Below are 288,358 nucleotides of genomic sequence, written 5' to 3'. Positions count from 1 at the left end.
CCAAGTGTTTTGCCAGCATTAAATGCATTTAATTCTCCCAAACAACCTATCAAATAAATACTATTAAAACTCCTTCCTAAGAGAGAAGAGAATTGAGGCATGAGAAGAGGAAGCAAACGACTTGCCCAAGGTCACACAGTGAGTACTGGTAGTGTCAGGATTCAAACCCAGTTGGTTCAGTAAATCCACAGGCTTAATCACTACACACATTGCCTCTCTAAGAGGAAATCACCATTTCCTTTGCCCTGCCACATTTCTGCATATATCTATGCCAGGGTCTTGCTAGGAAGGGAGGTTCCTGGGCCAAGGCAGAATTTATGTATTGCTAGTTTGAATGGTAAATGTGGCCCGTTTCCTCATTTGTAAAGCAGGGACTATTCATACGCTACTTTCTTACAGAATTATTGTGTAGATCAAATGAGCCCTTGGGTGTGAAGGCCTTGTAAACACTGAGTATTGCCCAATACGAGGCATCATCATTATTATTACTGGTTGAGCAGCTCTAAGAGTCTCAGCTGCTTGGGGTGATATACAGCCTGTGACTCTGCTAGAGCTGTGATTAGAGACCTCTTCACCTGCTTTTCCAAGGCCCAGAGCCCCTTCATTCCTAGTTTTCCCTGAGAATAGTCAAGAGAAGGGGCCGGGCATGGTGACTCACACCTGTAATCCCAGCAGATTGGGAGGCCGAGGTGGGTGGATCATGAGGGCAGGAGTTCGAGACCAGCCTGGCCAACGTGGTGAAACCCCCATCTCTACTAAAAATACAAAAATTAGCCAGCACGGTGGTGTGTGCCTGTAAAACCAGCTAATCAGGAGGCTGAGGCAGGGGAATCACTTGAACCTGGGAGGTGGAGGTTGCAGTGAGCCAAGATCACACTACTGCACTCCAGCCTGGGTGACAGAGCAAAACTCGGTCTCGAAAGAATAAAAAAGAAGAGTCAAGAGAAGGCATTTTGTCTTCCAGCCCAGAACGTGACCCAAATCCCAGGAGGAAAAGATGTGCCAAGACACTGAGCTGTTTTGCCAACATATTTGCCCAGGTGCCCTGGACAGCTCCTAACACTGGCAATCAATCCTCGCCGCCTCTACTAGCCACTTGCTGCCATTTCCCCATCTCTATTTTCACTTGCCCTCTACCCCATCCTGCCACACAGTCGAAGTGTCTGTCATAAATGGATGCTGCACTGCACTTATGAGAAGTCCAAACTCCAGGTCCTGGGACACAGGGTACAAGAAAAAGGAGTGAAGAAGAAAGAAAATGGTTAGCCCTCCGATGTCGTGTTTCTAAGATTGTCCCTTTCTGCCTGCCTCCCACTCTTTGGAGTGGCAGGTTCAACTGAGCATCTGCTTATTTGGCCAACAGCTCTAATGGAAGCACAAAAGAAAGCTCCGGCACTTGAGGAGGCCCAGCTTCCGCCAGGCATTTCACTCACTGAGGTGTGAGGCTTCTAGAGGGAGAAGGGGCTCCTAGTTGGTTGGGTTTTAAAAGATGGAGAGGGGAAGTAGTTTCAGTGAAGAAGGGGTGTGGAGAAGAGGAAACTCATGGTGGGGCAGTAGTTCTAGGAGTTGGGTGAGCCATGTTGAGATCACTGGACTCACTGTTTGCTAGCTGGGGTTCCAAGCTGCAGAGAGATGTGGGGTATCCAGGCAGCAGAAAGAGGACTGATGGGAGCCTGCCTGGATTGAAAGATAGATCTGGAAGTGGGGCTATACTGGGTGGGTAGTCTGTGAGTTTCCCATTTTACAGATGGGAAAACTGAGACCCAAGTAAGTAAAATGGCTTGGCCAGGGTCACATGGGTAGCGGCAGAACTAAAACTAGAACTTGATTTCAAGTCAGGCTTGGAATAACTAGGAATTTGGATGCTTATTGATTGTGTGGCCTTGGACAGCTTCCTTAACGCTCAGAGCCTCAATTTTCCCCATAAGTATATTGGAGATGATAATATTTACCCTGTAGGGCTGTTTTGAGGACTGAATGAGCACTGGGTGATGCTCCATCTGTGTCCTTTCCACTGCGTTCATCAGTCTTCCAGGCTGGGCAGCCTTACCGTGCAAGGGATCCAGAAACTCAAAATATTCATAATCTGGGTTGTTTTGAGGGCGGATTTTGTCAAGCATTTGGGTAGCAGAGCCTATGCAGTGAACAGAGAACACAGATGGGTCAGAGAAGCAGGAAAGGAATGTGGACCTTTCCCCATTGCTGGTGCACTTTGCTCTCTCATTTTAGTGTCTCCTTCTCACTGTCTTGATGACTTTCCTTCCCGCATCTCCTCCCATGACCACTCTTACTTAGCCATAAATAAAAGTACATTCACCATGACTTTCTGTTTTTAATGAATAATATCCTATAGCCTCTGATCTGAATTTTAAAATTACCCACCCCCTTCATCAATTTATTCAATACTCATTCATTCAACAAGTATTTTTTGAGCATCTGCTATGTGCCAGTCATTGTGCCAGGAGTTGGGGATATAGCAGTGAACAGAGCAGTCTAAATTCCCTGCCCATGTGGAACTTATCCTCTAGAGGGATAATTACCCGCCTTCACCCACATCCCTCACTGAATATATTTAGTTTCTATTTTTATTGCTTTCTTCCTTGGCTGGTGTGTGTATGTGTGTGTGCATGCGCGCATGTGTGTATCAGTGGTCCTCCACATAGAATCATCCCTACCATGGCTCAACTCTATTATCTGGTGTAGTAAGACTTGGTTGACACTCAAAAGAAAGCAGAATAAGTGGCAAAGCCAATGACTCTCCTCCCCAGGTCCCAGACCGACCATGCTGTTTTCCAGGACTTGATCATTTCAGTTTGGATAAAGAGCGGTGGCAGTCAGCTGTCTACATGGCCCTCTCCTCTGTTGTTCTTTGGAGTCACTGGGGGCAGGGCCGTGTGTGCTCTCTGGGGAATAGGGTTGGGTATACAGTAGAGGCTCAAAAAAATTTGTTGAATAAATATGTGTAAATGGATAAACTGACAATCAGAGCCTCTTGGTACTGTTTGGGTGAGGGCAGGACCAGGCAGTCTAGTGGTGTGCTTTGATCTGGGAGGTCTGGCCATGGCAGGGCTTATGCTAGAGCAGATCTAATCCTGAGCCCTCACATGAGGGGACAAAGCATGGCCCTTTTCTTCTTACTGGGTCTCTTCCTCCCAGAAGCCTATTTGTTAGCCTCCTCTGCAGCTGCTGGGAGTGTCTGTGAGTGAGGGAAGGTCCTGCTAAACCCAGAAATGCTTTCTCAAGAGCAAGGACAGACCAGAGAAAGGAAGACTGGCTGTTGCTTGCACAGTAAGTGCCTATAATCTGCTCAGGGAGGTGAACCTGGGGCCTTATCCCTCTGAGCAAGAGATTAAAGGTCTGAACTTGTGATTGCTGCTCGGCTGGAGATCTCTGCCATACACTGACAGGGAGCCCTGAGAGCACAGCTGCCGCTGGAGGAAGTCAGCGTGGGGACCGCCAGTGGCAGGCTGTTGAAAACAAATGGGGCAAAGAAATGATTCCGATGCTATCGATTGGAGCTGATGTTTGCAGAACAGCCGGAAATGACTTACTTGACTTCAAAACCAATAGGGAAACTGAAGTCAATGAGCCTAGGACAGACCTTGCTAAGCCCTGCAAAGGGTTTCCATGTCCCCTGCCCTTCTCCCCTCCCTCCCAGAAATACCAATTACACATTAGCCCAGCCATCTCAACACCATTGAAACCCCGGTCTGGAAGATGGGATGGGTACTCCCAGCGGCCCCTGCTCCTCCCTCCCCACTCCTTACCTTGGATGGCCTCCAGCGTTAATGGCTTCCTCAGCCTCCCACCGGGCTGGCTGCTGCTGCCACCACCATCTGATCTCAATTCCCCCTTGCAGCTGTCATCAAGGCCTCCACTGTGTGTCAGGATGTGGATGAACGCCTTCACCCCCTTGGGTTAGTGGAGACACACTGGAGCTTTTGTTGTTGTTGTCACTTACTTAAAAGGAACTCCACTAGTAAATTACAAAAACAAATCAGGAAAACAAAGTATAAAACCCTAGAAATTGATGCATAGAGCAGAGATTCTTCTATCCCAGATAACTCAAGATTAGCTCAGTGAGCAGGGCCTACTAGAAACCCAGGCTCTTATACATAAGCCTTGTGAAATGATTATTCAGCAATAAAAAGGAAGACAAATTTTTTAAAAAGTAGCCCAGGCTCTTAATTTTCTCTCTCTCTCTCTCTCTCTCTCTCTCTCCCTTTCTCTCTTTCTTTCTTTCTTTTTCTTTCTTTCTTTCTTTTTCTTTCTCTCATTCCTTCCTTCCTCTCTTTCTTTCTTTCTTTTCTTTCTTTTTTTCTTTCTCTCCTTCCTTCCTTCTTTCCTCCCTCTTTCTTCCTTTCCTTCCTTCCTTCCTTCTTTCCTCCCTCTCTTTCCTTCCTTCCTTCCTTTCTTCCTCCCTCCCTCCCTCCTTCCCTCCCTCTTTCTCTCTTCTTCTCTTTCTTTCTTTCTTTTCTTTCTTTCTTTCTTTCTTTCTTTCTTTCTCTTCTTCTTTCTTTCTCTCTCCTCTCTCTCTCTCTCTCTCTTTCTCTCTTTCTTTCGCCTCCACTCTGTGTTAGCCTGGGTCTACCAAGAAGCAGATGCCAAGATGGGATTAAAGGAGCATGGATTTTACTAGGGGAAATACCTATGAGAGAGAAAATGGGGAGGGAACTATGAAAGGCTGGAAGAAGCAATGCAAGTCCAATCTCGAGTGAAGAAGAGGAAGAAAACAGGTCCAGTAGGGGCATGCTTGGCTGCCTTGCAGTCTGAGGAAGGCTCAGCAAGGCGATTGTAGAGTCCTCAAGCCAAAGTTGGCTATCAGAGGAGTCCGATGTCTCCAAGGAAGGGGCCTGCTTTCGTATCCCTGTTGTGCTTAGTCTTCTGCGAGGAACAGAACCTAGAAAGTATGGCTTCGGCGAAAACTAGGTGATGGATTTCAGAGTCCAGCACTGAGAGTCTTGGTCACTTCTGCTCCCTGCAGTTGGAGGTCTGCCAGGCACATTCTTATGGCCACCATAACCCTGTCTGCATTGGGAAGACTGAAACCAATCCACAGACGGATTCTACCCTTTGTCAATGGACTCTGACTCTTTATCTGGTCTTCTCTAGATAGCCACATTACTTACTTCCACCATCCCCTTTTCCACAAAGTCTCTCCTGGCTACTCCTATAATCCCAGCACTTTGGGAGGCCAGGGTGGGCAGATCACACGGGGTCAGGAGTTCGAGACCAGCCTGGCCAACATAGTGAAATTCTATCTCTACTAAAAATACAAAAAAATTAGCCAGGTGTGGTCATGCATGCCTGTAATCCCAGCTACTCGGGAGGCTGAGGCATGAGAATCACTTGAACCTGGGAGGCAGAGGTTGCAGTGAGTGGAGATCGCGCGACTGCATTCCAGTATGGGCGATAGAACAAGACTCCATCTCAAAAAAAAGAAAAAGAAAAAGAAAAAGAAAAAAAAACAACTATGGCTTTCTGTCCAATGAAATATCCATGCCTCCTTCCCTGTGTATATATGCCCCAGCTCTTATCACTATCTAACCTACCATATGTTTTTATTTATTGTGTTTATTGTCTCTCTTTCCTACTAAGGTAGCATTCCATGAGGGCGGGGATTTTTGTCTATCCTGGTCAATGTTGTATTCCCAAAGCCAAACAGTGCCTGGCACCTGATAGCTATTTGTTGAATGAATAAAGAATGACTCTTGTTCAGGGTCATCTTTGGGCTCAGTGTCTCCAGCAGCTGTGTGGACCTCAGGAAAAGGGCTCCCTTCTTTAGAGCTTGAGAAATTCACACCTCCTTCCAGGAGCTATAAAGTAGGTGCTATGGTGCAAGGATTAATAGCATAGGATTTGGCATTAGAAGACTCAAGTACTGGTTCCAGCTCCATCACTTACAAGTTGTGTGACCTTAAGCGAAGCACTTAACCTCTCTGTGCCAGGGCTCTCTCATCGGTGAAATGAGGACAAAAGATCTTCCACTCAGAATGGTTTTAAGGTTGAGAGGCTTCTGATTACCCCAAGTAAGCCTTATTGAAGACTTTTCCTTACTTAAGAGTCAGCACTCACTAATTGTTTATCGACAAACAATTTTTTCAATTGAGAGAGAACTTCAGCTCTGCCTACTTCCCCGGGTCCTCTGGGGCTTCTCCTATGCTTCCTCAGTACCAGTCATTCCCCCTGCCCAAATAGCAGTAAGGTTTTGGAATTCCTTAACTCTAGGTCTCCATCATAATGATAACTATCATTTTTCTGTGGGATAATTGCCTTGCATACACTGTTATACAACTTAAATAATTAGAGCTGTATGATAATGGGGACAGTGTATCTGGTCCCCTGCTATGCCCCCAGGATCTGATGCTAAGTAGGTACTCGGTCAACATTGTGAAGTTATCACAGCCAACTGGAAGGTTGGTATCATTCCTATTTTACAGATGTGGAGACTGAGACTTGCCCACAGTCACAGATTAAATAAGTGGTAGAGCCAAGACTGAAACCCAGACCTGTCTGATCCCCAAACCTGAGAGTTTTCTATTCTAGGAAGCTTCCTGAGGAAGGTGGCTCTTTCACATTATCCTCACACAAAAGGAGAGCTCAGGTGCAGGCACAAACTCATGGTGGTCTCAGGACTCATCTGGTACCCTGGTTATAGAAAGTATCAGGGTATTCAGATTCAGTGGTGGGGGAGGGAGTATGGCTTCACAAACATTGTGCCTTTAGCCCATTGACTTTTATTGTCAGTACGTTCTTTTCCAGATTGGGTGAATCATCCTTGGCTGGCAGGTAGACCTCTCTTAATTTTTTTTAGCTGCTCTTGAATTCTCGACAATGTTGAGTCATTGCTTGGCAGGGCATTGCCAATGTTGTGGCAATTGGGACAATTGGTGTAAGCCAAATGGCTTAGTTTTCTAACCTGTAGGTTTTCTTTAAACACAGCACAGAGTTTAACTCTGTTCTAGGGAGTGTTTGAAAGAGCAGTGGCAGTTCTTTAATCCTTGCAGAATGCTTTCAAAATCTCAAGGGTGGGTGGAGGTAGGTGGAAGACAGAGGGGGTATATTTGTAAACTGCAAAGAATGTCTTTTAACAATCCAAGCTGGGCTGTTTGTGCTTGAAATAAGACTCAGGCATGCACACAAATACACAAACACCCTGTGATGAAAAACCTCAGTCTTTATTGTACAAACAGCTGTGTTTGCCTTTAAATGAAGCAATTAAAATAATGTTAAGGATAAGTAGAGTGTGGCCTTAGCTAGGGTCCTATTTGAGAATCATAAGAAGAGCTGCTGATGGGGCATGGTTTTTGAGAGGCACCTAAAAGGCTGTTCTTTCTCAAAAACCTCCCACCCTAATTCTGCTCTGGGGGCTGTGACTTTTCACCATTGGTCACTAGTAGAAGATATAACATTGGGCCTTTTATCAGGGGTACACATAGGTGATGAGTAAGTGGTAGCATATTAATGCACTCGTGCACAATGACACTCAGTCATTTTAGGTGTCAAGTTAGCCAGCTGATGCCCTGGGAAAGCTTGGGGAATACAGGTGATAAGCTACGGTTTGGTTGTGGAGCGATGTCGTGTTGTTTTTGTCCACCCAGCATATTTTTTCTTTTTTTGAGTTTCACTCTTGTTGCCCAGGCTGGAGTGCAATGGCACAATCTCACCTCACTGCAACTTCTGCCTCCTGGGTTCAAGCAATTCTTTTGCCTCAGCCTCCTGAGTAGCTGGGATTATAGGCACCCACCACCACACCAGGCTAATTTTTAATATTTTTAGTAGAGAAGGGGTTTCACCATATTGGCCAGAGTGGTCTCGAACTCATGACCTTAGGTGATCCGCCCGCCTCGCTTCCCAAAGTGCTGGGATTACAAGCTTGAACCACTGTGCTGGGCAGCATATTTTTTCTAGACATAGAATCTTGATTTTAATTTGGGGAACCGTCCCTCCTCTAAGCTTAATCCATGGAGTTTCAGTGGGCATGTGACCCAGGCTTAGCCAGTCAGAGCTCTGCGTTCTCTTGGGCACTGTAATTGGATCAAGAATAGGCATGTTACCTGATTCAAGCCAATAGGAGGCCTTATCTAGAATTGTGCTGATGCTATTGGGACAGAGCTGTATTCCTGCAGGTTGCCAAGCTGGTGGAATGTAAGGCTGGAACACCTGGGTGGGAGTGAAAGACATAATGGAGCAAGAGTCTGCCTGAGAGTAAAGCCAAGGCAGAGAAAAGGGGACTGGAAAGAGGAGAGGGACACGGTCCTCAGGACATTAGAAGCCCTGGATCTTGTCATGCCTAAAAACATTTACTTTTCAACTTTTAAGTTATATGATATAATGAACTAATAACTTCATCTCTCTTAACACCCTCTCTTTTCTTTTTTACCTAAGCTTGTCCTGAAACTGAATCTTGATTGATATATTTTACTTATTTGCTGCTTTCTCTCTCCCACCAGATTGTAAGCTTCCTAAAAGCAGGTATTTTTGTCTTATTCATCTGTATATACTTAGTATCTAGCATAGTAGAACTTCAGTATTGAACTGTAGCAGCCAAAGAGAAAAGATGCCAAGAGTGTTCACTTTAAGCAAGCTGGCCTTGAACAACAAGATGGCCTATTCTGCTTCCTAGTGCAGAAGCAAACTGAAGAGATATGCATCTTTTCAGAGCCATTGTGCAAAGGGCTTGAGGGGAAAAGATCAGGATGGACTATATGGAAGAGAGTGGTGCTTGATCCAGGGAAAGAGATCCACAGTGATTATCAACAAAGAGTGGGTGAGTGCTGATATTAGTACCCAGAGATCAGATGCAGAACTAAATGAGGGTTGGAAAACCAGAAAAAGCAAGAATGCGTGCCCAGAGGTCAAAACTAGCAAATGGGAGGTAACTGGATGGATTTTGGAGACAGAAGTCATTATCTTCAGCTTGGCATTTGATAGAGAGGTCAAGCCCATTCAAAGGGAGATGTCTTAGTTCATTTTATGTTACTATGACAGAATATCACAGACTAGGCAGTTTAAAAAGAACAGAAATTTATTTGGCTCATAGGTTTGGATGCTAGGAAGTCCAAGAGCATGTCATTGGCATCTGGTGAGAGCCTTCTTGCTGTGTCATCCCATGGCAGAAGACAAGAGGGCACGAGAGAGTAGAGAGAAGTGCTTTTGTGATGAACCCACTCTCACAATAACTCATCCACTCCTGAAATGACAAGAGGCAGAGTCCTTATGACCTAACCACTTTTTATTAGGTTCCGTCTCCCAATAGAGGGGATTTCCTGACACATGAACTTTAGGGTACGCATGAAACCATAACAGGGGGAAAGACAAGATGAGGAGGGATGAAAATTTGGGGTGCCTTCCCAGGAGGCTGGACTCAGAATGTGTAACAGAGACAACATTCCCCATTTTCATCATTTTTCTAAAATCTTTAAATTTAGTGAGAAAAGTTGTTGGTACCCTTCTTCCAACTCTGCCTTTTACAGAGGTGAATTAACTTGGTGCGAGAGATGAGTAGTGGGCTTTATAAGCATATCAGTATATCCTGGATTATCCCATAATTATACATGACCTCGTGGAGCAGCCCTGCCAAGGTACCCTGTCTTCCAAAGTAAATCCAACTGTTTGAGTCATTGAGTCATTCCCATATACTGACCAGAAGAGACCACATTCCATTTCAAACAAGCTCAGGACACCTAGTATTTAAAAACTTATGAGCCAGGAGCCACTTCTTCTTCTATCGTTAAATTTATTGAATCTGTTCTCTAGTGTCTATATCTGGATATCTGGATGCCATGCTCCTGTATAAAGGAAGGAGAAGGATGTCTCCATGGCTGAAATAAGTTGAACATTTAATAAGCCTGAGCCTTAAGTATTGCTGGGGGTAATGGAACAGGAATCAGCAATCAATAGTTGCTCTTTTTAGGGTTCCTAACTGCATCCCATAGGAAACTTGTTTAGTCTCCTTCCTTTTCCATCTTATGACTTCCCCTAGTCCTCACTCTGGCACCAATCAGGAGATTCATGGGAAAAGGTGAGTCAGCATAGCTTTTGCTCCCTACATGACTGAGTGAGAGAGTTTAATTGATAAACCAGGAGATTTGGATCTAATCCTAGCTCTTTAAGACTTTCATTCCTTGCCCTTGGGAGTCAGTCCTCTCTAAACTTCAGTGGTTTGTTGATTCTATAACTCTGGGAATTGATGATAAAGCAATCCCCTCCCGTGTGTGTGTGTGTGTGTGTGTGTGTGTATGGAATGAAGTACTGTCCAGGGCTTGGAAGGCTGAGCACTTGGCCTCAGTGTCTGGGTCTTGCCTTGTGAGATGTCTACAATCTCTTTGGGCTGACCCCTGCTTTCTATACATGTCCTCTCAGCCATACCTCCCAATAGATGCCTGAATTTTTTAGTTGGGAAATCTAAAGTTGGCAAACTTTAGAGGAGACCAAAATGTTGTACCACCAGAGACCAACAGGGATTTCAATAAATGAAACTTAGCATTTAAAAGGTTCAAGTCAAATTCCCTCAGAAAAGTTACTGAAAATAAAGATTATTCACTTAAACATCCAAAGATAGCATTTACGAAAAAGGCACTTTGCAGAGAAATCAATCTTAATGCTGCCTTTCATGATTCCAAATCCCTATGTGCTGTTAAGAAGTGGCCCTTAACATTTCCTTGGGTCTCTGTTCACCAGGACCCTCCCCAGATAGACCTGTTTTTGCCTTGGGGCTTTCTCTTCTTTTTTCTAATAAAGTTATGAGAAAACTGGAGGATTGGCAGTGGGACAGCCACCCTGTGATGAGCACTGATATCAAGAAGGGTTCTTGTCATTTGGTTCCCATCTGGAAGTCATTACAACTAAAGGAAAGGTAGTGATAGAAAGTCACAAGCTTCAGCTCAAATCCTTAACTTTGGGATTTTCTGAAAAAACTCTTATGCTGAGAATGGTCTTTTAGAGTCCTTTGCTCGTCAATCATGCACAAGTGTCTGAGTCTCCAAGGAAAAAATAAGCAAAACCTTCATGCTACCTTTGGATTAATTTTTTGTAGCTTAGAAGTTGGTACAATATCAAGTGATTAAGTGAAGCATGACATTCTTTTCTCACCTTAGATCAGTTTTGTTTTTCTCATGACAACCTGAAAATAGATATCTGTATTATCTCTGTTTTATAGATGAGGAAACATAGGCTTAGAGAAGTAAAAGAATTCATTCAAGTTCACATAGAGAGTCAGTGGTAGAGTTAGGATTTAGACCCACATATTTCTGTTTTCAAAACTCATGTTCTTTATCCCAGAACTGGCATTTGGCATGTATTGTTATACATCCTGTGTAACTTGCTACTTTGAATTTAGCTCTTTGTATTTTCTGCAGATCTTGGCATGTAGAAAAAGCTCAATAAATGCCTCTTAATTAGTTCATTAGTGGTAAGGGTTTTTTCTTAATTTGATTCCTATGATTTTATTATTTATTTCCAACTAGTAGCATTTTAGCCTTCCTGAGTATAAATCATTAAAGATCTAGGATGGCCTTTGTTGACAAGTATCATTTTAAGTTCTGGGTTCCAAATGAGGAATTAATAGATAGATGTCAGAGAAGGAGCTGAACTAGAGCTCCTGCCTCTTGATCTAATTATGGAGTTGATGATGATTTTGTTTATAGACTATGGATCATTCATTTCATTTCCCAGGGCATTCAGCTAAGCTTCTTCATTACTACTACCACCACAACCATCATCATCATCACCACCAGTATATAGGTACAGAGATCTTTATGCTTGCAAGATACATTTCTGGATTCTGGAATAGATATAAAGCAGTACAATATAGTTCCTATCTTTGAAGAGTTTTCAATCCAATTGGGAAAGCAGGGAAGGCTTCAATGTGGAAGTTCAGCTTGTGCTTTCAAAGTACAGTTGTTTGGAAGAGAAGAGGAGTTTTGTTAGAACTTATAATATTCCAGATGGAGGGAACAATGTAAGCAAAGGCAGAGAGATGTGGAAGTACATGTTTTAAGAAAATCCATATTTAAAGATGTGTAAGCACTAGAATGGAGGGTATTTAAAAGTTGCAATCCATGTGTAATACATTTTATGTGGTGTGAGGTAGGGATATGACTTTATACTTTCTCCCCTCAGCACCATTTAATGAATTGTCAATCGTTTCCCAACTAATTAAAAATAAGACCTTTTTCATACATCAAACTCCTTAAAGACTTGGGTCTGTTTCTGAATTCTGTTTCTGTTTCATTGACCTCTTTGTATCTGAGCCAGTACCACATTATTTAAATTCATAGAGTTTTGTAATATGTCTTGACACCTGGTAGGACAAGACCCTCTCTTTGTTCTTTTTCAAAATAGTTATGGCTATTCTTGTACATTGATTTCTCCATATGAATTTTAGAGGTTGCTAATCAAATTCCCTGAAAAATCACAGGGGGCATGAAAGGAATGCCATGAGGCATAGAGGAGTGTAATGGACCATGAGGCTGGTAAAGCAGTTTGAAGGTCAAATGATGGAGACTTCGATTGTCCAGCCAAGACATGCAGAGCCCACAGCACTTCTGGGTATTTCTAAAGGAGCTGAGATAAGTGTTGGCATCCAGGCCCCTCCCTTAAGAAACTTGTCTGTAATGCCTTGCACGTAGACTGCTACAGACTTGCCAGAACACCCATGTCTCCAGAGCTCTGCATGGCGGGCTGAAGAGAGATCTCAACCTGTCAGAGAAGCAAAGAAAAACTTGTCCACCTTGCCTATTCAGAATGCAGAAATGACCTGATTCTAGTCGGGTGCAGTGGCTAACGCCTGCAATCCTAGCACTTTGGGAGGCTGAGGCGGGTAGATCACCTGAGGTCAGGAGTTTGAGACCAGCCTGGCCAACATGGTGAAACCCCATCTCTACCAAAAATACAAAAATTGACCAGGTGTGATGGCATGCACCTGTAGTCCCAGCTACTCAGGAGGTTGAGACAGGAGAATTGCTTGGACACCTGGGGGCAGAGGTTGCAGTGAGCTGAGATAGTGTCACTGCACTCTAGCCTGGGCAACACAGTGAGACTCCATTTCAAAAAATAAATAAATAAATAAATAAAATTTTAAAAAGTAACCTGATTCTGAAGTCCCAAGGCAGTTCCTTTCTCTGCCTTGGTCTTTTGACTGCCTATGCTTTCCCTGGCCACCATCTGTCACAGTTACAGATGATTGGACAAAGCTAAGGAGAAAGAGTCAGCTGCCCATTGTGTCTTCCTTGAGGACTAATGTCAGCCTTGGATCAGAAATCATAGGGAGCAACTCTGGCCTTTGGGTTTTGTGGGGAGCATGTGAGCCCCTTGAGCAAGTCTCCAGGGAGAGGCTGCCTTCTCATGCACCCCATTGCATTAGCTACATGACAGAGGCATGAGAGCTGGAAAATGCCTCTCCTCTGCTTGCCTCTCTGGTTTCTCTCTTCTTTTTTTGTGTGTGTGTGTTTGTCTTCATTCAACATGTATTAAATGAACACTTGCTATGTGTCAGGTGCCGAGTAAACAATGTGAGCAAAACAGGCTTAGCTTCTGTCCTCATGGAGTTTACTGTCTGGAGGAGGAGACAGCCAACCATAAGTTAACTAACAAACATACACATACTTCCCGTCTTCTCCAAGCACAGCTCTCCTTCGGGAAGCCTTTGCCAAAAATGGACGAAGGAATGTGGGCTGATATATTTATTAAAAAGAGAGGGCTCTAGGCATACCTGGGGGTGCTTGAGTGAAGAATTATGGGTGGTTTCTATGTGTAGGAGGCAGTCTTGAAAATATGACTTGGATTCCCATTTGTTTAATCCCGCCAGGTAATTCCTGTCTCCCTTTCTAAGGGTCAGATAAAAGTCCCATGTCTGAATAACACCCCTCACTGGATGACATGAACTATAGGAGGATGGACGTGTTATTCTGTTCTAAGCAAGGAGGAGGAGAATGGTGAATATATTCTATATCCAAAGATGATGGGAAGAAGGACAGAATATTCTGGCAGGAGAATCCTGACTTATCAGAGGCAATCTGTAAAATGTCCTCCCCAGAGGGGTACCTGGAGCTGGTGACTAAGATGTGATGTGTATGATTGAAATTCTGAGCCAGTTCTGCAGCCAGATGAATCTGAGAGACCAGGAGAGCAAGGAATATATGAAAAGGAGAAATGGGTGGTGGTACGACCTTGAACCCAGCCACAGGCCATCTCAGGAGAAGATGGAGGAGCAGGAGCATGTAGATCTGTGGAAGAGGTGCAGGGGGCTCTTGATGAGAGGGAAAATCAGGAAGGACTTTTATCCACTCTCAGAACTCCAAGGACAGAAATTTAATACTGAATATAGGCATATGGAATTTGTTAAAAAACAAATAGGAGTGTGGGGGATAGGGAGAAATTTGTTAAAGGATACACAATTACAGCTAGATAGGAGAAATATGTTCTAGTGTTCCATACTACTATAGAATGACTATAGTTAGCAATAATATATTATACAGTTTTGAATAGTTAGAAGGAGGATTTTGAAGGTTCCCAATACAAAGAAATCATAAGTGTTTGAGATGACAGATATGCTAATTTCCCTGATCTGATCATGACATATATATAATGAAATCTCACTACATACCCTATGAATAAAATGCAATTATTATTTGTTGATTAAAAATAAAAAATGAAAATAAGATAAAGTGAAAAATAACAAACTAGAGCTATGGCTTTGAGAAAGGCACAAGGCATCAGTTTCTGCATCTATATACAAATATATTGTGGGGAAGGTGGAATGAGGTGCTGAGTGTGGTATTTAATTATTTATAATGGTTTTCCCACCTTTAATATCATGCGTTTCTGTTTCCATGGGGTGGTCACTATGTACCTAGAAATGTGCTAGGATCTTTAATTTTAGTTTTACTTTTGGAAATCTATAGACTCTGAGGACAATAGATATATTCTTAGCATAAAGTTGCATAAAGTTTTGTTGATGAAAAAATAAATGAGTGAGGAATAAATAAAACATATGAAAAGAGCCTACTTCTAGGTTAGAGCAATCAGAAAATACTTTTGAAGTAGTTTTTTTTTTAAGTCTGCTAGACAATCCATATTTAAGTTGAAATTCTGACCGTACTCTCCAGTTCCAGAGAGTGCTGTGGACAGCTCAGTGGTGCTGAAGGTAGAGCTGTAATGAGGTGAATGCAATGTAGTTTCCAATTCAGTGTCCGTCAATTCACTCATCCCACAAACATTCTCCGAGGGCCCATTACATGCAGGCAGCATCTAGATATAATAGGGAAGAAGCAGTCTTTGAGTATTTTAAAGTTGAAGATAACCTTAGAGGAAATGACCAGAAACTACTACAACACAGGTTTCCAAGAAAAACAGGAAAGGAAACGCAAAAGAAAGACTATTTATGTTTAAAAAGTTGTATTTAGAAAGATTAGGAAAATCATAATAGATACAATTTATTGAGTTCCTACTATAAACCAGGCTCTGTACATACATTATTTCTAAATAGCTCCATAAGATAGGGACACAGAGAGTATGAGTTCAGAATCACATGGCTTGTAAGTAGCAGAACAGGATTAAGACCATGCCTGTGTTCCTTCAAAGTCCGGATTCTTCCTATATCATTATGATTCCCCCCTTAGGGGACTATGGGAGAAAGAAACATACTAGTCTGTACAGTTTGCTTGTGGAGCTTATAGAGAGAACAGTCAGCTCCTTTACTCCTTTTCCTCCTGAGTGTCTTCTTACCATCTTGGCCTTGGGATGGCACTAGCTTGGGGTGAGAGGGAGTGAAGAGACTCCAGAGCTATTTGAAACGTGTGAGGTGCATTAGTCAGAGATCTTTCAGTAAGATAATAAGTTTCCTCAACTCGAATAAGCCTAATAAATGAAAGTCTATTGGTTCATAAGACTAAGAAATTTGGGTGTAGATCTAGCTTCAGAGATGCTGAATTTGTGTATGTGTGTGTGGGGAGGGGTGTTATTATATACTGTCATCATAACTCTGTCCCTTTCTCCAGTCCTTGTTCTCCACTTTGCTTTTCTGAAGATCAGCTTCCATCATGGGAGACAAGGTGGCTGCCATGAGACCCAGAATCCCACCATCCCTGATTTGCAGCACAAGCAGAAAGGTACCATCTCCCTTCCAATTTCCATTCATCAGTCACAGCAGAGATTCTGAGTGACTCTGCCTAGGTCCTGTGCATGTAATCTGATTGATCAGCCTCAGTGGCATGGCTTCACCTGAGGAGAGAAAAGAGCATACAGGGAACAAGAATGAGAGCTCTGACCACATCCCCAAAGTGAGGGAGGAGCTCCCTAAAGAACCAGAAGAAAGACAATGGGGAATCCAGCTGGACAAACAAAAGTAAATACCCTGGCCCTCTGTGTAGAAATGCAGAGCCCCAGCCAGTTAGGTCAGATAGGTCCTTCTCCCTATCTGCGGAGAGGGAAGTGCGGAGGCTTTGAGAAGCAGTTTGTGGGAAAGGTGAGTGGCCCTGTTCAGTGAACTTTTGGGGACAGAAGCAGTTCTGGTCCCTGGTTTTACCTGCAGAGTTCACCTTTATAAGCATATCCACAAAAGCAATAACCTCTCTATTCTCTGCAGTTTAGTACAGACTGTCTGGCCATCTTCTCAGAGCTTCATAACAACTGGCAGGTAGCAGGCAAGTGTTACTTCCCTATTTTACAGGTAAAGACACTGAGGCTCTGAGATGCTAAGTGACCTGCACAAGGTCACGGAGTTGGGTAAGTTGCAGAGCTGTGACTATCAATCCACTCTCCAGCACACTGAATTAATTAAAGTCCTATTAAAAAAACTCCAACATGAACAAGATTGGAAAAGTGAGAAAGGGAGAAGTCTCATTGGCCAGACAAAAAGCTGCAGAGGGAACAGATCTGCCAGTTGGAAAGGCAAAAACAGGAAGCTTGGCTGGGTTGCCCAAGAAGAGAACAAAGAAATAGCCAGAATTTATAGGCATGAGAAGAGAAAAATCAAAGAAAGAAATGAGATGCAACCTGCAAAACACATAAAAGGAAATGGAAAAACATTCTTTAAAATACACTGGGAACAAGAGAAAGATAAGGGGGAATGTTTCTTCCTAATAGATGATGAGGGAAAGCTGATAATGGATGGCAACAGAAATGCATAGGTTTTTAATGCTCTATTCCCCTGGTAGCTGGAACAAACTGCATACAGACTAGAAGGCAAGGAAAACAACTAGAGTGCAGAGGGTGAAGGCACGGCACCTACAAGGAACAAAAGGTCTGGGGTCACATTTAGGGTCTGGAGGGACCCTAGATGTCATCTGGCCCCATGCTCACTTTACAGATAATGAGAGTGAATATCAGTGATGGGGGGTGGGGGCGGGATGAGCCGACCAAGGTCACTCTTAGTATTGGCAGAGCTGGGACTAGACCCTAGGCTTCTGGCTCTCAGTGCAGTGTGTCTTTCTGGCACACATGGAAGATGGGGAGAAGGGGAGAAACAGTGATGGATAAACTGAGGTGTAAAATCCAGTGTAAGTACACAAATAACCTTGGCAGAAGCCAGGGTAAAAGGCAGGACTTAGGGAGGGTTGGAGATTCAAGGTTAAGAGAAATCTGCCTTGACATCAGGGTTTGAGTCTTGCTGTGGCTTTGGCCTCCATTACTCTATCAGTCTGATTTTCCAGGGTCTTAGGGTCTCAGACTCCCTCAGATCCCAGAGTCTTTGGATCATATAGAGTATGGTCTAGCACTTGAATTCTTCATGTCTTGCATTGTATCTTACATTAGTTTTCTATTGCCACAATAATGCTGTCTAATAAACTGCCCCAATGCTCAGAGGCTTAAAACAATACTCATTTATTTAGCTTGCTGTGGGTCAGTTATTGAGACTGAACTCAGCTAGGAGGGTTTCCTATAATGGCTGGAGTATTTCATATTCATGGGGAGGTTGGCTTGCTATTGGCTGATCTAGGAAGCCTTTACTGGATGGTTTGGATGACTGGAATAAATGAGATGACTCAGTCCCTTACCAAGGGTCCAGCAGGCTAGACCAGGCATATTCTCATGGTATGGCAGCGGGGCATGACAAACAAACTCAACTGTGCAAGGAATGGAAACATACCAGCACTTTTCAAGTTTCTGCTTGCAAACATGTTTGCTAACATGTCATAGCCAAAACAAATAACATTGCCAAGTCTAGAATCAGAGTGGGCAGAACAACCAAATTATAGGATAAAGGACACAATTCAGTGAAACCATTAACTGGAGCCGTGAGCTCAATCAATCTACCACTGCACCTCTCTTCCCAGGGTCTTCAGTTCTGGTGTCTTGCTCTACTTCCCACCATCTTGGTCCTCCTGAGTGAACTGCTTCTCCGGCCCTCAACCATCATGCTTTGAGTGCTCTCTGCTGCTTAGGGTCCATCCAGGCTGGGTTTGCCTTTCCAAGGACACTCCCAGAAGCAGTACCCTCTAAAACCCTTGAGCTGTGAACTCCTAAACCCATAAGCATTGATCAATTGCCATTCACTTCCAAGTCCTCTCTGTCCATGGGTGTATGTCAAGGAGAAACCAGGTAGGATGTCCTCTGCAGCCTCTATCCTGTGTCCATACCACCTGACTCTGTCCTCTGAAAGGGTGTTATGGGCTGAATTGTGTCCGCCTGCCCCACCCTACCAATTCATATGTTGAAATCCTAAGCACCAGTACCTCATAATATGACTGTCTTTGGGGCAGTGTTTTTAAAGAGATAATAAAGTTAAAATGAGGTAAGTAGGGTGAATCCTAATCCAGTTAAACTGGTGTCCTTATGAGAAGAAGAAGTTTGGAAACAGACAAGTACAAAGCGAAGACCATGTGAAGACACTGGGAGGAGATGGCCATCTGCAAGCTGAAGAAAGAGGCCTCGGGAGAGACCAGCTCTTCCAACACCTTGGCCACAGGCTTCTGACCTCCAGGACTGTGAGAAAACAGATTTCTGTTGATACTTTGTTATGACAGCCCTAGAAAACAAATACTGAGGGATAGGCCTAGTGTTGGATATTCCACTAAAGACACCAGGATGCTTGGAGATAGTCTTCCCTTCAGCCCAGAGCTCCAGACCCTGAGGTAGGAAAGAATGCAGGGAGACACCAATCTGTGTGAATCCACCTCCTGGTTTCCATTCTGAAGGCTGAGTATACCCTGACCTTCCTTCTTGATGCATCCCTGGACAGAGCTTATTAAGTGTGGGGTAGATCCTGACCCTTGACCCCTGCTTCCCCAGACAAGGCTAAGGTTCTGTCAGTTCTGAGTCCTCTACCCTCTACTGCCTGGCCCTGCACCCCCTTCTATACCTCCCTTTTCATCCCCATCAGGCCAGTTCAAGTAGTTCCACATTTCCCAGCGGGGAATTCTCTTGCCAGGAGATGAGATCTGGGTTTTCATGAATTCAGGATGTCAAAGCCCATTCTTTTCTTCCCATCACCCTCAATAATGTATACTATTCAGTCATTTTTCAGAAAAAAATTAACGTCCATGTAATTTGAGAAAGAAGGGAAAGTATGTTTCATTACCAGGAAATGAATAAGAACCCATTTTAAGTTCTGAGGCAGGAGATTAGCCTGTCAAAGGAAGCATCTGTTGGATGTTGAAGCATAGTTTAGATTGCAAAAGGATGGGCTGGTGGCTGGGAGATGAGCCAGGCAGGCACTGTGCTGGCAGGTGGAAAGAGCCCTGGACCAGGAGTCAGAAGCCCCAGCCATGAACCTGCTCTGTCAATTGAGCCCTGTGCATATTGAGTATGACGCTGTGTGCCACTTTGCCAAATGCTGGGGATAGAATTGCATATGGCTGACAAGGACACTGCCCACGTGGGGTGTCCACTGTCTCTGGGTGACACAGTTCACTCAAGCCTCAGTTTCCCCATCTTTAAAGCGCAAAGTTTGGGCTATGATTTCTTCTAATGTCATTTCTTCCTCTAGCATTCCATAGGGGCTGTCTCTTGGGTATGGAGTAAGAAGAACCTAGATCATAACAGTGCAACATTAAACATGGAAAGGAAGGGATGAATCCAGAAACATCCTCAAGAAGGAACTGATTGACCAGCTATGGGGAAGGAATGAATTAGAAGCAGCAAAAATGCCTGAGGTTTTTAACCTGAAGGTGTCATTGACAAGGAAAAGGAAATCAGGAAAGGAAAAAAGATGAATGCTAGAACAAATTCTTTCTTAGTAATTATACAAGAAGGTGGGTCAAAGCTATGTTTTTCTCCAAAGAAGGAAAAATAAACTATATGAATTAAAAGGTGTGTGTTCGTGTGTCTGTGTAGAGTTTGGGGCGGGAGATGCTCACTGACTATATATGCATATGGATGAAAAAGATCCAGAGGTCCTAGTAGAAGATAAATTGACTCCACACCAGAAATGAGTACTGCTGGGAGAAGACACTGGTAATATGGAGGTACAATGAGCAGTGGGAATTGCACATACAGGGCCGTTCTCCACGTGCCCCGGAGGGTTCAGGACTGGAGAGGAAAATTGCCAGGTCATTTTTCCATCCCTGAGGGATTGTGAACCTGAAATGCTGTCCTTCTCCACAAACACAGTTTTTCATCTTCTAAAGGAGCTGAGTGCAGGGTAACCTAGCCAAACCATAAGTGCCCACCATTTAGTCAACTTGATAAACACTATTTTAGTTCCCTCCGTGTTCCAGTCAATAGGCTAGGTGCCAAAGATGCAGAGATGAATAGGAGAGGGTCTCTGTTCATAAAATTAGAGTAGGCGTGGGGAGGCAGACATACAACTGACTCATGCAGGAAGCCTGTGACATAAAACACTGTTAACACATCATGCTGGTGAGTAATTCTGATGGCCAGGCTCTCTGAGGGCCTCAGGGAGGAGGTGATGTTTAAGCTGGGCCCTATGGGCAATCTGTATTGAAAGAGGTAAGCAAAATGCAGGGGCTTACAGAAGTATCATCTACAGGCTTTGGCAGGAGGAGAATGACATAAGGCTTGGAGAATGTTACAGGCCAAGGACATAATTAAATTTGGTGGTGGCTTGGGTGGGGAGGCTTGTTGGGAGGGATCTTCTAGCACAACTCTGGGTGTCCAAGTGCTCACATAGGACAGAAACTCTGATTTAATTCAAAACTAAGCGGTGCCACATCCAGAGGACAGGAGAAGCTACTCTTGGTGATGGTGGGGAGTGGGTGTCAGCCGTAGGAAGAGGCAAGGGAAGAGGCAGTTACAAGCAGCAGGCGGGCATGGGAGGCTTTGGACAGCGCAGCTGTTTGAGAAGGTGAAGCAGGCCAACACCACAAAGGCGTGGAAGGCTCCAGAGCCTGAGGGACAGCGCGCTGATGAGCTGCTTGGGCAGTGAAGCAAGGAAAGGAGCTGGGATGGCAGCTGAAAAGACACATGGGGTCAGAGGAGGGAGGCAGTAAGCGGCCCGGGAGTTCTTAGCTCCTACCTATGCTGCCCTGCCTGGGGCCTGGGGCTGGCGGTGAGGGGGCCGTAGGGCTTGCCAGAATCTGCACAGCTGGGTTGTGGGACAGCTGTAGGCCCCTGAGCAACACGGGGGCTGAGCAGACTATGACATATACAGCCAAGCTGCAGCAGTGAGGCTGGCCAGATGCAGCTTGCCTACCTGGCAAGTACTGACCAGGTGCAGAGGCCAGACTTCGCGCTGCTCCCACTGGCTGCCTCCCTGAGTGATTGACTTCCTTTTCCTGCCCTACTCCCTTCCTCTTCCCTCTCATTCTCCCTATTACCTTTCCTTCCATTCAACAAAATTTTCTTAGGCACTGATTACATTGGTACTAGGCTTTCTTTTACACAGAGGCTTAGAGATCTATTAAAGAGGAAAATCTCAGACCCAGTTCCAGTCACACTTAGCCTGTCAGAGTCTTTGCAAGCCCCTGCTTGCCCCACAGAGGCTGAGCAGGATGAATCTTGCTGCTGCTCTCGTCCTATGCCCAGTCCTCTCATGGATGGCCTCCCAAAGGGGATTTGAGAGGGGGAGGGCGCTCAAGTTCTTGGGTAAAGTCTGCTCCTCACACAAGCCTATTTTCCTCTTAGTCATAATTATCTTGCTAATGCCAATCTTACCTTCTTTGTCCCAGTTTGCTTAACTTTGGTTAGTGGCCTTCTCTCATGGGTCTGAGAGAAAGCAAGAGGGTTCAACAGGGAGGACAATAACAATAGGAGTAAGAATAGTCATGGCTACTACTTACTGCACTTACTGAGCAGTTACTAAAATGCCAGCACCGTGTTAGACAAGCCACTTAACTTAATGCTTTCAGTAACTCTGTAAGGCGGATATTGTTTCCCCAAGTTTCAGAATGGTACACTGAGGCTCAGAGAGATTAGGTTAACCTGCCCAAGGTCACACAGCCACTCGGTAGCAGAACTCATATCTGACTCCAGGCTGGCCTGGTTCTGAACCTGGGCTAATGAACACATTAGACTGACTCCCTTTAGTCTTTAAACAAAGAGTCATAGGTTGTCTCTCCCCAGGGATGACTCTTGACCAGATGCGCCCCTTCCCCTCAGACCCATTTCTCCTCCCCTGTGCATCCAGCCACCTTCAGTTCCAGCCCCATCCACATCCTTAATACATTGAGGCATAACTGTGTTACCAACATGGGGGGATCATTCACCACCAGCTTTTCAGAGAGAGGGGAGGCAAAGGTAATTTGACAGCAAAAAGGACAGAGCTCAGACACATAGAACACCTGAGGACAAGGGCAAGGGAGGGAGTCGCTTCCATTTTTCAATCCTGGTGACTTTATTGGCAGGACAAGGTAACCAAGCGTTGCCAAGCTAGTTCATCAACCTCCTGCACTCTCCTCTCTAGCAGGAGTCGAAGCTCCCATCCTGATCCAAGCAGGTTGACGTCCCAGGGGCAGCTGCTGGCTCCTGTTATGAGCCTGTGTCTGCCACCTTCTCTCTCTCCAAAGCCCCTAATTTCCTTCCTTGATAACCCAGAGATGAGGATGGCCGTGATATGTACAGCAGTCTAACAGTTATGATGTATTTTCACAGGCATCCTCTCATCTGGTATGTTTAGTCCATGTCACGTTAGTAATGAGACCCTGTTCTGGTGCGAGTTTCATGTTCCTTGCAGGGCCTGGACCACATTCTGAAGTGCTGATCCCCGCCTCCTTGCCTGGATTCACGTTATCCATCACCTTAGCTGGTTTCAACCTCAAGTCCCAGCTCGTTGCCAAAATAGGTAGACTCCACAGCTACCAGGAGAAAAATGTTGCGACCCTCATCTAAGATATGGAGAGACTGGGGCTCTGAGAGGTTGTCCTGAGTGAGGTTACCCAGCTACTAAGTAGAGAAGCAGAGATTCGAGCCCAGGGCTGTCTCTGCTACACTGTGTTTTCCCTTTCTCTGCAGAGCAGTCATGGGGGTAATGTTTGAACTGAGCCATGATGCACAAGCAGCGTTCTGATGGTGAGGGAGGGGTGTGAGAAAGGCTTGAAAGTGGAACAGTGTGTGGCAGCAGGTCCTGCTGGAGGACAAGCAAGGCAGGGGACATGGAAGGAGGCTGGAGTCCCATTTCCAGGGCTTTCTCTGCCAGGTTAATGACTTTGAACCTCGTCACAGTCATGGCCAAAGAGAAGTTTTAAGAGGAAAATGGGTTCATCTCATCTAAGATTTAAGGTAGGTGGAATTTCTGAGGGAAATATCGGACACTTCAGTCTCTGAAGAATCAGAAAGAATTAAAGTTGAATCTAGTGGTTTTGTCCAGTGAGAATGCTCTTGGTGCTGGGGCAAGTCTGAGGCTTCTTGGTCAACACTAGGGGAGATATCATAAAATCTGTGTGTTCCAAGAGGCACTGGAAGTGGACTCTGGGTGATGTGGCTCTTGCCTGGAGGAGACAGGGGGCTTAGGGACTGTCTCATGGGGACAGGGACAGGAGGAGTTCACAGGGTTCCTCACAGCTGAAACAGCAAGTGTCAGGACTTCAGGAATGAGCCATGTGGTACAGGAAGGGCTGGGAAAAGTTACTTATAGGCCTTGGGCTCCAAGGAGGCAGACTCCCATGGAAATAGAGAAAGGGTTCCGGAGGCAGGGCTGAGTGGGCTTAATGGAACTCAGGGAACCTGGAACTCAGGGAACCTGGGATCTGGTCTTGGTCTCCCATGATCTTCCAGGGAGAAGGGGAGGGAGCTCTGTCTTTCAACATTAGATCTTTTCAAGGAGGAGACCCAACAGATACCGGGGTTCCAGCTCCTTGGAAGATGTGGCTGTCTCCCAGGCCAGGGCTATGCCCCTAGGGTCAGGCTCCTGGGCTTCAGCAAGACAATTGTCAAAAAGCAGGTGGATTCTCAGGCATGGAGCTGAAGGTGGTTTTGGATTCTCTCCAAAAGCTGACCCATGCATACCCCCCACCTCGCCTCAAATCACAGCCCCCTGGCTTTCTGCACCCAGCCACACCGGCCTGCTATGGTCCCTGAATGCCTCTGCTCTTCCCTGCAGGGAATTCACACAGCCTGCCCTGTCTGTCCCTTTCCCTACAGCCCTGCTTTAGTCACTGAGGCTGCTGTAACACAACACCACAGAGTGAGGGGCTTGTAAACAACAGAAATTTATTTCACACAGTTCTGAAGGTGGGAAGTTCAAGATCAAGGGGCTGGTAGATTTGGTGTCTAAGGGTTGCTTCCTGGTTCACACATGGCCCCTTCTTGCTGTCTATTCAGGAGGGGGAAGGGGCAAAAAAGCTCTCTGGGGACCCTTTGATAACAGCACTAATCCCATTGATGAGGGCCCTGCCCTCATGACCTAACCACCTCCCAAAGGCCCCACCTCCAGATACCCTCAATTAGGCATTAGGTTTCAATATACGACTTCTGGGGGAGACACAAACATTCAAACCATAGCAAACCTTACTTGTTCTTTGGTCTTTTATGTCTTGGCCTTGACTCACTTCCTCATGGGAGACTGACCTGACTCCCCAGCCTTCAGCCAATCCCCTGCCTGGATCTCACAGCTTCCTGTACTTCTTCACCATAGGTTCTTCTCAGTTTGCAATTTATGTGTATGTTTCCTATCTGTCTCAACGACTAGACTGTAGGCTCCCCAAGCATCAGCCTCTGAGCTTGGTTTGCTCACTAGCATCCCCTGTGCCTGGCATGTAGCAGACACTTTGTTAAGGACCCACCTCTCCAGGGTCCGCGTTTCCCACCACAGCTCCAAGTCAGACACAAGAATGCCCTGTGCTATCACATTGGCCTCAGAGCTGTGAGTCTGTGGGTCCAGGACACAGGCATCACTGGGCCGGCAGGGCCATCACAGCCCTTGGTGAAGTGTGAAGAAGTCACAGAAGGCTTTGGGACCATTTCAGGGCATTCTAGGGGCATTTACTCAATCATTAAAGAGACTGATTCTTCTTAAGTGGACTTCTGTTGCGGTTGCCCTCCAAGTGACCAAAAAATTTTTTTTGTGTGCCAATTTTCTCCTATAACAATATCCAGTAAGAGGTGCTATAGGATGTGGTGATTGTTATTAAGATTGTCCTCCTTTCATTGGATACAAGAACCTATGAGATAGGCAGGGCAAGTGTTATCATCCCCATTCGACAGGAGGGGAAAGTGAGACTCAGAGAGGAAAGTGACTTGCCCTGGTCACAGATTTTTTTTTCCATAAGTTATTGGGATAAGGGTGGTATTTGGTTACATTTGGTCATTGGGGTACAGGTGGTATTTGTGAGGGTATTTGGAGGTGGGGCCTTTGGGAGGTGGTTAGGTCATGAGTAAGTTCTTACTTGAGTAAGTTCTTTAGTGGTAATTTGTGAGATTTTGGTGCGTCCATCACCCAAGCAGTGCCCACTACACCATATTTGTAGTCCTTTACTCCTTGCCCCCCCTCCCAGTCTTCCCCACAAGTCCCCAAAGTCCACCATATCATTCTTATGCCTTTGGGTCCTCATAACTTAGCTCCCACATATCAGTGAGAACGTATGATGTTTGGTTTTCCATTGCTGAGCTACTTCACTTAGAATAATAGTTTCCAGTCTCATCCAGGTAGCTGCAAATGCTGTTAATTCACTTATTTTTATGGCTGAGTAGTATTCCATCATATAAATATACCATGGTTTCTTTATCCACTCATTGATTGGTAGGCATTTGGGTTGGTTCCATGATTTTGCAATTGTGAATTGTGCTCCTATAAATATGCGTGTGCAAGTATCTTTTTCGAATAATGACTTATTTTTCTCTGGGTAGATGCCCGGTAGTGGGATTTCTGGATGAAATGGTAGTTCTACTTTCAGTTCTTTAAGGAATCTCCACATTGTTTTCTATAGTGGCTGTACTAGTTTACATTCCCACCAGCAGTATAGAAGTGTTCCCTGATCACCACATTCTTGCCAACATCTACTGTTTTTGATGTTTTGATTATGGCCATTGATATGGTTTGGCTGTGTCTTGCTCTGGACTTGCCCTGGTCACAGGTTCTTAGGGGAGGTAGGTCTGTAACCCTTGTTTTCTGAATCCTTGAGTGGTTTCCTTTCCCCTTTGCCCATGGTGCCTTCACTGGAAGTGGCCATCATTGGGACATACTTCTCCCTTATTCTCAAAACCCAGTTTGCGTCCTCCTAATGTCCAGGGCAGCTGTGTTGCCTGCAGAGAGGAGTGAGAGACAGGAAGAGGAACATTCCACTTGCAATCTTATGCCCACCCAAATGAAACTAACATGTCAGGGGCACTGCCTGTGTGCCAGGCACAGCACTGGGGCTCTCATCCTTGTTATTCCTTTAGACCTTCCACAATCCCATGAGCTAGAGCTGATGCTGAAAACCCATTTTGCAGATGTAGAACCTGAGGCCCAGAGAGCACCAGTGACTTGCCCAAGGTCACACCATTGGCAGCACAGCTAGGATTCAGCTTCCTGTCTCTTTGACTCCAAAACCTGAGGGCTTTCCACATCATCACATTGCTTCTTATGACCATGTTCTCTGGGAAGAGCCCAAAAGACAGAATGCAGGTGCTGGACAATGACTGTCTTGCTGGAGGCTGGGGTCAGCTGCTCTGAGAAATGTGACTCAGTCCGTCATCCTCTCAACAGGTTTGCAGAGGAACTGAACCAAGAGGAATTCTTCCCCAATCTGTTACCTAACTCTTCCCTGTACAGGACAGGCTATGCCCAGAGACCAGAAAGTTTATTTAGAAGTTCCAAGAGTATCTTCCCCCTAAAAAAGAGATACGAGCAAGCAATGGGGGCATTTGTCAAAGGTAAAAAACAGAAAAAAAAAGAACAAAGAGAAGTCAGTGGGAATTGGGGAGAGGAAACAGGAGTCAAGGGGATGGTGGACAACAGAAAAAGACAGAATGACTCAGGAAGAGGGATGGGTGCCCTGGGGGGAGGGGTTGGGAACAGGGCTGGAATGGCGAGCAGCAATTTGTGAAGTTTACAGATAAATCTTGGTGCTTTCAGCAAAGCTTATCTGTAATGGGCTCGGCTCGCTGAGGCCCCGTCTCCTGTAGACATAAATCATTTTCTAATTTATAACATGAATAATTGATTTTGCCTCTGTAGCCTCAACAATAAATCTCCCGATCACAGATGCATAAGAAAATAATAATAATGAAAGCGATCAGGATATGCTGCCATCGATTAACTGTGAGAGGGGCCACTTGACTCGCAATTCATGTTTTAAGTATTCCAGGTGGCACTGTGCCCACAAGCCACTTCTGCCCCCTGCCCCTGAGCTCAGCCTGTCACAGTAGTGGGGCAGGGCAGAGGGAGGAGAGGGTTGTGAGAGGACGGAAAGCCAGGTCTGGCTATGACTGGCTGCCATTGGGATCAATGCAAATGCGGCCTCAATAGCTGTCATTCATTCGTTTACTGAGCATCTCTTAGCTGGAAGGTCTTGGGACTGGCGCTGTCCAAGGTATTTTGCTTCAAGATGTTTATGATGCAGTTATAGAGCAAAACTCGGAACACATGTTTGGGTGTTCAGATGGGACTAAAGGCAAAAGAGGCTTTCACTCTTCTATTGTAGTCACCTCCAAGCCAGGGACCCTGGAGGCCTCCCTGACTCTCTCCTCTCCCTCTCCACAGGGTCCTGCAGATTCTGTCTTCCCCAGGGCCCTAGAATCCAGCCGCTCTTGCCCATAGCTGCAGCCTAGTTCAGGCCTTCAGCACTTTTCTCTCAGTATTGCAATGTCCCCCTAAAGGGCTACCCTGCACCCCACAACCTTCCATTCTCCTGTAGCCAGAGTGACTTTTAAAACCATAGGTGGGCTTTCCCACACGTCCTTGGATTCAAGCCTCCCGCGAACTCCAAGTCTGGATAAAATTTCCCTGATGAGTACCTCTATTACATATGACACTGCCCCTTCATATCACTCATCTCATTGGTAATTTCCTGTTCAATAGTTTTTCTTTCTGTTGAGAATGAAGTTCAGAAAGCCTAAATCCAAACCATCTTTGCTGCTGCTTCCTTGGAGCCCAGCACAGTGCCTGACACACAGCAGGTGCTCCATAAGTGTTTGTCGAATGAATAAGTCTTGCTGCCACTAGCTTCTTATCTCTCTGGATCATCCTACACGGGGCAGTTTTTGTGTTTTTTTTTTTTTTAACTCCTCAGCCAGGTTATCTTTTGTTCAGGAATCATCACTAGTTGCCAGTGCTGTACACGAAGCCCAAACATTCTAGCCTGGTCCTGGTTCTGGGAATCTATGCTGCTCAGTCATTCCAACTTCCTGTCTCAGCGGGTTCTCTGCTCACTTCCTGAAATCTTACTCATCCTTTGAGACTTGCCTCAAATGCCAGCTCTATTATGGTACTCATTCCTTGCTTAAAATCCACTGATGCCTCCCCTTTGCTATAAGATATAAAGGGACATTGAAGAGTTTTAAGGGCAAGAGTGATTTGCCCTGATTTGGGTTTGGGCTGAGTGTTCCTAAAGCTTCATAGGGATGAATCAGGGGTAGCAGGTGCTGGAGGGAGGCAGACCTCTCGCTCTGAATATGACGCTCACCCAGTGCCTACACGTCTGTGGAACCGGGGGCTTGCTCAAGGCCTCACAGTGATTCATCATCAGACTTAGAGATTTACACCCAGTTGGTGCCAAGGCCGCTGCCATTTTATCCACTCAGTTCTGCTGCTGATCTGGCCCCTGGGAGTGTGGTTTCCCAACTGCCTGGATCCCTGGCCTGAATCCCAGGGTCTCCCTCACAATGGGACCTAAAAATAGAAGCCACTTTTATAGTGTAGGGGAAAAGGCAAAGGGCCCAGGCAAGGTTTAAATGGAAGTGTTCCCTGGAGGGCTCTCTGGGGAACACGGGGACTGTCCCAGGAGGCTCTGAACATAAGGGACAGGCCTTCTGGCAGGGGACAAAGTGGCCCTGTTTGCATTTCGGAAGGCCCAGCTCCACTTCCCTCACCTACTCACAATCTCTCTTCTTATGCCTTTCCTGGCTCTGAACCCATGCCTTACCCAGTGCTCTGTCCCTATCCCCTGGAAGGGCCTTTGTAGCCATCACAAAGCATTAGAATGAAGCATTAGAGAGAGCCAAGGAGCTATCAAACCAGAGTCAAAGAGGGGAGAAGAGGATGGGGCCACAGCGAGGGGAGGGCCGGGTGAAGACACCCAGAGTGTCTGAAGTGAACATCACCATCTCAAACAGCACAGGTCTCTCTGGCTGACAGTCCTGGACATTCCTGCTCCCACCCACACATCACTGAAAATGCCCCAGATGGGCCCACGTGCCAGGAGACCACATCACACACTCCCTAGCAGGTTCCAGTCCTGACAGTACAATCCTGGATTACCTTCCTGAACCATCATCTTCCCATATTAACAATGAAAAACTTTTAAAAAGTGTTTTTGAGATGGAGTCTTGCTTTGTCACCCAGGCTGGAGTGCAGTGGCACAATCTTGGCTCACTGCAACCTCCACCTCCCAAGTTCAAGGGATTCTCCTGCCTCAGCCTCTCGAGTAGCTGGGACTACAGGCGTGCGCCATTACACCCGGCTAATTTTTGTATTTTTAGTAAAGACGGGGTTTCACCATGTTGGGCAGGCTGGTCTCGAACTCCTGACCTCAGGCAATCTGCCTGCATCAGCCTCCCAAAGTGCTGGGATTATAGGCGTGAGCCACTACACACGACCTAAAAATATTAATAGTAGGATTTAAAAATAAAGATAAACAAACAGAGACATAACTTCACATAATAAATCACAGAAATCATAAGTGTACAGCTCACTGAATTTTTGCATATGTATGCACCTGCAAAACCATCACCCAGACCAAGACACAAATGTTGCCAGCATGCCACAGGGCTTCCTCTGGCTCCCTCCCGGCCAGTACCACCCCTACTCCAGCCCCACCCCACCAAGGGTAACCACCATTTCTTTATTTCTTTTTTTTTTTTTTTTTTTTGAGATTGAGTTTCACTCTTGTTGCCAGGCTAGAATGCAATGGCACGATCTCGACTCACTGCAACCTCTGCCTCCTGGGTTCTAGCGATTCTCTCGCCTCAGTCTCCTGAGTTGCTGGGATTACAGGTGGCCACCACAATGCCTGGCTAATTTTTGCATTTTTAGTAGAGACAGAATTTCACCACGTTGGCCAGGTTGGTCTCGAACTCCTGACCTCAGGTGATTCATCCATCTCGGCCTCCCAAAGTTCTGGGATTACAGGCATGAGCCACTGCACCCGGCTGGTAACCACTATTTCTGATTAGGTTGATGTATTTTTGAAATTATAATGTGTGCTGTTTGGTGTCTGGATTCGTTCCCTTGCAGGGGGTGTAAGGATCAAATGAAATAGTCCACACTAAAACACCTAGCACAGGACCTGGGATACAGTAGAAACTTGGTGAGTATTTAAGGAGGTATGGGGTGGTTTGAATGAGAAAGACCTGGCTTCCAAACCAGCTCTATGACTTGCCAGCTGTGTGACATTCTGAGCCTCCCTCTTCCTATCTGTAAAACGGGACAATTGCTACCTCATGGGGTTGTCATGGGGATTAAATGAGATAAAGAATATATTGCCCCTGGTAATAAGTGCTCAATAAATGTTCATTCTGTGCCCCTCCCAACTATGGGGCTGAGGCCAAGACCCCAGACTTTGTCCTAGAGAGACAGTTACTTTGCTATATTCCAGTGGTTTTCAAATTGCATTTCCTGGAGCCTCGGGATTCTGGTCTTGAATCAGAGGCTGAGAGGAAGGGGCAAGTAACAGAGGAAGGAGAAAGCTTTGCAGATGGGATCTGAGTTTCTTCCCAGGTCAACCAGAGCAGTTCTGCTTTCATCCCTTTGGTAAGTTTTTCGGCGGGGCGCAGGGCTGGGGGGCACTTGCAAAAAGAGTTCTGCTTCTAAAAATAATGTGAAAACCACCATTCCATTCCGTAACCACAGAGTGTTGCCCAACAGGCCAATCAGATATTTCATAAGGGGGAAAACAAGTGAAAATATACCCATGTTAATTGGTTAGAACTTCCTGAAAACCTCTCCAGACAAACGCCCTACACTTCAGGCCAAGGACGTCATAAGATGCATCAAATGAATGAAACAGTTTTTTTCTTTTCTTTTTAACTTTGCTCAAGTTATAAATTGCTTTTTAGAGACACCTACATTTCTATTTATTTAGTGAACTGTAATACAGGAATAAAGTAAAAATTTAAAAGAAAACCTTTCAAGATTCTATCACTTTAATGTGGCAACTATGAAACTCATTTTTTTAAAAAAAGCCATAGTGGATGTCTGTTGTACTTGTCTGCCAGCCATGCCTTTGTCTCTCCCCTGGCACTAGAACCTCATTTCTTCCTCTGTGGAGCCACCCCTTTCCTATTCTTGGTACATGTCGGGTCAGTCTGGTTCCGAGAATGCACAGGTGTGCACCTGCATGGTTTAACTGTGGATGTTAAATCAGACTTCAAACTTTGAAGTTCAGTTTCTACTAAACGCATGCCACTTTTGTACCACTATAAAGTCAATCTGGTTCCAAGAATGCATACGATGCCTGAAATAAGATTTAACTGTGGATGTTTCAGTCACTGAGCCAGTACTTTTTTTTTTTTTTAATCTTTAAGCCAGTTTGAGTCGGATTTCTCTCACCTTCCACCAAAAAAGTTCTGCTTAATTTACAAGTAGATCAAGCCTTTATCATGGAAGTGCATTTCCCTTCAAAGTTGTCACTTTAGGAAGCAACACTTATTTCAAATGACCCAGTCATGGCCACTCAGAGTATTCCATCTCCTTGGCCAAGGTGATTGCTCAGGGAAAGGCATCGCACCAGTCAGGCCAATGAGATTGTATCGCGGAACTTTTTTTTTTTTTTTTTTAATTTGAGATGGAGTCTCGCTCTGTTGCCCAGGCTGGAGTTCAGTGGTGCAATCTCAGCTCACTGCAATCTCTGCCTCCCGGGTTCATGCCATTCTCCTGCCTCAGCCTCCCAAGTAGCTGGGACTACAGGCGCCTGCCACCACGACGAGCTAATTTTTTTGTATTTTTAGCAGAGACGGGGTTTCACTGTGTTAGCCAGGATGGTCTCCATCACCTGACCTTGTGATCCGCCCGCCTCAGCCTCCCAAAGTGCTGGGATTACAGGCGTGAGCCACCGCGCCTGGCCCCTCTATCACAGAACTTCTGTTGAAATTGGTGGGAAAGTGGAACTTCTCTTTCCATTGCATTTGAAGATTGAGCGGCTGGGCCATCATGTTCAGAGGGCTTGCTTGAGAGTGAAAAGAAAGCACAGGGAAACAGCTAAGAGATTAAGAACCGCTAGGTCCTGATCACATTATTTTAGCTCCTGGGTCTAGCTATGCCTGAAACAAAATTTAACTGTGGATGTTTCAGTCACTGAGCCAATAAATTATTATTTTTTTTAATCTTTAAGCTAGTTTGAGTCAGATTTCTCTCACCTTCCACCAAAAAATTCTGCTTAATTTACAAGTAGATCAAAGCTACATCATGTAAGTACGTTTCCCTTCAAAGTTGTCACCTTGGGAAGCAACACTTATTTCAAAGTATTTTTTAGAATTCCTCATTGAGATAACCCTTGGTACCAATTTAACAATAAAGTCATCTGCTTACTTTGTATCACTGAGAGGGAGGAGAGGATTACAGATGCTCCTCAACTTACCATGGAGTTACATCTGGATAAACCTATTGTAAATTGAAAATACTGTAATTTGAAAATTCATTTAATACACATAACCTGTGGAACATCATAGCTTAGCCTAGCCTACAACATGCTCAAAACACTTACATTAGCCTAAAGTTGGGCAAAGTCATCTAACATAAATCCTGTCTTATGATAAAGTGTTGAATATCTCATGTAATTTATTGAACACAGTATACTGTAGAGTACTGGTTGTTTAACTTGTGACTGCATGCCTGGCTGGGGGCCCAGCATCACAATTGAGTATCACACCGCATATTGTTATCCTGGGAAAAAGTCAGACTTCAAAATTTGAAGTTCAGTTTCTACTAAACGCATACCACTTTTGTACCACTGTGAAGTCAAAAAACCATAAGTTAAACTGTGATAAACTGAGGACCATCTGTAGTCTATCTGAGTGCTTAGATTGTTCATCAAGCCCAACTCTGATTGACAATGTCCCGAAATCAAATCTACCCATGGAGGATGGAGACTTGCTGACCAGGACGCCAGCTGAGAATGGGTTGGATCTTTGAATTGCTGTTTTGCTTTTCAAGGTGAACAGGAGAAAATTAATTTGCATAGGTGAATTGCAGTATGAAAGATCAACCTCATTGTTTTTGGTCATACTTCAAAACAACAACAACAAAACAGCAGAGCTTCTTCCCCTGGCCTCCTTTGCTCAGAGAAACATATGGACTTCATTGCCCTCTTGTCTCAACGAGAGGACTCATATTCCCATTTCACAAATAAGAAAATCAAGGCAAACTTGAGTTCTTTTTAGTGAAGCCACATATGTACTGGGATCCAGAATATTAAATTGAATCACTGAATAAAGAGAGCAGCCGGGAGGTCAGGCTGGAAGAAAAATCTTGGGATCTGAGTAGAGACATACAAGGCCAACAGGAAGCAAGATGAAAAACAAGGGAGAGAGGACCAAGCAAAGGCAGTTACTAGCCAGGAGCAGGCTGAGACCAGCTAAGTTCAGAAGATGCGCCTAGCAGAGGGGTAAGGACCCGGCTCTGCTGGGATCTCCTTCTCCAGCTGGCAATGGGTTGTGAGTTGGCCCCAGGTGGACAGTCTATGCTCCCTGCAGCGTCCTTACCAGGGTATGCCTGAACCTGAGGAGCAAGCCAGGAGGGCCTCCAAGGCTCCTGGCTCCAAGATCTGCTCAAGAAGAGGTGTCTCACAAGGCAGAGAGGTTTACTGCAGCCAGGGAATTTAATCCTACCAAGCATTTGGGCAGGCCCTGGAGATAATAAAGAAAGAAGGTAACAGAGTGGATCTGCAAAGCCTTTAATACACAGCATTAAAGGGTAATGGGAAAATCGATGGGACTATACAACAGGGTCATCCCAACTGCCAGCAGTGCTGTCATTAATGGGACAGTTGGTGCTCCAGCTACTGCAAGACTGCTGGGCAGGACCCTAGCACTGGGGACCCAGCCTGGCCTCTTCAGAGCTCAAATGGCTTCATGGACTCTGGGGCTTCCTACTTGGACAGGAACACAAGGGGATGGCCTTCTTCTCTCCCTTGGGTACATCACACTCTCCTAACTGTGGCCAAGTGGCTTAATAACAGCTACCATTTATTGATCACTTTCTATGGGCCAGCTCTAGGCTGAGAGCTCTCTGAATTGTTGCATTTAATCCTTACAACAACTCTATAAATCAGTTACTATTACTGTAGTTTCCATTTTACATGTAAGTAAGGTGAGGTCCAGGGAGACATGTGTGCCCTTGATCATTGGCTAGGAGAGAGAGTGGATGGATTCGCTCAGATCATAGAATGTGGAGAAGTTGGGAAGGGTCTCATGGCACATCTGGCCTGACTCCTCAGGATAGAGAAGTGGAGTGACTTGCCCCAGATCATACAGCTGTATGTGTAGTAGAAAATGTGAGATTATAAAGCAGGTGTTCTACCTTTAAGTCCTGTGTTCTTTGTCCCCATTATATCATCCTATCATTTCCATCCACAAAGCACACACTCCACTGGCTTTGGACTTCAGAGTCATTCATTGTAATTAAAGGGATAGTCATTTAGGAATTGTTTCAATTCAATGCAAAGTTACTAAAGCCACTTACTGTGTTCTGGGAGAGAAGGTGTTGAAGTGCAGGAAGGTCTGGTATTGTTCTTAAATACCTACAGCATCTGGCTGGGGAGAGAAAAACCACACAGACCTGAAATAACCTTAGAATAATTCCAAGACAACAAATAAATAAGTGTAAGCGTGTGTGATGCCAACTGTGTACACCAGGTTTCCTGTTAATAAGGTCCCTTTCAGCCCCATGACCAACTCAGGGAATTAAAAGAAAAGGAAGGCAGCCTCAGTTCGAGAAGGCTTTGTGGAGGCAGAGTGTGGACCTGAGTTGGTAAAGGAATGAAGGACTGGGATTAGAGAAAATTAGAGAGAACGGCTTGTCTGATGGTAGAAACCACAAAGGCCAAGGCCTAGTGGCTAGAAAGAACATAGTATATCAAGTTGGACCTCCAGGGAAGGAGAATTTATTCTGCAGAAGGAGGGAGGCATGGGCTGGAGAGGCAAGAGTTTCAGACTCAGTGTGCAAGGCAAGGGTGAGCCAATATAGGTGGTCAAGGAGGGGCAGCAAAGTGACAGCAATGGGTTTACGAAGACGTCACTGACAGTAAATACCTCAGAATATTGGAGGTTGGGGGATTGGCTTCTAGGTAGGAAAGTAATGAGGGAAATCTAGGCATGAATAGTGGTGGCAGTGGGGGCTGGTGAGGAGGCCAGAAAGTAATCAAGAGATGATGCCCAGAGGCTGCAATGAAGAGGGCACCAGGGTTTGGCATAAGGGCTGAAGGAGAGAAGGCGTCCAGTTTTTTTTTTTTTTTGTCTTTTTTTTCAAGACAGAGTCTCACTCTGTCACCTAGGCTGGAGTGCAGTGGTGCAATCTTGGCTCACTGCAACCTCTGCCTCCTGGATTCAAGCGATTCTCATGCCTCAGCCTCCTGAGTAGCTGGAATTACAGGAGTGCCACCACACTGGCTAATTTTTGTATTTTTTTAGTAGAGAAAGGGTTTTGCCATGTTGGCCAGGCAGGTCTCAAACTCCTGACCTCAGGTGATGCACCTGCCTCAGCCTCCCGAAGTGCTGGGATTACAGGCGTGAGCTACTGGGCCCAGCGTGAGAAGGCATCAAATGGAATCAGGTACAAGGCCAGGGAGCATGGTGGCAAAGCGGGTAATTTTGTGAGTTGTGTTTGTGAGTGAGGTGGGGAAGGGAGAGAGAGTTTTTTCTGAGGAGGGATAGCAGGACTAGACACAAAAAGGCCTGGGGGAAAGTGAAACAATTGGGGCAATGGCCATTTTTCTCTTGGGGACCATTTTCCTTTGGACAGCTTACAGGAAAAAGAAGTTTCCATAACATGGAACAAATATCTCCTCTCCTTTCGCCTCCCTCCAGTGTGCTCGTCTTCTGAGCTGTGTGGAGTCGGGTCAGGGGCACGGGCTTGGGAGATTGTTAGCTCAGATCTCAGTCCCAGCTCTGCTGCTACCGACCTGGAGTCCCTGGGCACGTCACATAAAGGCAATGAAGGAGACAATAAGATTGACCTCACGGCCCTGGCAGGAGATGAAATGAGAGGCAGGTAAAGTGCCTACTCGGTTCCTTGTACTCATATGTTAGCTGCTGTTATTACAAAACCACTTTAACCCAGCATATGGTTCAAGTTTCCAAACCACCGCAATGGCTCAGGACTTACTCACACAGACTGTTGAAAAACAAAGGGGAGTTGGGGGAAAGGCTGTCGGATGGGGTTAGCCAGAGACTCTGGGGCAGTGATTTGTCCAGCCTCACCGTTGTCTTTCTTGGAGTGGCCGACAGCCTCCTGCCCGGGTCTCCTGGGGGACTTGTGGAAACTGCAGTGCTTTGGGCTCTTTGCTTAGGGTGGGGTTTGGGACTGTTTTTAGTCAGTTCCACAGGTGATTCTATTGCAAACTGAAGTTTGAGAACCACATTTTTTTTCTGCTAACACCAATCTCCTTGGCAAGATCTCTGGCCTATGTGGTCACCGTCAAAGTGACAAGGGGTTCCCGTCTGGGGCCAGCTCATCCATCTCTTTGGACCAGGTTTCCTGTTAATAAGGTCCCTTTCAGCCCCATGACCAACTCAGGGAAATGAGGAGTCAGAGAAGGAAGAAAATAACAGTGGGAGAGGAATCTGACAGCAGAGCAGATAAGGAAACTGAGGAAACAGGCAGACCTGGATCACTTTGGGGGTGGAGGGGCAGGCAGCGCACCGCTGGGGCGAGGAAGAGCTGGAGCTGCCTCCACCACAGTCCAGTCGTGCAGGGTTATTAAAAGAAAGAAGAATGAGCGTCTGTATCTCGGCAGAGCAGGGCAAGAGTCATCAGCAGATGTTATTAAAATCCTTTCCTCACCAGTGAAAGACACTTATCGCTCTTCATCAGCAAAGCTCTCTTTTTGGAAAGGAAAATCAACTTAACAGGTGGGGACTGTCCTTTTGCTCCTCCCATGAAACACACCAAGGCTGCCACCCGTCAGTCCCCAAACCAGTGTGGGGCTCACGGAGCTGCTCCAGAATGGTAGGTGGGAAACCATGGACTCTCGGCATCTTGGCACTGTGTGCGTGAGGGACCTCTCCCCTGCTGCAGGGGATGTCTGGATGCTGTGGGTACCAGTGATGACTGACTGCTGCAGAGGGGCTTTGGACCCCTCAACAAGAAACAGTGGGGGCACAGCCTCCTCGCCAGTGTCCTTGCACCAGCTCTGGCCTCCTCCCTTCTGTCCTGCGTCCCACCAGACTCATCTCGCCTGAGCGTGTCACCCCTGTGCTGACAAACGCTTGGAGATCACTCACTGCAGCAAGAACACATTCACACACATCAGCTCAGGGTTCAAGGCCCTTCCCAGACTGGCCGCAAACGCCCCTCCAGCCCGCTTCCCCATCCCTTGTCAGGCTGCAGGCTGGAGCATCACTGCTCTTCTCCAAACCCCAGTGCCCTTGCCTGCCTCCCTGCTTTGCCCAAGGCGGTTGCTCTGCCTGCAGCTCCTCGCCCCTCTTCTCTGCCAGGTGATCCAGTTAATGGCCCAGCTCAAATGTCTCCTCCTCGGGGAAGCCCTCTCTGACCTCTCCAGGCAGAACTAATTATTCCCTCCACTGGTTCCCATAGCAGGCGTGCTCCTGTTTTAACAACGACCACACTATATTCTGGTTGGGTGTAATCCATTGTTTCTGTTTCTGTCTATGTTTCCCCTCATCACAGGGAGTTCTGGCAGGAAGAGGGCTGTCTCCTGCTCCTCTGTATCCCCCACAGAACTAAGCACAGTTCTTAATAAAAATAATAGTTAGCATGTACTGAGGGCTTACTCAGCACTCTGGGAGGCCTTCATTCACATTATTTTATGTTATCCTCAGAACAATTCGTCCAGGTTATTAGGCCTATTTCACAGATGAAGAAACTGAGGTTTGTAGAAGCGAAGTGACCTGTACAGGGACACATGGCTAGTATGTGGCAGAGCAGGGACTAGAAACCAGAACAGTCTGAGCTCAGCAAAGGTTTGTTGACTGAATGAAAGAACCTCTTCTCCCACCCCACCTCTGGTGCCAGCCGCCCTCAGGAAGACCAGCGGAAGGGCCCATGGTGGTGTTTAGCTCCTGAGCCAGTGCTGTCAATCCACCCATCCCCATCTCTGTGACTCAGGCTTTCTCTGCTTCCAAGGTATCACACTTTTGTTTCTTTTCTCCTGGGCATGACCAGGAGGCCCTAGAGAAAGGTCTCAGCCACCTTCCCCAGCTAGCCCCCATGACCCCAGCACTCTTACTCTCCCTAGGACAGCAACCCCTTCTAGGCATTCCCTCCCCAAGGCCCCTCCCCAGCTCCTGCGGTGCGGTCAGCATTCCAGCTTCTCTGTCCCCAGCAACTTGGTCCCTGGCGTGCCTCCAGCCTCTGGTTAAGACCTGGAAAACATTCGCAGGACTGTGTTTCAGACAGAGCCCTGGGCAGTTGTCATTCCTTCTTCTTTCACTGGGGAATGCAGGAGTAGCTCCTCTCTTCCTAAGCCCCATTTTTCAAGACCAACTTCAATTTTACAGTCTTGTAAGCTTCCTGAGAATAGCAGCTGAGTTTTTTCAACTCTACAGGCCCTGCAATCCATCATCAAGAGCCATGCACCTAGGTAGATGCCCAGTAAATGGCAAATGAATGACTTCCTGGAAAACACCAAGAACATTCTGTGAATACTTCCTCAAACATAACACTTCCCATCTTAATATATTCCATCCCTGCATCAATCTTTCTTTTTTTTTTTCAGACGGAGTCTCACTGTGTTGCCTAGGTTGGAGTGCAGTGATGCAGTGGCACGATCTTGCCTCACTGCAACCTCTGCCTCCGGGGTTCAAGTGATTCTCCTGTCTTAGCCTCCTGAGTAGCTGGGATTACAGGTGCGTGCCACCATGCCTGCCTAATTTTTGTATTTTTAGTAGAGACAGGGTTTTGCCATGTTGGCCAGGCTGGTATCGAACTCCTGACCTTGTGATCTGCCTGCCTCAGCCTCCCAAAGTGCTGGGATTATAGGTGTGAACCACCATGACCGGCCTGCATCAATCTTCTTTTTCTTCCCTCTGGTTCTAGAAAGGATGGTGATATATCTCTTCTCTCTAAACCTGTAACCTGATCCCTCCCATCTCTGCTGAGCTCACCCCTTTGGGCAGCAACTCTCCCAGTGCTCTAACGCACCAAAGCTTGGAGCAGGTCACCAGGCCCCGATGACCTCCCATCCCTGTGTTCCCAGGGCCCTAGCATACTGGATGGACCCTGCTTTAAACGACCAAGAGAATTCATCTCATTTCTACACTCATTTAACAAAAGGTAGCAACACACACCAGGTGCTAGGACCTACAATAGAGAGAGAATGTGGTTCAGGGACTCAGTCTGTGGCAAGAAAAATCATACTGTCTGTTTTTTTCACCGTTGGCTCCCTAGTGTCTAGAACAGTGCCCAGTGCATAGTAGGAGTTCAATAAGTGTTTGTTGGGTGAAAAAATGAATGAATGGCCGTTGTATTTACTTTTCTGCTCATTCCAGACATAGTTATCTAATATTACTATTTTTCAACCTCTTTTACCCCAGGGACCTCTATGCACCCTCTCCCTCAACTCCCCCTCAATTTGTTCTCATAATCCCCATGACCCCCAGTCTTATAACACCACTCTCAGGAGCCCAAAGCTGCCATTTATTAACTTCCATTAGAATGACTCCTCACCTACCTTGGGGTCTTCAGTTTCTCCCCTCCTCCTAATTTCCAGGATTCCATTCTGCCTCTGCTGGCCTCCCTACAAAGCCTGCAACGCCATAAGCCATTTCAGCAAAGAGCTTGATCATCTTTTGGTGACCCCTGCATTCATGACTCGCTACCTTACCTGTCTTTGGCTCTGCATGTCCCCCAGTTTCCCTTCCTTTCTCTGGAAAGAGAGATTGCCCAAGAGTCCTGAAGATCAGCATCACTACAAATGCATGCAGACCAGCTTCAGCTGCTTGCCAACTCTTTAAAAAATGAGTAAACAATTTTCTAAACTTAAAAAATGAGTAAACAATTTTCTTCTCCTCCTCACACCAACTATTTGCATAATGCAGTGACCTTTTATAAACCATGCCATTGTATAAGCATCATTTCAAGGGTAGAAATCAACTATTCATCCCATTTCATACTCTAATTCATTCACCTAACATTTTTCTGTATAAACATTCTCATGTATTGACAGAGTACTCGTATTTATCATTTGTAATGGTTATATAATATTCTATCATATTAATGTTTCATAGTTTGCTTAACAATTCCCCATTTGTGGAGCATTTGGGTGTTTTCCAGGACTTTCTTATTATGAACAAGGTAGCAATAAACATCTTTTCGCAAATAGCTTGTATTTCCTTTTTAGTTATTTCCCTGGTATATATTCCCAGAAGAGGGATTATTAGGTCAAAGGCTAGAGATGCTTTTATGGCTTTTGTTGTGAGGTGCCAGACTGCTCTCCAAAAGACTGTACTAATTTGCAGTTCTCCTGTCTTTTTATTCATGCTTTGTAGCCTCCTAATGAATTCCCCCAGGGGTTGTTCCAAATCTTCTGGGCCTGCCTAGGGCATCCAGCCACTCTCACCCTTCAGAGGTGATTTTACTGGGAAAGTTACACGCATGTCCCAGAGTTTCCTCAATTTCCTTCCACATCAACATTTCTATTTTTATCTGGGCTCCCCTCCTAGGCTGATCTCTGAAGAAGAGGTGTCCGATTTCCTCTCCAAACACACCTCCCTGCCTGCATATTTGACCTCGTTCCCCCTTCCTGTCTCTTCAGCACCATGCTGCATCAGTTTTTCCCCCCTTTTTACATCATCTATCTCTCCCTCTTCTTTTGCTCTTTCCCCTCAGCCTGCAAATATTCTCATCTCCCTTTTCCTAAAAGCAATAGGCAATTTCTCCTTCTCCCCGTGAAATATCTCTTTCTGTCACCACCCATCTTTCTGAAGAGTCTACACTTCACTGTCTCATCTTCTAGTTGCTTCTCAACATTTGCCCTCTTTTACCGATGACCAACACTCAACTAAAGCTGCCATTTCAAGGCCACCAATAATTTTCTTAATAATTCAAACAAATGGCCCTTTATTGGTCATCATTCCTACCACCTTGTTGACTATCTTGTCCTCATGGAAACATTTTCCTATCTGAGGTTCCGTGGCAGTAAAATTTCTTTAGTGTCCCTTCTATCCTACCAAAATTGCACCTCTATAAGAATTTGTTCTCAAATCTTTTAGTGAACTTTAAATGATCTCTACCTCCCACTGTGTAGCAGCCAGGAGAATTGGGAGGGACTGATCCTACCCTCAGGTCTAGTGGAAGCTAGGACTCATGTAAGCCCATTAGTATAAACCCATTCCTCCTACCACAGTGATGTCTCAGGGAAAACCAGACCAGAGCAATTAACATGTGACATTTACATGTGACCTCTGGTGATCCAATTAGAGCAAAGCTCAGGATTTTTGTTTGATAGTTGAAGGAAAATAGTTATTTCTTTCCTCTTGGATATAAACGACAAAGCATGTAAACCTAATTGCTCTTGGCTACCATTGTACAACCTTGAGGAATCCAGTATGAAAATGAAGTCACACACAGAATAAAGCAGAGAGAACTGATGCATAATGGATCCAGATTCCTGATTGAACTATGCCTGAAGCCCACTATATTATAGGATTTTTCAGTTATGTGAGCCAATAAGTTCCTTGCATTATTTAAATCATGATGTATAGGGATTTCCATTATTTGCAATTCAAACATATAACCATTATAGCTTCCTTCATTGCTCTCCCTTTATGTGTTATATCTCATTGCTCTTACCTATTCCAGTAGCTTCTATGTTTATATCTATGTAGATGATTCCTCTACACCTCTACCACCTGTCTCCTTACCTTCAACTCCAGCACTACTAGCTTTTCACTGAGTAGCTATACTTGGTTTATGAAGCTTTAATCTTAGCATATTTAACACCAACAATTTTACCATCATCACCCAAGACAAATCAACCTCACTTCCCTACTTTCCTATGTCGGATTATTCAGTTGCCCAAGTTTGAAACTTCAGAGTTATCCATATCCTTTTCTCCTTTAGACCCCTCAACCAGTCAGCTACCATGACTTCACACTTCTGCCTCTAGCTGCATCCCGACCAACATAACCTCTGTCTCATATTGACAGTTTTCCCAGTTGGTCTCCCTGCCTCCTAGTTCTCCCAGTTTCTGATCACCCTGACAACACCCATCAGAAACATCTTCCTGAAACATCAAACCAATCAAACATTTTTAATGATTTCTCAATGTGTTTTAGATTTAGCCAACACTTTCCATTCTAAACCCAAGAATGGATTTAGACCACTACAAGGTCTTTTCACCATCTTTCTGGTTTTATAATCCCGTTACTCTCTCATTGGTGCCCAAGCTACAGGCAAATTGAACTATGTCCCAGTTCTTCCACACCTTGCTGTCAATGAGATGAATCTACCTGGACCAACTTTCCTTCACATTTCATCTGTTGAAATCCTACTCATCCTTTAAGAACCATCTCAAAACCACCTCCATAAAGGATACTTTGATTTACCCACATAGATATTTCTCTTCTTGATCCCTACAATGTCTCACTCTTGTGTTACTCATCAGAATAGGAAAGCTAACTTTTATTTTTTTTTATCCGCTAAGCACAGAACACAGGGCCTTGAAAATGGTAGGTGCTCAATTAATACTCATTCAATTAATCTGATTCAAGGGCAAACTTATGAAGCAGAGATGCCACAAGAAGGTAGCTGAGAAGGAGTCTCATTCTTTTATCTACAGATTCACTAGAACCTCTTTCTCTCTTTTTTCTTTCTTTCAATGACAGCGAGGAGCTCATCAAGTCAACAAATGTTTATTTAGTACTGTATACAAGTCAACACTGGAATCTGGGAGAAGCCAGTTTTGAAATCTTGTACTCTTGACTAACTCAGAGCTGTGGTTCTCACAGCATGGTTCACACGGATGTTCCTAGAAGCCAAGGGCAGATCTACCTTTCCACAATGTCAATATTTAGGTAAGCTCTGAATGGTATAGCTATTGAGTGGGGAATGAAAAGCAACAGACCAAGAATCCACAGACCTGAGTTCTGGGCCTAGATATTTCACTAACCAGCTATGTGACCTCGAACAAGTCTTTTAACCTCTCTGTGACTCTATTGCTTCTTTGCCTGTGAAACAATGAGGTTAGGCTGCAATGTCTCTCAAAATGTGATCCTCAGAACACAGCATATTCTCCTGTGGCTTTTAGAAAATACAAATAATTCTGGGCTTGGTGTGGTGGCTCACACCTGTAATCTCAGCCCTTTGGGAGGCCAAGGCAGGTGGATCACTTGAGGTCAGGAGTTTGAGACCAGACTGGCCTACATGGTGAAACCCTGTCTCTACTAAAAATACAAAAAAATTAGCCAGGCATGGTGGTGTGTACCTGTAATTCCAGCTACTCAGGAGGCTAAGGCACAAGAGTGGATTGAACCCAGGACATGGAGGTTGCAGTAAGCCAAGATTGCACTACTGCACTCCAGCCTGCGCAATGGAGTGAGTCTGTCTCAAAAACAAAAAAAAAAGATATATATATATACACACACACACACATATACACACATACATATATATACACACACATATATGTGTGTGTGTATATATATGTATGTATATAATGCAAATTCCCTGGACTCAAACCAGTGCTATCAAAATGAATCTTTGGGGCCTTGGGAGTCTGTAGTTGAGCAAACTCCCCAGGAAATTCTTATTTCCACTCAAGTTGAAAACCTTTAAAATTTTATAATAGCAAGTTTTTTTCTGTTCTAAGATGTGGGGGTTACCGGATTAAGTAATCATTTGAGTTATTTTGAAGTGCTGAATAGAATGGATAAGTGAGTAATCCAGAGGATATTTTGTCCTAACAAAGTGTCTCTGGACAGAAAGATGAGAGAGCTTCTATTCCATGGTCTACACCGAGGCCACTGCCCCAGGACCACGTGCAGCTGCATGCCGGTTGGCTTGCTGGCCTCTCTACCCCTCCCTTCCACTCTCCCTTTCTTCTCTCATTTCCCTTATTTTCGTTCTTCCCTATCCTCCCCCCTTCTCCCCTCCCTGTTCCCTCCCTCCTTCCTTCACTCCCTCCTTCTTTCCTTTTCTCTCTTTTTCTCTTTCTTGCCTTTTCTCTTTCTTTTTCTCTCTCTCCTTCCCTCCCTCCCTCCCTCCCTTCCTCCTTCCCTTCTTTCCTTTCTTCCTTCCTTCCTTTCCTCCTCTCTCCCTCTATCTCACTGTCTGTCTCTCTCTCTCTCTCTCTCTCTCTCTCTCTCTCTCTCCTTCTCTCCCTCCTTACTTTCCCTCCCTTCTTTTCTTTTTCATTTTTCCTTTTCACTCCTTCCAAACTCCTACAGGTACCTTAGTAAGCACACCATTATCGATACATTTATTTGCACTTACCTAATAGACTTTTTTCCACAAAGTCTTTCCGGCTCCCTCAATCAGATGTAAACATTTCCTGCTCAGAACTCTCACAGCACTTTGAACTTCTCCTATGCCATTAATCATACTTTGCCATGTAATATTTCCAGGTCTACTCTATTGTATGCCCCTGGGGAAAAAGGCTATTTTATTCATCTTTATGTCCCTCCTTCTGCAGTGCCTAGCGTGATGTCTTGCACACGTTGACCATGTTTTACATTTGTGTGATATATAACTAGTTTAAGAAGTATTTTCACAAACACTAATGAATAATGTTTGTGAAAATAAGTGAAATAATGGTCTGAATAAGTGAAATGTTATTCACTAACGTTTGTGAAAAACTTATTCAGACACTGAGTAAGTATTCTGAATAGATTTGTGTATGAATTCCTTTTTTTTTTTCCCCTTATCATATTGTTGAGCTTGTCTTATCTCCTGTCCAGGAGGCAGGATCGTGCAGTAGTAAGGACACTCACCTTGAAGTTAGACATCTGAATCTGAAGTCTTATTTTAGCTCTTAATAGCTGGGCGATCTTAGGCATGTTATTTAACCCCTCTGAACCATAGTTTTGTCTATAAAGAGGCCATAACAACATCCTCTTTACAAGATTGGTGATGATTAATTGCAATTACTTGTGAAAACATCTGGCGCATAGCAGATCATTTTAAAATACTCGTTAAATGGAATTCTTTCCTTCCCCCAACTCTTCACCTCCATTAGAATGTCCCTTAAGGACAAACACTGGCTTTTCTAATTCTTTCTCTCCAGATTTTTACGCTGTGTCTTGGTGCATTGCATACAAAGATGTGCAGAATACATTTTTTGTGTACTCTTAAGAATAGTCAATGTCACAAGGTGAAACACGTATGGAAAACATTCAAACTGAAATGAACAGGATTCCTTGTTGCAAGGGCCATACACCCAATTCAAACAAACTTGACAGGGAGAATAGAATTTATTGACTTTCAAAACTGGGAAGTTCTAGGGTAGATCTGCCTTTCAGCAAAGTGGTGTCCAGGGGTTAAAATACTGAAGACAGGATACTGTCTCATTTTCTCCAGCTCTGGGTGGGCCCTGCCTCTATGGCTTTATTCTCAGGCAAGATATCTCCAGCTGGCGGGAAGGATGGCTAGGGGCTTGTGAGTCAAAGGGGAGAAGCCCCTTTCTCTCTTCGTGTCCATGTGCAAATCTCATGGAAGAACTCTCACTGACCCTGCTTGGGTTCTCTGCCCACATCTGAACTAGACATAGGTACAAAGGATATAGTACTATGGCTGGCTCAGTCTGGGTCGCATGTCCACCCAGTAGCCAGTGGGGAAAGACACAGTAGTTTGAAGCCTCTCAGACTACAAGGAATGAAGGAGAGGTAGTTCTTCCAAATGAAGAGGTGCCAAAAGATAAAACCAACTTGTTAGGTGCACACATAGAATATAACGTGCTATTTCCCACAAGATGCCCTAAGCTTAAACCGTCTGTTTTGTGTCATTTAAAGGGCCCAGCTTTATTTACTCATCAATTTCCTCATTCACTGTTACTGGAAAAATAAAACCATCCTGAGGATCTCCTCAGGCCCAGACCCAGTGCCAAGGGTTGGGGTAAAGCAGTGACAAAGTCAAGTTTGGGCTTCCTCTCACAGATCTTCCAGTCCAGTGAGGGCTCAGGAACCTCTCACTGCATGGACCACCACATTTCCTGAAGTTTCCTCCACTAAATATGGTCTTTGGCTTCAAGAAATGAGCTCCACAGGGTTCCATTTATAGTGTATGCACTGGAAGGAGCATCGCTTTATCCCATTATCACCTGTTTAGTGAAACTGCCTTTGCAAAAGTTATGACAATGAGAAAAATCAGACCTAACTGACTCCATCTTGCTTCTAACCTCCAAGCCGCACTCGTTAATTCCTGGGCTTAGGCCAGGCTAACTACGAAAGGAATTAAGTTCATAGCTTAACTTTGAAACAAAGATAATAATAGCCCTTTCCTGAAACAAACTCTCTCTTTGTTTGTAGATCAGACCTCTTTTATAAAACTAATAAATTAGCCACAAGATTAGAAATTATGGCTCAGGGGTCATGCAACTAGAGGCCATAAGATTCTTAACTCCCCAGTTGCTCCTATAGAAGACATCACGATTGTAAAATCTAAGATTGGTGTTCAAGATATTTTTCACATCTTGCAGTCTTATGAACCAGTTGACACCACCCAAACAGATAAACTGGCTCAGCTGGTCTTGTGGCTCCTACCCAGGAACTGACTCAGTGCAAGAAGACAAGCTATGAATCCCTATGCTTTCATCCGTGACCCAACCAATCAGCATGCCCCATTCCCTAGCCCCCTGCCTGCCAAAGTGTCCTTAAAAAACCCTGCCCTTCAAATTTTTAGGGAGGCTAATTTAAGTAATAATAAACTCTTATCCTTCTGCTGAGCTGGCTCTGCATTTATTAAACTCTTTGTCTATTGCAAAAACCTGCTGTTCTCAGTGATGAACTGTGCAGCAGGCAAGATGAACCCATTGGGCAATTGCATTAGCACACTTGGTTTGTTGGCTGAACTGGCCTCTCTCAGTAGAGATCACAGAATCGGACTCTCAGATGAAGGACATGGAGAGCCAACTCACTTCAGTAGCTAGTGCAGAGTTCCTGAGAATGGTGGAAGGGGAAGACCAGGGGGTTTTGTTGCGAGTTTTTTATTTTGTTTTGTATGAGTAATTTTAAAAGATTTTTAATTATAGAAAAATATACATAACATAAAACTTACCAGTTTAACCAATTTAAATGTATAGTTCAGTGGTGTTGCATATATTCGTATTGTTGTATGACCAATCTTCAGAACTTTTTCGTCTTGCAAACGTGAAACTCTACCCCCATCAAACAACTCTTCATTCTTCCCTCTCTCCCCAGCCCCTGGAAACTTCCATTTTTTCTGACTCTGTTAATCTGACTACTCCAGGTACCTCATCTAAATAGAATCATACAGTATTTGTCCTTTTGTGGGTGGCTTATTTCACTTAGTATTATATCTTCAAGGTTCATCCATGTTTTAGCACATGTCAGAATTTCCTTCCTATTTAAGGCTGAATAATATTCCATTGTATGTAGACATCGTGTTTTGTTTATCCATGCATCCGTCAGTGGGTACTTGGGTTGCTTCTACCTTTTGGCAATCGTGAATAATGCTGTAAGCATCGTGGGGAAGATCAGTTGTGATGGCAGAAACCTGTGTGTTCTGGAGGCCAGCAGCATTCAGATCAAGTAGGGCCTTCGTAGGATCCTGAACAGACAAGTTCTGAGTTCAAAGAGGCAGCAGAAGTGCTGGGGCACCCTCTGCAGGGTAGGGGAAGGGACAGTTTCCTGGGCCTGAGGAAGTATCCATGCATAAGGGAGAGGATCTAGAAGGAAGGGAAATGCCAAACTTTATCTACTTCCCCATTTGTCCAGTGCTGGCCCTGATTTCACACTTTGTTGACCAGTCTTAGGAACTCTTGTCACGTCGTTAGAGGTGACTTCCAAGCAATAACATTGTGCTCACTACTTTAGGAGAGGTCTTTACTCATTCAAGAGTCCTGCCCATCTCTGCTGAGCCTCCTCCTAAAGCACTCCCAGCCCTATCCCACCCTCTGCAGAGCTTGGCCTCCCTCCTCCACCATCTCCCAGCCCCCATTTTAATTTCCTCTGCCAGCATTGCCTATATCGGACTTGCTCATTCATCTGTTTATCTGCCATCTACACAGGACTGAAGTGAGGAGCCAGCCTCATCCAAGTGCCCAGCTGTTCCAGGCATTGAAGAAGTTGCTGTCCAGTGCGGTAGGACAGGATGGTGACACAGATTAAACTGGGCACTGCTTCGTGGTACTCAGCATAAGTAGCCTGTTAGCTGGAGGCTGAGCTAAATAGAAGTGAAGTATCTGGGGAACTTTGAAATGGCTGCCGAATACAAGGGAATTGCTTGTTGGAACTAGGTGAACCAGGAGCAGGTTTCATGGTACAGTAGATCAATATTGTTCCTTCTAAGGAAACAAACAGAATCAATGCCAGCTGCCCCAGGTCTCTAAGCAGATCTGAAAGCCACAGGGCCCATGGATGGAGGCTTCATGCTGATTTTGTAGAATACAGCAATGTGTACCTGGTTGGGAGACATTTTATTGAATTTCTTACCAACGATTGTACCTGAGCCACCAGAGGCCCAGTATTCAAGCATAGAGCGAAGGAGGAGCATACAATTGAAGGGCTGAAGGAGTCTTTGGGGAGTGAGAATGGCATTCTTGTTGCCATTCCCTGCTCCTCTACCCACAGCAGACGTTGTTTCCTGATATCCACGTGCTTGCTGAGCACAGAGGCAGCCTCAGAATGTTCTCACCAGTGTTTCAGCAGCCATGATCAGATCATCACAGTTGGTGTGAAGGCTTTTGCCTTTCCTGATTTTATTCAATCTAACATCATTCCAGTAGGATTCCTTCTGTAGCTTTCTGGAGAGCTGCTCTAGAGGCTTTGTGAACCTATTTTGTTATTGAATAGCTCAAATTATTAAGCCTCCGATTCAATTAAAGCTCACTGTGTTCCTACCACAGGAAAAGCCCTGGGCTAGGTATTGAGAAGATGCTTCCTTAAGCAGGACAGAAACCTTTCTTCTTGCAAGTTCTCCCCATTGGTCCTATTCCTGCCTTCTGGACAGCACACAGTAAGGCTCTCCCTATGCCATATGACAGCCCTTCCAACATTACAAGATGGCTTTTGTGCCTTCCCCTAGTTTTTATTTTTTTCTGGAGGAAATCTAAGCACTTCCAGCTACTTTTTTATTGTTGTTTTCTTTTTTTCTTTTTCTTTTTTTTTCAGACAGGATCTCACTCTGTCACGCAGGCTGTAGTGCAGTGGCATGATCTTGGCACATTGTAGCCTCCATCTCCCGGGCTCAAGCATTCCTCCCACCTTGGCCTCCTGCGTAGCTGGGACTACAAGTGTGCACCACCACGCCCAGCTAATTTTTCTATTTTTTTGTAGAGACAGGGTTTCACCATGTTGCGCAGGCTGACCTTGAAGTCCTGAGCTCAAGTGATCCACCTGCTTTGGCCACCCGATTGCCAGCATTACAGGCGGGAGCCACCATGCCCAGCCTCCAACTCTTTCTTTTAGTATTTGGTTTTCAGACTCCTCACTCCCTGGTTGGCTTCCCGTGATCATGCTCCAGTGTGTCTACATTCCTCCTAAATTGTGGTGCCCAGCGTGTACATAGTACTTCATCTGTGATCTTAATAATTTGGAGTACAAGCCAGCACACAGGGACATTTAGATGAATCTCGAAAGGGATAAGGGGTCCACCAAGTTGACAGGGTGCACCAAGGCATTCCTAGTAAGGGAGAAGTCTGTAAAAGTGTGACCATGGCTTGTTCGGGGTGAATTATGCAAATTCTTGTGTGAACCAAGCCCGGTAATTTTTCATGACTTAAAAATTGTTCTTCAAATTCTAGAAGCTTAGAGTTACAAAGATTCTTAAAAGGCATCATCACCCATCTGTTGATTAAATCACCAGGCTACAACATTCCTTGAGAGAAACAGGGGGTCTTGAGTATTCTATAATGGAAACTCTTGTTTTTTATGAAGACAGGCCCTTCAGTGTTTTGACTTCTCATTCAAAAGTTTCTCCTTTTCATTTGAAACCTGCTGCATTGAAAGGTTACTTGGCCAGGTGCAATGGCTCATGTCCGTAACCCCAGCAGTTTGGAAGGTTGAGGCTGAAGGATCACTTGAGTTCAGGAGTTCGAGACCAGCTTCAGCCACATAATGAGACTCCATCTCTACAAAAAAATAAAAAATTAGCCAAGTGTAATAGCCTACAGTCCCAGCTACTTTGGGGACTGAGGTGGAAGGATCCTATGAGCCTAGAAATTTGAGACTACCAGTGAGCTATGATCATGCCACTGCTCTCCAGTCTGGGCAACTGAGCTAGACCCCATCTCAAGAAAGAAGAAAAGAAAGAAAGAAAAAGAAAGAAAGAAAGAAGGAAAGAAAGAAGGAAAGAAAGAAAGAAAGAAAGAAAGAAAGAAAGAAAGAAAGAAAGAAAGAAAGAAAGAAAGGAAGGAAGGAAGGAAGGAAGGAAGGAAGGAAGAGAAAGAAAGAAAGAAAGAAAGGAAGAAAATCATCTTTCAGAGTTATGGAGTGTCTCACCTCATAGCACAGCACTGTTCAGGTATTTATTATGTGTGTGAGTGGACAGATGGAACAGTCCATGGGAATTAGTCAAGGTGGAGGAAAAAGGACAAACAAGCTCAGACTTTGTCTCTAAGGAACTTGCACTCCAGTGGGGACAACCCAGAAAAGAGTAAAACAATTGCTATAATTGAGACATGGTAAATATTGTGGAAGCACAGAGAAGGAGGTTGCTTCCAAAGAAAGGAGCAAAGATAGCCTGTTCTCACGTCTATTCAGCAGCCAGAGTTATTGCTTTAAAAATCAAATCAGATCATATTTCTTGCTGTTGAAATATCCTTCAAGGCTTCCCATCACACTAAAAAATTAACCCCAGGGGCCAGGTAGTGGCTCACACCCATAATCCCAGCACTTTGGGTGGCAGAAGTGGGAGCATTGCTTGAGGCCGGGAGTTTGAGACCAGCCTGGACAATATAGTGAGACCCCCATCTCTTAAAAAAACAAAACAAACAAAAATGAACCCCATGTCCTTACAGTGGCCCGTAGCATCCTGCACTACCTGACATCTGGCCACCTCTTCTTACCCACATGAACTTTCAAACGTTTCCACTTTGGCCACTCTGACTTCATTGCTGTCCCTTGAACCCACCGGATTCCTATGTTAGGGCTTTTATATTGAGTGTTTCCTCTTGGGAACCCTGCTCCTTTAGGCTTCCCTATGGCTTGCTCCCTCATATTATTTAGCTGTACAGGGAGACCTAAAGTCCCTTACCCCACGACTTGTTGCTTGCTATCCCCTTACCCTCCCTTATTTACTTAATAGCATTTATTACTATCTAAATTTATCTTTTATTTACTTATTAGTTGTCAGTCTCCCAATAGAATGTGAGCTCTTTGAAGGCAGGATTTTGTCTATTTCATTCACTGCCATATCCCCAGCGCCAAGAACGGGGCTGGCTCATGACATGTGCCAAATAAACATTTGTAGAGTGAATGAATGAGTTAATCTTCTTGATAACCTATTCTAAAAACTAGCAGCTGGCCGGGCTCAGTGGCTCACGCCCAGAATCCCAGCACTTTGGGACACCAAGGTGGGATCACTTGCAGTCAGGATTTTGAGACCAGCCTAAGCAAGAAAGTGAGACCCCATCTCTACAAAAATTTACAGATTAGCTGGGCATAGTGGTGCGTGCCTGTAGTCCCAGCTACTTGGGAGACTGAGGTGGAAAAATTGCTTGACCCTAGGATTCTGAGGTTGTGGTGAGCTGTGATCAGCCACTGCACTCCAGCCTGGGCAACAGAGCAAGACTCTGTCTCAATAAACAAATAAAAATAAAAGTTAGCAGCATTAATATCCAGAGTACTTGTCTGTAGTTTCTAGAAACAAGTCCATTCTTTTTGAAAATGTGTCCAAATAGTTTCTCTTCAGAAATCTTCTGGCATTTCCTACTCTTCATGATTTCTCAAAGATTTTGACTGCGGCTGTAAGATCTGGAAGTTCTTTCAGCTGTGTGTCTAGGAGATTTTCTACCTTGGCCTAGGGACCTAAGCAAATTGCATGCACAGAAGATTTTTATCTAGCATGAGGTTACATTCTCAAGTCAGCATAGGAAGGTAAAATTGACATATCATCAGGATTTTCCTTGAACATCCCAAGCATCACAACAGATTACTGATTCTGCAGTTGTGTGCCTGAGGAATTGGTTTGTTTGTATCAGCAGCCCTGTGGTATGAAAAAATATGGATCTCTGAACACCTGAATCACTCTTAGCCTGGTTAGGTGCTTTTCCTGTAGGAAGTATTTGGGAACTGAGGCTGACTGAAAGAACAGCCATTTTATATCCCCTAGGATAGCCAAGCGGTTTTGAGCATGGGTGCTGGAGCCAAACTGTCTAATTTTTAATCCTGGCTCTAACATTTACTTACTTGCTGTATGACTACAGGCAAGATATTCAACTTGTCTATGCATCAGTTTTCTCATCTGTAAAGCAGAATAATAATAGTACCTGCCTCACAGGAATAGTTTGAGGACCAAGTTTATTAATGTATATGGGGTCTCTAGACTAGCACCGGGCACATAGTATTTCTATGCTTTCTAATCAACATGAGCAATTATTTTATTATCTCCCACCTCATGTTCATACGGGGGCATACGTTCAATGGATGGAAGGGAGGCAGCATATAGTAGACTGTTTAAATTGTGATTTCTCCCTCATTCTTTTTCTCTCTGTTTCTCTTTTCCCCCAAATGCCAATAGTTGAATTTGTGTGATGTGAGCTCTCTGTAAATTGCTTAGGTGCTTTCCCTTTGCTGGAATTCTAGGCACTCTTCTATTGATTATCATATAATTTCTCGTTTGAACACCTTTATAAAGACTGGGGAAGGTGAGTAGAAAACCAGACGTGAAATACTTTGACCTCTTTGTCTGTCATGCACACACATTTCCACACTTTCCGTAAACAATGGGGTTAGCCTTTTTCTAATGTTCTCCTCCAAACATAATGATTTGAGTCCCTTTGGTTGCTTTTAGCTTTTTCTGGAGCACTGGCTCATCCTCTGGCTTCAGCTTTTTGGATACTTTTCTTATAGACTCATGCTTCCCTTTCTTTGAGCACCGAGAAAGTAAAAAAGCCAGGAAGAAAGACAACAATGCAGAAAATGCATAAAAAATAGCCAGCCAGTTTTTTGTTTTTTTTTTTTTTAATGTGAAGAATAGAAAAGAGAGAGGCCTGAGGAGTTGGCATGAGCAGAAAGGAACATTTGCTGTTATATATGGCAGAAGCTGCTGTTCTACTGAGGTGATGGACTCCCCGAGGCCAGAGCTGCAGGAGACACACAGGGCTCTAGGAGCAGTCAGTCTGGGATGCAAGTTTTGACCACATTTGGAAGGTTCAGTTATTACTGGTATTTGTTTTCCTACTAAGCCCTGGGACAGAATCCCTTGTTCCTGGGCTGATATTGAGAATAGTGAGGGAAATGTTATATAAGGGTTCAGTAAGTGCCATATATTATTAATATCATCCTTTAGCCACCCCCCATACCTTATCTGATTGTTCTTTACCCTGATCTGCCTCTACCATTCTCCTGAGTGAAAACAGAATCGTCATTGCAATTTTTAAATCTAATTGAAACCGGGCATGGTGGTGCAGTCCTGTAGTCCCAGCTAGTCGGGAAGCTGCAGTGAGCCATGATCATACCACTGCACTCTAGCCTGGGTAACAGAGCAAGACTTGAAAAGAGAGAGAGAGAGAGAGAGAGAGAGAGAGAAAGAAAGCAAGCAAGAAAGAAAAAGAAATCTAGTTGTTCCAACTTACCCTGATCTGTCCCTTAGTAGCAAAACTTCATGTAATTTGTATCTCCCCCTTTTCCTTGTTAGCTAGTTTACCAAACCATTTCCCATCCATTATACGACTTAATATTCATGATTACCCAATGAGGTAGGTGGTCTTGGTGGCTTTCCATTTTATAGATGAGGAAACTGAGTTTTAGTGAATCATTTATTCATTAGTTCATTCATTCAACAAATATTTACTGAGCAATTCTATTCCAGGCATGATGTAAAACATTGAAGATAAAAAGATGAAGTAGACAGTCTCCTCCTGTAAGTAGCTCCTATCTAGTGAGGAAAAGAGGCACAAACAGATACCTCTCATACAGCAGGGCAAGTCCAATGTCTTAGGTTGGGTGCCCCAGAAACAGTCCTAGACAGTGATCCCAAGAAGTACCGGTAGAGGAGTGAGAAGCTGAGACAAACAAGGAGAGGAAATGAGTACAGGGTATGTTAATGAACAGGGTCCTGCTGTGGGCAACCGGGCTCAGTCCCATTGGGAATCTCTCAGAGAGTGTAGAAGCTGTGTTAGTGATGTCCCATCTGAGGGTGAGAATCTAGGGTATTTGCCCATTAATCTCTACCTTCTGGCCTGGCCTGACCTCCGGCCAAGTACATGCTTGGCGATCGGCAGTAGGGAGTCATAGGTGAGCAGAAAATGATGGTGCCAAGAGAATGTGGGCAGAGCACTGATGTGTCTGTTATGTGGACTTACAGACACAAGCACAGACCATTACAGAAGCCCTGAAGAGGAGTTCCCAGCTCAGACTGGCTGGGTCCAAAAAGTCTTCCTGGAAGAGGTGATGGAGGAACAGTATTCTGAGGGAATGCCTTACTCCAGAGCTGTTTAGTGAGGGCATGTGCAGAGAGGCCCTGATGTCTGGCCACACTAAAGATTTTAGATTGAGAGTTCTGGCTAAGGTTAAGAAAATATCTACTTATCACCCTACCCAGGGAAATTGGGAGGTTAAGAACAGGACAAGAACTCAGATGGCTAACAGATCCTCAGAATACTGTCCTCTCCAAAATTGAGGGATGAGAGTGAGCGAGAGAGAGAGAAAGAGTGAGAGAGAGAGAGAGAGAGAGCAGCAAGAAGTGAGCTTGTGTCTGCTTTTTGTAAAGAAACACGAGGACTTTTCTGGGTTTCCCCAAGACCCACCCCAGGCTTCTGTCTATTTATGGATTAGGTGGTTCCTCAGAACATCCTTCCTTCCAGAGCTGCCATCCGCAGCCCTGCCCAGCCCCCAGATGCTCGCTGCGCTCACTCCTTCATAAGCACCACCTCCCAATTAGACCAAGGATGTGGCAATCGGGCTGCCCAGAATTACTCTCCCCACCTTCAGCTTGCCCTGAGCAGAGTTCAGATTGCACATTTCCCGACACTCAGAGAGACCCATTAATATTTAGCAAGTTACATTTCTAAAGCACTTTGCTAACATGAATTGATCTTTTCGGCACCCCCTTGTGAGGCAGCTCAGTACTGCCAGCCCTACTGGGGACATAAGGCTTTGAGAAGATAAGCTACTTAGGCTAGGGCCATGGCTGGTGAGCGATGGATCCAGATGAGAACCAAAGGTCGACGACACCAGTTTTCTGAGCCTGCCGGCAGAACTCCAGCATGGCCACAACACCCCCTCCTTGCTCAGGATGTCTTGGAGCAAATCCAGCCCTCTGAAGGTTTAAATAGAATGGGCTTGTCATCTTTCAGATTGGACTGTTCACAAGCCAGCTACTGCTTATGGAGTGCTTATAATGTGCCAGGAGTTGGGCACTTCGCATAGATTGTATCATTTAATTCTCACAACCTTTGCACACTTTCTATGGTGTCACTACTGTTATTTTAGGCATCAGAAAACTGAGGCACAGGAAGATTAAGTAACTTGCTTAAAGTTGCACAGCTAGTAAGAAGTAGAGCTAGGATTTAAACCTGGGCTCTTCAGCTTCAGAGATTTTAACTATTATGAACCAGCCTAAAGGTGGGTAGAGAAACCAAGGTAAGTGGAATTGCACTTTGTGAAGTTCTGCCTACTCCCAGGCAATTCATCATATGCCTTGCAAAATTATTTCTAGAGGTAGAGGAATTAGGTGTAGGGAGAAGCTGTCTGCAAAAGTGATCTTGAGGAATGAGAGTATTAACTAAAGTTGTTGATTACTTGATTTTTCTTTTGGCTCCCCATTCCCAGGCCTCCCTAAAACGACAGAGAGAGGACCAGTCCATCCAATAAACAAGAACGAGGCCCCTGTGCCATGCACTGTGTTTAAAAATGATGTTGGCTTTGGTGGGGTAGAGATACGCATACATAATTATGATCTGGTGGGGAGCACTATAACGATGATGATGGGAGCCCACTGGGAAGGCGGATGGAGGGAGGAGGCAGAAGTGACTTGTTAGTCCAAGGAAGTTGGAAAAGTTTTGTAGACACGAGTTGGATCCTGATGGAGATGGAGGAAGGAGAAAAAGGAACAACACGTGCAAAGGAAGCAAGGTGTAAAATAATGTGTCTTGGAGAGCAGGAAAAAAGCAAGGAGAGCTGTCCTCCTTGCTTTCTTGAGATAAGTGGGTCAATTTGGGGCTTTATAACCCTAGATGAGGGATTGGGTTACAAATTTTAAGGTGTCCTAAGGATGTAACTCTGTGACATGTCTAGTCAAATTCTCATCTTGGTACACCATTGTTAGATAGAAAGGATAATTGTAGCCAGGTGAGGTGGTGTGTGCCAGTCGCCCCAGCTACTCAGGAGGCTGAGGCAGGAGGGTCACTTGAGGCAGGAGATCCAGACAAGCCTGGGCAACATAGGGAGACTCCGTCTCAAGGAAAAAAAAAAAAAGGATGATGATGTAACAATAGTCTTTCTTCTATGCCTGTGGGGGATTGATTCCAGGACCTCTGCAGATAACAAAATCCATGGATGCTCCAGTCCCTTATATAAAATGGCATGTGCTGGGTGCAACAGCTTACGCCTATAATTCCAGCACTTTGAGAAGTTGAGGTGGGAGGATTCCTTGTGGCCAGGAGTTCAAGACCAGCCTGGGCAACAAAGCAAGATCCTCATGTCTACAAAATTATTTTTTAAAAATTAACTGGGCATGGTGGCACAAGTCTGTGGTTTCAGCTACTCAGGATGCTGAGGTGGAAGGATTGCTTGAGCCCAGGAGGTTGAGGCTGCAGTGAGCTATGATTACAGCACTGTACTTTAGCCTGGGTGGCAGAGTAGATAGTCAATAAAAAAAAAAAATAAAGATGGTGTAGTATTTGCATATAACCTGCACACATTTTCTTGTATAATTTATTTTTATTTATGTATTTATATATTTATGTGTTTATTTTTATTTTATGTATTTATTTATTTTAGATGGAGTATCGCTCTGTCACCCAAACTGGAATGCAGTAGTATGATCCCAGCTCACTGCAACCTCCGCCTCCTGAGTTCAAGTGATTCTCCTGCCTCAGCCTCCCTAGTAGCTGGGACTACAGGTGAACGCCAGCAAGCCTGGCTAATATTTGTATTTTTTGGTGGAGACAGGGTTTTGCCATGTTGCCCAGGCTGGTCTCGAACTCCTGACCTCAAGTGATCCACCAGCCTCGGCCTCCTAGGGTGCTGGATTACAGGTGTGAGCCAAAGTGCCCGGCCTTATGTGTTTATTTTCAATTTCAATAGGTTTTTGGAGAACAGGTGGTATTTGGTTACACGAACAAGTTCTTTAGCGGTAATTTCTGAGATTTTGGTGCACCCATGATCCGAGCAGTATACACTGTATCCAGTGTGTAGTCTTTTATCTCTTGCCACACTCCACCCTTGCCTCTGAGTTCCCAAAGTCCAATGTATCATCCTTTGCATCCTCATTGCTTAGCTCCCACATATGAGTGAAAACATATGATGTTTGGTTTTCCATTCCTGAGTTATTTCACTTAGAATAACAGTTTCCAATTCCATCCAGGTTGCTGCAAATGCCATTATTTCATTCCTTTTTATGGCTGAGTAGTATTCCATGGTATGTATACACCAGGATTTCTTTATCTCATTGATTGATAGGCATTTGGGCTGCTTCCATATTTTTGCAGTAGCAAATTGTGCTGCTGTAAACCTGCATGTGCAAGTATCTTTTTTGTATGACTTCTTTTCCTCTGGGTAGATACCTAGCAATGGGATTGCTGGATCAAACAGTAGATCTCCATACTGTTTTCCCTAGTGGTTGTACTAGTTTACATTCCCACCAACAGTGTAAACGTGTTCCCTTTTCACTGCATCTATGCAAATCTCTATTATTTTTTAAATTACAACCATTCTTGCAGGAGTGAGGTAGTATCATATTGTGGTTTTGATTTGTATTTCCCTGATCATTAGTGATGTTGAGCATTTTTCCATATGCTTGTTGGCCATTTGTATATCTTCTTTTGCAAATTGTAAATTCATGTCCTTAGCCCACTTTTGGATGGGACTGTTGCTTTTTTCTAGCTGATCTATTTGTGGATCCTGAATATTATTCCTTGGATGGATGTTTTGATTGTGAAGATTTTCTCCCACTCTGTGGGTTGCCTGTTACCTCTGCTGATTATTTCATTTTCTGTGCGGAAGCTTTTTAGTTTAATTAAGTCTCATCTATTTATCTTTGTTTTTGTTGCATTTGCTTTTGGGTTCTTGGTCACAAAGTCTTTGCCTAAGCCAATGTCTAGAGGGTTTTTTCAATGTTATCTTCTAGAATTTTTATGGTTTCAGGTCTTAGATTTAAGTATTTGACCCATTTTGAGTTGATTTTTGTATAAGGTGAGAGATGAGGATCTAGTTTCAGTCTTCTACATGTGGCTTGCCAATTATCCCAGCACCATTTGTCAAATAGGGTGTCATTTCTCCCACTTTGTTTTTGTTTGCTTTGTCAAAAATCAGTTGGGTATAAGTATTTAGCTTTATTTCTGGGTTCTCTATTCTGTTCCATTGGTCTATGTGCCTATTTTTATACAAGTATCATGCTGTTTTGATGACTATGGCCTTATAGTATAGTTTCAAGTTGGGTAATGTGATGCCTCCAGATTTGTTCTTTTTGCTTAGTCTTGCTTTGGCTATGCAGCCTCCTTTTTTGGTTCCGTATGAATTTTAGAATTGTTTTTTCTAGTTCTGTGAAGAATGATGGTGGTATTTTGATGGGAATTGCATTGAATTTGTAGATTGCTTTTAACAGTATGGTCATTTTCACAATATTGATTCTACACATCCATGAGCATGGGATGTGTTTTCATTTGTTTGTGACATCTATGATTTCTTTCAGCAGTGTTTTGTAGCTTTTCTTGTAGAGGTCTTTCACGTCCTTAATTAGGTATATTCCTAAGTACTTTTTTTTTTTTGCAGCTACTGTAAAAGGAGTTGAGTTATTGATTTGATTCTCAGCTTAGTTGCTGTTGGTATATAGCAGAGCTACTGATTTGTGTACATTTATTTTGTATCCTGAAACTTTGCTGAATTAATTTACCAGTCCTAGGAGTTTTCTGCATGAGTCTTTAGGGTTTTCTAGGCATATGATCACATCATCAGTGACATGGTTTGGCTGTGTCCCCACCCAAATCTCACCTTGAATTGTAATAATCCCCATGTGTCAAGGGCCGGGCCAGGTGGAGATAATTGAATCATGGAAGTGGTTCCCCCATACTGTTCTGTTAGTAGTGAACAGGTCTCACAAGATCTGATGGTTTTATAAATGGGAGTTCCCCTGAACAAGCTCTCTTTTGCCTGCTGCCATGTAAGACATGACTTTGCTTCTCATTTGTCTTCCATCATGTTCGCGAGGCCTCCCCAGCCATGTGGAACTGTGAGTCAGTTAAACCTCTTTCCTTTATAAATTGCTCAGTCTCAGGTATGTCTTTATCAGCAGCATGAGAACAGACTAATACTATCAGCAAACAGTGACAGTTTGACTTCATATTTACTGATTTGGATGCCCTTTATTTCTTTCTCTTGTCTGATTTCTCTAGCTAGGAGTTCCAGTACTACGTTGAACAGAAGTGGTAAAAGTGGGCATCCTTGTCTTGTTTCAGTTCTCAGGGAAAATGCTTTCAACATTTCACTGTTCAGTATATTCTTGGCTCTGGGTTTGTCATAGATGGCTTTTATTACCCTAAAGTTTGTCCCTTCTATGCCAATTTGCTGAGGATTTTGATCATAAAAGGATGCTGGATTTTGTCAAATGCTTTTTCTGCATCTATTGAGATGATCATGTGATTTTTGTTTTTAATTTTGCTTATGTGGTATATCACATTTATTGACTTACATATGTTAAACCATCCCTGCATCCCTGGTTTGAAATCCACTTGATCATGGTGGATTATCTTTTTGATATGCTGTTGGATTTGGTTCTCTAGTATTTTGTTGAGAATTTTCACATCTATGTTCATGAGGGATATGGCTCTGTAGTTTTCTTTTTTTTGTTATGTCCTTCCCTGGTTTTGGTATCAGGGTGATACTGGCTTCATAGAATGATTTAGGGAGGATCTCCTCTTTCTCTATCTTGTGGAATAGTGTCAATAGGATTGGTACCAATTCTTCTTTGAATATCTGATAGAATTCAGCTGCGAATCCATCTGGTCCTGGACTCTTTTTTTGAGACGGAGTCTCGGCTTGCTCTGCCCAGGCTGGAGTGCAGTGGCTCTGATCTCGGCTCACTGCAAGCTCTGCCTCCTGGGTTCACGCCATTCTCTGCTCCTCAGCCTCCCAGTAGCTGGGACTACAGGCGCCTCAGCCACCGCCAGTTCGCTAATTTTTGTATTTTTAGTAGAGATGGATTTCACCAGTTAGCCAGGATGCAGGTCTCGGACCTCCTGACCTCATGATCTGTCTGGCCTCGGCCTCCCAAAGTGCTGGGATGGCACTTTAAAACACCACCGCTTCAATCTCGGCTGCTTGTTATTAATCCGTTCAGATTCTATATCTTCCTCGGCTTAATCTAGGAGGGTTGTATATTTGCAGGAATTTATCCATTCCCTTTAGGTTTTCTAGTTTATGCACATGAAGGTGTTTATAGTAGCCTTGAATAATCTTTTGTTTGTTTGTAAATAGTTGTAATATTTACCATTTCGCTTAACTGAGCTATTTGATTCTTCTTTGTTAATCTTGTTAATCTGTCTATCAATCTTTATTTATCTTTTAAAGAACTAGATTTTGTTTCATTTATCTTTTTGATTTTTGTTTTGTTTGTTTCAATTTTATTTAGTTCTGCTCTATTCTGTTTCTTTTCTTCTGCTGGGTTTGAGTTTGAATTGTTCTTGTTTCTCCATTTCTGTGAGGTGTGACCTTAGATTGTCTATTTGCACTCTTTTGTACTTTTGATGTAGGCATTTACATGAACTTTTGCTCTTAGCACTGCTTTTTGCTGTATCCCAGAGATTTTGATAGTTGTGTCACTATTATAGTTGATTCAAAAATTTTTAGTCTCCATTTTAATTTCATTGTTGACCAATGATCATTCAGGAGCAGGTTGTTTAATTTCCAAGTGCATTTGTATGGTTTTGAGGCTTCCTTTTGAGTTGATTCCACCTTATTCCACAGTGTCCTGAGAAAGTACTTGGTATGCACTTTTGATTTTCTTAAATTCCCATTGAGACTTGTTTTGTGGCCTATCATAGTCTATCTTGCAGAATGTTCCATGTGATGATGAATAGAATGTATATTCTGCAGTTGTTGGGGAGAATGTTCCATATGATGATGAATAGAATGTATATTCTGCAGTTGTTGGGGAGAATGTTCTGTAAATATCTGTTAAGTCCATTTGTTCTAGGGTAGAGTTTAAGTCCATTGTTTCTTTGTTGACTTTCTGTCTTGATGACCTGTCTAGTGCTGTCAGTGGAGTATTAAAGTCTCTCACTATTATTGTGTTGCCATCTACCTCATTTCTTAGGTCTAGTAGTAATTGTTGTATAAATCTGGGATCTCTAGTGTTAGGTGCATATGTACTTAGAATTGTGACATTTTCCTGTTGGACAAGTCCTTTTATCATTATATATTGTTCCTTTTTGTCTTTTTTTTTTTTTTTTTTTTTGAGACAGAGTCTTGCTCTGTTGCCCAGGTTGAAGTGCGGTGGTATGATCTCGGCTCACTGCAAGCTCCACCTCCTGGGTTCACGCCATTCTCCTGCCTCAGCCTCCCGAGTAGCTGGGACTACAGGCCTCTGCCGCCACACCCGGCTAGTTTTTTGTATTTTTTAGTAGAGACGGGGTTTCACTGTGTTAGCCAGGATGGTCTCGATCTCCTAACCTAGTGATCTGCCCACGTCAGCCTCCCAAAGTGCTGGGATTACAGGCATAAGCCACCGCACCCGGCCCCTTTTTGTCTTTTTAAGTGCTGTTGCCTTAAAGTTTGTTTTGTCTGATATGAGAATAGCTACTCCTGCTCACTTTTGGTGTCCCTTTGCATGGAATATCCTTTTCCACCCGTTTACCTTAAGTTTATGTGAGTTCTTATGTGTTAGGCGAGTCTCCTGAAGACAGCAAAAACTTGGCTAGTTAATTCTTATCCATTCTGCCATTCTGTATTTTTTAAGTGGAGCATTTAGGCCATTTACATTCAACATTAGTATTGAGATGTGAGGTATTATTCTATTCATTGTGCCTGAATACCTTGTGTGTGTTTTTTTACATCATGTTATTGTTATATAGGTCCTGTGAGATTTATGCTTTAAGAAGATTCTATTTTGGTGTATTTTGAGCATTTGTTTCAAGACTTAGAGCTCCTTTCAGCAGTTCTTGTAGTGCTGGCTTGGTAGTGGCAAATTCTCTCAGCATTTGTTTGTCTGGAAAAGATTGTATCTTTCCTTCATTTATGAAGCTTAGTTTTGCTGGGTACAAGGTTCTTGGCTGATAATTGTCTCGTTAAGGAGGCTAAAAATAGGAACTCAACCCCTTCTAGCTTGTAGGGTTTCTGCTGAGAAGTATTCTGTAATCTAATAGGTTTTCCTTTATAGGCTACCAGATGCTTTCGCCTCAAAGCTCTTAAGATTCTTTCCTTCATCTTGACTTTAGATAACCTGATGACTGTGTCCCTAGGCAATGATCCTTTTGCAATGAATTCCCCAGGTGTTCTTTGCGCTTCTTGGATTTGGATGTCTAGATCTCTAGCAAGTCTGGGAAATTTTTCCTCAATTATTTTCTCAAATATGTTTTCCAAACTTTTAGATTTCTCTTCTTCCTTGGGAACACCAATTATTCTTAGGTTTGGATACTTAACATAGTCTCAAACTTCCTGGAGGCTTTTTTCATTTTTTAAAATTCTTTTTTATTTGTCTTTGATGGATTGGATTAATTCAAAAGTCTAATCTTAGAGTTCTGAAGTTCTTTTTTATGCTTGTTTGATTCTATAGCTGAGATTTTACAGTGCACTTTGCATTTCTCTAAGTGTGCCCTTGATTTCCAGAAGTTGTGATTGTTTTTTATTTTTGCTATCTATTTCACTGAAGAATTTTACTTTCATACCCTGTATTATGTTTTTGATTTCTTTAAGTTGGACTTCACCTTTCTCTGGTGCCTCCTTGATTAGACTAATAGCTTAATAATCGTCCTGAATTCTTTTTCTGGCAGTTCAGAGATTTCATCTTGGTTTGGATCCATTGCTGGTGAGCTGGTATGATCTTTGGGGTGAGGTGGGTAGTAAGAACCTTGTTTTGTCGTATGACCAGAATTGTTTTTCTGGTTTCTTCTCATTTGGGTAGACTTTGTCAGAGGGAAGATCTGAGATTCAAGGGCTGCTGTTCAGATTCTTTTGTCCCATGGGGTGCTCCCTTGATGTGGTGTTCTCCCTCTTCTCCTAGGAATGGGGCTTCCTGAGAGCCAAACTGTAGTGATTGTTTTTGCTCTTCTGGGCCTAGCCACCCAGAGGAACTACCAGGCTCTGGGCTGGTACAAGGGAGTGTCTGCAAAGAGTCTTGTGATGTAATTCATCTTCAGATCTTGCAGCCGTGGATACCAGCACCTGCTCTGGTGAAGTTAGCAGGGGAGTGAAGTGGACTCTGTAAGGATCCTTGATTGAGTTTTTGTTTAGTGTGCTGGGTTTGTGTTCGTTGGCCTCCAGCTATCTACTAGTCTGTTCTCACACTGCTAATAAAGACATACCCAAGACTGGATAATTTGTAAAAGAAAGAGGTTTAACTGACTCACAGTTTCACATGGCTGGGGAGGCCTCACAGTCATGGCAGAAGGTGAATGAGGAGCAAAGTCATGGTGGCAAGCAAGAGAGAGCTTGTGCAGGGCAACTCCCATTTATAAAATCATCAGATCTTGTGAGATTTATTCACTACCGCTAGAACCGTATGGGGAAAGTGCCCTCATGATTCAGTTATCTCCACCTGGCCCCACCCTTGACACACGGGGATGATTATTACAATTCAAGGTGAGATTTGGGTGGGACACAGCTAAACCATATCATTCCACCCCAGGCCCTTCCCAAATCTAATGTCCCCACATTTCAAAACCAATCATGCCTTCCCAACAGTCCCCCAAAGTCTTAACTCATTTCAGGATTAATTCAAAAGTGCATAGTCCAAAGTCTCATCTGAGACAAGGCAAGCCCCTTCCACCTATGAGCTTGTAAAATCAAAAGCAAGTTACTTCCTAGATACAATGGGGGTACAGGCATTGGGTAAATACACCCATTCCAAATGGGAGAAATTGGCCAAAATGAAGGGACTTCAGCCCCCATACAAGTCCAAAATCTAACAGGGCTGTCAAATCTTAAAGCTTCAAAATTATCTTCTTTGACTCCATGTCTCACATCCAGGTTATGCTAATGCAAGAGGTGGGTTCCCATGGCCTTGGGCAGCTCCACCCCTGTGGCTTTGCAGGGTATAGCCCTACTCCTGGCTACTTTCATGGGCTGGCATTGAGTGTCTGCAGCTTTTCTAGGTGCACAGTGCAAGCTGTCAGTGGATCTAGCATTTTGGGGTCTAGAGGATGGTGGCCATCTTCTCACAGCTCCACTAGGCAGTGCCCCAGTGAGGACTCTGTGTGAGGGTTCCCACCCCACATTTCCCTTCTGTACTGTCCTAGCAGAGAGGACCTAGCAGAGAGGTTCTCCATGAAGGCTCTGCCTCTGCAGCTCACCTCTGCCTGGACATTCGGGCATTTCCATACATCCTCTGATGTCTAGATGGAGGTTCCCAAACCTCAATTCTTGACTTCTGTACACCCACAGGCTGAACATCACATAGAAGCTGCCAAGGTTTGGGGCTTGCACCCTCCAAAGCCATGGCCCGAGCCATACCATGACCCCTTTTACCCATGGCTGGAGCAGCTAGGATGCAGGGCACCAAGTTTGTAGGCTGCACATCTTGAGCAGCCTACATGGGCCTAGCTCAAGAAACCATTTTTTCTTCTGAGGCTTCCAGGCCTGTGATGGCAGGGGCTGCTGCTCAAAGGTCTCTGACATACCCTGGAGACATTTTCCCCATTGTCTTGGTGATTAACATTTGACTCCTTGTTACTTATGCATATTTCTGCAGCAGGCTTGAATTTCTCCACAGAAAATGGATTTTTCTTTTCTTCTGCATCATCAGACTGCAAATTTTCCAAACTTTTATGCTCTGTCACCTCTTGAATGCTTTTCTGCTTATAAATTTCTTCCACTGTATACCTGAAATCATCTCTCTCACGTTCAAAGTTCCAGAGATCTCTAGGGCAGGGGAAAATGTCACCAGTCTCTTTGCTAAAATATAGCAAGAGTAACCTTTATTCCAGTTCCCAACAAGTTCCTCAGCTCTATCTGAGACCACCTCAACCTGGACTTCATTATCCATAGCAGTATCGGCATTTTGGTCAAAGTCATTCAACAAGTCTCTAGGAAGTTCCAAACTTTCCCACATCTTCCTGTTTTCTTCCGAGCTCTCCAAACTGTTTCAACTTGTTACCTAATTCCAAAGTCACTTCTACATTTTTGGGTATCTTTACAGCAGCACCCTGCTACCTGGTATGAAATTACTGTATTTGTCGGTTCTCACACTGCTAATAAAGACATACCTGAGGCCGGGTAATTTACAAAGGAAAGAGGTTTATTGGCCTAGACTCACAGTTCCACATGGCTGTGGGGGACTCACAATCATGGCAGAAGGAAAAGGAGAAGCAAAGTCACATCTTACGTGGTGGCAGGCAAGAGAGAGCTTGTGCAGGGACCTCCCATTTATACAACCATTAGATCTCGTGAGGCTTTTTCACCACCACCAGAACAGTATGGGGGAAACTCCTCCTATGATTCAATTATCTCCACCTGGCCCCACCCTTGACCTGTGAGGATTATTACAATTCAAGGTGAGATTTGGGTGGGGACACAGCCAAACTATATAAAACCAGGAGGTGGTGCTTTCAAGAGTGCATCAGCTGCAGTCCTATAAGGAGGATGCAGACTTGTCCTAGGTAAATATTGCCCTGGTTAAATATTCGTGTTTCTCAGGCAGTGGGTAAGGCCATAGAGCTCCCAAGAGATTATGACCTTTGTCTTTGGCTACCAGGGCGGGTAGAGAAAGACCACCAGATAGGGGCAGGGATAGGTGTGTCTGAGCTCTTCTCTCCTTGGGCAGGGCTTGCTGTGGCTGCTGTGGGGGAGGGGGTTGTGGTTACCAGTCCAATGGAGTTTTATTCCCAGGGGGATTATGGCTGCCTCTGCTGAGTCATACAGTCTGCCAGGGAACTGAGGGAAATCTGGCCGTCATAGGCCTCACCACACTCCCATGCAGCCCACAGTTTTAAAGGCTGGTCTCACTCCTACTGTGCCCACCCCGTCCCCAAACAGCACCGAGTATGTTTCCAGGCAGCCGGTGATTAGGGTTGAGAACTTGCCCCAAACCACAAGCCTCCCTATTGAGAAAGTAAGCAGACTCACAGTTTTTCCATGTCTCAGAGAGCCTGCAGCAGTGATCCAGTTCCTTTAAAGGGTCTGTGGATTATCTTGGCTTTCCTGGTACGTTCCTGTGGTAGCTATTGGAGCAAAAGTTTATGATATGAGTCTCCATATGCCGATCTGTTCCTCTAAACAGGGACTACAAGCTAATCCTGCCTCCTATCTGCCATCTTAATCCCTTTCTGTATACTTTAAATCATCTCTAGGTTACTTACAATACCTAATACAATGTAAATGCCATGTAAACAATTGTTATACTGATTGTTTAGGGAATAATGACAAGAAAAAAAGTCCGTACAGGCTCAGTACAGATGCAACCATCTTAAATCTAACCACATCTTCTATCTACCGTTGGTTGAATCTGTAGGTGCAGAGCTCATAGACATGGAGAGTCAACTGTATATGTAAGGCACTAGGTGGCAGTTGATTGGGGACCATGCCTTTTTGAGTGGTATGGGGCCAAGGGAGAGGGTCTGGAACCAAGAATTTGTGTCCTGGGAAGGAAACCTTGAAGAAGAGTCACTTAGCCTCTACCAATCTCCTGACTGAAAAAAGAATCAGCATCGCAATTTGAAAAATCTAATTGTTCCTCACCCTGATCTGTCCCTTAGGAGCAAAACTTTATGTAATATACGTTTACCTTTTTCCTTGTTAGCTAGTTTATGAAACCATTTCCTATCCATTATATGACTAAATATTCATGATTACCTGATGAGACAGGTGGTCTGGTGGGTCTCCATTTTACAGATGAGGAAGCTGAGTTTTAGTGAATCATCTAAGGTTATATGCTTTATAGCAGTAGACATTTGCAGGGTCCTAGTCTCAAGTTTGTTTCTATATCCATTTGCATTGCCTTCTAGCTCCTTCTAGGTGCTTGGTGCAGCTTCTAATCAATGCCATGGGCCCCTGGCAGCACCTTGGGGTGAGAGATGTGGCTTGCTGCCCTTCCTGAGACAGGAGTTGAGATGTCAAAATCAGGGCATGTTAGAACCAAAGAGTCCAGCTCTAAATATCTGACTGGCTTGGTCAGAGCTGAGCTGTGAGGTTCTAAGCGGAAGAAATTACCAGAGTAGTTATCAATTATAGCTCTAAGAAGTCTTTGTTCTCAGATAATACAGTCAAGATGAATGTAAGCATAATATTGCCGAGACCTACCCCTGAAATGGGCATTGTGGCATCGGATAGTTTAGACATGCAAGCCTTGAGATCAGGAAGTGGATAGACCAGCCTTGGTGCAGGAAAGCTAATTGTGAGGGAGTGTATGGATATGGTGCGGGGTGGGGAGAAGTGCTGGTATAACTCACAATTGGATATTACCATCTGATGCTATGATGTCAAGCACAGAGATTCCACCCAAGCAGCAGTTGCTACCATGCCCTTCTTAAGGTGGCTTGAGTTAGAGCTAGAGCTCTCTGGGTTCCTAACTTAGACTTTGGGGTCTTTCAGAGTTCTCTATCCTGCTTTTCCTCAGGAGTTAAATGGAAGCTACATGTTGATACCCTGCCCTCCTATTGTCCCCCAGAATCATACCTTTACTCCAGTTGATGCCTGAGACCCCTGCAGTTCTAAATAGCACTTACCCACACTAGCCGTGGGGGGAGAATCCAGTACCTAAAAGCCCAGTAAAATGTGGATCCTCTGTGCTCATGAGCTGAAAGTAACAAAAAAAAAAAAAAAGAATCCTCAAGTTAGGAGGGACCAATCACAGCCCACATTTCCAAGGAGAAGGCTTATTTGATCCTTCTCTCCAGATAACATTTTCTCCTCCATCTTCCATACCGTATGGGTAATTATGGTATTATATTGGGAGAATATTGAAACTCAGAGGAGATTGTAAAATGTCCCCCAGCAGGGTTTGGTCTTTTATATCACCTTACAAACACTTTTTTTTGTCTTATATATCCCTTGTTCAAACTGTCCATTTTGAAGCGAGGCTGCAGATAACCCTGCCTTAATCACTGAGCAGACAGGCAACATACAATTCCTATGTGTCTGAGAACCAGATATCCTCTGTTAGCTATCGCAGGACTTGAAAGGGTCACACTGCTGAAACAGGGCACTTGGCACCAGGAACATCTGTATTAGAGGCGGCATACAGCAGTAGTTGACAGCTCAGACTCTGGAGCCACACTGTCTTGGTTCAAATCTCAGGTTTGTCACTTATTAGCTGCATAGCCTTGGGCATATTATGTAATCTCTCTCTGGCTCAGCTTCCTCCAATGTAAAATGATGGCATTTATAGATCCTACCTGGTAGGGCTGTGTGAGGATTGACTCCAATCAGGCATGTGAAGGGTTTAGCGCAGCTCCTGGCACACATTGAGCCCTTGTTAACTGTTAAATGCTATTCATTATGAAGGGACAGTGCATTTCCTCCTCCAGGGTGTTTCCTTCTCTTCCTTATGTCTTTGAGATTCACCCCCAACCTTCTCCCTACTTTACATTTCTGAAGCCAGCTGCTCCAATATTTCTTCCTTCTTGTCCAGGATGCAAAAGAAAAACAGCTCGCACATGAGCAATTTAAAAATATATATATTGCTTATAGCATCACTGTAAACCAATACACCACAGCTGATTTTATCCAAGAGCTAAGGGCCTTTTAAACCAGTCATTTCTTATTTATTCTGTTAAAAAAAAAAACAAAACACAAGGTCCTTTGGTTTCATGTTCCTTTATTGTATTTTGTAAGGCACTGAGCACATATTGGATACTATGTAAATGTGAATTACTCTAACAATAGTAACTGAGACAGATGAGAAACTCAAGGAAGTAAAGTCACCATTTTGAATTTAGTGTATTATTGATGGGCTGAGTGATTTGGGAGAGACAGTGTGGCTCCGAGGCTAAAGAGCCCACAGAGATTCAGGGGGCAGAGGTTTGAATCTCAGTCATAGCGGCAGCTCTGAGTAGCTCTGGTGACCCCAGGCAAGCAGCTTCCTTCCCCTGGACCTCAAATTCTCCTCATAAATACTGGGCTTAATGCCACAAAACCATCTCCCAGGGATGTTAAGCTGGGGCTGCTGAATGTGGTTGTGCAGACTGTGCACTGCACAAGGGCACCAGCCAAGGGGGTAAGTGGTAGCTGAAATCTAGTCCATATTCTGCACCCTGATGATGGGCCATGACCATCTGGAGGAAGGGCACACTTTTTCCTAATTTTCGTAACACTACTATATGGACTGGTAGAGGCCTTGTATTAAGGAATGTGACAGTGATGGGGCACAGAATTTAGCATGTAAAATGGATAAGTTTATTCAACACAGTTGTAGTATACCTACTATGTGCAAGGCCCAATTCTAGGGGCTGAAGATACAGAGATGGATATAACCTATCAGTGCCCTTGGGTCCTCTTTTTCTTTCACCAGTCCATCCTCCCCTATATTCAATCCATCAGCAAGTCCTGTTGACTCAAAAGATCAAATCCATCCACTTCTCTCCATCCCACTGCAAGCACTTTGTTTCATTATTTCTCACCTAGCCTACTGCAACAGATGGGCTCCAACTTCTATTCCAGTCTTCTAAACCAAAGCAAGAGCAATTGTATTAAAATGTGAATCAGATAACATCATCCCCTTTCTAAAACCCCCTTTTTTTGATGGCTATAATTTAATCCAGGATTCTTACCATGGCCTTGAGGCTGTGCATCCCTGGCTGTAATTACCACCTCAGGTCACCTAGACCACTCAACCCACACCCTCTCCACTCCCTCCACTCCAGGAAAATGGACCATTCTGTCTCTCAAGCAGCCTGGCTCTTTCTTTGTGCGGTCTGATCCCTTTGGCTGGAGCACACTGTCCCCGGTTCTCCATCTCTTTCTCATCCTTCCGTGCTCAGTGGAAAGGTTGTCTACCCAGAGAGGTCTCCTTAGACCATCTTGTTAAAGTAGTGTAGTATTTTATGTCCACCACCGTAGTCTTTGGTTCTTGCATCCCTATAAAGAACTACCTGAGACTGGGTAATTTATAAAGAAAAGAGGTTTAATTGTCTCATGGTTCTGCAGGCTCCACAGGAAGCATGGCCAAAGAGGCACCAGGAGAAACTTACAATGATGGCAGAAGGTGAAGGGAAAGCAGGTGCATCCTACATGGCTGGAGTAAGAAAAAGAAAGAGAGAGGGAGGTGCCGCACACTTTTAAACCATCAGATCTCATGAGAACTCACTGTCACGAGAACAGCAAGGGAGAAATAATACACCCACATGATCCAATCACCAGGACCCACATCCAACACTGGTGATTACAATTCGACATAAGATTTGGATTGGGACACAAATCCAAACCATATCAACTGTCATTCATGGCCAGGATGTTCTACTGCACAGCAGCCTTGCTCCATTTGAAAGTACAGAGTTCTTTGCTTATTTCTTGTCTTATCTGCTGGATTGTAAGCTCCATTACAGCAGGGACCATGCTTGTGTGTTCTCCACCGTGTGCCCTCTCATCACCTTGCTAAGTCTCTGGTGCATGGTAATAAAAATTAATACATATTTGCTAGAAGAAGTTGACCCGAGGAATTCTTCTAATTGGGGAGTGGACATTACAATATAATGTAGATGTGTGATATGACAAAGGCACTGATATGCTAGTAAACTGTCTCTTCAACAGCAACAACAACAAAAAGAAGCCCTGATTTGTCATTTGCTGATTTCCATGGAGTATTCACACACACACACACACACACACACACACACACACTACAAATCATAGCAGATTTCAAACTACCAATGGCTTAAACCGGCTTGCAAAAATTCCTGAACATCTAACAGTTGTCTCTTTAAAGCTGGTATGAGGCTGGGGGTGGTGGCTCATGCCTGTAATCTCAGCACTTTGGGAGGTCAAGGTGCAAGAACTGCTTCAGCCCAGGAGTTCGAGACCAGCCTGGGCAACAGAGTGATAACTCATCTCTATTAAAAAATTAAATGAATAAATAATAAATAACAAAGTTGGTATGAGCTGGATCTAGCATATCACTGGAAGAGAGGCCAACATGGGTGGGATGAGTGTCTAGGAAAGGGGCACTAATTTGTCTTGGTGGGGGTGGGGGGCAAAGTTCAGCAAAGGCTTCTTGGAGGAGATGATACTTGATTTGTGTTTTGAAGGGTGGGTATGTTGGCTCTGGCCTGATACCTCTAAACTGGATAACACAGTCCAGGTCCCTGTAGGCCACATTTCACTGTTTCTGGGTCCCCTACTGAGCCCACTGCTTTAGTGCCTGAGGCTTATCATCTGACTCAGCACAATCCTCAGAAAATCCTTTCATGTGGCTGGTGTTCTACTGGGTTTTCTCTGAATCCCATAGAGGAGAATTAGACAGCAGTATAGGTTAGTCAAGGGAGAAGAGAGAGGGTTTTCCAAACAGAGGGACGGCTTATGCAAAGGTTAAAGAGCAAGTGCCACAGCAGTTTGGTAAACCTAAGGTGTCCATGGGAGGGGGTAGGAGGAGATTAGCTCCTGACAGGCTTTGTTTGACAGGGTAAGAAACATAAACTGATTCCCAATCTGGGCTGGGGCAGGTGGGAGAGAAGGGGAAAGGGACCAATTACAATACTTTTCCTCCATAATTCTTATTATAGCTGGCAACTGTGGATTTTTTGTTGGTTTTTATTTTTGGTATGGAATCATTTGATTAATATCTGTCTCTTCAAAGAGAATATAAACTCCACAAGGCCAGGTAATATTCTGTTCACTGTTGTTTTCTCAGTACCCAGCACTGGTACATAGTAAGCAACAAAACATATTTTGTTGAATAATTGAATAACCAGGTAACTTTATTTTATATTTAATTTTCTTTTTTTTGAGACAGGATTACTCAGGCTGGAGGGCAGTGGCACAATCATGGCCCATCATAACTTTGAATTCTTGGGTTCAAGCAATCTCCACACCTCAGCCTTCCAAGCCTTCCAGGCTTGTGCCACCATGCCTAGCTAATTAAAAAAAATTTTTTTGGTAGAGATGAGATCTCCTTATGTTGTCTAGGCTGGTCTTGACATCCTGGGTTCAAGAAATGCTCCCGCCTCAGTCTCCCAAATTGCTGGCATTACAGGCATGAGCCACCACAGTGGGCCTCCTCAGGAACTTTTAAAATAATGCCCATGTCCACCTACCCTACAATAAGATTTGCTATAAATCTTCCTTCACTGAACCTCCCAATCACAATACTGGATTCTGATTGCCTGGTGAGTTTTTCCTGCCCACTGCACAGACAAAACCAATTCACTGAGACCATGGCAGAGCAGTAAAGAATTTAACTGATGAAGAGTTATCACTTAAATCAATCTCCTTGAAGGTTCAGAGGTTAGGGTTTTTATGGACATTTTGGTGGGCAGGGGGCTAGAGAATGGGTGCTGCTGATGGGTTGGGGATGAAATCATAGGGGTGTGGAAAACAGTCCTCATGCTCTGAGTCCCCTCTGGGTGGGGCCGCAGGAGCAGCTGAGTCATGAGTTAAGAGTCCTGAAGAAGGAACAGATTCAAGGTGTACTTGGGAGATAGAATCTACAAGATTTGGTGACTATTTGAATATAGGAGGAAGAGGAAGTGAGAAAGGAGGAATCGGGTTAAAAAGTAGGGAGGAGGAGTAGTAGTTCACTTTTCTTTTCTTTTTCTTTTTTTTTTTTTTTGGAGACAGAGTCTCCCTGTGTCACCCAGGCGGCTGGAGCACAGTGGCGCAATCTTGGCTTACTGCAACCTCCACCTCCCAGATTCAAGTGATTCTCTTTCAAGCAATTCTCCTGCCTCAGCCTCCTGGGTAGCTGGGATTACAGGTGTCCACCACCACACACAGCTAATTTTTGTACTTTTAGTAGAGACATGTTGGTCAGGCTGGTCTCGAACTCCTGACTGCAGGTGATCCACCTGCCTCGGCCTCCCAAAGTGCTGGGATTACAGGCGGGAGTCACTGTTCCTGGCCCCAGTAGTTCACTTTTCAAAGACATTTGAGATACCTGTGGGCATGGATGAGGAAAGGTCTGTCTAGGAAGTTGAGAATACAAACAATGAGCTCAGGTGAGAAGGGGTGGAGTGTCCCTTCTCCCACCCCAATTTTAAGAACTCTGGAAAACACCAGTATTTTAGAGGTAAGTTGTAACAACAATTCTTGAAGGAAACCGAGTAGAATGAATTGAGAGAAGGAAAACCTGGATAGTGTCATAGAAAATAAGTGATAATGCCCAATAGCGTCAAATGACTAAAGCTTGAGTTAGATGAGTCCGAAAATACCTCCAATCAGTTTGGCAACAAGGACACTTAGGACAACGAGACATTTTCAATGGGAGCGGAAGCTGCAGTGTGGAGTGAACAAGATGAGCAAGTAGAGACAGAGTGTAGATTATCTTTTTCAAGAAACTTGGCTGTGAACGGAATAAGTGAGATGGTATGACTGAGTGGGATGTGAGGAGATTTGAGCACGTATATAGCTGAGAGGAATGAGGGAGGGTTGAAGGGACAGGAGCTTACACGCCCTCCTGCACTCGCCATATTGCCAGCTTCTCCCCACGTGACCTGAACTCAGTGGGTGCAGCCGGGCCTCGCGGAAACTACAACCCCCAGAAGGCCCCGCGGCGTTGGGGGGCGGAGCCGAGGCCTGGCGCGCGCCCCAGCGGCGCGAGCGGAAGAGATAGAGCTTCGCGGAGACGGCGGAAGCGGAGAGCGACAGCGCGCGGGTAACAACCATCCCCAGATCCCCTCCCTGAGTACCCCAAGCTAGGACTTTTAATCTCCGCTTCTCCCTTCACAGCCCGGGACAAGACTTCCATTCCTTCGTTTGTTGCTGGTATTTTTTTTCCCCCTTGTGACGCGAGGGGCCGCCCTCCGCCTGGGGCGGAGGTTACTGGGAAGCTCCCGCCTTCCGACCCCTGCGGGCCCGCGGTTGAGAGGCACCCTCTTGGGGCTCTTTTGCCTTCACCAGGGCTCGTGCTTGCTTTGGGCGCTCGCCCCAGATGCTCCTGGCGGAGAGGACGTGCTTTTTCTGGGTTTCAGCAGGCATTGAGCGGGGTCCCTGGCGACCCCCTCGGGGCGGCGGGGGCGTGGGCCGCCGAGGCTGCCCCCGAGACGACCCCGGGGCTGCTGGCGGTTTCCGGGCTTCGCTTGGAGCCTCGCATTTGAGTCTTCTCCGCTGCCCGGGAGCCCCGGGCTACGGGCTGGGAGTGAGCAATCTATAAAGGAGCAGGTACTTCCTGCTTTTTCTTGGCAGGCCTTCGAAAAATCCCAAGTCCGGTCTTTAAAGTTTGTCCGTGCAGCCGCCTCTCGGTTGTTTACGGGAAGGAGCACAGGATTTGGAGTCTGATATCCTGGGAGAAGTCTCAGTCCGACCACTTGGCTGGACCTGTGATCTATTGTACAGCAGTCTGTTTACGCCAGCCTCAGTTTCCTTGTCTGAAAAATGGGGATAATGTTCTTTCCCCTGCTGCCTTCCAGGGTTGTGGGCTTCAGCAGAAGTGATATTCCTTCAAAAGCTTTGAACTCTAAAGCATGTTTCGGGTATAACCTTGCCATCCCCCAGTCTCCAGTCTAGGTCAGTTAATTTCTAAAACCAGTTTCATGTCTATACGAAGATCAAATTAGTTAAGAAATAGGGGGAAAGTGTCTTTGGAAACGAATCTGAACCATGCAAATGTTTTTATGCCAGGTTCCTCGTGAGGAGGTGACCTTAGGGCGTTACCACCTGTGGAGTCAATTTAAAACTTCATCTGGATTTTAAGGCCCACCAGAATTTAAACTCTTCCTCAGCACACACAACTGTCTGTCTCTTGCTGTTATAACCTCCCTTCAGTATCACACAGGTGGAAGCATAAAGCAGTAAACGTTCCTCAGATAGGGTGGTGCTACAACTAATACCTGTCCCCAGCAGGTCTTGTGTCTTGTGTCACAGTTGAAATTCAGAATATAAATAGACAAATATTCCATCTGTTTCATTTTTTTTTGACATTAAGCTTTGAGACTAAGCAAGTTGCTTATTGTCTTATTTTTTCCCCTTGTATAGAATGGTAATTCTGCAATCAATTTTTTTTTTTTGGTAGAATCAGGATTTCACTATGTTGTCCAGGCTGGTCTAATTCCTGGGCTCAAATGATCCTCCCACCTCTGCCTCCCAAAGTGTTGGTATTACAGGCGTTTGCCACTGTGCCCACTGTGCCCGACCTCTGCAATTAAGTTTTAAAGGGGTGTAAGAGTGTAGTTAGATACTTTTAGCCTGTGTTTATTCTAAATTTATTGATTGAAGAATACTTGAAAATGGTCCAAAAAACGAGAGGATGACAGTAAGTTGCATTAGCTTAGTGTACAAACTCGAGCAAATTTGAATTCAAATCCTAGTGCTGTGTCTTACTGCAGGTTGGAGTATCCTTATCTGAAACGCTTGGGACCAGAGTGTTTCAAATTTCAGATTTTGGAATATTTGCATATACATAGATCTCTTTGGGATGGGACCCCAATCTAAACATGAAATTCATTTAGGTTTTATATATACCTTATATACGTAGCCTGAAGGTAATTTTATATAGTATTTTTAATAATTTAATAATTTGTGTCCAGACGCTGTGCCTCACGCCTGTAATCCTAGCACTTTGGGAGGCTGAGGCAGGCAGATTGCCTGAGCTCAGGAGTTCAAGACCAGCCTGGGCAACAAAGCGAAACCCCACCTCTATTAAAAATACAAAAAATTAACCAGGTGTAGTGGTGCACGCCTGTAGTCCCAGCTACTCTGGAGGCTGAGGCACGAGAATCGCTTGAGTCCTGGAGGTGGAGGTTGCAGTGAGCGGAGATTGCGCCTTTGCACTCCGGCCTGGCCCATAGAGTGAGACCCTACTGGGCATGGCACTAAGTTTGGATTGCATTTTGACTAAGACCTGTCACATAAGGTCATGTGTGGAATTTTCCACTGGTGGTGTCAAAAAGTTCTTGGGGCTGAGCGCGGTGGCTCACGCCTGTAATCCTGGCACTTTGGGAGGCCGAGGCGGGCAGATCACGAGGTCAAAAGATGGAGACTATCCTGGCCAACATGATGAAACCCCTTCTCTACTAAACTACAAAAAACTTAGCCGGGCGTGGTGGCGTGTGCCTGTAATCCCAGCTCCTCAGGAGGCTAAGGTATGGGAATGGCTTGAACCCGGGAGGCAGAGGTTGCAGTGAGCCGAGATGGCACCACTGCGCTCCAGCGTGGCGACAGAGCAAGACTCCCGTCTCAAAAAAAAAAAAAAAAAAAAAAAAAGTTTTTAAGCATTCTGGATTTCGGATTTTCGGATTAGGGATTCTCAACCTGTAGTTTTTGATTTTGGGCCAATTAGTTGACTTGTCTGAGCCTGTTTCCTAATCTCTAAAATGGAGGTAAATAACATTGTGTCACAAGGTGTCTACAAAGATGAAATGAGATGTGACCATAAATGGCTTAGTAGTGCTGGGTACAAATAAAGTTCTCATTATTTTGTTGCTATTGTTGATGATTATGATAATAGTGATGATAATTTTAGGTATTTTCCTGAAATTCCATTTATCTGTAAAATGAGGATAGTCATCCTTAATTCACAAACTTTACAAAATACTCTAAATAGAAGTTCTCAGATTGCAGTTTTTTAGCAATTGCATTTTATATAAAAATTATATTAGATTTTTTTCAATTTTAGAGGTTCCTAAAATGCTGTTGTGCAGGGTTATTGGGCTTTGCTGTGTTTCTGTTTTTCCAGAGATTCCAGATGTTGATTTGTACCTTGTTTGTTGAAATTGAACTGGTGCTTCATTTACAACCTGTGGTAAGAATGCACTTCTGTACATTGTAGCTTGTGGCAGAACAATTATCTATCTTTATGACTCAGATATTGACTACGATAGACGTTTATGGAACAGTTTTTTCTTCCTGCCTTATTTTTATTTTTTTTAAGCCAGACTATTTGACTTTAAAATTTAAGCCTGTTGGGTAGGGTTTGGGAGACTTGGTGACCTTCATTTTTTCAAGATGGCATTTCTTAGTGACTGATGCTAATGATGGCATTGGTATGTGTGTATCTGCAGGGAGTGAGAGTTGAGAAAAACCAAGGAGGAAAGCCTTATAGAGAAAAATGGTTTGTTGGTCAAGGCAAAGTCTTGGAGTTTAGAATTGAAGTATGTATTTTTTACTTCCTTCAAGTGCTATATTGACTACCAGATATCTGCAGATTCAGATGCTTAGGAAATGTTTCCTTTACTCTCTTTTTTTGATGTGATATGCCTGTGCTATGTTTTGCCAGCTTCTTTCTACCTTTAGTTACGAATCAGCAAGAAAACTATTTTTTCACACCAGACTTGTATACAAAGCTATGACAATAGAAAGTCACTTCCATTAAAATCTACTTTGTATGCTATGTGTTATTTTTTCCTTTATGTTTTAATCTTAAACACTTTTTGCTGGGGCGTAATAGCTCATTCCTGTAATTCCAGCACATTGAGATCCTTTGAGGTAGGCTCATTTGAGGCCGGGAGTTCGAGACCAGCCTGGGCAACAAAGCGAGACTTCATCTCTATAAAAAAATTAACAACAACAACAAAAATCATTTCAACACTTTTGTTCCTTGACTGTTTTTTACTTAAAAGGAATTTTTGGAAAGTATACTAATTCTCAGCTATAGTGTGTGAGTATGCATAGTGGATGCTCAGTAATGAGTGTGCTGACTAGTTCTGAATAGGAACATTTTGTTGATCGTCCTAGGTCACTGAGGTGCTCTGGAGAGGCCATGTAGCATTGTGGCAGTAACCTATGCTTTGGAGTCAAGACAGACCAAGGTCTGAATCCAGGTTCACTAGATGTAACTTTGGTTCATATGATCATTCTGAATTGAGTTTCTCATCATCTGTAAGACAGGTTAGACTAACCCTGCATGGTTGAAAAGATTAAAGATTATTTGAATGAGGCACATATTAGTCAGGTTTAGTATAATATTTGAGATTGGAGTGGTGTTGTTATTACTATTTTTAATTTGTATTATTTTTTCTGAAAGTATGGATTTTGTTGATACATCTATATTCATTCCCCTAATGCTTCAATGATCAGTATGTTTCTTAGCCAAGGTTAAGGTTGTTGACTGTGACCATGGAACCTAGAAACACACAGCAAAGCTAATTGGCCAGCATGGAGTTTGAGTCTGTGACCTTGTCCTCATTAGCTCCATAAGCTAACTATTCACAAATAATCTCACCAGAATTAAAGAAAAGGCTGGTATATTTTTTATTTGGCCCTCATGCAACTCATTAGACATAAGTAAATGAACTAGTGCCAGAAGCAAAAGTATAGATTTTTCATTGGCTTATGTAAATATATGATTAGTCCTCACATTGTGTATGAAACTTGTGACCTGTAGGATGATCTTTGACAACTCCACTAACCTAAGTTTATAATTTAGACATTTCTTTTAGTTGTTGAATTATATTTGTTGTAGACTTCTCACCTATAGGAGAAGTGAGAAGAAATGGAACTAGGCTATTCATGTCTTGAAAGAGTACCCTCCTTCTGTTGTGCTACCCACAAGAAAATGTGCTCTTAGCTAGTGCAGAAAACATTTAGAATTATCCAGTAATGAGCCCAGCAGGATGGATGAAGCTTGGGGAACTCCTAAGAGCTTATTGAATTACAGAGAAATTCCAGTTGTCAAAGCATTAGATAGAGGAAAAGTTATAGGGTGTTACTCAGCAGTAGTAAGCCTGCATTTGGAGAGAATTTTCTTTTCTGTTAATAAAACATGGACCAATTGCTTTGAGTTTTGGTGTCCATTTTTCACTGTCTCATGCTAACCTTCTGTATAGTTTTTCGTTCTTCAGATTCACCCTTCAGTTTTATTAGTATTTGTTGTCCTTCTTGTTTTTTTTTTTTAAATGCCATATGTGGCTGGGTTGGGACTAGAGATAAAAACAGAAGAAGAGAAGCACTGTTGGAAAATAGATTCTAGTGTCTAGTATTGTGAGGTTTCCAAATAACATAGGTCAAACTGAACATGATGATACGGATTTCTGGGATAGGCAGATGGCTGACACTTCATGACCATTTAACCTGTGCAGAGTGAATAATGTGGGCAAAAGGTGTGTAGCACTCCTTAATATCATATTTGTCTCTTAGAAAAGAATCTGAATGTGTGTAGTGTTACTATTGGCTTGCAGTTGTGCTGTTTCAAGTTCTTTGCCATGGAATGCCAGAAGAATAGTAAAGAAAGAAGGGAAGCACTTGGATTTACATCCTGACTTCTCAAATTTTATGCCAGTAGTCCTGTTTCTGTTTTCTTATCTTTAAAATAGGGTTAATAAAACCAGCTCTGCTTGTTTATAAATATTAAAAGGAAAATTAAATGCAAGAATGTATTGAAAATGAGGTGGATAACGGGGAGAGACAGAAAGGCAGAATCCAAGAGAGGCATTCAAAGACAGCTACACACATAGTCATAGAGACACATGCAATAGGCAGAGAGAGAGGAAGGTTAGTCAGAGACAGAGAAGTCAAAAACACTGAGCGGGACAGTCACCTAGGCAAAGTTAGAAAGCAGGGTAATCAGAGATGTAGAGAGAAGGGCAGAGTTAGAAATGAGGACAGATACAGGGAGGGAGACAGAAAGAGTGAATGTCATGACCAAGATGGAGAGCTTTTTGAGTGTTTGTTATTTGAGAAGAACATGTAAATATAGTTGGCTAGGAAAGGGAAAATAAGCAGATATTAATAGTAAATCAAGTAACATACTTATGAAATTTTTATTACACTAGCATTTTTCCTTAAATACTAAATTTATTTTGCATATTCAGCATGCAAATATCAAGCCAATTTATGTATTACCTGTTAACTACTTAAATGACCTCTCAAGTGTAGTTTAAACACATTTTTTAAAAAATTAAGATTAATATTATTTTTTTCCCTCAAAAAAATCTAATATATGACTTACTATAGAAAACATAGCAAATACGGTAAATTTAAAAGGACAACAGAAAACACTCATAATCTCACAATCTAAACATAACATATAACGAGGCCCACATTTTTCATTTTTTTTTCCAGTCTTCCTTTTCCTAGGCATTTACTAAAGCCCATCTACTTTCCTAAAGGACCCAAATGCTGTTTTTAAGTCCAAAATGATGCTATAACTATTTGTGGCAGAGTTAACACTTTATAATCCTATTTTGGCACTTAGATACTTTCATAAACTATTTGTGTACCCATTTTTTTCTCTCCCTAGATTGTAAACTTTTAACTACAGACTATATGTTACTCATCTTTGTGTCTTAGGAATCTAGCAAAGTATCTTACATATCATAGGTATTCAGGGTATATTTGAGATAAATTGTTAAGTCTCCTAAGTAGAAACTGTCTTATTTAAACAGGTCTGCCAAATTGCACATTGGATTGGACCTTCCTTAAAGTTGAGAAAAACTTGATTTTAGGGGTGGCGTGTGTGTGTGTGTAATGTAAAGCTACCGAGCTGGGAAAGGGCACTTTTTTTCTCGTTACCTTTCGTTGTGTTTGTAACAAGCCATTCCAAAACATAATGGTGTAAAACAACCATTTTATTGTGCTATGGATCTGTTGGAATTCAGACAGGACAGTTTCTGCACAGATGGCTTGCTTAAGCCTTAGCTGGGAAGATTCAAAAGCTGGTGGTGACTTTATGGCTGGTACTTAGAACCTGGAGGCTTCTTCACTCACATGCCTGGTGATGGATGTTGGTTGTCTCTCAGAACACCTACCTACCCAGATAGGCTAATTTGAGCTTCTTTGCAGCATAGCGGCTGTTTTCTACGCGTGAGCATCTAGAGAGAACCAGGTGGAAACTGCATAACTTTTTGTGACCAAGCCGTAGAAGTTCTGTGGTATCACAAGCTTGCCAGATTCAAGGAGTGAGTGACAGTTACATGGGATCCGCTTCTCACAGGAGTGTCAGAGTCATACTGTGAGAAAAACATTTTGGGGGTGGGAGGTAGCAAGTAAAAAAATGAGTTAATAAAACATTATCACTTTTTAAATGTCAGTGAATAAATGTTCTATTGAAAGTAAGGATTTTTCCCTACTGCTAATGGTGTTTAGTTAAAAAATTTGTACTAGTAAAAATTTCTAAACCTAAAACTATTTTAAATTATTTTCTTGGCTTTTAAGCTCTGAACAAGATCTTATTATTTCTTTTTAACTGAATTTGCAAGTTGGTCAGTTTTTATACTTGGGTCTTGCCTCACCCCCATTTAATAAAACAAGTCTTGTTTTGTAAATGATATACATGTTCACTGCAGACAATTTAGAAAATCAGGAAAGAAACCAAATCAACTCATGATCTCACCTGTGAGATGTAATCAGTTTCAGATTCATAATTTCTTTCTTTTTTTTTTTTCTCTTTTTTCTTTTTTTATACCTGTAATCCCAGTACTTTGGGAGGCTGAGGTGAGCGGATCACTTTAGGCCAGGAGTTCGAGACCAGCCTGGCCAACATGGGGAAATCATCTCTCTACTAAAAATACAAAAATTAGCTGGGCATGGTGGTGTGTGCATATAGTCCCAGCTACTCGAGTGGCTGAGGCACGAGAATCATATGAACCCAGGAGGTGGAGGTTGCAGTGAGTGGAGATTGCGTTGCTGCCCTCCAGCCTGGGTGACAGAGTGAGACTCTGTCTCAAAAAAAAAAAGAAAAAAAAAGGTAGACCGGGTGTGGTGGCTCACGCCTATAATCTCAACACTTTGGGAGGCTGAGGCCGGCAGATTACTTGAGGTCAGGAGTTCGAGACTAGCCTGGCCAACATGGGAAAACCCCGTCTCCACTAAAAATACAAAAATTAGCTGGGTGTGGCAACACGTGCCTGTAGTCCCAGCTGCTCAGGAGGCTGAGGCAGGAGAATCGTTTGAATCTGGGAGGCAGAGATTGTAGTGAGTTGAGGTTATGCCACTACACTCCGGCCTGGGCCACAGAGTAACACTCTGTCTCCAAAAAACAAACAAACAAAAACAGAAGAAAAAATACTAATGTGTTTAATTATGAAGTATTTTGCTTAGACCCTGGTTGGAATATTTTGTGACATATGGAACATTTACCATATTAACCTTTTCTAAATCTGAAAATTTCTGAATCTTGTCTGGTCCCACAAGTTTTGGATTAGGGATTTTGAACTGCAGTTAAAAACCTAGTGTTAGGAAAAGATGAGTTTATTAACTTGTTCTGGTAGTTCTGAACTTTTTTATCACATGAATCTTCCCAGAACTTTTGTGCTTTCATTTCACATTTTCATTTCAGGAGAAGATCCAGAAGGAAAATAAATAGTCTTGATTTGTTTATATGATCAGTAATTCTCTCTCACCATCCCACATAACTGTTTCAAACTTGTGAGCATCTCTCAATACGTTTAGAATTTCTAGTGACTTTTGTGCCTCTTGATCCTTGTATGAGAAGCAGTGATTTAAATTAAGTACCAGAGTTGACAAGCCCCTGGAGCCATGTAGTTCTTTGTTTTTGCCTCTGGTATTGTCGCTGTGACATTGCTGTTCTTTCCCTTTTTGCCATAGTATTTCTTTTTTGTACTGTGTTTCTTGTTTGCTTCCTTGGGTATCCTGAAACTTTTCATTGCTTCTAACACTTTGGTGAGGGACAGTGCTTCAAAAACTAGGATAAGATCTTGACTGCCAATTTATTAGCTTGCAGTTTGCCCCCCTCAGTGGAGAGAAAACATTAAAATCAAGGTTGAGGAGTGTGTCTTTGACTTCATAATGTCATGTAGTTTTAACTTTTTGAGTTATTAGTACTGTCATAAATTCAGTATATGACCATATATTATAAAATATTCCAACCAGGGTCTGGGGCAGTACTTTGTAATTAAACACATTAATAGTTCACATGTATTCATTATAGAGGATTTGGAAAATACAACCATATTTTCACCACCTGGAAGTAACTGTTACCATTGGGGTTTATTACCCCATTCTATTTTCTGTGTGTCTATTACCGTAGTACACACACATACTTAAACTGGAATCTCTTGCTGTTATATATAAACTTTGTATCCTGCTTTAAAAAATATATAATGGGTTGGGACAGTGGCTCAGTAATCCCAGCATTTTGTGGGGGGGCCGAAACGAGGAGATTGCTTGAACTCAGGAGTTTGAGACCAGCCGGGGTGACATAGTGAGACCCATCTCTACAAAAACAAAAATGTGGAATGTAGCACGAATTATATTACTGGGCAGTATTATTTATTTATTTCCGAGATGGAGTCTTGCTCTGTCGCCCAGAGCTGGAGTGCAGTGGTGCGATCTCGGCTTACTGCAACCTCTACCTCCTGGGTTCAAGCAATTCTTCTGCCTCAGCCTCTTGAGTAGCTGGGATTACAGGGGCGCACCACCACGCCTGGCTAATTTTTGTATTTTTAGTAGAGGTGGGGTTTCACCATGTTGGCCAGGCTGGTCTCAAATTCCTGACCTTGTGATCTGCCTGCCTTGGCCTCCCAAAGTGCTGGGATTATGGGTGTGAGCCACCGTGCCCAGCCGGGGCAGTAATCTTTAGATTTGTCTTCGTTTTGGATGGGAACCTAGGAGACTGGGATTCAAATTCTGGCTTTGTCCTTGTCGAACTGAAAACTAGGGCAAGTTATAGGATACCTCTGGGTTTCCATGTGTCAGCTGTCAGATTTCCAAAGTATTTGACACCACAGTCTTATGAAAGTTAACCCTCTGCTTAGAACATTATTCATACACAAAATAAGTCCTAGTCTGGTCTATCTTTGAGATCCTTCCAGTTCTACTACTAAATGATCTCTAAGTTGAGGAGTGCAAAATACAGCAGTATTTATGTCAGGTTATTTAGGCCTAATGGAACAGAAGGATCTTGAAGGAAATAAAAGAGTAACAAATTGACTGGAGGGGACAGAAGAAAACTCTGGAGGGAATGATGTGAAGTTGGGAGCAAGAATGAGTACAGTATGTGAACTGAATGAGACGAACAAGCGATCTTAACAGTATTCCACAAATAGAATGATTTTTACTGATGAGTAGTGAGGAGATATGATTTGTTAAGTTTGTTTGTTTATGGGGTAATGAAGGAGAATTAAGGGACAATATTGAAGGCTAGGCTGAAAAACTTAAATTTGATCCAATAGGTGGCAGGACTTCTGTTGAGAGTCATACAATGAAAACCGTTTGACTAAGGCTGCCTTGGCAACTTTGTATGTTTGATAAACTTAAGTAGGGGGAGTTACTGAAGAGTACAGTATTTCAATTGTACTGTGGAGTAATGTGGAAATAGAAATAATGTAAACATAGAAAACATGATACCTCTTGTTTGTAAGATATGGGGTTAGAACTGGGAGTCAGAATACCACAGAATTTGAGCCTGACATATCAAGCATACTGTGTCATTGATAGTGGCATTGGGAAAGGATCTCGGATAGGTCTTGGAGAAAGATAACAAGTTCAATTTCTAATATATTCAGTTTTAGGCATTAGGTTATTTAAGTGGTAGTTTTAAAAGTCTGGTGCTTTAAAAATTTATTCACCTAGATGAATGCTGCCCCTTTTAAAGTAATGTTTTTGGGGACATGCATTTATTCTAGCAAATAAATGTTCTCTGGAATTTGTCTTTTGAAACTGCTTTTAGAACCTGTAGAGCCACATAAGAAAACCATTCTCGCTGGGCACAGTGGCTCACGCCTGTAATCCCAGCACTTTGGGAGCCTGAGGCAGGCGGATCATGAGGTCAGGAGATCGAGACCATCCTGACCAACATGGTGAAACCCTGTCTGTACTAAATATACAAAAATTAGCTGGGTGTGGTGGTGCGCGCCTGTAATCCCAGCTACTCGAGAGGCTGAGGCAGGAGAATCACTTGAACCCTGGAGGCGGAGGTTGCAGTGAGCCGAGATCGTGCCACTGCACTCCAGCCTGGGCAACAGAGTGAGACTCCGTCTCAAAAAAAAAAAAAAAAAGCCGTTCTCATGACTTGATGGTCATATCCCTTGTCCTCAAAAGAATATGATCTCACTTGGTCATCTATTTACCATACATATTTCTAAGTAATAATTGGCAGTTTCTAAAACTTAATCTGCGGAAACATCAAATTTATTACTATGGAGGATATTTTAATGACTTGTGATTATTGGGGATGCTAAAAGTCTTAAGCTGTGATAGCATCTTATTTTGGTTATAGCTTTGTTGACAAATAATTTGCATACTATACAATTCACCCATTTTTTTGGTGGGGGGGGCCATGTGATAAATTTATATAATTTGTAAAGATCTAATAAGAGTAAATAGGGATATCCATCACTTTACACAGTTGTGTTTTGTTTTGTTAAAAACGTTTGAAATATGTAAATAGATTATTGTAAACTTTAGTGATCCTACTGATCTATCAAACACTAGGTTGTATTTCTTCTATCAAATTTTGTGTTTGTACCCATTAATCAACCTCTTCTTATCTTCCCCATCCACACTCCTTCTTGGCTTCTGGTACCCACCAGTCTACATTCTGTCTTCAAGACATGTGCTTTTCAGATCCCGTGTATAAGTGAGAACACATGATATTTGTCTTTCTGAACTTGGCTTGTTTTACTTAACATAATGACCTCTAGTTCCATTTATGTTGCTACAAATGACAGGATATCGTCCTTTAAAACATTTTTTGTTTTATTTTTAAATTATTTTTATCGGGGGCAACCTTCTGAGCCAGAAGAGGTTCAGAGAGACTCCCAATTTCATTCTTCTTCATGGCTGAATAATACTCTACTGCGTATGTGTACCATTTTTTCTTCCTGCGCTTATCCATTGAGGGGCACTTAGGTTGATTTCATATTTTGGGTATTGTGAATAGTGCTGCAAAAAAATAACATGGAAGTGCAGATGTCTCTTTAATATATCGATTGCCTTTCTTTTGAATATATATCCAGTAGTGGAATTGCTGGATCATATGATGATTCTATTTTTCATTTTTTGAGGAACCTCCATACTGTTCCCCATAGTAGCTGTATTAATTTACATTCCTTCCAACAATGTAGGAGAGTTCCACTTTCTCCATATCCTCACCAACATCTGTTATGCCCTGCCTTTTTTATAAAAGCCATTTTAACTGGTGTGAGATTACATCTCATTGTGGTTTTGATTTGTATTTCTCTGATGAATAGTGATGTTGGACATTTTTTTCATGTACCTGTTGGCCATTTGAATGTCGTCTTTTGAAACGTCTATTCAGATCGTTTGCCTGTTTTTAAATCAATCTGATTTATTTGTTCTTTTGCTGTTGAGTTGTTTGAACTCCTTATATATTCTCGTTATTAATCCTTTGCCAGATGGATAGTTTGCAAATATTTTCTCCATTCTGTGGGTTATCTCTTTACTTTGATTGTTTCCTTTGCGGTGCAGAAACTTTTTAGCTTGATTTAGTTCCATTTGTCTATTTTGCCTGGGTTGCATGTGCTTTTGAGGTCTTACACAAAAAAATCTTTGCCTGGATCAATGTCCTGGAGCAACTCATCAATGTTTTCTTCTAACAATTTGATGGTTTCAGGCCTTACATTTAAGTCTTTAATCCGTTTTGATTTGATTTTTGTATTCAGTGAAACATAGGTCCTAGTTTCATTATTCTCAATATAGTTACCCAGTTTTTCCAGCACCATTTGTTGAAGAGACTGTGTTCTTTACCCATTTTATGTTCTTGGTGCCTTTGTCAAAAATAAATTGGCTTTAAATGTATGGATTTATATTTGGATTCTCTATTTTGTCCCATTGATCTGTGTGTCTGTTTTAATTTTAATACCATATTGATGTGGTTACCAGAGTTTTGTAGTATAATTTGAAGTCAGGTAGTGTGATACCTCCAGTTTTCTTCTTTTTGCTCAGGATTGCTTTGGCTATTCAGGTTCTTTTGTGATTCTGTATAATTTTTGTGTTTGTTCTTCTGTTTCTATGAAGAATATCGTTGGTATTTTGATAGAGATTGCATTGAATCTGTACATTCTTTGGGTAGTATTGTGATTTTAACTGTGTTAATACCTCTAATTCGTGAGCATGGAATATCTTTCCATTTTTGGTATCGACTTCAGTTTCTTTCATCAGTGTTTTATAATGTTTCTTGTATAGATCTGTCACTTCTGTGGTTAAACTGATTCTTTGTAGCTGTCGTAAATGGGATTGCTTCCTTGAATTCTCTTTCAGATTGTTTGCTATTGGCATATATAAATCTACTGATTTTTGTATGTTGATTTTTGTGTCCTACAACTTTACTGAATTTATCAGTTCTAAGAATTTTTTGGTGGAATCTTTAGATTTTTCTATATATAAATCATTTTGTCTGCAAAAAGGGGCAATTGGACTTCCTTTCCAATTTGGTGCCCTTTGTTTCTTTCTCTTGCCTTATTGCTCTGGCCAGAACTTCGAGCATTATGTTGAATAAAAGTGGTAAATGTGGGCATCCTTGTCTTGTTCCAGATTTTAGAGGAAAGGCTTTCAATTTTTCCCTGTTCAGTGTGATATTAGCTGTGGATTTGTCATATATAGCCTTTATTATTGGTATATTCCTTCTATACCCAATGTGCTGAGGGTTTTTATCATAAAGGGTATTAGATTTTATTGAATACTTATTCAGCATCTATTAAAGTGATCATAGGGTTTTTCGTTCTTGGTTCTGTTAATGTGTCATGTTTATTGATTTGCACATATTGAACTATCTTTGCCTCCCTGGGATGAATCCCATTTGCTCATGGGGAATTATCTTTTTAGTGTGCCGTTGAATTTGGTCTTCTAGTATTTTTGCGTCTGTGTTCATTAGTGATACTGGCCCATAGTTTTCTTTTTTTGTTGTGTCCTTGACTGGTTTTGGAATCAGGGTAATGCTGGCCTTGTAGAATGAGTTGGGAAGTATTCCCTCTCCTTCAGTTTTTTGGAAGATTATGAGCAGAATTGGTATTCTTTGAATGTCTGGTAGAATTCACCAGTGAATCCATCAGGTCCTGGGCTTTTCTTTAATGGGAGACTTTTTATTACAGCTTCAATCTGGCTATTCCTTATTGGTTTGTTGAGTTTTTCTATTTCTTCATGGTACAATCTTGATAGGTTGTATGTGTCCAGGAATTTGTCCAGGAATATGTCCATTTTTTCCAGGTTTTCCAATTTGTTGGCATATAGATGTTAAAATAGTCTCTAATGATTCTTTGTGTTTATGGTCTCACTTGTTTTGTCTCCTTTTTCATTTCTGATTTTATTTGGGTCTTCACTTTTTTCTTAGTTTAGCTGAAGTTTTGTCGATTTTGTTTCTCTTTTCAAAAAAACAACTTTTTATTTCGTTGATTTTCTGTAGTCTAAATTCTATTTCTTTCTGCTCTGATCTTTATTATTTCTTTCCTTTTACTAATTTTGGTAAATTTAGGTTTGTTCTTTTTTAGTTCCTTGAGGCACGTTATTAGATTATTTGAAGTCTTTCTGCTTTTTTGATGTAGGCATTTATTGCTATAACTTCCCTCTTACTGCTGCTTTTGCTTTATTCTATAGATTGTAGTGTGTTATATTTTCATTTTTGTTGTTTCAAGAAATTTTTAAATTTCCTTGTAATTTCTTCATTGATCATTCAGGTGTTACTTAATTTCCATGTGTTTGTGTTTCCTGAACTTCCTCTTGTTACTGATTTTTAGTTTTGTTCCATTGTAGTCAGTTTTTGTTTCATTGTAGTTTTGTTTCATTGTAGTTCACATGCTTTCTGCTTTTTTGAATTTGTTCAGACTTGTTTTGTGGCCTAAGATACAGTCTGTTCTGCAGAACGTTCCATGTCCGGATGAAAAGCGTGTGTATTCTGTGCACTTGGATGTTCTAGAAATGTCAGGCTGATTTGTTCTAGTGTATAGTTTAACTCTGATGTTTCTTTGTTGATTTTTTTGTCTGGATGATCTGTCGTTTACTGAGAGTGGAGTGTTGAAGTCCCCTACTGTTACTGTATTGCAGTCTGCCTCTCCTTTAAGATCTATTAACATTTGCATTTTATACTTGGCAGCGCTCGTCTTTTTTCTCCTTTAATTGTGTATCTTCAAATAGCCTCTCAAGTTCACTGATTCTTTCCTTTGTGTGATCTTTCTGCTGTTGAGAGCCTCTAATGACTTTTTCAGTTCACAAATGTATTTCTGAGTTCCAAGATTTGATTTCTTGTACTATTTCAATCTCTTTGTTAAATTTCTCCAATCAGTTTCTGAATTGCTTTTCTGTGTTATCTTGGTGATCGCCAAATCCCCTTAAAATGGCTATTTTGAATTCTTGGTTAGAGGGTTCCCAAATTGCTGTCTTGCTAGGGTCAGTTACTGGTTCCTTGATTTGCTGTTTGAAGAGGCCTTGGTTCCCTGTTTGCTGTTGTTTCTTGTGGATGTACATCTGTATCTTTACATTGAAGGATAGTTCTTTGTTCCAGTCTTTTCTTTCTGCCTTGTTTTCTGTTTTGCAAGCTCCCCTGTTTGGATCTACTTGTTTTGGTTTTTATTATGTGTTTGCTTAGTGATTCTTTATAATATACCTCTTGATTTTCTTTTTCTTTTCTTTTTTTTTTTTCCTGCTAGATTGCTGCCTCTTTTTCGGCACCAGCTGGCACCTTAAGCCCAGGTTTGCCTCGGTTCTAGTAACTAGTCAGTATGCTGCCCCTCCTGCATGGGGGCGTCCCACAGGAGATATTCCAGTAGTGTGGGAAGACTGGCTATGGGTTCATGCCCAGGTGACTTGTGGAATGAACCTCCTACAGTGTGGTGCTGCTGAACAGCTGTTTTGATTTGGAGTCACAGAGCAGAGTTTCTAGGGCTGGGAATAGTAGTCCTCCCTCCCCTCTTTGTCTCTGGCTGTCCTCAGGGATACTTCTTCCTTTACATACTCCCAACACTTCCTGTAATTTGAGGCAGGGACAGGTCTCCTGCCAGAGATCCTAAGATGGTGGGAAGCTGGTTGTCCACCTGATTCTCTTTTTCCAGTATAGTGATTGTGAGTCGTGGGGGAAGTTTTCTGCATTATTGGTGTTGAGCTGGTTGGGGAAAAGGGCATCATGGTTATGGAAGTTCGGTTTTTGTTTCCTGCTTAGGTTTTCTCACTTCTCCATGGCCCTGAAACTGTCTCCTCCTCATTTTGAATTCTGGGACATTGCTGGTGATAATCTCAGCACTTTGTTTTTGGTTTTCTGTGGGGCAGTTGAATGAAGCCAGCTTGCTTCTATGCTGCCATTTTGGAACTGGAAGAATATGTGATAGTACTTTGGAAGAAGGTCTAGTGTGTGCTGGTTAAGAGGATGGGTTCTGGGGACCTAGGTTTGAATGATCTCTTTAGTACATTGTGTCTTGAGCAATTTATTTAATTTGTCTGGGCCTCATTTCCTCATTTGTATAATGGAGATGGTGATAAAACTTTACTTTGTAGGATTGTTGTGAGGATTGGCTCTGAGAACAATGACTGGCAAATACTAGGAGCTCAGTAAATATTAGCTATTTATTACCACCACAACTACTATTATTGTTTCTACCACCACTTTGTCTGTTTATCTATTTTGTTTTAAAAATTAGTTATATTCCTATATAATTATGTCACATACTGGTGGAATGATAGGCAGCTGAATATAAAATTGGAGCTCAATAGATGAGACATAGAGATGTTTTTTTAAGAATGTTTGGCCTAAACCTTAGAGAAGAGCAGAAAAGACTAAGGATGAAGAATTAGGGAATACCCATAGTAAGGGTGCAGGAGGCAGAAAAGGAGCCAGTAAAAGAGTAGAGAGAGATTGTTTAGAGAAAGAAGGAAGGCCGGGCGCGGTGGCTCAAGCCTGTAATCCCAGCACTTTGGGAGGCTGAGACGGGCGGATCACGAGGTCAGGAGATCGAGACCATCCTGGCTAACACGGTGAAACCCCTTCTCTACTAAAAAATACAAAAAACTAGCCGGGTGAGGTGGCGGGCGCCTGTAGTCCCAGCTACACAGGAGGCTGAGGCAGGAGAATGGCGTGAACCCGGGAGGTGGAGCTTGCAGTGAGCTGAGATCCGGCCACTGCACTCCAGCCCTCCAGCCCGGGCAACAGAGCGAGACTCCGTCTCAAAAAAAAAAAAAAAAAAAGAAAGAAGGAAAATAAGGCACATATATTCGTGTAGAGGTTATATGAATTGGAATTAGATTTCGTTGCAACCAAGTACCAGAGACTTAAATGTGATAGAAGTTCATGTCTGTCGAGTTAGAAATTCCAGAAGTAGTCAGTTTAGGACTCATGTGGTTTGCCATCGTGTCACATTTCCCCACTGTGCTCGGATTCTGTTATTTTCCAAAGACACTTTATGGTCTAAGAGAGCTACTAACTTCAGCTATTTCACCTACATTGCAGTCATCAGAAGGAGAAAGAGAAGAACACATCTCACTTCCTTTAAGGATACTTCCTGGAAGTTATATATTACAGGTTGAGTATCCCTTATCCAATATGCTTAGATCCAGAGAATGGTTTCACATTGTTTTCACATTTTGGAATGTTTGCATTACTCTGTGGATATCAAGCAGACCTTGTCGATACTTTCAACCATATCGTTATACTACAGAGCAGAGAATAAGCAAAAAAAAAAAAAAAAAAAAAGAGCATAGTGAGTAATAGTAATGCAGTACATCTTGGCCCCATGTGAGGCATTGTGGGGAGCCTACAGTTGGTGTATCTGGCATATACACATACCGTTTTATTACCCATTGTGGGCATGCTTGTGAAGAGGAATCCGGGTGTGTGCAGATATATATTGCAGCTGATGGGGGCTGGGAGGGTCTTTCTTTCCTTGGGGACACTGAATAAACTATGTGTTGGGTGCCTGCATTGTGACTGCAAACTGTCACATGAGATCAGGAGTGGAATTTTTCACTTGTGGCATCATTTTGACACTCAGAACATTTTAGATTTTGTAGCATTATAGATTTTTGGAGTAGGGAGTTCCATGTATACTACTTTTGCTCATATTCCATTGGTCAAACTTAGTCACATGGCCACATCTTGCTGCTGGAGAGGCTGGGAAATGTAGACTTTATTTTGAATGGTCAGTGCCTGGCCATTCAAATAAAGAGCAGGAACAGTGAGAATAATCCCAGTGTAGCTAGATGAAGAATACAGGGTAGATAACAGTTAATTGTCTTTAGGACAGTTTAATTCATTATTGGTTATTCTTGATAGAGTTTTTATAATTACTGAACTATAAGTACAAATTCATTCTTGTCAAATTGCATCAACAGTATGTTGTTTTTAGGGTGTAATCTGTTCATGAATCCTTGCTTAATTAGGATTATCAGTTTCTCATAAAAAATCTGTATGTATACATATGTATGTGTTTATGTGCATGTGTGTGTACACATCCCCCCATTTAACATTAGTGTTGGCCAAAATTATTTCATATGACAACAGTGTGAAGTAAAATTGATGGTAAATAAGCTGCTGATAACCCTCTTCTGTTGTTTTAAGCCTGTAATTTTACCCAGTATTCTATTTGGTAAATACTCTCCAATTTGGTTGTTTTTTTGGCCAATGTTTTTAATCTGTCTCTGTCCTTTTATATTACTACTCTGTCTCACTGCTGTTAATTATACTTCCTGAAATAGATAAATGAACAAATTTAATTAAATGTGTTATTTGCACTGTCTCCTGATCATTAATGAATTTGTAAGTAAGGTCAGACCTATAATCTTTCTAGTATTACAATTCGTGAATCTTCACTGTCTACTCAACTGGTAATTATTTGCTTAAATTTTTTTTTTTATTTTTAAAGCTTCTATATTTTGTGTGTTTATGCTCTTTCAGTATTAGAAATATAAAGATCTTCTAACAAAAAGGAAACTTCTTCTGTAGGATATTCTGTCCCTTTCGGTTGAAAATGTTTTCTTTAGACATGTTTTTGAATGATGAACAATTAAGTTTATATGGTGCTATTTGGGTTTTCAAGAAAAAAAATTAAAAATAATTTAAAATATTTTCTCAATAGATGTAGAATTTAAAATAGACATGTTTTAAAAGTGCAATAGTGAAAAAAGGTTTTATAACAAAATATAGTGAGTAGTTTTTGTCCCACCGCTTCCCATTCTCTCTAGTCCTCTCCCTAGAGGATACAGGGTAGATAACAGTTAATTTTTTTTATTAACTGTTAATAATTTAACAGTTAATAAGCTATTTCTTCTTAAGCTATTTCTTCTGGCATCAACCTATCTCTGTATTTAAAAGTAATGTATGTACAATGCTATCTTTTGATTTACCAGTTTTTTTCATTATATATGGAGTTTCTATAATGGTAGAGAAAGTTTTAGTGTTATTAAATACCATCTCCACTACTGCTTCTCCCTAGCTTCTTAATTTGGTTCTATTAAAATATTTGGTTAAGTCTAATAATGTTATGTTTACATTACTATGCCTGTGCAAATTTTACTTGCTGATAGTAGTGTCTTAAATAGCCCCTCGGTGCAGTTTTCCACAAGGTCAATCACACTAATCTGTCAGAATTTTTTTTTTTTTTTTTTTAATTCTTGGAAATTTCTCTTCTAGAGACTTGCAGTGTCCTACTATTGAAGCCTACTCTCTCGACCTGCTGCATTGCTCTTTTCCTAGTATGATTTCCCCTTGTTGTTACCCTTAGATTTTTCTCTGCTGGGTTTGATTCTCCGAATATTGTTAGAACTCCTATCTTCTTTAGGCTTCATTTACCTCTTGCTTAGGTGGAGCACATCCTCTAGTAGTTGTGTTGGATTCAAAAGATGATACCATGCCAGACAGCATGAGGATGACAGCCTTCAGCATGCCTACCCTCTCACATAGCTTCAATCTGGATTGGTTGCTTTCTGCTGCTGGTGCACAGTTGTCATCCTAGAGTCCCATTCACTAGTATTCCTTCACTTCTCTCTTGTGTTGGATGTCTTGTTTTCTGTATCTTATCTCTTCTTTCCTTTGGTTTGTTTCCTTGTTTGTTGTCAAAGGATGATGAGATCATCACTATCTAAAATATCTAATCAGGCACAATGTCCCAGAACAAAGCAGATTGCTAGTTTTATATAGTATTTTGGGGGAGTGTGGTGCTCAGGGATTAGAATATTTTAAGAGGCAGCAGAAGCAGATTAACATAATCTATAGACAAATGGTTACTTGGGTGAGACCATTGTCGATTGGTTGAGACCATTGTCGATTGGTTGGCATTTGGGTATTTTATTGTAGTGACTTTCTCCCTAACTTCAAATTGGCTGACTTTCAGAAGTAAGGGGCTAAGCTAACACTGATTAGTTTGTAAAAGAAAAGTAAGTTGTTTTTACAATGGAATGGGTATAAGTAGTCCTTGGCAACTTTTTACTATAGTTACGAACAATCAGTCTTTCCTAAATTTGTAAGAACTTTAAAATTCTCAATCTTCTAGTAACTTTCTAGGAAAGCGTACATGGTAGGTAATTTTTTAGCCTTTCCATGTCTGAAAATATTTTTGGTTTCTGTTTTCACATTTGATTAATACAGTTTGGGTGAGTGTAAAATTCTAGATTGGAAATATTTTTTTCGGAATTTTGAAGGCATAGTTTCTTTTTTCTCCTCATCCTTTATTGCTTTTGAGAAGTCTTAAGCCAGTGTGGACTCTCTTCTTTCGTTTGGATCTTTTCACTGGAAACTTGTTAGACCTCTGCTTTGTCCCCAGTGTTCTGAAGTTTCGCAATGATGTGCTTTGGTGTGGGTCTGTGTTTATTTTTATCTACTGTCCTGGGTGTTTGTGGGTACCTTTCAATGTAGAACAGTTGGCATTTTTCTGGGACCTGGTGTATGGAATGGGTGTGGGGCAGTAGATTTTAGGTTCAATATACTTACTTAATCACCCCGTTTTAAAGACCTCTGCACTTCCAGTCAGCCCTTGATCTACAGATGGTCTATTCTACATTTTAGAGATAATCCCAAACTTTTTTTCACAGAGGAGGAGGGGATCTCAGGATCGCTCTTTTCACCCAGTGCCCTCCCTGCCTTTCACTTCCAGTTCCAGAGTTGGTATGGCCAGTCCCTGACTCTCATGAGGCTTTCTGACTGTGAATTGGGTTGAGTGGCAACTTTCTCTACTGCTGGTTTGGAATTTGGCTTTTTAACTTCTGCTACGCATTGAGCATTCATCAATACATAACTTCCAAAGTTTTGTTACTTTTTTTTCTCTTCTCCGCTGTCTATCCTTGTGGATTTATGTTTTAAGACAAAACAAATGGACTTATTTCAGTAGAATTTTTGGAGAGAAGCAAAATTATATGCATATGTGCATTCCATTCTCTTAACAGAAAAACAGCTATAAGACTAACTGCAATATTCTTTTTTTTTTTTTTTTTTTTTGAGACGGAGTCTTGCTCTGTCGCCCAGGCTGGAGTGCAGTGGCGCGATCTTGGCTCACTGCAAGCTCCGCCTCCTGAGTTCATGCTATTCTCCTGCCTCAGCCTCCGGAGTAGCTGGGATTACAGGTGTGTGCCACCACACCCAGCTAATTTTTTGTATTTTTAGTAGAGATGAGGTTTCACCGTGTTAGCCAGGATGGTCTTGATCTCCTGACCTCATGATCTGCCTGCCTCGGCCTCCCAAAGTGCTGGGATTACAGGTGTGAGCCACCACTCCCGGCCCTAACTGCAATATTCTTATGTGAAATAATATTACAGTAGCATTACATGATTATTATATTTCTGATATGTGAAAGGTAGAGTAACAGAATATGTTGCTCAAATGCAGTAACACTAAACATAGGTCTGCAGAGAGGGCACTGCTACAGAGAATAGTCATACCTTCCTTGATTGTGAGCTATTCCTTTAATTTCTAAAAATCATCATTGGAAAACCCACAAAAATGTTACATCTGTATTATAGGAAAACTAGAATACAGTGATAAACCTGAAGAATAAAATAAGAGTCACTTTAATTACACTACCCAGAGCTGCCCACTATTAACAGATTAGTGTATATATTTTTCTAGTCTTTGTTTATGCATTTGCCTATGTATTTGTGGACATATGTTTAAATGGGGCATACTATATGTATTATTTTGTTCCTTCCCCCATTTTTTCCAACCATGAAAGTATATGGCTCTTGAGTCGAGAATTTTTTTGCACAGAATCCTAGAGATTATATTCTCATTAACAACATCTAACTCCCATTTGCTTGATTGTACATTATGTGCCAAGCACTGTGCTGACTGACATCTTTGTTTTTCTGTTTAATTTATGTTGACATTATTTCAGACCAGAAAAATTCCAAGAGTGGTATAGAGAGTTCACCCAAATACCCCAAATGTTAACATTTTACTACATTCCCTTTCTTATTTCTCTCTCGTGAGAGTAAAATGTAGACCTTACTCCCTTTTATACCTAAATAGTTAAGTGTGCACTTTCTAAAAAACAAGGACATTCTTTTATATAAGCCACAGTATAGTTGTCAAAATCAGGAAATTAACATTGATTTAATGTTAATTATGTAACCTACAGACTTATTCAGATTTTACCCATTGGCCCATTGTACTTTATAGCAAAAGAAAATTCTAGGCCATGAGAGTGCATTTAGTTGTCATATCTCTAGTTTCCTTTAATCTGGTGCAGTTTCTGTTTTTTTCATGACATTGACTTTTTTTTTTTTTTTTGGAGATAGCGTCTTACTGTTGCCCAGGCTGGAATGCAGTGGTGTGATCATGGCTCCCTGTAGCCTTGAACTCCCGGACTCAAGCAATCCTCCTGCCTCAGCCTCCTGAGTAGCTGGCACTACAGGTGCCCACCACCACACCTGGTTAATTTTTTATTTTTTGTAGAGACAGATTCTCCCTGTGTTGCCCAGGCTGGTCTTGAACTCCTGGGCTCAAGTGATCCTCTTGCCTGGTCCTTCCAAAAAGTGTTGGGATTACAAGTGTGAGCCACTGCATCCAGCCGACATTGATATTTCTGAAGAGTGCAAGACAGTTATTTTGTAGAACATGTACAGTTTGGGTTCATCTGATGTTTTCTCATGATTGGATTAAGGTTATTCATTTTTGGCAGGAGTACCACAAAGTATCGTTATGCTTTTGCATTGTATCAGGAGGCACAAGATGTTCAAATACTAGTAATATGATTTTGGATCACTTGATTGTTACTGTTTTTCCTTTTGTAATTTTTTTGTGGTAAAATACACATCATTTATTTTTATGTTTTGACAATTTTTAAGTGTATAGCTTAGTGGCATTATATTCTCTTTGTAATTCACATTCACAGTACCTTTAAATAATTTTAAAGTATTTTGTGAAAAAATACATACTTGGTAAATATCTTGTCACTATTTGAACTTTCACTCACTAATTTTAGTATCCATTTGTTGTAAACATCTTGTTACTCCTTGAACTTTTGCTCACTAATTTTAGTATCCGTTGGTGATTTCTGCCTAATTTTCATAATGGTTCTTGAGTGGTGATATTCTAATTCCATTATTCCTTCTACGCTTATTTATAATAGTACTTTATTTTGACACTGTCCCTGACGTGGCCAGTGGGAGCCCCTTCAGTTCTTTTGACACACCCTGTCATTCTTGGAGCACGTATTCTAGGCTCATCTTGCACTTTCCCAGCCCCAGCCTTGGAATAAGGAATTTCTTCTCGAAGCCCTGATTCCTTTTAATAATGACTTTAAAAGCCACAGTCTGGACTCTAGATGTCCTGGTTGCGATTGTTATTGCTTCTAGGCCTTCTCAGCTGACATCTAGGAAATAGGTATGTGTGAGAGGAGAGAGTGTGTGTGTTTGTGTGTATGTGTGCACACACTAGTGTATCTTTATTAAAAGCAGTGAGTTTATACAGGTACCTCAGATTCTGACCCAACACTACAGGGTTTATTCTGTCCTTTCCTCTTTCCATATTTGTAGCTCTGATTTCCAACAATGAGAAATTACTCATATTTTTGCTTATTGGTTCAATTCTAAAATATAAGAAAATAGTTTAAGAATTATTAACTCATACCACCATTTAAAAGACACCTCGTAAGTAGAATTCAATGTTTGTTTATAGTGTTTTTCCTTTAGCCTAGGGACATGTAGTCTAAATCTGTACTGTGTAATAATACGGTAGCTACTAGCCACATGAATAGAGATGTGTTACAAGTATAAAATATACATTGGATTTGAAAACTTACTACAAAATAAATATGAAATATCTCACTGGTATTTTAATAATAGTTTATGTTGATTATGTGTTGAAATATTTTAAGTGTATTAGATAAAATATATTAATAAAATTAATTTCACTTTAATGTGACTACTAGAAAATGTTAAATTACATATGTGGCTCCGTTATATTTCTATTAGAATGTGCTGATATAAAAACCATGTTCAAAAGTTACTTGGATTAATTTTCCTTCTCTAACATTCTTTCCCTCCTCCCTGGGGTTATGTTATTCATTTGAAATACGGTGTACTTCGTTTATTTCTATTTGTATTCTGTCTTTTTCACTTGATCCTAATTGATCTTATTTATTCTTCAGTATGTGAAACATCAGCATGTTTCCAAAAGTCAGAACTCTACAAAGATGTTTATACTCAGGGCACTGTCACCCATTCCTTCTGTCCTTCTCTAACCTGTCCTCTGCAAGTTACCAGTCTAATGATTCCCCCAGTTATCCTTCATGCATTTTTTTCCCCTCAGGATTGAGGATATAGATGCACATTTTCTTATTTTTCTTTCATTCTTACACAAAAGGTAGCATACTATAAATACTCTTTTGTACTCTTATGCTCTTTCTAATATTTTGAATTTACAAAAAGTACTGCAACCTTGTCCATATATATTTTGGTATGTTGGAGGTGTATTTTGGAGTAAATTTTCAAAATGGAATGGTTGGGCCAGAAGTTAAAAGCATATGTAGTTTTCTTAAATATTGCTAAATCCCTTTCTGCAGAGGTTGTATGAATTTGAATTCCCATCAGCAGTGTTTAAGAGGGTTAGTTTCCCCACAGCCTCATCATCAGAGTGTGTTGGCGTGCTTTTTAATTTTTGCTAACTTGATAGGTAAGAAATAGTATCTCAGTATAGTTTTAATGTTTGTTTCTCTTGTTATCAGTGAAGTTGGACATCTTTTTATATGTTTAAGGGTCATTTTTTATCTTTTTGTTTGAAATATATATCTTCATTTTTCCATCAGGTTTTTGGTCCCCTCCCCTTTCTCAATTGTTGGGAGTTTTTAAATATGAGGAATATTAGCTCTTTACTGGTGATGTATGTTACAAATATTTTCTCCCAGTTTGTAGTGTTTGTGTGTGGGTATGAATGTTTAGACCTTTATGTAGTCCGGTTTTTGAGTTTTTTGTTTTATCTGAATTTTGGATTAAAATTAGAGGCTTTCCTTGGACCTACGGTAAATAATTCACCTATGTTTTCTTCTAGTACTTCTGTGTTTTTAGTTGTTAATTTGGATCTTTGATCCATTTGGAGGTATGGTTTCTTTAAAAATGAATAAAAAGACTAATTTTGCGCCAGTGTTCTTTGATATGCTACCTTTATCATATATGAAATTTCTGTTTGGTTTATTTCTGGACTTTCTATTTTCTATACCATTATCACACTTTCAGTTATAAAGGCTTGATAGTATATCAAGGGCTAGCTTTTTAAATTTTTAGTGTTTTCCTGACTACTCTTGCAGGTTTATTTTTCTGTTGAACTTTAGTATCAGCTTGTCTGTCTCAATAAAAAAGCTTGCAGGTTATTTTATTGGGGTTATGTTAAATTTATAAGTTAACATATGGAAAACTGACTTTTTAATGCTGTTGTTTCGTGCTGAGATTTCTGTCCAAGAACAAAGAATATCTTTCCATTTGTTCAGATCTACTTTTGTATCTTTCAGGAACGTTTTAAAGTTTTCTTTACATTTAACTCCTTGATAAATTCTCCACTTTTTTTTCAGCTCAATAATATATCTTATAGATCTTTCTTTTGTATATCTACATAGTTTTCTACAGTGTGGATGCACCATAATTTATTTAACCTGGCTGATATGGGTGGACATTAAAGTTGTTTAAAATTTTTCACTATTGCAAACAGTTCTGGAATAAGTAAGTATCCTTGTAGAAGTCTAGTTACTTCCTTATGATAAATTTATCAGAGGAGAATTGCCTCGTCAAAGGTCTTTTGACACATAAAAGTTTCTGAAACATATTGTTAACAGCTTTCCATATTAATAAAATGTATACCTCCACTAACACTGTGTTTGAGCCCTATTCTGTTGACATTCAGCAAAACAGAACCTTATTGCTCTTTTTTAATATTTGCCAGTTTGATAGCAAAACAAAGTATGTTTATATTGCATTTCTTTGCTAACTGATGAGTTTTATTTTTTATCCATCTACCATTCAGCTGGCCAGCATATACTCGTTGAGTATCCACCATGTTCCTTAAGCTATCCCATGTATTAAAACTGTAATAATGACTAGAAGTTGAACATCTGCTTGTATCTCGTGTCTGTCACCCAGTGTGTGTGAGTGCAGTGGTGCCATCACAGCTCACTGCAGCCTTGACCTGCTAGGCTCAAGCCATGTTCCCACCTCAGCCTCTTGAGTAGCTGGGAGTACAGGTGCATGCTACCATGCTTGGCTGATTTTTATATTTTTTGTAGAGATGGAGTTTTGCCATGTTGTCAAGGCTAGTGTCGAAATCCTGAGCTCAAGTGGTCTGCCTGCCTTGGCGTCCCACAGTGCTGGGATTATAGTCATGAGCCACCATGCCTGGCGTCTTTTTGTGATTTTTATTATTTTGTGTCTTATGTCTTTTTTTTTGGTGACAGTTAGTAGACTTTCCTGTCCTCAGGTCTGAGAATGACAGAAGATGGCATTTCCTTATTCTGTTTGGTTGATGAGCTTCTAAAAAGTGCTTTTGTATGTGTGTCTTCATTGCACATTCTGTGGCACATCACTGTGTTAAATGCAGACTTACAAAATGAGTTAATGAAAGTTAAGTGGCTAGACAGGTGTCAAAGAAATAACTGTATATTTTTATAAAAATAACTTTTATTATTACTGTTTTTCAGGTGAGGCTGCTGTCTGTCAGAAAGGAACTTTTATACAGTTTGCCTTCAGAGACAGTCTATCTGCATGTTGTAGAGTTTTATTATTAAGAAAATAAATGTTACTTATATGGTAAGTTGCCTTTACTTATGCATATTTTATAGAAATACTGTCTGTTTACTCTAAAGATTTGTTTGCTTGTATTTTGTTTCTTCAGTGTCATTTTATTTTGTAACTGTCATGTCAAACAAGTTTGAAAATGGCAGTTTCCTGAAAGGTGTAGGGTCTTTTGAAGATTTTCTTCTGTTTACTATCTATCTTAATTTTGTTGTTTGTAGTAGAGAGGAGAACAAGGGCTGTTTAAATATTGGGGTTAGTTTTCAAAGTTGGATCACTAGCTTTGGTCTGTCTCTTTCCACTGTAACAGCTGAGAATTAACATCCTTCCTGTCAAGCCCTGGCTTCACTATAATTCATATAGTGAGCAGCAAAGATGCAGTGTTATTTTAAGGGTTTGATTAACTGATTCAGGAAGAATAGGTGGTCATTTAAATAGTAAAGTATAAAACAGAATGAATAATGTTATTAAATAACTTAGAAATGAAAAAAGATAACTGATTTTAATTTTTAAATATTACCCTATAGGTATTTGTTGTCAGTTAAAAAATTTTTTTTTCAAGGAAAATTTAGTAAGTTGATATGACCTGCTGTTTTGTGAGAGGTTTTCTTACTCACATCCTCTGATGATCTTTTGAGTATATTCCAACTTCTGACTCTCCTGTATGGCCAGTGACAATGGGCCAGCCGATGCGTAGGGTGATAGCTTTAGTGGTAACCAGAGGGTTGGTCACAGCAACTGTCAGAAGATAAATATACTCATATGCTGCTGACGCACATTGCAAAAATTGGATGGAAAGTATGACATGATACTGGTGATTTGCCGAATTTTCTCTCAAATAGTTTTGTGCAGCTAAACACAGTGAGAAATACATGTTGATGTTGAGAGCTGAGTTCAAACAAAGTAGTCTCAAATAGAATCCAGGGATGAGGAGCTATAGGCACTGAAAAAAGAGAGGAACAATATTATCCTTAGATTTGTTTTTTCTTAGTCTTTTTGCTTTTGTTAGCGTCAGAAAACTGTCTTAGGTATTTCTGGATGTTTTGCATGGCTCATGTGAGTAGAAACATAGGATTTCATTGTACATGACTGAAGAGGCCTGCATCTCAGAGCAAATCAAAGTGAGTTTTAATCTTGGTTATTTGAAATCTCCTTGTACCTGTCTTATTAGGAGTATTATTTTTTTTTTTTAAGAAGGAACTAATTTGCAGCTGGCTATAAAGAGTGACATTGTGTCTGGGAAAATGCTGTACTAACACACTGTGCTGTCCCACAAGAGTACTTCTCAAGTCCCCAAACGCTGTGCTGACAATCTGTGACAGCCTGTGAATTGTTGGGCAGCAGTTGGGGAAGATGGACAGCAGGGTGAGGTGGTTGTGTGTAAGTTAGAGGAGGTGGGGAGGGGAAGAAGTGAGAGAAGAGCAGAGCAGCTTCTAAGTTTTGTGGGCAATTTGAATGGAAGGTGTTTTAGTTGTTGTGTTCTGCTAATACAGCTGTGAAATAAACAGCTAGAGGGTGGGGTGGAAATAGTGTATTTCACCTTTCCTTTCAAGGTATTATTGATTCTGTCATCAAAACTGTAAGGTTGCCTGGGCATGGCAGCTCACCCCCGTAATCCCAGCACTTTGGGAGGCCCAGGTGGGCAGATCACTTGAGTTCAGGAGTTCGAGACCAGCCTGGCCAGCACAGGGAAACCCCATCTCTACTATAAATATAAAAAATTAGCTGGGCATGGAGGTGTACGCCTGTAATCCCAGCTATTCTGGAGGCTGAGGTGTGAGAATTGTTTGAGCCAGGCAGGCGGAAGTTGCAGTGAGCTGAGATTGCGCCAGTGCACTTCCAGCCTGGGCGACCGAATGAGACTCTGTCTCAAAAAATCAAATAACAAAAAACCCTGTAAGGTTCTGTGTTGTATTGATGAGAGTGTGGGTTGGATGGAATTAAAACTTTTGAGGAGACTAGAAATATCACATCATACCAGGAAATGAAACTATAAAGGTAAGGGTAATGGGGATAGGGCTTATCTTTTCCAGGAATTATTATAGTAGTAGTAAGGCCAGTTACCATATCTAGATCCACAATGGCTAGGCCTTTATCTCAGACAGATGTACAGCTTGTTATTTATTTATTTATTTGATTGATTTGATACATATACTATCAGCTGTTACTGTTTCTATAGCAAGCATTGTCAGACATCAAAGACAGAAATTTCTGGATATTATTTGGATTGTGGAGTAGAATTTAATGTGGGCAAGTTATGGTTCAGTTCTTTCTTTCAGTATGAGAGTAGTTATACAAAGTAAATAGCTTTGCTACAATGAACCTTTGGCTGTAGCCAGACTAATATTGGGGACTGAATGTTTGTGTTCCCCCTAAACTCATATGTTGAAATCTAGTCCCCAGTGTCACGGTGTTGGAGATGGGGCCTTCAGGGTGTAATTTAGTCATGAAGGTGGAGCCCTCATGAGTGAGATGACTTCCCTTATAGGAAGAAGTCAGGGACCAGGTGCTGTGGCTCACGCCTGTAATCCCAGCACTTTGGGAGGCCAAGGCAGGTGGCTCACCTGAGGTCAGGAGTTCGAAACCAGCCTGACCAGCATGGTGAAACCCCATCTCTATTACATACAGAAAATTAGCCGGCATGGTGGCACATGCCTGTAATCCCAGCTGCTTCAGAAGCTGAGGCAGGAGAATCACTTAAACCTGGAGGTAGAGCTAAGATTGCACCATTGCATTCCAGTCTGGGCAACAACAGCGAAAACTCTGTCTCAAAAAACAAACAAACAAACAAGCAAACCAAGAAGAAGCCAGGGAGCTAGCTTGCTCTGTTTCTGCTATATGAGAATACAATGGGAAATCAACCTACTACAACCTGGAAGAGGGCCTGCTCCAGAACCAGGCCATGCTGGCACCCTGATCTTGAACTTCTAGCTATTAGAATTGTGAAAAATTTTTGTTGTTTTTAAGCCACCCGGTCTATGGTACTTTGTTATAGCAGCCTGAACTAAGACAACCAGTTTCTATGAGTCTCCAAAATAACACTTTCCGACTTTTTGCCTCTTCACATGTTGAGTGTGTTCTTTCCACTTGTAATGTCTCCCCTCAGTTCTGTGTCTGAATATCTGCTTCTAAAGGCCTAGCCTCAGTTCCACCCACTTTATGACATTTTCCTCACCCATTCCAAGCCCTTAGTGATATTTTTCTCCTCTGGTTTCTATCATTTACTTTTATTTGGCAGTTAGAGACATATAGTCCCTTAAAACAACATGAAAACAATCTTTCCAATTAGGTAGAGAGACGTCTTAAGGGGAAGCTTCATTTTTACTCTCTCGGCTCACTGCAACCTCTGCCTCCTGGGTTCAAGCGATTCTCCTGCCTCAGCCTCCCGAGTAGCTGGGACTACAGGTGCGTGCCACCATGCCCGGCTAATTTTTTGTATTTTTAGTAGAGATGGGGTTTCACCGTGTTAGCCAGGATGGTCTCAATCTCCTGACCTCCTGATCTGCCCACCTCAGCCTCCCAAAGTGCTGGGATTACAGGCGTGAGCCACCGTGCCTGGCCCGTACTTTATAATTTCTACTACCCCAACAGTGATGTCAATACAATATGTGCACTTAATAAATATTTGATGGTAAAAAAAAAAAAAGCCATTGCCTATTGTTAGCTTTTACCCATCTTTAACAATTATCTTTCTCTTTGTATCATAAGAATACTAGATAAGAATTGAGTTTAAATACCTGAGCCATGTTTGTTCAGGAGATGATTCTTCTTTGAAAGCCTTCTGTAGCCCTGTGTACAGGCGTTCTGTTCCTTAAAGTAACATTGCTTTGACGATGTTACTGTATTGTAATTATCTGTTATTCTTGAAACTCTAATTTATAAACTTTGAAACTGCATAGAAGAGAAACTCTTAAATTTATTAACTTGCTAATGCTTTCTTTGTCTGAAAGTTGCTTTTGGTTTCTCAGTTTCTCACCAGGCACATTTCACACTTGCTGGTATAGCTCCAAGGAGGGAGGTGATAGATACGGAGCTGTAGCTATGTCTCTAACAGACAGACTCTACCTCATTTATAATTATTCATTTTTGTCGTTATTGTGATTTGGTATTTTAAAAATTAAACTATTCTGTGCTATGCATTTTTACAAACATACATACAAAGTAAAGAGCTTTGCTACAATGAACCTTTGGTTGTAGCCAGACTAGTATTCTGTGCTGTGCATTTTTACCCCAACATAATTTTTAGAAGGTATATGTTTTAGTCTAGTGTAGTAGTTAGGTGCAGGGACTTTGAAATCCAATCCAGGGACTTTGAAGTCCTGTCCAACACTTGGTAACTGTGTGATCTTAAGTAACTTAAGTTTCAGATTTCTCATCTGTAAAGTTGGGATAATAATGCTACCTCTTAGTATTGTAGTTGGGATCAAATGAGATAATATATATGACACTTAGCTGAGATTGAGTCTGGTGGCCTCTACTTTCAAAATTTACCCAGTGGTTTATTAGCTTTACTCTGTGAATCTTAAAGAGGAAAAAAAAAATCAAGTTTAATGCATGTCAAGGTTGAGGTAAAGCCCCCAAAGCCTTATCCATTTGAGCTCCTTTATTGTCAACTATAGGATGTCAGTTAAACCCAGAATAGACCCAGGAGAGGAACTAATTTCAAATAACTGTAGAAACAGACCAACCTCCAGATGTGTAATGAGGGAAAGAAGTTTTAAGAGGGAGTTTTTTTTCTTTTCTCCCTGCCCCCTACCACCAGTTACATATGCAGAGTAGGAAGCAAACTTTCCTCTCTACCTTTCTATTACATATCATATTGCTGTTCAGTATATTAAAGCTTTTTATCTGACTGCCTTTTGAGGTGGTCAATAATAGGTGCTAACATTAAACTTGGAGCAGTTAAATTGGTGAGTTGTGGGGTTACCTTGTCAGTGGAGTGTGAAAAAGACTAAGCTGCGGACTGTTTCCCAGCCTATAAAGCGTGAAATGAGTTGGTGCTGATGCATGGCGACTATAGCCAGTGGAGTATAAAATACGCTGGGGGCATGAATTATGTTATGTTGTGAGAAAGACCTTTTTGTGCCAGTTTATTTATGTATTTTGGGACCTCCAAGATCCTACTGGAATCATGTATCTTGTATCTTTTGTTGTCTTGATACTCAGTGTTTTCATGAAATGTTTCTTCCAGTTGTGCAAGCTGTATGCTTTGTCCAGCTGCAGGCAGAGAGGCAGAGGCAATAAATACAAATGTCCAAGGCAGACTAATATTAAAATACTGTATTATATTCTGTTTAAGATTGCATCTGAAAATACCATTTGCAGTTGGTATTTGATATACAGGTTTCTTCTGTTTTAGACTCAAGATTTGAAAGTATACTCTGCCTTCTACTTTGAGCTTCTGCTAGTGTGAGAACTGTGTTGCCAGTTTCACTGGTTGGTGGTCCCATGTTGAAATGTGCCTCTGGAGAAGGGACATAGAGAAGGACAGCATTTTCAAATGCTTGGAGGAGTTGGTAGGAATAAGTATAGAGATTATTCTTATGGGGAATAGAAGAGAGGGTGTTCCTCTCCTGACACCTGGTGAGGTTCTTTACCATATGGCTTTGAGGGTGAGGCAAGGTGAATGAGGAAGTTTCGGAGACAATAGTGAATTATTGTTAGCCTTTTTAAGTCTGGAAGGTTATTGGAAATAGGCATACTATAAAAGCATTAAAGGTCTTTCATTCTTATCTTACTTGGTTTTCTCTTTTTACGGCAGCAGTCTTTGAACTCTTTTTGGTTGCTTTGCAGTTACATGGATTCTAAGCAAATTGTGAATATTTATGAAACTAATGCATCATTGTGAGACCATTCTGCTGAGTATCAGGCAGTCTAGTATAGTAGTTAAGTGCAGAGACTTTGAAATCCCAACCAACACTTAGAAGTTGTGTGATCTTTAGTTATTTAAGCTTCAGATTTCTCATATATAAAATTGAGTTAATCATAGCTATCTCGTAGTACTATAGTTGGAACCAAATGAGATAATGAATATGCAATGTTTACCACAGTCCCTGTCACATAGTAAGCACTTAGTAAATGGTAGCTGATTATTATTCTTTCTCTTCCTCTGCTACTACTAATGGCACTACTCTACCACTACTTCACTTTTGCTTGTAGGGCCTAAACTGTAATGAAACAGAAAACACAATTAGACATGGTTCATTGCGGCAGATTTGGAAAAATATGTCATTGTTCTCTTGGGCATGGTTTAATAGTTGTTTCTTAACTAAGTAGAAACTATAAAAAGACTTTTTATTTAAAATGAAAGATAAGAATCTTTGTCTTGGTTTAAGATAGCTTTGCAAATGAGTCTAAAAAACGGTTTTTTCTAAAATGTATTTGCTTAATGCAAATAAATCAGCCTTTATATGAGCTTTGGGAATATATAAAACTAACAGTTCAAAGAATTGTCATTCCTTATTACTCACCTAACATAACCTTATTTGTTTGTTTTTTTTTTCCCCAGAGTGAGTGCCTTTTTGGGGAATTGTTTGAAGTTTTTTTCTTGTGCCAAGATAGTCACGGTAGAAGTCTTGTCCAGTGTATGAGGCACATTTTTGAGGGAATGGGATGGAAAAATCACCCCAATCATTTATCCTTGATGGTAACGAGCATTAGTGTGGATAATATATTTGGATTTGATGTGCATTATGTGATTATTTTTTCAGCACAATTAACTTCCTATATCCTGAGCATATACTTGGTGGAAAACTGATAATACAACTATAATAGTGGTAAAACTGCTAGTTTAGTTGATAGACAATCTGGGTTCTAGTCTTAGTTACTACCACTCAAATAGTCTTAGATAAATCCCTCAACCAGATGGTTTTCAAAGGCTCTTTTCAGCTATAAGCTTTTTGTTCGTTTGTTTTGAGACTGGGTCTTGCTCCGTCACCCAGGCTGGAGTATAGTGACACAATCATAGTTCACTGCGCCCTCAAATTCATGGGCTCAAGCAGTCTCCCTGCCTCAGGCTTCCAAGTAGTGAGGGTTACAGATATGCGCTACCATTCTCAGCTAATTTTCTATCTTATTTTAATTTTTTAGAGACAGTCTTGCTGTGTCACCCAGGCAGGTCTTGAACTCCTGACCTCAGGCAGTACTCCCACCTCGGCTTCCCAGAGTGCTGGGATTGCCTGCGTGAGCCACTGTGCCTGGCTTCAGCTGTAAGATTTGAAGATGGGTGTGGAGGTAGCTTAGAAACTGGGAAATGTAGTAGTGACACATTTTGGCCACCAGAGGGTGAAGTCCAGTCACTGAAATTGTGCTCTGTATTTGACCAGAATGTGGCATTCTTGGAAATGAAGAGGACACATTGCTCCTCTGTTCATTTATGTTAAGTCATAGAGCCTCTTGTTGTCTGATTCTACTTGCATTTATTTATTTATTTATTTATTTATTTATTTATTTATTTATTTATTTTTTGAGACGGAGTCTGGCTCTGTCACCCGGGCTGGAGTGCAGTGGCCAGATCTCAGCTCACTGCAAGCTCCGCCTCCCGGGTTCCCGCCATTCTCCTGCCTCAGCCTCCCGAGTAGCTGGGACTACAGGCGCCCGCCGCCTCGCCCGGCTAGTTTTTTGTATTTTTTTAGTAGAGACGGGGTTTCACCGTGTTCGCCAGGATGGTCTCGATCTCCTGACCTCGTGATCCGCCCGTCTCGGCCTCCCAAAGTGCTGGGATTACAGGCCTACTTGCATTTATTATCTTTCTGCTTTTTTCTTCTCAAAACTTTGTGGGTAGGACTGGGGCAGATATTAAAGAAAGGAGAAGAAAGGAATAGACATATCTAATTGTCAAGTAGTCATCCAGTTTTGTTCTATAAAATAATGAATGGCTTTCAGATGACCTATGGGCAGCCTCGATGGGAAGCACAATAGTATAGGTCACCACACTTAATTATTTGTGGCCGTCTTCCTTCCCCAAAACACATAGGCACGCACACAACACTTAACCCTCGTTGCCTTCACTCTTTCTGAAATTCCAAGGGTGAAAACAGAATGTCTGAGAAATATAGCAGAATGAGTACAGCCCTTATAATTGTAACTAAGGTTCCAGTCTTGCATTGCCACTTAATATCTATGTAACCACGGACATTACAATTTTGAATTCCAGTATCTTTATCTGAAAAACTAGGATGTTGAATTCTGACCTATACAGTCCCTTTCAGTAAGTCTAATTCTAAGGCTCTGTAAAAATTCTTTAAAGTTTATTTGAAGGGCAGTGCTATTCTTAATACAACACTTTAATAAAGTAGTATCTTCAACAATAGCATGTTCTTTTTTGATAGAAACAGAGCTGTAGATGTTGTTAAGGCTTAAATATTAAAGTATTAAGTAAACTACCATAACACCAAGTAGAAAGACAGTTACTACTCCACCGTGGCATTTTTTTAGCCCCATAAACAAATACAAACTAATTTTCTGTGAATGTAGGCTCAGGATGGCAGTGGTTCATTCAAGAGGGGCCAAGACTAGAGGGAGCCAGGCCAAGCTGTTCGGGTATAGTTAATAGTGAGACATTTTGAGAAGTCGTCATTTGGGGATAAGTAAGCTTAGCAAAAGAGGGCATATAGGTTCTGGGAACCTATGTCATGAAGCTGGAGTCAGAATCTATTTCTTCCAGCCACACCAGTGGAAATAACTTTGACACAATATTCAATTATACAAGTCCAAGTTGCTGTCTGAGAGCTCAGGATGATAAGATGGAAGGAACAAGGAAAGGCATGGTAGTCTAAATACCCAGACAAGCTGAGATGAGTGTCTAGAATGTGACAAAGCAAATGGACTCAGAAGTGTGCTTGTGAAAGCAGGCAAGGATTAGTACTTACTACGATATGTACACAAGAGAGTAGAAGCCAGTCAAGCTGATTGGGTAGAAACAACATTTTAGGATTATGTTCAAAAGATAATTTTAATCTGTCCTGGTTTTAATCACTATCCTTGGTGTTGGTAGAGAAGGTCTATTTGGTATGTCTAAGGCTCTACACATGTTTGAGGCTAGTGATTATATCATTGACAAACTCTAGGTTGTTTGATGGTTCTAATAGCTTTATACTCCACGGGATATACACATATTCACAGATCTGTTCACTACTGCTGCAGAGTTCATTTCACAGAAATGAACTGGCTAGTAAAAAATTTGGCAGACAAACTAGCTTTTCGGGAAGCTGCTAGGAATGGAGCCCAGCTGTTCCCTTTGGGCTTGAGCTGTTGGAATTCATTGGGTTAGCAGCTAGAAAGAACGAAACTGTAACATTTTTAGTTTGGTTCATGACAGCAAAGCTGAGGTGTTAGGATTTCTGTTCTAGAGGTTTACACTTGCAAGTAACTTAACTTGATTGTGTGTCTTAATATTACTGGGCTTCTGGCCGCTGAAATATGGCTTGGATCGATGGTGGTTTGGAGAAGGTAGAAAGAGGGCTATCCATCATCCAGAGGCTCCATAGAAGCTGGCTGATAATGCTGCTTTCACCAGGCAGCCATCTGTCCATCCATCCATCAGTAGGATGAAATGAGATTTAGCGGAACAGGCAGCCGTAACTCTGAGCTACTTTCTAACCAACAATTGCAGCCCTGGCCTGAGTCTGACCACAAAGCACAGCACTGGGGTTTGGCGGGATGTGGCAGCAAGTGCAGCCTCCTTCCCGTCACTGCCAGCCTAGAATGTATTCAGTATGAGGCTGTAGCCCAAGCTTACTTCCCATACACAATTTGACTAAACTTGGGATGACAAGTAGACAGAAATAGTCTTTCCGCTCCAGACTATTTTACAGGTTGAGCAGAGCCTTTTGGTGGGGAATATTTTTGCTTAACACTTGGGGTACTTCTAGTAATTCTGTCATTGTGGTATTTAGGGATGAGGTAAAGGTAATTTACTGATTTCATTTTATATAAATTCTTGTTTTTCTTCGTAAATACAAATTTTTACCTAGATTGTTAGGTTGCAAAAATGGAATTTTCATTCTCTTATTTCTCTCTACTCTCTTTGGTGGTGCTAATATGAAAGGCAAGAAAACGTAGATGGGGAAATAGGTAAAAAATTCGAAGCAAGAAACTGATGATCCCTAAAATGGACAATTAGGCTCTGAATAATTGGTTGTGTACCATGTTTCCCTGGTTCTTTTGCAGGAACATTGAGCCTTCCGAGAGAGCTTCTTAGTATAGCTCTGTGCTCATGTTGCCTGTCCTGGTACCATCCCTAGTCATGGCCAGCTTCCTTGACTGCTTTCTCTCACTGGTCACTTTAGACCTCAGCTCCTGCTCTTTGTTCTGAAACCTTGCTTTTCACTTCAGTTTGGGGGAAGGGTAGAGGGAGCCTAATGTACCGGAGATGCTTCGGAAATGAGAGCCTTGGATGAATTCCTGGGCCTATTGATCCACTGGCAGTTTATGCATCCTGACATTCATAATCTCAGTAGGCTGCTGATGTTCCTGATTAATGGGCCCAGGGGCTGTCCATCCGTCACTTCACATTAATTACTGAAGAGGTGTTTTTCCAGTGATTTACCTGACAGCGGGCTGTGATAAATACCCCGAAGCAGAGTGGGCAGTGATTAATCACAGGGCCACACCCCTCCCCCTACTCTTTTTTCCCCCTAACCACAGGTTAGCATTGGGACCTGACCAAAGAGTGCCCCCTCCTCATAAGCTATCTATCTCCATAATTGCTTGTGGATGCGTATTTATTGGGGCATGGGGCCTGGCAGATAGCATTCTAGAACTTGTGCCAAAGATGATGAAAAATAAATCTTCCCAATAGGAAGAGTAACTAACATGTTTTTACATGGGGCAGAGAAGTGTCTGTGAGCTGCCTGTATGTTGCTTTTTAAGAAATCTGATAGGAATATTGCCTACCTACTATGCATGCACTCAATACTGCAATGGTTGCTTTTTGAGCTTTAAAAAAGAGGAGATAGAACAACTTTTGTGTTTGCTATACTTGTAGTATATTCAGGGAGAATATGTGAACAAATATGAGAAATTAGAGAACATTTCAAAGTACTAATATAATATTGGGAGAATTGGACTATAACTTCAGGATTCCATTTCTTACTTTGTGGCCTTAGAAAGTGAAATTTAGTTAACTATTTAATTAATGTTTTTCATGTGTCAGACACTGTATTCAACTCTGGAGATATGAAGATGAATGTGATACAGCTGAGATCTCAGGGAACAAAGTGTAGTGCCCCTTGCCTCAGTTTCTCAAAGTACAAAATAAACTTCCAGGAAGTTATCAAGTTAATTTTAAATTAGTATAAGATCTAAAGTAATTTAAAATCAGTTCTTACATTAATTTTTCTGTGAATATTTATTGTATTCCCAGGGATAAAAGAAGCGTATGAAAGATACTATCTGCCCTCAAGAAACTTATAGAGTGTGAGATAGCATTCATAAATGAAACAGTTGAATAAGAATATAAAGTAGTATATAATGAGAGTGATATAACGACAATGAGGTATCTCAGTTTAAACCCAACTCATTTAGGAGGGCATTACACATTATCAAGGAGGGCATTCAGAAGTTGGAAGGAGCAGACAATGAGGCCATCCTGTCTAGAATGGAGACTTTGTGTCTGAGAATGATAGCTACATTATTGAAATAGTAGATTGACACCAAATCATGGAAAATCTTGAATGCAAGGTAAGCTTAGTTTTTATTTGTATGCTTTGGTGGTGAATCTAAGGTTTTGAGTGAGAAAGTTTGGAAAAAAATGTATTTTAGAAAAAATTCTTACATATTGATGTTCCTAATGTTATTTGGAATTGCCAAATTACCTCGGCATTCTTGGAGTCCTCTTTTCCTCTATAGTTCAAAATAAAACCGTTCAAATTAAAAATATAGTTTTGTATATGTGCCTGATTGCAGTGCAAAGGATTTTGTAGTTTGGTTGTATATGGAGGAGATGATAGAGTTGACAGTCAAAGGAGACCAAGGTTCTCATTGTTAACATGTGCAAAGTTGAGTCAGTCAATTAAGTTTTAAGTAATGACTGCAGCATTAAATTGGGAAAGACTATAGCCTCAAGATTTAAGAAAGAAACCATCAGTCTTACAGATAACTTCATTAAGGCTATACTGATTATTCACTGGCTACTAGATAGGCATATTTTAAAGCCAAGAGTCAGAAATTAAAGGGTCAGTGCTGTCAGCTATATTTTGGCAGGAATTTTAAAGAGGTGTCATTTTTTTCATTAAAAAACTTAAGATTATATATGGCAAACTTCACCTTTCGTGGAGTACATTTTGTGAATTTTGACGAACATACGGTTGTGTAACTCCCACACAATTAAAATGCAGAGAGAGCAGTTCCATCAATCCAAAAAATTCCCTTGTCACTTTATAGTCAGCCCCTTACCTGATCCCAAGCTTCTGGCAACCAGTGGTATGTTTGCTGTCTCTACAGTTTTGTATTTTCCAGGATGTTGTGTAATTGGAATTGTATTTCTCTAATGATAAATGATTTTTAACATCTTTTTTGCCATCCTTATATCTTCTTTGGTGAAGTATTCTTAAATTATTTTGTTGTTTTTTTGACACTGAGTTTTGAGATTCTGGATGAAAGTTCCTTATCAGATGTGATTTGCAAATTTTCTTGCAGTTTGTGGCTTTTTACAATTCTCTTACATGTCTTTGAAGAGCAGAAGTTTGAATTTCGATGAAGTCGAGTTTATTGATTTAACACTCATAGGTGGAAATTGAACAATGAGATCACTTGGACACAGGAAGGGGAACATCACACACCGGGGCCTATTGTGGGGTCGGGGAGTGGGGGGGGGTAGCATTAGGAGATATACCTAATGTAAAGGACGAGTTAATGGGTGCAGCACACCAACATGGCACATGTATACATATGTAACAAACCCGCACGTTGTGCACATGTACCCTAGAACATAAAGTATAATAAAAAAAATTATTTTATGGATCATGCTTTTGATGTTATGTCTAAGAAACCTTTGCTAAACCAAAAATCCCAAAGATTTGGTTCTATATTTATGTATAGCAGTGTTAAAATTGTAGGTTTACATTTAGATCTGTGATTCATTTTGTTAGTTTTTATATGTGGTGTGAGGTATAGATACAGTTTTTGTTGTTGGAAATGAATTTCTACTTGTTTTGGCACCATTTTTTGGAAGGACTCTCTTTTTCATAGAATTTCCTTTATACATGTCTTGAAAATCAGTTGTTCATATATGTGCGAGTCTTTTTCTGGACTCTTACTCCGTTTCATTCATCTATATATTTATCCTTTCTCCACTATGACACCTGATTATTGTAGCTTTATAGTGAACTTGAAATCTATCTTTGTTCCTTTTCAAAGTTACTTTGGTGATTCCATTTCCTGTGCCTCTTCATATCCATTTTAGAATCAGCTTCTTAATTTCTGTAGAAAGTCCTTCTGGATTCTGATTTAATTCTAAAGATCATTTTGGGGAGAACTGACATCTTAAATATTGAGGCATCTCATTTATTATCTTTCTTTAGATTTTTGATGTCTTATCAATGTATTTTAGTTTTCAGGGTAGATTGTACACATACTCTGTTAGTTTTATGCCTAAGCATTTCATGTTTTTGAGTGCTAATGTAAATGATACTCTTCAATTTTCAGTTTTTTTCATTGATAGAATATAGAACTGCTTGTATCCTTATGACCTTGCTAAACTTACTTAGTTCTGGTAGCTTTCTTATAGATTCTATGGGATTTCTATGCAGAAGATTATGTCACCTGCAGATAAAGACAGTATTACTTCTTTCTTCCAATCTGGATGTCTTTTATATTTTTTTCTGCCTTGCTGCACTGGCTGAAACCTCCATTTTAATGTCAAATAGAAGTGGCAAGTGTGGTCATCTTTACTTCGTTTTTGCATCTTATGGGGAAAGAATTTGGTTCTTCAAGTATAATATAAGCTATAGGGGTTTATTGCTCTGCTTTTTTTTGTAGATAACATTTATTAGGATGAGGAAGTTCTATTCCTAGTTTACTGGATGGATGTTGATTTTTGTCAAATATTTTATGTACATCTATTGAAATAATCATGTATTTTATTTTTTTAGTCTTTTATGGTGAATTATATTTTGCCTGAACTTTTTAAAATTAATTAATTAGTTTATCTATTATACTTTAAGTTCTAGGGTACATGTGCACAATGTGTAGGTTTGTTACATATGTATATATGTGCCATGTTGATTTGCTGCATCCATTAACTCGTCTTTTACATTAGGTATTTGTCCTAATGCTATCCCTCCCCCACCCCCCCACCCCATGACAGGCCCCAGTGTGTGATGTTCCCTGCCCTGTGTCCGAGTGTTCTCATTGTTCAATTCCCACCTATGAGTGAGAACATGAGGTGTTTGGTTTTCTGTCCTTGTGTTAGTTTGCTCAGAATGATGGTTTCCAGCTTTATCCATGTCCCTACAAAGGACATGAACTCATCCTTTCTTTTGGCTGCATGGTATTCCATGGTATATATGTGCCACATTTTCTTAATCCAGTCTATCATTGATGGACATTTGGATCGGTTCCAAGTTTTTGTTACTGTGAATAGTGCCACAGTAAACATACGTGTGCATGTGTCTTTATAGTACCATGATGTATAATCCTTTGGGTATATACCCAGTAATGGGATCACTGGGTCAAATGGTATTTCTAGTTCTAGATCCTTGAGGAATTGCCACACTGTCTTCCACAGTGGTTGAACTAGTTTACTCTGCCATCAACCGTGTAAAAGTGTTCCTGTTTCTCCACATCCTCTCCAGCACCTGTTGTTTCCTGACTTTTTAATGATCGCCATTCTAATTGGTGTGAGATGGTATCTCATTGTGCTTTTTATTAGCATTTCTCTGATGACCAGTGATGATGAGCGTTTTTTCATGTGTCTGTTGGCTGCATAAATACCTTATTTTGTAAGTGTCTGTTCATATCCTTTGCCCACTTTTTGATGGGGTTGTTTGATTTTTTTCTTGCAAATTTAAGTTCTTTGTAGATTCTGGATATTATCCCTTTGTCAGATGGGTAGATTGCAAAAATTTTCTCCCGTTCTGTGGGTTGCTTGTTCACTCTGATGGTAGTTTCTTTTGCTGTGCAGAAGCTCTTTAGTTTAATTAGATTCCATTTGTGTATTTTGGCTTTTGTTGCCATTGCTTTTGGTGTTTTAGTCAGGAAGTCCTTGCCCATCCCTATGTCCTGAATGGTATTGCCTAGGTTTTCTTCTAGAGTTTTTACGGTTTTAGGTCTAACATTTAAGTCTTTAATCCATCTTGAATTAGTTTTTGTATAAGGTATAAGGAAAGGATCCAGTTTCAGCTTTCTACATATGGCTAGCCAGTTTCCCCAGCACCATTTATTAAATAGGGAATCCTTTCCCCATTTTTTGTTTTTGTCAGGTTTGTCAAAGATCAGATGGTTGTAGATATGTGGTGTTATTTCTGAGGCCTCTGTTGTGTTCCATTGGTCTATATCTGTGTTTTGGTACCAGTACCATGCTGTTTTGGTTACTGTAGCCTTGGAGTATAGTTTGAAGTCAGGTAGCATGATGCCTCCAGCTTTGTTCTTTTGGCTTAGGATTGTCTTGGCAATGCGGGCTCATTTTTGGTTCCATATGAACTTTGAAGTAGCTTTTTCCAATTCTGTGAAGAAAGTCATTGGTAGCTTGATGGGGATGGCATTGAATCTATAAATTACCTTGGGCCCTGTGGCCATTTTCACGATATTGATTCTTCCTATCCACGAGCATGGAATGTTCTTCCATTTGTTTGTGTCCTCTTTTATTTTGTGGAGCAGTGGTTTGTAGTTCTCCTTGAAGAGGTCCTTCACATCCCTTGTAAGTTGGATTCCTAGGTATTTTATTCTCTTTGTAGCAATTGTGAATGGGAGTTCACTCGTCATTTGACTCTCTGTCTGTTATTGGTGCATAGGAATACTTGTGATTTTTGCACATTGATTTTGTATCCTGAGACTTTGCTGAAGTTTCTTATCAGCTTAAGGAGATTTTTGGCTGAGACAATGGGGTTTTCTAAATACACAGTCATGTCATCTGCAAACAGGGACAATTTGACTTCCTCTTTTTCTAATTGAATACCCTTTATTTCTTTCTCTTGCGTAATTGCCCTGGCCAGAACTTCCAACACTATGTTGAATAGGAGTGGTGAGAGAAGGCATCCCTGTCTTCTGCCAGTTTTCAGAGGGAATGCTTCCAGTTTTTGCCCATTCAGTATGATATTGGCTGTGGGTTTGTCATAAATAGCTCTTACTATTTTGAGATACATTTCATCGATACCTAATTTATTGAGAGTTTTTAACATGAAAGACTGTTGAATTTTGTTGAAGGCCTTTTCTGCATCTATTGAGATAATCATGTGGTTTTTGTCTTTGGTTCTGTTTATGTGATGGATTACGTTTATTGATTTGTGTATGTTGAACCAGCTTTGCATCCTAGGGATGAAGCCAACTTGATCTTGGTGGATAAGCTTTTTGATTTGCTGCTGGATTCGGTTTGCCAGTATTTTATTGAGGATTTTTGAATCAATGTTCATGAGGGATATTGGTCTAAAATTCTCTTTTTTTGTTGTGCCTCTGTCAGGCTTTGGTATCAGGATGATGCTGGCCTCATAAAATGAGTTAGGGAGGATTCCCTCTTTTTCTATTGATTGGAATAGTTTCAGAAGGAATGGTACCAGCTTCTGTTTGTACCTCTGGTAGAATTCAACTGTGAATCCTTCTGGTCCTGGACTTTTTTTAGTTGGTAGGCTATTAATTATTGCCTCAATTTCAGAGCCTCTTATTGGTCTCTTCAGGGATTCAAATTCTTCCTGGTTTAGTCTTGGGAGGGTGTGTGTGTCCAGGAATTTATCCATTTCTTCTAGATTTTCTGGTTTATTTGCGTTGAGGTATGTATAGTATTCTCTGATAGTAGTTTGTATTTCTGTGGGATCAGTGATGATATCCCCTTTATCATTTTTTATTGCGTCTATTTGATTCTTCTCTTCTTCTTTATTAGTCTTGCTAGCGGTCTATCAATTTTGTTGACCTTTTCAAAAAACCAGCTCCTGGATTCATTGATTTTTTGAAGGTTTTTTGTGTCTGTATCTCCTTCAGTTCTGCTCTGATCTTAGTTATTTCTTGCCTTCTGCTAGTTTTTGAATTTGTTTTCTCTTGCTTCTCTAGTTCTTTTAATTGTGATGTTAGGGTGTCGATTTTAGATCTTTCCTGTGTTCTCTTGTGGGCATGTAGTGCTGTAAATTTCCCTCTACACACTGCTTTAAATGTGTCCCAGAGATTCTGGTATGTTGTATCTTTGTTCTCATTGGTTTCAAAGAACATCTTTATTTCTGCCTTCATTTCGTTATTTACCCAGTAGTCATTCAGGAGCAGGTTGTTCAGTTTCCATGCAGTTGTGTGGTTTTGAGTGAGTGTCTTAATCCTGAGTTCTAATTTGATTGCACTGTGGTCTGAGAGACAATTTGTTGTGATTTCTGTTCTTTTAGATTTGCTGAGGAGTACTTTACTTCGAACTGTGTGTTCAGTTTTGGAACAAGTGTGACGTGGTATTGAGAAGAATGTATATTCTGTTGATTTTGGGTGGAGAGTTCTGTAGATGTCAGGTCTGCTTGGTGCAGAGCTGAGTTCAAGTCCTGGATATCCTTGTTAACCTTGTGTCTCGTTGATCTGTCTAATATTGACAGTGGGGTGTTAAAGTCTCTCATTATTGTGTGGGAGTCAGTCTTTTTGTAGGTCTCTAAGGACTTGCTTTATGAATCTGGGTGCTCCTGTATTGGGTGCATATATATTTAGGATAGTTAGCTCTTCTTGTTGAATTGATCCCTTTACCATTATGTAATGGCCTTCTTTGTCTCTTTTGATCTTTGTTGGTTTAAAGTCTGTTTTATCAGAGATTATGATTGCAACCCTTGCGTTTTTTTTTTGCTTTCCATTTGCTTGGTAGGTCTTCCTCCATCCCTTTATTTGGAGCCTGTATGTGTCTCTGCATGTGAGATGGGTCTCCTGAATATAGCACACTGATGGATCTTGACTCTTTATCCAATTTGCCAGTCTGTGTCTTTTAATTGGGGCATTTAGCCCATTTACATTTCAGGTTAATATTGTTATGTGTGAATTTGATCCTGTCATTATGATGTTAGCTGGTTATTTTGCCCGTTAGTTTATGCAGTTTCTTCCTGTCATTGATGGTCTTTACAATTTGGCATGTTTTTGCTATGGCTAGTACTGGTTGTTCCTTTCCATGTTTGGTGCTTCCTTTAGGAGCTCTGGTGGTGACAAAATCTCTAAGCATTTACTTGTCTGTAAAGGATTTTATTTTTCCTTCACTTATGAAGCTTAGTTTGGCTGGATATGAAATTCGGGGTTGAAAATTCTTTTAAGAATGTTGAATATTGGCCCCCACTGTCTTCTGGCTTGTAGAGTTTCTGCCAAGAGATCTGCTGTTAGTCTGACGGGCTTTCCTTTGTGGGTAACCCGACCTTACTCTCTGACTGCCCTTAACATTTTTTCCTTCATTTCAACCTTGGTGAATCTGACAATTATGTGTTTTGCAGTTGCTCTTCTCGAGGAATAATCTTTGTGGCGTTCTCTGTATTTCCTGAATTTGAATGTTGGCCTACCTTGCTAGGCTGGGGAAGTTCTCTTGGATAATATCCTGAAGAGTATTTTCCAACTTGGTTCCGTTCTCCCCGTCACTTTCAGATACACTAATCACATGTAGATTTGGTCTTTTCACATAGTCCCATATTTCTTGGAGCCTTTGTTCATTTCTTTTTACTCTTTTTTCTCTAAACTTCTCACTTCATTTCATTAATTCGATCTTCAATCACAGATACCCTTTCTTTCACTTGATCGAATTGGCTACTGAAGCTTGTGCATGCGTCACGTAGTTATCGTGCCATGGTTTTCAGCTCCATCGGGTCATTTAACGTCTTCTCTATGCTGTTTATTCTCCTTAGCCATTTGTCTAATCTTTTTTCAAGATTTTTAGCTTCCTTGCGATGGGTTTGAACATCCTCCTTTAGCTTGAAGAAGTTTGTTATTACCACTCTTCTGAAGCCTACTTCTGTCAGCTTGTCAAAGTCGTTATCCGTCCAGCTTTGTTCCATTGCTGGCGAGGAGCTGTGATCCTTTGGAGGAGAAGAGTCGCTCTGGTTTTTAGAATTTTCAGCTTTTCTGCTCTGGTTTCTCTCCATCTTTGTGGTTTTATCTACCTTTGCTCTTTGATGATAGTGACCTACAGATGGGGTTTTGGTGTGGATGTCCTTTTTGTTGATGTTGATGCTGTTCCTTTCTATTTGTTAATTTTCCTTCTAACAGTCAGGGCCCTCAGCTGCAGGTCTGTTGGAGTTTGCTGGAGGTCCACTCCAGACCCTGTTTGCCTGGGTATCACCAGTGGAGGCTGTAGAACAGCAAATATTGCAGAACAGCAAATATTCCTGCCTGATCCTTCCTCTGGAAGCTCCGTCTCAGAGGGGCACCCTCTGAGTATGAGTATGAATATGAGGTGTCAGTTGGCCCCTACTGGGAGGTGTCTCCCAGTTAGGCTACACGGGGGTCAGGGACCCAATTGAGAAGGCAGTCTGTCCATTCTCACAGTTCAGACACTGTGCTGGGAGAACTTCTGCTGTCTTCAGAGCTGTCAGACAGGGACGTTAAGTCTGCAGAAGTTTCTGCTGCCTTTTGTTCATCTATGCCCTGCCCCCAGAGGTGGAGTCTACAGAGGCCTGCAAGCCTCCTTGCGCTGCAGTGGGCTCCATCCAGTTTGAGCTTCCTGGCCACTTTGTTTACCATTACTCTGCAATGGTGGATGCCCCTCCCCGAGCCAGGCTGCCGCCTGGCAGTTCAATCTCAGACTGCTGTGCTAGCAGTGAGCAAGGCTCTGTGGGTGTGGGACTTGCTGAGCCAGGCGTGGGGTATAATCTCCTGGTGTGCCATTTGCTAAGACCATTGGAAAAGCGCAGTATTTGGGTGGCAGTGTCCCAATTTTCCTGGTACAGTCTGTCACGGCTTCCCTTGGCTAGTAAAGGGAAATCCCCGGACCCCTTGCACTTCCCAGGTGAGACGACGCCCCGCCCTGCTTCGGCTCGCCCTCCCTGGGCTGCACCCACTGTCCAGCCAGTCCCAGTGAGATGAACCAGGTACCTCAGTTGGAAATGCAGAAATCACCCATTTTCTGCATCAGTCACACTGGGAGCTGCAGACTGGAGCTGTTTCTATTTGGCCATCTTGAAATGGACCACAAGCCTGAACATTTTTTATTTATTCTTCAGTTTGAAAGATATTTTCATGGATATAGATTTCTGCATTGAGAGTTTTTTCTTTCAGCACTTCAGTGGCATCTGGCTTTCATAGTTTCTGAAAGTTCTTATCCTGTTCCATTGTATTATGTCTTTTTTTTTTTTTTTTTAAACTCTGGCAGCCTTCAAGGTTTTCTCTTTATCTTTGATTTTTTTCCCCATCAGTTTGAATATGATGTGTCTAATTGTGAATTTTTGTTGTTGTTATTGTTTGTTTATTTGATGCTACCTCGTGTTCTCTGAGCTTTTTGGATTCTTTTGTATTAATTTTGAAAAACTTTGGTTATCTCTTTATATTTTGTTTCTGTCGTACTGTCTTTCTAGAATTCCAGTTACACATATGTTAGAGTATTTGATATCGTCCCATAGCACTTGGATGTTCTCTTCTCTGTTTTTCATTCTCTTGTTATGTTTTTTTGGGGTAGTTTCTGTTGGTCTTTACTGATTCTATGACTGTCTTGGTCTTCTGATAAGGTTGTTGAAAGCTTTCATCTCTGTTACTATATTTTTATTTCTAGCATTTCCATTTGATTTCTTCTTACTGTTTCCTTCCCTGTGCTTAAATTACACATCTGTGTATGCATGTTATCTACATATTTTGTTAGAGCATTTAACCTATAAATTCTGTGTTTGATAGTTCTAACATGATGGTTGTGTCCAAATCTGGTTCTATTGATTGTTTTGTCTCTTGCCAGTGTGGTTTTGTGTTTTGTTTTTTTTCTTTGCTTCTTTTCTGGTTTTTGTTTTTTGGTTGAAATCTGGACATTTTGTGTAGAGAGCCAGTTAAATAGTATTTATGCCTGGAAATGGACATGCTTTGTCTTTTCCTGAGACGTGTGTGTGTGTGTGTGTGTGTATGTGTATGTGTGTATGTGTGTGTGTATAGTGGGAAGGAGTGTTGGGGGATTGTTATTGCTAGGTTACCTTTAATTTACCACAGGCTTCAAGTTTCTCTAGCATTACTTCGTGTTTAGGGTAGGATTTAGTTTGCCAGAGAGTTTTTCTTAATGTCTACTCTACCCTCAGCTTTAGGTCTTCCCTTTGAACTTGCATCTCAGAGAAGGTATTTCTCCATGCTTTAGCTCTGTGCTCACGAACAGTCATTCGCTACATAACAATGTTTTGGCCAACAGCAGACTGCATATATGATGATGGTCCCCTAAGATTATAATACCATATTTTAACTGTACCTTTCTATATTTAGATAAACAAAATACTTACTATTGTGTTACAGTTGCCTGCAGTATTCAGTACAGTAACATGCTGTAGAGTTTAGTAGCCTAAGACCAATACTATACTGTATAGTCTAGGTGTGTACCAGGCTATACTGTCTTTGTCTGTGTAAGTATACTCTGTGATGTTCTCACAATGAAATCACCTAATGATGCATTTCTCAGACCATATCCCTGTCATTACGTGACACCTGACTGTAGTACATTGCTGTTACATGTTGTTTGAGACTTACTAGCCTGCTTTTGATGGGAGATGGGGAGGACATTTTGTGTTGGATTTTTCTAGTCTCAGTTTTAGCTAGATGTTTCCATTTTCTCTGGGTCTCAGGTATGGGGCTTTTTCAAAGATCCTGCCCCTTCTTTAAGTGGGGTAGAGGGTTTTTTTGTTTCGTTTGCTTCCCCTAGCTGCAGGTCCACATTTGGCTTGCAGTAATTAAAAAAATTTTTTTAACCAAGTTCTTGTTGGCTTGTATGGTGTCCGGTGTTTACTGTAGGTAAAGTAGTGCTCATGTCCCATCTCTCCCTTCGAAATCCTGTCTGTCTTTAGATTTTAGATCGGTTACTTAGATTTAAAGGTACCTTTTGTGCTGGGTTCAAGAAAATTTGTGATTTTGCACAGCATCCATCTTTTACTTTGTTTTAAGGGTGAAAATGACATACTTTCTACCTTTCTACATCCTAAGCAGAATCTAGAAGTCCCATTTATTTCTTGAGGATGTCTATTGATATGAGATATTTGATGGTTAAAATATCTTTTAAATCTGTTCCTTTCAATTTTTTCCTCCAAATTTTTATTTTTGTTTGCTCATTTATTCAATATAAAAACATCAAGTCTGTGCTATGTGTCTAGGCACTGTGCTCAGTGTTGGGGGATATAGGGATGGGCAAGTACCCATAATAATCCCTTTTCTAATGAGCATGTAGTTTAATGAGGAAGCCTGGATAATTAAAGAAGTAATTATACTAAAGTAATGGTAAGAGCTGTAATAGGAGAAGTATGTGGAAGGAGGCACCCAGTCTTACCTAGAATGATTAGGTAAGGCTTCTCAGAGAAAGAACTGTGATGTAGACATAAAGGTTATGTAGGAATGAGGTTAAAGATGGCTGGGAGGCTGTGGGGAAGCAGAGCACGTGGGGAAGGAAGAGATTATCCAGTAGCTAAGATGCAAAACAAATCCACAGAACCAACATGAAGAGTTTGAGAATCTGAAAGAAGAGCTATGTGGCTATAAAGCGTATGAAGACAGAAGTGACAAAAGGTAAGACTGGAGAAATTGATTGGAGCCAGGTTAGAAAGAAGAGTCTTCTAAGCCATGTTAAGTTGATTTTATCATGAAAACGATGGCAAGTCATTGAAAGACTTTAGGGAGGGTGACATCTGAGTAGCTAATGGTTTTGAAAAAGTCATTTTGGATGGAAGGTGAGGAGTGAATGGAAAGAAGCAAAGCAGTTACCAAGACTAGTTAGGTTGCCTCAGTAATCCAGGCATTTGCATGTGTTGTTTTAACTTGGAGTAGTGGCATTAGAGATAGGGACAACTAGGCAAATTAAAGAGTTACTCAGATGTGAAGATCAGTGGAACTTTTCCATTGATTGAATACAGAGAGTGAGGAAGAAGGAAGACTTGGGATGTATCCAGTAAAAATCTTGGTATGTTTCTGAAGAACCTCCAAGTTTCCTTCCTTCTTTCAGAGGGAGAGTAGAAGAAATGACCCCTTTTTACTTTAATAATTCTCTTTTATGTATGGCCCAAAATTCATTGAGGCCATGGAGGTAAGTCAGAAAAAGGGAAAAGGAAAAAAATATGTAAATAATATGTAAGTCATGGTAAATGAACTTCTCTTGCCTGATTGTCTTTGAGTGTTGAGAAAAACAGGACAGTTTGGTTCCTTCAGTTTTGATGTTTAGCCTATGGGTATATAAACAAAATCTGCAAACCTTGCTCTTTTGGAACAAAAATAGCATACAATTGATCTTCTCAAATAGCTGTTCCGTGTAGAGAGACATTTAACTATATTTAATCATGTAATTTCCTTGTTTTTTCCAGATGGTTTTACTCAGCATTTGGTGTGGTAGATCTTACATAAACCTTTAAAACTTACATTAGAGTGTTCAAGTCTTCTGAGACTCCAGAGTCACCTAAGGTAGTGATAATTACCACTAATAGCTGTGACAAGTTTTATACAGAGCATTGCTGTGGGTGCCAATAGTGTTTTTCATGGCAGTGGAGGGGCACAGTATGGTTTTCAGAAAAAGGATGTTAGTAATAAACAGCTCTCATATGATTCAAGATTTCAGTGGTTAAAGTGGGAAAGTAGGTGTGGCGCTTATGGAGGCGATCAGTTTTCCTTCTCAGAATGATGGATGTAGTTGAAAGCAAGTATGGTGTATTATTACAGTGTTAGAGTTAGGCAGTTATGATTTAGAAAGTTTTTTGCTTTGTTGAGGGTATACTGTGGGATAGAGTTGTGAGTAGCTAAATAACTCAGGTATTAGTTAAAGCTGGGTGTGTATTCTGATTTCTATACTTACTAGCTAGGTGTACAACCTTGAGTCTTCATTTATTTGTCTGTAAAATGGTAATAATAATTATATACACCTTGAAGAGTTGTTACAAAGGTTAAATGAGATGATGTATACAAGCACTTAACCCAGTGCTTTGTTCATTGACTTATTTGGTAGGGTACAAGTTTAAATTATATTGCCGTGTACAGTTTGTTAAATCCAACATGCTACAGATTGAGTAGCCCTTATCTGAAATGCTTGGTACCAGAAGTGTTTTTGATTTTGATTTTTTTGTTTGTTTTTGAATATTTGCATTATATTTAACAGTTGAACATCCCTAACCTGAAAATCTGAAATCTGGAATGCTCCAATGTGCATTTCCTTTGAGTGTCATGTCAGTGCTCGGAAAGTTTTGGACTTTGGAGCATTTTGGATTGCAGATTTTCACATTAGGGCATATCAACCCATATAAGGTGTTTATAATCTAAGAAACAGTCATAATCTTAGGTCTCTTAAACATTTCTCGTAATTGGATTATGTTTACATATTTCCCATCTGTAAAAAGGGCTAGTAATGTAAAAATACAGAGTATCATTTCTTTGATGGTGGCAGGAAATTATGGTTTACAAGAATGAAGTAGGTATTGGATGGGGGGCTTAAATATGGCTCTGGTTTAATTTTACTGTTATCATTAGTTTGCACATAAGGTCTCTTTCTATAAATAGATATGTATCATATATACAAATTGAGAAAGGTTTGCTTCAGTAGGAAAATAGCTAGTGAGTTGAGTCAAAGAGATAAGATATAACAAATCTTTTTTTTTTTTTAAAGAGATAAGGTCTTGTTCTGTTGCCCAGGATGGAGTGCATTAGCATGGTCTTAGTTCACTGTAACCTCAAACTCCTGGGCTTAGGTGATCCTCCTACCTCAACCTCCTAAGTAGCTAGGACTTCAGATGTGCACCACCATACCCAGCTAATTAAAAAAAATTTTTTTGGTACAGATAGAGTCTCGGTATGTTGCCCAGGCTGGTCTCAAACTCCTGAACTTAAGTGATCCTCCTACCTTGGCCTCCCAGAAGTTCTGGGGTTACAGGTAGGAGCCACTGTACCTGGCCAAAGGAATTCTTAATGTTGTTCAAGAATGCACATACCTTTTATGCACACACACACACACAGAATCTCAAATTAAGGAGAAACATCTGAATTGATACTGCTTTGTGCCAGGCACATTTGCTTTTGCGCTCATTTATTTACCAAACATCTTATTGAATGCCATATGTGCCAGGAATGGTGCTGGGTATTGAGAAACTAAAAATGGTAAGGTATTTCTTGCTTTCAAGGAGCTGTAGGTATGATTGTTAGTCAGACAAGCTTACAGTTTGGTATGGCAGCAGAGAGCGCAGAATACCAAGCCCACATTTACTCAAGGAATGTTTATTGAAAGCTAAAATATACAAGTATTCGGTAGGCATTCAGAGATCATTTAGAACTACATCTCAAAAGGAACAGCCCTAAGTCATCCTTGGTAAGTAAGTCTTCAAATGGCAATGGAGAGTCCTGTGTCTGGATCCACTATAGGATAGGCTCAGCGTAATGCTAAATAAGGCTAGACCCTGGAAAACTTCCTTATCAGCTTTGTTGACCCATTGGTGTTCCTTTGGCTTTTCATTTCTCTGCCTCAGTTATGTCTTTCAGAGTAGCTTTTGGAGAGGTGAAAGGAGGCAATTAGGGCTTCTCATCTCCTAGACATCAAGTAATTGATATAGTTATTTCTGTATTTTTTTCCCATAAGATTGTTAAAGATATTTAAGTGGGGAGTACTAACCACACTGATATATTCATATTGCCACAGGCATTTATGAGCACAAACATTGGACTCAGAGTATCTGGGTTAGGATCTAGATAATCCTCTGCCATATTCTAGTCCCTTGGCCTTGGGGGACACAATTTAACACCCTCGTTGCCTCAGTTTTCTCATTTGTCGAATTGGACTAGTAATAACTCCACTTCATAGGGTTGTTGGGAGAATCAAATGAAATGCTACTATTTGAACATAAAATAGTCAAGTGAGTTATTTGTCAGGTGAGCAAGTAAGATCTGGTAAGTGGCCAAAATAAATATAAAGGTTGTGTTTTTAAGTTCATATACTTTGCTCAATTAGGAAACACCTCAGATCCTTATTTAGAAGCCTTTTATTGTTACTTTGTATGTAATTTAGACACTCTGGAATTTGTAGTGCCCTTTAGGTTAAGAGAAATAGAAATGCCTAGAGTAGCAAAAACTGAGAGATGGCAAAGAGAAAGAAACAATAAAAATCAGGTACTCTACTGAAAAAAAAAAATAGTGATCTGGAGGTTGTAGTACAGCTGTGCATTGCATGTGGGGTGAGGACAGCCTTTCACAATGAAGAAGGCCTTGAGTCATCACCTTATACATGGCACAGTTTGGCGTTTTGAACAGAACTGTTTGACTTCTCATTCTGCTTTCTACTAGTGATTGTATTTCTTGAATGCCTTTTAGTAAGGTCTATCTGTGTAAGGTCTCTCAATAATGAGTGTCTACCCGGGTTAAAAACTTATTTCTCTTTAGTCCAGATACGTTAAAGAGAAGACCTATAAAGTAATTTCTTTCACTATAGACTTTAATTTTAGAAATTACTGTCTTATTATGTCAACTTAAATTGTAATATATATTTTGTGTAACCTGGTTTGAATAGAAGTAAAAATGAATCCCCAAGCAGATATAGGAATTATTTTGTGTTTTCAAGTGTGAAATATATCATTGTATTATAATAACTAGTGCAACTGCATTTACGGAAGAATGCATTAAGAAAACTACAGCAGAATCAGTTGTGGTTCATTAGCAGATTTTATAGTTTTTAAAATATGAAGCCATTTCTCTGCTGTCCCAGTATAATTTTTTATGTTATTATATTGCACACAAGTGCCTCTGTGCTGTGTTTGTATTGAATCTCTTTTAAAGTGAAGCTCCCATGCCAAGAGAAGGACGTTTCTTGGTTTCTTGATTGCAAATGCAGTTGACTCTCAGTATCCCTGGAGAATGGGTTCTGAGACTTTCCTTGGAAACCACAGTTTGAGGATGTTCAAGTCTCTGATATAAAATGGCAGTATTTGTATATGACCTATGTTCATCCTCCTTTTTACTTTATATCATCTCTAGATTACTTATAATACCTAATACAATATAAATGCTAGGTAAATATTTGTTAGACTCTATTGTTTAGGGAGTAATGACAAGGAAAATCTGTACATGTTCAGTACATGTACAGATTTTTTTAACTGAATATTTTTTAACATGTAATTAAAATATTTTTACATGAATTTTTTAACATGTAAAATTTTTTTAACTGAATGTTTTCCATCTGTGAGTTGGTTGAATCCATAGATATGGATCCCACGGATATGGAGGGCCAGTTGTACTGTACTTGTGATTGACATTGGAAGTGGGAAGACCTTGAAAGTGTGGAAAGGATTGGGTATATTTTTAATTTTATTATTTTATTATTCTGATTTTATACTGCCAAAGAATCTTCCAATTTTTTACTCATGTTTTCTCTTTTACCTTGCTCTACAACCAGAATTACAAATTACTTGAAACAGAAAATGTTTTCTATGCCTGTCGTATGCATTTCTGACATTGAATATACTGTTTAGAATAGTATTTTAAAACTTTTGTTCAGGTGAAATCAACTTAGTGAATACATTGATTTTAAATTATAAGAATTTTAAAAGCCTTAAATTGTAAAAGGTGAAGAAGAATTCTAGATTAAAAGTAAGAGTAGTGCCTACATTAAGGGTAAGTATTTTATGGACTTTTTTATTATTATACTTTAAGTTCTATGGTACATGTACACAACCTGCAGGTTTGATACATAGGTATATGCATGTGCCATGTTGGTTTGCTGCACCCATCAACTCATCATTTACATTAGGTATTTCTCCTAATGCTATCCCTCCCCAAGCCCCCGACCCCCTGACAGGCCCTGGTGTGTGATGTTCCCCGCTGTGCGTCCAAGTGATGTCATTGTTCAGTTCCTACCTGTGAGTGAGAACATGTGGTGTTTGGTTTTCTGTCCTCGTGATAGTTTGCTGAGAATGATGGTTTCCAGCTTCATCCTTTTCCCTGCGAAGGACATGAACTCATCCTTTTTTTCAGCTGCATAGTATTCCATGGTATATATGTGCCACATTCTCTTAATCCAGTCTGTCATTGATGGACATTTGGGTTGGTTCCAAGTCTTTGCTATTGTAACTAGTGCTGCAATAAACATATGTGTGCATGTGTCTTTATAGTAGCATGATTTATAGTCCTTTGGATATATACCCAGTAATGGGATTGCTGGGGCAAATGGTAATTCTAGTTCTAGATCCTTGAGGAATCGCCACACTGTCTTCCACAATGGTTAAACCAATTTACACTCCCACCAACAGTGTAAAAGTGTTCCTATTTCTCCACATCCTCCCCAGCATCTGTTGTTTCCTGACTTTTTAATGATTGCCATTCTAACTGGTGTGAGATGGTATCTCATTGTGGTTTTGATTTGCATTTCTGTGATGACCAGTGATGATGAGCATTTTTCGTAATGTCTGTTGGCTGCATAGATGTTCTTTTGAGGAAGTGTCTGTTCATATCATTTGCCCACTTTTTAATGGGGTTGTTTCTTTCAGATTTGTTTGGAGTTCTTACATTAGATTCTGGATATTAGCCCTTTGTCAGATGGGTAGATTGCAAAAATTTTCTCCCATTCTATAGGTTGCCTGTTCACTGTGATGGTAGTTTCTTTTGCCGTGCAGAAGCTCTTTAGTTTAATCAGATCCCATTTGTCTATAGTTTCTTTTGCCGTGCAGAAGCTCTTTAGTTTAATCAGATCCCATTTGTCTATTTTGGCTTTTGTTGCCATTGCTGGTGTTTTAGTCAGGAAGTCCTTGCCCATGCATATGTCCTGAATGATATTGCCTAGGTTTTCTCCTAGGGTTTTTATGGTTTTAGGTCTAACATTTAAGTCTTTAATCCATCTTGCATCAATTTTTGTATAAGGCGTAAGGTAAGGACGGAGTCTCACTGTATTGCCCAGGCTCAAGTGCAGTGGCACGATCTCGGCTCACTGCAGCCTCTGCCTTGCGGGTTCAAGCAATTCTCCTGCTTCAGCCTTCCAAGTAGCTGGGATTACAGGTGCCCGCCACTATGCCTGGCTAATTTTTGTACTTTCAGTAGAAATGGGGTTTCACCACGTTGGCCAGGCTGGCCTTGAACTCCTGACCTCAGGTGATCCATCCATCTTGGCTTCCCAAACTGCTGGGATTACAGGTGTGAGCCACTGCGCCCAGCCTGGACTTTTTTTTTTTTAAGTCGCGTATATGTATGAGTCTGTTTACTGTGTTATTATATGAAATGCTTTTCTTACTATGGAATGCAGGAAAAAAATTGGAAAAACTGGCTTAGGAACCTGTGCTTTTAGGTAAGTCTTACAAAGCTTAAGAAAAGAAGGTCTTGGAAATAATATAGAGCAGAAATTAAAAAAATAGAAAATAGGAAAATAATAGAAAAAATTAAAGAAACTAATAGTTTGGCATTTTTAAAAGACCGTAAGATCAGTAAAATTGACAAACCCTTAGCTAGGCTAAGGAAAGAGAGAGTAGCCTCAACTAAAAGTCAGAAATGAAAAAGGAGACATTGCAACTGATGCCACAGAAATACAAAGGATCATAAATGACTATTATGAACAATTATATGCCAACATATTGGCTAACCTGAAAGAAACTGATAGATTTCTAGAAACTTACCAAGACTGAATAATGAAGAGATAGAAAATCTGAGCAGACCCATAAGCAGTAAGGAAATTCCATTAGTAATAAAAAATCTCCTAGCAAAGAAAAGCCCAGGACCACATAGCTTCATTGGGGAATTCTACCAGACATTTAAAGGAGAATTGACACCAATTCTTCTTAAATTCTTCCAAAAAAATGGAAGAGGAAGGAACACTTCCAGACTCATTTAATGAGGTCAGCATTACCCTGATACCAAAGCCAGAGATACTATAAGAAAACTACAGGCCAGTGTCTCTAATGAATATTGTAAAAATCTCCAGCAAAATACTAGCAAGATGAATTCAGTAACACATTAAAAGGATCTTACACTATGACCAAGTGGAATTTATCTCTGGGATGCAAGGATGGCTCAACATATGAAACTCAATAAATATAGATTATATACCATATTAACAATTGAGGACAAAAATCACATCATTTCAATTGATTCAGTAAAAGCATTGACAAAACATAACTTTTTATGATAAAAACACTCAACGGTCTAGGAATAGAAGGAAATTATCTCAACATAGTAAAGGTAATATGTGAAAAGCTCACAGCTAACATAATCATTAGTGAAAAATGAAGTTTTTCCTCTAAGATCAGGAACAAGGCAAGAATGCCCACTCATCACTTTCTTCAACATTGTAATAGAAATCCTAGCTAGAGCAGTTAGACGAGAAAAATAAATAAAAAGCATCCAAATTGGAAAGGAGGAAGTAAGGTTATCCCTAATCACAGATGACTTGGTTTTACATGTATAAAACCTTAAAGATTCTTAAAAAAAAAAAAAAAAAAAAAAAAAGCAAAACCTTTAAGAACTAATAAACAAATCCAGCCAAGTTGCAGGATACAAAGTCAACTCTCCAAAATCAGTTGTGTTTCTGTGCACTAACAATTAAGGAGATAATCTCATTTACAGTAGCATCACAAAGAATAAAATACATAAGAGTAAACTTAATCAGGGGGGAAAGACATACATTGAAAACTATAAAACATTGCTGAAATAAAGATACAAAAAAATGGAAAAACATACCTTTGATATTATTATGCTGAAACTAAAGCCAGACAAATACTACTGGTTGAGCATCTCTACTCCAAAAATCCAAAATTCAGAATGCTCCAACAAGCATTTCCTTTGAGTATGACCTTTGAGCACTGTAAGCGCTCAAAAAGTTACGGATTTTGGAGCATTTTGGATTTAGGATTCTCGTATTAGGGCTGCGCAATCTGTACAAGAAGAACAATATTCCTGATGAATATTGATGCAATATGTCGTGGATTGGAAGACTTAATATTGTTAAAATGTCCATACTGTCCAATCTACAAAGTCAGAACAATCTCTGGCAAAATCCTTATGGCGTTTTTTGCAGAAACAGATAAAACCATCCTGAAATTCATATGGACTCTCAAAGGAGCCTGAGTAGCGAAAGCAGTCTTGAGAAAGAAGAACAAAGCTGGAGGCCTCACACTTCCTGATTCCATAGCGTATTACAAAGCTATAGTAATCAAAACAGTGTGGTATTTGCATAAAAACAGGCATATAGACCAATGGCACAGACTAGAGAGCCCAGAAATAAACACATATAGTCAAATGATCTTTGATGAGCGTACCATGACTACACAATGGAAAAAAGGATAGTTTCTTCAGTAAATCGTGTTGGGAAAACTGGATATCCACATGCAAAAGAATGAGGTTTACCATATACAAAATTTAATTAAAAATGGATTAAATATAAGAACTGAGACTGTGAAAGTCCTAGAATAAAACAGGGGAAAAGCTTCATGATATTGGAATTATAAGTGGTTTCTTGATACGACATCAAAAGCACAAGTAACAAAAGCAGCAAAAACATGTACATCCAACTTAAAAAACTAAAAAAGTAAAAAACATCCAACTTAAAAATCTTCTATGCAGCAAATAAACAATTATCAGAGTGTAAACACAGCCTAAGGAATAGGAGAAGATATTTGTAAACCATGTATTAGACAAGGGGTTAATATTGAGACTATGTAAAGAACTTGACAACTCAGTAACAAATAATCTGAATAAAAAATGGGCAGAACCCAAATAGAGATTTCTCCAAAGAAGATATGTGCATGACCAGCAGGCATGTGAAAAGATGCTCTATACAACTAATCATTAGGGAGATGCAAATCAAAACCACGATAAGATATTATCTCACACCTGTTAAGATGGCCACCATCAAAGAAGAAACAAATAATAACAGGTGTTGACAAGGATATAGAGGAATTGGAACCCTTGCACACTGTTGGTGGAATTGTACAGTGACACAGCTCCTATGGAAAATGTATGGAAATTCTTCCTGAAATTAAAATTAGAACTATTATATAATCCAGCAGTCCCACTACTGGGTATATATTCAGAGGGAATGAGATTAGGATGTTAAAGATACATCTGCACTCCTATGTTCAGTGCAGCATTATTCACAGTAATCAAGATGTGGAACCTAAGTGTCCATCAGTGGATGAATGGATAAAGAAAATACAATATATACATAAAACAGAATATCATTCAACCTTATAAGGAAGAAATTCTTGTCATGCTGCCTCTGGTTGAACCTTCAGGACATTTTGCTAAGTGAAATAACCCAATCACAAAAAGATGAATACTTGCATAATTTCACTAATATGAGGTATCTAAAGGAATTAAACTCATAGAAACAGAAGCTAGAATGGTGGTTGCCAAGGAAACGAGGAATTATTCAGTGAGTGTAGAGTTTCAGTCATGTAAGATGAAAAAGTGCTAGTGATCTGTCGTACAACAATGTGCATGTAGTTAAAATACTGTACTATACACTTGAAAATTGTGAAGAGGTAAATTTATGTTTTTTTTTTTACTACAGAAAATGCACAAAAGGTCAATAAGCATACAAAACAAAATGTTATCAGTGGTTTTCTCTGGAATAAGAATACAGATTTTTAGTTTTTGCTTTTAGGTTTATTGTAAAGTCCTTTTGAATTAAAATACAAAAACAAACAAACCCTTTTTTTGTTAGCTTTATATTGTTAAAACTTTTCCTAAAAGTAGATTATACCTTCCATTGTAGACCTTTGAGCCATCTATTATTTTTAAAACTGTACCCTGTTAAACCCCATCTTTTTTGACTTGGAGACCTCATTCTTCAAGTAGCCTGTAGTGAACAAGTAAAATAACTTTGTATCTAGTTTCGTCATCAGAACACTAAGCACTGTATAAAAATTCATCAGTAAATATTAGCTGCTACATCCATAAAGTGAGCCAGTACTCTAAAACTGTATACTGGCTGTTGCTAAAGAAGCAGAGTTTATTTAAATATGTGTTCCTTAGACTGAATTCAAATGACTGGAGAACTGATTTTGTCCAGGCTTTAATACTGAACTTTGCCAAGTCAAGAATAGCTTTTAAGGAAGATTTTGAATATGTGACCTTTATTTGTGTATAAATACTGAGTCTCAAGGTGCTTTAATTGACATGTGGTGAATAATAGAGGAGTGCAAAATACTATATTCTACCTAATACTACCCTTGCATTTCTAATAAAGGTATGACAGAGCAGGTATTGTTAGAATTTCTAATCTCATAGTTGCTCACTTTTTGTTCCAGGTTTTAAAATTTTTTTATCTATGCCTTTATTACAGTTAACCCATTTATCTCCCATTTACATCATCAGTTTTTACCTTCCTGTTGGATTAGTCTTCCTCCCCTCATACTTGCTTCCTAGACTGTTCCAGTGGGATGTTTATCTCCCTAGTTCCATGAAGCATTCCAGTGTTACCAACAACCCCATCTTGCTAATCCAGTAGAAACTCTGAGTTCGTCCTACTTGGTCTTCCAACAGCATTTATCTTATTTTATTTGTACTTATTTATGTGAGATAGGGTTGAAACCTCAACCTGCTGGGTTCAGGTGTTCCACCACCTCAGCTTCCTGAGTAGCTGGGACTGTAAGGCACATGCTACCATGTCCAACTAAATTTTGTATTTTTTTGTAGAGAAAGGGTTTCTCCTCTCTTCCTTTCATATCTCATACCATCAGTCCATCAGGTTTTGTTAGCTTTGCTTTCAGATTCTATGATTAATCTGACCACTTCTTATGACCTTCTCTGCTACCACCCTAGACGTGCTGCAATAATTTCCTAATAGGTCTCCTTCCTTCTACTCTTGTTCCCCTGTACTCACATATTAGCTAGAATGATCTTTAGCAAAAGTAAGTCAGATCATGTTGAAACCTTCCAATAATTCCCCAGCACTCTAAAATAAAATCCAAAGCTCTTGACATAACCTACTAGCCACTACTCATTCTGTCCCTTAGCTCTCTTACTGACTTCTCCGCCCTTTTTTTTTCTCTTGAGACAGGCTCTCACTCTGTCATCCAGGCTGGAGTGCATTGGCGCAATCTCAGCTCACTGCAACCTCCACCTCCCAGGTTCAAGCGATTCTCCTACCTCCCAAGTAGCTGGGATTACAGGTGTGTGCCACCATGTCCGACTAATTTTTCGTATTTTTAGTAGAGCAGAGGTTTCACCATGTTGGCCTGGCTGGCCTTGAACTCCTGACCTCAGGTGACCCACCCGCCTCGGCCTCCCAAAGTGCTGGGATTACAGATGCGAGCCACCATACCCAGCCTCTCCACCCCTTCCTGTTCTGCTGATACAACACTTGTGTTCCTGTTACTTCTTGTCCATGCCAAAATTTTCCTGCCTCAGAGCTTTTGCACGTGTTCATTCTTTTTCCTGGATTTCTCTTTTCCCTGATAATTTATGTGTCTCTCTGACTCAGTTTAAGCATCAGCTCAGGTGTTAACTCCTCAGAGTGGTCTTCCTCACTTTACAACATGGTCTTCCCTGTGTTTTCTGTATTTTCATCTCTGTTCCATTTTACTCTGTAGCCTTATACATTATAGGATATGTTTAAATGTTGATTGATTGTCTTCAGCAGTAAGCTCCATGAGGCCAGGAGCTTTGTTCATTACTGTGTTCCCAATGCCTGAGATGGGACTTGGCACATAGTAGTTAATAAATATTTGTGGAATGAATGAATATTTAGTGATATAAATAAATGATATTTATTTAGTGCCAAATGCAGTGCTATGGCATTGTAGATACAAAGACAAAAAGACACTAACTCTACACTGAAGAAGAGAGGCAGATGTGCAAACAACTAACTATAAAGCAATATGTTAATTGCTTTAATGAAAGTGTATGTATGTAAAGATGTGTGTATAGTGGAAACTTATAGGAAGGAGCTTAGACTATTAAGGAGGGTCAGTAATGAAGTTACAGAAAAGGTAACCTTTCACGTGAGACTTGAAGGATAAATAGGAGACTATCAGGCAGACATCCAACTGAGGAAATAGTATGCTTCAAACCACAGAGGTATGAGAGGTCAGCTGGGCATGTGTCTGGTACTACCAGAAGTTGGAATTGATGGAATATAAAGTCTGAAATTAGGAATAGCCAGAGATGAGACTGGGCAGATAAGTTTTGGGAGTAGCAATAGAGCTAAATTATGTAGGATTGTATTTGCTATGCAAAAAAGCTTGTGTGTGAAAAACCACTGAAGAATTTTGAACAGAGAAATGAACAGGAGAATCTGATTGGTATTTTAGAAAGTCGCTGGAAGCAGTGTAGAGGCAGATGAATAGGACTTGGTAATTGATTGAAATATCAGGGGTAGTGACTTCCTGGGTTTTGGCTTGAACAACTGGGCTGACAGTGATACTGTTCACCAAACTATGAAGTTGGGGAGAGGAGAGCAGCGAATTTTTTTTTTTTTTTTTTTTGAGAGGATGGCTAGAATTTAGAAGTATATAATTATCTTAGTGCTTAGAAATCTTACGGTTTACTTGTATCACTTAATATAATTTATAATACTACACCTAATTACAAACATACTAAATTTGTCTTTAAGGTACTTCCATTCCTTTACAAACGGACATATACACTGCTGAATGGAAGGACCAGGACATCTCCTAGTTTTGCCAGTTTGTAAGGAGACCAAAGAGAAGAGAGAATGCTCTTGGTAGTGTGGTGAAACCAAAGAAGTTCTTTTTTTAATATGCAAAGAAATGATTTGAAATTTAGGGCCTTCCACAGTTTCAAACATACATAAAAAGCCTTGATTTTCAGGGGAAAAAAAAATAACAAGTTGGGAAACATGCTCCTAAATTTGTTGGAGCTGACTTTTACCTCTCAGATTGTTATCTAATTGGTTTTGTTTTCTGATTTATGGAACATGAGTAGACTTTACTTCTTTGGATCCTTTAAAAAAATCATTATGAACTAAAGTGTTTGTATGCAGATAAGCTTATCTGTACATTCATGGTTTAGTTGATTTCTTGATTTGGTATGTTCCCATGCTGCTGAAGCCAACAAAACAGAAGGAGAAAAGCAGATTGTATTTGTCCTGTGGCATTAGGGATATGGCAAGATCTTAGACCAGTGCTAACCCATTAGCATTATTTAATGTGGACCACAAATGTGAACCACATATGTGATTCTAAATTCTCTAGAAGCCACTTTAAAAAGTACAAAAGTAAACAAATGAAGTTAATTTTAATGTTTTATTTAAAGCAATATATCCAAAATAGTATCATTTCAACGTATAATGAGTATAAAAGGAATAGACAATTTGTATTTTTTTGTACAAAGTCTTTGAAATCCAAGTGTATTTTATATGCACAGCACATCAGTTTAGACTAACTACACTTCAAGTGCTTGATAGCTACTTGTGACTAATTGGACAGTATAGTCCTAGATCATTCTTAAACTAAAAAGTAGAGGTTGCTCGGCATTCTGCAGCATTTGAGAGTATCTGTCCAACATGGAGTAATTTATGTGCTGCTTGTTACATTTTCCTGAGTATATTAAAGAGTTTCTTCTTTTGTCCTGTCATCATTTTCCTGCTTACAGTAATTTTGTCCAATAAATATCTGCTTATCAATATTCATTGCCTTTGCTTTCTCTTACATGTTTATAGTAATGTCCTATTATGGCTAAAACAATAGCTTATCTTTAAATTTTAGTGATTTTGTTTTAATTACAAGAGTACTGCCTGTTCTTTTTGTAACACATTTAAACAATACTGTGGCATATGTTGTATAAAAAGATAATAATTCTTTATAATTCTTTTTCCTCTTTCAGTTCCTGCTCTCCCAGTTGTAATCAGTGTTAGCAGTTTAGATAATAGCTTTTTTTTTCCTCGTTAGGAATATACACTTAAGAGAAATTCTTGCTAATTGAGAAAATTAGTATTTGGAAAATACCTCTTAAAATTAAACCTATTAAAAATGGAGACAAGATTTATTAGTTATTAATGAAAAAGATTTGTTAGGGACAGTATTCAGAAATGAAAACATTTTAGTATATGTATTTTTCTATATGTTTAACAAAATTTAAATTGTAACTGCAGCTATGCTAATTCTCAGAATTAACAAAGAATGATGTGATACCTTCTTGGCATAATTTTTCCAGTAAAATTGTATAATTGTCTGATAGCATCCTTCATTTTGTGTTTCATTTATCTAGTATTTGTTACATAAAATAGAGTTGTACGTCAGTTTTATCAAAACTCTTGAGGGTTTCACCAGTTTCTCAAGATATTTTCTTATCCCTTTCTTAATTCTTATTGTCATTGTCCTTCTTTAGTTGTTGAGTGAATTGTCCTATCTTTAGTTGTTGCGTGGTTTGATTCTGTCAGAATCCAAGGATTTTGCTGTGAGATGAGCATTTTCTAATATTATTTTCATAGACTTTATGAAATCCTGCATTCTTTTGAGAGTTTGTATTTCCACATTACAACTGAGTTGCATTGTATTTACTTTGTATAATTGGTTATTTACAGCATTAGGCCATTAGTGAGAAATTAATAAACAAAACCAGGAAACATGGTTGCAGTAGGTGTTAGTGTCTAGTAGAAACAGATATCAGGGGACATTAAGAATACTGATGTATCATAAGGGCCTTGACTCCCTCTGCAAACTTGTAACTTAAGGGATTCAATGTCCATTTAAGTAGTAATAGCTGACTTTTATGGAGACTTTTACCATGCCTGGCAAATTTCTGTACACGCGTATTTTTAGGTAATCTGCTCAGTGTGCCTATAAGTCTGTTATTATCCCCATTTTATGCATTAAGTAAACTAAGGCTTGGAGCAGTAACTTTTGTAGTATAGAATCTGGCCCATTGAAGACTTATAAAGTAGACTTCTGTCGGGACTGCTCAACACAAAAGGAAGAAAGTCCAAATAAATAATATTAAGCACAAAAAAGGGGACATATAGCAGAGATAAAGCAACAACAAGAAATTATTGTGAATAACTTTTATATCAATAAATTTGAAAAGCTAGGTCAAAGGCAGATTTTCTAGAAGAAGAAAGAGAAACTGGAATAGACCTTAGAAAACGAATCATTTTTAAACATCTTCACCAAAAAGTATGAGTCCCAGACAGTGCTGCCAAGGAATTCTACCAACAGTAAGCCGACCCAGCCTTATTTTATAAATCTTTAACTTACATAGTGTGTCTTGCAGTAACCTTGGTAACCCAATCATATAACTCCCAGTACTGGGAGGGAAAATCATAGACCAGTCTCATTTGAATATACATGCAAACCCCTCAATATTGACAAGCCAAATGAACAGCCAGCCATTTGTCCTGACATTGAATGTTCCATGTTTTTCCATTGATTTAAAGTGCCACATTTATCATAAAATGAATTCCATGTAGTTGTGGATCCATTTTAGGGGGGTTTACTTGTGTGCTTAATCTGTCATCTTGAATTAAAAGCCTGTCTGTTGAATCTTAACATTCAGGATATTTGCATTGGCATTTAAATGTATGAGAATTGTAATGGTCTGGTAATGGTCTGGTAGTGTATGCTTTATATAAATATCTTTCTGTCGCATAATTTTTTGCATATCATTTGAAGAGGATGCCAGGATTAGAACTCAATATACTGAATTCCTCATTTGAGACATTTTGTAATTCCAAAGAATATATCATCATTCAAACAACTTTAAGTTGATAAAACTTAAAGATACTATTCAGAAAATAGATTTGAAATAAATATATTGTCTAAGTATTTTCCACAAAATTGTTTTCCTTCCATACCCTCCCATGTGCCTTGCCTCCTTCCCAAAGGAATTGGAGATGACTTTATAAAGGGACAGAGAAGCAAATATTATCAGACACCTGAGATGGACTAGTCATTGCATTTGAACACCAAACTTAATTCTGTGTTTTCTAGAAAAGAAAGCAGAATGGGACATATGTTATGCTATGTCTGGTAAAGGAACTATGTGACTTTGTCTCAGAGACATGCTTTCTTTCCTTTGTTTTATAAGTGAGACACTGGAAAGATGATAGTTGCCTTTAGCTTTGATTTTGCAAAGGTTAGGAAATGTTTTTCAGATAGATATTTTCTATGTTGACCAATGACTATGAAAGATAAGATTTTAGTTTTTTTTTTTTAAAAAGAGACGGGCTCTCGCTACCTTTCCCAACCTGGAGTGCAGTGGTTGTTCATCCACAGGCATAGTAATAGCACACTGCAGCCTTGAACTCCTGGCCTCAAACTGTCCTCCCACCTCAGCCTTCCAAGTAACTCGGATTACAGGCGCATGCCTCTGGCTGAGATTTTAACATTAAATTTTAATTTAGGGAATGTTAATATCTGTAGTGAGCTGAGATAAATGATTTACTTTTGCTTTCAGAAAAATTCCAAGGCCTGACTGGTAAATGTGGGGGGACCCCTCAAGTTGGAAAATCATCTGTTTTGCAACCATCATAGTAAAGATGGAATCAGATAAGAATAATCAGATTTAGGATGTTACCTGGTTTTGATGAGGAAGCAGAGAATTTGCATGCTTTTAAAGTACTACCCCACACACTGCTTATTAATTGCAAGGGAGAAAATACGTAGTAATTATACAGTAGAAAAATCGGACAATACTTGGACTGGATGATCAAAGTTAAGAGCATCACTGAAGGACAGGCAGAAATCATGTGCCTCAAGATGTGATGCCCTAAGGACACATCACCACCATAAAGTGTTCTGACTGAAAATGTGTAACCTCAGTCTCATCACGGGAAGACATCAGACATGCCTTACATAGGAGCATTCTCTTAAAAAATAGAGTGCGGGCCGGGTGCGGTGACTTACACTTGTGATCCCAGCGCTTTGGGAGCCGGAGGCAGGCAGATCACAAGGTCAGGAGTTCAAGACCAGCCTGGCTAATATGGTGAAACCTTGTCTCTAGTAAAAGTACAAAAATGAACCGGGTGTGGTGGTGGGCACCTGTAGTCCCAGCTACGCAGGAGACTGAGACAGGAGAATCACTTGAACCTGCGAGGCGGAGGTTACAGTGAGCCGAGATTGCACCACTGCACTCTAGCCTGGGTGACAGAGTGAGACTCTGTCGCAGAAAAAAAAAAATGAGTGGGAGGGGAGCTGTTCTCCCAAAATGTCAACATCATAAAGGACAGCTTTCACTGTGGAGGTATTCTAGAAGGTTGGAAACCTAAGACACCTGGCACTTAAAGGGACTACTTGACCCTAACTGGATCCTGTATGGAAAGGGAAATATTCTATAAAGGACATTACAAGATTGCTTGACAAAATTGGAATACTTATGTTAAATGAAAGTATTTTATTGGTGTTAAATATGCTGACATTGATAACTGTGTTGTGGCTGTGTAAGAGAATATCCCTATTTATAGGAAATGTATTATACTTTGAAGTATTTAGGGCAAAGGGCCATGATGTCTATAATTTGCCCTCAAAAATATTCAGGAAAAAAACTGCATCTGTGTGTGTGTGTGTGTGTGTGTGTGTGTGTGTGTATGTGTGTGTGTAAAGAGAGGAGGAGGAATATGCATGATTGCAAATGATAAATGAGGTGAAATATTAACCATTGGTGAATATGGGTAAACAGTGTAAGGGTACTATTTGTATTATTTTTACTTTTGTAACATCTATAGGTATGAAATTATTCCCAGATAAAATGTTAAGACAATATATATAGTTTAGCTATGGTGCATTCTGATGAACTAACAAATACCAAATTTGTTCTAGAAGAATGAATAGTTAGTATGCCCATTAGGCAGTTTCTCTCAAATATCAGATGTCTCATGTGAGTCTTTGGTGAATACTGGATTAAATCAATTCATGGTTGAATTACCCAATGAGTGCCTTAAGTGCCAATACTCAGTTGTTGATTGAAGAGGGATCCATATGTTTTAGACACCAAATATGGGACAAACACCGTTGACGTTCTGTTGTGAAAATATGAAAGCTCAATTTATTTTGTGCTTGTTCAATTTCTCATGAAGATGGATCAGAGAGGTACTTAAAGGAAGTTACCAATATTTTCTCTCAGGGAGCCTTGGAAACTGTAGAAGCAATTGGACAGGTGCTCAGGTATGATCCCAGTGTTCAACAGTATAATATAAAAAAATGATTTGGCCTAAAATATTTTAAAGGCATGCGTTAGCAATTGACTGACCTCCATTATGAAGGAATCTGAATTTTTATCCCCTTTAGAAAGTGTAATTTTTTTGAACAGAGTGCATGCTGATGGTCCTTCAAGGATAAATTAGCTGCAAAATGCACCCCAAATAATGGATTCTGTCTAGTTAGGAAGCAAATTAGATGGATAAAAAGCACTTAGAACATTGTAAAAAAGTTAAAACTGTGTTAAAAGAGAGAAAATACCGGCGCAGTACAGTGGCTTACACCTGTAATTCTAGCACTTTGGGAGGCCGAGGCGGGCGGATCACCTGAGGTCGGGAGTTTGAGACCAGCCTGACTAACATAGAGAAACCCCATCTCTACTAAAAATACAAAATTAGCCGGGCATGGTGGTGGGCACCTGTAACCCCAGGTACTTGGGAGGCTGAGGCAGGAGAATAGCTTGAACCCAAGAGGCAGAGGTTGTGGAGAGCCAAGATCGCGCCATTGCACTCCAGCCTGGGCAACAAGAGCGAAACTCCATCTCAAAAAAAGAGAGAGAGAGAGAATATCAAGTGCTAATAGCAGGTAGCAGGGTGGAAAAAGTTTAATCCAAGGTACATTTTTAAAAATTGTATGGCAGGCAGCCCCACTCCCAATGTGAAAAGCCTTTCATGCCTATAGTTGCAAAAGAAATTCATAAAAATGCAACAAGGCTTTAAATTAAATTGGCAGTGTAGAGTTCTCTTCTTTTCCATGGTTTTGCTTTCCATAGTTTCAGTTCCTGTAGTCATCCATGGTGTGAAAATATTGCATACTATAATATACTTTGAGAGACCACATTCATGTAACTTTTATATATTATATGTAACAATATTACATATTATACTTGTTCTGTTTTATTATTAGTTATTGTTAATCTTTTCCTGTGCCTAATTTATAAATTGAAATTTATCATAGGTATGTATGTGTAGAAAAAGACAATATATATGGGGTTTGGTACTATCCATGGTCCAGGCATCCATTGGGGATCTTGGTACATATCCCCTGCAGGTAAGAGTGGGGACTACTGTATCTTGACAGTCCACAAGAATGGGGATGCTTCTCCTTTTTTGTGTCTGTGAGTTACGAAAGAATGGGCATAGTGGTGGATTGGAGTGTCTCCTACTGGCCTGAGAACTGATGGTTAAAATTTTAGGAATTCTTCAAACTGATTGTTAAACACAGCTATTATTAAAAACTAAAGAACATAGGCTTACTGTTAAAATTACATTTTTAAAAGCTAATAAATACTCTAAACTCCTCACTTCCTAATTATTTACTACATTTTATTATGATCTATGCTTTTGAAGTTATTTATGTGAGTATATCCTATCTCTGGTTGAAATACTTATAATGGTGTGCTTTTGTACATTTTTTCCCCCCAGCTCTGTGTTTGGTAATGTCATAGTGATAACTAGAAATTAGCTATGGCAAGAATATTTACACTACAGAGATTGTCAAATGCCATAAATAGGACTTTATTTATTATTTCTTGATTGTACTTAAAGTGAGAGAATGCTGCTAATAAAAATGTATCATGCCTTTAGCTATTATATTGTAACTAAAAAAAAGTATATATTCTTCCATTATTAAAAAATGATTACTTCAGCTAAGAAGTCACTCATATCATTGACATCAATGACATAAAGAAAAACATCAAGTAATACTACGAAGGCCACTTGGGAAGCTGATTGCTGAATATTTGCCAGCACACTGCTAGTCATGGCACAGTTGAAATCATTGCTTTTGTAGAAAATAGATAGTAATACAAATTTATTATACTGATTTTCAGCTACAGGAAGTAGTAGTATGACTGTATGTGAGCATTATTTAAGAAAAAAAGGTTGAATTTGTAAAGTCATTAACTGTGGCACATAATAATTTTAAAGTAGATAATTTGAGGCCTTTGATAGGTCTATTGCAGATTAGAAATAGAATCATAGAATTTAGAGTTTCTCTAGTATATGTCAGTCATCCAGCCTTTATCTAAATTCTGCTAGAGATAGAGCTCATTTTCTGATAATAACATTGGAGAAATCTAGAAGTAGAATTCTTTCCTACATTGAACTAAATTTTGTTTTCCTTTTATTTCTAACATTTGGTTCTGGTACTGACTTCTGGAGAAACATAAAAACATAAACAAGAAATTTTATGTCTTTTATAGAGCGGCCAATCTTTCAGGTATAAAGTTAGCTGTGGTTTTTTGGGCTCTTTGGGCAAGAGTTATACCTTTAGTTCTTTTAGCTCTACACTGTGTGACATATTTTCTAAACTCTGTAATCTAAGAGTGTGTTGCCTTTTTAAAACATCACGTCACTATTTTGGGGCTTTTATTGACCTTGTGAACAAAATAAAAGCCTTTAGGTCTTTCTTTATGCAAATTGTACAGAAGTCACGTCTTCTGTCTTCTGTTTGATTCTTTAAAAAAAAAAAAAAAAAAAAAACTCCAAAAGAGATCCTTGCGTTTACTGTTTTATACCTTCATATTGCTTTCAGTACAGCATTTCAGATTATAGAAATGATACTGAATTTTAATTTTTTAATTTTTGGTATTCTGTCATTTTTATGTCAGTTGCAGATTTGATAAGCACTCTGTTTATTGTTTACATCTAAATTATTGTATAAAATGTTGAATTTCAAAGGGCTATATAATCCTTTAATCTCTAAATTCATATCTACCCATTATTTTTTGTTGTTTAATCTTTTGTGAGTCCACTTATCAGTTTTGCTAAGTAATCCCCATTTCATCATTTTATATCCAGAAGTTCATTATGATATATTTTGTCAGTTGTTTTATTTACTGTAATCCAGGTGTGCTATGTCTCTGGTATCCCTTCCTATGAAACACACTTCAGTACTTAGTGTGGCATTTTTTGAAAAATCAGTAATTAGGCGTTTTTTGAAAAATCTTGGCATGGCTAAATGTTAAGGTCATATTCTTCCTCAAATGGAATATATAAAATACATGAAGAATGTTGGGCTAGATATTAACTAAGATATCAAAAGAGAAAAAGAACAAGATAATCACTGGAGATACTTAATGATCAGGGCCACGGTATTCCTTGGGCTGAAAGGAAAATAACCTGTGCCATGAGAATAGAGCTTTTTCACCAAGGAAGTATTCTGGACCAGGTGAAATTTTAGGGGTCTGGAATAGAGTGGACAGGATGTGTTAGCCTTTTTTCCTCTCTACCTTCTCATTATCTCCTTTTGAAATGTATGTTGTGAAATGTTAACAGTGGGTGCATCTGCATGTATGTGAGTGTTTCTCTGTTGTGTATTGCACCTCCTTACTCTGTCCTGGACAAACTTATCCCTACTTCATAGCATTATTTTGAAAATTAAAAGAATAATTCAATATGAAATTCCCTAGCACATTTTCTTGTATTTAGTAGATAGTAGATAAAGGTTTAACTTTTGTTATATTTCTTCTTGTTAAATTCCATTGAGCTTCCATGGTGGAGGTTGTCAGGAAGTTACTAGAGTGAATTGTCTCATCACAGTTTCCTCCGTCTTCTACCCTCCTTCATCCTAGCCAGATCTGTTTTATTACTGCTGGAAGCAAGGGAAATTCATGGCAAGTCACTTGACTAAATGGTATTAATAGAATAATACTTTTCTCTTTTTCACTACTTTCTCTTTTCTAAAAAATATTAAATCAAAAGCAACATCTTCTAGAAAGCATTCTCTGATAAGTCATTTCATTTTCTAGCCAACATTCAAGTTACTCTCAAAAATCACTTTATGTGCATATATATTTATGTTGAACAAAAACAAAAAGTTAAAGGAAAAAAAAAAGACTGGGCACAGTGGTTCATGCCTGTACTCCCAGCACTTTGGGAGACTGAGGTGGGTGGATTGCCTTGAGCTCAGCCTGGGCTTGAGACCAGCCTAGGCAACATGGCGAAACCCCATCTCTACCAGAAATACAAAAACAAACAAACAGAACCACAAAGCCAGGCACGGTGGCATGTGTCTGTGGTCCCAGCTACTCGGGAGGCAGAGGTAGAAGGATCACTTGAGCCTGGGAGGGCAGAGGTTATAGTGAGCTGAGATCTCTTCATTGCACTCTAGCCTGGGTGACAGAGTGAGACTCTGTCTCAAAAAGAAAAAAGAAAATCTTTGGTTCAATACATTGTAATTAGTGTCTGATAATTAAATCATTCTTCTCTTGCAGATTGTGTTGATGCCATGCAGCAAGAAGCAGAGAGATGCAGAGTTCGAGCCAGAAGGCCTGACATGGCACTTTATGTACCTAAAGCTCGAAGGGGTGCAGTACTCCTTAAGACAGGTGATGAAGAAGAAAGCTGTGGTTCACCTAACTCTGTGGTGAAAGAAAAGCAAAAAGAAAGCTCTCTCTCCCAAAAAGAAGTCTTTAGAGACAAACCAGAGGCTCGAAGACTAGGTATCAATCCTGATAGAAAGGAGCATAAGTGTAGAGAAGGAAAAAAATCTTCAACAAAATTAAGAAAGGACACATGCCTTCAAAAAACAAATAGAGTTTGTTCTAAGAGAGGAACCACTGAATCCAAAGAAGTATTATCCCAAGGACATCAGCAGGGAGCCCCAAATGCTGGGGTTGTAACTAATGCACCTTTACAGAGACATTGTAAACCAAAGAAAGTGGAGTGTTTGGAAGTTGAAACTACAGATATGACAGGACATGAGAGGATACTTCTGTCACAGGCCTGTTCAGAAATCAGTGAGGCTCAGGTTCCAAGCAAACCATTCCAAAATCTGGAATTCTGTGACTTCAGTAGGCATGAGCCTGATGGGGAAACATTTGAACACAAAGATTTGGAAGGCAGAATTGAAACTAATACCAAGGTTTTGGAGATACTATATGAGTTTCCTAGAGTTTTTAGTTCTGTCATGAAACCTGAGAATATGATTGTACCAATAAAACTAAGCTCTGATTCTGAAATTGTGCAGCAAAGCATGCAAACATCAGATGGAATATTGAAGCCCAGCAGCGGAGGCATCACCACTACCTCTGTTCCTGGAAGTCCAGATGGTGTCTTTGATCAAACTTGCATAGATTTCGAAGCTGAGAATGTAGGTGGTATAGCCAATAGTACAGGTTTCATTTTAGATCAAAAAGATACAGATTCCATTCCTGAAACTATGGGTCACATCTCTCTGTCAGAGAGCACAAATGACACTGTTAGTCCAGTGATGATTAGAGAATGTGAGAAGAATGACATGACTGCTGATGAGTTACATGTAAAACACGAACCTCCTGATACAACTGTCCTTGCTCATGAAACACATAGAGGTAATGAATTTAAGAATGTAGGTGACATTACCAATAAAGCATGTATGATGGACACCACAGTTACATCCTGTAGTGATCATGTAACTGTTGATAGCTCTTATGTAGTTGCAGTTAGAATAGCTGATGAGATCTCTAATAATACACGAAGTTTCTCAAAGTTTATAGGAATGAGTGCAGATGCAATCCCTCTTCATGTAGCTGGAAGTGGGAATGACACTGAAAATTTCGGCAACCTGACTGCTTGCTCAGGTATTTATGCTGAGAGTATTTCGTCTTGTTTTACAGAGTCAACAGGAAAGTTGATAGAGAGCTTGTCAGATTGTGCTTCCTCCTTACCTATAAAAAAGATTGCTGGTAGTAATTATAACACTTTTTTGGACTCTGAACTCAGTATGTTAAATGGGACAAAAGTACTTTCAGACAGTGCCGTGGGCATTGATCTGGGTAGTGCTGGTGATACAACAGAAGCATCGCACGAACTAAGAACTGCCAAAGAGTTCAAAACAAAAGAGCAAGATGACTCAGAGAATGTAGAATTTGGTGTATCTTTTCCTGATAGGGAATCATTATCTGTGGAAACATCCATTGAACCAAAAGCAAATGAAACTTCTCACACAGAGGGAATTACTGCCACTGAGGAGAGCTGGGAATCTATGTTTAACGATGATGGTGACTGCCTGGATCCACGTCTTCTACAAGAGGTATGTTTAATTGAAATTGCTTGATGCTTAGACAGTTTATAAATTAGGATTTCAGTGGTAATATTGATAGACATTGATGCACATTCACTGATAATTGAGAGTTCCTACAATAAACTAATAGACTTGTAGATTGAGAAGAGAATATCTGATAGATCTTTAAAAAATAAAATATACAGCATTGAGCTATATCTATAATAGCCAAGCCCTGGGAGATCTTATTGAATAAAGATGAATTTAATGGATTTTGGCTATCTGTTGAGGAAATACAAAGGAAAACTTCTTCAAAAAGGTTTTTCTGTTTTAACAAGGTATCTTTTACATGGGCCTATTTAAGGGAAGGAGAATAATTTATTACTATTGTTATTTATATTTTATTTTCTTGTGGATGTTGGAATGTTAGACACTGTAGAGGGAAGGAAGTAGACAAAGGAAAGGTAAAATACAAGAAAGTATCATTGTTTTTTAAGGAGTTTATACTGGGTTAAATTGAAGAATGAATTACCTATTTAGCATAAATAGAAAATGTAAGTGAATAATGATATGCTGGCCAATTAGAATTCATAAATAAATGTTAGATTTGAGGCATCTTAGAAATTAGTTCAGTCTTGTTTTCTTAATTTAAATGTTTACTCTGTATCCAACATTTAAATTCCTTACCATAAATAAGAATCACTGGTTTTAAGTAGTAGAACCACTCCCTCTTTCATTCCCTGTAGTTGGTTCACATAACCTTTGCCTGGAAGGGAAAAAATTATTTTCCTATAAGAGCACCAGTTTTATAAATGAGGAAGTTGAAGCTTGGTGGTCACACCTTTAGGAAAGGCGGAATCAAGATTTCAGTCTAGTTCTCTCTTAATCCAATGTTTATGTTCTTTCTACGATACCATTTCCTCACCTAAAGGGTTTCTTTTGAGGCATTCCAAAGACCCTTTTGAATTACTAAGTGATGAGTCTTTTGTTTCTGAGAATTAAGCTAGAAGTATAGAAAAATTATCACATGCCTGTAAACGAGCCACATGATACTGAAGAGGGCAGCTCATTGGACAGAACTGACTTTCCAATACCAAGCATCCCACCTCGTTCATGGGAGGTGTTTGCAGAGAAAGAATTTCCCTGTACCGCAAACGAGCACATCCTACAGTCAGGTCAGGAAACACTGTATCTTAAACATTCCTCAGAACAAAATATAGAGCAGAGAATATCTATGAGTGAGCGTCCATGAGCCCCTTGAAATTACATGCAAAATTATATGTACGTATGTGCGTTTTTTCGTAGCTTTCATCAGATTCTCAAAGGCAGTGATTTCCAAAGTATGGTCCCTAGATCAGCAGCATGAGTGTCATCTGGGAACTTGTCAGAAATGCAATTTATTTAGCCCAGCAAACTATTTACAACTTTTTCAGGTGATTCTGATGCACATAAAGCTTGAGAACTACTGCTCAAAGGTGATACACTTAAATCTATATGAGAATGTGAGTGGGGAACTACAAATGACTGTCAGCCCGTAATTAGAAACATACTGTTCAGTAGAGGTTTGAGATCCAAATCAGGTTAAGAAATAATAATAAGGTGGGAAGCTAGGTGAATATGGAGATGTTATTAAGAATTAAAGCATTGAGAGAAGGCTTTAGACTGAGAAAAGAAACAGTGTTTGCAAGAATTGGTGAAAGGACTGCATGAGGAATAGAGAGCACATGAACATGGAGGAGAGATGAACAGCTTCTTCCAAAAGAAGAGCATGGCTCTCATGGCCTTTTACACATGGTGTAGTACTCAGTAAATATTTATCCAATGGATGGAGTTGATAGGGCAGAGTTGGGGACTCTGTCTTTTTAGGGTGGCCTCCAGGGGCTTTCAAAACATCAGGGGCTGGAAATTGGATTCGGTGGGGTAGCTTATGGATATGGCTTGTGTATTGGAAGAGGGGGAGTTCAGGTTTACAACTCAGTTTTTCAGGTCTTTGCAGTGTTTAGAGTAGGTGTAAAATAATTTAGGCAACAACTCAGTATTTTGAGGAGCATAGTAATATAGTTAAAAAGGACATTGGGATGACCTAAAGCCAGGATTGGGAGGAAAACAGATAATACAGTATTTTAAGCTGAAGTTGGACAGTGTCTGGTTGTTGTGTTTGGCTTATGTTTGGAGGTACTTGGAAGAGAGTAGAGTCTGTGTTGAGGAATGAGCATAAATAAGAGCAGGAAGGAAGGAAATTGAGGATGCAAGTAGCAGATCCAACTGCAAAACTATGGGCTCTTCTGCTTTGAGTTTTAGAAAATGTAATAGTGATAATGTTATTAAAAGATGTCATAAATCCAGCAACATTAATAACCCTTTGATGACTTCTGGTTTATTATTTTTATTGCTCCAAACATACTTTATTAAGTGCTAAACCAGAGTGAGTGCCTGCCTACCTTGAAACCTTTCCAACCAAAGGTTTTTGGCTATCATCCCAGCTGGCCTGTTTCTTGATATGATAACAGCTAGACATATGGAGGTATGTCTAATACTTCTAATGGTCAGGTATGCTGTAGAGCAAGGTGTGACAGCCATTGGCTTGTGAAGCAATTTCCTGTGACATTTGAACCTCCAAAACTGCCTCAGGGGGTTAGAGTATAAGTAGGTCATTATTGAGCTCCCAGAACTGCAACTCTTGATGAGTCTCCAAAAATCACACTTAGTCTCCTAAAGCCATAGTATGGAATGCCCAGAAACTTAAGGTGGTAATTGATGAAGGACACGATATTGGCATGACTTTTTTTAGCCTTCTGAATTCTTGGTAGAAGAACACAGGAGTTACTGTTCACTAGAAAAAACTTTCATAGCCCCTACTGCCATCTGTACTGATCAGCAAATCTATTGGTAGAAGGATTAATGGGATACCAAGAACGTAACATTGGTGTTGATAGATACCAGCATCTGTCACTGTCGTTGTCATTTGTGGCACTGATTTGAATTTTTAGATGGGGTAAATATTTAAGTAGGTATCTCCTAAACTTTGTAAGAATTTGAGGCCTTCTTTTAGTTATAGAAAGCCACTAATATTATACAACCATATTCTATAATAGTATGTAGACCATAATGGGAAAGAGAAGAGTAAAAGGAATACTATCCTATCCCACCCGTCTTACTTCTCTGTGTGTGCTAACTTACATTGTTATACTCTCTCTATCTCCGTATAGTATTTTGCAAAAATGGTGTCCATGTTAAGTGCAAAACCCAAAACTGAAAGGAAAAACTTACAATCCAGTCACTAAAAGCAAATTATATAACCATACAAAGAGAGGAAAGCCCTTCATATCCCAGCCCCTCGATGCCTCATAAATACTTGGTAGCCCATCACCTTTCAGTTAAATAGCAAATATTGAACACTTAGAGTTTGATAAACTATAAATCCCAAATAGCTAGAGATATGTTGTTATCACTGCTATGTTAAAGGCACTGTGCTGCATGCCATCTTTTGCTCTGAAGTTGTTCATGTTTTATTTGGAGAGACAATGTGTAACTATGTGACTAGTTACACAGCAATCTGCAGGGTAATTAATATAAAACAACCTTATAACAGAGGTACTAAAACTGTATTTCATTGCCTGATAAGTGACACAGAATATGACTTCAAAAGGAGATTAGAGGGATAGGATGGGGGAAAAAGGACAAAAGGAGATTCGATCCCCCGATGCTGGACTGGTTGATGCAGTTTCATGTTGGTGAGGCTATAGAATTAAACAAGAGATTATAGTTCCCACTTTTACTATGCTGTTCTATGTTTCTAATTTCTGTTTTCTATTCTATTTTTTTTAAATGTATAGACTTTATTTTCGAGTAGTTTTAGATTTATTTAAAAAATTGAACAGAGTACAGAGTTCCCATGTACCCCCTCACCTGTCTAGTTCTAATTTTTTTCACAGTGTCTTTTAATAGTTGCAGCTCATTTTAACAGATTTATAATTCATATTTTTATAAAAATGTCTGAATTGACATGTTATTGACTGCCTAAGTGGGGATTTATAGACTCACTTTCCAGATGCTGTATATTCTAATGCAGTCAGTTGGGACATCCAGTGAAGAATCTGAGTGAATTATGTACTCTGTTTTTATTGTTCAATCCATTAGTGAATGATGACTAGATCTCTGGTCCAAACAGAAAGAGGGAACATTAAGTAGATTCCATCGCTCATAGTTTGTTTTGTTTTTGTAACCAGGTGACTCCTAAAATTAAAAATACCCCTTCTGAGCTCTGTTATATTTGTTGCATAACATTTTTTCCTCAGAATCAGCATAGAAGCCAGCAGCATTTTAATTTCTGATCCTCTTTCAAAACTGGAGAAAGGTGAACAGTTCTTGGCCTATATTGTCAGTACAAGGAAACTTTTATTTAAGGATTCTTGTCTGAAGATTTAGAGATTCCTAGTATACCTTGCTCTGTCCTTGACAGTGCTTGTGTCAGTGAATTCCATGAGAGATGGCATGTGGAGTATGGTTAGTGCATTTTTTAATTTGTTAGGGTTTATAGTAAATCATAAAATTTTAAATTGATTTTCTTCAATAGAAAGTGAGTTAACAAGCAGTTAAGTGGAAGAGAAAAACAGAAATGAAGGACTTGAATAACCTCACCTACATAATTGAGAATTGATTATATGGGTTAATGTGTAAATAGATTTTTGAAGCAACTGTAGTAATTTTACACCACCAACTTGTACCCAAATCTTGTTGTCCTTGTTCCTGTAACCCCCAGTGCCTCTCATTTAAATTTGTTATACCTGTAACTGTAAAGTGGTTTATTATGTTTAATTGTGTTTAATTAAAAGTACCCACAAAAATGTTCTTATTCCTATCTTCCAAGATGAGCCAGAATTTATATTATAGTCCTTGACATATAAGGACTCAGAACTAGAGCTTTATCCTGTCTTAGAGATAGAACTGCACAAGTCATTTTTAAAAAGTGGAATGTTAGTGTTTAAAATGATTTCTGAAAATAAGTCTCGTTAGTTCCACAAGACTGTCAACTCCTTAAACATGGATTCAGCAGTCTAGCCTACAAACTAGGCTGGCCCCTTCTTATTTTACAGACGAGGTAACTAAGACCCAGAAGGGTTGTAGCTACAGTAAGTTAATGCCCGAGTTGGCATTAGAATCTGTGCCTCCTGGTTTCTAGCCCTTTGTTCTTTCCATGACATTAAGCCTTTGTCTCTACCTGACAGGTCTCAGCCAGTCAACAGATATTGAACAAATATTCTGTGCCCAGCGCTGATCCTAGTGATGTTGGGGGTAAAAGAGAATGATAACAGTAAGCAGTGTACAGTCTTGTGGAACTAATGAGACTTATTTATTCTCAGGAATGACTAGAAAAAAAAGTATTCTATTTCAATGAATTGGAAATGCCTTTGATTGTGAAATATACCATTATTTTATGTATTACTAAGATAGAAAAAACTTTGACACAGTGCTTTTCCCTTAGAATTTGAATTTTATACATATTGAAACAACTCTCCTAATTGGACATAAATTTTTTTGTCATATTTCATCTTCATACATAAAAAAAGTAGTAAAATAAATTGGTTAAGATTTTCCTAATACTTCACGTTCACAATCCAACTCTTTCTAATAATTTCTTGATTCAGCCACCGATATTGATGCTTTTCTATTCAGTGTCATTCATTTTGCCATTAAGAACTTTGATGATGCAGCATTTCTTAATACATAAAAGAACCAAAAATCTTAGTTGCTGGATTCTTAAGACACCTTTGCACTTATGTAGAGCTGTTCTAATATCTGGAATTTTCCTTCACATTACTGACGACCCTTTCTGCCAGTTTCAGTACTGGTGCTTCTGATATGCATGTGCAGGGAGCAATAACAATATGTTGATTGTGATGCGTCCTAATGTCAGTGATATTAAAATGTGAAAAAAAGGATATATCTTAGAATTGATGAAATGTAATATATATCCAACTGCTAAGTGTTAGGAAATAGCAATATAGGAAAGGAAAGATCGCCAAATTTGGAATAAATTGGGAAAGAAGCATCAAGAGGAGTTAAAGATTGAAGCTGGATCTTGGGAGAAGAAGGAACATGAGCAGAAAAAGCATTCCAGGTTGTGAGAACAGCTTGTGAAAAATACAGACTCCTTCCAGAATCAAGTCCTGAGTTTGTCACTATCAGAAGTACAGATGATTTATTTTGAAATTTTGTTTTCTTTTTATAATTTATTCTGAATTTTCTTCATGATTTATTAACCAGGGCAATTAAAGTTGATTGGTAACGGTAAAGAAAAAAGTATCAATTTTTTCCCCTAATTTTAGAGTGCCGTTTAGAATCATTTAAAAAATATATGTTGTTACCTGAGCATGGTAGCTCACACCTGTAATCCCAGCACTTTGTGAGGCCGAGGCAGGTGGATCGCTTGAGTGCAGGAGTTTGAGACCAGCCTAGGCAACATGGCGAAACCTCATCTCTACAAAAAATACAAAACTTAACCGGGCGTAGTGGCATATGCCTGTGGTCCTAGCTACTGGGGAGGGTGAGGTGGAAGGATCTCTTGAGCCCAGGAGGCAGACGCTGCAGTGAGCCAAGTCATACCCCTGCACTTCAGCCTGGGCAACACAATGAGACCCTGTCTCAACATACATATATTTGTTGTTGTATAGATCAAATAAGTCTTGGGTTTTTTTTGTTCATCTATTTTTTAGGTGGTGGGGGTTGAGACAGTCTGACTTTGTTGCCCAGGCTAGAGTGCAGTGGCATGATCTTAGCTCACTCTAGCCTCAAACTTGTGGGCTCAAGCAATTCTCCTGCCTCAGCCTCCCGAGTAGCTGGGACCACAGGTGTATGTCACCACGCCTGCCTAATTTTTAAAAAATTATTTTTTGTAGAGGAGGGCTTTTGCTGTGTTGCCTAGGCTGGTCTTGGTTTTTGGCCTCAAGTGATCGTCTGACCTCAGCCCCCCAAAGTGTTGGGATTACAGGTATGACCCACCACACCCAGCCTAGAATAAGTCTTGTTAAGCATGCATTTGGACAGAATAATTAACTTGAAGCATGTGCATTTTATTCATTCTGTAAATATATATTAACTGCCTAGTTTGCAAGATAATATGATCAATGGGGGAATATAGGAATAAATATGACATGTCAGTTATAGTTGTATTTAAAATCAAAATGTTGGTGAGGAAATTGAAACTCCATTCTTCCTTTCCAGCCTTATTTACTGGAATAAGGTATTAGTTTGCTAGGGCTGTCATAACAGAGTTTTATAGTTTCAGGTCTTATGTTTAAGTCATTAATTCATTTTGAGTTGATTTTTATATGCGGTAAGAGATAGGAATCTGACTTCATTCTTCTGCATATAGACATCCAGTTTTTTCAGCATCGTTTATTGAAGAGGGTGTGCTTTCCCCAATGTTCTTGGTGCCTTTGTCGAAAATCAGTTGGCTGTAAATGCGTGAACAGAATAGGGTTCTCTATTCTGTTCCATTGGTGTGTGCCTGTTTTTATACCAATACCTTGCTGTTGTGGTTACCACAGTTTTACAGTATTTTTTGAAATCAGGTAGTGTGATACCTCCAGGTTTATTCTTTTTGCTCAGCATTGCTTTGACTAATTTTTGTCTTTTGTGGTTCCATTCAAATTTTAGTATTGTTTTTTCTATTTCTATGAAGAATTGTCGTTGGTATTTTGATAGGGATTGCACTGAATCTTTAGACTGCTTTAGGCAGTACGGTCATTTTAACAGTATTAATTATTCCAATTCATAAGCATGAGATGTCTTCCGATTTGTTTGTGTTCTCTCTAGTTTTCTTTCATCAGTGTTTTGTAGTTTTCCTCGTAGAGAGCTTTTGCCTCCTTAGTTAGATTTACTCCTAGGTATTTTATTTCATTTTTTGTATTTATTATAAATGGGATTTCTTTCTTAATTTTTCTTTCAACTAGTGTGGTGTTGGTGTATAGAAATGCTGAGTTATATTGGCTGACTTTGTATCTGGTAATTTACTGAATTTTTTTTTTTCAGTTATGAGAGTTTTTTGGTGGAGTCATTAGATTTTTCTGTAAGATCATTTCATCTTCAAAGAGATACAGTTTGACTTTCTCTTTTCCAATTTGGCAGTTCTTTATTTCTCTTACCTGTTGCTCTGTCTAGGACTTCAAGTACTACATTGAGTAAGAGTGGTGAATGTGGACATTGTTGCTTTGTTCCCGTCCTTAGAGGAAAAGTGGAAAGCTTCTCCCATTCATCATAATGTTAGGTGTGAGTTTGTCATATATAGCCTTTATTATGTTGAGGTATGTTTCTTCTATTTCTAATTTGTTGAGGGTTTTTTTATCATGAAGGGATGTTGAACTTTATCAAGTGCTTTTTCTGTATCTATTGAGATGTTTATATGGGTTTTGACCTTCATTCTGTTGACGTAATGTATCACATTTTTTACAAAAATCTTCACCAAAATACTAGCAAACCAAATTCAACATTAAAAAAAAAAAAAAGATATCATGATGAAGTGGGGTTTATTCTAGGAATGCAAGGATGATTCAATATATGCAAATCATATAATGATTTCACTATGGTTAGTCTAGCTGGTGTTTCATTGATTTTGTTTTTTGCATTAAAAAAACTTTTTGTTTCATCGATCCTTTGTGTTTTCTTAGTCTCTCATTTAGTTCCACTGTTACCTGTATTAAGTCTTTCCTTTTACTAATTTTGGATTTGGTTTGTTCTTGATTTTCTAATTCTTTGAGGTGCTTCATTAGGTTGTACTGATGAGAATGTATTCTGCAGTTGTTGGATAAAGTGTTCCAGTAATGTCTGTTAGGTCCATTTGGTTTACAGTGCAGTGTAAATCCAGTGTTTCTCTGTTGATTTTTCTGTCTAATGATCTGTCCAATGCTGAGAGTAGGATGTTGAAGCCCCCAACTATTATTGTATTGGAGTCTATTGCTTCCTTTAGATCTAATAGTATTTGCTTTATATATCTGGGTGCTCTTGTGTTGGGTGCATATATATTTACAATGTTATATCATCTTACTGAGTTGATCCCTTTATCATTATATAATGACTTTCTTTGTTTCTTTTTTCTTTCTTTTTTCCTTTTTTTCCTTTTTTTCCTTTTTTTTTTTTTTTTTTTGGAGACAGAGTTGGCTCTGTCTCCCAGGCTGGAGTGCAGTGGCATGGTCTTAGCCCACTGCAGCCTCCACCTTCTGCCTTCTGGATTCAAGCAATTCTCTTGACTCAGCCCCCTGAGTAGCTGGGATTATAGGCGCACACTATTATGCTCAGCTAATTTTTGTATTTTTAATAGAGACAGGGTTTCGCCATGTTGGCCAGGCTGGTCTCGAACTCCTGGCCTCAAGTCATCTGCCTGCCTTGGCCTCCCAAAGTGCTGGGATTACAGGTGTGAGCCACCATGCCCAGCCCTTTTTAAAGTTTTTGACTTAAAGTCTGTTTTATCTCATATAACTATCCCTGCTTTGCATTTGGTTTCTGTCTGTGTGGAATATATTTTTCCATCCTTTCACTTCTAGGCAATATGTGTCTACAGGTGAAGTGTAGGCAGCATATAGTTGGGTCATGTTTATTAATCTGTTCAGCTAAATTATATCTTTTAAGTGGAGAATTTAAAATGGTTAAATATGGTTATTATTGATAGGTTATTATTGATAATGGTTGTTATTGATAGGTAAGGACTTATTCCTTTCATTTTATTGTTTTCTGTTTGTTTTATGTATCTTTTGTTTCTTTCTTCCTATCTTATTTTTCTTTGCAGTTTGATGGTTTTCTGTGGTGGTAACATTTGACTTCTTTCTCTCATTTGTGTCTGTTCTGCCAGTGGGCTTTATACTTTCATGTGTTTTTATGATGGTAGACAGCATCCTTTCACTTCCAGGTGTAAGATTTCCTTAAGCATTTCTTGTAGGTCCAGTCTCAAGATAATGAATTCCCTGTTTTTGCTTGTCTGGGAACAACTTTATTGTTCCCGTCTGATGGGAATTCCCTTCTATATATCCCTTCTATATAACTTGAAGGTTTTCTCTTGCTGTTTTTTAGAATTCTTAGTCTTTGACTTTTGACAGTTTGACTACAGTGTGCCTTGGAGAAGACGTTTTTGGGTTGAATCTATTTGGGAATCTTTGAGCTTCCTATATTTGGATGTCTATATCTCTTGCAAGACTTGGGACATTTTCAGCTGTTATTTCATTAAATAGGTTTTTTGTGCCTTTAGCCATCTCTTCTCTGGAACTCCCAAAATTTAAATATTTGTCACTTTGTGATGTCCCTCATTTCACATAGGCTTGCTTTATTCTATTTATTTTCTGACAGGGTTATTTCAGAAGGTCTGTCTTTTAAGTTTAGAAATTCTTTCTTCTGCTTGATCTAGTCTACTATTGCCCTCAATTGTGTTTTTTGTTTCATTCATTGAATTGTTCAGTTCAGGATTGATTTCGTTCTTTATGAACTCTAACTCTTAGTTGAATTTCTCATTGAGGTCATGAATTGTTTGTCTGATTTCCTTGTATTATTTATCTATGTTTTCTTGAATCTCACTGACCTTTAATATTTTTGAATTCTTTGTCAGGCATTTCATAGATTTCTTTTTCATTGGAATGTTGGTGAATAATTACTGTGTTCTTTTGGAAGTGTTATGTGTCCTTGCTTTTTTATGTTTCTTGTGTTCTTTCATTGGTATCTGTGCATCTAGTATAATAGTCACTTCTTCAAATTTTATGGATTGGCTTTCATAGGGAAAATACTTTTTCCTATAGATATATCTATTCTTTTGGTTGGGTCCAGCACTTTGGTTTTGATTCTGGGTGGGTACAGTAGCATAGTTTCTGTATGATTTCTTGGGCTGTAATCAGTGTCATTTGTGTCTGTGAGCTTCTCAATGGCTTAGGCTGTGGTGGTTAGTGGAAGCTGTAGTAGACCTTTGTTGGAGATGAGGACACCAGGTAGAGGCCAGTCCTTGGACAACAGCAGGCTGAGTGTGCTGATCCTTAGGGCTTCAGGCAGCGTTCTGTGCACCAAAGGTAGTGAGTCTGGACAGGCTGATCCTTAGGCCTCCAGGCAGTTTACTTTGGTGCCAGCAGTGGCAGCAGTGTGCTGGGTGAGCAGATGGGTCCTTGAGCCCCTGGGCAATGTGTTTTGGTGATGGTAGGAGCAGCAGTGGGCTATCCCTCTGGCTCCCAAGCAGCACGCAGAATGCTTATGCAGGTGGGGGGTTGGGGTGGGTCATTCTCCAGGCTCCCTGATGGTGCACTTGAGTGCAGGCTGTGGCGAGTGGGGTAGGCTAATCCCTAGCCCTCAGACAGCGTGCTTGGGTGCCATTCGTTGTTGTAGCAGTGGAAAGCTGTGTAGGCTCATCCTTAGGCCCCAGGAAGGTGTGCACGAGTGACAGATGGGCAGGTCTGCTTTCAGGTTCCCCTCATGGTGTGTGTGGGTGCCAGTGGCAGCAGCTAGGGAGGGCATAATGTAGCATGCATATATGAATATATATAAATAAATTTTGTCTGTAGGGAATAATTGGCATGTGACTTCAGAACTTCTTGTATTTTCCTTTTATATATTGAAGAACTAAGTATTAAATAAACAGAATACAAAAAATAAAAACTCAGTGATGCATGCCTTGTTGACCTTGTGCTCTTTCCCCTATCCTTTTATCCCTCTGCAAATAGGCATCGGGGCAATAACATCATTACTAGTTGGGTAATAGTTTATAGACTTGTTTTCAAGACCAGACTGCTAGGCCCTAAGTGTCTTCAAACCCTCTATTTCAGGAAGTTAATTTTGATTTAGTTGAATGGTTTTATGGAAGCTGGTTGTGCATATGAAGGAATACTCACATATCATTTATGCTTTATAAATAGCAACACAGACCACTATTTAAAATCCTAAAAATATTTGTGATTCATAACTCAAAATTGTTTTCTCTGAATCATTTGTAAATTTTCCCTTGGTTTATAATAGATAGATCAGAATGAATGAAATTCTAAACCTCTACCCTCTGTTTTTGCTGTATCAGACATTCTTAGCCCTAATAAAAAATATTATGAAGGTTTGACATTGACTCTAGGAGGGATTGCCCAAATACATGTGATTCTTAAGGTAAATGTTTCTGTTGTCTACAGTAGAAATACAATGCAAGTCACAAATGTGAACCACATGTATAATTTTGAATTTTCTAGTAGCCATATTAGAAAAGTAATAACAGGTAAAATTAATAATATATTTTAAACTAGTATGTTCAAAATATTTCAACATGTAATCAGTATTAACAATTATTAATGAGATATTTCTTTTTGTATTAAGTCTTGAAATCTAAGGGGTATTTTATACTTATAGCATATCTCAATTTGAACTAGCCACATTTTACTTATTACATAGCCACATGTGACAGGCAGCTACTGTATTGGATAGTCCAGGCCTACTGCAAAAGTGCATAATCAGTACATCAGATTGTAGAGCTTTTTCTTAAAGCTTTCCATACTGCCGTGTCTCATCCCTCTGTGTCAGTGGTCCTATCTCCCCATCCCTCTTCACAGTCTTTCTCTGCCTCACTTCCATCTTCATCCCATATTATCCTCTCTTTGACACTTTCTCCCTTTTATGCCACATATCCTCTCCTTCTTTCTGTCAAGTTCTCTTGCATGTTTTGCTGAGATTCTTAGGAGAGAAAGTTCCATTAACAGTATGATATCCTACCTCCACACAAAAAAATGTGTTACTGAGGAAATGTGAGCTGATCCCAGCAATATCAGTACCCTGGGGGAAATGAAGTTCTTCCTCCTCTGGGAAAAGTTAGGAATCTCTAGTGATAGTGGATTCTGAGTGATAGGGGAAGAACTGATCAGAAGTATGTAACTCGTAGCCTTCATTTGTTTCATGAAATGTAGAATAAGAATTATGGTTTTTGCTATTATTAACAGTTTTTAATCAGTGTCAGAAGTCAGATGTTTAATAGGTACCTCAGAAATGAAATATAAGTATACAAGTTTAGCTTTGCTGACTAGGTTAGAGCAAAGGAGCATAATCAAATTTTCTTACCAGACTATCCTGTCGTTTCTTTCCTTTTTATACCCCCCTCCCTTTTTTTTTTTGATACAAAGTCTTGCTCTGTAACCCAGGCTGGAGTGTAGTGGTACAGTCTTGGCTCACTGCAGCCTCGACCTCCCGGACTCAAGCTATCCTCCAGCCTCAGCACTCCCACTCCGAGTAGCTGGGATTACAGGTGTGTGCCACCACATTCGGCTAATGTTTTGTAATTTTTGTAGAGGCAGGGTTTTTCCATGTTGCCATGTTGCCCAGGCTGGTCTTGAACTCAAGCAATTTGCCTGCCTGGGCCTCCCAAAGTGCTGGGATTACAGGTCCGTGCCACTACGCCTGGCCTATAACATTTCTTAGGATTTATATTTCTAAGATATTTTGTGATTTACATTGTATCTTTCACAATGTATTATTTAGCCCCAGTTTATAAATGTACAAACATGCAGTTCCTTGTTTTGTTCGGGTTTTGGAAAGTAACTCAAAGTCAATGCAGAAAATGAAGAAAACAATTTTACAATAACCTCAAAAAGAATAAAACATTTAGGAATACATTTAACAAAAGAGATATAAAACTTATACTCTGAAAACTGTAAAACATTGTTGGAAGAAATTAAGGACTTAGAGAAATGGGAAGACGCCCCATGTTTATCTTCTGGAGAACTTAATATTGTTCACATATTTCCTAAGTTGATTTACATATTCAGTGGAATCCCAGCTGCCGGGTTGGCAGAAAATTTTTTGCAGAAATTGACAAGCAGATCCTGAAAATCTGTGGAAATGCAAAGTGCCCTAAATAATCAAAAGTGATTTTGAAAAGAACAAAGTTGGAGGACTCAGGCTTTATAGTAAGCTTCTTGATTTCAAACAGTACTATAAAGCTACAGTAATCAAAACAGTGTGGCACTGGCATAGGGATTGAGTTGCAAGTTATCTCAGACTCCTTTTGTCCCTGGCCTCTGAGTTATTCCAAACTGTTAACACTAATCTACTCTAGATGTTTAAGAATTTATTAAAAGTTTAGCTGATATCTTCTTGGCCCACTTATGTGGTGATCACTTCTCCCAGTGGTCTGCCAAAGGCAAAACAGTTTATGTATTCTGTTTCTCTTTGGGAGAGACTTGTCATTATATGGATTTTAAGATAACCAGTTTCCCTTGTTATCTTACAAACTCAGCTCTCTGGTAAACTCAAGAAAAGTTATGATTTTATAGATCAGCTGGTCTTTTCTCTTGTTACGGTGGGAAGAACATTCTCTTCTGCTTTCTACATCCTAAGCAGAGTGGAACTAATATGGGGTTTGGCATGTAACAGACTTAGCGCTTGGTTAAAATTGGTTTAAAGTGGGTTGAATTTACTGAATACTTATGTGCCAAGCAGTATGCTAAGCATTTGCCATATCATCTCCTTTAGTCCATGCACTTATAGTGTAGACATTGTTATTATTCCCATGTTTTACATGTAAAACTGAGGCTTAGTAGAGAAAAGGAACTGGAGTACAGGAATAAATAATAGTTTTTATTGATATTATCCAAGTCATCTTCCTCCTTCTCCCAAAAAAACTCTTGAATCCATTTTTCAACTTCTCCAAGGAAAGGAGATATATATTCCTGGCATTGCAAGTTCTTATTTTCCTCAGTTGATGGGAAAAGAGACACAGTATTAAAACCAGAGAAAGCTTGAAGGGACCTCCTTGAACTTTTGATTAACAGAGAGAGAGAGAAAAAAAAATTATCTTAAGGATCTGGTGGCTTTGGGTCATCAGCAGCGTCTAGGTTTTATAACAGGTGAATGACAGAATGACTGTCATGGCTTTGCTGCCACTTTTCACTTTCCTGTTTTCTTTCTTTTGCTTCCAGTGTGAAGTTCAACTTTTTTTATAGGGTGGTAGAATTTTAATTTGTTACCTCCTTTATTGATTCCTTCACTAGCCTGCTATATGCACATTCCTTAAGGTAGGTCTCGTGCTAAGGACATTAAGTATAACTACTTGTACCACTTAATTTGTCTCAACAAATGTCTTTGTAAGCTGTCTCCTCACCCTTTAATACATTCAACAAAAAGTGAAGTAAAAAAGGTTTTTTTATTTTTATTTTTTAATTTTCTTCATTTTTGTTCACTTCCAGAAAAGAAACTATGATATGAGCCTGGTCAGTAAGCTCAATTAAAACAAATATTATTAATTAATCTCTTCAGCTATTATCTGAGCATCAGTTTCCAAGATGTACCATTTATAACTCACCACAGTATTCAGTCTGTGTTTTCTCGTATGCTGGTTAGAGATGCAAGTTGAGTTTCATGCATTGCCTGTCTGCTGGAATTTTAACATTTCTTCAACTGTTCCATATGTATAGTATAAACTGGGTGATAAGCACCTGATCATTATTGTATCTATCAGTAGAATTAATACAGAGACTATGCCAAAGGTTGAGGAATAAGAACATGTAGAGAAAGGGAGGAGGATTGTTTATATATAGGAATATATTTTACAATAGCCAGGTTTAATGTAACCAGCACTTATGTGCTTCTTCCTTTCTAGTTATCAGGGAATACAAAGGGCAGAGAGAGCATCCAGGAACCTAGATTTGATTACTACAACCATGAAGTTCCTGATATTGACCTCAGTGATTGTGAATTCCCACATGTCATTGAAATTTATGACTTTCCCCAAGAATTTCGTACTGAAGACCTTCTACGGGTTTTCTGCAGTTATCAGTGAGTATGCAAATGATTGTGGATGTTAGGGAGTGTGAGATGAAGTCTTTAAAAAATGTTTTCTGAGAAATCATCTCTTGTTTTTCATATCCCCTGTTTTTCATATTTTAGCATCAGGCTGGTTTATTGTCTTTTCCAGGTCCAGTAGAAACTTTCTATATTAAACTACTGTTCTAAGTTCCTTAAAAATGTCAGATAGCCTTTCTAGCCCCCATTTTAGCATTTAAGAAGACTGTCATCAGTGATGACTTCATGGTGCATTTAGTCCATTGATATTTATTGTAATTGTTGATATATTTGGATGTATTGTCAAATTGCTTGCCATCTTTATGTGTTTACTTGTCCCATCTTTTTCTTTCTTGCCGCCTTTTGGGGTCACTGCAGCCTCAACTTCCTGGGCTCAAGCAATCCTCCCAGCTTAGCTTCCCAAGTAGCTGGGACCACAGGTGTGTGTCACCATGCCCGACGAATTTTTGTATTTTTTTTGTAGAGACAGGATTTCACCATGTTGCTGGGTTAGTTTCAAACTCCTCCACTTAAGCCATCTGCCTACTTCAGCCTCCCAAAGTGCTGGGATTAGAAGTGTGAGTTACCACGCCTGGCCTCAACTAAGTTTTTACAGACACAATAACTCTTCTTTTTTATGCTCTGCACCTGTTTCATTGGTTTAATTTTATTTAATTCCATGGTGAAAATATCAACTCACACTGATATAAGTGGGTTTGAGAACACTTGCCCTAACCCTTGGTGTGTGTATAGCTGATACTTATATAGGAGACGTTAAAAGAGTTAGAAGTATATACCTCTGTATATTTAGCTTACAAGAAAAAATAAGCTTCAGGAATAAAGAGATGATAATCTAGAAAGAAAGTTATTAAGAAGATTTTCAGGGTCTGGAAGAAAATCAGTATCAAGAAGGATTATACTTTAATGTTTCAGTCCTGATATTTAAAATGAACCAGGTCTGTAGTGTGATATAACAAATTTAAATTTAAAATTCACCTTGAATATGTAAGATTCTGTTATAAGTCAGAGTATAGCCCTTAACTTTCTCTTAAAGGATAAGTAAATATTTTAGACAGCTCTGCCATTGTTAAACAGAAGCAAGCAAAAACAGCACATAAATGAGCATGGCTGTAAACTAAAACTTTATTTATAAGAACAAGTGTTGTGTTTTCATATGAAGTTCTAGAACAGGCAAAACCAGCAGCCATGTACTTGTTTAATCAGTTAAACGTAATTCGGCGGGGAGCATCAGTTCTATAACTAACAGAAAGAAAGGGTGAATGGATCCTGGAGGACAGTTAATCTCTGCCATAAACTTTAAATGTAGAGTGTGTAGGTCAGTCTTATTTATTAGAATTAGGTTTAGATCCAGTATCAGAACCTGTTCAACATAAAATTCATAATAGATTTTTTAAAAGCAGTCAGAGGGATCCAATCCCATTAGAACTACCTTAGACTGTCATAAATGATGATTCATAAAACCAAGGATCATTTTGTTGATGTCTAGAATTTCGTGAAGATTAGTTAACTCTTATAAAACTATTTACTTCCCTTTGCTTTGTTTCTTGATAATCTCACCTGCAAGACCATTTTTCTATCAAACTTAAAAACATTCTCCAAAGAGAAAAATTTTAAAGGGTTATGAAATTTTGAGGTAGAAAAGGCCCTCTGGAACCCATCTGTGATTTATAAAAATGAAAAAAAAAAAGGTCATGGTGCAAAAGCCTGTAATAATGCCTGCGAGTCAAATTACAGAGTCAGCTTCATGTTTTAATCACCATCTTCATCAATATTAATATTGATGAACATTGCTATTAATAATAAAAGTAATGAACACCATTAATTTATTAGATGCCCATGAAGTGCTCAACACCATCTTCTTTGCCTTGTCATGGATGATCTCATTTCCATTTTCACAACAGCTCTGTGGGGGACATACTTTGCTCATTTTTACAGATGAGCCAACCTAGCTTCAAGAGAGGTTAAACTTGCCCAAGGTCTCAAGGTGGCAGAACCCTGAGTCCATGAGCATTTTTAAGCTCTTAGCTGAAAAATATAACTGTTATGTCATCATCCTGACATTCCTTGTGCTCACTAGGTAGCTCTTCTCCAAAATAAAAGTGTTTCTGTAGTACTTAAATGTTCATTCTTTTGATCGTTTCTAATCTGGTCTGATATTTCTCTTATCATGATTTCTTTCATCCTGAATTTTTCTGACTTTGCCACACAATTCTTTCCTGTATTTTTATTTTTTTAACCTCCCTTCTGCAACAAGTGAAGAACAGATCAGCCTCTCTGATTATAGTTGCCCCCTTTTTTCCCCATTACTTGACTTTTTAAAAAAAAAATTGAACGACATCTTGCAGTATAATCTCCCCTACCCCATTCTCGCATTCTGTTTCTGTCTCTGTCCTCAAGGACAGAGTTTACATTTGCATTAAATCCAGGTGACCTTCCCTGCCTACCTACTCTTCTTATATTCTAACCCTCCTCTGCTTCCTCTTTCCATTTCTTCTCATTCCCTGCCCATAAGAATGTCTCTTGTAAATAGTGCATTAAATACTTCACATCCCCAAGGGACGTGTGAGGATTAATTAGTTGATGTCTATAAAATGGCTGAGAACGTAAAATACTCCTGGGTAGTTCTTTATGATGGTATTATTGCTTTTAAAATTCAATGGCTTCTTCTGTCCTCCAAGCTGTTTTTGGTGTCATTATCCCCATTCCACCTGTGCACTCGTTGAGTGTTTCTATCTTGTGAAATGCTTTATGAGATTCTATTTGTGAGATGTTTCATAAAAGTAAATTTTATTTTAGGAAATAAAATTTTTTTTGTGTGTTGCAGAAAGAAAGGATTTGATATTAAATGGGTGGATGATACACATGCCCTAGGAGTATTCTCCAGTCCAATTACAGGTATTCACCCAATGGCTTTCAATCTTCCTTTCTTATTGTTCATTTTCTCATGCTACTTTTTCTATTTCCCTTCTATTTGAGAAAGTTGGCATTTTATTCAGCCAGTGTAGGTAATAGGACAGATAGTGGTTTTTTTGAAGTAAGATACTTTGGTACCCATTCTCCTCTTTATGTTAGTCCAGTGGTATTTGGAGAGATAGAGTCAACACCTTTCAAGGTTATTTGTACACATAACTGTCATGATAGTACATAAACAGATTAAGATAGAGATTGAAGAATCCAATGGGGCTAACTCTTACAATACTGGTGATTTTTTTTTCCCCATCCCAGACAAGTGAATTTAAGTAACACTTTAACCTGTCTAGTGAGAAGTTATAATACATACTCTCTGAATATATGATTGGGCCTTTTTACATACATCATTGGCCTCATGACAGATCTGATGCAGAGGCATTCAAAGAAAATAGAGATATTAAAATGTTAGTTCCTGTCTGAACCACCTAGAATATGGGTCTGCAAAATTATTATATAAAGGACCAAACGGTAAAAACAGTATTTTAGGCTTTGTGAAGCATCAGTCTCTGTCACTACTTAACTCTGCTGTTGGAGCAAGAAACCAGCCATAGACAATATACAAGCCAAATGGGCATGGCTCTGTTTCAGTAAAATAATAAAATTACTTTGTAAATAAATATAAAAACAGGTGGTTGGCTGCATTTGGTCACAGAGCCATAGTTTGCTGATACCTGATCTAAAATAATTACTGCCTCTAGATCTTAGTCTCTTTTGCTTGCTTTGAAAAAAAAAAGCATGACATCTAGGAAATACTAAGAGCCATCCCTAGTTGTTCCTTTGCATCACTGTACTTCATGTCTTCTGCTTCCTTTTATTCCTCTTTGCAGCTCGTGATGCGTTGGGTATTAAACACACCATGGTGAAGATTCGTCCCTTGTCACAGGCCACAAGAGCAGCCAAGGCCAAAGCTAGAGCTTATGCTGGTGAGTCTATAATCTCAGGGTTTTTTCTTGCTGATGGTGGTATTATTATTCTTTCCAGCAGTTTTATAGCATCCAGACATCTAAAGACATATCACTTTTATTTTTAGTGTTAAAAGAAGTATGTTTTTAAGAAAAAATAAATAAAAGAGAAATGACCATGTTGGAAATATGGCATCTGAGTGGCCACTTGGAGAGTCTGAGAACTAACGGCAGGCAATGCAGCAACCAGTTTCTGATGACATCCCTACCTAGTTTACCTCTGTGTTTAACTGCCTGATAGAGTCACTGTAAGATACTGTGTTAATGCAGATAATGAAGCCAGGGTTGTTTGTGCTTTGCCATGTTAATTTTCTCTGATCGTCATCTATCAGGCTTGTATTAATTACTGCTGATGCAGCCCTTGTTAGTCTATTTTGTATGTTAATTACTGAGTTAAATCACTTGAAGCTGGAGTGCTCTCTCTTCTTTACTCCCTCCTACTCCCTTCCTTTCTTCCATTCAGAGTTCCTCCAGCCAGCAAAGGAGCGTCCTGAGACTTCAGCAGCCCTAGCCAGAAGGTTAGTCATCAGTGCCCTTGGGGTTCGAAGTAAGCAGAGCAAAACCGAACGAGAAGCAGAGCTCAAGAAACTGCAAGAAGCCAGAGGTGAGCTGAAAGGATGGCGTTCTTCTCTAGTCCCTTTACAGCTCACTATAAGGCGTGTGTTTAAAAAAAAAAAAAGAATGAAGCCCATTCCATTTTGTCATTTCCTAGAAGCCTCCTAAGTGTGTAGAAAGTCTCATGCCTTACGTTCAGGAGAAGACGTTTCAGGATTTGTCTGCCTGTTTCACACACCAAGACGTCCTAATCCACGCTCCTACTGTTGTTTTCCAAGAGATATGTTTGGTCTTCTCAGCCCATCCATGGCTTTTCCTACAGTTTTTCTCTGAGAAAAATTTTCCTGTGAAAACTTACAGTGTCCTAGGCAGAAAACATTTGCTATGGTTTTACTGGGCCACGATTGCCATGATATTGCCCTAATGTTATCAAATGGTTTAGATCTGAGGTAGAAGACAAATTTAGGAAAAACCAGCAACTGACATTGATGATAACAACTGTAGGAGGTATTTTTGTCTTTTTAAGGCAGTCCTGAGTGGCTCCATTAGAGTACATCTAGATTTACCTGTCTTCTGATTATTTTCCATTATCCAAGCGTTCTCAGAAAAATATTTCCCCTGATCCACAAGCAGAATTTTTATTTTCTTATAGTTTGGGGTTGAAGTTAAAATCTCTCTGTCTCCTCTACAGGCTGTTGAATTGTATGTAAAGGCTTGGGACTCTGGTGTGGCCCTTAATTACTTTTTATCAACCTTCAGGCTTTAGACAGTCTCATTGCCTTAGCCCACAATCCCTGGAATCTGTGAAGGCAATTTATTCTGAAAACTCCACTTACCGAAAAGTAACTTCATTTTTCCATTAAACGAATTGAAGTTTCAAACTCCTTGTTTATTGCTGGCCTAACAAGGCCATTAATACTTCCTATCCTCTCTGCTTTGGTGATAGCAGGCAGCTTGCAGACTCTCAGCTGCACTGGCCAGATAACCAGTGACAGAGTGTGTCATGGCAAGTGCTAGAGTTTCAGAGTTGAACCCAACTAATTTTTGAAACCTTAATGACTATAATGAGGCAGTTTTGATGTTTTCCAATCATTGTTTACTCAAAGGCCTTCTACGGACTATAGAAACATAACTGGGTTCCTTGGGTTTTTATAGATGGCAATAACAGAACTAGATTGAAGATGAATGTGCAGTGTCCTTAACCCTTTGTTAATTGGTTGTCTCTGAAGAAAATGATTTCTGTGTGATGACAGTGATATCTATAAAAAGGGATATGACTCCCTTTGCCATGTTATCATCCTTCTCTGTGGGTGTATATCACCTGTATCTCTACAGATCCTGCAACAGTGGTTTTGCGTGGATATCATCTTGAGTATTCCCTTTTCTTTCTCTAGGCGCATCAGCATGCAGCTCCACTTGAAGTATTTGTTTTAAATGTCTGGCTATACAAAGGACATTTCAGTGATGCAATTAAAATTGAGACTGTTGACTAAGTGGGTACTCTATTGCTTTCCTAAAGAAGGCCTTTATTTGTGAATAGAGACCCACTGTGATAAGTTCCTCCTACCTATTGGTGCTGAGGCTGTATGGATTATAGAGGACTCTTCCTTTATTATGCTCCAGAGTGCTACCATTCTTTGTATCTGAGGAAATGCATCTAGAAAATTTCCTGATGTATCTCTTTCTGGCCTCTTTCTGTGTTGGGCAGATACTTATATGCTTGCCTGCATGGAGCCCAGGCTTTAAAGATTTTTTTTTCGGTAGAAACTTTACTGTTTTAGGTATTAGACTCTGGAATCGCACTTCCTGGGTCCACATCTTAGGTCTGCCATTTACTGTCTCTGTGACCTTGAGAGGGTAGGTAAGTAACTTACTTACTCTCTGGAGGCCTCTGTTTTTTCAGACTTAAATGGAACTCAAGCGAGTTAATCCATGAAGGATACTTAGTCATCTTCAAAAAACCATAGGTACTCTCTTGCTCCTGTTTCTGCAGGCCTATAATGAGTTATATGATAAGTGTTAGCTGCTATTGTTTTTGTTAGTAATAATAGTAGTATCATTATATGGTGAATCCAGCACAGATTTCAGTGCATACTTTTGTCATTAATTACTCTTTTTATTTTAAAATTCCTATAATCGTCTATTAGCTCCATGTGGCATTCACTGAGCACCTGCCCTGTGCAAAGCATTGTGTTCCCTATTTAGGAGAATTAGAAAGGTGGCAAGATTTTGTTCCTCTCCTTAAGCCTTACAATCTAGTGGAGATAATCTGCCTTGAGTAGGGAAGAAAATATGTTCCTCTTTTGGGCATTTTAAGCAGTTGTTTTTCCTCTCACTTCAGTTCTGTAGATTTTAAGATTAAAAACCATAAATGATTTTTGTTGATTAAAAGGACAGGAAGGAAACTCCATCATAACTTACAGGTTATGATGATTCTGTGTTATGATAACTCTGTGACCAATGATACCATCTTGAGTTTAGAGCTGACCCAGAGAAGTTAAGTAACTGGCCTAAAGTCACCCAGCTGGTAAACTGAAAGAGAAGGCATCTGAATCTAGGTACCGCTGATTAATAAAACCCATGCTTCTTCTGTAATACTGTAATCCCTCTTGAAGGACTTTTGGAGTTACTGACATTTTTTCCCAGAAAAAAATACTTACATAAAACATTTTTTAAAGTCTCCAGGAATAAAATATGACAAACTTCTTTATTATCTGTACCAATGGTTAGCAGCTTTTCACTCTCAGAAAAATCTTCCTTAGGTCTGACTTAAATCTGCATGATAGTTTAAACCAGTGTCCTCTTGTTTTTTCCTTAGTAGAAATAGAGAATATCTGTGTACCGTTTTGTTCTAACAACTTTAACTATAAAGATCAGGGGCAGATTGTTTAGAAATGAGGAAATCTGGGCTCTAATAGAGCTTTTGCCATTACCTAGCTGTGTGGCCATGGGCGAGTCAGATACCTCTCTGCACCCCCTGGTTTCCAGCAAAGTGCAAGTACTCCTCAGCCTACCTAATCATGGAGAATGTTTTGAGCACAGAATAAGTTAACATATGTAAAAATGTTTGGTAAAGTGCTTTACAAATTCAGGATACGATTATTAATATGACTGTTAAGAATTTAATGTTCATTATAATATGAGCTTGTAATAACAAATATGTATTATATACTGCTACTCTCCATCCATTACACATGGCAGATATTGTTAAATCAGTCATGACATTCTTGGTGAGTTTTACATGACCATTGCCAAGGGATCAGAATTAGCATGGGAATTGAAATCTGTATATCTTCCTGTTATAATATGCTATGATAATCTCCCAGCCTTTCTTTCTCCCACTTGAATAGTTCTGCTGTCTGGCAACAGTGCCTGGTACATAAAAAGACGCTCAATACATGTTCATTGACCAAATACATGGATGACATTGGTTACTCTAATTTTTCTTTGTAAATCTTGACTCTATTCTGAATGCTAAGCCCTCCATGTTTTTCTTTATAAAACCTAGAGTGTGAAACCTTCCTAATTCATGAATTTTGAATTCGTGATTTTGAGTTTTAAGTACTTTTCTGCTACATTTTTCACTCTACTTTGATTATTTATTTATTGAGACAAGGTCTCACTTTGTCACCCAGACTGGAGTGCAGTGGCACGATCACAGCTCTCTGCAGCCTCAACCTCCCAGGTGCAAGCAATCCTTTCACCTCAGCCTCCTGAGTAGCTGGGGCTACAGGCATGTGCCACCATGCCGGCTAATTTTTTCCTTTTTGTAGTGATAGGGTCTCTCTATGTTGCCTAGGCTAGTCTCAAACTCTTGGACTCAAGTGATCTTCTGCCTTGGCCTCCCAAAGTGCTGGAATTACAGACCTGAGCCACTGTGCCCAGCCTAAAACCACATTTTAAAGACGAAACTCAGGGCTGAGCATGGCGGCTTACTCCTGTAATCCCAGCATTTTGGGATGCTGAGGCAGGCGGATCATCTGAGGTCAGGAGTTTGAGTCCAGCCTGGCCAACATGGTGAAACCCTGTCTCTACTAAAAATAGAAAAATTAGCCGGGTGTGGTGGCATGCACCTGTAGTCCCAGCTACTCAGGAGGCTAAGGCAGGAGAATCACTTGAACCTGAGAGGCAGGCGGAGGTTGCAGTGAGCCGAGATTGCGCCATTGCACTCCAGCCTGGGCAACAGAGCAAGACTCTATCTCAAAAAAATAAAAAACAAAATAAAGACCAAACTCAGGAATGTATATACAATTTTCCCATGTTCCACTCATACAAATATTTGATTCCCACCTAAAACTGGACATAGATATCATTACCTTTCAGAATAAGCTACCTTCTTACTTTCAAAGCCCGCTACAATTTTATTTATTTTCATTTTATTCTTGAAGGTAGGTGATTAATTGGCTGGTTCTGAAAGCCCATCTTTTGGGTCACAGGCCTGAAAGGCAAAGTAAGTAAATAGTAATCTGCTTACCTAGTTTAATTAATTAAATCACAAAGAACTTCAAACCATCTCTATAAGATAGTAATAAATTTAATCATAGTTGATACCTTATGAAAACCCTTTTTAGACTTTCCATTACTCTGCCTTAAAGGGCAGTGCGGCATTGCTGATTCATAATCTAGGTCTTAGGGTATTTTCTTGGTGTCTTTTCTCCCCTGATGTCTGAAGTTCATTTCTAACTACATTTTTTTTTTTTCATTTTAATGCGACTTTTTTTCTGTGATGTAGCATTTACTCATTTTTTGGTGTCAATTGCTGTTTATTAAACCTACTACCTTTGCCTAGATCAGAGATGAAAATGTTAACCTAGGACTAACTAACTGACCAGGTCACCAGCTGTTGCTAAAATAAATAGTACATGGTTCCTTGTGTTGACACTTAATACATTGATAATTATTCCACACTCTAGAGTTAAATGCCCCCTTATTGGATTCAGACTGTATTTTTCCATATATTATGATTATATAAATATTTGGTAAACTTAAAATCTAAAACTTTGCTAAAATTAAGAGGTTAGATTACTTCTCCTTGAGCTACTACATCTGTCCCTCTATAAAAGAAGGGAATAAGATTCGTTTGACCAGACGTGTTCTTCACGAAGCATGTTGTCTCTTGTTCTGTAGGTGACTACAGTAGATTTTGTGATTATTCTTCATAGACCTAGACCTAGAAGTAAATTTTGAAAGTCTTTAATTTACATCCTCTGTCTTTGCCTTTTTTAAAACATGACACCAAACTGGCCCTTTTACAATCTTCAGTGCTTCACATTCTCTTATGTAAAGTCTTGACTGCACTGTGATTGCAGGCAGCTCATTTAATATAGTCATTTCTGTTGATTGATTTATTATATTGGAGAATGAAAGTTTTCAGGGCCAGCCGATGTGAATGTTTTAGGTCAATCACTTTGTGCTGAATTTTCTATTTTTTCTTAATTCCTTGCCCTCATGTCTACTGTTGGGCTTTCTCTTGATTGATTCTTTTAATTATTGGAGGTCAAGTTAGTAGGAGCTTTCTTTCATGCAGTTTATCAGCTATTATCTGCTTTCCTTTCTCTTTAATAAAGGGACATGTTTCTTTGTCTTTCTGTTCATATAGTTTTTTTCGTATTTTTTCCCTTGTAGATATTTCAGATGTCAGGATAGTAGAAGGTGTGTTGGTGAAGAATTAAGGATCTGGGTCCTAGATTCAGTTCTTTCACTGGCTGTGTAACCTTAGGCAAGTCATTTCAGCTCTCCGAGCTTCTGTTTCCTTGTCTTTAAAATAAAGAAATTATTATTTCCTATCCTGACCTACATTTCTCTATTCTATTCATGTTCTTGTATTTCTAAATTTACACCTCCCATTTTCACTATTTCTTTGTGCTTCTCAATTTGTCTTCCTACTCCTACTAGTTTTTTCATATGGCTTACCATTAGAATCTACTTACTTTTATTAGAAAGTGTTAGGAAATGTTTCAGGCCGGGTACAGTGGCTCATGCCTATAATCCCAGCACTTTGGGAGGCTGAGGCGGGCAGATTACCTGAGCTCAGGAGTTCAAGACCAGCCTGGCTAGCATGGCGAAACCGTGTCTCTACTACAAATACAAAAAAATTAGCCGGGCATGGTGGCACATGCCTGTTACTCAAGAGCTGCTCAGGAGGCTGAGGCACGAGAATCGCTTGAACCCAGGAGGCGGAGGTTGCAGTAAGCCAAGATCACACCACTGCACTCCACCCTGGGTGACAGAGTGAGACTCCATCTCCAAAAAAAAAAAAAAAAAAAAAAAAAAATTCAGAATTCTGAACTTTCCAGATTTTAGAAAGCTAATATGGTATCTCTGTCTTATAACACCAGAATCAAGACATATTAATATTTCTGCAGCAGAGTGTGTGACTGTTCACATTAAATGGGATATGTTAAGACTATAAATGGCTTCGTATCCTTTCAGGTTAGATTTGCCTCCATCAATTAATTTTGGCCCCAAGCTTTAAAGAAAGCAATAACTTTGTTTTCAGAATTGTTTTGATTTTGGAATTGTGTGTTATGGGCAGTCATATTTTTCTACTGCTCTTGGATCTCTTCCGTCTTCTCATATTACTCTTATGATTTAAGTTTCACACCTTATTGAAAAATTGGAGTTCTAATAATTTACTTTTCTGGTTTCTTCATTTTTCCTTGGGATATAGAACCAGATTTTGATTGCTTTCATCCATTGCCTTTAGATCCCCTCCTAACTTCTCCATGTTTGTAAGAATCAAGACCATGCTGCCTTCCTAAGAAATTCTGGAGTCCTTTAGACCAGCCAGTTATCCTTTGTGTCTCCTAGGGAACCCCAGTGCAGTTCAAGCCTGCCTCAGTTCCAAGGCACTCTACCAGCCTTCATTCAGTTTGCAATTTGCAGACCACTGTTTTTTGGCTCAACTTTGCTGCTATATTCAGATAATGCCACAAGATGGTGCCCAAATAGCAGTGAATTTCTTTTTCTCATATTTCCAAGTGCCAGTCAGCTTCATAACCAACTTCTTTGCCCTTAAAGTATAGTCAGATATAGGGTAGGAATGTTGTAAGGGATTCTGCTGATGAGGAAAGATATATCAGAATAGCAAGTGTTTATTCTAAATTCATCTCGATTTCTGTAATCTCCCTGATTCATGACTTGCTGAATCTTATACAGGCATTATCAATTTGGAACAATAAGAAGGAAACATTTAGGCTTACCATCTATCATGTAGGCTTATCACCATTTTATGGTTTCAAGATAAATGACTAGCCATGCAATTGGAACTGGTATTGTGGCACCTAAAGGAGTGCTTGAGTCACCAGACTGTTGTATGGTCCGTATTTTCTCAGACCTTGGTGAAAGTGTTAAATGGAGAACCAAGCTTCCATATTAAAAATTGAAGATAGATTATCCAAATTTGTATATTTTTTGTTTTTAGAAATAGTTTTAGTTTTCCATATTGTAATTGTATATTCCAGAAGATTTCTGGCTCCTGGAAGTGCTCTGAAAATACTGAAATTTGGTTTACCTCTGAAATATTTTTTCAATAAAGTTGTAGAGGGGAGATATGAGTAAAGCCCAGGGGCTACCATTTCCATTTAAGCAACAAAATAGAATATCAATACATATCCTTGATACCTATTGAAATATTTATAAAGATCAGTAAGCTGAGAATAATGGGCAATTGTGTTGAAGCACTAAACATATTTGAAAAGTAGAATTTAAATATGTATTAGCAAGACTGGAATCTGAGTCCTACTAGATTCTGATTTATTCCATATACTTCTATTAGCCTCAGATATTTTTTATTATATAGTAATAAATGTAATGACTTATAGTAGTATCATTTTCACTTACAAAGCACTTAGGAAGTTAAAGGAATTAACTCTTGGAATCAGGTAAGAGAGACCAGGATATCCACTTGTCTCATGATGAAAGTTTGCCTTGTAATTTGGATTAAGGGAAAGTCATTGATTATATGAAATAGACAACCATGGTTAACACTGCTCTTATTTACAGAGAGAAAGCGGTTGGAAGCCAAGCAACGAGAAGACATCTGGGAAGGCAGAGACCAGTCTGCAGTTTGAACATCACTCAATGAAAAGGATAATTCCATGAATCAGAAAATGTTTCCATAGTCTTCAGATAAGAGGATCCTTCCAGAGCTCTGTGTACATGCAGATGTGCATGTTAAAGAGATAAAGTGATCGAGACAAGGACTGACTGGGTATAGAAGGAAGACAGACTCCTGTCTTTACTCCTAAATGCAGTGCTTTGGAATCACCCTACTATGATGGGCATAGTAGGGAGCCATCAACTAGGAAGAAACGTGGGAGATGTGAATTCCAGGAGTCCCCTGGACAGGGCAAGTCATGTTAGTGTGGGTCACACTTCCAAGATATTTAAAGCAAATGCAAAATAGAGCAGAGGATTCAAACCGCAAGAACGGGAGATTTAGGCCATGCAAAGGCAGAGCATTCCTTAGTACCTCACAAAACAGAATAATACTGAAGGCAGAGTAGGGGGTGGATAGAGAGTGGTTAGTACAAAGAGACAGAACAATGTCTGGTTTACTTGGCCTACACAGAATCTACACTGCTGGTTCCAGCACTCCAAAGTTGGTGAACTACAGGAGATGTGGGTAGTTAGACTTCAAAGTTTATACTGAGCTCAGTGCCTGGGACCGTTCCAGCCGTACTGCAGCCAGGGGGGACGCCAGCTTCATTCCTCAGAGTAAACCAACCTTGGGAGCTGTGTGCCAGTTCCAGTGTAAGCAGTAATACCATGTTGTAAGAGCGGACATTAAAGCCCATTTTATGACATATCACTGTGGCGTTTGTTGGGTTTTGTCATTCCAACAAGAAATAGGAGAGGAGCTTTCTTCTTATCCTCATGCCTATAATGCTGTGCATAGGTTAAATGGATCTGTTGTTTTTCTTGAATCCCAGTGAGTAGAGAATTGATCATCTCTCTGCCTCAGTATACTACAAAAGTGATTATCCTGGGACTGGTATCTGGTAGCTCCTCTCCCCTTCATATCTTCCTTGTGCACCCTCATTCCAACCTTTTTCTTGCCTTCTGCCATCTCTGCAACTCTGATACCCTGAAGAAGACATGTGGCACGCCAGCGTGTTCTTGGTATGATCTTCTCAACCTATGCCAGAGGTACTTGGCAAGCAGTACCAGACCATCCATTACGATGACAAGCAGCCAGGATAAAATAAACACCTCTGGGCACTGAGAGATTTCCTAAAGGATGTGGACAAGTCAAAGCCATCAACTCAGGCTTTGTCCATCTCATATCTGCATTCTCAGTGTTTTTGGAAAGTAGTTCCGTGCTGAAGAAATGGTAGCACTAGACCTTAGGGTGCCGAGGTGGCAAGAAATAGTGGCTCATTGTGCTTTCAACTAGGGCAACAGCCTCATGTTTTAATGATTTAGTGCCCATGACAATGATGGATTATTAGCATTATCTAGAACATGGTGGAGTAGGGCTCTATTCAGATGTTTCTCAAATGACACTAGCCTTGGATCTTGATCCTTACCCAACTATGCCTGCTGCTATTGAGATATTATAGCCCTTCTCCCAGTTCCTCAGCATTGTTTTCCTCATTCGGGTCGGTTCTACTAGTGTCCTTTGTTCATGTTCAGTGACTCCATTCCAGATTTAAAGTTGTTCTCTTGACCCTCTCCACTAATACTTTGTCCAGGTGCCCCTCTCTTTGGCTTTTAGCAACAAGACTTCTGCTCTTTGTCTTTATGGAACAGACTTCTCTAAGATAGTTCTGTTTGAACAGTACGGCCCCATTTGAAAGGAAATGCAGGGAATTGTAGCCTGACTTCATACTGAATGGTATACCTCTGAGTTATACCTTTGCTCTGTTTTGATTCTTCAAGGCCAAGAGTGACCTTGGGCAGTACAAAAGAGATGACTACTCCTGTCACTTGTCTGTGAGGATGCCTCTTTCTGGCTACACTTTAGCTTTTAAAGGCATTGTTAGTGGTAACATATAGCCCCATGTTTATTTCCCAGTTTTCTTGTAATCTTCATAATTTCAGTAACTTACTTTGGTTCTCATTCTAATGCTGTATGCTAGTAGTCTGTCCTGTTTTTCAGCCAGTAGTCAGCCACCTCTTTCAGATTTATCCTTATAACCAGACCCAGAGAAAGGATTTTTTTTTTTCACCTACACTTGAAAATTATGGAGTGTTGCTGCTTCTACCATTAGTAGAGAATGTGCTTTTTAGTTACATTATTCAAGCAGTTGGGATTGATGTATGCGAGCTGGAGGTAAGAGCTCCTGCTGTGACCCAGCACAGACTGTATTGAGCTTTTCCAGATGGGAAATAAATCCTTGGGCACATCCAAGCCATGCTTTCTCAAGATGAGTTAGCTGGAGAGCACCCTGTAGCTGCCACTGGCGCCCTTGTTAAATACTCAGGAAGATAGCTAATGTACTCTGCTGTGCATATGTGTTGAACATCCAAATCTCAGGATTACCTGGAATTTAGAGAAAAGTACATTTCCCATGAGTTCTGATATGCTCTTCATAGAGTGAAAGTCTTTGTAGAATAAAGGTTAAGTTAGGCTTCTGAAGAGTAAGCTGACATTCTTAGCACCTTAGTGTCTCTGAGGCTAAAGTATGCTGAGGTGAAAGTCTTCTGACATTTTTGGTTCTGCCTGGAATTTGGTGGTTGGTATTCTGCTAACATTCCTCATCTAGTTATAAGTCATGCCAGCCACCAGTCTTCCCATGTCCTTCCCTTTCAGCTCAGAGTTGTAACAGCACAACCCTTGTATGGCCTTTTCCAAGAATTAGAACTGACTGCACCTATCAAACGTGTGATGTGGCAGCAAGGCCGAGACCAGAGCCGGTGGCTGGCTGCCTGGCCTGCTTTTTTGGGCCCTCTTAGAAACTGAATCCAGCAAGCAGCGGCGGGTAACCTCCCTGCCTGAATCTAGTCATCAGTCACCACATGCTCCCCTGCTAGCTGCACATTCTTTCACAGACCATTAGCTGCATGTGTGAGCATAATGTTGTTACTGTTTGGGGGATGCTTGCTGGATCCAACAGGAAATCAGTCCTTCCCTTGTTTACCTAAACTGTCATGCCAAAATATAATGCTCCCTCTGCCTAATGAAGGAGACGAGGGAGTTGAGGAGAGGTAAGGTCGGGGAGAAGGAAGAAAGCACTTCTTTGTATTCACAGAGGGTTCCCCAGAACATGTCCCTTTTTACTCCCTAAGGAGGGGGTAGCTCTTGTGATGTGGTGGCTCTTGTGATGTGGTGGGGGTAGTGCTGTTGTAAATCTGCTCCATCTGCTACCATTTATTTTGGCTTTGCAGCCTTGATTATAAAAGTTTACAATCCTCAGACTTTACCTTCTTGTCCCTATCCTTCACCCCTTAACCTTTCTGACCCGTGTTTCAGCTCTGAGCCTGGGGAGGCTGACTGGGAAGCAGACTTATGTCTGATTGGAGAAATGTAGATGGGCAGTCATGAGAAGCATGTGTGCCCTGTGCATCCCAGGCCCTGGCTCTGTGGGAGGGAAAAGGGTAGGACTGTGGTTTTGGGGCGTGTACATAATCACAGCTGGTCTGGTCTTTGTAGCAGTCCATAATGAGCAACCTTTTTTGGCATTAGGGTGTCAGTCCTGTAAGGATCATCACTAAAGTTTGTCTCAGTGGAGAAAAGATCAAGAATCATGTCAAGAAGACCATGGGGTTTTATTCTACTTGAGCGAGAGAAATCACAGCCCCATCAAGCAGGAATGGTGGCCTTTCCCAGGTTCCATCCTTAACTACACTGACTGTTCCCCCTTCTGATTTCTCCATGGTCTTCTGTCTCTCACTCTGCCAGACTTGTTTTCATATCTCCATAGAGATGAGTAGCTTGTTTGATGTTCTTTCCATGGCAAAAATTTATTCAATGCAAAGTTCACTTCAGACACTTGGTTGGGACTTGAAGCTTAGACCAATCCTGAGATGTGTGGTGATCCTGAGAGATCAGACTGCCTGCCAGGTAAATCGTCCATATTTTTTCCTTGGCAGAGGCCCTGACAGGGCCTGGGATCCATGTTACCTCAGCAGTCTTTCTGCTTGGCCTACTCTTGCTGCTCTGTAGGAAGGCCCTATCTGGCCATTTCTGTGAAACTTGCCCCTTCTCAAGCACTCAGTAACTGTTGGTGTTGGCCCATCAGGCAATAAGGGGATGCCCGAGGTCTGTGCTTCCAAGGATAATAGAAACACCCATGTGTGTGGTAGGATAAAGGTAAGGACACTAAAGAACAGAGTGTGAGAGGTGAGTTGTAAATAATAACAGATGAAGAAAGGATTGGATCCACCAGCTTCTCTGCCAGTTGTGATTTTGATACAAGTTGTGTTGCTTTGAGCTCCTAGCAGAGAGCTAACACTACCTGCTGTGTATTTTGGTACTCTGTCCTATACTCCTCCAAGACATTTGCAAAGCACCACTTAGATGGGGGACTGGACCATAGTCCATCCCTAAAGAACTGAAAGCTCCTGAACCCCGCGTCTCTGTGGCAAGATTCAGGGATGACTGGGTTTCCTTATAGAAGAGGAGCTCAGCTGAGCAAAGCCTGGAAGCCATATTCCAGGCCCTTAGGGGGTAGGCCCAGTGCCACCCTGAAGAAGCAGTACCATCTAGATTGGTGATCTTGCCATCAAAAGGCTTCCTGAGCAGGTTCTTGGTGCCCCTTGGCACTGGCCCTTTTCCTCTGAGTTGGGACTGTGAAGGGCATGGCTCCAGTAAGCTGAGGTATCTGGTTATCGGCAGTAGCTAGGAGCGTGCAGTGAGGGCTTCAGATGAGGTTGTTCCTGAGACGCTGTTCTTGCTCCAGGGAGAGTTCTGCATTGGCTGGGTATGAATTCCCTGTGGGCCAAAGGAAAACAGGTAAGCAGCCAACCTTACCACAGTCTCATCCCTTCCCTGACAACTTACGTAGATCCACTCTGCCCAGCTCATCCTTTATATCGAGTCAGTCATGGCGTGGGCACAGACACCAGTCATTCTATAGAAATAGGCCTGGGACAGTTGTGTGGTTTCAGGAACATCAGGAAGAACAGGCTATTGACTGGAAAGGGCTGTGCTAGTTATTCTCCTTTGCCTCCCTCCCCAGGTTCGTTCTCTGCCCTTTTTTTCCTCTGTGCCCCAGAAAGCTGACCCCTAGCGATTACATCACTCTGGTTCCTTTGTCTTCTTTTTTTTTGTTTGAGTTGGGTCAATGGAAAGCAACAGCAGAAGGTCAGAGGGTGGAAGGAGAGAGGCCAAATATTCTTTCCCCTACTTCGGCCCTGTGGTTCTGGCAGTGATGGTCTTTGACTCCTGCTCCAGCTAGGTTCACCCTCCTTCACCACTCTGGCTTGCACCTGGCTGCAAAACAGCCCTTGCCCTTCTTCAAGCCTAAAGCAGGTAACAGTTTTCTACTTTATTTATGCTTGATATCTCAACACCCCTTGTTTCCTTATAAATAGTCCTTTAATTAAATAACCTCAGACTCTCACCCGAGTGTGCCTTCTATTTTCTGCAGGGACCCTGTTGGGTCCTAAACACTGGCAAGATGACCTGCAGGACTGCATTATTTTTCTTGTCCTTGTCACTGCCTGGGAACCCTTGCAGCCTGATTCCAGCATTATGGAGGATCTGCTGTCTCCATGTGTGTAGACTTGGATTCTAGTTCCTGGTTCCTCTTTTCATTTAAGTTTCATTTAAGTGGCAGCATAATCTACTCAGCCACACAAATTCAAAACCTTAGACTGTTCTTCCTCTTCTCATTTTCGTCCATCTGTTGCCACGGTTATTTTTTGAAAACCTAAATGATCTTTTGCCTCCTTGACTGAAATTTGTCAATAGTTCCCAGAAGCCCACAGGATAAAATCCATTATCTTAGAACTATCACAACCCTCCCTGCAAAAAGCTCTAGTACTTAGTAGGTTTGAAGTATACAGCCTCATTTTACAAAACAGAAAACTCAGGTCGTGATTTCCTCACTGTCCTCCAGCTAGAAAGTGGTGGGACTGGATTCCGGAACCAGTGACACCTTCCGAAGCCCAGTCCTGTGCTCCTTCCTTACTCCTCCCATCTTTGACTTTCGCCCCTCCTTCAAAACTCAGCTCAAATACTACTTCTGTGAAGCTTGTGCTAGCCCCCATCCGGTTGCTTTCTGTCTGTGCTTGCTCAGCATTCAGTCCACACATTAGTAGTACTGGGGCTATTTGCATGTGTGCATACCTCATCTGACACTTACATTCCCAGTGTCTGGGGCACAGCGTTCAACACAACAGTGAGCCTTAATAAATGTTTGTTGACTGAATGAACAACTCTGCCCATCCCACCGCACATATGCAAGTATGGGTGTGAATGCACATCCCATAGCAAATATAGGCATTTTTAACCCTTGAAGATGGAGGGAGTCTTTACTGACAGGTAGAACAGCCCCTCTTCTCTGACCCCACTGGATGATGATGCTTCCTTTGACTGATGCTACCAATCCTTTAAGTGGCCCTGTTTTCCATGGTCCCCTTCTTGCAAGCAGTGATCACAGCTGGAGACAGCAACACAGAGCAAGAGGACTTCTACTTTTACCTGTGAGGCCCCTAACCCTAACTTCTACATGAAAGAGAAAGGAAAAATAATGGACTTCAAAATATTGACATGGCTTGAGGTGACAGGAAAGATTCTAGGACAGATTGGAAACTGAGTTTACAATCGAACAGCCTTAAGTGCACACAGGGATGTAGAAGATGCAGTTATTGGGTGAAGCCAATGGTCTGACCAGTTCTAGAAGTCTGCCTTGTAAGATGTCAAAGGAAATGCATCTCTCTTCCATCCATTGCCTTTTACAAACCACACACATACAAGTCACACACTAGAGTGTGGGAGCAGAGGGTACATTTACAGTCTTCCAGCTCCCTGAGCCTATACATGACTGGTTCCACAGTGGCTCGGAGTTACCTGTGTGGCAGTTGTGCAGCCAGACCCGATGCCCATCATACTTGCAGCGGCACTGTATCATATTGTTGGAGAAATCTGACTCTGCCACCTCATAGTGGGGGTTCACAATCACCTGGAGTGAAAGAGGGGACAACTGAAAATGGATGATTTGGTTTCTGAATGAGTTGACTGTGGCTGTGATAATCCCTTACATGTGTTTCTATTTGCTTCATTAATTCTTACAGTTACCCAGGAGGTAGGCACTGATGTTCCCATTTTACAGATAGGGACTGAGAAGTTCCAACTGAGAAGCTGATTTATCCAGTGTTCACTGAATCAGGACTTAAACCCAGGTTCGCTGGATCCAGCTTGAGTGTTACTTCCCTAATAGGACAGCTCCTTTTAGAGACAGGCCTATCGGAAACCCTATATGGGAAATTCTCTCCCTTCATTTGCCCTCAGGGAAAGTTTTAGAACATCTGGAGGAAATTGGGCTCTGTAGGGAATCCCCCAGCCACCTTACCTGGAAGATATAGTTCCCAGGGCCCACGTCTGTGATATCCACCCATTGGCAATCAATGTCATGCCGGTAGGTGTCCCAGCAGCCTACAGTCACTCCCTGTTCCCCAAAGTTGGCACACGCGTAGCGCCGCTGCAGTCCTGTAAGGAAGGGGACAGCTTTTGAGACAGGACCAAGCACTCTGCTAGGTCTTTTATTTGCTTTACCAGTTCAGTGTCATCATGCCTGGTTCACAGATTAAGGACCGTCAGAGCTAGAATCTTGCTATGAATCCAGCACCATGACAAACCACATTTGTGACAAAGGTATGATTCATTTGATTAGTTTGACTGCTCCAGTGCAAATCCCTGTTGAACTAGGAACTGTGGTTGGAAGATTCCAACCCTCCTGTGCTAATTTATTTGTGCATCCGCCTATCCATCCTTCCAACCTTCTAAAGATCCGGTGTTTACCATGCAGTTCCTAAGGGTTAGGGACTGCGGGTATGCAGACAGGAAGCAGACAATGCTTGCCCTCCACGAGCTCAGCAGAGATAGGACAGGTCTGCAACTCTTCTCCAAGACAGAAAGTGCTGAGTGTTTTAAAAGAAGAACAATGTGTGTGGGGAATTCAGAGGAAGTAAAAACCTCCCGTGTAAGATTTCAGAAGGTAAGAAATTGCCTTGATTGCTAACTTTTCAAGCCAGGGTCTCCAGGTGCCTTGGGCGGCTGAACGGAGCAGAGAGAAGCCTGATCCCAAAGGGGCTGAAGAACATAACAAGAGGAGATGTTGGTAGGTGCTGACAGGAAACCACATACCTGTGGGGCAGTTTGTGTCCTCCAGACAGAAGCTGGCCTTGTGCCCCTCAGCCACCTTGGAGCCATTGAGAGTGAGGAGGTCGTAGTGGGTGAAGACCTCAATGCTGTGGTAATGCCTGCAGAAGGGATAGAGCAGTCAGTGCGGCAGCAACAGGAGAGAGGGTCCTCTCTGGAGGGGCTGGTAGGGAAGACAGGCACCAGGCCCCATCATGACCCGAGAGGAAAGTTACAATAGTAGGCAGTGCCCTTCTCCCTCCCAAACCCAAGATTAGTATGACACACAGCCTACTTTGTTGGCATCCCTGCCAGGCAGCCAGCACAGCTGCCCTTATCACCTAGGGTCTCAACCCAGGCAAGAGGTAGAAGCCCTGCCCTGGTCGCCTCCAGGAGGCTGGTGCCTGACAGCAAGGCCTGAACTGGAGGGAGAGGTGGGGCACCAGGTCTATGAGCAGCCTAGGAGCTGAGCTGCTGGGAAGAGGGTCCCTGTCAGCCTGAGACCAAATTGCTACCATTGTTTCCAATCCAGTTATAATGACAGCTGTGTTCATGCTACAGGGAAAGGTGGTTATTATCTCGGGTGAGACCAAGTCCCAAAGTCATTGCCCATTCCTCTCCACTTTCTCCACCCATGACTGTGTTCTGAAGAAAAAAAAAATGCTGCCTTTGTCACAGGCATTGTCTCTCCCTCTCTCTGGTCTGGAAGCTCCTGATAGGAAAGAATGTTCATTGTCCCTTTTTTAGTGCCAGTCTGTTCATGCTGTTCTTTGAGGGCCTTGCCTTGCTGCTGAAGGAACCAGCGAGCTTTTCCTGCAGGGCCAGCACCCTGGATGGGATGTCTATTTTGGGCCTCCAGGTTCCTGGGAGTCCCCACTTTACCTGGCTTCTGAAGGGAAGGCCTGTGATCCAACATAGGAAAAGTGTCAAATACCATTCTAACAGAACAAGTCTGCTGGCGGTGATGCCTCTGTGGGATGTTGCTGTGGGAAACAGACCCCACGGGCATCACTGACATAGTGAAGGCGAGAGCGATGGAGGGGCAGGTGGATGCCGCTGTCCTCACTGCCTCCTGCAGGCAAGGCCAGCAAGGAGAGCGCACACCCCTCCCAGGAATGCTTGCCTGTGGCCAGGGAAGGACCAAACTGCTCCCTGGACCCTGCTTTTTGTTCCTAACCCTCTGGTGCCAAGGCATGGGCAGGCTCTAACCTGTGGCACTGGTGCCAAACCCAGCTCTCGCGTCCAGTCTTTGGACGAAAGTCTGTCCGGCCCAGGTTGTAGATCTGTGTGGAGAAGCGCAGTAGGCGCCGGTATCCATAGGGCCAGTCCATGTGATCCGCAGACTTGGAGAGGCAGTTCTCCTCGTGGGCACAATACAGCTGGCTGAGCGGGCGGTCCTCCAGGTAGGCTGTCTCCTGCACTAGCTGGGCGTTCATCACCAGGTCTGGTGCACCTGGGGCAGCAGAGGTCATGGCAGTGACTCAGAGGGTGGAAAGGCAGCCAGTCTTAATCTCCAGCACAGGGCAGGCTTGCCCCCAGATTAAACCCTCCGGGAGGACCCCACAAAAAAAGGGCAGTTTTAAGAGTCAGGAGATGGTGAGTTCTAGTTAAAGGAAGTCTATCACCTTAACCTGGGAGGCAGCTACAGTGTCATGGTTAAGCTTGCTGGGTTTGGAGCCAGGCCACCTGGGTTCATTCTTGGCTTTCTGACTGTATAATTCACCAGCTGTGTAACTGCTTAACCATTTTGTCTCTCATTTTCATCATCTGTAAGATGAAGATAATAGTGATATTAATGTGATGACACCTGTAACATGTCTGGCCCACAGTAAACATGCGGTTGAAGTAAGCTAGTATTTCTTTTGTAAAATGCTTTTAAGCCTGTAAAGTGCCTTTATGTAGCTTAGTTCATATAATCCTCAGAAAGCTCTGCTGATACCTAACTTGGATACTTTGCCTGTACTGTCACTAAAAATCATTATCACTAAAGTAGTCCTGGGCGGAAGTGAGGCCCTGCCACACCGCTGACCACAGCGTGCATGCTACCTGGGCAGGCCGGCCGCAGCTTGCCCCAGGCTGGAGCCATCTGCTCCTGGCAGTTGGCCCTGTGGGGTCCTGTGGTATATATTGGAGACAGCCAGGAAGTGCCCACTGACAAAGAGTTCCTTAGGGAAAGAAGGCAAGCTTTCAGAAAGAATGAGAAGAGGGAAAGAAAGCAATGTGAAAAGCCAGGGAGGAAAAACAGGTGGTTATAGAGGCTGCAGGTTGACTGGCTGTGCCCAGCTGTCATGAAGCATCCATCAAATGTGTTCAAGAAGAGAGCTGCCACTGTAGGCAGTGGAGCAGGGAGGGGTTCGAGGTTCCCAGGAAGGGGAGTTGAGTGGGGAGCAGTCTCCCCACGTGCTGGGAGGCCTTGGTGATAAGGAGACCCGTTCTGATGCCCCATCCCTGCAGGGGAGGGTCTGATGGATGGGCCCAGGGTTCTCACCAGGGTTCCCTGGACAGAAAGGAAGCCAAGAGCTCGCTGACAAAGGTTAAGGATGTCTTGGTGTTGAAATTTGGCCAAGAAGAACGTCAAGCGGCCACTTGGGTTGATGCTATCTGTAGCCTTTGGACCGGGTATAGTCCATCTTGGCACTGACCTGGTTGGGAGATGTCAGAGATGCTGCTGCCTTAAGAATCTGGGTTTGTGGGGCAGAGCAGTGCCACAGATGGCCTTGTCCCAAAACCTTTTGGGTAAATCCCACAGCTCAGGAAGAGAACACACAGCTGGGCCTTGGCCCCAAGTGTGCTCATATTTGTATGTCCTCTACGACAGCTTTCAAACTGCTTTTCTGACTACAAACCACAGTAAGAAATACATTTTATGCTGTAACCCAGTACACACATAGTTCCAAGGAAAAACTGCCCTTGCTATGTCCTGTCCTGTTCCATTGTTTGAAACTGTTGTTCCTAACCCAAAGTTGAAAACGGCCATTCTGTGTCCTTGTGCTTTCTCATGTTCTCAGTGTTCTTTCTCACAGTAACTCCGTGAGGGGGCAGGGTATGGATCCTGATGGGACGGGTGATTGGGCCACACAGCTGGGAAATGGCAGAGCTGGTACGTTCATTCCCTCATGCTGCTGGCCGTAGGCCTGGGACCAGCATGCAGGGCCTTCCCTGAGGAGGAGCACAGGCCTACCTGTCCCCAGCCCTGTGAGCCCTCCGTCACTCACTGTCCATGCAGGAGACTCCAGCCAGGAAGCGCCCGCCGCCATGGGAGCAGTGCACCGGCCCGTGCCTCTGGCACTGCTGCAGGGCCAGCTCTGTGCCTGAGCAGCGCACCCCGCTCATCACCACCTCTTGGGCCCTCGGCATCCCCGACCAGTACCAGGTTTCCTAAGAAAACAGCCAGTGTCACCCAATCAGCGTGACTTTGGAGTCACCTTCTGACTCCCATCTGAGGTGTGGCCCCAGTCATACCACCCCCACCAGGTTGTGTCCAGCCTGGGCCCGAAATCTTTAGTGATGAGAACCCATATTCGCTGGGGCAGTCCATGACACATTTGGACCCTTCTGATGTTAGAAATCCCTTCCACGTATAGAAGTAAAAATCCACCCACCGTGGCTTCCACTACTAGCCCTACACCCCTCCCTCTTCCAGACAGCAGAGGAGGGTCCTGTTCCCCACTCTTCTGTCCGGGGGCTGTGCTCCCATTTCCCTAGCCGCTCCTCAAGTGGCCCAGATCGTCATTTGTGCTCAGGGTTGCCCAGTCCGCATTGTGCGGCAGCCCAGTGTGGGTGCAGGTGCAGAGGTTTCTCTTGCAGTCACGCCTAAGTCCTCTTGATTTTATTTTTTGACGTATTTTAGATCTATCCACTTATTTCCCCTGGACTGCCTGGTCCAGTCCAACCTCATTTCTCACCTGGGCTACTACAGTAGCCTCCTGAGTGTGTTTCCTTGCATTCATGTGAGTCTCCACCCAACTGTTCTCCAAACAGCAAAGGAAGAAATCTTTTAAACATGTGGATTGCATGTGGATTGCAAGCTTTGAGTGATCTTGCCCCTGCCTCCTCTGCCCTCATGCTTGACAGCACTCTCTCCAGAGCCACTCTACAACCCCTGGCTCTGATCTCCTCAGCCGAATCAAGCTTTCTCTGGCCACAGGGCTTTTGCATAAGCTGTTCATTCCTCCTCCCCCTTGTCTAACTTCTATTCATCTTTCCTGCAGACATAACTGTGTCCCTCATTGACCATTTCATTAAGGACTGTGTCTTCTTGTTCACCACATTGTTCCCAACACTCGGCATCATGTCAGCTCATAGTTTCACTCAGTAATGAATTGTCAAATGGGTAAAGAGGCAGCAGCTTTAGCACAGGAAGTTTTGGGCCTCAGTCCAGGGGGTGAGAGGTCATGCGGAAGAAACAACACAGGGACCTACCTTGTGGGCATGGATGGCAAAACCCAGGCCGAGCTGTCGGCAGGCCACCATGGCTTCGGTGAGCCCCCAGTTTTCACTGCACACACTCCCCCAGCGTGGGACCCCGTTCACCTCCACCTGCACCTCCAACAGCCCCTCCTCAGGGATGCGCCCACCAGCCAAGCGCACCTGCAATGGTGAGGGGTGTATGAGGAGTGGGGTAGCCTTGCAGGGAAGAGCTCAGGGCTGTGAGCCTGGAGGGCTGCCCAGACCAACTCACTGTGTCGCCCTAGACAAGATAGTCCCCTTCTCTGCCTTGGTCTCCTCTGTAAGGTGAGGACAGTGTAGCAGGTAGTCTCTAATGTCCCTGCCTACTAGAGAAATCTGACTCGAAGTGCCTGGACCAGGGGCTCTTCCTCCTGCTCTGGCACTTGCACTCCACCATTAACGACAACTGGCAATTTGCCAAGGGCTTTCATGCCCCTCGCCTCATTCACAGTGACCCCCTGAGAGTGTGAACCCCGTTTTACAGCGGCACCAGCGACTTGCTCACAGTCCACATTAGCACTGACACTGCCCTGAGCATCCCACACAGACTCCCTCGTGCTGACAGCCCTGTGGCCGTCTTTCCCAGGCACCTTCTTTCTCAGCTTCACAGGGGACCCGAGACGGGTGTGGGAGAGCACATCCATCTGCAGAGCCCCTGTGACCTCTGACATTTCGGAGGGGCTGCAGCCAGGCCGGCTGTAAGGGAAGGAGACTGGTGCCCAAAGCAGAAGCACTAGCCGCTTCTCCTGGACCTCTCCCCGCTAGCTTGATGTGGTATCCTGGGGGCTCCCCAGGGTTTCCCGGTCCCCAGCCTGAGGCCATGCTCAGACCCAAACTCACCTGATTCTGAAAGCCCATGTTAGGGACGTTGCACCTGACAGCAGCATCATTCTCATGTTGACAACCATTCTGGGACCCTTCTAGGGCAGGGCAGTCGCTGAGGGTCCGCTCATACCCCCTGCAGCGCACCTCACTCAGGTGGATGGGCCCTAGCCCTAGACAGGGAGAGAGGTGCTGTGTGCAAGGCTCCATCTCCGTAACCCCGCACTTGTGGCTTCCCCTTCACAGAGGGGGAGAATTTTCTGTCCTGGCCCTGTCACCCCCGGGCTGTCCAGACATGGACCAGTGGCATACCCAGGCCTTCTCACCCCTCCCCAGGCCACCTCACTCACCTTGGCCCAGCCGGGCCCCAAAGAGGGCCTCCCGAGCAGAGCCAAAGCCCAGCTGACGACACACGACACTGGCAGAGATGAGGTTCCACCTGTGGTCACAGACCGTGCCCCACTGGTGGTTCACGAGCACTTCCACCCGGCCCTCGCCCACCTGGGCCCCGGAGCGCAGGCGCACCCTCAGCTCCTGCTGGGAGAAACCTGCTTCAGGGACGGCCGAGGAGGAGGCAGCCAGCAGGGGCTGAGCCACCACAGCAGAATCCCAAACGGGACTCCTTCAAGCTCCATGGCGGTGGCCAGAGCCAAGGGTGGGGAGTTCCAGTCCTGCCTCTGACTTCCTATAGCTGTCACCCTGAATAAGCTGTTTTTCTTAAGCTCCATTTCTTCAATAACCAATCACCACCACAGCCTCATCAAGGATGTCGTCTCAAGCGTGGCGCTGAGGCGTCTGTACCACCTCACGAGGCCACCCCAGTGTGGCGCTGAGGCATCTGTACCACCTCACGAGGCCACCCCAGTGTGGCGCTGAGGCGTCTGTACCACCTCACGAGGCCACCCCAGTGTGGTGCTGAGGCGTCTGTACCGCCTCACAAGCACTTGCTGATCTCCTCTTTATAACAGAGGAGCAGGCTCAGGCTCAGTACTGGCCCTCCGCGGGATGTAGTTAGGATTTAATTACTGTTTTTACGGTCACCTTCTATTCAAGGCGGGTGATGTCAGCTTTCCATTTATGGTAGGGCTATATATGATCCTTTTAAATACATTCCAAGGTTCTACAGTTCTGTGATTCACTCTCCTCCTCCCAGTCTGGTTCCGCTCGCCTGCATGTCCTGGACCTCCCTGCACCCCTTCACCAGGCAGGGTCCCGCCCGTGCCTCCAAGCTGTGGTGTGGGTGCAGGGCCCCCAGGGCTCACCTCTGCCCGGGACCCTTTGCGTTGTGGCTTTGTCTTCGGTGGGCGGAAGCGAGGCCCTGCCACACAGCTGACCACAGCGTGCATGCCACCTGGGCAGGCTGGCTGCAGCTTGCCCCGGACTGGAGCCACCTGCACCTGGCAGTTGGCCATGTGGGGCTCTGTCCCCAGGCAGGTGACCTGGTGGATCCAGAAGGAGTTCTTATTCGTCAGGCTCTTCAGCCTAGAAGACAACGGAGATTGAAGGTGGAGGAAGGGCTGAGGGAAGAGCTTCAGGACTAAGGCAGGCCAAGGTAGAAAGGAGGGGATAGAGGCCCTTCATGCCACACCCTGTTGCTTCCTCCCCCTAGGGTGCTGCTCCTCACCTAGATTTAGGGTCCCTCATCTTCAGATCCCAGACTTTCCTGTTATGGGAGAAAACAGATAGGAGATGGAAGGGGTGTGGAAGTCCCACCCCCTGCCACCTGGTTCCTCATAGTTGTCCTTAAGTTTGCACAGGACTTTACATTTGTAAACTTGTTCATAAATCTTATTTCAATGCTGAGTTTCACAGCAGCCCTGATGGGGTGGCCACCTCACAAATAACAATTTTACAAGGAAGGCAAGCAAGGTCCCTCAGCCAGGCCTAGAGTGGGGACAGGCGGATCAAGCTTGCCCTCTCCCAAATCCAGAGGAAGGGGAGCATTTAGGGAGGGCCCAAGAGAAGGGGCCCTCTGGGGACAGGTGGGAGGTGAAGGCCTTGCTAGTGGGGGCGGCCCCAGAGACACCCAGGCTATCATCAGGCCTGCCCTCCTCATGGGTGGCAGGCAAGTCAGCGAGACCTAGGCGTGCAATTACCAGGCAGGGGGAGTCGGGCTGCATCCCAGGATCCCCAAGGATGGAGCCAGGGACTGGCCACCACCCATGTTTCCTCAGGACAGGGGTCCTCTAAGTCAAAGACACAAGGACACTGCAACAAGGGCCTTCTAACCCTTTAGGGAAGCAGGATCAAACTGATTGGGGTGGATGAAGCAGATGACTCACATGTACTATGGGAGATTTCTCCCTTGATGAGAAACACAAGTCTTCCCTGACACGGATCTGGCAGAACCGTGACTGTGGCTGTCGTTTACTGGTTGATGGAATCAGCTGTGACAGTTCAGCCATGTTTCTGACAATATTTTTATGTCTCCTCTCTCCAGGCCCCCACCCCATGCCTCGCTTACACGCAACCCAGTCACAGCCTGGCTTGGACCAGAGCTGAGGAAATTCATGAGGGAAGAGTTGGGATATTCACAGTGGAATTGAGGATGGAGGCCCAGAGGCCCTCCCCAAAGCCCTAAAACCAGTCACTGGCTGAACTGAGGCCAGAACAGTTTGTCTAAACTCTACATGTGGGTGTCACTGAAAGTATCTGCAGGGAAGTCTAGGGTTTTAACCAGGGACACTCAGTTTTATGTTCGATTGTTTTCACGGGGCCGGGACGGAGCGTGCATTCTGTACCTAGTCAGTTCTGTTTACATAATTCAACAGTGCAGTGTTTACTTTCTGACTGTTTCTAGGTATTTCCCAGGATCCTAAAGGTCCTCCTCATTCACTTTCCTATTTATTATTCTGAGGCCCCCATGAAGCAGGAAATCTGAGCACATTCCTCAGTAGGGCCTGTTTTCTCTCCCCCAGTCCCAACACCTGCTGGATGTCCTGCCACAGACACCACCACTGCCACTCAGTCCTCACTGAACTCTGCGAGGTCCCACATGCCACACACATCACACACTCACCTGTGTGCACACTTACTTGCCCCTTACATGAGTCCACACTCAGGCTTATGCACACACCCTACATCGCATGCAGGCACATGCACATGCACTCAGCCCCTGCCCCACAACCCTGCCTCCTGTGGGGCTTACACCAGCCGCACTCCTACCTGTAGTAGTGGCTGTCGACAGGCACCTCGCTGGGGAAGCCCAGCATCCCGCACACCACCCTGCTGTTGTTCATGGTCCAGCCCTGGTCACACACCTGCCGCCAGTGGCCCTCATACTTCACCTCCACGGCTCCCTCGGTCACTGGGCTATGCTGCTTGGCACTGGCAAGGATGGGCTTGAGCCGCACCTCCTCCAGCCGCCGGCCCTGCAGGGTGCACAGTCACCTGTGGGCCTCGGGACTCCCCGCTGCAGATCTTCATGCAGAAAGGCTGGGGCTTGGAGCTTGTAGAGACCATCCCACCCAGCCCCATCATTGAACAGGCCAGGAAACTGAGGCCCAGAGAGGGGGAGGCATTATCAAAGGCCACAGAGTAAGTGCAAGGCAGAACCTCAGCTTGTCTAAGCCCTTTCCCTCAGTTCCTTGAATTTGTCCAACTGGAGAGAACTAGGCAGATCTGGCCGTCCCAGGGATCAGGATGGGAGCCCTTGGAGTTTGGGAGGCTTCTGCTGGGCATGGAAGGGCCTTCTCTGTGCCACCCTGAGAGCGCTGAGATGGGCATAGACCAGCCACTTGAGACCATAGCAGGATCCTTTGGCCCATAAGACCCCCCAGCCCTAGCCCTGGGATGACTTAGACCAGTACAGAGTCCCCTTCACAACGTATTTCAGTGACCAGCTGTCCTGAGGCTGGAGGCTGCCTGGCAGCAGAGCCCTGCCCGCTCCTGTTTGGCTTGGGCTGTTTTTAGCTCAGGGTTGTTTGTGCTGGGAAGAGGCAGCAATTGTGGCCAGGCCTCGTGGATGAGGGAGCCCCTTACCCCACTGCGGTCTCCCTTATGGGAGCAGCTTCTGTGATTCCCAGTGGGGTCAGCTCTGTCCTCTGGCCTGCCTTGCCTCAGGCTGGGGCCCTCTATTTATGCACCTGCTGCAGGGCACACTCAGGAATCGGGGCCCCATGCTCAGTGCAAACTGCACCCTTTCCCCTTGCTCCTGTAGGCCCACCTTCTGGGAGGCTCTCTGTCCTCTGACCCAGCCCTTGGCTCAGACCAGAGCCTGAACAGCCCCCTCACCTGGGGCCCAAGGGCATTGGAGACGGTTTCAGAAAGGTAGCCACGATGGCGCCTGGGGTGGCATATCACCCCTACGTCTTCAGAGTGACTGCAGTCACTGACACCCCAGCCATTAGACCCGCACTGGTCCAGGGAGCTCTCCGTGCCCACACAGCGCACATTGTCCAGCCAGATGGGTCCTGTGGAGTGGGGGTGATGCTCAAAGATGGCACAGAGAGGCAGGTCACAGGCTCTGCCTCCTGCATAGGATCCCACACTTACCAAGTTACCTCTTCCAAATCCTGGGAGAAAGTGGCAGAGAGGAGGAAGGTTGGGTCTCCTGGGGAATTCGTATTTATAACCCTGCCTGCTACCTCCTTTGGGCACTGGGTCTTAGAGAATCTGTTTTTGGAAAATGCCAGGTAGCTGTAGGAATCAGACCTACCCATTTGCCCATTTTTTCATTCAACATTCTCTAAGCACCCACTGTGTGCAATTGCTATGTTCAAGGAACTTGGAGTTTGGTGGTGGTGACGGCGGTGGCCTTATCACAGGAGAGAATGGGAGGGTGGGAGCAGGGGCTCTGTGCAGCTGAGGCACTCAGGAAATGCCTTGTGGAGGAGGTCACGTGAGCAGAGTATCAAAGGATGGGTGAGTGTCAGTGAGCCCAACCCAAGAGAAGACTGTCACCATCTCCTTGCCACCCCGCTGGGCGGCACCAGTCACTCACCCTCCCCTTGGCCATACTTGGCACTGTGGGCCCAGGTCAAGGCAGCTTCGAAGCCCAGCTGGCGGCAAGCCACCGTGGCCTCCTGGAGAGCAAAACTGTCATCACACACGGTGCCCCACTGGCCCTGGTGCAGCACCTCCAGGCGGCCCTCCTCTGGCTTGCTCTCTGGGCCCACCAGCCGGAGCTTGGTGGTGCCCAGTGACTGTGGCCTGCTGGGAGGTGGCTGGCCTAGCAGCAGCAGGAACAGGGAGAAGGTGGCTGGTGGGGACCACGCCATGGTGACTTCAAGGACAGCTGAGGCCAAGATACCTGAGGAATGAGTAAACATGACAGTGATCACCACCTCTACCCAGATCTCAGGCCTCTTCAGCAATTTGGCAGCTCCTGGCAAGACAAACGAAAGAAGACCCCCCAAGAGAGAGACAGAGAGAGAGAGAAAGAGAGAGAGAGAGAGAGAGAGAGAGAGAGAGTGTGTGTGTGTGCATGCATAGTGGCATTAATTGAGTCTGGGCCAGTTAAGCTGATTTGGTTCAAATCCACCACATTCGCCATGCGACCCTGAGGAAGTTTAAGCTTAACCTCACTGAGTCTCAGTCTCCTCATCTGTAAAATGGGGATAGTAATCTCCATCTCACAGTGTTGTTGAGTGTTAAATAAAACACCGTAGGGAAAGTGCTTAGCAAAGTCCTAGCGATGGCGAGTACACAATAAACAGCAGCTCTTACATACCTAAAGTCTTATGTGTAGGTAGACGAGGTCACCCACCCTTTGAGTCATGGGGGAGCCCCCAGGGTGCCCTCAGGTCAAGACTATCTACCCCAGGGGCACTGCCACCACCTTCTGATGTTCCTAGCACCCTAATCAAATGTGTGAAATGTTGCCTTCACCCTAGAAGGCACATGGAAGGCTGGAGCAGAAAGGGCTGAGGGGCATCGAGGACTCCACCACTCATTGGCTGTGTGGGTTGGGCAAGTCTCTTCACCTCTCTAAGTCCTGACTGTCTCTTTTTTTTTTTTTTTTTTTTTTGAGACAGAGTCTCGCTCTGTTGCTCAGGCTGGAGTGCAGTGGTGCAATCTCGGCTCACTGCAACCTCCGCCTCCCAGGTTTAAGCAATTCTCTGCCTCAGCCTCCCGAGTAGCTGGGATTACAGGTGCCCACCACCATGCCCAGCTAATTTTTTTGTATTTGTAGTAGAGACGGGGGTTTCACCATCTTGGCCAGGCTGGTCTTGAACTCCTGACCTCGTGATCCACCCGCCTCAGCCTCCCAAAGTGCTGGGATTACAGGCGTGAGCCAGCGCACCCGGCCCTGACTCTTTATTTCTAAAGTGAGGAGATGGAACCACATATCATCTGATCCCTCCTGCAGCTTGGATAGACTATGATAGCCTCGCATCCATCTAGGTGTATGATTCATGCAGATTCAATACACATTTTTTGAATACTTGCTTCAGGCCAGGTGCTGGGACACAGAAATGAAGACATCAAACACCCTCCCTACCTTCATGAAGCTCAAGCAAGAAGAATTAGGGAAGCCTTTCAAAGAAGGGACACTTAACCTGAGCCTTATTGGGCAAATAAGATTCTCCCAGGTGAGAACAGGGGCATTCAAGGTAGAGAGAAGAGGACTAGGAAAGAGGGAAAGAGGTGAGTTTGTGCAAGAGCAGGAAGTGCCCTTCTCTTACCCCAGACTACAGTGTGGGGGCTTGGAGGAGAAAGAGATGGAGGGACGAGCTGGGGCCAATGATCAAGGGCCTTGTGTACCACACAGAGGGTTTGCCTTCATCCTATAGGAAATGAGGGGCCAGCGGAGGGTTTCAGGCAGTAAACAGAGAGGGCCTCTGTCTCCAGGAGGCTGTAATCAGATGTTCTTTGGGTCCTTAAGAGAGAGGATGAGGCTGGGGGCAGTTCCTCTCCCCCTCACACAGCAGCCTTGGTCCTGGGACCAGCAGGGGGAGAAGGGCGTAGAGGAGAGAGTCACAGCTGGTTAGAGCTGTCCAAGACCTCTGGAGCCACCAAAGCTGAAGCTCCTTCACCCCGAGGCTCTGCTGCCGAGGGGAGCTGAGGCCAACCTGGACCGGGATGGAGAAGACGGGCTAAGAAAGCTCATTCTGATGAGACCTGCCTCTTCCACGGCCATGGGGGAATCATGCAGCTCATCCGCTTGAGTGCGAAGGCTCTCACAGGCCCCTGCCACTCTCACTTCCATGCATGGCATCTGCCCCACTCCCTCTCAACAGCCTTAGCCAGCAGGGCCGGGTGGAGTGGGCTCCTAAAAGTGCACTAGACAAGTTCTGGGAATGAAGCTCCACGGGAGTGGGGATGTGCTGTGTCCCCAGTGTCCAAAATAGTGTCAGGTGTGTAGGTGGCACTCATTCATATCTGTGGTTGCATGGGTGGGAGGTGGCAGCACAGTGCTTGAGAGCACAGGCTGGACGGTCAGACTGCTGGGGTTCAAATCCTGCCTCCACCAGTTCACTTCTAAGTGATCTTGGGCCAGCGATTTAGTTTCTCCCTGCCTCAGTATCTCCCTCTGAAAAGTGGGGATAATAATAGCAACTATCTCATAGGATTTTTGTAAAGATTAAATGAAGAAACATTAAACCCTTAGAAGAGCAAGCATTCAGTAACAATGAATTATTATTATTATTATTGAGATGGATTTTTGCTTGTCACCCAGGCTGCAGTACAATAGCACAAACTTGCCTCACTGCAACCTCCGCCTCTCGGGTTCAAGGGATTATCTTGCCTCAACCTCCCAAGTAGCTGGGATTACAGGCATTCGCCAGCACGCGCAGCTAATTTATTTGTATTTTTAGTAGAGACAGGGTTTCACCATGTCGGCTCTTGAACTCCTGACCTCAGGTGATCCACCCACCTTGGCCTCCCAAAGTTCTGGGATTACCAGCGTGAGCCACCGCACCGGCCAACAATGAACTATTATTAACAGCTACTGTGAGAGCTATGATAGAACCATTGGTCTAGATTGGTCCCACCTCCTCTCTATACAAAGAAGGAAATGGAGGCCACGTCCGATCTCAACTGCAAGTCTTTGGTAGTCCTCTCTGCAGCATTCTCTAGATTTGCCCTTTTTCCCTCCACGCACACTACAGAGCCTAGATGCTCCCCTCTCCACTCCCTGAGACTGTGTAGGGGCTGCCTTCCCATTCTCACCTCTGCAGCTCTCCCCCTCTGACCCCTCCCACGCTTCCTTTCCAGACTGAAACACTGTCTTCTGCATGTCAGGGCCTGTGGGGGCTCCCAGCTGGCTGTCCCACGAGCAGAGTGCTCTCCATTGTTTCCCATTCCCTCCTCCGTGCTCCCCGGAAGAGGAGGTAGATAGCCAGGGAGTGAGCCAAACCACTCCCCAGATGGCAAGAAAGGATAGGATGGATCGGGCTCAGGTCCCTCAGCTGCTAGGACCCAGTGGTCACACTGGGTCTCGGCTGAGTGATGACCACACCTCCTCTGCTACCCCCAGGAGTCAGGAAGCTCCTATCTCTGCCACCAAATTGTGTCTGGTGTCAATTGTTTTCCTTTCTCTGAGTCTCAGCTGCAAAACCTGTAAAATGAGGGGGTGGCACTCGAGGGCCCCTCTATACAACATGCTCTGATGGGGCCCAGCGTAGGCTGGGCAGGTCTGCTGTTTGACTCGTGGCTGAAGTCCGCGCCACGCTGAGGAGGTCTTATTACAGGCTGTGGACAGCCCCAGGCCAGCAGCTCCTTCCTCTCCAAGGGACCAACCTGAGGGCACAGGAGGGCTTCCGCTGTAGGACCCTGGGGTCTGGGCCAGGGAAGCTGCCTTCCATGAACGCTGCTGGAAGGTGGGGGGATGGCAGCGGGAACCAAGAGTCAGATGCAGGGAGAGCCCCTCTTATCGGCCTTCCTGCCCACTATAGGCCCCCCAGAGCTTTTGCTCACACCAAACTATAGCCTTCATCTCCCAGCCTCCAAGCCTTTGCTCTCTCTGTTCCTTTCCCTCTAAGATTGTTAAACTCCTACGCATCCCACGGCACCAGCTCAAATGCCACCCCCTCCATTAAGCCCTCCCACAAAGCCTTCCACAAAGCACATTGTGTGTTTGCTTCCTGACGCCACAACCAGACTGCATGTATCTGTTCCCCTAGCACTGAGCACAGAGAACCAAGCTGTGCATCCTCCCTCAGAGAAGGAAGCAGCCTCAAAAGTGGCCGTTACTTTCCCAAATGGAGGAGAAGGGGACAGAGGAGGGAAAGAAGGTGGAGGGGAAAGAGGAGGGGAGGGAAGTGAGGATAATAATTACACATTTAAAAATACAGATTAAATACTTATCTCCATTTTACAGACAAGAAGATAAGGTCCAGGGAAGTCAGGTAACTTGCCCAGTCAGGATTCAAACCCAGGCAGCCTGGCTAGACGCCGGGCTCTCAAAACCACCAAGAATGAATGTTGGAAGAGTGGGAAGAGGAAAGGAAGGCAGGGAGCAGACTGAAATTCCACCGTGTTCTGGAGGATTTATGACCCAGGCCCTGATGTGAGGGCACTGCGCAGGGTGCTCTTCGCTGAATGCCACCGAGTGACAGATCCAAGACCTTGCCAGCTTGAGGCACAGAGGCACCTGCTCCAGGTGTGCCAGGAGATGCTGTGACCTGGCCTCACCTAGCACAGGTAGGGAGGGCTGGAAGACAGCAAATGCCTGTATTCAAGAGAGAGCATGGGGGGTGCTGTCCTGAGGGCGCAGCAACTTTGGGATGGCTCTTCTCTTCTCTGCAGTTCGGCAGCTCTTCTCAGCAGCCTCCTCTCAGCCCTGTGGCCTCCCCGGGGTTACTGACTCTGTGGACCTGAAGCAGTGCCAACAAACGGTCTCTGAGCTGTACCTGTCCGGGCTAGGAAAGGGGGGGCTCAGAGTCTTCTGTCCGCTTCCCTTCCGTGTTTCTGTCACACACCGACCCCCAACATAATCAGCTCCGGTCTGGATAGTTGGAGAGCCCAGATCAGCCCTGGCTCTTTGTCCCCCAAGTCATAAGTGTGACATCTGAACCCGCCTTGCCCCTTCCCTGTCTCCTCCCTGGGAGAAGGTAGAGCAATGGTTACACACGGCCACAAACAAGACATGCAAGCACCCCTGAGGCCTGGGCGCACCACTCCGGGCGGGCCTTGGGCCAAGCTCGCAAACGTGGTTACTTGTCCAGTTGGAAGCAGGTTGGTGAGCGACTGGAGGGCTGGGCTGAGGGTCCATGGGACCCCTTAGGCCCAGTCTCCAGGAACCCTCAGAGGCCTGCAGACCCACAGAGAGACAGAAGGACAGACGGGACAGCAAGAGGCAGACCAAGAGGCAGACGCGGGGCCAGGGGCCAGGGCCAGGCCAGGCGGGGGCTCACCAGCTGGAGCGCGGACGGTCCGGGGCTGGGCGGGCGCCGCGGCCGAGCAGCGCTAACGGGCTCCCTCCCTGGGCGCCCTGGGGCCTTTTTATCCGCCTGCCGCCCGCGGCCCCCCGGCCCCCAGCTGGCCGCGGAGGAGGCCCCGCAGGCCCCGCCCCGGGCGGGCGTGGAGTCCGCGGGCGCCCCGCCCGGCCTTCCGCGCGGCGCCCCCCGTCGGACACGGGCCAGGTGGCAGGGGCGCCCAGCCGCAGCCGGCGGGGCCGGGAAGTCCCGGGGGCGGGAGCCGCAGGGGTGGGGGGAGCGGAGTTCCCGGGAAAGGGCGGCGCGGGGCCTGCGGCTGTTTTGCAGGGAGGGCCGCTGCGGCCTCTGGAGTCCTTCTCCCAGGCACAGTTGCCTCTTTTGCCGAACGAGGTAGTGACGCTCACCTACAGTCCCAGTCCGTGAGTCCTGCTGAGTGCCAGGGCCCCCGGCACAGCGCCCTTCGCGCGGGTGTGCCCGGCTGTCACAGGGGCCGAATCGCACGAGCGCGGTTTCTTAGGACAATGTGGACGCTCTTTCGGGGAGGCCCGGGGCTCAGTTCAGATAGGTCGAGGTGGCGCGGTGCAGCCGTGCCCTACTGCAGGAACACGCGATTCCCCCCGAAGTTTACTGTACTGAATACCGTCCCCCGCCCTCTGTGTGAAACTCCGCGCTGCCCATTGTGCAGTTGGGAACACTGAGCCCCAGGCGACGTAATTCTAGGAAGTTTGGGTTTGTGATCGGCAAATACACAGTGAATGCGAGAACCCCTTCACGGAGCTGAATGATGTAGTCCTGGCCCTTGTCAGACTCACGGGAGGAGGGTGTTAGTGCAGGGAGCAGGGACTGTGGAATTGAAGAAATGTGGACATGGCTGACAGAGAGGAGTCCCATCAGCTGATCTGAGCACTTAGGTGCCTGAACCCCAGTCCCAGCCCTCAGTTTCTTTACCCTAGACCTGGTCCTACCCTGAGCCTCAGTGGCCCCATCTGTAAAATGGACAGAGGGTTCTAGCCTCCTGGTTTCCTCCGTAGGCCCAGAACTGCCCCACCTGGTCTCCCCTCTTGCCCCCACCTTGCCTGAATGTCCTTCCAAAGGTTCATTCATCCCACAAGCCTTTATTGATTTTCTCCTACATGCTAGACAGGGTCCTGGAGTGCTAGACGCTGGGAGGGGGCCTTCCCATTCTGGTGGAGAAGGCAGATGTGCAAATAAGAATAAGCCTGGACAGGCAGAGTGTGATAGAGCTAGGATGTCGAGATGGACTTTTTCGATCCTGGGTGACAGCCAGGTCTTAATGACCCTGCTGCCAGGGACCTGCCATCCACTCCTGGCCGCCCATGTCCAAGATGTCCCCCTAGTGCCCCTGCCCCACCCCAGCTGGGCCAAAACATTCCCTGTGATGAATCAACAGGAAAGAATGCTCCCAGCCTCGGGTCAGTGGCAGCAGCCCAGCTCCTCCCCCAGGGACAATGAGGCAGCTGTGGGCTTGGGTGCCAGGTATGCCTAAGCCCCCTCCTAGAGCTCAGCCACCTCTCATGCTGAGCCAGAAGCAACACAGAGGGCTCAGAAACGTGGGCTCTGCCTGCTGCCAATCGCTCACCAGGCCTGGCTGCCCAGAACTAAAAATAACCCTGGAGCACAGGGGCCAGCAGAGGATAAAGACCAGGGAATGAATGGATGTTGCCCTGAAGTCCTTTAATTTGCACAACTCTGGGCAGAGGCCAAGGCTGGGAAGCAGTGGAAGTGGGGATCTCTAAGGCATGCGCTATGAGCCCCCAACCCTGAGAAGTGAGGGGCTCTGGTCCCAGCCCCAGCCCATGGCAGACTAGCAGTGGGATTTTCTCAGCTGAGTCGTCATCTCCTCATCCTTAAATGTGATTGCTGTAGGGGTCAGATGGGACCACTGGATTCATCTCAATCAGCTTTGATTTGATTGAGAACGCCCTCTTCTTCCCTCCCACCTGGCTATGCTCACCCAGCCTCAGCCCAGCACCTGTGACCCTCTCCACGCTCTTTGTATAATGGTCTGTGTCTGCCTTAACTCTGCCCACCCCCTCCCCCCAGCTTCTTATTTGCCTCTAAACCCAGATCCTGTCACAGGGCTTGGCACATAGCAAGTGTTCCAGAAGTGCTCACGGATTGAATAAATGGACCTAGTAGTGTGTGCCGGTTTCTGGTCCCCAAGGAGATACAGACAAGCCAGAGGTGATTCCTATCTTGTCCTCAAGGAATTTGCAGAGTGGTGGGGGAGACAGAGCCACAATCAACCAGCAGGACAAGGCATCATCACCATTATCATCATCATGGCTGGCTGGGGTCAAAAACCCGTGGACAATGCTTTCATCACCTCCTGTTTACACAGTGAAACTGGGACACAAAGGGGTTAAATGACTTGGCCAACATCACACAGCTATAATCTGCAGAGGGGAGCAAGTGATCAATGACATCGAAAGCACGGGGCTGTGTGGATGCCGAGCAGGGAAGTCTGAGGGTTGAAGTCTTCCCAGAAGTGCCTTGAAAGGTGGATCGGATACACTGGGTAGAGAGGTGGGAAAGTGGGGTGGTCAGGAATAACACTTGACGATGCTGCGGAAGCCGTGAAGCATCATGCAGGTGTCTGGAGTTACCGCAGCTCCCCTCATCCCTCAGCTACTACCCAGGGACTTGGGTGTGTAAGCGTCACCTCTCCCTGCCTCCTCCCAGGGAAAGGAGCTAACGTGAATCTCTTCCCCACGGGCTGCTTCTCAACCCTCCCTTCCTGCCTAAGCCAGGGTCTCTACTTTCCTCCCACGTGGGAAGGCCAGAATCTCCTGCAGAAAGCGGTGGCCTGCAGGGTGCACCTGGGTGAACCTAGTAGTGAACCTGGTGGAGTGCCCAGTGCCCACGCCTGCTGCAAACTTCCTCCTCAGCAGCCTTCAGGACTCAGTTCCAGCCTCACCTCCTTTGTGACTCAGTATGGAGGAAATTGTATAGCTTTAAAACTGGGCAACCTGAGTTCTAGTTCTGCTTCTGAATTGTGTGGCCTCAGGTAAGTTATTTCACTGAGCCTAAGGTACTGCCTCCTGCATCTATTTGTCCTGCCGTTGCATTCCTGCCCCCTCTAACATTCAGTGCTGTGGCAGTAGCCCCCACACTGCTCTCAGTTTTTCCCTGCGTCTCACTCTTCCTGACATCAGTCTTTCTAAAGCATCTTGCTCTACCTCAAGAATCTTCAATTGCTCACTACTGCCTGCAGGAAAGGAGGAATCTCCTGTTGCCTCTACTCACTTCATTTTCCATATTCTACCTACCCTTCAGGCCTAACTCAGATTCCAACTTCTCCACGATTTCTCCCATGAAAACTTGCATAAATGCTCTCAAAGTAGAAGGTGCTGGAAAAGTCACAAAGCCAAACCAGATACAGTGTTTGCCCTCAAGGAGCTCACTGCCTAGTGAAAGAGATGACTCAAAGACATAGCTTGATGGAATGTGGATTGAGATAACAGAAAGTAGGACAAAAGGGGAGAACAAGCCATTTTGGCCAAGGACAGGCTTCTCCTTTATTGAGAGCTGTTTAGCTAGGAACAGGGCTTTTGTTCAGGGAGAAGATGGGAGCTGAGGGGGTTTTGTAAGATCATGAAGTTGGGGGAGTGGGGAGGGTGGATCTAGGAAGGCTGGAGAGGCTAGTCAAGGATATGGTTTCTAGGGAGAAAGGAGAGATGGGCTGGCTGCAGTAAGGAGAGGAAATTCGGGGGAAGAGCAGAGCTAGTTAAAAAGAAATTCTAGGAAGTTTGGGTTTGTGATAGGCAAAGTCACCCTCTCCCCTATTCTCCTGTGAAAGCTTCAGAAACCCTGCATAAGTCAATCAAGTTTGGAGCTGAACAGGCCCACCCCAGCATTTGCAGGGCCTAGGGCAAGACTCAAGGGAGGCTTCACGCCATGAGTCAAGTATTTTAAAGCCATCAACCAAATGAACCCGTTGTTAAGTCAATCATGGTCTATCCTCCTACCTTGACAAATACACCTTTGGAAAGACCTGGAAGGTCAGGTTTGCATTCAGAACTCTCCACTCCTCGGAGTGCTGTATGGAACACGCTATGACAAGAGTGTCTGCCTCTGGCCTTGCACCCTGGTGTGCTCCTTCGCAACATATCCTGCCCCATCCCACACAGCAAGGGGCCTTCTGCTGCGACAAAGACATGCAGCACCCTCGGCTCTGTGCAGAACTCCCCCAGACAGCTGTCTTGTGGCTGCCCCATGCCTGGGTGCACACTCTGGCACAGGCACAGGCCGCACTCAAGAGGAAGGGCTAGAAGTGGGCTCCGGCCTCCTGGGCAAAGAATTCCAAGAGCACGGGTTTGGAAATCCAGTGGAAGTTCCTTGCCCTGTGACTGGCAGGGGGGAGGGGGATGTAATTGACAAGGGCCATGGTGATGCCCTCTATAGCAGGAGGACCAGAGCAGGGACCCTTGCCCAGGTCTAAGGGCAGCATGGAAGTGGGATTGTGTGTATGTGTGTATGGGGCAAGGGAGAGGATGTGACGTGAAGGTGGGAATGTGGCTCAGAGGTGGGCCCTGGGGGAGAGTGAGGGGGCTACTCAGTCACTCAGCCTCCTTAGAGTCACACACAATGCTCCGCGGCTGAAAGAGAGGAGAGGATGGCTCCAGTGCGGGGCGTGGGCGAGGCGGGAGAGGAAGGCAGAGGCATTTGGTCTGGGCTCAGGTGGAAGATGCTGGCAGGGAGAGGGTTGAAGAGGGAGCAGCCCAGCCAGGTTACCTTTAGAGAGCTGTGGGCCACCTGAGCAGGGGCCTTAGCTGGGCAGGTAGGAGGGGCCGCTGCAGCTTTCCCAAAGGGTTGGGGTAGGGGTGGGATTTGGTTAGAGTTGGGCTACAGGAACATTAATCTTGCCAGGTACTGTCCTGAGCTGGTTTAACGCTTCACAGTCATACCTTTTTGTAGGAGGTGGGGGGAGAGGAACTGATAAGGGGGTTGGGGTGAGGGTATGGGAAAGAGTTTAACAAGCTGTGAGCTACTGAAAGGCAGAGAATAGGACTCAGATTCCCCACTTCCACCTCCAGGAATCCTGGCACAAATGCCCTGAATTCCCAGAGATGTTTGAACTCTGTAAGATCAATTGCTCAACGCGCATTTCTTCCCCAGAGCCTCTTCCTGCGCCTCAGGAAGACACACGCTGTCACCCCATTTCTCATATGTAACTCCTCCTCACCCGGGGAAGCTCGGTGTCCTGGCTCTCCTCCTCCCCCTCCTCCTCCTCTTCCTCTCTCCCCTCAGGACCTCTTCCTGCCCTGCTGCCTTCCCCACCCTCTCTCTTCTTCCCCCGTCTCCCTCCTGGCCACACACCCTTTCTAAACTCACCTCCAACCCCTCTCCAGTTCCCTTAAAAATATATCTCCCCCTGCCAATCTCCCTCTTTCCCCTCCACCCCCAGTGCCACCTGCAGAGCCCCGCTTTCCCTGTCTCAGCAGCTGGACACAGGCGCAGTGCCTGGATGTGCTTCTATTCAGGTAAATTACAGTCATAAGTTCTGGGAGGAAATGAGGTGGAATGAAGACTCAGTGCCACAGCCATGCAGCCCCGGAGGCCCCTTCAGGAGCTCATGCAAGTCTGCACTGACCTTCTCACCTGCCAGTAATTGAACCCCTTTTTCCTTAAGCAACACCAGACAAGTTAAATTAAAAGACATTTCTTATTCTATGCTGTTTTCCTGGGTGCTTTAAAGCAACTGGTGTAGTAACTGTGTTGCATCTCCCATGGCCCATGGCGGATGAGATCAACAGGCCTTAGTGGACTAGCCTGGGAACTTTGCAGGCTACAATGTTCTCTTCGCAGGGGAACAGTGTTCTTCCTAGCCCAGGGCTTTGCTTCTTCTTGGCCCCTTTGGGAAGATCACTGACTATTTGGGGGCATAGCCAAACTGAATGCTTAAGTGTTAGGAACCACTCCCAACCCCAGATCCACTATTGGTGAATTATGTCTGGAATTAATTGAGATATTCCATGGGAAGTAATTTCAGGAACAGAGGTATTGATTAAAGAGAGTGACACGTGAACTTAACACAGATATCTTCAGTCTTGTATTATCTTAGTTTTTCTTCTCTTTTCTTTTTCTTTTTTCTTTTTTTTTGAGATGAAGTCTTGCTCTGTTGCCCAGGCTGGAGTGCGGTGGTGTGATCTTGGCTTACTGCAAACTTTGCCTCCCGGGTTCAAGCGATTCTTCTGCCGCAGCCTCCTGAGTAGTTGGGATTACAGGCATATGCCACTGTGTCCGGCTAATTTTTGTATTATTAGTAGAGATGGGTTTTCACCATGTTGGCCAGGCTGGTCTTGAACTCCTGACATCAAGTGATCCACCCGCCTCGACCTCCCAAAGTGCTGGGATTACAGGCATGAGCCACTATGCCTGGCCCAGTCTTGTATTATCTTGCATTTTGGTTTGTTGATGTAGAGCTTTGTAAACATTTTAAAGACTTTTTGTTAGGAATTGGTTTTATCTACCAGCTAGAAAGTATGATCCTTCAAGACTGGGACTGACAGATTCCAAAGGGTTAATTTTCATGTAAACAGCTCATCTTTAGCTTCCAGGAAGCAGGAAGGGACAGCCAAGAGCTGTCCTGGTGGGGAATTCCCTTGACCTGGCTTGGAGGGGCAGAGAGGCAGGGGACCTGCCACAGAGGTCAAGGGAGATCCCTGGATCAAGCAGGACCTAAGCCAAGACCAGAGCCAGAGAGCCAGGAGCAAGATGTAGAGCCACTGACATCAAAGTGTTATCAAAGACCAAGCCAGAAGTCAGGACCGAGGGTGGAGGGGAGAAGGACAAGCCCTGTCAGAAGCCAGGGCTGAATCTGACGAGCCTGTTCAGATGCCACCAGACAGAGCAGGAGGCAGGCAACCCCCACTTCTAGTCCAGAGGCTCTTCGAGTGTAGTCCTGGATCAGCAACATCAGCATGGTCCAGGACTGTGTTTGAAATGCCGATTCTTAGGCCCCACCACAGAGTCACTGGATCAGAAACCTGGTGGGGATGGGGCCCAGCATCTGCGTTCTAACACATCCTCCAGATAATTCTAACTCCTGCTACCATTTGAGAACCTCTTGTCTAGACCACACCTTTAGACACTGTTTGGTCTGACAGAGTCTGGAGCCCTGCAGGTGCCATTCTCCTTGAAGCCCCAGACCCGTCTGGCAGGCAGGGGCCCTCTTGCATTCTGAGGAAGCTCTTCCACAGATGTCAGGCTGAATTTTGGGAAGTACAGCCTTCTACATCCCAGTTATTTCCAAACGGATTCCAACCTCTTCATGGTGGAGTGGGAGAGCCATGTCCTGCTTAGAGTTCTGTAAGGACCTCCATGTCCCCAAGGAGCCCATCACTGTGGTGGTGGGAATTCCTCTTGTTGTCTTCAGGGGGCCCTACCTGTGCTGGGTCAGGAAGGGGAGGTCAGGCCAACATCTAGATTCTGACAGAATCTTCCTGCATGATGGGAATTTCAACATCTATTCAACACCAGAAAAGTCAGTGCCACTGTGAACATCAGACTGAAGGCTGAGATCTTCCCGGAGACCAGCTGGCCAAAAGGTGTCATTGATGCCCAGCTCTGGGCAGGCAGAAGAGACCCGGAGCCTGTTACAAATGCCTTCTCTTTCTTCTTGGAGTTGGTTCTGGCTTTCATAATTCACAGTGGATCCAGAGTTGCAGAGATAATTCTTAGTCTTGGGCCATTCTGGATATATCATTCTTCGTCATAGACCATTCTGGATACATCTTTGTGGCCAAAAAAGAGTTAAATAGCTTCAAGGTTGTTGATTTGTTTACCCAAAAAAAAAAAAAAAAAAAAAAGAGGAGGAAAACTCAGAAAGGACAAGAAAAGCTTCATTTCCTAGCCATTAACTGAAAACCACTTTTCTTAGGACAGCTTGACCTCTAAAGTGTTGACTGATCATCCAGAAAAAAATGTAGATAAATGATGTCTCTTTTTAGCATTTCATACTAATAAACAAGGTGGGAGAGAAGGAATTTCACCAAGATATCAGCAGAAACATAACTTCGGAGGAGAAATAATTTCCTCTTCATTACCAATTAATGAACACAAGCTTCTGCCCGCCAGCACTCTGAATTGCTGTCACTGTGGTGAGGTGGTGTGATGGGAACTTGGGGTAACGCCTTAGGCCTCTGGCAATGATTCTTACATCAGAGCTAATAGGTGAATGTGTCTCATTCAAGGTGGGTGTTGCTCTGTGCTAAGTCTTGGGCATGGAGCCATTGTATCTGTACAGAAAACACTTTACTAGGCACAATGGGGACACCAAGAGGGAAAGACCCAGTTCCTTCCCTTGATTTAAGTCATGGATTATGTTCATATCACTATATGAATTACATAAACCAGTGAAATCTATTTGTATAGATGAGATCATTCATTCACTTATTCATTCAGCACATATTTATTGAGTACCCATGATTTATGTAGCCACTTTGGGGGTCTAGAAAAGTCAACATAACCCATGTTTCCCAGGCTCCAGGACAGTGCTGGGGTCACACTAATGATAATGGCCATATTTCCCGGGTTCGTGTCTCTACTACTCAGAGAGCACTTCCAGCACCATGCCCCCCAACCCCCTGCTCCAATCAAATTCTCACTCAGTTTGCATCTAGGAGTTTTCAAAGGCGGCCAACATGTACTCATAAAGCAGGCTGTAAGCCACGGTTAGATTGCAGCATCTTCCATAATCTTCCCACCCAGCTTTGCACACTTCCCTCCCCAACCCTTGATGTTCATTACTGAGAAGCTTTGTAAAAAAACTTTTCAAGTATTTGTGGCTAGTGCCCACTGCAAAAAAATGCTGCTGTCCATGCCAGGGTGTTAGCAGCTCCTAAAGCTGCCACCTCACCTCTCAAGGCATGGAATGGTGCTACGTTTCCTCCGTAATGAGGAAAGTGCCTGACTCCACCCTGTGCTTGCAGTGTGCCATCTGTACTCTATTCTGTTCCACTGGCCTATGGCCTGTTTTTTCACCAGTATCACACCATGTTGGTTATTATAGTTCCATGTAAGTCTTACATCAGATAGTGTGAGTCCTCCAACTTGGTTCTTTTTCAAAATTGCTTTGTTTATTCTAGCTCCTTTGCCTTTCCATATATATTTTATTTATTTATTTATTTTTAAGACAAAGTCTCACTCTGTCGCCCAGGCTAGAGTGCAATGGTGCGACCTCAGCTCACTGCAACCTCCGCCTCTTGAGTTCAAGCAATTCTCCTGCCTCAGCCTCCTGAGTAGCTGGGGCAACAGGTATGTGCCACCGTGCCCAGCTGGTTTTTGTATTTTTAGTAGAGATGGGACTTTGCTATGTTGACCAGGCTGGTCTTGAACTCTTGACCCAAAGTATTCTGCTCACCTCAGCCTCCCAAAGTGCTGGGATTACAGGTGTGAGTCACCACACCCAGCCTCCATATACATTTTAGAATGTCTTTCCATATACATATTTCAGCCTGTCAATTTCTTAAAAAAAAAAAAAAAAAAAAAAAAAAGCCTGCTGGGATTTTCTTTGGGATTACACTGAATTTATAGATGAGTGTGAGGAGAGATGACATTTTAAGAAAACTGAGTCTTTCAATTCACAAACAAAGTTTGGTCTCTGATTTCTTTAATCAGTGATTTGTAGTTTTCAGCATAAAGATCCCACACATAACATAATTTTTTAGACTTATGCCTGAGTGTTACATATTTTGGTAAGATTGCAAATGGTGCTTAAAATTTTTTTAAATTTCCGATTGGTTATTGCTAGTACATAAAAATACAATCGACTTTTTTTGTATTGACTATATATTTTCTGTGAAATTGCCAAATTCATTTCTAGTAACTTGTATTTTCCTTGAACTTTTCTACATAGAAAAGCATGTTATCTGTGACTAGAAACAGTTTTATTTCGCTTTTCCCACCCGTGTGCCTTTCATGTCTTTTCCTTGGCTAATTGCACTTTCTAGGCCCTGCAGTATAAAGATGAGAAGAAAGGACACCGAACGTCCCTGCCTTGCTCTCAATCTTACGGGAAAAGCTTTCAGTGTTTTACCATTATATATGTACGTTACCTGCAGGTCCATTTCACTTCAGTTGTCAAATTTATGTGTGTAGGGTTATTTATAGCACTCTTTCATTATCCTTTTGATGCATGCAGGGTCTTTAGTTATATCCCTTGCTTCGTTCCTGATACCAGTAATTTGCGTCTTCTCTCTTTTTCTTTGTCAGTCTTGATAGAGGACTGTCAATTTTATGATCTTTTGGAAGAATTGACTTTTTGTTTTATTGATTTTCTCTATTGTTTTTGTTTTCAATTTCATTGATTTCTGCTCCTATCTTTATTATTTCTTTCTTCTGTTAAAACTGTGTTTATTGTTTATTTTGTGTTTTTAGGTGCTTAAAGTGGGAAATTAGATGATTAATTTGAGACTTTCCCTCTTTTTTAATGTAAGCATTTAGTGCTATACATTTTCCTTTCAACACTGCTTTATCTCTGTCTCACAAGTTTTGATATGTTGTATTTTCATTTTCATTCAGTTCAAAGCATTTTAAAATTTCCCTTGAGACTTCTTCTGTGACCCATGAATTATTTAGAAGTGTGTTGTTCAATTTCCAAGTGAGCAATTTAATAGATATATTTAGACCATTTACATTTAATGTAAGTATTGATACATCTTAAGTCTGTCATTTTATTTTTGTTTTCTGTTCTCTCTGTTTTTTGCTTATACATTTGTTTCCTGTCTTTTTATGGGCTAATTGAACATGTTTTAGAATTCAGTGCTGATTAATCTATACAGTTTTTCAGTGTATCTGTTTGCAAAGCTATTTTAAGTGGTTGCTTTAGGTATTATATTATATATATCTAATTCATTATAATCTACCGGTATTGCCATTTTCCCAGTTACAGTGCACTGGGGAAAAAAATCTCCTTTTATGTCTCTTTCCCCTCCCCCATTTATATAATTGTCTTAAATATTTATAACCACAACAGTGTTTTGTTGGATGGGGAACCTGGACTTATACCCCCACCTAGCAGTAACAAATGATGCCACTCTTTCCCTGATGGAGCAGTATCAGAGAAAGCCAGTTAAAACAAAAGGTTTAAACAGTATCCAGAGTGTTATAACATAGTACCCCAAATTTTTAGGCTTTGATGAATCACTCATTATACTGAGAACCATGAAGCCCTCAAACTGAATGAAAAAGACCATCAAGAGATACTAACACTGAAATATCACAGATGTTATAATTTTCTGAGAAAGATTTTAAAGCAGCCATTATAAAAATGTCTCAACAAATGATTATGCAGTTGAAACAAATGAAAAAGAAAACAGTCTTAGCAAAGACATAAAAAGCTTCAGAGAAAAAATTAGAAAATACAAAGAAGAACCAAAAGGAAATTTCAGAACATAAAAATACAGTAATCAAAATTTGAAATCTCAATGCATGAGCTCAAGAACAGAAGGAAAATGGGTATTTATTCATCTCTTTACTTTTCTGTTTCTTTTTCTTTTTTTCTGACGTTCCAAAATTTCTTCTTTTCATTGTTTTCTGCCTGTTTAGAAAATTTCTGCTAGCCATTCTTTTAGGATAGGTCCTCTGGCAACAAATTCTCTGTTTTACTTCACTTGAAAATATCTTGATTATTCCTCCATTCCTGAAGGACTTTTTTAACTGATATAGAACTTAGAGTTGACAGTTTTTTCTTTTAGTTATTTTCTGTCTTGAGAATGTGCCATTTCTTACTGGTCTCCATGATTTCTGATGAGAAATCCTTTGTCATTCAAATTGTTTTCCCCTATAGGTAAGGTATCATTTCTCTCTCATTGCTTTCAATAGTTTTCCTTGTTTTTGGTTTTCAGAACTTTGACTATGATGTATCTTGGTATGGAGGTACTTGGGTTTATCCTATTTGGGATTTATTCATCTTCTTGAATTTAGAGGTTTATGTATTTTGCCTACAAAAATTTCAGCAACTATTTCTTCAAGTGCTTTTTCAGTTTGGCCCCATTTTCCCCTCTGCTTCCAGGACTCTGATGACAAGAATGGTGAATGTTAGATCTTTTGTTATAGTCCTACAGTTCCCTGAGGCTTTACTCGTTCTTCTTCTTTTTTTAAAGTCTATCTTCTGTATATTGTTTAGATTAGTTAATGTCTATTTCTCTATCTCTTAATGCATTGATTCTTTCCTTCGTGTCCTATATACTGTTCTTGAGCTCATCCATTGAGTTTTCAAATTTTAGTTATTGTATTTTTATGTTCTAACATTTCCTTTTGGTTCTTCTTTATATTTTCTATTTTTCTTCCTCTGAGGCTTTTTATTTCTTTGGTAAGACTGTTTTCTTTTTTATTTGTTTCAACTGTGTTTGTAATCATTTGTTGAGACATTTTTATGATGGCTGCTTTAAAATCTTTGTCAGAAAATTCTAACGTCTGTGATATTTCAGTGTTAGTATCTCCTGATGGTCCTTTTCATTCAATTGGAGAGCTTCATGGTTCTCGGCATGATGAGTGATTTTTCATCAAAACCTAGACATTTTGGGTGTTATGACACTCTGGATATTGTTTGAACCTTTTGTTTTAACTGGCTTTCTCTGATACTGCTCCATCTGGGGAAGAGTGGCATCATTTGTTACTGCTAGGTGGAGGTATAAGTCCAGGTTCCCAATCCAGCCTCCCTTGATGCATGAGGGGGAGAGCTTCTCATTACTCCTGGGTAGGAATGGCTGGTTGGCTTTCTACTGTGCCTTCCTTGACGCTTCCCTGACTGGGATGAGTAGGAGTTCTTGTCACTATTCCTTACATGGCCTTCACTGACCCCACAGGAAGAGGTGGCCTCATTATTACTCAGTGGTAGTGAAGGTCCTGATTCTCCACTAGCCCTTATTTGACACCACACTGGTGAGGAGGGGAAGGAGTGCCTTATTACTGCTGGGTAGGAGTGGAAATTAGGCTCCACTGATACTGTCAAGGGTATCAGTGGTGGCGAGAGGCTCATTACCACCTGCTGGGAATGGAAGTCCCAGCTCCCTACTCAGCCTTTTCTGATACCACTGTGGTGGAGGGACTGAGTGCCTGTTATAGCTGGGAAAGAATGGAGGTCCAGACTCCATGCCTGGTCTTTGCTGGTGTGTGTGTGTGTGTGTGTGTACACATGTGTGTTGGCCAGTGGTGGGGGTAGGGGACAGAGCCATAGTTTTTTCTGTGATGTCTGGCTAGAGTACAGCAGTCATTATCTGGACATTTTCTGTCTTGCTAAGCTGCCCTTTTCCTGATCTTTTAGCTGGAGAGAGCAGGTTTTTATTTGACCACTTTGCTTTTCTTTTCTATGCACATTGGTGCAGCCAGGTTGCTTGCCTCTTCAGCACTAAGTCTAGGATATACATGAAGCAAACATAACACCCAGAGAACTCACCATCATTCGTTCCTTGGGCCCCAGGGTCTCTAGCTGGGTTGCCTTATTCTTTCCACCTTTAAAGGTTTCCTTATGTTTATTTTATATATAATGCCCAAGATTTTCAGTTGTATTAATACTTAAATTCCCAGAGAGACAGAAAAAAGTACTTCTATTTCATCCTCCCAGAGGCAGAAATGTTTCCTCCTCATTTATTTTCTGAAGAGTTTATGTAGGATTGGTATTATGGTTCCTTAAATGTTTGGTAGAATTTTCCAGTGAGGCCACCTGAGCCTGTGGTTCTCTCTGTTGGAAGATTTTTTACTGTGAATTTCTTTACTATATCTAGGATTATTTGAGTTACTTATTTTTCTTTTTTCTTTTTCTTTTTTTTTTTTTAGACGGAGTCTCGCTCTGTCACCCAGGCTCGAGTACGGTGGCGTGATCTTGGCTCACTGCAACCTCTGCCTTGTGGGTTGGAGCAATTCTCCTGCCTCAGCCACCTGAGTAGCTGGGATTACAGTTGTGCACCACCACACCTGGCTAATTTTTGTATTTTTAGTAGAGACGGGGTTTTCACCATGCTGGTCAGGCTGGTCTTGAACTCCTGACCTCAGGTGATCCACCCATCTTGTCTTCCCAGAGTGCTGGGATTACGAGCATGAGCCACCGCACCAGGCCGAGTTACCTATTTTTCATGTAAATGAAAATTTGGCAGCTTGTGATTTTCAAGGAATCTGTCTATTTTATCTAAGTTTTCAAATTTATAGCCATAGTTGTATTTTTTTTTTTTTAACATTCTCTTATTTTATTTTTAATGTCTTAGGGTCTATAGGGATATCCTTTTTTTTTTCTTTTTTTTTCATTTCTATTATTGTGTCTTCTCTCTTTTTTTCTTATTAAGCCAGATCTTGAGGAGGACAAGCATTATCTTGTGAGGCGTCTACCTCGGCTGACAACTTCGAATAGTATCCATTCAAGGGGCTGGATCTTGTAGGTGGGAAGATCTTGAATAAGGGAGAGGGTTATGTCTCAGCCAGGCCAGAGGCTTCAAGTGAATCTGAGGGTTCATGGTTCTCATACCCATTCTCCTATGTGTGTTATCCTAGATCTTGGGGTCCATTTATTCCCTATCATGGTTCAGCATAAGAAACTAGTTAAAAATGCATCCATATCCTTTTCAGTTTTACCACTCTTACAGTTAAACCCTGTGCCTAATTCTCAGCACTCTCCCCCATGGCTACAGGGATGAGAGTCTCATGCTGAGTCGGTAGTTGACTGAGCCTGTTGTTTTCTTTCTGTAATATTTCTAGGATAGTATTTTAGAAAATCATTCAATTCCATTATCCTTATTATTACCATTGCCACCACAATATTCAAGTTCTTGAGTATCTCATGAGCCAATATTTTCCCTTCTATCTGTTTGTTATCCCAGTACACCGCTGGCAAGAACCTTAACATTTGTGAGCTGCAACATAGTACAAAGGGTTTTAACACCCACCCTTACCACCATTAATGCAGTCATTTTGCTGTGTGAACCAGTAAATAATCCAGTTTCAGAATCCTATCCTGAGGGTACACTTTGGTACCAATGGAATTAGTTTGGGTTCTCCTGGAGGCAGTGCCTGAGATAAGGACTGGTCTGCAAATTGTTTACGTGACAGAACATTCCAGAAGGCAGAAGTAAAGGACAAAGAAGAATGATGCCAGCAAGGGAGAAAAGCCAATAGATGTGTTATTGAGCTGGTGACCATAGTGAGTAATTGAGGATCTGTCTACTAGGGACTCTCTTTGGAGGGATACAACTAAAATTTTTCCTGAAAAGATGTGAGGCTGGGACATTTATTTCCCAATTCTTTCTCCATTTGTGCCCTCTCTTGTGGAGGGTTGCCTTCAGGGCATTAGCTACCTAGGGGGATACAGCATGGAGCATAAAAAGCATCTGCTGGACCTCCATGCTGCAAGTGTGGAACCTGGATGCAATGCCAGGCATGGCCATAGTCCTTCAGCTACAGTATAGTTTGAGCTTGTGTTATGACCCCAACAATTGTGCCTAGGTTTATCCTAACCTGACTCTAACTCTGCTGGTCTCTTAGTCAACCAGGCTTCTCCAGTGCTGGCTCTCTCCTATGATATGCAGCCTGCTTTTCTGGGGTTTTGATGTCCTGCCTGCTCTGAAGAGTGTTTGGAGGAGAGATGGGGTAGGCAGAGGCTGATTCTATTCCCAGATACCAGCTGTATCAGAGGGCTGAATAGTGGCCCAAATAAGATATATCTAAGTCCTAACTCCTAGAATCTATGAAGATGACCTTATTTGGTAAAAAGGTCTTTGCAGATATAATTAAGGAACTTGAAATTAGTTCATCCTGGTTTTAGGGTGGACCCTAAATCCAATGACAGGTATCTTTATAAGAGAAAGGAGAGAGAGATTTGAGACACAGGGACAGAGATTGGAATGATGCTGCCACAAGACAAGGAGTTTCTAAAGCCACCAGAAGCTGGAAGAAGCTGGGAAGGGTTTTCCCCTGGAGCCTTCAGAGGGAGTGTGGCTCTGCTGACACCTTGATTTTGGATCTCTGGCCTCCATACTCTGAGAAAATAAATTTCTGTTTTAAGCCACACAGAGTATAATAATTTGTTATTGTGGTTCTAGGAAAATAATACATAAGCCACAGGCTGAAACTTTTGCTGTGAGAGGGCCAAGTACCCCAAAGCTGGAGCAGCTGCCCCATTGCTGTGTTACCTCTGTTGGCTGAGAAATGGCCACTCCTGTGGTCAGCCATCTGCTGACCTCATGGATCCCAGCCCACAATGGCTGGAACTTGGCCATAACTGAGGTCTTTAAATCCGCTCAATATTGTCCTGACCTGTGTGATGCCTCCACTAAAGTGGCTTAGTTGCCCGGGCCCTGCCTGGCCAGAGACATGGGATGCAGCCTGACTACCTGTCACCCCTCAGATCTCTCCTAGCAGGCCCTTGTGGGTGATATGGATCAGAGCTTGTGTTGCTTAGAAACGATAGACATCGACTTTGATTAATTTAAACAAAAAAGGAAGTTATCAGAGGGATATAGGAAAAGCTGAACAATCCAGTCTGGTAAAGGAGACCTGGTTATTAGCTGGAATGAAAGACTAGTTGAGCCAGGTTGCTGCCAGTAAAATGGCCTGACTGGGCCAGATGAGGTTCTGTGCCAGGCCTCTGGGGGAACAGGGATGCAGGTGATAAGGGGACACTTTGAGAGTCCAACCAAGTCCCAGAATGGGTGGGGGGTTCCTCAAAGGGAAGGTGAAGTGTGGTACCAGTGAAAGGAGAAAGGGCCCTGGGCAGAAGAAACACCCGCTTGCAGGCCAGGGACAAGAGTCTGTTTTACTGCCCCTCTTCCTGCCCTGATTCCTCCCTTGCAATCGCTACCGCTTTCCACTTGGTTCCTCAGAAGGACTAGGGAAAAGCCAGACTGTTTTTTTCTAACATTAGAGGATCCCTCGAGTCAGCACGGAACGATAATTAGACTGTGATCGTTCTATTTAAGCACTTCACTTAATCAATTACAATTGCCTATGCTGTCTCCTAGTATCGATTATAGAGTCCCTCGTTCTGGAAATCATAAAGCTCCCTCCTGGGAGATACCACTGGCACCATGACTCTCGTGGACGCGTGAACGCCCCGTGCTGAAGCAGAGCTTTCTATGCGGCTGCTTGAGATCCTTTTTCATCTTAATTGTTTCTGAAGACAGGACAGAATACCAGCTCCTTCTATTCCTAATCTGAATCTAAGTGGGAGGGAGCAGCCCAGTTAATGGGGCATACAGTGGCTCCCAGGTGGGCAGGATGAGGTTGGCGGCTCCAGACACCCTCTCAGAGGAGACACAGGACACAGCCTGCAGATTGGCTGTGACCCCTTGTAAGGATGATAACTGGGGAAAGGTGACCCTGGGCAAACATCAAGCCACCTCACCTACAACAGTCACCATGTCGGGAAACAATGGCTCAGGCCAGGACAGGTGCAAGTCAGCAGGAAGGTCCCAGAGCTGCCTCAGGTCTAAGCAGCGTGGAAAGGAGAGGAAGGGCTGGAGGCTGAAGACAAAGTTGCAGTGGTTTTCAACCTGGCTGCACATTTTAAAACACCCATGCCTCGGTGGGTTAGGGAGAGCAAGGAGACACCTGAGTAGGGAGAATAACTGGGAAATTATCCCGAGTCTCTTAGCCAGGGTTCTCCCAAGAGACAAATCCAATAGGAGTTCTTTCTCTCTCTCTCTTTCTTTCTCTCTCTATCTCTATCTCCACACACATGTACAAACACACACAGACACACACACACACACTCATATATGAGAGGGGATTTCTTAGCGAACTGGCTCACGCGGTTTGGAGGCTGAGAAGTGCCACAGCAGGCTGTCTGCAAGCTGGAGACCCTGGGATGCTGTAGTGTGGCTCAGTCTCAGAGCCAAGGAAGCTGACGGTGTAATTCTCAGTCTGAGGCTGACGACCTAGGAAGCTTGGGGATGGCTGGTGTCGTCCTGAGTCCCAAGGCCTGACAGCCCGAATTTCTGATATCCAAGGACAGGAGAAAAAGAATGTCCCAGGTCCAGGAGAAAGTCAGGCTTTCTTGTCTGTCTTTCCTCTGCCCTTTTTCATTTTATTCAGCCCCCCAGCTGATTAGATGGTGCCCACCTACACTGAGGGCAGACCCTCCCCACCCAGTCCACCCACTCACATGCCAACAGCCTCACAGACACACCCGGAAGTGATGCTTTACCAGCTCTCTGGAGAGTCCTTCATTCAGTCAAGCTGATGCTTACAGTTAACCATCACGCCAGGTATGAAGTGATAAGGACCCTCCACTGAGGTGTAGGCAAGTTGGTAGAGGTGGTCATGTTTGAGTGAATGGCCTGGTAATGGTTTAAAGGCTTTTTATTGAAGTATGGGTGGTGAACAGAGCTGCCTGCCCTCCCCTGATCAATCCCAGGGCTGTCTGCCTCCTCTCAGCACCTAGTTCTGTGCCTGGACCTGGGAAGTGCTTGATAAATTGTGAATGAACCCAAGGACCTGGGCAAAGAAACATGGTTCATTACCAGAAAAAAAAGGAAATTTAAACTTACCTCAGTAAAGGAGTGATTAAATAACCCACGGTATAACCCTGGTATGGAACATTGAGCAACAGAGAAAAAGGATGAGAAAAGCAATCCCATTATTGGGTGTATACCTGAAGGAATATAAATTGTTCCACTATAAAGACACATGCACATGTATCTTCACCAAAGCACTATTCACAATCGCAAAGTCATGAAATCAACCTAAATGCCCATAAGTGGTAGACTGGGTAAAGAAAATGTGGTACATACATGGAATACTACATGGCCATATAAAAGAACAAGATCATGTCCTTTGCATCAACATGGATGGAGCTGGAGGCCATTATCCTAAGTGAACTATCACAGGAACAGAAAACTAAATACTGCATGTTCTCACTTATAACTGGGAGCTAAACATCAAGTGCTTATGGACACAAAGAAGGGAACAACAAACACTGGGGCCGACTTGAGTGCGGAAGGAGGAGGGTGAGGATCGAAAAACTACCTGTGGGTTCTCTGCTTACTACCTGAGTGGCCAAGTAATCTGTACACCAAACCCCCATGACATGCAATTTACCTATATAACAAATAGGCACATGTACTCTTGAACCTAAAATAAAAGTTACGAATAAAAAGTAAATTGAAAAAAGTATAAGAAAGACATGGAATGGTTTCCAGACATAAAGTGAAAAAAGCAAGTTCGTCACCAATGTGAGTAGAAGGATGCCATTTGTGTAAAGAAGGAGAAGTTCAAATTATATGAGTATGCAAATGTGTTTGTTTGTTTTTGAGACAAAATTTTGCTTTTGTTGCCGAGGTTGGAGTGCAGTGGCATAATCTCGGCTCACTGCAACTTCTACCTCCTGGGTTCAAGTGATTCTCTTGCCTCAGCCTCCTGGTTAGCTGGGATTACAGGCTCCCACCACCACACCTGGTTAATTTTTGTATTTTTAGTAGAGACGGGATTTTGCCATGTTGCCCAGGCTGGTCTCGAACACCTGACCTCAGATGATCTGCCCCCCTCAGCCTCCCAAAGTGCTGGGATTATAGGCGCGAGTCACGGTGCCTGGCCTGCAGTTGCATTTTTAAAAAGTATGGAAGGATGTGCAACCAGCGATTGACAGGGGTTTCCTCCAAGGAAGGAAGTGAGATGGGAAAGGAGGACATTCACTTTGTGCGCTTTAAGTTTTGCTGTGTGTTCTACTTTTCTTTTAAAACAACTAATATGCATTCCTTTATTACCTGTATAGTTAAGACAACTTTTAAAAATTAGAAATATAGTCAGCCTTCTGTGTCCGCAGGTTCTGCATCCTCAGATTCAAACCAGTGCAGGTCAAAAATACTTGGGAAAAAAATGATAAAAAAATAATACAGTGAGAAATAATATATATAAAAATACAGCATAACAACTATTTACATAGCATTTACTTTGCATTAGGGCTTATAAGTAATTTAAAGATGATTTAAAGCAAGCTTGTCCTAGCCGCGACCCACAGGCCTCGTGTGGCCCAGGACAGCTTTGAATGTGGCCCAACACAAACTCATAACCTTTCTTACAACATTATGAGATTCTTTTGCGGATTTTTTTGTTCTTTTAGCTCATCAGCTATCATTAGTGTTAGTGTATTTTATGTGTGGCCCAAGACAGTTCTTCCAATGTGGCCCAGAGAAACCCAAAGATTGGACACTTATGATTAAAAGTAAATGGGAGGATGTGCATAGGTTATATGAAAATACTACATTATTTTACATCAGGGGCTTGAGCACCTGTGGATTTTGGTATCCATGGGGGGCCCAGAACCAGTCTGCAGATATGAGGAATGCGTGCATAGTTATGGAATGGGTTAGAGGAGGTCACGATACTCAATTTTGTTGTGTAGTTGAGGGAACAGTGGTGACTGACTATGCGTGGACAGGACGGGGCTGAGATGAGAATACCTCCCCTTGCAGGGAGTCTCAAACCCCAGTGTGCACCAGAATGAGCATTAAGGGGCTGCCTAAATGCAGATTTCTCAGCCGTACTGATGCAGGATGTCAGAGTGAGACATCAGCATTTCAGCCAGCTTTCCGCGATCCTGACACCGGTGTGTCCTCGAAGCACTCCTGTGCATCCACAAAACTGCCTCCCTCCCTGGGCTTAGCAGCCAGACAGCAGGCCGCCAGCCCTGCTGGGTACCTGGGCAGGTCGACTTCCCCTTCAGCTGCATCTAACCTGAGGGAGGAGAAGCTGGCGTGTGCTGTGTGGGGTGGCCCCGCCTTCGGAACGTGTGGTTCAGTGGGGTAAACACCATCCTTTTTCACTGCTCCGTGCCGTGAGCTGGTGCCACTGCGCCCCTTGGGATCTTCATTTACTGAGGGACAAAGGTAACAACTTAAGCTTCCCTGGGCCATTCTAAAAAGACACCCGAGCTGCCCAAATTATCCATTCCAAATTCATTTGGAATTCTAAGCAAGTAGGGCAAACTGGTGTTAATTAAATATTTAATTCATGTCCATTAAGGCTAGAATATTGGTTTTCATTCAAATTTATGGCCTGGTTGTATTTTTTATAGCTGCCCATATATTGCATATAGGTCATTGGTTCCCTTCCCTCAGTGAAGTGTTCAGTGTATTTATGCCCATTTTATAGGACTTGGAGCATAACTTGAGTATTTTAAGTGGTTATAGAGACATACAGTATTCACTTTATGACATTGGTCACATCAGTGATAAATTTGCTGTCGAGTTACCACTGATCAGGCCAGTAAGCACCAATTACAACCCTGTGCCTATGGGAAAATATGGGCTACTTTACAGCAATCTATTTTGTTATTCGATTTTCAGGAACCTGTTGAGGTTCAAATGTGAGTCCATTTGCACATTTACAAGGCAGGGGGCAGGGGTTGAAGGGCCCTTTCCCTCACATGGCCAAGGCAAAGTCTAGAAGCAGACTTCTGCAGTTTCATACATGAGTTTCTAGAGTCCCTCGAAGAGTTACAGAGCGTTACGGAGGGGACTCCCTCCACGGTCCCTCTCATGAGTCACAGAGAGTCCCTGTAGAACAGAGTGACTGACCAATCTGTGCAGGGAGGAGAGGAACACAGAGGCCTCCTTTCCTCTTTTGTTCAGCCTTCTGGAAGCCCTGGCCCTGGAACTTTCACCTTTCAGGAATGATTCTTCTACCAGGGATGGGGAGCTTTAGAACTTCCGGTCTCCAACCATCAACAGAACAGATGCTGAGGTCAGTTTGGGTTCAGTGGTGAAAATGGGACCCGAACTGACCCTTCTTTCCTGGTAGCCCTTGTTTCCAGAAAATTGATGTGGCATAGCTTTCAGTTTCCAGAATGGATGAAGTAGATCCCGCTCTGTTTCATGTAACATAAGAGCTGGGAGAGAGCTTCGAGATCTGAGGGCCAATGTTCTTCTTTGAAGATTTTTTTAAAAGAGAAAAAAATAATCTAACAACATACAAACAGAACTAATTTTTCCTGCAATCATACCATGTACCAGACCTACACTAAGGGTTGTGCAGGCATTGCCTCATTTAGCCCTCAGAATAGGCTGCTGAGGGAGGCATTCTTATTACCCCCGTTTACAGATGGGAGATGTGAGGCCCAGCGAGGTTGAGTAATTGATCCACTGTTACCCCAGCCGAAGGTGGCTCAGCTTTAAACTAGGTCTTCCTGATTCCCAGCCCAAGCTCTCAACCTTATGCTCTGAGAAATTCGTTGTTTAGTTGTGGAGTAGAAGTTGGGATCCTGAAGATCCCAGGCAGACGAGGAGGGGCAGAAGGCATAGAAATGGCCCAGAGAAAAACAAACAACTCCATCAAAAAGTGGGCAAAGGATATGAACAGACATTTCTCAAAAGAAGACCTGCGTACAGCCAACAGACACATGAAAAAATGCTCGTCATCACTGGCCATCAGAGAAATGCAAATCAAAACCACAATGAGATACCATCTCACACCAGTTAGAATGGCAATCATTAAAAAGTCAGGAAACAGCAAGTGCTGGAGAGGATGTGGAGAAATAGGAACACTTTTACACTGTTGGTGGGATTGTAAACTAGTTCAACCATTGTGGAAAACAGTGTGGCGATTCCTCAAGGATCTAGAACTAGAAATACCATTTGACCCAGCCATCCCATTACTGGGTATATACCCAAAGGATTATAAATCATGCTGCTATAAAGACACATGCACACATATGTTTATTGCGGCACTATTCACAATAGCAAAGACTTGGAATCAACCCAAATGTCCATCAGTGACAGACTGGATTAAGAAAATGTGGCACATATACACCATGGAATACTATGCAGCCATAAAAAAGGATGAGTTTGTGTCCTTTGTAGGGACATCAATGCAGCTGGAAACCATCATTCTCAGCAAACTATTGCAAGAACAGAAAACCAAACGCCGCATGTTCTCGCTCATAGGTGGGAATTGATCAATGAGATCACTTGGACTTGGGAAGGGGAACATCACACACCGGGGCCTATTATGGGGAGCAGGGAGCGGGGAGGGATGGCATTGGGAGTTATACCTGATGTAAATGATGAGTTGATGGGTGCTGACGAGTTGATGGGTGCAGCACACCAACATGGCACAAGTATACATATGTAACAAACCTGCACGTTGTGCATAAGTACCCTAAAACTTAAAGTATAATAAAAAAACAAAAGAAAGAAATGGTCCAGAGAGAAAGTTCAGAGACACAACCACAAACGTATTCAGCCACTTTCTCCAGAAAGGGCCTCTGTCCTCTGGATCAGATCTGTTCCGGGCCCCACACATCTGAGAACAGTTCCCACACTACCGGAAACTTCTCTGTTGCTAAGCAAAGCATTTTTGGATTTCTGCATGTTTGCAAAGTATCTTTGCCTCAATATTTCTGGAGGAGTTCTTGCTTCCACATGGCCTGGAAGCAGGCTGTGTGCATCCTAAACCTTTATTTAGAGCTGCTTCTGATGCTCACCACAAAGCCTTGATCACGTAACAATTGAAACACCACAAATTGTGACCTTATCAAACCCGCAAGAGTCGATCCCAGTAAACACTTGAGGTTTGGAGCAGCAGAGTAACCTGCCCACAGGCACACAGCAGAGCCCTAACTAAGACCCAGTTCTCCAGGGACCTGCCCCATCTCTTCTCCCAAAGTTCACATCCCACTGTGTCCACCTGGAGCTTCAACTTGAGGTGCTTTCAGCCTTAAGAACACCTAGTGTTTTGGGAGAGCCACAAATGGCTCACAATCACTCTGTATTTCATTTCTGGACTCAGTTTTTATTTCAGTTCATTGCATCCCCATCCTTCACCTTGGTGGGAAGATGACTTTGTTTTCAAATAAAAGTCAAAAAGGAAGGATATCTGTTGCTGATGAGAATGCAAAATTGTAAAACCATTCTGGAAAAGAGTTTGGCAATCTCTTATAAAGCTAAACACACTCTTACCGTAGGATACAGTTCATGCCTAGGTATTTGCCCTGAAGAAATAAAAAACTTTTGTTCACAGAAAAACCTGTACATGAATGTTTATAGCAGCTCTATTCACAAAGGCCAAAAACAAAAACAAAAGCCCACCTTGAAACAGTACACATGTCTTTCTTCAGGTGAATAGATGAACCGCGGCATGCCCATGCAGTGGAATGCCACTTAGCAACACAAGGAACAAACTACTGATACAGGCAGCGACATGGTGTATTTCAAAGGCATGGCACGGAATAGAAGAAGCCCGTCTCAAAGGCTACAGACTCGATGATTCCTTTATAAAGCATCCTGGAAAAGACAAAACCATGGTGATGGAGGACAGATCCGTGGTTGGTAAGGTTGTGGGTTGGAGGAAAGTGTGACGAGAAGAGGCAGCACGAGGTGTTGGGGGTGATGGAACTGCCTGTACTCCTGAACTGTGGTGGTGGGTATGTGAACCTATACATGTGTTAAAACTTGTGGAACTCTACACCAAAATTAAGGTAAAAATGAAAAAGGAAAAGCTCCATTTCTGCTAGAACAATCTAGCTCTGACAGCACAGGAAGACGGATTTCATGTTGGGGAGGGTGGTTCTTGGCCAAGTCTGAGGATCCCACCTTTCTGCCCTCCAGACCAGCAGGACAAACCCTGGTCTAAGGCTTTGGCTCCAGGACGTGCGTCCATCACCAGCAGGTCCCTCTGTGCTTGGAGGATGTCCACCCAGCTGACAGTCCATCTCCACCTCCCCACGGAGCTGGGGGGCAGCAGGCTACCAGCTCCAAGACTCTCTGGACTCCTTTGGGAGTGGCCCAGAGGCTCTGGGGCTCCTTTTCCTCTGGACGCTGGGGAGCAGCCAGATGGCTCCAGGTGACAGAGGTGTCACTCACAATGGTTGTTCCTTTGAGCTATGCTCCACTCCTTGGGATTCCGGAGAAAGGAAGCCTACCTTCCACTTCCAACCCCCAAATCATACACATATCCACAGGAACCAAGCAGCAGTCACTCCACGCTGCTACTACTGGGAAAAGTCTTCCAGAATCAAATTAGTTTGAACTGGCCAACCTAGCCAGGAGCCCAGGCACGCAGACATGAATAACCTGAGGATTCCAGGCATGCAGACATGAATAAACCTGAGGATTCCAGGAAAAGGAACTGGAAGGCAGTCAGCTCCCAGAGCAATGGCACCGAGGTTGGCAGTGCCTTCTGGCCCTGTCTGAGCAGGAACACATGTCTGCAGTTGGGAGCTCTGTGGGTGGCCCTTGTACCACAGAGTCATATCAGGAGGCAGGAGAAGAAAAGGCCAGGTGGTGGCTTTAACCATTTGTGGTCCCAAAGGAGTGGTCCTCAGAGTGGCAGCTCATGGCACAAGTGACTGGCAAGGCCGTGGTGCAGAGCTGGGCAATCCTGGGCAGGCTGGGGCTGCCAGCTTCGGCTGCTAGTACTTTTCTCCATTTACTCATCAGACTGAAAAACAACTCGGCCCACTTGCGGTGAGCTCTGCCCTGCATTTTTCACCTTTGAGCTATCATTCCAAGGAAGAAATACCAGCCCAGGAGGAAAGTTCTGGCCAAGTTCAAAGGGAAGGGCTTGGGGAATGGAAAGTCCTCTGGAACCTTGCTCAGACGGTGACTGCCTGACCCAGATTTTGCCTTTTCAAAAATATGCTTGGAGCTCAAAGGCCCGGGTGTCTTGTAGACACGGGCGTGACAGAGTCACAGGGAAAACACATGAACCAGGGCACAGCTGGATCCTCACTCAGAGAAACCTCAAGCCTGAGCGTTGGGCAGGACTCCAAAGGTCAGCCTGGCTGTCACATGCTTCTGCAGGGGCTTCTGGGGACACCCACAGAGGTGAGGCTTGAGCCCACCCAGTGTTGGGTCTTCTCTTGGGGCCAGCTCCTGTCTAAACACGAGACTCCTCTCCCCTGTCCCCGTCTCCTGGGTGTCCTATTTTCTACCCTCTAGCTTGGATGCTGAGACCCAGGAGGTGACTCCAGGAGGCACACAGTGTGGCTGCTCCACTGGGCGATGTTTCTGCTGCCTGGTCTATGTTGACAGGTGTTTCCCTGACTTGACACTCCTACAGGGATGGAGCTGGAGAAAACGGGCCAGTGCAAAATTGTACATGTGTCCTCTCACCACGCCCCAGCACACACACACTATACTGGCATCTGTATGACAAGAAAAAAAGCCCCTACCCTTTCTCTTTCTAGCAGGGCAAGTGGGTTTGACCTAGTAAAAACAATATCTGGTCTCGTCCTCATCTGCTTCGAGGAGTTAATTCCTCACTGCTCCTGCTGCCCCAGGAGGAAGCGGGGGAGGAAATACTGAGACTGAAAGGGATGAGCCTCTAGGCTAGCCTTTTCTGGTTCCCAGTCTCTAGAGTATGGTTGTTCAGCCCTGAATTACTTGGGCACCAGCTGGCACCTAGTACCATGACAAGTTCGGGTGTCACCCCAACCCCGGCTACCTGGGGCCCCTGGAGTTCCATGATTTCCAAAGTGTCGAGTCAAAGCAAACTTTATTTTATTATTTGTTTAATAAATAATGTCTCCCAGGCTGAAGTGCAGTGGTGCAATCACAGCTCACTGCAACCTCAGCCTCTGGGTTCAAGAGATCCTCCTACCTCAGCCTCCTGTGTAGCTGAGACTACAGGTGCATGCCACCACACCCGGCTAATTTTTAGTTTTTTCATGGAAATGGTGTCTCACTATGTTGCCCAGGCTGATCTCAAACTCCTGGACTCAAGCGATCCTCCTGCCTTGGCCTCCCAAAGAACTGGGATTACAGGCATCAGCCACTGTGCCTGGCCAAGGCAAACTCTAGTTTCTTAGCTTTCGTGCTGCACCCCTGGGCCTCTTTGATTCTCTCTCACCTGCTGTGGTCCCCCTGGCTGTAAAGCAGACTGCCAGATAGTTATCTCTCAGCCCAGCCCCACTGTTCTATATTCTGCTTTGTAGTGCCCAGGCTGGGATGCTGCAAACCACACATTTCCTTTGACAGCTGCTCACTGGTAGGTGCTGCCAATGGGGAAGCCAGAAGGAAGCAAGGGGCAGGAGGAGGGAGTTGGGCCTGGCTCCTTCCTGATTTGCTTCTTGGTCCTGGCAACATTACCCAGTGATTGTTCTCCATCCTGGCAGCAGGAGTCAGTTTCAGTTTCTAGCCGTTTTTATTTTGTTTTGTTTTGTTTTCACACTTCTAGAATCAGCCTCACTGTGCCCCCTCAGATATACCAGCCAGGCAGCACCTACCTCTTTGAAGCCTGGGTCCCAGCTTCTCCCCCATCACAGGCAGCCACTCCTCCCAGCTTATAGGTTCTAATAACCCCTCCCTTCCCTTTCTTCCTGCGGTGGGGTGCTAGCTGCTTTTTGTAGTTATTCACTCTGCTACCTCAATGTGTCCCTCACTTCTTTTTTTTTTTTTTTTTTTTTTTTTTTTTTTTGGCCGTTTCAGCCATCCAGTACAGGTTTAACCAATTCTCCAGATTAAATTCTCTCTGTTAAAATAACTGCTGTGGTTTCTGTTTTCCCGACCAGACACTGACTGATACAGACCCCACGGCTGCCAAACAGGCTGCATGAGGAAGCTGTAATTTACCATCTGTTTTTCCTCCTTCAAAGGAGTAGGTGGCTTCCAGCTTACCCAGTTACTACACTGCATTGAGGTCATTCCAGCCCAAAGCAGAAAACCCTGAAACCTCGGTCAGCCTGTGTAACCTGATCGTGGGCAAAGTGATTATTCCGTTCTGTCCTTATGGTAACACCTTTTTGCAGATTTCCTCGAGGTCCCTGCAGGACAGGGAGGAAGGCCATGATGGGAGCCATCGGCCTCAGGTCTCCTTAGGCTTGTAGAACCTTCTGCTCCCCAAATGGCTATGAGGCACCCCTCCAGGCTCCCAATCTCCACAGCTGCCTCCCAGGTTGTCCCCGCCCCTTGGTGCTCACCTCTCTCCTCCTAACTGGTTACCAGGGGATGGTCTCCATGGTTCTGAGTAGGCAGGGTCCCCACAGGGCCCAGACTGGGAGGACAGAGGAGATTCTAACACACGCAACAGTTAGGGTTGATCTTTTCCCAACTCAGTGGCAACATCCCTCACAGAGCCTCAGAGCTGGAAGAGAACCCAGAGACCAACTATCCCCACCCTGCCATTCTACGGAAGAAACCAGAGCCCACAGAGGTCAGGCAGCTTGTCTAAGGTTACACAGCTTGCAGAGGCAAGTCTATGGCTAAGGACAAAACCTCTGTCTCTGGAGAGCTCCCAGTTCTTCCCAGGAACCACGCTGAGATCGCGCAGTCTACAAGTCTCTGCAGGCCAGCAGAGGTCACTTGTTTCTGCCCGGCATCCTCTCCTAGATTTCCTGAGAAGTGGGGAGAGCTCTCTGCTTCCCCTGACTCATCTCTGAGCTTCCTCTGAGTTCCCTGACCCCTCAAGCTCTTCCTTATCTCTATTTCTGGTCCAGCTCTCTGATTCTCTGCCTGTGCTAACTGCCTTTCCCGACCCAGCCCCAAAGGCTTTCTGCCCCTCTTAGGGACTTGGGCTCTCACTCTCCCATTACCAATGGACCTTGGCAGTCAGTCTTGGCTGTTGGGTTATGTGAAGAGTGGCTTCATGCAGGGTACACCCCTGGAATCACAGGCAAGTCCCTGCCCCACTGCCCCATGGCATTGATTGAGCCGCCTCTCATGAAAACCCTGTTTTTCTCAAATTGCAGGTCTGTAAGTACCATCTTCTGAGCATTCTTGGGAAGGTGGGGCAACATCCTTAAAAGTCTAGACATGATTGCTCTATTGATCAGCCCAGGTTACTCCCCAAAGCCTTTTTCTCTGGCGAGTTTGTCTGTGCAAAAGAAAGGAAAGACATTGTATCCCTTTGAGTGGTGAAAGCAGAGCCAGTTCTGAGAAATCACATCTGAAGCTGTCACCCCAGGCACAGCATAACAGAACCTCAACTTATGTTTGTGGTGCGAGGCAGTTTGCTTTAGTTCAGGGGCTGTCATGTCTGATGTAAATCAAAATCACCTGGGAAGCTGTTTAAAAATAAGTTCCTGCCCCACCCCTGAACTTAGAAAACGGAGCCCCTGGGGGCAGGGGTCTAAGGATCTGTGTATTTTAAAACACTCTCTGAATGATTCTGTTGCTCTGCCAAGTTGAGAAGCCCTGCCTAGACAGATAACAGAGGATACAGGAAGGCTGCTAGCACATCTGCACATCTTGGTAGAAAAAAAGCATGCAGTGGAGGGTCTGAAGTGCATGGGGAATGAGGTTATACAGTTAAAACTCTGGAGGCTGAGCATTTGTCCTAGAACAGGCTGTGTGGGGACAGATTCTGGGCTCGTCTCTCTGCATGAGTAGCTTTTCTTGGTCAGGAGTGTCTCCTTCAGGGTCATGCCACCTCTGGAACATAGACTGAGAAACCAAGAGACCTGCCACTCTGGCATCCTCCCCTGCCAGGGACACTGGGTGACTCTGGGACTGCACACACCTTTGAGGACTTTCATGCAATTACGATGCCTGCAGTGTTTCCCATCATGGCCCCCATGCAGTGAGAGTGATTGAATGGCATTTGTAGGTCCCACTTTGACAGGGACCATTAGCTTTTCATTCTGCATGCGTCTGATGACAAGAAAAATGCATTTGAAAAATGCATTAAAAAATATGTGACTGAAGCATCTTTACCATTATCACTTCTAAAGTTTTATCTATCTATCTATCTATCTATCTATCTATCTATCTATCTATCTATCTATCTGTCATCATCATCTATCCATCTATCTATCATCTGTCTGTCTATCCTACAATAATTTAACAATTTTTATACACGGATCAGCTTTGGAAGGTGGTTTGCACTGGGAGTTAAAGTGACTTTGTTGGACATCTGTTCATCTATCTTCCCTGGGAATGGCTCCCCTGCTCAGTAGCCACATTCCTGCTGGGTGACCTGCAAAGTGTGGCCTGTTTGCACCAGGGGTGATTCAAACAGGCTCAATCAGATTTTCTCTTCCAATAAATTGGAGTTCGGACTGAGAAAATGAAGCCAATCTTGTCCAGTGTCTGTTCTGGCCCTACAATGTGATACTCACGAACAACAGAGAGCACAGTGGGCTGAGTGGATGGAAGAACAGAGACAACTGACATACAGAGGGAATAAGGAGACCCTGGGGAATGGTGGTCATTCCCAGGGAAGACAGATGAACACATGTCCAACAAAGTCACCTTAACTCCCAGTACAAACCTCTTTCAAATGCTGATCCACAGTCTACAGATGAGCAGCTGAGATTTGAGCAGTCACATGACTGTTTCAAGAGCACCCAGGTGCCCAGTCTATGGCTCCTATTCTCCCTACCCTGAATGGAAGCTTTGGAAACCAGTTTAGTTGTCCATTTGGGGCAGGGAGGCAAAACTGGTAGAATGCCTAAAAGTTGTTAAGTTGTTGTATGATAGACAGATAATGTATAGATGATAGACAGATGATAGATAGATAGATAGATAATAGATAGAGATGATAGATAGAGATAGACAGGAGATGGTGAAGGGGCCTGGTGATCTTACATCTCCCAGTTTGCAGCGCTACTGAGGAGTGGGACACTCATACTCTCATACTCTTGGCTTCCATAAGACACCACCATGCCCTAAGGCAACCCCCATTTTATTTTACGTAAACCCACACCCGTTTTTTGTTACTTGCAGCCATTGAGTCCTAACTCATGAACAGGAAGAGGGCCCACCAATCCAGAGATTGGAAGTCTACAAGAGCAGCCCAGGCAGAACATTGAGGCTACAATGGATATTAATGTTAGGATTTTCTTATTGAGCACCTACTACATGACAGATACAATATAAGTATTTTATATTCACCAACCTTTTAAATCTCCTCAACAGACTTGAAGTGCAAATGTTATTATCTTATCTTACAGAAGAGGGGCTGAGGCTCAAGGAGAAGAGACACCTTTCTCAACTCACATAATGGAGGATAGAATGGAGACTCAGACCCAGATCTGCATGATTTGACAACCTATCTTCTTTACACCACGCTGCTTTTCTGTGTGGTGTAAGACTGAAGCAGATGTGGATGCTGGCAGGCTGTTAATATTAGATGTGGCTGGCATATGGAGGGCAAAATCCAGGAAAGCAGAGGCAGCAGACCCAGCTCAAGGTCTGAGGGTCCACTGGGTCCAAGAATATCAAGCAGAACCTGGCCAGTACCCTGGAGAGCTCCGAAGAAGCAACAGAGACGACATACATTTGCTCCTTGGAGACACAGGCCTGCCTGGCAGCTCCACCTCTGGAGGCTGGAGGGAGGGATTATTCACACACATGAAGAGGGGTTATTCCCTGGAACCCCGGGATTATCTTGGATCATCTCCTTTCCCTCCCTCCAATCCAACCCCACTGTATACGTTTTTCTCCGCATCAGCTTTGGAGAGGGAATGCTGTCTTAGGGTGCCCATGTCTTCACATCTAGAGTTGAAAATAACTTGAGTGGTCTCTTTCAAACCAGCCCACCTTTTCATAGATGAAGCAATTGGTAAATGTGATCTGTTAATCATGCCAGCTTTCCTTTGGCAATGTAAAAACCAAACTGACTGCTTTGCATAATAAAAGGTTAAAATTATGAGCCGTACAGGGAAAAAATAAAGCTTAATCATTCAGGCTCAAAATCTGTGACCGAAGCTTCTTGCTCTTACCTTTCACTTTTGCTCCTTTGTCACATGTCTGACCTCAACTGCGGCTGTTTATTTTTAATCCGTGTTTCCCCAAAATAGATATTAATAATTTTCCTGCAGCTTTTCTGGCAACACCATCTACATTGTCCAAGAGCAACGAGATTTCTTTAACTATATGCATTTGGGGTTTTCTTTGACACCGTAAATGGATCTTTTGCGTGGTATTTAAGTTGGCTCTTTGTGGGAAATGTTGGCCAGTTCAGACTTCCTTAATAAGTTCTTCATGACTGCATTTGTGATGACGTTAATGAAACCATTCTGAATATCAGTGGGCAGATAATGAGCCCAGAGGCAGAGACCAGGGCGAGGACCCAGATGGAGGGAGGGGTGGGGTGACTGAGCGGAAGTGGGGGCAAAGTGGTCTTTCTGGTTCCTAAAGCAAGGTGATATGAATTCAAAACCCCTAGAGCCTGACTTTTCTCCCTCCATGTGGAGAGGTTTTGGAGGGGGGTATCCAAGAGTTTAATGGTTCTGTCCTCAGCCTGTGTAAGAGAATGAGACTCAGAAGACTGTTCTCCTCCTGGAAGAGAAGCAAGCTAGGACATTTTCTCTCACACTCATGGAGAGACACTGTAGGCAGGGCCTTGATGCTCTTTGGATGCACTTGGCTTTGTGCCCCTCTTTCTTGCTCTCCCTGCAGACCCCCATGCTGGCCTACCTCCCTACCCCTGACCCCAGCACCCCACACCTACACTGCCAGGAGGAGCGCCTAGCCTCCCACCTCACTCTTCCCTTTTCAATCCGTGTTGGCCTGGGTTCTTGTTCCTGCAGCCTCTGACCATTCTCTTGTATTGGGGAGGGTGCAGGAGGTACCAGGTGCTCCTCTCAGGTCTCAGGGCTTCATCAGTCTGCTCCCTGAGTCTCTGGGTGACCAAGAGCTGTCTATTCTGGGCCAAGCCAACTGTTCAGAGAATGGAAGGGAAAAGTCAAAGGTCTTGATGGGGCCATGTTGGAAGGATCTGAGATGAGAGGCAGAAAGAGGCGGTGCCCCCCATCCAGGCTGCCACATTCAGATGATGCATTGCACAGCATGGAGGCCCCATTCATGTCTTACACACTGCAGATGTGTAAGAGAATGATGACAGGTTCCTGGCAATCAGGTATCTTATACTAACAAAATCAATACATGACAACGCTTTTTCAACAATCGGAAGTAAAGTATGTTGTGTAAGGGGAATCTTTCTCTACTTTGCCCGAAGATGCTGTATAGGCTGGGGTGACCCTCCATTTGGGAAACCCATAAATTTTGAGGGACTTTCTGCATCTCCAAAACCGCTGTGTGACAGTACTCAGACCAGTGTCCTCATGCAGGGAAGGGCAGCAGGGGGAAGAGGCTCGTGTCCAGAGGGAGGGGTATGTCATCACATATGAAGTAAATCTCATTCTACCAGTTTTGCCTCCCTGCCCCAAATGGACAACTAAACTGATTTCCAAAGCTTCCATTCAGGGTAGGGAGAATAGGAGCCATAGACTGGGCACCTGGGTGCTCTTGAAACAGTCATGTGACTGCTCAAATCTCAGCTGCTCATCTGTAGACTGTGGTGGCTGTTATACCCATTGACCTTACCTCCTGGGGATATTAGGAGGTGCAGGCAGAGAAATGATGCCCACGTGCTTTGGAATCTGAGAAGTGGAGTTGTTTAAAACCTCTGACACCATAAGATACAAAGGGCTGCAGCAGGGGTCAGCTCACTCCTCGCCCCGGCAAACAGCAGTTCCATTTCATCCTAGACATTCCAAAGGTGGTGGAATAACAGGCTGTTCTTCAGGAGGGTCATTCGATAGCTGTGGCCCTGCCTGGCCCCGCTGGCTCTTCCCATAAGAAAACAAACAGGAAGGCAAGTTGGCAGTAAACAGAATGGGACCAGGGGCCAACAGGCAGACTCAGAGGGTGCTGTTGAGCCAGATGTGGAAGTGTTACTCTAGGCAACAGATAACCCAGCTGAGCAGCCCAGTCAACGAGTCCCCTAGAGAGGTCACCGGGAGGCCAGGGGCTGTAGCTTTGCCTCACAGTGGGCTCAGAGAGCATTTCCTCCTCTCTGCCAAATGCCAGGTGACAGCATGGCTCACGTGTGGGTTTGTGTCTATCTTGGCCTTGTCCCTGGAGCCTGGAGCTCTCAGGTCAACCCCAGGCAGCTTGGTTAAACAACTTCTTTTCCAGCTGGGAGCGAGGCATGCCCCAGCCTGGCCCCGTGGTCCCAGCTCCCAGACAGCTGGTCTTCCAGCTGGAGCGTGCAAAGGTGCCAGAGCGAAAGAACCACTCAAGATATTGATTTTAAAGGGAGGCTTGGAGGTTATGTGTATCTCATTTGTACCCCCACCCCCACCCCCACCCCACGAGCTGTTCCCTGTAGCCAAACATCTCAGCTCAGGGGAGTGCAAAGCTGATAAAAATAGATTTTAGCCAGACTGGCAGAAATGGGAGGAGGGGACAGAGACTTAGCGCACCCCTCCTTCCTGAGAAATCAGCACAGGCCATGTGCTCTACCCTGGGTGAGGGGCAGGTGCTCCTTACCATCTTCCATCTCCAAAACCGCTGTGTGACAGTACTCAGACCAGTGTCCTCATGCAGGGAAGGGCAGCAGGGGGAAGAGGCTCGTGTCCGGAGGGAGGGGTATGTCATCACTTAATAGAGGATGAGAGCTTGGTTGTCAGGCATAATAATAGTGATCATGGTAATAATAGTAGTAATAGCTAACATTTAGTGAGCGCTGGCTATAATGTTAGGTACTGCTATATTTACTATTTAATTTACTCCTCCTAGCACAAGTATAACAGTTATGGTGTCATAGTCAGTTTGGTTTACCATAAAAAGATACTGTAGACTGTGGGATGGGGGTTGAGGGCTTATACACTTAGTTCTCGAGTTTGGAGGGTGCCAGCGTAGTCAGGTTCTGGTGAGCATCCTCCTCTGGACTGTGGACTGCTGACTTTTCATTGTGTCCTCACACGGTGGAAAGAGTGAGACAGCTCTCTGAGGTCCCTTAGAGAAAGGCATTTTTCTCATTCACAAGGGCTCCACCCTCATAACAAAATCACGCCCCAAAGTCCCCACCTCCTCATACCTTCACACTGGGGGTTAGAATTTCAACAGATGAATTTGAGGGGGAACAAACATTCGGTCTATTGCATTTTGTCAACTCCATTTCCCAGATGAAAAACCAAAGCTGAAAGAGAGTGAGTCTCGGCCTGAAGCTGCCCAGCTGGTCTGTAGCAATTGCCAGGATCCAAACGCAGGTCCGTCCAACAGTAAAGCTCACAGGCCTAGCCATGGGGCTGTGTGGGAAGTGGACCTTCCTGTGGGACTTGTGGATCCAAGCCATGCAGAAGAGTCCAGCCAGGGACTCTGGGGAACAAGGGCACAGGGATAGACAGGTGCTGGTGGCTCAGGCAGATGTTCAGTACCTGAGAGGGTGCCCTCGAGAAATAGCCTGGGGTATGATCCTAGCAGATGTGCCTCATGCCCCGGGAGTCTGGGGAGTTGGGGAAGGCTAGGCAGGGGGTGCCTGTTGGGAGGGTGAAATGGGTGATCCAGCAAGCAGGTGGCCGGCCCGGGGAAAGGTTCCAATGCAGTGACTCCCAGCTGTCCATTCAAGGGCTCTTCTGAAGGCTTCAGGGGCTTCTACAGATTTAGAACCCAGGTCTGCCCAGTGAGTGTTTCTGGGGAAGGGGCATGGGAGTTGGTTTTATACAAGCTCCTTGGATGATCCTGACTCAGATGCTCCAGGGACCACATTGCCAGAAGCTCTAGGCAGTAGAAGTGATGAGAGCAGGGCAGGCCCCAGGGTCAGAGACAATGGGGCTGCAAGAGGGGCAGTCAAGCCTGAGCTCAGGCAGCAGGAGGTGAGGTGGGGGCTGGCCACCAGGGCAGACACTTGGCTGCCAAGAGGAGACTCTAGCTGAGTGGAGTGAAGGCTTCAGGTTCTTCCATGTAGGGCAGGTGGGGCAGAAGTTAGGATTCAGGCTTAAAGCAGTGGGAATGGGAGGAATCTTCTCATTTCCCTGCTTACAACTTTATAGGGACTTCCCGCACCCTTACAATAAGTGCAAACTCCTTCCGTGGCTATCAAGGCTGCATGGTGGAGTCCTTGGCCATTTGACCTCAGCCCTCCAGCTTCCCCGTTCTTATTAGGCTCCATCCACATAGCTCTTCTTACCTCTGAGCCTCCAAACATTCTGCTCCTTTTGCCCTGATGGGTTTCCTCCCTAGTGTGATGGTGTTTTCTAGGGGAGATTCCTCAGACTTTGGACCCCTCTCTGAGATGGACACCCTCCCCCTCTACCTCCACAATTATTTTCTGTCTCAGCCACTTGCTGCTTTCTTGCAGGGTTCTCACCAATATTTGTAATGTTTTGCCCCCACTGCTCCCAATAGAGTACGCTCTGTGAGGCTGGGAACACGTCAGTCTCGTTTACCTGTGTATCCAAGTACCTGCCACTTGGTTGGCACCTGACTGGTGGGAGGATGTGGGGAAACTGCAAGGCTTCAGGAAACTCTCTTTGGAAACTTTCTGAAACATTTTCTTTTACACCAACAGTGATAGGAAAGTCTGGAAAATCCACATCACCTCTGGTTTTGTTGTCCAGGTCTGAAAAAGATGATGGGGTGGGGAAGAGGGGTAAGTTCTCCGTCTTGCTGAAAAAGGTAAAATAAATAAATACAACGACAATTGACAGGTTATCCTTCCTCAAGGATTTGCTTCAAATGCCACCTCCTCCAGGAATGCCTTCCTGATCAGCACCTGCATTAGCCAGTTGGGCGTGGTGGCTCTCTCCTCTGAATTTGTGCTCCCGCCTTGATGTGTCTTCTGTGGTGCTTCTCACACACTGCCTGGATTGTGCCGGTTGTGCGTGCATGTCTTATGTGTTATATATGTGTCTTGATTCATCAGGATGCTTTTGATTGCAAATGACAGAAACTTGACTCAACTAGCTTAACCCATGAGAAATTTATCAACTCATGTAGCTAGGAAGAAAGAGGTGGTGTTAGCATCAGAGGAGCTGGATGGATCTGGGACAACTCTGATGAGAGCCTCTCTCTCTCTTTTTCTACCTCTTCTTTTCCTCATTCCCCATCACTTCACCTCCTGGCTTTTCTCATTGTCTTCCATCCAACAGTTCTCTATGTGGTAGGGAATATGACCACTGCCCAGCTCCGGGCTTATCACATCACTGGTCACTATCCATGGCAGATGATCCTCTCTCCCAGTCCTCATAGCAGATCTCATGGAAGTTTCCCAAGTGGCCCTGCTTGCTCATATGCCCAGCCTTTTGACCAATCACTCTGAATGAGGAGGGGGATTGATGAGGCCTTGTTACGGGTCCATCCTCTTAGTCAGGGCACAGACCACTGTGATTGGCCACCTCACTAGAATCATAATTAGAGAGAGGGAGGAGTAGTTGCCAAAAGAAAGGAACATGAGAAAGGGGTGCTGGGCAGATAAACATCGTAGAAATTTACTCACTTATCTTATAATGGCTTCTATTTTTAAAGTGTCTATGTGTTAGACTTGGTGTAAGACCTTTTCCATAAGCTGTTTCTAATCCCTTTAATTGCCAGTGAAGGTGGGTGTGTTAGGCTGTTCCTCTGTTGCTATAAAGCAAGCTTGTCCAACCCATGGCCCATGGATGGCTTTGAATGCAGCCTGACACAAATTTGTAAACGTTCTGGGCAGTTTTTATTTTATTTTATTTTTTTTAGCTCATCAGCTATTGCTAGTATTTGTGTGTTTTATGTGTGGCCCAAGACAATTCTTCTTCCAATGTGGCCCAGGGAAGCCAAAAGACTAGACACCCCTGTTATAAAGAAATGTCTGAGACTGGGTAATTTATAAAGGGAAGAGGGCCAGGTACAGTGGCTCAGGCCTGTAATGCCAGCACTTCGGGAGGCCAAGCAGGAGGATTGAGTCCAGAGGTTCACCACCAGCCTGGCTAACATGGCAAGACCCTATATCTACAAAAAATACAAAAAGGAGCCAGGCATGATGGTGCTTGCCTGTAGTCCCAGCTACTTGGGAGGAGGCTAGGGTGGGAGGATGACTTGAGCCCAGGAGATCAATTTGCAGGGAGCTATGATTGTGCCACTGCACTGCAGCCTGGGTGACAGGGTGAGACCCTATCTCAAATAAATAAATAAATAAATAAATAAATAAATAAATAAATAAAAGAGGTTTAATTGGCTCACGGTTCTGCAGGCTTTATAGGAAGTGTGGCGCCAGCATCTGCTCAGCCTGTGGGGAGGTCTCAGGAAGCTTTTACTTACAGTGGGAGGGGAAGTCAGAGCAGGTCCATCATATGGCAGGAGCAGGAGCAAGAGTTGGAGGAGGTGCCACACACACACACACACACCGCCCCCGATCTTGAGAACTCAATCACTACCATGAGGACAGCATGAAAGGGATGGTGCCAAACCATTCATGAGCAATCTACCCCCTATCCAGATACCTCCCATCAGTTCTTACCTCCAACACTGGGGACTGCATTTCGACATGAGATTTCACAGGCACATATACTCAAACTAAATGAGTGGGTATTGTGCATTATATTTGTAAAGGTGAGGAAAACAAGTTCAGAGAGGCTAACTTGCCCAAGCCACATAGCTCGTAAGTGGCTAGTCCAAGATTCAAACGTGGGTGTGTTTATCTCCAAGGCCCAAGCTTGGGTGTGTTTATCTCTAAGGCTCAAGCTTGTCCCACCACACTGTCATTCCTGGGGACGGAGATGATCTATTACTAGAAGTAAACAGATGGATAATCTTACATATTCTTACCTGGGAATTGTATCAGTCAGGATAGGCTTGGTTAAGATACGGTAACAAACAGCCCCCAATCTCAGTGGCTTAAAAACCATGGTTTTTTTCTTACTTAGTCGACATGTCCATGATAGGTCAATAAGAGTGCTGTGCTCATCATAGCAGCTCAGGGAGCTGGGCTGCAGGAAGAGCCATGACTTGTAATGTTGCCAGTCACTGTGCCAGAGGGAAGAGGAGCTCTGGAGGGCCCAGAACCTTCTGCTCACAACTCACTGGACATAAGTAGCCACACAAACATAATCCACCACAGGGGCCCCAAAAAGTGCAAATCTGCCACGAACCCAGAAGGAGGAAAACCAGAAAAATTTAGAGAACAACACTAATACATTTTAAAAACCCATTTTGTATTTTTTTGTAGTATATAATAGAGCAATTTTTAAATGTAATTATTTCATTTTAGATCAGTATATTATGATCAATTATATTTTAAGGTATATTTTAATCACTCTTTAATTATAACCATAATGTATAAAGATGAATTTGAGCATTTTCCTCACTGAGGAGGTGATATAAGTGCTATTTAATTTAATCATGCAAAAAAGTGATTTGCTGACAAATTTTAATTTGATATATTATATGTTTCGTTTGAGGACCAAATGTATTTTAAAATGCATGTTGTAATTGTAAGTTGCAGCATAACAATGTTTTTAGGACCTCATATTTGAACTTAATGGAAATTTTGTATTTCAAAAAATCAAGTTTTTTTTTTTTAATATAAAGGATTTTCTCCTATTGGATATTGAGATTAAAGGTATGAAACTGCTATTTTTTGGTTTTGTTTTGTTTTGTTTTGAGACAGAGTCTTACTGTGTCCCAGGCTGGAGTGCAGTGGCATGTTCTCGGCTCACTGCAACCTCTGCCTCCTGGGTTCAAGTGATTCTTGTGCCTCAGCTTCCTGAATAGCTGGGATTGCAGGCATGCACCACCACACCCAACTAATTTTTGTATTTTTAGTAGAGATGGAGTTTCACCATGTTGGCCAGTCTGGTCTTGAACTCCTGACCTCAGGCGATCTGCCCATCGTGGCCTCCCTAAGTGTTAGAATTACAGGCATGAACCACCTTGCCAGGTCAGAAACTGCTATTTGTTAGCACTTCTTAAAAATACACTACAGGAATGGATCATCTTTATTCTTAATAAATAAAAATGTCAACTTGGCCATAATTGCCAGTGTGTTTTCTCTTTTTAGCATTGGTTTATGGAGTACTAGAACAATTTTTAGAATTATTCTATTTTTTATGTTCCTCATTAACTTGATAGTGTATTTCCATCTCAGTGTTCCTTATGCTTCTTGTCTTAAACCAATGGTCCATCCATCCTGGGTGTAAATTAAACTGAGTATGACTAAACATAAAAAGAATTTAATGCTGCATGATAGCGAAACCCACCAGGATGGTTAGTGGTGTTCGGCTGAGTGCTGAGCCAACGGGCTGGAGACTGAGTCACAGCCAAACTGATCTCTATTCCCAGGGAAGTTGTGCTCTCCGGGCATGCCTTCGGAGCACTCACGCCCTTCCATTTAGAAAAATAACTACTGTATTATTGATTTAGAAAATAAATGGAAACATACTATCATTGCCTTGAAGCACGCAGATGCTTGCAATATCTTCAGGAGTCCTTGAGGATCACAAATAGCACACTGGGAAATGTTTCACAACGCCAGCTTCCACCGACTGTAGGCACCTGGGGGCACATCTGAACTCAGCCATCTCTGCAGGTGACAGCCTCGTGGTGCCCAGCCCAGTGGGTTTTGCATAGGCTTAGATGCTTGCTATTTGTAGATTGTAGCAGATATTGCTTGATATTTGGAAGGGCAAAGAAAAAAAGGAGGGAAAGACCGACTACTTCCTCTTGAGTACATTCGCTTCCCAGTTTACAAGGGGGTTGACTGCACTGCCCAGGTCTGGATCATGTCTACACAGCCCAAGGAATGAGAGATGGTGGTTGGCAGGATGCAGCCAGGGCTGGAAAGAGATGCAGAGATTCCCCAGGAATCAGCGTGTGAACTCTCCGGCCGTGTCCTCCCCCTGCCATGAAGAGCCAAGATAATGAAGATAGAACAAGTTCAGAGCAGGGCAGAGAAGCGATCCAGGAGACATGACTTACGGGAGGAGAGTTTAATTGGTTTAGCCTAAAAAGCCCATTACGCTCTCTGGTGGACACGGTAATGCTATAAATATCCACAAGGTGACAACAAGGGAGAGAGGATGGAATCCGTCTCGCTGATAGACTGTTAAGACGCGCGGCGCAGGGGGAGGCAGGACCTGCTGGGGGCTTGAGCCCATTTCAGGGGCTTGGAGATGTTTTTACAGTCAGAATCCTTTGTTCTAATGAAAGCATATATGGAACTCTGTTACATAAGACAGATGGATAACTAAGCTTCTCTAGCGGAAGTGAAGGTCATTCTCTGCCCCAACTCCTGCAGATACCTCACCTCACCCTCCCCCGCCCCCAATTCCCCCGGCATCTCCTCTAGGCTTAGCTGGAAAACCTCTAGGTGAGCTACTCAGAGGCCCCCAGCTCTGACAGTCCTTGCTGGGGAGTGACCGTGTCTAAGCAGGAGATGAGGGTGGGGCACCCAAAAACACAGGCTGTGGGGATGCAGCTTAAAGCAGGGCCCCTGGATGGAAAGGGGTTTTGGCTGGGATGAGATCCTGGGAGTGGTGAGACAGTACCCATCAAGCCTCGGGAAGGACCGAGCTCGTTAGATCACAAGTCGTATCTCACTGGCAGCTGCAGTCTTGGGAGCAGGCATTGGCGATGGATTGTGAGCAAGCGCATGCCTGTGGGGTCTTTCACATGGTCGGGAGGGGAGCTCAGCTTTCAGGGAGCATCCCAGAGTGTGCAGACGAGAGGGTGTTAGGGAGAAGGAAGCAGGGTGACGAGCACGCGAGTCCCGGACCCAGAGTGTGGAAGCTGAGCTCTGATCCCTGCTCTCTGTAAATCTGCCATGTGACCTTGGGTTGTTTGGCTCTCAATTTCCTGATCTGAAACACAAGGTTGGATAAGAAGAGGGAGTGGGATGGAGGCGTAAACTGCAGCCGCCCATTCCCAGCCCTCTTCCGCCCTCTTATGGCCACCCCTGAACCAGCCTTTGCTAAGAGGCTTCCCAGAGACTCCAGGGCCTGAGAGCCCAGCCTGGGAAAACTCGGCTTGGCAGTGACCCTAGCAAGGGCATGCCAGGCCCCAGCTCCTGGATGAGAGAGACAGAATCAAATCTGCCCTGGGGGAGGGGAATTGGGAGAGCTCCTTTTCCAAGGGACCACACTTGGGGGCCACTCTTGAACCTCTTTCTAACAAGGAACAAAGACAGCTCCACGAATGACTCACCTGCTCAGCAATACAGCTCTCTGCTGTCTGGAAATCACAAAAAGGCACCGAGTGATGGGGTCCCCTTCTGTGCTCTGGTTCCCTCCCAGTGTCTTTCCTCCCAATTTCCCTCCTCATCTTCTACACCTCTATTTAGCCCTCAGGACGTGACAGTTCCTAGATCTCGGCTGGATGCCTCCCTTTATCCGAAATGCTGGTTCCAGCCTCCAGCACTCCCCGCTAACAGGGAACAGGTACTCACTCTCTCCTCCCTATGAGACACGATTAACACTGACATGCAATTTTTTAATGTGAATATCAACCACAAAGCAGGCCAGGCACAGTGGCTCATGCCTGTAATCCCAGTACTTCGGGAGGCTGAGGTGGGAGGATTGCTTGAGCCCAGGAGTTCAAGACCAGCCTGGGCAAAATAGCGAGACCACATCTCAGAAAAAAAAGATAACCAGCCACAGAGCCTACTACTCACACCTGTAATTCCTCAATAGGAGCCATAACCTGGCCTTTTGTTCTGGGGTTTTCATCACTGTACAATGTTTTTTTCCTGCTGCTTCATAATCCTGATGATAGTAATTTAGCAGCTGCATGATTCATCATTGTACAGACTGGTGGCTGTCAGTCTGAGTCTAGGGGCTGTCCAGGTGATGGCATCCAACTGTTGCATTGACCCCAGGAACTCTGCATTTACCTTTCTCCCAGCGTCATTGTCTTGTTATAATACACTGGGGATTTCAGGAAAGATTTTATTTGGAAAAAAAATCTGTGATTTAAAACACTTAAAAATCATGGAGCTAGATTAACAAATCTGCACATAACCAAATGCATAACAAATATGCACCTAACCAAATGCATCATTTCAAAGAATGGTTGTGCACATGCAGACTTTCCCTCTTTCAAAAGTGTCTTGTTGGCATTTTTTTTTCTCCCCTGCCTGGCATTGTCCTTCTCTGGAGAATGCGTTTGCCTCGTCCCTTCAATTAGAACAGGACTCCTGAGAGTCAGGGGCTGGGTCTTGTTCATCTCAAGGCCTGGCAAGGTGCCTCACACACAGTACATGCTCCCTTGTGGAACTGAATATGAAGGTGGCTCCACGGGGGATCTGGGACGTGCCTATGTTGGATGGACAAGACGTTCCTGTTCAGAACTTCTCAGCACACCAGGGAATGGCAGCGGTTCTCCAAGAAAGTTTTTGTTTTCAGGGTAGGGCCAAGACCACCTCCCTTGCCAGGCTCCGGGGGGACTCAGAGAGTCGTTGCCCTGGCAGGGGTTTTGTCAGGAGCACCAGGTGAAACAGACCATGCTGGGCTCCCTCTGGGGCTCAGGACAGGCCTCGGCCTCGGCATTCATCACTGGAGCCTTTCCCACATCCTCCACTGCACACGTGCTGGTCTGCATCCATCACTCATCTGAATGTCCTGCTGGTGAGGCACCTAGCTGGGAGAGAAGTGTCTCTGGGCTCTGCTTGGAGGAATAGCCCTTGGCCTATCTCCTTTGCTGTGACCCTCCATGCCTGCCCTCAAGTCATGTCCCCAGAAGGAAACTGCCAGTCAGTCCCCAGCAAGGGGGAATAGTGAATCAGAACACAAAGAGGCTTTTGGCTGGGTACGGTGGCTCATGCCTTCCCAGCACTTTTGGAGGCTAAGGCAGGCGGATCACTTGAGGTCAAGAGTTCGAGACCAGCATGGCCAGCATGGTGAAACCCTGTCTCTATTAAAAATACAAAAATAGCCAGGCATGGTGGCAGGTACCTGTAATCCCAGCTACTCAGGAGGCTGAGGCAGGAGAATCGCTTGAACCCAGGAAGTGGAGTTTGCAGTGAGCCAAGATCGTGCCACTGCACTCCAGCCTGATAAAAAGAGGCTTTAGTGAGCCAGCCCACACCCTCATTTATTGATAACCTAACAGGGCACAGGCGGGCTCAAGGCAGGGCCTAGGGTTCCCGGTTCCTTCGTCAGCATCACCGTGTTAGGTGTGGCTCTTGACGCCTCTTCCTTGCATCTCTCACTGGACAGGAAACAGGAGAAAAACACCGTGGCCTAGAACCTGGGAGATTTGGTTTTTGGAGATCCCCATCTGGGTGCTTGGGAACAGCACCCGAGCCCTCTTTCTGCCTTAGTTTATTCAACTACAAAGCAAGCAAGTTGGACTAGCAGGTCTCCAACGGGGCACCCAGGTGTGGCATCTTGTGGTTTACACGTGGGGAGTGGGATTGGGAGGGGATTCCATTTCCTTGACTGTGGCCCCAGGAAAATGTCCTAAGTCGGGGAGTACCATGTGAGTGATTATCCAACCCGGGACACTTCTGAGTAAAAGGGAGTTTTGTTTATAAATACCTAGGGACAACAGGTGGAAACCAGACAAACTGGTACATTTGGGTGCCTGGGTGATGGGGTGTAGGTTAAGCCACAAGCACCCACACAGCTCACCTCCCAAGAACCCTGTAGGTTCCTTGCTCACAGCAAGCAAGATTAGTAATGCCTAAGACTAGACCTGTTTCTCCCTCTTCCCACTTGTGGCATGGCTGATGCTGCAAGATCCATTCCAGAGAGATGAGCCTCCTCCTCCTGGGGAGTCCATGGGGCACATCAGATGCCCTGGGCACATCACTGGGCTTCTTCTAAGAAATGTCTTCTATGACAGCTTCTCTCTGAATGGCAGAACCTAAAGTCTTTTCATTGCGCTCGAGCTCATTTCATCTTTATGGCATTCTCAGCAGGAAGGCATCATGATTCCCATTGTACAGGCCGGAAAATTGACGCTCAGAGACATTAGCTTGTCCCAGATCCCATGGCTATGAGTGGCCGAGTCGGGCCCCAGCCCAGGTGTGTGGCCCGCTCCTCTGGCCCTCTGCAGTCCGCCACACCCTGCTGGCCATGAGCTGCGGCTACACAGCGCAGGCGTAAGTGCTTAGAACGGGAAGCAGTGTTTGGTGATGGGGTTATAAATGATTTGCTAAAACCTCAGGCTAAGTACTAGGCATTCTGTGGTTTTGACTAAGTGCAAATGCCTTCCCTCAAGTAGAGGACCTCTGTAAGCTGGGCTTGCTCAGCCAGGAATTCACCTTGGGATTCTGAAGATATGTATAGCCTCACCATTTGTGGATTTCACATTTATGAGCCCTTCCTTGGCACTTGTAATAACTGTCCGTTAAAAGTTTGCATTTTTCCCCTCTGCAAGGGCCCCTCTCCAGCCTTTTGGGTTGAACTTGTCTCTACCTTGTTCAGGATTTTGGAACTATAACAAGGGAAGGAATTACTAGTGAGGAAGCACTTACTATTTGCAGGATCCATCACTTCTGTTCACTAGTTAAATCCTCAGCATGAGCCTAGGAAGTAATCGAACTTATTTTCAGGTGTGAAAACAGAGTCTGTGATTTGGCTGAGTCACTCTAGGGAAGGGAAAAGCTGGTTCTTAAACCCCTGAGGAGCAGATTGCTTTTCCCTTCCCTCTAAGGGTGAGGGCCACCAATCCCAGGGAGTAATTCTCAGAAGCCAGTGATGTCCTAGACAGGACTTTAAGCTACATTTAATTGAGGCCAAGGCGGAAGCTGTTCCAAGAACTCAGGGACACTTGGGAGCATTAAAATCTGTTTCTAGAATTCCAAGGACAAAGACCTTGGAAAGCTGCTGACAAATGCCCATTAAAGGGCCTGTAGAATTCAATTAAATCCAATGAACTTTTATGACTGCCTCCTATAAGCCAGGTGCTCTGCCAAGTGCTTTGGGGAAACAAAGGGGAAGAGGCAGGTCCCTACCTTTATGGAACTCCCTGGACGGCGACACTGGCATTTCTGGCCTCACCACACAGCAGCCCCATGCCACCGAGATGGAAGAACACAGAACCCTCTAGCAGGGGCCGTCAAACATGTTTGTGAAGCATTGAGTTCTGGAACCTTCTCCTGTAGCCCATCCACACTGGCATTTTCAAAGGCTTAAGAAGGAAGGACATTTGTTTAACTTTCTTTAGAGTTTCCTGAACTTATCTGACAATGGAGCCCCCTCCTCCTATGTCCTCTTGTGCCTGGTGGAGTATTTACTAACATCCTCAGAATATTCCATGGAACACGTTTTGGGATACAGCAACCTTGGGGCAGCTTCATGGTGGGCCCGGGAGGCTAATGGACATGTTCTCTTCTTTTAGAATAAATCGTTTGGGGATGTCACTACTTCTCGTTCTTTGCTCTCTTGGACAGAAGGTGCATCTGCGGAGGGTTGGGTTTAGCTTTGGCAGCTTACTTGAAAGGGCATCTTTCAAAATTGGAGATTTCTCAGGCTTTTCAGCCTTTTCACTAAAGAGATCCCTTGGGTCAGCATACGAGTGTTTGGGGCACATGAACACGGCCACAGCTTTCATAACATATGCAAGAGCACAATTTCCAGCAGGGGATTGATGCAGCCTAAATTTTAACAGAGAAAACACACTGGAAAACAACACGGGGAGGGGCCGTTTGGCCTCTAGCTTGTGGGCTTTGGTCAACAGGGCTCCACTTTCATCCCCACTGAGGTCGCCCGGCCCCACTGGCTGGACTCCAGGCATTTATTTGCAGGATGAAAATGGATGGGCAGCTGTTGACAGCATCACAACATCCAAGCCTTCGCCTCGTGTGTCTGTGGCCTCTTCTTGGAGGTGACACGTTGACAAAGCTGTTTACCCAGCACAGCCAATGCAAGGAAGTAACTTAGATCCCCAAGGCTGTGGCAAAATTAAATGCCTTCATGGGTGTGGTGACATTTTTCCTTGGTTGAGAAATAGCCTGGCACCATGACTAGGGCACGTTCTCCAGTGTCATGCAGGCTTGGCCCTGCCTTGGGCCCGTTGTGTAATCTTTCTGAGCCTTGGGCTTTTCTGTTAAACAAGGATAATTCCTACCTTGGAATGTCCAGTTCTGGATGAATTTAGAGGCCCCCTGGCGTCTACCTTTAGGATTAGATTGTCAAGTCAATGTGAAAATGCTTTATAAACTGTAAAACTCTGTACAAATGGAGAAGACTGCAGTCAAACTTTACTGAATACTCACTGTTTGCTGGGGTCTGTTCTCATATAATGAGTTACACACATTATCTCACCGAAGACTCACAATAACCCTATGAGGTCGGATACTGTGATTCTCCCCATCTGACAGACGAGAAAACTGAGACTCAGAGAGGTTGAGTAACTTGTCTAAGGTTACACGTGATGGAACCGGATTTCCTCCCAGGTCTGTTTCCTTGCAGAGCCCCAGACCTCAGTTCCGTAATCTTTGCTGGAGAAGAAGTATTCTCCTGTTGGGGGCTGGCCGGGAGAGAGGGGAGTCTGAACATTCTGAGGGAGGCGCAGGATTCTAGAGGCTCTGAGTCTTTCCTGGAATCTTTTATGTCAGGTACCCCCAGAGAGAGGAGCAGCCTTCTCACCCTGGCCTCTGCAGGTAAGAGTCCTTCCCTTTCTCCTGGTGATGAGGTGGGAGCATGATGAAGGCACTGCTTCTGCTGTTGCTGTGATGTTACTGGTAATATGGACAGTTATGGAACCTTTTATCTTGCTTCATCCTCACAACAACAATCAGGGAGTGACAGCACAACACCCCACTTCATAGTTGGGGAGACTGAGGCATAGAGAAAACTTGTGCCTGGTAAGCTCCAGAGCTGAGACCCAAACCCCAGTGCTGGCTCTCAAGCCCGAACTTCACATCCTCGGAATGTCGGGGTTTCAGATCCTCTGGAAGGCCCCAAGGGGAAGCATCTCCTGTGGTCCAGTTCCCAGGCCAGGCCTGGAGAGAAAGAGGTGGGCCCTCCACATATTTCCATCTTACCAAACTTTACAATTGAGGTATGTCCGACTGTGCTGATTTCACAGATGAGCAAAGGAAGGCTTAGAGAGCTTACAGAGATGTGTCTGAGGCCACCCAGCTAGGAAGGAGTACCAGTCTGCTGGGCTCCAAAGCCCACCTTTGCCCCTCTACCTCTCAGACACCCTTAGGAACATTTCTGTTCTCTAAGACTCTCACCCAAGCACGCTGTGTGCTTCTCAATTGGGCACCCATGGGACCAGGACTCTCAGCATATTTACTTTAGGCCTCTTTCTCAGAAGCTCAGACCCAAAGGCAGGTGGTAAGAACAGAGGGTGGAACATGGTAATGAGGGGAACCAAATCACCCATCTTACCCCTGTGATGGCCATGCCCCTAAGAGTCTCTGCAGATAACTTTGGCCGCTGGATGGACATTTCCCTGTTCAGAAACTATCACCTGCTCTTCTCCTCCCAGAATCACATGCTCCTCATACAGCACAGAAGGCACCAGGACCAGGAACTTACAGGAAAACTCAGGTCACGAGATCTGAGGCACGGCTGCAAGATCCAGGCACAGAGTCACTGTGCTGGGAAGTGCTGATGGCGGGAGGGGTGTCTGCACAGGCTGAGCTGAGGGAAGCAGGGATAAGGCATTCATTTATTTACTTCTTCCTTTCACTATGCTTTATTAAACACCTACTGTGTGCCAGGCACCATGGTGAGTGCTGGGATTAAGAACAGAGGTTTTGGAGCTCATTGGACTGAATTCAAATTCCAGCTCCATCCCTGGGCAAGTCACTTAACCTCACTGTTCGTCAGTATCCTCAGCTCCAAAATGGACACAGTGGCAGCACCCCACTCACTGAGCTGCGGTGAGGATTAGATGAGGTTATGTAGATTAAGTACTTAGAGCAGTGCGTGGCACATAGTAAGAGCTGAATAAATGGCGGCTATTCGTGCTATTATTATCTCTGTCCTTGGGAGTTCACAGTCTGGTGAGGCACAGGCATTAAAAGAAACAGATAATTTCCTAATGACTTGGGCCAGGAAGTGAATTACACTGAGTAATGAGTGTCAGGATTTCCTGCCTCCCTGCTCTCTGTGAAATGCACTGAGGTCACATTCTGTGCTTTGTTTCAGGATGGGGTCTGACTGGAAGTACTCCCTCCGCCCTGGGTGCTAGGGGGCTGGGGTCCAGAAAAGGGGTCCTTGCCATCTTCTCTCGTTTGGTTTCACCTTCTGAAAGGAGAGAAAAACTGTTGGGATTGGAAAGAGTAACCAAGGCTCCTTACAATTCTGCACTGCAGACAAGAGACAATGAGATGGAAAATCCAAATGGCCAAATGAATATATAAGAGCAGGACGTTTAACAGTTTTGATGACAAGCAGTACATGAAATGATAATCCCCTGGCAGGTGACAAGCATTTTGGAAACAACAGAGCAGAAACGGATTAGTGGGGTGAAGTTAGGGACCCTTGCTCCCTGGTCTGGTGGAACGCCTCTAGGGGAAGGGGGGCCACGTCCACTTTCTAGACTTTGCGGCGAGTTTCGTCACCTGAAAGGATCACCCAGAGGCCGACTATTCTCAAGCGTCACTGCTTTTATTACACTCATGATCTTAAGGACAATATTTGCCCAGGGGCAGAGGGAACTAGACTTTCCAGGGGCCCCAGAAAGACTCAGTTTTAATCAAAATGGCGACCACCTTCCTCTCACATCCTAACTGTAGAACACATACATTTTATTTTGTTCTTTTGTATTGTCAACTTTGCACCCAAAAGATCATCTCCGAGGAGCTATCTTTAAAGAGATTTTTTTTTTTAATTGATGTCTCAACTTAGAGTCAATCACAGTCTGGATGGAAAATTCTCCTTCCAGGAGGTCAGGTGTGCTGATCTTAGGATGAGATAGTACTGAAGCTAAATGTGCCTCTGAGGTTTGCCTGCTGGTGGGGCCAATCCCTGGGGCGGCTACTGACGGAGTTCAGGCAGGTTCTAGGCCTCACGATTATATTAAGCCAAGACTCTGGGCAAGAGCCAGACTGAGGAAAATGGACCTCCAGAGGAGGGATAGACGGGTGAACCAGCGTCATCCCAGGTAATGAGACTTCCCATTTGGAGTGATCTTGTCTTGGTGGGTATAATAGTGGCCCCCAAAAGATATGTCCACGCCTTAACCCCTGGGACCTGTGAATGTGACCTTATTTGAAAAATGGTTTCTGCAGATGTGATCAAATTAAGTATCCTGAGATGAGACAATCCTGGATTATCTGGGTAGGCTCTAAATCCTTACGAGAGATAGAAGAGAAGGGGCCATGTGAAGACATAGGCAGAGCTGGAGGGAGTCAGCCACGAGCCAACGGGTGCTTGGAGCCATGAGGAGCTGGAGGAGGCGAGGAAGGAGTCTTCCCTAGAGCCTTTGGAAGGAGGGCAGCCTTGCTGACGCCTTGATTTGGACCCTGTGTTACTGATTTTGGACTTACGGCCTCCACAATTGTGACAGAATAAATTCTGCTGTTTTCAGACTCCACGTCTGTGGTCATTTGTTGTGGCAGCTGTCGGAAATGGATCCAGTGGAGACAGAACTAAGTGATGAAAACATTCATCGAAGAGCTGAGCCCATGAAGACCGTGGCTCACAAACAGGCAGGAGGCCCGGGGTGGGTTGTTGAATGAAGAGATGAAGAGGGGTCCAGAGCCTCTCATCCTCATCCTCGGCCAGCATAAGCTCAGGCCAAAGATGAGCTCAACCTGAAGTACCTGGGCGAGCACCATCCAGGGTGACGTGGGTGGTCATGGCGCCTCTCTCTTTGATTCTTGCTTTTCCAACCTTCCCATTATGCCCACTGGCTTGCCGTGGTTACAAGGGAAGAGATCTGCTCAGGTGATTTAAGAATGCGTGAGCACGTGGGGCCCAGGCACATCATCTCAGCAGCAGCCCAAGTCACACTGGAATCTGGTACTTCAACCAGATGCCGGTGACTGCTGGGCTCAGGACAGTGCTGGTGACTGCCCTTAGCCCTGGCGCACTTCTCACACAGAGTCCTACATCTGGGGAGCTGGAAGGGGCTTTCTGAACTCTCACGGACTGGATTCCTACACACAATGGCTCAGTCTTCTCACGAGACCCTATCCTTAGTTTTTGATACATGCTGCTCCTCCACCGCTGGGCAGACTTAGGAGCCCACAGCATGAATGAACAAGCAGCAAGCAGATGCTAAGAGAAACTTTGCACGCAGCCAATCTCAGCTTGGCAGCTTATTATTTTTTTTTTCTAGAACACGTGTGTTTGTGGTTGTGATATTATATTGCACACATTAATATAGTCATATTTTCTGCTAGTAAAATTGTTCCTGGCTCATATAATGGGATTAAATATATCAGTATTTCATGGTGTTCCGCAAAAAGCACCATAACTTCCAGGTGCTCAGCCACATGGGCAAGTTTGAGAACCACTGATCTATAATAAAGGGCAAAATCGTTGAACACATAAGTAAGCAGGAGGTCTGAAAGAAATCATTTGTCACCAATCCATCAGCATTCTGGGAGGTGGTAATTGTCCATGTGTACAGGCAACCTGATAAATGAAAGTTATTTTAAATTTTCAAGAAGTATTTGATTATACTTTGCATCTAATAGAACTGATATGAAACACTGAAGACCTCTTTTAGCTCTCAGGGCCAAGCCAGAAAATCAGCCTCAGGACTTCATGAAATAAACGTAGCCTCGTGACTTCCTGGCCACACTTTGATTTGTCCATCTCATTCTGCCCACGCAAATGGGGGATGCATATATAAACGCCACATCACAGATGCTGGCCCGGGCCCCAGGGTTCATAGGGTCTGCTGCTCAATCAGTTGACTTGGGAAGTGTCCTCAGGAGACAGGAATATCCTGGCATCAGGGTCATAGTCTCCCTAATCTGAACTGAATCCTACTGAGCTATCAAATGGAACCTATAAAGGGTCCTTGAGTCCCTGCAAACTATTCGCAGCAGTTATTTGCAGGAAGACATTCTTTAAAGGCCAGGAAGCCTGGATGTTGGCCGCCTGCTAGAAGACATTGTTCTGCCTCTGCGGAACCCAGCAGTGGACTGGCTCCGGCTGGAGCGTGGAATGCATGTTAGTCACTGAGCATCCTCGAACTGGAGACGGTTTAGACAAATCTGCTGAAGACCAAGGGGGTAATGATTTGGGATAAGAAGACAGAGAAATAACAAAGAATAATCATGCAGTAATAATAAAAATAAAATAAGCCTCTCTTACTTATAATGTGGTAATATCATATGATGAGGATGAGAAAGAAGAAAATGGCTCAGAAAAAGCAAGTTAAGCTAAGGATGCACTTTAGGCCTGGAAAGGGTGACTCCAACTTTGGCCAAAGGAAATGTGCCTTCGTAAGATGGAGTTCATGATGAGAAAGCATAGGCAGAAAACGTAACGAGAGAAAAAAAGATGTAGCAAAATCTTCCTTTGATGGATCCACAACTGGCTCTTAAAGAAAATTCTGAGTTCAGAGGCGTGTTGTTTATTCCTTGATCATTTATTCAGACCCCCTCTCTACTGTGTGGCAGGCACTGGGCTAGGCCCTGCTGACACAGCTGTTCAGAAGACAGACACTGTCCTGCCCTTTCAGGAATGAGTTCTTCGGTGAGGAATCTATGAACACAGGTGGTAATTACAATGTCATGTGATAAGGGTTATCACTAGGAACCCAGCATCTGACCAAAGGAAGGACATCTCCTCCAGTCGAGGGAGCGGGGAGAAGGGTGGCCATCCCTGTGTCTCTGCTAGAGAAGGAACCTGGCTTACTGAGCCTTGGACAGTGTCTCTTACACTAGGACACATCATGGTCCCTGGAGAGCAGCCACCAGGAGCACAGATTGTTTTGAAAGCATTTTAATGACTGGGTCCATTCATAATGCAGCTGCTGCAGCCCCAGAAACTCAGACAACGGGCAATACGATGGAGTCTGTACTATTATAAATATTTGATCTCCTAAGACAATATTACCGTAAATATTATTTGCTGCCCTGAAAAGCTTCAAGCTCATAGTTTAAATTTCCCCCATTAGGAGCCTAATGAAGAGGATTTCAAAGTGCACTCTCTGCGGGCAGGGCTTCCTGGCAGGCTCCATGCTAGGCCCTGGGGAGGGAGGGTAAATGCAGGCCGGGTGGTACTGGCTCTGGGCGAGGGAGACAGGCAGGCGCAGAGGGAGGAGTACCGCAGATGTCAGTGGAGAAGCCTGCACTGGGGCCCCTGGGGATCTGGGGAACCTGAGGGGGAGGCTGCACTTTACCCAGGGTCCCAGAGAGGTGTATGGGACTGCGGCTGTCTCTGCTTCAGATTCACTGGGTGGCCTCAGGCTCGGTACAAAGTCACCTCATCTGCAAAATATAGACCATATCTGGCCCTACCTTGTAGGATGAACATGTGGGAGAATGTGGGGACCTAGCACAGGGCTCTGCACATATTAAGTGCGTAGGAAATACCAGCTGTTAGCACTGCAGCGAGCACGGCTCCTGCATTCTGCGGCTGCTGCTGCTAATGGACAGCCCACACCCTTCAGGTTACAATCCAGCCCTTCAGCATGGCCCACAAGCCGCTCCTCCATCCTAGCCTCCTCTCTGCTGAGACAGGCCCCAGGTCCCGGCAGACACTTGCTGTTGCCCCTCATGGCACTTGCCCTCCTTGTGCTTCCCCTGCTGCTTGCTTTCTGTGGCTGGAACACTCACATCTCTCTCTGCCTGGCCAGCTCCTTCGGGTCCATGATGCTTTAACTGCCGGGGCCCCCTCCATCGAGCCTCCCTGACCCTCGGGCACCTGGGAGACCTCTCTTGTGGGTTCCCTGAGGGTCCTGACTCTCTGTGATAGGTGCTTGCTGGCCAGTTCCCTCTCCATGCAGCCATGAGCCTCTGGCAAGCAAGGATGGAGCCTCACTCATCTTTCTACCTCGAGAGCCCGGCAGAGTGCTTAGTGTTTGGAGCTCAGTAGTTGCTTGTTGAATGAATGAATGTATTATACAGAGATTTACAGTCTCCAAAGGATTTTCATATCTGGTGTGCATTTGCTCCATGGATGTCCTAGGAGCATTGTGGTGCTTCTCAGAGGCTCGGGGAGGCTAAGTGAATTGTCCAGAGGTGCTCAGCAAGTTAGGAGCATGATAGTAATCCAGGTGCTTCTATACCCTGAGCCCAAGGGATGCTGAGTGATTACATTGTATTCTGGGGCCTGGGTTGTGTGAGTGGACTCAGGGCATCTTTTTCTGACTGTGACTGTTTTAAGAGGTGAGGACTCCTACAGAACTATTACTCCTGGCTCTCCTGCAGTTCCAGGTTATTGGGGGTGAGGTGGGAGTGAAGGGGTTCTCCTGGAGCTAGAAGCCATCAAAGCTCTCAGAGTCATCAGGTCCTATGACAGGGTCTTGGAAGAGGAGACTGAGGCACAGAGAAGCTGGTTCACCTGCTCAAGGTCACACAGCTAGTCAGTGGTAGAACTTGGCAAGGAGCTCAAGCTCTTATCCACTGTTCATGTCCCTGGGTCTTTGCACAGAGATCACGCCAGGGTCTAAAACAAATCTAGCCCCCAGGATAGCTGGTGCTGATGATTTAAAGGGCCTGGCAGTGCTTAATCTTTCTGCCCGGCTCCCTCATTTTAGAAAATGTTGAGATTTAAGAGCTCATAAAACTGAGCTATAACAGCACCCTGCCAAGAACTCAGCATAGGGCTTTCTATCCTGGGCTGCCCGGCCCGGTGGTTTCAGTCTTGTCCCCAGTCACCCTGGGAGAGTTCTGCAGTCGATTACAGCTGCTGGGCTCCTCGGGCCCTCAGGAGGCCCATCAGGTCATCTATGTCCTTGCCAGGGCTAGAATGACGTGTGGCATGGCAATGTGCGCAGTGACTGGCTAAGTTCATAAATTGTTCAGGACTCGGGCAGCCGTGGCAGCAAGGCTGGGCATCAGGGTTCAGCCTGTCACCAAAGCAAGTGAGCACTGACAAGCATTTGCACAGGGTCCACCTTTCTGTGACCACAGCAAAGCAGAGGTGACAGACGCCCATGGAGCCAGCTGTGTGGTCGCTTGCAGCCCTCCTAATCCATTTCGATGGTGGTTTTCTTCTGGTTGAAACCCCCTTCAAAAGTCTAGGGCTCATGTCACTAATATATACTTTCTCCAGTCATGCCTCCAGCACCTAGCAGGGTCTTGTCCAATAGCAGGTATCCAATCAATGTGTACTGGATGGAAGGATGGATGGATAGGAGGAAGAAAGGGAGAGACAAAGGGAAGGATAGTAAATTGATTATGAAAACGACCCCATTTCTTCATGTCTCTCTGTATCCACACCGCTTACGATGTGACTTTTCAGCTTCCTGCATGAAGAAGTGGAGGGCTTCCCCCCTACCCCTTAAGTCTAAGTTGCATTTGTGACTCGCTGCGGCCAATGGAATGCAGTGGAAGTGACAATGTACCAGCTCCAAGCCAAGGCCTCAGGACCTCTTGTGTACTTCCGCTTTTTCTCTTGGCACCTGGCCAAGCCACTAAGTGACTAAGCATGAGCTGGCCAAGTGCATGATGACAGACACATGGCCCAGCTACCCCTCCACTCCGGCCTGTGGCCAGCCATCCCCCAGGCACATGTGTGAAGGGCCTCAGGCTGCCCCAGCAGCTGACCTGCAGATGCAAGAGCCCAGCTGAAGTAAAACAAGCCTGGATTAGATCTTCCCTGTGGAATGATTGTCTCATGAGTGATAATAAATGCTTGTTGCTTTCAGGCTACTGAGCTATGGGGTGGTTAGTTATGTAGTGACAGTTAACTGATACAGTATAGAAACCTTGGGAAACTATGCTCTCCAGGTTCCACAGAGCCCCAGTGTCTCCTTTTCAGAGGCCTCTTCCTTGTCCCCTTTTGTCCTGTGCCATCCTCTCCTGCCACTCCAGCCAGAGCCTTCCATTCACGTTTGGACTTTCTTTTTCTAAGTCCATATCTAAGATGTTGTGCAAGCTTTTCAATTCAATTCAGCCAACATTTATGGAGCACCTGCATACCAGGTGCTATGGAGATGGAAAAAAATAACACATGACTCTTGCTTTCAGTACATTTAGCGGCCGTAATAGCAGCAGCATTAACGATAACTGATATTTGCACAGTACTTGACACTAAAAGCGCTTTCACACATTATCATAGATTTGAACTTATGATTTAGGGGGTGGCACAGCAGGTCAGATGCAGATTCAGCTATTACTGAGTATCTACTGTGTATGCAGCACCACGACAGATGCTGGTGAAAATAAATGTCACAGGGTCACTGTAAAGATTCGAGCTTCACTCAGTGCTGGAGTGGTTACGTCCACTCCTTTTTAAGCTGTATCCCTCCTCGTAGAGGAAAATTGAGATGCCAAACCAAAGACTACAAGGAACACATGTAAATTTCCACCTTGAGGTTCAAAAAATCAATTTTGCAAGTGCAAGTGCAGTCAGGGGATCCATGGCTTAGCATCAGTCCTTGTGGAAAAGATCTGAGATAGATTTTAGTTGTCATAGCAACTGAAAAGCCAATTCTGTTTTAGATTACGGAATGAACATGGTAATCATGTTAAGGACTATGGGAGGGTGCTGGGCTTCTCATGCTATATCCAGGCCCAGCTCTACATTCTTTTTTTTTTTGGAGACGGAGTCTCGCTCTGTCACCTAGGCTGGAGTGCAATGGCATGATCTCAGCTCACTGCAACCTCTGCCTTCCGGATTCAAGCAATTCTCCTGCCTCAGCCTCCCGAGTAGCTGGGACTACAGATACATGCCACCACGCCCAGCTAATTTTTTTGTATTTTAGTAGAGATAGGGTTTCACTGTGTTGCCCACGCTGGTCTCGAACTGCTGAGCTCAGGCAATCAGCCTGCCTTGGCCTCCCAAAGTGCTAGGGTTACAGGTGTGAGCCACCGCGCCTGGCCCAGCTCTACATTCTAAGGAGCCTATTAATTAACCAGAGTGTGGTCAGAGGGAAGACTGGGATGAAGACGTGTTAGGAAACTGGGTCTGGATGTTTGAGGGAATTTGGGATATTTAGCCTAGAGAAGAGAGGGCCCAAGAGAGATGGGAGGGCAACTTTAATTGTTTGAAAAGCCTGCTGTGTTTAAGAAGGCTAGACCTTCAGACTGCTGCCAGTGGAGAAAAAAAATAAAGGCTAGACTTCTCTACTGTTGGTCATGAGAAAAGAATGAACAGGGTGAGAGGTGGAGGAATTATAGAGAAATAAATTTCAGTTCATCTTAAGCAATAACTTTCTAATATCTGGAACCATCCATCAAGGGAACAGGCTCTTCCTCTGTGGACAAGATCTTCAGTATCCATTGACTAAAGGTTGTTTGGCTTGGTAAGAGTTTGAGTTCAATGACTTCTAAGGTATCTTCCACCTCTGAGTCCCTGTGAAGAGCTCTGCAAAAGTGGCTTCTGAGACCCCAGGGGCGGCCACATCCTTTTGTAAAGACAGCTAAAAAGAAGGTTAATTGGAAGAACGCTTCCATCAGCACATTGGACTCTGGTGGCTGCTGAGAACATTTGAGAAATTGGTCTATGCCAGGAGAATGTACATTAGCCGTCCTATAGGAACCCATATAAAGATTTTATCTATATCAAAGTTCATACGTATATGTTATGAAAATGTGGCCTATAATTATGTAACTACATGGCATCTATGTAAACGTGATGTTTAATTCTTCTCTGAAGAGGTGGGATTGAAAGCCTGGCTGGGCCCCTCTTTTCGTTGTGATGAGGGGTTCCTCTCTCCCAATTAAAGGGTTCAAGAATATGAAGCCACAGTGTTAAGCAGAGGGAGTAGGAGAGGAAGGCAGACAAGGGAGGGGAGTGACAAGGAACCAAGCCAAACGGGTGGTCAGATTAACGGTGCTGCAGCACGGAGACACGTCAGCTGGGGGAGGGGTTGAGGTGGGGGCTGTGTTCACTTGCTTCCGGCATGCAGCTTTGGGATGTTGTTGTTGTTGTTGTTGTTGTTGTTTGAGACAGAGTCTCACTCTGTCGCCCAGGCTGAAGTGCAGTGGTGCGGTCTCCGCTCACTGCAACCTCTGGCTCCTGGGCTCAAGTGATTCTTGTGCCTCAGCCTCCCTAGTAGTTGGATTACAGGCACCTGCCACCATGCCCAGCTAATTTTTGTATTTTTAGTAGAGACAAGGTTTCACTATGTTGGCCAGCTGATCTCAAACTCCCAACCTCAGGTGATCCACCCCCCTTGGCCTCCCAAAGTGCTGGGATTACTGGTGTGAGTCCCCCAGCCCGGCAGAAGATTTTGTTGATGATAATAGTGCTAATAGTTGACGTTTACCAAGCACTTACTGTATGCCAGGGACTATGCTTTACATGTTATCTCATTTAAACTTCACAACAAGCCAGTGCTGTAGGTGCTCTTGTTACCTCTACTTTAGAGAAGAGCAATTAAGGCACAGAGAGTTTAAGTAACTTAGCCAAGGTCATACAGTCAGGAAGTGGCAGAGCTTGCGTCTGAACCTAGATTGTCTGACTAAAGCCTGCACCTTTAACCTCTTCCCAGTCACATCCTGTCTGTCTCTGTAGTGCTAGTGGAAGGTTGTCCATCTGTCCTTCAGGCATCTGCAGTCCCTAGGGTATGAATAGGACAGCGTCAAAAAACAGTTCAAGAGTGCCAAGCAATCCCACCACCTCAATATATTGATTCCTCCTCTGGAAAGAGACAGGAGAGAAAGATGAGTTCTGTCTGGTGGCATGAATTAGCTCTGTGCCCTTGGGGCTTTGTCTCACCGTGCTGCTGCCTTGCCATTCAGGTGGCAGGCCTGCCTGCAGCAGAGCTGTTGCTAGAGCGATTCGTGGCCGGCACATGGCAAGTGCCGGGACAGCAGCTTCCACATTGAGCCTGGACAAATGGCAGAACAGAGCAGAGGGCAACGCAATTTACAAGGAATCTTAGCAACCAGGCAAGGGGCAATAAACCAGAAAATCGCTGAGGAAACTCAGTGGAGCATGAGCTAAACGAATTGCAGGATTTGTGAACCAATTTACACCCATCAGAGGAGGGGTGAGAAGAGTACCGGGCGGCTCTGAAAGCCATGGCTGGAGAACTGCCAGGTTGTCACCCACGGCAGACTTGTTGAAGGGCAGTGAGGACACACAATCCCTGCCAAGGGACCGCTGGGCAGTGGTCTCTGGGGACATGATGAGAGGACCTTCGGCTGCCCTCTGTGCAAGGGACCTGGGGTACCTCATCCCACTGTGGAGGGATGGATGTCAGGGAAGGGGAAAAGTATGGATGGAGGGCCTCTCTTCCTTATTCCCAGGGAACTGGTAAAGGACAGATGAAGTGTTCTTGACCGGAAATGAAGCCCGCCTTTGGTTTCCATTCCAAGGAGTAAATCCCCTGGGAAGTGAACACCATTTCTCACATGAGGCGCCCTGATGGGAAGTGGGAAGAGGCCGGTGAGGACGTGGAAAACAAGCAAAGCAGCGAGCAGCACCTTCTCCTGTGGGTGACGGTGGCACATGTCTGTGCAGAAGCACACTCCCATCCTGGGAGCTCTGGGAGGGACAGATTCAGTTGTCCGTGGACCTGTGCAGTGGGGAGGGCACAGGACGGGCCAGCTTTTCCCATATAAACATCCCCAGCTAGTTAAAGCAGAGCTCCAAGACAGCATGTGAGGCAGACATGTCCCTTTCGGCCACACAGGGTCTAGGACAGCGTCTGGCCCCGCAGTGGCCTGGCATGTTCGAGGCTCAGGCGAATGATCAAGCTCTCTAATAGTAATAAATGTGCAAGGTCCTGAACTGGTATTAAGGGCTAGAATCTCAGGTTAAGTTAAAAACAACAGTGTATAGATATTTTAGTAAGGAGACTAATGCATTGCCCCAACAGCATGACTCTCGCTGACACTCCTGGGAATGGGAGTGAGACTGCATGGCAAAGAAGTGGGCCTCAGTCTCCCCATCTGTAAAGCAAGGTGGGAGGTTGAAACCAAACTTCTCTAGGGCCATCTCCAGCTCTGTCTTGCTGTGGTTTTGCGATTCTCAGCAGCACCGGGGCGGCTTGGACTTTTCCCTGGAGGAGCAGTATGATCCAGTCTTCCCACAAGCCGCATGGTGCTCCCCCCAGAAGCTTCTGGAAAGCCTGTCTGCTCACCCCACTGCTCCCTTTCCTCTGAGTTCTAAGCTCTACTGGCCGCAGAATGGCTCTCCAAGACTTCACTGCTGCTCAGCAGGACGCAGCACAGGGGATCTGTCCTTTTCAGGTTCCTGCCACAGTTCCTGTCTGGGAATCCACCTGCAGTGCAGGGTCTGGACTGGGAGGAGGGAGCAGTGGCAAAAATGGCAGTGACCACCGACCCAGGGCCTAGCTCTCTGACCCTAAGCACAAATCGGGAGAGAGCTCAGCTGTGATTGAAATGGCCTTGCCTGCCACCCTAGTGTACAGGGCACAGAGTCACACAATTTAGGTCAACACAGGGCGGTGGCATGGTGTGGGCTCTGGAACTGGACACAGCTGGGTTTGAGCTGTCTCTCCACATGGCTGTGAGGCTCAGGACAGTCCTCTGAGTGCATTAGTCTTTTGGTGTGTACTAGAAGGCTGAGGAGTACCTGAAATAACACACGTGGCTCCTTAGTGCGGGGCCTGGCACATTGTTAGTGTATGCTCGGTAAGTGTTAGCTATTTTTGGTGCCCGTAACCCAAATCCTAGTGACTAAGATGCACATGTTCTTTCTTGCTTGTTGTTAGGCCATCCTAGAGATTCTAATCCTATGGGACAAGCTGGAGGCCCAGGACTCTCACCTGAGCTGAGACCCTTGGCACAGGCTAGGACTGCACATGGGAGTGGAGTCTAATTTCCAGATGACTTAGGAGCTAGCTGAATGGTCCAAAGAATCAAGGCCAAATGGATAAGAACAACAAGAAGAATCAGATCTTGCAGGAAGGATCTGTTACAGAGTGTATCAGTCAGCTTTTGCTGCATAACAAACAGCTGCAATATCTTGGTAGCACATAACCCCAAGCATTTATTTTACTCATGAATCTGTAACTTGTCTGGGGAAGCTCTGCTTCATATGGTCCCCAGGCTGAAGGAGCAGCAGCTACCCAGGAAAAGCTGTGCCCACAGCTGTGGCAGAAGCACCAAGGAGCAGACGAAAGCTTGCCAGGCCACTTAAGGTTTAGGCTTGGAGCTGGCACACTCATTTCTGTTTCATTCTAGTAACCAAAGCAAGTTACTGAGCCAAGCTTAAAATTAAAGAGCAGGAAAGTGGCTGGGTGTGGTGGTTCATGCCTGTAATCCCAGCACTTTGGGAGGCCAAGGCGAGTGGATCACTTGAGGTCAGGAGTTGGAGACCAGGCTGGCCAACATGGCAAAACTCCATCTCTACTAAAAATACAAAAAAATTAGCCAGGCGTGGTGGCGCACGCCTATAGTCCCAGCTGCTTGGCAGGCTGAGGCACGAGAATCACTTGAACCTAGGGAGGCGGAGGTTGCAGTGAGCTGCGATTGTGCCATTGCACTCCAGCCTGGGCGACAGAGTGGGACTCCACGTCCCCTGCCCCGCAGATAAAAGGAAAGTACACTCTGCCCAGGTGGAGGCTACAGCAAGGATGAAGTTACAGGGAGGGGTGAAGAATTGCGGTCTCCAATTTGATCTTTCACTTAAAGAGTGAACCCTGGTGGATAGGAATAGATGTAGGCGGCAGAGAGATCCCCAAAGAAACAGAGACCAAAGAAGGTCTGTGGTGGGGCTGAAGGAAATGTTAAGTGAGCAGAACTGCTTCAGGTACAAACAACAGTGTCCACTTCCATGGGTCCCAGGGCACTACCATGAAGCCCCTGGCCAGGACCTCTCCATTTGACTTTATCATTGCCAAATGGGCTGGCTTCAAAGTGGAATGGCTCCATCCTTGTGGGGAAATTGCCCAGCGTTATATCAGAAAGAGGCTGTATTTGATCAGAGACTTACCAGGACTTCAGTTATACCAAAAAATGACTAAGTGATATCACTGTGTAACAATTCATTCCTTAAAAACTCCATTCCTCTCAGGCCGGCTGAATGTACCCAACTGCATCTTAAAATGGCTCTTAAGGTGCACTTGCCTGAAAATGCCAGGAGGGAACCTGGTATTGGTGAAGGGAATTATTAATTACTAAGGCAGGCATGGCTTTAAAGAGATGGCCTAGGGGTCATGATTATTGTTTTTTTAAATTTGTGATTTGTATTCCTCTTAACTTCCAAACAAATTTGAGATGACTGACAATTAAAAATATGGGCCCCAGGACAGCAAGATTAAAGATAAAATATCCAAAGTCATAGGGATGAAGGGAAGAAATGATTAAACCAGAAACCTAGCAGAAGATAGTTACTGCAATTGCACATTAAATTGAGCTAAAGCGAAAGGGAAAATGTGATGAGTTATTGGATAAAGGGAAGTATAGCTATTTGTCAGGAGAGCCAAACTTTTCCCTGACACTCAATGTGAGCACAAATTTATCATGAGAATCTCAATAGAGGGGGACAGTGAGGCCCGTAACAGACGCTCTCCTCCAAGACTCCTGCGGAAGATGCAGAAGCATTCTTCAGATGGTCGTTTATTATATCGACCCTGGATAAAAGCTGAGGTCTTCGGCATGAACCCTTCTGGATTTAATATAGCCCCGGCTAATGGCTTATAGATTGTTGAAGAGACAGGCCCAGTTAGAGTGTTAGAAGGTCAGCCCTAGAGCAGAGGGCAAACACTGGGAGCGATGTGTGGCTTTCCTCCTGGAGCCAGACTGAGAAAGGACTCCCAGATGGGCACCGCATGGCCCACATCCTCCTGGAAGCACGATCGCTAAGCAAGGCAGAGTCCCGAGTAGGTGATGAGCAAGAATGCCCTTAGTATAGGAAGAAACGTGAACCATCAGGCCACAAAATGGACTACAACCATCTCATTTCATTTATGTGAACAAAACACATATGCAAAGAGAAAAGACTAAAAGGAAATTCACCAGTATGTGAATAGTGGTAAACTCTGGGTTGCAGGAACTTGGAGGATTCTTTCTCCTTATAATTGTCTTTACTTTTCAAATCTTCTAAGATTGAGCCGGCATAATTTTATAAACACACACAAAAAAAGAGAAAGAAAATGTCTTTCCTAAATCCTGTTTCTGAGATATTTAAATTGTGGAGAGGAATCACTAGCAATGGTCTGTGTCTTCCTGAACAGACATCCTTCCAAGCAGGTGGGAATAAGACGTTCAGAGCCATGGAAGTCTTCATTCCTATTTCTGCTTCTCTCACAAGCTACTAAACCTAACCCTTCCTCTCTGCATCGTGTGGTTTCACAGAGGGTAAGGAAGACGTGGAGGAGCTTGGCAGCTGTGACCCCTGATCATAAGAACATTTTGCTTTATTGGCACAACTTCTCTGGCAGGAAAACTGGCAATATGTGGCAAAACCTTAAAAGCGTGCCTACCCTCGCTACATTGATTTTACATATGGAAACTTATTCTAAGGAAATAATCATGGCCAAATGGGAAGATTGAGCTGTAAAGACATTCTTTACCGCATTATCTGTACAGCAAAATATGGGGAAACTCACTCCACATTTAGCAAACTTAAATATTCACCATTAGGGATGCAGTTAAATCAACGGTGGTCCTAAGGAACACAGTACAACCTTCACAGAGGACAGTTTGGTGGGATGCCTAGTGGCAAGGGGCTGTTTTATGAGCCTCTGTTAAAAAGTGCAGGTTTCAGAAGCTCATGTACAGGACCGTTCTATTCTTGGAAAAAGGAAAAATGTATAGATCAGTAGGATTATAGATGATTTTCCTTTCTCCTCCCTATTCCTATTTCTGTTTTATCTGTATGTACTAAAGTTTCTATTATGACTATTTTTTTGGTAATTAAAAAAATGAAAGAAAATGCATTTTTTTCCCTCAAAGTAGTACTATTTCATAGTTCTGTTTTCTGGAGGAAGATTAGAGGAACACTCACAATGTTGGGATGATCTTTAAGGACCCCATTGGGAACAGGCTTGCCCTGGTTTCAGGATAGGAAGTTGGAGCTGAACAGGATGAGGCATCTCTGGGCCATTTGTCTCTTCCGTCCTTTCCTTTGTGTCCCTCCCTGGGTTTGAAGCAATTTGCATGACATTGCAGCGCGTCCGCCTTCCTTCCTCTCGCTCCTGCTCCTTGGGTAGGAGATGATGATGGGTGATGCCCCCTACTGGAGGTGGAAAATGCCAGGAAGCAAGAACAAGGACAATCGCTAACCCTGACGTCAGGCTGGCTTTTGAAAGATGACATGTTCTTCTCAGGGAAGACTCGCTTTAAGAGACGGGGACCCAAAGCAGTGCCCCTGCATCTTGTGTGTACCCTCCATGAGATTTGTTTGGCTTTTTGCTATTAAGTTCAGCCCTTTGAAAATTCATCCTGGTTCAGTTTCTTCCCATGTTGCTCCTCTTTGCAGAGAAGCTAAGACAGACGAACATTTTTCCTTTTGGTCTCCCTAGGTTATAAGCCACAAAAGTGAAGGGATATGTCTTCAAGAGAAAAGAATACATTGGGCATGTCACAAATATTACTGGGCCTTTGTGCCATGAGATTAAGGGATGTCTGGTTGAAATAAAGACAGGCAGGAAAAAATGTCATAAGAGTGAAGGAAAGAAATCACAGATGACAGGAGTCCTGGATTTGAAGAGACCCAAATGAAGCTGATGATATGTCTCCTTGTTAGAATGGTTCTTACAGTGTGGTCCAGGGATGTGGGTGGGACACAGGGGTTCTCCATGAGTTTTATAGAAAGGAAGGGAACAGGTCTATATGGAGGTCTCCTGAATGCAGGATACTGTGCACGTGCAATCTCATCAGGCTTCCTACAGCCATGGGAAATAGCTGCTGTCCTCCACACCCCACAGGAGAAGAGACCAAGGTTTAGAAATGCTGAGTAACTTGCCTGCAGCCACGCAGCTTGAAAGTGGAGAAGTCTGAATTTGAACCCATCGCTGTCTGACTCCGGAGACTGAACTCTTTCTGCAGTACTAGGCTCATCTCTCTTGGTGTCAATATTGATAACATGACTAAAGCAGATGAAAATGCTTAGCCTGGTGCTTTTGGCCTTGGCATGAAACAAACAGCTCCAACTGTTTGCCAGAGGCACTTAATTCTAAAGTTTTAAATGCTTTCTGTTTCCGGCACGAATCAGTTGTTCGCTTTTAAGATTGTAAACAAAGAGTTACTTTACAGTGTCTTACCAAAGCAGTATCGGTGTTCATTTATTCTCGTGAGAGATTTTAAAATTTATTTTATTTTGCTTTGGTGTTTTGCAGCAGTCAGCAGAAGAGGGGGATGTGCTTGGTTCACTGAAGTGGATAATGGCTAGAACTTTTTAGGAGGCTCTGCTCAAACAGAGGAGAAGAGCTCCCTGCTCTTTATCAAGAGTCTGGTGGGCATGGATAGCAATTCCAGCATTTTGTGGCTTTATAAACACATTTTAAATATTTATATTGAAGCACTTTCAAACTTACAGAAACATTGCAAGAAGAGTACAAAGAACTCCCATATCCATTTATTCAGATTCCTCAGTTGTTAACAGTTACCCCAATTGTTCCATCATCTTCCCTCTCTCTATAGACATCAACCCATCAGCATTAGTCTCTTTCTGAACTTTTGAGAACAAGTTGTGGATCTGATACCCCATACCTTTAAATACTTCACCACATCAAAGACATTCTCCTACATAACAATCACAGCCTTCCAAATTCAGAAAAGATGCTGATACAACATCACCATCTAATTCACAGACCTCATTCAGAATTTGCCAACATTTCCCATCAATGAATTTCCGATCAGTGTTTCTTTTTTCCCCACTCCCTCTCTCCCTCCCTCTCCCCTTCCCTTCCCTTCCCTTCCTTTCCCTTCCCTTCTCCTTCCTTCCTTCCTCCTTCCTTCCTTCCTTCCTTCCTTCCTTCCTTCCTTCCTTCCTTCCTTCCTTCCTTCCTTCCTTCCTTCCTTCTTTCCTCCTTCCATCTCTCTCTTTCTCTTTTTCTTTCTTTTCACATGGTTCCAATCCAGGATCACATGTTACTTTGATTGTCATGTTTATTTCCTTTCAATATGAAACAGTTTCTCAATCTCTCTTTATCTTTCTTGACCTTGACATTTTATGAAGAGTACAGATTTCTGGTTGTTTTTTTTTTTTTCCAGTGCTTCCAGTGCCTCGTGCTCAGGCTGTGCATTTTGATGGAACATCACAGAAATTAGGGCTCTTCTCAGTGCATCTCATCAGGACACGTGATACTGACCCTTCACACCACTGGGATGTGATCCTTGAATGTCTATCTGGTCACGGTGTCTGTCAGACTTCTCTACTGTAAACTCACAATTTCCCCCTTTGTGATTGACAAGTATTTGGTGGAGAGATATTCCAAGGCTACACCAATATCAGGGGCTGGGTAGAGGATCAATGAACATGATATTGGCAGAGCCTCTGAGTATCTCCCCACCAATTACTACGCCTGTTAATGCCTTTATTTATAACTTTGATGATTGTTGCCAAATGGTGATAATTGATTTCCACCATTCCTTCTGCATTTATTTGTTGACATTTCATGGTAAAGAAGAGCCATCTCTTCTGATTTACTTATCTACCTACCTACTTACCTATCTACCTATTCATGTCAATATAGACCAAGCTTGTCCAATCCACGGCTCACCAGCCGCATGCGGCCCAGGATGGCTTTGAATGCGGCCCAACAAAAATTTGTAAACTTTCTTAAAACATTACGAGATTTTTTTTTTGCAATATATTTGGTTAGCTCATCAGCTATCATTAGTGTTAGTGTATTTTATGTGTGGTCCAAGACAATTCTTCTTCCAGTGTGGCCCAGAGAACCCAAAAGATTGGGCACCCCTGGTATAGAAAATGAATTGTAGGCCGGGCGCGGTGGCTCAAGCCTGTAATCCCAGCACTTTGGGAGGCCGAGACGGGCGGATCATGAGGTCAGGAGATCGAGACTATCCTGGCTAACACGGTGAAACCCCATCTCTACTAAAAAATACAAAAAACTAGCCGGGCGAAGTGGCGGGCGCCTGTGGTCCCAGCATCTCGGGAGGCTGAGGCAGGAGAATGGCGTAAACCCGGGAGGCGGAGCTTGCAGTGAGCTGAGATCCGGCCACTGCACTCCAGCCGGGGCGACAGAGCCAGACTCAGTCTCAAAAAAAAAAAAAAAAAAAAAAGAAAATGAATTGTAATCCATGAACATCATTATTTATTTCGGCACTCAGTGTTCACAGATTTGACTAATGAGCCCATTCAAGCTGCCTTCTGTGTCCTTTTGACAGGTCTACATCGTCCTTTCTTTGACATAAAGAATATCAAAGAGCTTTCTGGAATAAGATGCTCTTGTGCAAGTACAAGAAAGTCTTGTACTTCCCTTGCCTCAGCCCCGGAATCAGCCATTTCTCCAAGAAGCTCTGGTTCCTTTTAGTGGAGGGTCGTGTTTAGAAACCAAACACCGGATGCTCCCTCCTCCTGGAGTGAGATGGTTTTCTAGGCCCTCTTGGCAGGCAGAGCTAGGAATTATATGTGTGTACATATGTGCACACACACACACTCACTGTGTAGTATATGTTTATATATACTATGAATACACATAAACACATCTATCTATCTATCTATCTATCATCTATCTGTCTGATCACAAGATTACATTGACACTTCCAATTACAATCTATCACCTCAGGATTCTTTCTATTTCCCCCCTTTCCATATCTGTCAATCTCTTCTCCAATGGTGAAAAACCTAGCTCCAATTAACCTCAATTTATTTACTCCTTCAGTCAGTCCCCCTAATGTAACCCATGTCTTGATGATGCCAACTGACTCTGAGTCCCCGGCCCTGCCACCGCCATCCAGCCCACAGCCACTTCTGGGGCCCTGGCCCTGCGCCACCTCTAAGGAAAGAAAAGAGAAAGGAAGAGGGAGAGGAGGAGGAAGAGCAGCTTGAAACCTTGATCATTTTCTTTGGGATCTTTCTGTCTTGTTTTCTTGTGTAGTTAACACAATCTGGAGCCACTATTGTTTGGAACCATCCTTACTCCCAGGCTATGCAGAGAGGACAGACTTTTTTTTTTTTTTTTTTTTTTTTTTTTTTTTTTTTTTTTGTAGACAGGGTCTTGCTCTGTTGCCCAGGATGGAGTGCAGTGGTAGGATCATGGCTCACTGCAGCCTCGACTTCCCAGGCTCAAGTGTTCCTCCCACCTCAGCCTCTCAGGTAGCTGGGACTACAGGCACACGCCATGCCAGCTAATTAAATTTTTTTTTTTTTTTTAAGAGACTGGATGTCTCTATATTGCCTAAGCTGGTCTTGAACTCCTGGGCTCAAGCGATTATGCCTTGGCCTCCTAGAGTGCTGGGATTACAGGTGTGAGCCACCATGCCTTGCCTGGACCTATTTTTATACCAAAAGATTCCTGTCCCCTCCACTCTTCCAGGTCATTGGATGGGGGGGCAGTCAAGGTATTGGTAGATGAGCAACTGGCTTGATCCTTTCCATCAAGGATTGGAGCTGAGGGTGGTAGACTCTGGGCCATGAAGTCCAGGCTTGAGTGAACAGCACATAGTCTGGCCTGAGGCAGCCGCTTCTGCCACGGCACAGTAGAGGAGGGACCCCTTGCAGAGAGCACAGAGGCATGGCACACAGAATGCCGCCAGCTTTTGTGGGCCCTGAAGCTTGTACAACTTGCGGATCCTCTTTAAGAAAAACAATGTGAACATGAATACATGAGCCTGTGGCGTGGCCTTTAAATACCTCTTGCTCTTTCCATAACTGTTTTATGGAAATTAACTCAAGTGGATATCTGCTACTTGGCCAAGAAGCTAAGGCACCAACAACAAAGCAAACGCTAGCTATTTTTTCCCCTCTCAATTGTGAAGGCGAAGTCAGTTCAACGTTTTTGTCCCTGAAAAATGCTCCTCTTAACTAGACCACTGAATTGCCAGATAAGATTTGGGATTTTTGCAGCAGTAAATAAAGAAAAATCAGAAGTTATAGTTTTGGCATTGCCATCCCAGGGTTTTAGTGTGGTTCACAAAGATGCCTTCTAAATCAAATGTCTGGGTGTCCTTCAGGATTGCTGTTGATTCAACATTCCTGGACATGCTTTACATCCTGTGCCAAAAAACTTCAGAGTTCATATCAGAAAAAGTTTGCAAATCCACTAGCTGCAACTTTTGGAAGTGACAGTTAACCCCTTTTCTAGGAAGTAGTGGACTGCAGATGAGCAGAAGACTGCTAACTAGAGAGGCTGCTCAGGGTTGGGGGTCTTGCCAATAAGGGGCACTGTGCCCCTGGGAGTGCCTCCTGCTCACCCCTCCCCACATCCTTGCCCGCTCCCCTCCTCCTTCATCCCTCCCTGTAAATCCAAGAGTTGAAAGGGATTTGGACGACCTTTTATGAAGGAGATTACAAAGCTATCATCACTGATGTCTGGAAGAAGAAAGACTACAGAGTACTGGATCAAGAGGACACTTCATCATTATCTAGTCAATTCCTGGCTCAGGTTCTAGCTCTGTACTCTTTAAGCAAGTTACTTACACTTTCCCAAACGTTAGGTCCCTCTGCTATAAAACGGAGGTAAAACGAACACCTAAGGACCTTGTGAATGGCAAAATACAGCTCCCCACAGCTCACAGATCTGTCTGATGCACCAGGCTCTGTTCTGAGCACTTCGCTTACATTGTTTCATTCAGTTCTTACTACAACCATGTGAGTTAGTTGCTATTTTTATCGCATTTTACAGACCAGGAAAATTAGGCACTGAAAGTTAGGTGATTTGCCCAATGTCATTTAACTAATTAATTGTTATTTTTATTAGATCTGAAGAAACTGGATGACTGAAGCTCAAGTTAATGCCCTTAGTCTGATGAAAGGTGCCTTTGCTCATTTCAGAGGGGAATTCGCAGCAGGTCCTTTTGCCACTACATGGGGAAAGCAGAGGGTGGGAGAATAGTTGGAGACTTACCACTGGGTGTGCGCCAAACCAGCCTGTGGTTCAGTAAGAGAGAAAGAAAACCTACTCCGCCTCCACGTCGGGTGAGAGCACCGGGATGTGGAGAAGGCGTGAAGGGCTCTAAGATCCTGAAACTTTCTCCCCCAGTGGGAAAGGAGCAGCCCTTGTGTCTGTGGGGCCCAGAGGGCCAGCATCAGTGGCACCGACCTCGTAGGGTAGCTCATTACCTTGGCTGCCCCAGGTAGGGGGCCATCAGGGACTCTTGCTGAGAGTGGCCAGGCACTGAGGGGCTGGCTGCCCAGATGCAGGCAACCCACCCATCCCTTAAAAGTATACAGTTGAGGCCAGATGTGGTGGCTCACGCCTGTAATCCCAGCACTTTGGGAGCCTGAGGTGGGCGGATCACGACGTCAGGAGTTCAAGACCAACCTGGCCAACATGATGAAACCCCGTCTCTACTTAAAACACAAAAATTAACTGGGCGTGGTGGCGAGTGCCTGTAATCCCAGCTACTTCAGAGGCTGAGGCAGGAGAATCGCTTAAACCTGGGAGGTGGAGGTTGCAGTGAGCTGAGATTACGCCACTACACTCCAGCCAGGACGAAAGAGCAAGACTCCATCTCAGAAAAAAAAAAAAAAGTATACAGCTGAAAGCCCAAGGCACCTTTCAAACCTCCAGTGACTCCTAAATTCAAAATGATACATTGTAATTATGGGACATTAGCTGGCTTTCTATTTAAGACCTACAAGCTTTGACTAATTTGGGATTGGTGACTTTCCCCCAAAGAAAGTCTTATAAAGAGATATTGCTTGGGGATTATCTAGGTTCCCAAAAGGATATTTGCCTAAGGACCCTCCCAGCTCAGTCATAAGGCCATTTAGTGGTACAGCCAGAACAAAATGCTTCCTTGGATTTCAGAGCTTGGGTTGTGGCGTCATTTTGTCATGGATCCAACTCCAGCTCCACTGACCCACTGAGGGAATCTGAGCAAACTACTCCTTGTCTCTACACCTCCCTTTCCTCCTAGGGTTGCATCAGGATTAAATGAGATAATGCATGTAGAGGCATAGCACGGGCCTGGCATAGTGCTGAAGGTGAACTATTCTTACAGTCTAGTGACCTTCCTATGACTCAGGAATAGCACCGCCTAGCGAACTCGCTTTTGGAGTAGCTTTTCTTTGTTCCAGCTTTGTTGTAATATAACAGACATACAGTAAACTACACACATTTAAGTGTACAATCTGATGAGTTTTGACATAGGTACACACCTGTGAAACATCGTCACAATCAGGATAATGAACTGGATCCATCACCCTAAAAAGTGTCCTTTGCCCTTTTGCAATCCATCCCTCCCTTCCCCTTGTCCCCCAGCAAACATGGATCTGCTCTCTGTCACTATCGATTAGCTTGCATTTTCTAACATTTTTATAAATGGAAGCATACCATGTGATTCGTTTTTTGTCTGGCTTCTTTTACTCAGCATAATTATTTTGAAATTCATCCATCTTGGGATGAATCTCAACTTAGTTTCAGGTTTTTTTTTTTCTTTCTACACATGGTGGATAAAGTATTTCCAAATGAGAGATGCAGGCCAGTGGGGTGCTTCTCCAAGGTCCTGGTTGGGGTTTCTAGCATATTCTTGCAGCTGCCTGGGGTTTCTAACACTTGTCTTTTGAGCACTCTGATGCTCCCTGTGTCCCAGTATGTGCAAGGGTAGCTGATTCAAAAGCCACAGGACTTACCAGGGTGCACACCAGAATCTTGGACACAACTTTTTCACATTGCGTGTGCCTAGACTTCATCCCCAGGGCTTCAAAGGTCTGAAGTGCGGCCTTGTTGTGAAACTCTGTTTTGAAGTAATGCCACTAATTTCCAAAATTCACCTGGGCAGTGAACACATAAGCAAAAGGATGGGAGTTCAGGCTGGGCATGGTGGCTCACGCCTATAATCCCAGCACTTTGGGAAGCCAAAGCGGGGAGGTCAGGAGTTCAAGACCAGCCTGGCCAACACCGGGAAACCCCGTCTCTACTAAAACTACAGAAATTAGTCGGGCATGGTGGTGGGCGCCTGTAATCCCTGCTACTCGGGAGGCTGAGGCAGGAGAATTGCTTGAACCAAGGAGGCAGAGGTTGCAGTGAGCTGAGATTGTGCCACTGCACTCCAGCCTGGGTGACAGAGTGAGACCCTCTCTCAAAAAAAAAAAAAAAAAAAAAGGAAGGGAGTTCAGGTAACACCTGGTAAGAATCACATTCATAGAAGATGTGCTATGGCCTGCTCTGTGCGGCCTGAAATACCTTGTAAGACATCTGTGGGCCAAGGTGAGTGTGGTACCCACAGTTTTAATCACACATATGAAAATAAGTCTGCTCCCTGGGTTTATTTCAGTATTTAAGCACACATGACCAGAGGGCCACTGCGTGTTGTGTGCATCAGGAAATAAACAGGGTGGTGCCGTCACCTGCCTGCCCATGCAGTTCCAGAAAACCACACTCAAGAGGGCACGGAAATCAATATTGAAAATGAGACACTCAAGTTACCACAAAGAGTTATTTTTGCTTATTCCAAATTGCTCTGTTTCTTTAAGCAGCTATTTTCAGTCAGCCTCTTCTCTGGCTATGTATAGGAACAGCTCAGGCCATCTAAAAAAGAAAGACGGAAAAGAAAAGAAATCTGCAAATAGGTTCACATCCCAGGGATAAATCTGGGGCACTTGTGAAGGTGGTACGAGCCAGTTATTTTCCCAGATACCCAGCCTCTCCAAATTCTACTCATGGGCTGGAAACCATCAAGAAATAAATACCCAGGTACATTAGCGGGTCACTTTCTAGTAAGTGCTCAGAATTTAAAAATAGAGATTTAAAAGGAAATGTCTCCTTTGCCTCTAGCAGGGGGCAGCTCTCTGCTCTGTCTTTTGCTCTGCTATCCTGAGACCGTGTTTTGGTGGCAGGTGAGGGGAAGCTCGGGTCTATTTTTAAAACCTTCTGCTTCTCTGACTGTTGCCAGGGAGAACTTGGACAAAAGAGCAGTGCAGAGAAGGGAAGGAAGATCACTGTGAATGCTGGCCCAGTGAGTCACTCAGCGGTTGTGTGCTGGTTCTACTGCCCCCAAAGACATCGGATCTCCCCCCTCAGCTCTATCTCCTTTGCTGCCACCTTGTCTGGGTCACTGTTATTTTTCACGTTGGCCACGTGGACTTCCTGTTCTTACCCCTGGCTCTTCCAGTCTGTCCTCCACCCTGGAGCCAGAGAGAGCTTTTTAAAAGTGCAAATTGGACTGAATCACAGCTCACATTAATATAAATGCATAATAAAAAGTCTGGAAGCTGTTAATAGTGAGTGTCTCTGGGGTGGGGCGAAGGGAGACTAGAATGTTTTCACTATGCCTGCTTCTGTGTGGTTTGAATTTTATACCATGAGCTTGTATTTCTTTCATAATTTTAAAAGAATCTCAAACGTTTAATTTGGTTCCTGCACTCCAGGAACTCTTAATCTTCCATTAGCGTCCCCAACACTAAAAAGTCTAGGAATTATGCTCGTTCATTATGGCCTTAAGGAACAGAAGCTGCCATCACCGAGTGGAAGTGATCAAACTGAATATTAAGAGTGTGCTGATAAGCAGAGCTGCCCGAAGGTGGGCTGGCGGGCCGGCACAGGCAGTGTGCCAGGGCCAGGGCAGATGTCCTGGCTGAGGCTGGTGCCCATTGCTGTGAAGTGGTCACTTGCCCTTGGGTTCCCTGCAGTTCTGTGACTCCATAGGATGCCCTGGCAGATACTTTTTTTAGCCTGACGGCTTTCTTTCATTTCTACCTCTAGTTTCTTTTTTCTTTTTTTTAATTGTTATTTTTATAGATTCAGGGACTACAAGTGTAGTTTCATAATATTGATATATTGAGGGGTGGTGGAGTCTGGGCTTGTAGTGTAACCATTACCCTAATAGTGTGTACACTGTATCTATTAGGTAATTTCTCATCCTTCATTCCCCTCCCACCATCCCACCCTTCTGAGTCCCCAGTGTCTTTCTACTATGTCCATGTATACACATTCCTTAGCCCACTTATAAGTGAGAACATGCAGCCATCTGCAATTTCTATTTTTTTTTGTTGTTGTTGTTTGTTTTTGAGACAGAGTCTCGCTCTGTCACCCAGGCTGGAGTGCAGTGGTGCGATCTCAGCTCACTGCAAGCTCCGCCTCCCGGGTTCACGCCATTCTCCTGCCTCAGCCTCCCGAGTAGCTGGGACTACAGGTGCCCGCCACCACGCCCGGCTAATTTTTTGAATTTTTAGTAGAGATGGGGTTTCACCATGTTAGCCAGGATGGTCTTGATCTCCTGACCTTGTGATCTGCCCACCTCAGCCTCCCAAAGTGCTGGGATTACAGGCGTGAGCCATCGCGCCGGCCGCAGTTTCTTTTTTTTAAGTGAGAACATTTAGCCACCTGCAATTTCTTTTCTTTCTTTTTTTTTTTTTTTGAGACAGAGTCTCACTCTGTCACCAGGCTGGAGTGCAGTGGTGTAATTTCGACTCACTGCAACCTCTGCCTCCTGAGTTCAAGTGATTCTACCGCCTCAGCCTCCTGAATAAGCTGGGATTACAGGTGCCCAGCACCATGCCCAACTAATTTTTGTATTTTTAGGAGAGACGAGGTTTCACCATGTTGGTCAAGATGGTCTCGATCTCTCGACCTCATGATCTGCCCGCCTTGGCCTCCCAAAGTACTGGGATTATAGGCGTGAGCCACTGCGCCCGGCCAGCCACCAGCAATTTCCATCAGACAAATACAGTCCTGCAAGTCATGACTTAATCTTGTAGTTTCATGTGCCCTGAAGGTATGGGCAGCAGTTCTTCTGCAAGGAAAAAGAACACACAAGATCTATAAGGAGTCAAATTGGACACTAGAGTTGGAAGGAGGAGACTCCAGGAACGGTGGCCAAAGAGGAACCATCAGCACAAACATTCCCAGCTAACCTCCCCCTGTGGCTTCAACACTAGAAGCCACTTCACCTAGAAGTCAAGTCCCATGGGTGCCTGCCCGTGCCTGCCTCCCCTGCCTGCTTTCTGGTCCCCCCACTCACTCCCTCGGGCATAGTAACACCTCTGGATGCAGCTCATTGTTTGGCTTCTAGAAGAGAAGTCATACTCCTGTCCAAAGGGATGACATATCCTTCCAGCTGTCATTATTCTTATTGTGGAATAAATAGAGATATTAGTTTGATTGGACAAGTGCTTTATGGAGCCTACCTTGTTCCCTGTAGTCTCTCAGACATTTACAAATTGGTTGAACCATGTTTTTATTTTCTCCACCACCTCAAGGCCATACCATTTCTCTTTTTAATATACAGGCTACGCCTTGCACAGAGTAAGTGCCAATAAATATTTGTTGAATTGATTTTCCTGTTCAGAGATGTGGCAGAAAGACCCTCTTGCTTTCTGTGCATAATTCTTCTGTGCGGCGATTGTTGAAATCCTTTCTCATGGATACTGGTCACATCAGCCAGCACCAGGCCAAGTCTCAGGGTCTGAGCTGAGTATTACCTGGGTCAACAACCAAAGGTGACCTAAGGCTGAGCACAGACTGTGGTGGGGAAAGGGAGACTACAGAGGTTAAAAGGAGAACAATTCCAGTCCCTCACGGACAGGGATGAATATATGCTGCAGGCAGGAGTCAAGGTAAGAGGCTGAGAGCCCATGAGATGAGGAGCAGGTGAAGGAGTAGAGAACAAAGAGGGATGATATGATGGGTTCAAGGTCAAGGTGGTGGCCCAGGGTGGCCAAGCCGGTCATCCTGGGTTTGCATCCTCGCTCATGCTAGATGCCACTTTAAACAACTCTCTTTATTCCATGGAGCCACATCAGCTCCGTCTCCGTAAGACCAGGGGGCTCATAGTCACTGGGGATTTAATGAGGGAACTAGTATTTGTGAAAACACTGTAAACTGGGAAATGTAAATGCAAGTAGAAGGCAAATTTGCAACATTTGGAAACATCTCCTATCCTTAAATAATTTTTTGCAGGTCTTCCTCTGCTTTCTCATTCCTCTTGAAGGTTTATTCCCAGGAACCTGGGGTCTTCAAGCTTGATGGGACCCTGGGGTTCACTTGGCTCATCCCTGTCATGTCACAGACAAGGAAATAGGCTCAGAGGGCTAATGAAAGTCACCCAGGGCTAATTAAAGAGCACATCAGGCTGGGCATGGTGGCTCACACCTATAATCCCAGCACTTTGGGAGGCTGAGGTGGGAGGATCACCTGAAGTCAGGAGTTTGAGACCAGCCTGGCCAACATGGTGAAACCCTGTCTCTACTTAAAATATAAAAAGTAGATGGGCATGGTGTCACATGCCTGTAATCCCAGCTACTTGGCAGGCTGAGGTAGGAGAATTGTTTGAACATGGGGAGGCAGAGGATGCAGTAAGCTGAGATCACACCACTGTACTCCAGCCTGGGTGACAGAGCAAGACTCCATCATCAAAGGCCATCCCCATCAATCACAAGTTCTCTGGCTTGGATCTCCAGTTTACATTTTTACTTTGCTTTTTACCCCCAGTTTTCATTTTACTTTCACCCCACATGTCATTTTAAGGACAACTCATGCTGCTCACTATAGACCAATATGGTCTAACTATTGAGTGCACGGTGAGGATGCTCATTCGGTTGGCCCCAGGCCCTAATAATAATAATTACCACAGCTGAGCCTTGAATCTGCTCCTGGGACCAGGCTACTTGGAAAGGATGACCTTCTGCAGGGTCCAGATCCAGCTGGTGAAGGGGAGAGGGAAGAAGCTGAAAAGCCTCTGCTCCCCTCTGTCATGCTGCTTCATCTTACCTTCCCTTGCAAAGTTAAAGTCTCCTTTGAGTCTACTTGGTTCCTTGTAGAGAGCCTGCTCTGTCTTACCTGATGTCTTTGGCAGAGCCCCAAACCATCTCAGTGTCAAATCCTGGGGCTCCCCTATTTGGCCCTGGTCTAGGTAACTGAACAGTCCCTGAAAACACGAGGGATTGATGTATGTCCAATGCAGGTATGTCATGAACAGGTTCCACAGCAGAGTGACTAAGGAACCAATTAGGAGATGAATAAAACATGTCCTGAATAGGTTATTCAAGAAAAGACTAATAATGAGAAACCCGAAGAAAGACGGGTGCATTATTTTTGGGATCGTCCCTTCTTGAGCAAGTGGAAGAAGGAAGGCCTGAGAGTCCTTCAAGGGCACAGCAGCCAGGGGAGGTGCTGAGTGATGGAGGCAGAAGTATTTTTTGCCCCTCATTTAGCAGACTTCCAAACACTGCCTCCTCCTCCGTGGTTGGGAGATGCCACATTTTGCTTGTCCCAAAGGCCCAGGACCTGCTGACCCAGCATTTTTGTTTCCTTCAACTGTTGCTATGACCCAACCCCAAGTCCTGGCTATTGACTGAGGGACCGCTTGACTTCCCCAGATGTCTCACTCTGCACTCCTGATGTGGAAAGCTACCCCCATCCAGAGTAGGGCCTCTGGGTGCTGGCCAGCCTTTTCCTGGCTCCCTGCATCAACGTCCTTCCTACAAAGCCTGAGATGCAAGATCTGTTTTCCAAACCACCAAAGTCATCACATAAATGTGTGAATGCATACATTTGCCAGAAAAACCGGCAGACAATACTACTAATGACTAAACCAGAGCTGGCTTGGGAAACGAGGGTGTCATCAGCAAACTCGTCAGTGTGTGGCTGTGAGACGCTGTGGAGAGCGACTGGTGTCAGAGGCTGTGAGTTCCTGCACACTCACTGGCTGCATTGCTGCTAAATAAGTCTCAGTTTCCTCATTTGCAAAGTGGGCTTAATAATCAGAATAGTGCTTATCCTATTTACTTTACAAGGTTCTTGCTAGGATCAGAGAACACAAGCCTTATGAACTTTTTTTTTTTTTTTTAGAAAGCTATACTTGCATACAAGACTATTCATTCCATAATTAGCAAAGTGCCTTGCTGAAAATAAGTGCTCACTAGGCATTAGAACTGTAGTCTGATTGTGAAAGGAAACATTATTATTTCATGACATTTCCTACCTGACATTCTTCTTTGTTTGCCTGTCTTCCCTGCCTCCCCCGTTAGACTGTAAACCCTCTGAAATCAGGAAGTCTGTCCATCCTGCTCAGAGCTATGTTCCTTGTGCCTTGAGGGCTATTGGAACAAAGAAAATGTCATTAAGTGGTTTGTGAGGGGATGAATGGCAGCCTTATGGGTCAGAAGGAAGCAATGTAGGGAACAGTTAAAATGGGCTTAATTCTGGGGAATGCAAGCTTTCTTTTTTCTTTCTTTTGTTTTTCTTTCTTTCTTTCTTTCTTTTTTTTTTTAAGATGGAGTTTCACTCTTGTCACCTAGGCTGGAGTGCAATGGCATAATCTTGGTTCACCGCAATCTCCGCCTCCCAAGTCCAAGTGATTGTCCTACCTCAGCCTCCCGAGTAGCCGGGATTACAGGCATGCTCCACCATGCCCAGCTAATTTTTGTATTTTTAGTAGAGATGGGGTTTCACCCTGTTGGCCAGGATGGTTTCAATCTCTTGACCTCGTGATCCACCCGCCTTGGCCTCCCAAAGTGCTAAGATTATAGGCATGAGCCACTGTGCACAGCCTGCAAGCTTTTTTAACGAGAATTTGCTGCTGGTGTAGAAATGAAATATATCTTAGAAAGTAACCAGGTTATCTTGGAGATCGAAATATGGAAGGAAACACTGAGTGTGAAGATCAGATAAGAGATCCGTGAATATTGCCGGGTGCAGTGGCTTGAACCCAGGAGGAGGAGGTTGCAGTAAGCCGAGATTGCACTACTGCACTCCAGCCTGGGTGACAGAGTGAGACTCTGTCTCAAAACAAACAAACAAACAAACAAGCATCTGTAAATATTGAGTAGGAAGAGATTTGTTCTGTCTTCTAAAAAGCTGACTCCATTTGTACTGCCCCAGAAAGTAGAACCAGGACCTACAGAGAGATGGGGTTTGTTTCAGTTAAATACACTTGAAAATAGAATGGGCTGACTCAGGAGGTGGTTTTCTAGACAGAGGAGAAATTCAAGAAGAGGCTGGATGAATTTGTGGCACTAATGTTGTAGGTAAACTGAGGAACTATGTTATTAAATGAGATATAATAGGGCCTCCATGGCCCCAATTTATTCTAATCTATAGGGTTCCAGAGGCAAAGTCCAAAATAAGTTAATGAATTAACTAATTAATTAATTAATTAAAGGGAACGAAGGGGAAAGGGAAGGGAAGGGAAAAGAGAAGAATGATCTGGGATCTCTGCCATTTCCCTTCCTTGAGAATCCTTTTCATCCTCAACCTAAGCCCCTTGATAAAGAACATCAGACACCACCCACACCCATCTCAGAACAACTCACCAGGACACATGGCCTCGGCTCCCATTGTCCTGTCCTCCACCAGGCATTCTCTCGTGGTGTAAGGAAAACCACTGTTTACTCCATGCTGAACTGACCCTGGAGGTTCTTTGTTCATGACCTCCACATACCATGTGGAACAGGTACTGGTAGACCCTTGTTACAGGCTGAATGTTTGTGTCCCCCAACACCCCCAAATTCACATTGTTGGAAATAAGAGCTTAGAGTTGCAAAGAAAATGAGCACTCAAATAAAGGATATCTCAGCAAGGCAAATTTACTTCTGCAGAAGGGTGCTGCTTGTTCTTCCGATCACTGCAAGAGCACACCAAACAAAGGAGGGAAGGGGTTTTTATCCCTAATGCAGTCAGTCCCTACTACTGTGTCCAGTCCCCATTGGCTGGGGTTGGACCACATAATCTAAGCTGATCCCGACTGGCTACTTCAAAATTGAGCAGGGGTGGGGGCTACAGCGGCGGGAAGAGAAGTTTCAGAACTAAGGATGCCAAATAAGGATCCTTATTGGATCCCAGACATGGGTTGTTGCAGATTGGGAACGGATGTGGGTTACAGATTGGGAATGGATGTGGGTTACAGATTGGGAACAGATGTGGGTTACAGACTGGGAACGGATGTGGGTACAGACTGGGAATGGGCGTGGGTTACAGATTGGGAACAGATGTGGGTTACAGACTGGGAACGGATGTGGGTTACAGATTGGGAATGGATGTGAGTTACAGATTGGGAACAGATGTGGGTTACAAACTGGGAACGGATGTGTATTACAGACTGGGAATGGGTGTGGGTTACAGATTGGGAACGGACGTGGGTTACAGATTGGGAATGGCTGGAAGGTTGTTTACTGTAACTAGTGGCAAGGAAGTTAGGCTTTGAAAATAGAGGACAAGCAGAACCTTTGAAGAGGAACTCACTGTTTCCAACAATATGCTGAAGCCCTAACCTCAGTGTGGCTGTACTTTGAGATAGGCCTAGCCCCCAAGGAAGTAATTAAGGTTAAACAAGGTCACAAGGGTGCAGGCCTGACTTGAAAGGATTAGTGTCCTTGCAAGAAGAGACACCAGGATGCACTTCTGTTGTCTCTCTTCTCTCTCTGCCACAGAGAAAAGGCCATGTGAGGGCATGTCAAGACAGGCGACTGTCCACAAGCCAGGGAGAGAGCCCTCCTTAAAAACCAAACAGATCAACACCTGAATCTTGGACTTCAAGCTCCCAGAACTGTGGGAAAATTAATTTCTGTCGTTTAAGCTGCCTGGTCTGTGGCATTTTGTTATAACAGCCTGAGCTGACTAAGACACCCTCTTGGTAAAGAACTTTCAAGGAGGAAGTATGATTTGGATGCTCATTCTGCCACTTACAAGCTGAGGGACCTTGGGTGAGTTATTTTTCTCTATGAGCCTCATTGTGGTCATTGGTAAAATGTGGATCATAACACCTATTGCAAAAGGCTATTATGAGGATCAAATGAAAAATCTGCATGTCGGTATCTGGGGCACAATAAAACACTTAGAAAAAGTTAGATCTAAAGGAAAATACCTACATCTTGAGACTGGAACATTTATCGGTGTGATCACTTGATAAAACAACAGCAGCCTGCCTCCATTGAGGCTGCCTCCTCTGGACAGTGGCCTTGAAGTCCCCATTTACTTAACAGTTACCTTTTGGGTTCATCTCTCAGCAATACCAGCCTCTCCCGGGTCTCCAGGGTTCACATCCCAGAGCTCCTTGTGCTTTTCTCCACAGAATGTTGGGATCACAGCTAAAAGAATCAACCAGTCTGTTGGAACATTTAAGTTCTTCTGCCCTCCTGATATCTGCATAGGTAACAATTCCATGTGCAAAACTTTCAAGTAATGATGAGTCCCCTGGGGCCATAACTCACACCCTGAGGCCACCCCCGAAGGATGGCTGGAGGTACCCCACCGAGGAGTCATCCCGCCCACTAGTCCCATGAGTCATGCCCTCTCATTAGATCAAATCAGAGGCAGGGAGAGATTTACAGCTTCTCTCAAAACATCTGGACCGGCAATGTCGATTCCAGACCAACAGCAGGAGAGGGTACTTGGGGCCACATTACAAGCCTTGCTTCTGAAGAGCAGCTGCCCTGAATGTTCACCTCGAACACTTCTCAGCATGCTGCCTCCTCAGAGTGTGCACATCTGGACTTGAAACTAAGAGAAGAACTATACATTTTTCTTGCTGTTGAAATATGGCTCCCCGGGGACCCAGCAGCTTGGACCAACACAGACACTTCCCGCGTCCTGACCTCAGACAAGCCCACATTCTCTAGGATAACCGAAGGGAACGTTTCCAAGTCTGCAAGCTGCCATCAACTAAGAACTCAGGGATCCTCACTTCATGCTGAGAGGAGGCTCTTAAACATCACTGCCTGGGCTGAGCTTAGGGGAGAAGGAAGTAGAAAATGTGATTAACATGTAACCATAAAATGTTGCAGCCATTAAAAAAAGAGAAAAGTTATGCATAAGTTATGACTGCGTGAATGGCCACATCAAGCCATTTCCAAAAGCCCATCTCACTAAACAGCAGTTATCTTGCTCATCAAGTGGAAACCGCTTTGAGACATTTCAAAATTAGTGATTTTCTGCCAGCAGCTACACTGACTGCACCAGAGATCCTGACCACAGTCCTTGCTAGAGTCTCAAACAGATTTGCATTTGACTTTTTTTTTTTTTATTTTTTTTTTGGGACAGAGTCTCACTCTGTCACCAAGGCTGAAATGCAGTGGTGTGATCTCAGTTCACTGAATCCTCTACCTCCTGGGTTCAAGCGATTCTCCTACCTCAGCCTCCCAAGTAGCTGGGACTACAGGCACCTGTCACCACACCCAGGTAATTTTTATATTTTTAATAGAGGCCGGGTTTCACCATGTTGACCAGGCTGGTCTCAAACTCCTGACTTCAAATGACCCACCCACCTCGGCCTCCCAAAGTGCTGGGATTACAAGTGTGAGCCACTGCACCCGGCCAAACAGACTTGCATTTGACTTTCAAAAAATATGTTACAGCTGGGCACGGTGGCTCATGCCTGTAATCCTAGCACTTTGGGAGTCCGAGGTGGGAGGATCACAAGGTCAAGAGATTGAGACCATCCTGGTCAACATGGTGAAACCCCGTCTCTAAATTAGCCAGGCATGGAGGCAGGCGTCTGTAATCCCAACTTACTGGGGAGGCTGAGGCAGGAGAATCGCTTGAACCCGGGAGGTGGAAGTTGCAGTGAGCCGAGAACGCGCCACTGCACTCCAGCCTGACTACAGAGCGAGACTCTGTCTACAAAGTATGTATGTTGCATCCTGCAGAAAAAAACAATGAGGGCTGATTCTCAACCTCGGGTCATAACCAGGTGTGATGTGTTATAATTAATTTGTTTTTAAGAGAAATAGTAAAGAGGAAGGAATCTGTGAAGGAAGAGAAGGGAGGGAGGCATAGTGGAGGGTAGGAGGGTGGGAGGTAAATGTCATGAAAGTCACATGTATGCAGAAGAGACCTGCTGATTAAGAGGAGAAATGAAAGAACGAATAAAGGAACTATAGTTCTGCAAACAAGAAAGCGAGGAGGCGGGAGTAAGTCCAGCTCTCTCTGCAAGTCCTTCCTTCATCAAGCCATAGGAAGGAGGGAGCAGATGGCACAGGAGCTCTGAAGAACAAAACAGGGCAAGTCAAAACTAAATCACTAGTGAGATAATGAGAGGTTAATAAGAGCAATTTCCAGATCTGTCAGCAAACATGGGTGTGACTAAGACTGGTAATCACAGCACTTTGGGAGGTCCAAGGCCTGTGAGATTGCTTGAGCTGATGGAAGGTTGAGACAAGCTGGGGATTTTAAAGCAGAAACATTGCCCAGGGGCACAGAAGCCCTGGAAGGGGACTACCACTTCCAGAACGGGTGAGTTCATTGAAGAATTTTCCACTAGCAATCGACTTGTCATTCATAGAGGGAGAGAGCCGGAGACAGAGCAAAGGCTGGCCACACTGGCAGTAGTAGGTATGATCCCACACTCACCTGCTGGGGTCAGCTTCCCTGTCTGCATCCCTTACAGCTGGGAAATCCAGTTCCCCTGTCCATACCACCTTATATCTGCAAGGACTCTTATTGGACACCAGGGCTGGTGTCTGAACGGCATTACTGTTAGTGGAGGGAGCTGACAGAATGACTCAAGGCACAAGTATATCATCTGAAGAAGACTAGAGCCTGATTGCCTTAAAAGAATCAGCAACAAGTGAAAAGTGATGGTGGCTGACCACGTGTCCTTGGACAAGGTACTTACCTGCTCTGAGTGTACTTGCTGTGTCTGTTTCAACGATACAGTGGGAATGATGCGATCTCCTGCAGAGAATGATAAAGACCACCTTAGAGAGCAGGTGGAGTGGCCAGGGTTACACCCTAGTACTGCCCTCAATAAACAGTTTCCTTTCTCTTCCAGTGAGGGAAGCCAAGGTGCCTGGATGGGCAGATAGAATCTTTGTTTGTGGTTGCCCAGGCTGTCCCTACCATCGTCATTTAGATGTCGATGCCAGCTCAAAGACAGCATGTCTGAGCTTTATCTCTTTATTCCTCTCTCATCTTGTCAAGCCCAAGGATGCCTTTAAAAAAAAGGAAAGGCCAAATCATTTAAAAGAAAGGCCAAGTGCCAGGCAAGAGCTTTGGTGAGTGGTGGGGTGTGGGGAGGGCTTCGCAGACCCTGGGACTCGCCTTCAGGCCTTGCACTGACCCTGTCTGTTCCTGACAAGACCTGTGCGCTCTCCTCTGGCTCCTGGTGGCTTCTTTCCTGGTTCCAGCCACTCCGTTTGTCCTGGACTTCATCTTGGCCCATCTGTTCTGGTTGGGCCTTCCCTTTCTGAATTCTTATCCCTGTTTTTGCAGTCCCAGAAGCCTTGGCTGCCTCCTGGATGTCCAAAGCCTTCCATCTTGCCTCAGGCTAGTAGACTGCACTAATTTACAATGAGGGGTGAATGAGGCTCAATTAGGGAATGTTTGCAGCCCAGGAGTACAGAAGGGGTGAGGGAAGGAGAGGTCACGAGTGGGGTGCGGTGAGGGGATATGGGCAGCACATGTTTTCAGTGTGATTTGCCGAAGAGCATCCCCTAACCCCACCCCAGACATTCTCCAGTGCTGTCAAGGGAGAGAATAAAAACACCAAATGCAGGAGTCAAATGTCCCTCCACCTTTGGCAGCCTCTGCCTTTTAGATGAAGTCAAGGATAGAGTCCCCACATGTGAGGCTGTGTCAGTCACCAACCAGAGACTCCACTTCCACCTCCACAACTTCCAGGGCACAGACTCCTCATCTGACAAATATGACCAAAGACCTAACTGTGGTGAGCTCAGCATTTTGTTCCCCTGCTCTGACATATCAGTAATATTGGCATTTGAGCTATGAGATCCCATTAGCTCTCCTTGGACCCTGAGGCTTTAAATTTCCCATTGAATTCATTTTAACCTACAGTTATTGGCTGTGTACAAAGCTTTGGGCTCAGCACAGTAAAGAAAATGGTGAATTGGCTCCACAGGGAGATATGATGTAACAGAAGCCAACCTGTGAGCTCTGTCTTTCACTATAGGGTGGGATACACGGGGGCTAGAGGGCAAGAGGGCGGGGATAATTTATTCCTGGGTTGGAGTAAGGGCAGTGGGTGTGTGGCTGGCTGGAAGGAAAGTGAGATTTGGCGTGGGCCTTAGGAAAGCATCTTCAGACCGAGGGAACCTCATGAGTAGAGGCATGGAGGAGCAGGTGTGGGCAGAGCCTATGATGGGGAGGTGGGGAGAGCCTGGAGAGGTCAGCCCAGGCCCCAGAGGAAATTGGTTAACACTTGAACCTGAAGGCCAGAAGTCTAAGAGACATCAGGGTCCGTGACTGCTCAAATTATATGCAAATATCTGAGTGCAAATGTATTTTTTAAGAGGAGAGTCTATATATTTCTTCAGGGTCACAATGAGACCCAGAGCCATCAATGCCGATATAGGCTATGGGGGACCTATTAGAATATTGTTTTTCATTTAAAAAGTTATTTATTATAAAGATTTTCAACCATACCAAAATAGAGGTAATAATGTAATGAACTCAGTGTCCCACCTTCAACAATGATCAATTTGTGGCTGGTCTTGTTTCAGTTGCACCTTCACCTCTTCCCACCACCTCAGGCTTGATTTGATGCTAATCTCAAAGAAAATATTCAGTATGTTTCTGAATTAAAATATAAGGATTTTTTTTTTAAAAAAACACACAACCACAATACCATAGAGTCATCTAAAATGCTTAACAATATTTCCTTAATATCATCAAATATTCATCAGGTGTTCACATCTCCCTAATTGTCGCTTGACTTTTTTTTTAAACAGTTTGTTAATTTGATTTAGGATCCCTATAGAGTTCATACCTTGCTTTCTTTAAGTCTCCTTTAACCCATAGAGTCCCTTTCCATCTATTTTTTCTGTCATTTGTCCTGTAGAGTTTCCTGCAGTCTGGAATTTGTGAGCTGCAGCTCATGGTGTCATTTAACATGTGCCTCTATCTGTGTGCTTCCTATAAACTGGGAGTTTGAACTACAGATGTCATTATATTCAGGTTTGATTTTTTTTCAATACAACTTCAAGAGATTCATAATGCCTGGTTATCCCTCTTCTTTCCATCACAGTGACCTTTTTTTTTTTTGCTTTTTTTTTTTTTTTGAGATGGAGTCTCGCTCTGTCACCCAGGCTGGAGTGCAGTGGCGCGATCGTGGCTCACTGCAACCTCTGCCTCCTGGGTTCAAGCAATTCTCCTGCCTTAGCCTCCCAAGTAGCTGGGACTACAGGCACGTGCCACCATGCCCAGCTAATTTTTTGTATTTTTAGTACAGATGGGTTTCACTGTTTTAGCCAGGATGGTCTCAATCTCCTGACCTCATGATCTGCCCGCCTTGGCCTCCCAAAGTGCTGGGATTACAGGTGTGAGCCACCACACCTGGCCGCCATCACAGTGCCTTTAAGCTTGAGAGATGTATTAGTCCATTCTTATGCTGCTATGAAGAAGTACCCGAGACTGGGCAATTTATAAAGAAAAGAGGTTTAATTGACTCACAGTTCCACATGGCTGAGGATGCCTCAGGCAACTTACAATAATGGGGGAAAGCACCTCTTCACTGGGTGGCAGGAGAGAGATAAGTGCAAGCAGGGGAAATGCCAGATGCTTATAAAACCATCACATCCTGTGAGGTTCACTCAATATAATGAGAACAGCATGGGGAAACTGCCCCCATGATTCAATTAGCTCCCCTGATCCCACCCTTGACATGTGAGGATTATTACAATTCAGGGTGAGATTTGGGTAGGGACACAGAGCCAAACCATATCAAGAGAGAAGCGTAGGCATTTCAGAAAGGTCAGTCAATGGTGTGGGGTCTGAGCAGAGACAGGGACCAGAGGCAGGAAGGCCAGCTGGGAAGCTGCTGCAGGGGTCTAGGTGAGCTGCCACCTTCCAGCCGCAC

At 43.4% G+C, this 288,358-nt stretch overlaps 2 protein-coding genes and 2 long non-coding RNA genes across 10 annotated transcripts; 1 reads left to right on the top strand and 3 right to left on the bottom strand.

The window, feature by feature from the left end:
• Positions 1 to 32,463: 32,463 nt before the first annotated feature.
• LOC110744159 lies at positions 32,464 to 39,424 on the bottom strand. Its single transcript, XR_002524395.2, has 3 exons — positions 36,439 to 39,424; positions 35,156 to 35,226; positions 32,464 to 32,642 (listed from the first exon to the last, which is right to left on the bottom strand). It is a non-coding gene; the product is annotated as an uncharacterized LOC110744159 (long non-coding RNA).
• A 27,531-nt stretch (positions 39,425 to 66,955) lies between these two features.
• On the bottom strand, positions 66,956 to 71,432 carry LOC110744160. Its single transcript, XR_002524396.2, has 3 exons — positions 68,596 to 71,432; positions 68,149 to 68,388; positions 66,956 to 67,517 (listed from the first exon to the last, which is right to left on the bottom strand). It is a non-coding gene; the product is annotated as an uncharacterized LOC110744160 (long non-coding RNA).
• Positions 71,433 to 75,018: 3,586 nt separating this feature from the next.
• R3HCC1L (R3H domain and coiled-coil containing 1 like) lies at positions 75,019 to 178,919 on the top strand. 4 transcript variants are annotated; one of them, XM_021943565.2, is made up of 8 exons: positions 75,019 to 75,097; positions 102,390 to 102,498; positions 148,054 to 149,852; positions 165,418 to 165,593; positions 168,445 to 168,515; positions 169,418 to 169,513; positions 170,016 to 170,156; positions 178,112 to 178,919. In XM_021943565.2, exons 3-8 carry the CDS (start codon positions 148,068 to 148,070, stop codon positions 178,177 to 178,179), a joined length of 2,337 nt encoding a protein of 778 aa, XP_021799257.1. In that variant the 5' UTR covers positions 75,019 to 75,097; positions 102,390 to 102,498; positions 148,054 to 148,067; the 3' UTR covers positions 178,180 to 178,919. The 4 variants fall into 4 exon arrangements, with proteins under 4 accessions (XP_021799257.1, XP_021799258.1, XP_003919672.4 ...); XM_021943566.2 differs by lacking the exon at positions 178,112 to 178,919 and having other exon boundaries at positions 169,621 to 170,134; XM_003919623.5 differs by lacking the exons at positions 75,019 to 75,097; positions 102,390 to 102,498 and adding an exon at positions 136,832 to 136,856.
• A 2,777-nt stretch (positions 178,920 to 181,696) lies between these two features.
• Positions 181,697 to 202,047, bottom strand: LOXL4 (lysyl oxidase like 4). Of its 4 annotated transcripts, XM_003904099.3 has the most exons (15): positions 201,929 to 202,047; positions 196,570 to 196,878; positions 195,861 to 196,039; positions 194,793 to 194,998; positions 193,252 to 193,290; positions 192,890 to 193,109; positions 191,978 to 192,161; positions 191,646 to 191,800; positions 190,779 to 190,946; positions 189,572 to 189,734; positions 187,566 to 187,809; positions 186,363 to 186,478; positions 185,569 to 185,705; positions 185,067 to 185,178; positions 181,697 to 182,984 (listed from the first exon to the last, which is right to left on the bottom strand). In XM_003904099.3, exons 2-15 carry the CDS (start codon positions 196,844 to 196,846, stop codon positions 182,914 to 182,916), a joined length of 2,271 nt encoding a protein of 756 aa, XP_003904148.1. In that variant the 5' UTR covers positions 196,847 to 196,878; positions 201,929 to 202,047; the 3' UTR covers positions 181,697 to 182,913. The 4 variants fall into 4 exon arrangements, with proteins under 4 accessions (XP_003904148.1, XP_017799666.2, XP_009213375.1 ...); XM_017944177.3 differs by lacking the exon at positions 201,929 to 202,047 and having other exon boundaries at positions 196,570 to 197,564; XM_009215111.4 differs by having other exon boundaries at positions 182,735 to 185,178; positions 201,929 to 202,046.
• Between the last annotated feature and the right edge of the window lie 86,311 nt (positions 202,048 to 288,358).

This window comes from Papio anubis, chromosome 11 (genome assembly GCF_008728515.1).
Source record: "Papio anubis isolate 15944 chromosome 11, Panubis1.0, whole genome shotgun sequence".
Taxonomy (NCBI): domain Eukaryota; kingdom Metazoa; phylum Chordata; class Mammalia; order Primates; family Cercopithecidae; genus Papio; species Papio anubis.
This window is presented reverse-complemented; position numbering and strand designations above follow the sequence as displayed.

Bases quoted from the DNA above. Each gene is read 5' to 3' on its own strand.
- R3HCC1L (XM_021943565.2), top strand. From the start codon at position 148,068: ATGCAGCAAGAAGCAGAGAGATGCAGAGTTCGAGCCAGAAGGCCTGAC. The intron at 149,853-165,417 runs GTATGTTTAATT...CTTCCTTTCTAG, and splicing joins ATCCACGTCTTCTACAAGAG to TTATCAGGGAATACAAAGGG. The intron at 169,514-170,015 runs GTGAGTCTATAA...TCTTCCATTCAG, and splicing joins CAAAGCTAGAGCTTATGCTG to AGTTCCTCCAGCCAGCAAAG.
- LOXL4 (XM_017944176.3), bottom strand. From the start codon at position 196,897: ATGTTTACTCATTCCTCAGGTATCTTGGCCTCAGCTGTCCTTGAAGTC. The intron at 189,735-190,778 runs GTAGGTCCCTGT...CTGTTTTCTTAG, and splicing joins TTGCCATCCATGCCCACAAG to GAAACCTGGTACTGGTCGGG. The intron at 186,479-187,565 runs GTTAGAGCCTGC...TCCCTTCTGCAG, and splicing joins GTTTGGCACCAGTGCCACAG to GCATTACCACAGCATTGAGG.